The following is a 272706-nucleotide window of genomic DNA, read 5'->3' on the forward strand; positions in this document are numbered from 1 at the left end:
CTGTGTCTCTCATGAATAAATTTTTTTAAGTGAGGAGATGTATTGAATGAAGAAACAGAATGGAATACAAATTACCTACTCCAGTTAAAAATATCACATTGGAAGGAATAAATAAACCAATCCAAAATTTGTAATCATGGGGTGCCTGGGTGGCTCAGATCATGATCTCAGGGTCCTAGAATCAAGCCCCATGTCAGGAAACCTACTTCTTCTTCTGCTTCTACCTGTCCATTCCCCCCATACTCGTGTGCTCGCTCTCTGTCTCTCTCTCTCTCTCTCTGTCAAATAAATGAATACAATCTTTTAAAAAATAAAATAAGGAGGGGGTGCCTGGGTGGCAACTGCTTTCCACTCGGGTCATGAGCCGAGGGTCCTGGGATCCAGCCCCTGCTTGGTGGGGAGCTTGCTTCTCCCTCTGCCTGCCACTCCCGCTGCTTGTGCTCTCTCTCTCTCTCTCTCTGTCAAATAAATAAATCTTAAAAAATAAAATAAAGTTTGTATTCATGGGGTGCTTGGCTGCCTCAGTCCATGGAGCATGCGGCTTTTGTTCTTGAGGTTGTGGGTTAGAGCCCCACATTGGGTGCAGTGGTTATTTAAAAATAAAATCTTGAAAAAAAATAAAAATTGTATTCATGTAGTTATAACATTTAAAAATAATATTTCTGGGATCCCTGGGTGGCGCAGCGGTTTGGCGCCTGCCTTTGGCCCAGGGCGGGATTCTGGAGACCCGGGATCGAATCCCACGTCGGGCTCCCTGCATGGAGCCTGCTTCTCCCTCTGCCTGTGTCTCTGCCTCTCTCTCTCTGTGTGTGTGTGTGTGTGTGTGACTATCATGAATAAATAAATAAAATATTAAAAATATACATATATATAAAATAAATAAATAAAAATAAAAATAATGATTCTGATTAATGTTGAGCCTTCAAACAAAACACAACAAAACCTTTGGTTAACAAAATCAATAACCACTCTCAAAAACACTGTAAGGCATATCCAAGATCAGCTCTCACATTTACTATTCCGGTTTTTCAGCTCTTATTTTTGTCCCCTTAAGAGATTGTTCTTTTTCTATCAAACTTAGTTATATATGTAAAAGAATATTTTAGGGGCACCTGAGTGGCTCAGCGTTTGAGCGTCTGCCTTTGGATCAGGTCATGATCCCAGGATCCTGGGATAGAGTTCTGCATGGGGCTCTCCAGAGAGGGCCTGCTTCTCCCTCTGCCTGTGTCTCTGCCTCTCTCTGTGTGTCTCTCATGAATAAACAAATAAAATCTTAAAAAAAAAGAGAAAGAAAGAAAGAAAGAAAGAAAGAAAGAAAGAAAGAAAGAAAGAAAAGAAAAGAAAAGAAAAGAAAAGAATATTTTAGGGGTGACTGACTGGTCCAGTCTATAGAGCATGGGACTCTTGATCTCCCCCATGTTGGGAGAGAGCCTGGGCCCCATGTTGGATATGGAGATTACTTAAAAATAAAAATCTTAAAAATAAATAAATAAAAGAATATTTTATATTTTATCCAATATTTTTAGGTGAGTTTGAAAAAATCATTTCTCTTTTTTTCTAAAAAAAGATTTTATTTATTTAGTTGAAAGAAAGAGCGCACATGAGCGGGGCAGGGATGTGGTGTAGAGGGAAAGGGAGATGCAGATTCCCTGCTAAATGCAGAGCTAACTTGGGGCTCCACATGGGGCTCACACCAGGCTCTATCCCAGGGCCCTGAGATCATGACCCGAGCAGAAGTTAGACACAAACTGAGCTACCCAGGTGCTCCTCTAGGTGCTTTATAATAAATCATTCTTAATGCTAAAATCATAAGTCCATCTCATCAATATGTACTACAAAATTTCCATTTAACAAGTGAGAACATTAAAGCTCAAAGAGGTTAATCATTTTCCTAAGTTCACAGAGATAACAAGTGGTAGAACCAAATTTCAGTCAAGTTTTTTGTCTCCAAACCCATGCCGTTCCCACTGAACCACAGTTAGGCAGCCTTGTTTTCAATCTCCTGATACTACAGTGACATTCTCACATGTACAGCTAATTGAATCATTACATTCTTATCTATTATAGCCGAAGATTTGAGTTATTTGTACTTTATAAAAATGCCACAATGAAACTTTGACAAATTTCTGAATATTCTATTTTTTTTAAAATTTTATTTATTTACTCATGAGAGACACACAGAGAGAGGCAGAGACACAGGCAGAGGGAGAAGCAGGCTCCATGCAGGGAGCCCGATGTGGGACTCGATCCCGGGACTCGAGGATCACGCCCTGGGCCAAAGGCAGGCGCTCAACCGCTGAGCCACCCAGGCATCCCTGAATATTCTATTTAAAAAAAAAAAATAGACTTCTGGGCTTGGAATATACTTAAAAAGGGCGTCTTGTCCATCCTTTGCTTCCAGACAGAACTACCCTCCAACCATTACTCACAATATTTGCTAGATGATAATTTCCCGGGATTCAAGGTGCTATAGAAGACAAACTATAAATTCTTTTACTCAAACTCGGGCTTAGCGAGTCTCCTGGCAGGGTTTTTCTTCCTTAAGTCTTCTCTCCTGTATCTTCGTCATTCCTGTTCACTAGGGAGAAACTAAAGAGCTTTCCTTGTCCTCTATAAATAGCATCATTGCCCCTCCCCACTTCTGAGTAATCACAAGCCCCTCTGGAACCACTGATACTTTAAGCTTTCCCTTCTTTCTTCCTTTTTGGTCATGAATTTTTTTTTCTTGGCTGTAACTCCTGGTGAGTTATCTACCCTTAATGATGCTGACATACAGGGTCCAGATAAAGTGCTATATAAATGCTAAGTAATCACAGCCAGGCTTGGCTTTGTGATACAGGTTATCTCAGGCTGTTGTGTTATGGGATCAGCTCCCTGTTGACATTCAGGATGAAGTTTACCAGCTGTAGATTTTTTTTTCCCCCAATGAAACTGTTTTGTAAGTACTGGTGCTCTACTAGGAGCCTTCAAAACAGAGCATGCTATTATTTGCCTGTCTGTCTGTCTGTTCTTCAACATTGTGTTTTTTTTTTTTTTTTAATGATAGTCACACAGAGAGAGGGAGGCAGACACAGGCAGAGGGAGAAACAGGCTCCATGCACCGGGAGCCCGACGTGGGATTCGATCCCGGGTCTCCAGGATCACGCCCTGGGCCAAAGGCAGGCGCTAAACTGCTGCGCCACCCAGGGATCCCCTGTTCTTCAACATGTACACATACGTGGCACATTAAGGTGCGCTGGCGTACTAATAGACTTTCAGAACATGGCTGCTCCAGGACATGGGAGCAAATCCTATATGCTGGGTATTGAGGGTGAAGGCAGAGTGAGATCGGAGAGAAGAAGGATTATAGTGGAGATGGGCACTCATCCATAACACAAAGACTGGATCTGCTTAAAATGTTAAAAAGAATTATTTTGACTACCCAATGCCAAATGACCAGTGTGACTGATTTTTTTTTTCATTGACTTGGCTAAATCATCTCATTTTTTTGACATTGTGTAACTCTGTAATCAAATCAAAGAACCCATTTCCAACATTTGTGTAGAACAAGTGACTATAGACCTGTTCATGCTCAGGTTTATTGTCTGTATGACACCAACCAGCTTTGGAAAGTTGAAAATTTAAGTCAAAGTCAATTTCAGTCTTTACAATGTCAAAAAAAAAGAAAATATATTTGGAATTTTGTCATTATAGAACAGAACTGAAAAGTTGTTTGGGCATTTTGTAGTCAACTGTGGTTATCTTCTAATTTATTCTCCACCCAACATTCTAGGCACTTAAAAAAGATTGTGTGTGTGTGTGTGTGTGTGTGTGTGAATATAATATGTAATATTCTAAGACTACAGTAGAAGGAATCTTAGTTTTTTTTTAAGATTTTATTTATTCATTCATTCGAGACACAGAGAGAGAGAGAGAGGCAGAGACACAAGCAGAGGGAGAAGCAGGCTCCGTGCAGGGAGCCCGACGTGGGACTTGATCCCAAGACTCCAGGATCAGGCCCTGGGCTGAAGGTGGTGCTAAACCGCTGGGCCACCCGGGCTGCCCAGAATCTTAGATTTTATAAACATTTTTCACATTTAATAGGTGAAAAAACAGAGTCAGAGAGAAAATGACTTACCAAAGGTTATTCTGCTATTGAGAGACAGATGTGGACTAATAGTCATATCCTTTGACTCCTGCAGGATTTAGTGCAGTTGTCTCTCCAGTACCATGCTAGTGGGGGGTAGATATTGGACTAATTTCCTGTAATTCTTTCAGAAAAAGGGTATTATGTGGCTTGAAGTCATTGGTTAGCTGCTCCTGTTTCTTATAGACAAAAATAGGATGATTTAAACACTATCTTAGGGATCCCTGGGTGGCGCAGTAGTTTAGCGCCTGCCTTTGGCCCAGGGCGCGATCCTGGAGACTTGGGATCGAATTCCACGTTGGGCTCCCGGTGCATGGAGCCTGCTTCTCCCTCTGCCTGTGTCTGCCTCTCTCTCCCTCTGCCTGTGTCTCTGCCTCTCTCTCTCTCTCTCTCTCTCTCTCTGTGACTATCATAAATAAATAAAAATTAAAAATAAAAAAATAAAAAAATAAACACTATCTTAGGTCTACTGTTCTCTTAGTCTTTTTTATAGTATGCCTGCGAAATGAATAGCGGTCACTCAACAGCACTTGTGCCTTTATCCATATCTGAAATGGCATATCTTTTTGTATATGTGCATTTCTAATATGTAAATCGATGTCATTCAACATTTCTCTGTGTGTATGTGTACGTGTGTATGGGGCAGAGGGGCTAGTGCTACACTTTCCTCCATGGGATGTGTACTGCTCAGAGCTTATCCATCAGTCCACCTACTAATCTGATGTCTAATGCCTATTGTTGGTGGCTGTCCTGCATACTATTCTAAAATGTTCAATGGGATCCCGGGGGGGTGGGGGGCTCAGCGGTTGAGCATCTGCCTTCAGCCCAGGGCGTGATCCTGGAGTCCCAGGACCGAGTCCCATGTCGGGCTCCCTGCATGGAGCCTGCTTCTCCCTCTGCCTGTGTCTCTGCCTCTCTCTCTATGTGTGTGTTTCTCTCAAGAATAAATAAATAAAATCTTTTTAAAAATAAAGAGTTCAAGAAGAAACACAATCAGAACATATAAAGACATGTCCACGCAGCCTTAAACACACACACATAGGCACACGCCACGGACACATGGAGAGGCACGAGCCCCAACACAATCCCTGGCTCTTTCCTGGATTCTCTTGTGAGAGCTGGCAGGTATTATTGCCGCTTCAGACTGGTACCAATGAGGCAACCTGCTTTTTCTGTGTTTGCATCGTATAACTGACCAGAGATGACTGCATCACCCTCATTTGCTTAGATTTTGCCTCTTTTCTAAAAGATAGGTAGAGAAAAAGCATCCTCCCTTGTCAGGAATTTTGTCACAGACACCTTTCCCCAGAAATTCATGTTTGCTTCATCTTCTCCTGCTAGCTTTGTAATTCATCTGCTTCCCAGCCTTTTCTCCCATGACTCCCTGATGCACGATTTCTCCACCAACACATGCCTTATCTTCTCCAGGCTCTAAACTGCACAAGCCATTGCTCAACATGGGACATAAGTTTCTTCCCACTTCTGCCCTCAACTGCATTTCAGTCTCCTTCCCAACTCTGAGCCATCTCCTCTCCTTGGGGATCACTCTCTTTTCTGATTCTTCCTGCACCCCCCCCACCCCCAGCAGCCCCTGCTCCTCCTCCCCTGAAGGGATGTCCCTCTCCTCTCTTGTCTCTCAGTCTTCTCACCTTTCTTTCTGGGTCTGGAGTCTCTGTCCCATCTCCCTCCACAGATGGGGCAGGCTCCCCACGGGCAGGGATTGGCCTGATGTCTTGTTCTGTGGTGGCCCCCTCCCCCCTGCAGGCAGTACCTTCTTCCTGAGAAGGTGTTTATTGACAGACGGGCTGGAGTAAAAGCTCAGCCTTGATACTGCTCCTATCTCTTTTCTTAATTAATTTGATGTGTTTGGCATCAGCTCTGCTGCTAGAGGGGTATTTTCTAGAAGGCAGAGGAGTGTCGGAGGCCTTGCTCCTGTTCTTTCCCTTCCCAAATAGACTAGTATTTCAACCTGACAGCTCCCAGCCGGTCCTCTGGCTATGGAGCATTGAGTGTTTATTTTCCTGATGTTTTTATTCCAAAGTCTTTGCCAGGGTCATGTTGTTGAAGTCTGCCAAATGACAGCAGTCCCTGACCCTGCTACTGAATTTGACACATTTTACAGGTACAGCTGTTGTCAGAAAATTATAGAAGCCAAAGGCAAAAAAAAAAAAAAAAAAAAAAGAAAAGAAAAGAAAAGAAAGAAAGAAAGAAAAAGAAAAAGAAAAGAAAAGAAAAAGAAAAAAGAGAGAAAGGTAGCTTTGAGAGGTCATCTTGGACATGCCCCTGTCTCTGGCCTAGCTCCATACATTTTTGCTCAGATCTGGTATTCAGAGGGCAATAGATGTCAGACCCTTCAATTCTCATTCCATTATATAACAGGCCTCACTGTCACCTTCATTATATGGAACCACAAGCTCTCCTTTCCAATGTCAGACCTTTCCTACTTCAACTGCTCCTAGAAAGTGGATGATGGTGAGCATAACCTGCTGTACACTTGAAAAACGGAGTTAGAAGATGGGACATAATCCAGAGAAAGTGGGCCAAGCAATCACTCATGATGAATAATTCAATATTTAACACAATCTATGTTGTTTGCAAAGACCAGAGTAATTTCCAGACTGATTTAGCTGTTAACTAAATGTAGACATCCCCAAGCCTTCCTAGATCACAATGGTAAGCAGATTTCCGAGTTTAGATTAGTCTCACCCACAGACTTCAATGCTTTCTGTCTACCCACATCCCAATCTACAGCCCTTCTCCCAACTCAGGCTTACATAGTGCTGGTGCCAGCCTATAGCACACCCACTTACCACAGGCCTATGTAATGCCAGGCGACTGGTTGTAAGCAGGAGGAAATTGTCATCCAGTTAATCCAACCACTTGCCTCCATATATCTAGATGTTTGGAACTGACCAAATGAAGGAATAACCCCTTGAGGTTATCTATCAGCTGGTAGATAGCCCTAAAATTTTGTAGTCAAGCAGTGTCCATGGACAAAGCTGCATCATTAATACTTCTTTTCTCCATTTGGCATGCTGTGGCTGGATGGGTTTTCTCCTCACCTGGTGACCCCAAAGCTGGCCTGAGTGGCTTGGCAGTGGTAATAAAGAGAGATGCCAGTATCTCAAAAGTGCCAAAGAGTCTGGCAGGCATCCTAGTATCAGACAGCTGCTGTCCTTTCCATAAAAGAGGAAGCAGAAGGCAAAACAGAACTGCAGGAAGGAGATTGCCCAGTTCCTAATGTTGAAAGGGGCCAAAAAATGCAAATATATTTCTTGAGGGTGAGTCTAGTTACATGTATCATGGGAAGATGATGGGAGCTGGGGGGAGGGGGATTTGAGTGAGCCAATTCAAAGCAATATATCCTCATTACCTTTGGAGAAAATGCTTCATACCTTTGCAAGGGACCAAATGGAGCCATTTCTATAGTCTAGTGAAGCAAACAGTGATTCTGTATTTAGATATGGAAACGTATGAAACCAAATAATTCAGAAAATCCACTTAAAATCCTAGATCATCTAGATCTACACTCTCTTGTTTATATGTCAGATTAAGTAATTGCTGAAGTTCTGCTTCATTCAGTGATATAGTTTCCACTACAGTTGCCCTGTTATAATTGGTTTATCTCCACAATTCCAACTCACAAAAACATTGCTTGAGCCCATCCCCTACTCCCTCCATCTCTCCAACTGCTAGTAGGTCTGAAACAGCAGCTGAGGATAGAGGAAGAGAAACAGGTTAAGAAATAGAGAAGATTGGGCAGCCCCAGTGGCCCAGCAGTTTAGTGCCACCTTCAGCCCAGGGCCTGATCCTGGAGACTCGGGATCGAGTCCCGCATCGGCCTCCCTGCATGGAGCCTGCTTCTCCCTCTGCCTGTGTCTCTGTCTCTCTCTCTCTCTCTGTGTGTCTGTCGTGAATAAATAAAATCTTAAAAAAAAATAGAGAAGGTTGGGGCGCCTGGGTGGCTCATTTAGTTGAGAGTGTAACTTCAGTACAGCTCTCAATCTCAGGTCCTGAAATCCAGATCCATCTGGGCTCCATGCTCAGTAAATAATACTTTTTTTAAATGAAAGAAATAGGAAAGCAAGAGGCACCTGGTTGGCTCAGTCGGTACACCATGTGACTCTTGGCCTCTGGGCTATGAGTTTGAGCCCTGCACCCCTTTCCCCCACTCTACAGGCATCTGGGCTGAAGCAAACTGGAGTTAGGGAGAGGAGAAGATTTCACATTAAATCAAACTCAGAATCTTGAAGACACATTGGACTGGACATTCTAACTACAGATTTGAAATTGTGTGTGAGACTTGAAGTGGTTATAGGACTATCTGTTACCTAAGAGCGAGCAGAAAAGTCTTGGGGCCGCCTAGGGTTTTAATCCAAGGGTCAAAAAGATTACCTAGCATCCACTGACATATATAAAGGGTGATGGAAGATAAAAATCAAGTTGCATTTTGTCTGTTAAAGGGTCTGTTATTTAAGAATGGACTGGGTGGCAATAATACACTCCAAAATGCACAGTGGCTCAGACACAATAGAAGGTTATTTATCCCTTAGGTACAGTCCTAGGCAAATGCTTCTTGTCAGTGGAAAGCTCTTCTCTACATCTGATTCAGGGGTCCAGGCTCTTCCTGTGTGAGCGTCCACTATTCCCTAGAGCCTAGAGGCTGGCATTCAAACTAAAGAAGGAGACAGAGAGCTGGGAGAGGGGGATGGGGACACATCCACTTGTTAAAAGCTTTGGCCAGGAAATGGCATATACATTCCATTGACTAGAACTCAGTCACATGACCACATCAAACTGCAAAGAAAGCTGGGGAATGTAGTCCAGCGGTGAACCTAGGCGAAGAACTCTCAGATTTGGAGCAGTTGCTAGAGAGACCCACTTAGAAAATCCTCATGGAGAACCAATGGTTCAACCGCAACTGTGAGAATACTTTTTTTCTTCAAAAGGAAGATCATAAAAAAAAAAAAAAAAAAAAAAAAAAAAAAGGGAAGATCATCACTCCCCAAAGAGGCTTTTCTTAGTGTGTGTTGATGAATGGGGGAGAGTAAAGAAGGAATGGGGGGGGGGGGGGGAATTGAGAGGACTCTCTTGAAAGAACAGAAGTAACCACAGCAGGGTCATGAAGATGGAGAGGCTGGTGTACCTTGCCTACTGAGGCTTTCCACTTGCAACAGACGAGTTCCATCCCCCGCCCACTCGTGGAACTTCCGGCCTCTTGAGTAATGCAAAGATGCCCCTGAAACCCCTAGATCTCGAGGAGCCTGGAAATAGCCTTTTTAAAAGAAGAAAAAACAACAACACCCTTTTCGCTACCAAAAGAAAAGAATCTCCAGTAAAAATCGCCACTGGACACAGAGGCCAGTAAAATCCAGTGAACGCAGAGGAATCGCCTGGCCCTTCAACTCTAAACAAAATCATATTTTACGTTAATTACAAAAGTGAATTTAATTTTTCTAAGTGCCTCATTTTGGTAGGGTCAGAAGACACATCTGGCAGGGATGAGGTCATTGCAAGAGGAGTTTGAAGATTTGCAATAAAAAAAAAAAAAAAAACCCACAACCTCCTCCTTGGGAGTCTCAGTCGAGGTGGGAGCAAGTAGCTTGCAGGCCCCATCACTGAAGGCCAGGCCCCCCCAGCTCAGTGTGCTCGGGCACCTCTGCCCCGGGCCTGCAGCTCGCTGCTCCAGCGCGGGCGCCGGGCTCTGCAGCGGGTGCACCTTCTCGGGTACATGTCGGGTCTCCCGGGACTTTGACCCTGCGCCCCTCCCCGCCGGGTTGGGAGAGGAGCTGGGCCCCAGGCTGGAAAACCTCCGCGGGGAGAGGAGGGGCCCGGCTCACCCCGGGGGCGCTCAGGGCCTCCCAGGTGAAGGAGCGGGACTCGGGGAGGGATCGCTGCGTTCGCGCGGGCACCGCGGGGCGGCACGGCCCCCCCCCCCCCGCCAGCCCTCCGTGCCCTCGGCGGGAGCGGCTCTGGGGTGCGCGGCGGCCTTCGGGGTCCCGGCGTCAGCGGTCGCTCACTTCGCCGCCACCCTCCGCGCCCCCGGGCCCCCGCGGCCCGGCTCCGACTCCGCCTGCAGACCGGGCCGCCCCTCCCCAAAAGCGGCTTCGGGGAGCGATGTGGGGTCCCCCCACGCGGAGACGTGGCCGCGGGCCCAGCTCCGGGGAAGGGCGGGAGGCGGTGCGCGGAGGCGGCCCCAGCGCGGCGCCGGCACCAACCAAGTTCCGCTGGGGATGTTCGAGAAATCCAGTTTCTCCCCACCCCGGGATGCGCCCCCCGCCTGAAGTCCATCCCCTCCCAAGCGCCCAAGACGCGGACGGGCGGGCGCCCCGCGGTCTGGGCGCTGGGGCTCTGCCTGGGGCAGATTTCGTTTGGCGCAGGTTGAGCCAACTCGGTGGCCGCGCCCCAGCTGGGAGCCCCGCGCCGCTCTGCGAGCCCTGCACGCGCCCCCAGACCCCGCGGCGCCCGCTCGCCCTGAGCTCCCCGCGCCTGCTCCCCGCCGGAGGAGGCCGTCGGCTGCCCGGGAGCTCGACGGGAAGGCAACGCTCCGAGCTCCCCGAGCGGCCCTGGGAGGAAGGAAAGGAAATCAGCAACCGACGCCCCAACTACAGACGTGGAGCCAGATTATGATCCCACTGGAGGTTTCGCTGAGCCTCCCCCACCCCACCCCACCCCAGCCCATGCACACATCATGCACCTCCGAGCTGGCTCCGTCCCCGAGAGCCCCCAAAGGAGCCCTTCTGGCCTTGAGAAGGGGGACTCTCCTCCCCTCCCCCAGCTTTGATGCTTAAAACTGAAGCTGCTGAATCCTGGTTGGGGACCTGGAGGAGAGGGAGGCGGTGAGGGGGCTGCTTCCCCGAACTAGGGGTTTGCAACAAAGCAGATTTTGAACTTCTGACAAATACGTTCCTTGTTCCTACAGCGCGGATCTCCTTCTGGAGGGCCACGGTGCGGGGCGGGCCGCAAGGTTCTCCGTGGAAGTGGGCGGCCGGTATCCCAGCACTCCAAAACACCATCGCGGCGAAATCCTGGGAAAACGCAGGCACCTCTTCCTCTCCCCTACCTTTTGATTAGTTGAGTAATTCAGGAAAAGGAGAATTGTGGTTGCTTCTGGAGACTCATTCTTGCTGGAGAGGGAAAAAAGGGGGGAGGGAGGGAAAACCTAATAGAACAACGGTGGAGTGTGAGCTGTGAGCGAGATGGTGAAATAGGTCCTCTGTGCACTTTTTTTTTTTTTTTCTGGCGTAAAAGGACAGTGTCTGCCTTTCTGGGGCATCAGTTCCTGGAAGGATGTTGGTAAAACACAGTGCTAGATGGTTACCAAGATGTGTGTGTGTGTGTGTGTGTGTGTGTGTGTGTGTGTGTTGGAGAACAAGGGGTTTCTACTTATATGGATGGAAAACATATTTCTTTACGTGGGAATAATACTTGGGCTCTAGCTTTTTTCCAGGGTGATTGAAGCTGGCAGGACCAGCCCTCTCCACCTATATTCACCTCAGGTGAATATGCACTTGCAGAGCGAACCAGGGGCATTACTCGAACTGGCAAATTCAGAGTCATCTTCCCGGCTGGGGAGAGCATCTGAGGAACCCCTGCTGATAGGAGCCTGTGGACCCAGCGCTGACCCGCTAGCACCCAGACCAAGGGGGTGTCTCTGGACCTAGCCAGGAACTGGGCTCCAGTGGCTGCACCCAGAGAACCGGTACCCGGAGACCAAGGGAGCAGTTACTTTGGAGGCAGGGGCGGGGGTGGGACTGGGCTTTCTTCCTCCCTGGATAAACTGCATTTGATAAACTTTTTTTCAAGGGTGATGCTAAGTTTTGATGCCACTTTCTTACTGGCAATGTCCGAAGAGAGAAATTCTCCGCTGTGTATGATCCTGTGCCTACTCTTTAAAGCACCAAGTATTCTAAACAAAAAAATTTAATATAGGAAATTTGTAGACTCACCGTGCACCAGATTTAGAAGTACATTTGAAATATGCCCAACTGGGTTGTCATCCTGAGTTTCTACACAAAACATGACCATGCCACGTGCAGCAAATGACAACAGATATGTAGCCACACCGAAATTCATACTGAGATTTCTATCATGTGAATAATTTGCTTTTTCTCCTTTATCTTTACGCTGGTGAGGATCTACCCAGCTTTGCAGAAGTCTTTTCCCATTTCCCATGGCTTCGCTGCCTCTGTCCTTCAGCCCTTCCTACCTACTTCCCCCCATTTTAAAAATTTTGAGCCAAGAATTCTCTCACACATTTTCTTAGTGGGTGCATGAATTTTTTAAAACCACCTCCCTATCCCAAGACTGGAGAGAGGGAACAGAAAATAATTTTTTTTCCCCTTTCCCATTTGGGAGGTGCCCTTTTCTACAGGAAGAAGGGACCGGCAGTGAGAAGGGAGGGAAAGGGGCCGACCTGCGGTCTGGGCAGGGGTGGTTGTCAGCGGAAATCTGCAATCGGGAGGTGACCCTGCAGAGATGCACCGGAGCCCCCCCCCCCAAGCACGGGGACCTGGTTCCCAGACCCCCCTACGGGGCGCCCTGGGGCACAGCCCAGTCGGGGACCGCGCCTCCCCCGCGCCCAGAGCCCTGGGCCCTCCGGTCTGCTCTCCCCCACACGTGAGTGTGCCCACCTGTGCGCCCAGCCTCGGGGCCCCGAGCGCACGCGCACCTCCGCGGGGCTGCGGGACCCGGCGGGGCCGCGGGGCGTGGAGCGGGTGCGGGTGCGGGTGCGGGTGCGGCTCGTCCCGCGGTCCTCCCCTGTCGGCCAGTCGCTGTCCGGTGTGCAGGCGGCCTTCGCCCAGCTGCGGCGGGGTCGGAGCTAGGGAAGCCGGATGCGCCATCGCCGCTGCACGTAGCACCGCAGCATCCCCCGGAGCCTGCGGGCGGACACCGAGGCCCGGTCCCAGGGCTGGGAGCCTCCCCGAGAGCACGGAGCGGGCAGAGGCTGGCGCCCGGCTCCCGGCCCGGGCCGGCGGGGGCTGCCCAGGCTGCGGGGACTCGCCACCCAAGCTCCGGGAGCGACCCGAAGCTCCTAAAAATCCGTGCAGGGAAACAAAACTGCGCTGAAGAACCGGCGTCAAAGCCGAGATGCCCCCGAGCTTGGCGAGAGGACAACCTGGTTTCCCGCAGGCGCCTAATTCCGCTAAGCGACCGCTGGGGGGGGGGGGGGGGGATGGATCGGAGATGCTCCTGGATATCCTCAGACCTGGTGTCTTTATTCTCTCGAAAAAATAAAAAATAAACGTGTAACAAGCATCTCTGCCTTACGGATGCCTGAACACCATTTCTACTCAGTAGCTAACTGCATCCGAGAAAACCACCGGTGGAGGTGAATGAATAAACACGTCTGTGCTAATGTGTATCTTCGTCCCCAGAACTGTAGGTGCACCCATCCCCACTGTAGGCGCACCCATCCCCACCACAGGTGCACCCATCCCCACACATGCCTATCGGCATGGGCGTAAAGACGATGCAAGGCTTGGCAATTTAAAAGTGAAACATGACAGTGTTTCGTATTCAAGGGAAATATTTTTTAAATGTTTGCAAAGATTACTTAATTATCTGGATATGGGTATCTGAGGGCGCATATCTTGTGTTAATATTTATCTAAAGTTCCCTTAACAACCAGCAAAGCATAGATTATATGCTTATTTGTCTAGAGATGATAGGTCTATAATAGATGAGAGAGAAATAAATCTATATTACTTCTTTGGAGGGAAATTCTTGAATAAGCCAAGCACTGAAAAGAGAGTTACCAGTATTTTAAATCACAACGCGGATCCTAGCAGAATAGGACTTTCCTGAGGCTGTGGAGTAGGCGAGGAATTGCATAAGTTCCCCCCTCCCCATGCCTTAGGAGCAGAACATCTGCAAAACTTGAGGATGGTCTCTCACATCCATTGGCTTATAGTGGCTTAGTGGAAGGAGAGAAGGCCACCTCTGGAGACAGCTGGAGTTGGTGGGTTCAGAGTCTCCCTAAGCTCGGATCCTAAAAATATTTCATTTCCTTTCACCCCTACCCACTCTACCAGTCTGCTCCAACCAGCACCCCTGTCATGACCAACCCGTAAATGTCTCCAGGCTAGACAAGCACAATACACACCCCTGGCAACACATGTTCCTCAGCATGGGCACTGACTCCAGTGGTGTCTGAAAGCTGGGACTCAACAATTGTGCTCCCTAGAAATGCGGAAGCCCATCAAGTGTGAGGAGCCTGCGGTGGTCTTTGTGCCTCAAAAGATATTTCTTCTTATCTAAGTTAAATTTTTCTCTGACTATGCAAGTGAGTGTGGTAATCTTTAGGAAGAGAAAAAATAGATGTCCCCCCTCCTCCTTTGTGGTTCTTCACCTTTCATCCACTTTGCTGCATGCACAAGGCAACACCACAGCTGAGGGAAAATAGTGCTCCTAAGTACTCCCTAGGGAAGGGAAATTTGGGTGGGAGGGAGGAGGATATCAGAGGGATAGTTTCCCACCAGTCACTAAAACTGCACCAAATCTTATCTTTTAAGGAATATTGAATTAATTACCACCAGTTGGAATCTTGTTCCAAGTATCGAGACAAACAAACCCCCTCCTGCCTTTCTGCCCCACAGCTCCCAAGCCAGGTTGGCTATTTTAACAAAGAGAGGTTTTTCCCCCCTCCAACTTTAGTTGAATCTTGGGTCTTCACTTCCCTCCCCCCCCCTTTTTTTTTTTTTGAGATGGGGAAACTAAATTTTCTTTCTTTCGATAAAGCATCCTCTGAAGATCCCTTAGTTGCTTGTGCCTGATTATTCTCAAATTAGACTGTGTCTTCTTCTGTGACTTCTGAGGGTGTCCGGTCTTGTGGAGATCTAGGCTGTGTGATTTCCCTCCTTCTTCATGATGAAACGTACATATACCCTTCGCCATCTGCCCCTTAGGGCTCCACCAAATTCCAGTTCCCCGCATCATGGTGGCATTGGGGGGGGGGTGTCTCTCATCTAGTTAGAAGTGAAATGTCTAGCACTTCAGCTCTTTCACATTTAGTCATTCTTTGGGACAGGTTAAACAGTCCTCTTTGATACAGAAGAGTGATGGCTTGGGGGTCCTGAGAACGTTATTTTCCGTATCTTCTTTTAAAGTAACTAACTGGAAATCTGAAAGGGAGGGAGAGAAAGATCAGCCTCCTTTCTAGGAGCCCCAAATCTAAACTTTAAAAGATGGAGGAAATGATCGAAAGTGATAAATGCCTTTTCCAAGCATTCAGTTTGTTGGCTTTCTGACCAAAAGGGGCCTTTGTTAGATCTCTGCTACAAGAAAGCCAAACCCAGCTCCCAGCAAACACTCCTCCACCTCTTCCCCACCCCCCTCACTGCCTTGTCTAACTTGAAAATGAACTTGGACTTCCCTCTCAGACAGGCCCTAAACCCAGGAGAGATTTTATTTGTCTGTTTTTGAAGGGCTTCCTAAAAGGGGGAGGTGTTTTGAGGGGAGGGGAGGGGAACAGAGGGCTCTCACCCACAGCAGAAGAGAGGGTAGGGGTAGGGGCTCCAGGGAGGCAAAAAGGGGCCGAAGGTACTTGGTAATTTCTGAGCTCCATGTTAATTCCCTGAATTTCTTTTGTCAGTGGAGGGTGAGGAGAGGGCAAGCGACAGGCTGAGATGTTGCCAAGAGAGACAAGGGGGCAGGAGGGATGAGATTAGAAAGGGATGTCGCTGGGGGGGAAGGAGAAGATGAGGAGGCTGGGAAGGGGCCCCGGTTAGGAGCTTGGCCAGGCTGGGAGGGCGAGGCGGGGAACCAGTAGAAGAAAGAGGGCTGGGGTAGGGACCCTGGAAGCCACTGGAGGAGGCTTCCTGAGAGTTCTCTATGGCAGGGGCTGATCTCCCCGCCGCCCAACGCAGTGCACCACCAGGCAGGGGAGGAGAATACTCAGGAAAAGATTGGTGATGACAGCCCCAACCTGAACCCCTGTGTGGATCCCTGCAGAACCAGAGAGGAAAGTGTGATGTAGCTCCCCAGACCCTCAGCCTGCACCGCAAGTCCTAAGTGACAGCAGGAGGGAGTGGATTTCTCTGATGTCTAAAAGAGGGAAGTGAATGGGGTCTGGAGGAAGGCAAGTTTGGGTTTGAGAGTGAAAAGTCTGACACTAGGAGCAAAGTGATGCCTCAGCCATCCTGGTCCCATCTTCCCTCAAGCTGGGGCCCCAGGGAGGGAGAACAATAAAGGTGGAAGACGCCGGGATGGCAGCCACTGTCCAGGAGGTGAGTTCCCAGGCTGGGAGGAGACGTCTGGGTGGCCCTTTTCTGAGGCCAGGCAGTGGGGGAGGACCAAATAAAGTAGAGCTGGTTCCCGAAAGATCCAGGTGGCGGGAGGTGGCATCTGAGTCTCCACACTCCTTGGGTCATCCCCAACCTTCCAGAGCTGGGTGGGGGGTGGAGGAGAGGAGGAGACTGGGCTAGGCCAGGAAGCCCCAGGATCAGCCACTTTTCTTTCCTTTTCACCTATATCACTTTCACAACCTACCAAGAATTTGCACTGAGTATGTGGGAGGCTCTTTCACTCAGACACCCTCTCAGGGCTGTCCTCTCCTAGGCCTTCCCTGAACCCCCAAACCTTTCCTGTATGTGGCCTCTCCAACCCAAACATCCCTTTCTTTCCTGGACAGCTCAAGCCCTCTGTCCTCTGTCATCCACAAATCTCCTTTTCCATTCTGCAGCCCGTGCCCTGGACAGGAAAGGGCCCCCCAAACTATGCCCGCCCACCAAGGCCCCAAGTCTGGGCCAGAATCCAGACCCCATGGTGGTGAGGCTCTTTGTTCTCCGCCGCCTCAACCCACCCCCTCCCTTTTTTTAAACTGGAATTTCTCCCATAAAAAAAGGGGGGCAGGAGCTTAAGGGCTTCGAGCTCTTCCCCCCTCCCCAAATCCTGGAGAATCTGAAGGAAACAGAGGAAATTGTAGGGAAAACAGAGGAATTGATGCTTAATTTCCAGAAAGAAGAACCTGGGAGTGGCGAACACACCAACTTCATTCCTCTCATCCTTCTCCCTAGCCTTGGGTTTAAGGCACACCCAGCCCTCAAACACGTTCATCAGGCTTGCACCCCTCTGCGGCAGACGCTGCTAACCTATACCTCTGACTTTGTCTTTAACGCGGCGGCCCGGAGTTCCACCCCTCACCCTCAGCAAGGCAGACACCCGCCTCTTCATTTCCCTAGTACTTTCCTGGGGGATGTGTAGGTAGATAAGATGAGCGTGCAAATTAAGTGTGTGTACAGAGGGATAAACAGAGCAGCACAGATCTTTATTTGCATATAGAGGATTTGGGCACGAGGCTGCGTATCTTCAAGAACGCACTGGGTTGTGTTCACAAGGGCATGTGCCCGAACAGTGCTGCAGCCCGCACAGGGTCCCAGATCCACAGGCCAGGAGCGAACACACACACACGCAAAGTGTGTGCATACACTTTCTGTGCAAAAGCACGCTGAACATCCCCTTTGTAGGTTGGACACAGAAAATAAATATTTCGGAGCTGAACTTAGCCTGCATCTGGGTCCCGAGCAAAGCCAAGGACAGAGTGGCCCCGCCGGCAGCCCTGCCCGTGTCCCTTTTGAGCAGGGAGCCCGGAGCTGAGCCCGGTTTTCCCGACGGGGCCCAGGGGCGATTTTCCATTTTCCTTTGATATAATGAAATGCTGCGTCTTTCCTCCCACACCAGCAGCTCGGCGAGAGCCGAGGAGCACCCTCCTCTTCGTTGCCCTGCTCTCCTCTGAACTTGCTCAGCGGTCGAGCTCCAGCGGCCGCACCGCAGCAGCCCGGCGGGCTTGGGGCTTGGGGCGCGGGGGGCGAGCACCGGCCGGTGGGGTCTCAGCGCCCGGCTTTCCGGGGCGGGAGCGCCTCGGAGATGTAATTACTACGTTTGCAGTGGTGCATATTCTCCTGGAGTGTTTAATTTGGTTTTATTTGTGTCTCAGCGAGATCCACATTTTTTTTCGGGGGGGGTGGTGGTGGAGAAGCGACCCCAGGCTTTAAAGTTGATTAACCACCCAGGCTTTGCTGCCCGCACCGCCGCGCCCCCGTCCAGGAGCCAGTTTCAGGCTCGGAATGTCCTGGGGAGCCCAGAGAAAGAGCCGGGAATCCTTCAGAGTATGCGGACACGTCTCCAGATGCTTTTAATGCCCTTGGCCCTGAACCTTCCCCTCCTCCAGGCTTCCCACACCCCCAAGTCTCTTGGTGGGTGGGTGGGGGTGGGGGGCTACATCTTCGCTGGCTGGTCTTCTTGATGAAGGAGGCTTTGGTTCCCTCTCCTCTTGTAGCTAAATTTTGGCCGCATCGTGCCCCTAATAAATGGAATTGTAAAATTGCCGGGTTAATTAAATCTATATCTCATTGCAATAGGAATAGTTAATGTCCTTACATAAACCTGGAAAAGAACATACTATTAATTTTATTTATTGCTGGGCTGCCCTGCACCCAGATCCTTCCCACCGTTCTGACCCCTACTCCCAAAGGCTGGGTCCGGGTCCACGGAAGACACGTCAGGCGTCAGGCAAGAGCATTCCTGGGCTGGGGAGGGAGCCCCAGGAATGGGGTGGGCCGTTCAGGCCCTTTGTTTCTCCCGGCGGCCCCACAGAGCCCGATCCACGTATCTCCCCACGCAGACCCAGGACTTCGCGGTAGGAGAAGCCAGGGCCTCTGCACCACCTCTGCACCTGCGGCTGGAAAACCTCAGACCTCCGCGCCACCCACTCCCACCAGCCAGGCCAAGGTCACAGGACCCAGCCTGGACTGGCCAGCCCGTGTTTGCTCTCCTTGTCTTACCTTGACCTTGGACTCTGAGGCAGGGTAGCCAGTTTCCAAGCCAAAAGCTGTCTCCCAGCAAGACCCCACCTTCCCCTGGTTCATCTCTTCTCCCTCCACCATCATCGCCCCCGACATACTTTCAAGCTAGGAGGGCTTTATGTTTCAAACCTTCCTGTTGTATTTTCCTCCCACTTTCCACCCAGCCCAAAGCCTGCCTGCTTTTCAGACTCTGCGGTGAGGTCCACCCTTCCAGATGAACATCGCACTGATAAAGATTACTCATTTCTTATCCTAACTCACCGACGCCGGGGCGCTCTCCATCGTCAAATACCACCTTCCCCATACAGGGAGAAGGAGGCGGCCAGTGGGTCATGTCTCCGTACAGACCCGGCATTTGCTCCCAGGGTTGAGGGATCCAGTGGGTCTGGACTAGCCTGCGTGTCGTCTGGACAGGAGCACCCAGCATTTAAAATCTGTGGCGGTGGCAGGACAGAGGGAGACGCAGCAGCCCCTCTCCCCTCTTTTTTTCCTCTCTCTCTTTATTACCTCTTCTCCTCAGGGAGGCCCTGTGCTGAAAGGGAATTTGGCTCAATTCCATGGAGATGTGCTCTGGAAAGGGGTGACTCTATTAATGAGCTAAACTGGACGTAGGAAACCCAAGTCTGGAGATTGGTAAGGAGAAGGCCGGGGTGGGGGGTGGGAGCTTTTTCAAAAATCAGTAAGTTGGTGTTAATTTTTTTTTCTTTGAAATATGGGGCAATTTTAAAGCATGAAGACGCTCCGCAGTAAAAGGGAGTGACCCCAACAAAGCTGTGGGAGCTAAAGTTAGAGAACTGTGTCGATCCTGGCTCTGCCCCGGGGCCCTCCCAGGCCGGCTCTCCGGGCTGCGGAGGGCGGAGGCGGGCCGCGAGGCTAGGTCGGTCCTTCTGGGGTCTTACAGAGTCGCGCCTGGAAAGGTCCCTCCAAAGGGGCAGCTCCGCCGACTCTCTCCTTCCACGTTTCCTTTTGTACGCGCTTGCTCTTGCTCGCATCAAGGGCTTGTGAGCTTGCCTAGACCGAATTCCCCCCCCATCTCCCGCCCTTTCCTTTGAAAATCTCACTCCGAGGCGGCTGGTTTCTATTGCATATTGAAGCATCAGCCTATTCCTTTTGCCCTCTTTTTCCTCCTTTTATTCTTTCTCCACTTTTCACTGAAGAGCATCCCTCTGCCCTCTCCGTGCAGCGGTGTGTGTGTGTGTGATTTGGGGCTATCACATCCTCTTAGCCCTGTCTGCCCTGCGGTGGAGGTGCAGGAGCCAGCCCAAAGGCTCCCTCTCGGACAACTGGGGCTTTGGGGAAAGTGGCTAAAAAGTCGGAAATGCAGATGCAATCCTGGGCATCCAGGTCTCTCGCTGCGCGGCGGGTTCCTTCCATCCGCGAGCTCCAGGGGATTATGCCAGCGCGAGAACCCCGCGCCTTGACCGCGCGCTTCCGCCTGCTTCATTTATTAAGAGGGAAAAAAAAAATCCAGTCTCCCCGCTACCCTTAGCCCCAACCCCAATCCAGCCACAGCGAGATCTTTTTTTTTTTTTTTTTTTTTTTTTTTTGAGGTGGGGGGAGAGATCAGTCTCTCCCATAGACGATCGAAATCTAAACCTAGAGGGAGGCGCCCAGGAACAGTCCTGGTCGCTCCAGACCCCTTTGCGTCGGCCAAATTCAGCCTCCCCCCCTCCTCCCTCCCCCTCCCCGGGGCCTGCCAGGGGGGCGGCGCCCTGTCCCTTTAAATCTCCCAGCTCCCTCCTCTCTGCCCCTCCTGAGAGCCAATCAGCAGAGGCCTCATCCCTCCGGCCCCGCCCCGCCGCGAGGGGTGGGAACCCCAGGAGGCCCGGCCCCGGAGTCACGTGCGGGGGCCGCGTCACGTGGGCGCGGGAGGGGCGGGGCGGGGGACGCGCGGGAGGCGGCGGGTTTCTTAATGAGGAGTGTCCGCATGCGTGCGGGGAGCGGCGGGAGGGCGGTGCAGGCTCCGGGCGGGGGCGGGGGAGGCGGAGGAGGAGGGAGCGAGGTGTCTCCCTAGCTCGCTGCCTCTGGCAAGTGGAGTTTTTAAAAAGCTCGCGCAGATCATGTCATGACGACTTCGCTGCTCCTGCACCCGCGCTGGCCCGAGAGCCTCATGTACGTCTATGAGGACAGCGCGGCGGAGGGCGGCGGCGGCGGCGGCGGCGGCGCGGGCGGCGCGGGGGGCGGCTGCAGCGGAGCGAGCCCCGGCAAGGCCCCCGGCATGGACGGGCTGGGCAGCGGCTGCCCGGCCAGCCACTGCCGCGACCTGCTCCCGCACCCCGTGCTGGGCCGCCCGCCCGCCCCCCTGGGCGCCCCGCAGGGCGCCGTCTACACGGACATCCCGGCCCCGGAGGCGGCGCGCCAGTGCGCCCCGCCGCCGGCGCCCCCCACCTCGTCCAGCGCCACCCTGGGCTACGGCTACCCGTTCGGGGGCAGCTACTACGGCTGCCGCCTGTCGCACAACGTGAACCTGCAGCAGAAGCCCTGCGCCTACCACCCGGGCGACAAGTACGCGGAGCCGTCGGGCGCCCTGCCCGGGGACGACCTGTCCTCCAGGGCCAAGGAGTTCGCCTTCTACCCCAGCTTCGCCAGCTCCTACCAGGCGATGCCCGGCTACCTGGACGTGTCGGTGGTGCCCGGCATCAGCGGGCACCCGGAGCCGCGCCACGACGCGCTCATCCCCGTCGAGGGCTACCAGCACTGGGCGCTCTCCAACGGCTGGGACAGTCAGGTGTACTGCTCCAAGGAGCAGTCGCAGTCCGCGCACCTCTGGAAGTCGCCCTTCCCAGGTAAGCAGGGCCTCGCCTCGCCTCCCCGCCCGCCTGCCCCGGGGCTCCGCGCCGCGGCCACCCCCGCCGTCTGGGGCTCGGCTGGGCGGCCGCGGGAGCCGGCCGGGCGAGCTGCGCCGAGGAATGCGCGGGGAGGAAATCTGCTCCGACACGTTCCGCGGAGCTGCCGGCCGAGGGTGAAGCAATCGCAGGCGCCCGCGCGCCCGCGCGCCCGCCTCCGCCTCCGCCTCCCGCGCGGCCCTCGGCGCCCCGCGCCCGCCTGCAGCCAGGACGGGGGATGGGGCGGGCTGAGGGCCCACCGCGGGCGGACGCGCAGGGCTAGAGCCGCGGGCAGCGGAGGCAGCGTGGCCTGCAGAGATGGAGGGAGGGAGCTGCCCTGGCATCCCCTTCCTGGCCACCGGGACAAAACCCTCCACCCACCGAAGAATGGGGCGGCGGGGGGGATAAGAACTCTCCTGCCCGAATTTTCAAGATCGTGCATGCACCGGACAGGTTTTTTGGTTTTTTTGTCTTGTTTTTGTGATTTGAATAGGGGGGGGGGGGCCCTAAAGACGTGTAGACTGGTTTTCTGTTCTTGGTTTATTTTTAAGGATTTGCCCCCCCCCCCCCGTGAGTTTCCTGATCCTTAAAGGAGCAGAACTAAAATCTCCGGAGGGGACGTGGAGAGAAGGGAGTTTGCATCCCTCTCCTGCCGTACTAAATTTTCTTTGCTTCGCTGGTATCCTGAGCTCAAATCCTGTGGGTGTTCCCACTGCCAGCTCCTCCATCCCCACCCCCAGATGTTGGGGGGGTGGGGAAGAGAGTTTTCTATGCCTAGACCACAGAAAAGGGGGAATGAGGGTGAGAAGTGGGGGACCGAAGACCTGTTCTGGATACAGCCGGGATCCAGGCCCAGGCTAGGGACGCCTAAGTCTTTGCCTGTGGAATAGGGGGTGGGAATTCACCCATGTCCTGTTCCTTTTCCAAATGAGGCTGATTCTAAACCAGAGGGGGCCCTGCAATCCTCACCGCTCCCCAGGGGAGAAAGATCAGTCTCAGGTTTGTCAAAATCACATCAGGAGCTTCGGATACGGCACAGTGCTGAGCGGTTACAAAGCTAGAGCCTCCGTCTGCTCTGGCTTTAAGCAGAGCTCGGTGGGAGAGGGCTGACTAGCTCCATCCTAATGCCTACAGGCGTCCTGGTGGGGGGCATGGAAGCCACAGATGTCTCCTCAGACTGTCCACAGGGCCCCCCAGCTCTAAGTGTGAGCCCAGGGACATTTTCACTGGGGATTAGAGGTCTGAAGACCTGCTAAGGGTGGGCCTGAAATTCCTCTGCATCCGGGATTGGGGCAAGGGCAGATGGTGAAAAATCCCTGAATGATGTTAGAAAGTGTAGAAAATAGCATTCTTGCAAATATGAGATTACTTGGTATAACACAACCGAATATCAGGGTGGGACCCACACTAGGCACCCCTTTTCTGGCCACCAGAGGATTCCAGGATGATACCATTTTAGTATAAGGTATCTGGTATTGCTTGCTCTGAATTGGCAATAATATTTTTATATAATTTCTGTTAATTAACTACCTAATAGGAAACACATGATAATACATTTCTAGAAGACAGACAATTCACATGGAAGCATACAGCAGTGTATTAGAGACAGATGGCCCTTTCATTCTCCATCTCACCCAGACCGAAAACTCCTTAGAAGACACAGGTCCAACAGGAATTCCTGGAGGAGGGAGAGCTAGCTGGTAGGCAATGCCCCTAAGGGGCTGAAGGGCAGGGGAGCAGATGGCCACCGGGCCCACTGTGGGCAGAGGCACAGGACTAGAGCAATGGGCAATGGGTTTAGTGTGGAGAGAAAAAGAGAAGGAGCTGCCCTGGCATCTCTGTGTATATATGTGGAGCGAGGTGGGGGGTGAAAGATTGGAAAGCAGCTCAGAAATATCTTTGAGCAAAATGAACATCTTAGAGATACGGGCGGGTGGGGGGGGAAGCCTGCTAAAAATAAACACTTTTTTATCATAACCTCCTAGAGAAAAGTAACTTTGAAATAAAAAAATATAGCCCAATTGAGATTTAATACACTTGCAAATTATGGCATGGAAGTGGATATATAAAACCCACTATGTTTCAGCAGCTATATGCTCACAGGCTCCCTGTGTGGAAACCGAATCAGGCTGGTACATCTCAGTGAGTACAGATGTCCAGGCAAAAAGCAGATGAAAAAGAAATTATCTTCAGACACCCTACATCTTTCTACCCACACAGAGATCTTTTAGAAGTAGTGAGATTTCCAGATAACTCTGTCTATGCAATTGTGGTTTGTTCGGCAGCATCTGGGCATAAACACTACTGTCTCTCTTTAGCGCCTCTGGCTCTGAGAAACCTCACTATGGCAGTCTGGGCTGGTGTGGGATATGGAGGCAATTGTTCAGAAAGATCCAGATAATTAGGGCCGAGATGTGTTGTGGCTTCTTCTTTCCCCCAATTATACAGACCCTTGTTTCATTGCTCTTTTTTTTTTTTTTTCTTTCTATGGCAAGTGTAGGCACTTTTTTTTTTTTCCCCCACAGAGAGAGACAAAAATTCCAAGAGAGAATCAGCAGAAATTCCAAGAGAGGATCAGAGCATGGGGTGGGGGTGGGGGGCACAGGGAGAGCAATAGAATGAAATAGTGGGTTCTTTGGGCCATGTTGGAATCCCTACTGACTAGCCTTTGGATTTTAGTTGAAAAGAGCAGCTAGGATTTCTGGCTAGAGCAGGTCCTCTTCAGCACGCAGAGCCCTGTTGTAGGAGTGAGTGGTCAAGAGCAAGTGGGCTGTGGGAACTTGTGCCCAGGACCCCAAGAGAAGGCTACAGCTGAGCACTGATCTGATTTTTATTCAACTCTCAAAGATGTCTATTGGGTCCCCAGCTATGAAGTGGTTTGTGTATGTGCTCTGGAGGGACATTAGGGAAGGCTTGATTGTAAAATTAATAACCAAATCCCCTATTTACTTTAGGCAGTAGAGACACAGCTCGAGGTCTGAGCTTCCAGATGTTTCTACATCTGTAGATCCCAATTCCTTTCCAGACAAGACAGCAGACAATGAAAGGGGGCTTCTTTGAGAAGGCAAGACTAAAGGTGGTTTCCCAGGAGGCCAAAACAACCAATGTTTTGGTCAGATCCATTAAAAACTTGGGCAAGTCAATCCTTGGCATCCTATAGAGAAAAATAACTAGTTTAGACCAAGTATCTGATTTTTAAAGCACAATTTTAAGGATTATGTTGATTAAATCTCATTGGAAATTTAGAGTTGGAGTTTAGAGGATCCACAATTCGGTAGGAAACTGTGAGCATTTCCAGAAAGTGAGATAGAAACTCAGGGACAATTAGTTGGTTAATCCAGTAACCAAAACCCACTTTAACTCATTTCGCTCTCCAGGGAAAAAGAGGTATTTCACAGCTGGATTGTACCAGATAGCCTATTTCCATTTTAGAACTTACTGTGTCATTACATTGAATCAGAAAATCTTGGTTTAAAATCTAGCCCTGTCATTCAAGTAAGTTTACCCACTATAAGCTTCAGATTCCTCATCTTGTAAATTGGGTTTAATAAAATAAGCCTGAAAAAATGTTCTGAGGATTTAAATAATAATAATTTAAAAAAACACCCAAGTACCTCATGGTATCACTACTTACCCTCTTTGTTTTACTCTTGTCCCAGAGTCACCAATCTCCTGAATCATAGCTACATCTGTAAGAGTAAAACAAATTTGAGAACTGAGAGTTGTTAAAAAAATATCTTGTAAAGAAAAATTCTTTTTAATGTAAAGGATCTTCTCTGTTAAAGTAAAGCTGTTTTGTTTTTCAGATTAAAAAAAAAACAAAACAACAAAAAAACCTTGGCCTATTCCTACACAGGCAGAGAAAAGTGACAAGTCCAACAATTTTCCTGAGAAACTGTCATCATGAAGACAGCCAGACCAGGCCATTGGAACCCCCTCTCTTCCACATAATCTTCCCGAGCACTTTATTTCCTACTGCATTTGATTGTGACCTCTTCTCTTTCCAGCCTGTATAGACAAGTATTCCTGGGTGAGAGCAGATCCAATGGGAATGGGTGTAGGGAAGGTGTTTTATGAGGGTGGGGTGAGAACAAGCATTTCAGGAAGAGCTTTGTGTCTGCATTCCGACTGCCTCTCTACTTCCAAAGGGCAGTAAGAATGAAGGGGGACCCCAGATATCTGGTCCTCAGCATTAGCTTCTGCCTGAAGAAGTCTAACAATCACATTTTTAAAAATTGAAGGGTGAATTATTCAGATAATCTCCCTAATTCCCCGCTTCCCTTTGGAAGTGTTGCTCTGACCTCTTTACTAACAGAGGTGAGGGTGGGATGGCAGAGGGATATAAGGGACATACACTGGTTCTTAGTTCCTGTGAAATACAGAGTATGAAGAGTGACCGAGTAGCGGCTGGGATAGCAAGGTGCTTAGGGTGGCTGCGGTTCCTGTACGCCACGGAGAGAGTTTCTCGCAGCGTTGGAGGAATGGAGAGGAGAGGGGGTTGGAGCAGAATTTGCTCTGTTTTGGTGAGTGGACACTTGTGGGGGCAGGGAGAGGCACTTTATTCTTTTTGTGGAAGACTTATGTAAATAGCTGGATTTAACCCAAGAAGAGCTCTCCTAGTACCTCCTTTGGTAGGCAGACACCAGGCGTGATCTCGACTTCCAGGGACCTGAATCTCTACATCTTGCATCCAGGACTTCCCAACTTGGATGCTGTTAAGTGGCTCACGTTGCATGCGTAGAATGCTCAGCTCCCAAGCAGGCTGGCTTCACCTGGACACTTTTCTTCTCTGGCTGTTGGTACAGGTCTCAGCTTCCTAGGGCAGAGGCAGTGACCAAAGGCATCAGGCCTCACTCAGTGGTGTGCACCCCCTGGAGCTCTCTCCCTTCTTGCCATGCCCTCCCTTAAACATGAGGACAGGACACCTTTTCCTGATAATGGGGCACAGTTTATACTAATAAATGCCCAAGGGAATCCAACTGCAGGAAGGAGGAATTTTCCTGAATACTTGCAATCCTCTAGGCCCTTAGACCAGGATGAAGTTTGTAGGGACCCTTTTAAGGCTCCAGGATTCTAATAACAAATGCTGTGCAGAACTGTCTTGGAGCCTGAGGCAAAAGGACAAATCGGTACTGCGGAATTTTAAAATTTGTTGTTTTGTTTATCGTGGATTTTTTTTTGCATTCATTTTGATTTCTTTAACATTGCATTAAAATATCACTTATCTGGATGCCCAAGTTATTGGTGCCCCCGTCTTTTAAAGTTTGCACAAGAAAATAAAATAAAATAAAGTTTACACAAGAGGCAACACTCTAGTGTGGCCTTGCTAATAACAGATGTGCAAAGTCCGTGCCAGAACCTTGACCCTACACAATGGTGCAGCCTGGGGCACACAGCCCGGCCCTCTTGGGTCCAGGCACCGGACTCACTTCCTGCCACCCACCTCCTTTCTCCCCGCAGATGTGGTTCCCCTACAGCCCGAGGTGAGCAGCTACCGGCGCGGGCGCAAGAAACGCGTGCCCTACACCAAGGTGCAGCTGAAGGAGCTAGAAAAGGAGTACGCTGCCAGCAAGTTCATCACCAAAGAGAAGCGCCGGCGCATCTCTGCCACCACGAACCTCTCCGAGCGCCAGGTCACCATCTGGTTCCAGAACCGACGGGTCAAAGAGAAGAAGGTGGTCAGCAAATCGAAAGCGCCTCATCTCCACTCCACCTGACCAGCCGGCTGGCCACCTGCCCCGTCTATTTATGTCGCCGCTTTGTACCATAACCGAACCCAACGAAGGACACTTCGCCGGTGCAGACGAATATTTAATGTTAACAAGAAAGAGTAACTGCGCCATGGGAGGCAGAGAGGCTCGGAGGGCGAGCTCTGCAGCCCCCCACTCCCCACCCCATCCTCAGCCCCCCACCGCCATGCAGATGGGACCTACGAGGCCTAGAGAGCTTCTAGAGAGCTTCTAGAGAGCTTCGGCGGTGGGGCTGGGTGGGCTGTGGGAGGAAGGCTGGGAGCCTCCACTCCCCTTTGCCCTCATCCCTCGCCTCGCCAGAAAGCTGAGAGGCAGGGAGCGAAGCGCCCGATCATTCCAACCAAAGCAGGGCTGGGGAACCCCGAATGACCCCATTCTTGCCTCATCCTTTGCCCAGGCAGTTGGTGACCCTCCTGAGGGTGGGGCCCAGCGCAGACCTGGCCGAGCTCATACTATCCTTCCCCTTCCTCGTCCCGCTCCCTGTCCCGCCCGCACTCCTTAGTTAGGCAAGATTTCCCGGTTAAGATTCTCTGTGCATATTTTAAAAGTCACGTTAATATTAATGATAATTGTTAGGGATCCGGCATTGTGACTGGAGTACACACAGCGCATAGGTTTTCTTTCTTTCCTGTTTCAACAAAAGCTGGAATTGGTGGAGGAGCTGCCTATCCCCACCTCAACCAGGAAACTGAATTTCTCCGGAGGAGCTGACTCTGCCCCACGGTCTCCTCCTCGGCTCTGCTCTCTCAGTCCCGTGCAGAAATCCAAGGAGGATGGAAACTCCAACCACGCTGCTAAATATCTCCCCCCCTTCTCCTTCCTTCCCTCCATCCCTCTCCCTCCTGGAGATCAGGCCAGGCACAGAAGCAGAACGTTTTTCTAAGGAAAGGACGAACTTCTCTTCCAAGGGGATGGAGAGTGGGTCCCCCGGCAGAGCCCCTCCCCAGTTGCTCCTCCGCGGAGGCAATCGCTGAGAGAGCCTCACACTTTCACTTCTACCGATTGTCCAGAGGAAAGCAGTTTTCTTCCAGGAGGCCAAAATAACCAGCCCCCAATTAACCAGCTAATGTAGACGCTGCCTAACATTTCCCTCCTCGAAGGCCAACTTGCTGCCGAGGGGGGAGGTCCCTCTCCCTTCTCCCTTCCCACTGGTGCATTACAAAACAGTGTTCTTTTGAAATGTTCATCAGAAATAGGCTTTTTTAAAATGTTGTGTATCTGTATATAGTATTGTGATGTCTGAATGACAATGTACTGAATGCAAAAAGAAAAAAACAACCCCACAGACCTGTTTTTAAAATAAAATCTTTTTTTTTTTGCCTTGATTTTATGACTCAGATTCCTTCTGCAGACCCTTCTGTCCACTGGCTCATCGGGGCCACCTTTGATGCCCCAACTCAGCCAGAATGGGCAAGGGGAAGCGTGTAGACATCACCTCCAGCTGGGTAAATTCCAAACTCATATTTCGTTCCACTCAAGTTTTCAAAGTGAGTTATTTGGGTTGTGGATGTGATCTCGAAAGGAGAAAACTCCCTCGAAATAGACGAGTGTGTGTTGGGGATAGAAGGATGCAATCAGCGACTGGGAAGGCCTGGAAGCAGGTGAGTGAGAACAGTACACTGCCTGTTGACTTCACGTAACAGTTGGGGCTCAGATCTGGATTTAGGAGCTGAGAAGGTAGCACCAGCTAGAGCTGGGGGCTATGGTGGTCGCAGCGCCAGCGGCAGCACCAGGGAGCTAATCTTAGGCTTCTGGGGCCCTGCTGCCCCCAGAGGGTCCGCAGTCTCTCCAGCCAGTGCAGGCCTGGAGCTAGGCAAGGGTCCGCACACAGCCTGTCCTGCTGGGGGGTGGGGGGCAGCCGCAAGCTCAGCACTCCTAGGCTGCTCTCTTTTCTTTCTCACCAATTTATGCAGAGATGTCAGGCCACTAGGACCCCTTGGCCCCCAGTTCATAAGCCAATCCCACCTTTATTTTCCAGCATTCCTGGGGACCACAGTCTTCTAGGCCGTCAGGAGCCATGTAGACTCTGCCATTAATTTGTTTTCCCTGTCGCATCCATCCGAGCCTATCTCCCTATCTGGCGGAGTTAATGAGATCGTTAAGTTGTCAGGTTAAGAGACTTTTAAAAAGCAATATAGCCTAAAACAATGTTATCTCAGATTAAATCTTTACTGCAGCAATTTTTATTTATATATAATATTTTTCCTCTCCTGAGACACAGAAAGACTGGAGGCATTGGGTTGGAAATCAGAGCTCTCCGACCTCCCTTTGCCCGATGGCTGAGGTTCTTACAATTTTACTTAAATAAACATTTCTGGGGGTGAAACGCACACACACACCATGTTGTCTGAAGAGACAAAGAGCCTGAAGAATTTACCCTCTGTAGAGGCTCTGCTACTGATGTGGCTGCCAGTCCTGTTCTCCATTTCAACTCTGGGTTAACTCTCAAAGAATCACTTGCTGGGAAGTGGGGGTTTGGGGGGGGTGTAGGTGAGCCTCCCAAGAATAAGGTTCATTCTTAATTCCATCTTCTCTTCTCTCACCACCTGCCACCTTAACCTCTTCCCAAAACCAAAACCCTGAATCTCTCCTGAGATGGAAAGAATTGAAAATTATATGCGTATGTCAGACAGAGGAATTGAGCAGACAAGAAGCCTGGGGCTCCCTGGATATGGGCCCCCATCCCTGTTGACTTGAGGGTGCCCTGGCTTAGTCCCATGACAGCTGTCGATACAGTGGAAGTTGGAGACGTAGGGAAAGAGAGTCTAGAGCTCTCCCAGGGATCTCTCCACCTCTGCACACAAACTCACCAGGCTCTACTGAGTGAGCCTCCCCACACAGAGAGACCCTCCCTAAGGCCCCAGAAGGGGGCGATGGAAAAAAGGAGAAAGCTCAAGCAGGCTCATTGGGGTTGCATTGGGACACTGAAAACCCAAGCAAAGGCGGCAATCCCTGGAGCGCGCCTGGGAGCCCCAGTGTGCCAGAGGTGTTTAGGACCGGCTCTCACGCTGGATCAAATATGCCTGGATGGGTTTGGAGGATTATCGTGTCTGGATCCATTTTGGAGCTGCCTCTCCCATAAGAGTAAGCAAGCGTGACAAGGAAAACTCCTGTGTGAGCAGGTATTGTGCGAGCGTGTATTCCGCGGAGGCAAAGATGGGGAAATGCAGGACGCTTCCCCCGTGTGTTGACCTTTCCTTCCTCCAGGAGCCGGTGTTCTCTTTGGGGGACTCTGAAGACATTCCTGTGGGGGTGTACGTGGGCATGTGCACAATCGAATGCGTGCACGCGTGTTTGTGTGTGTGTGCGTGCATGTGTGCAGAGCTTTCGACCAGTGGAGAATCTCCTCAGCCTTTCCTGCGTGTGTGTGTGTGTGTGTGTGTGTGTGTGTGTGTGTGTGTGCAAGCAGGTAGCAATATTGCCATCTCGGGGTGTAGACTGTTTTCTTTTCTTCATTCCAATCTGTAAGAAGCCTTTCCTTCCAAGCCAGTCTAGCGTTGGTGTGAGAGTGAGGCTCCACTGTAGGCGAGGGTGTGAGGATATACAAGAGGTGCGGAGGGTTGAGGGCACAGAGGCTTCCCCTGGAAACAGCCTCCCTCCTCCGGGCCCAGGGCTCCTGTGATCTTTCTCATAATCCAGTGTCACTCCCCGACTCCCTCTGCCTCCCCCCACCACTCCGCAGGCCAGGACTGAGGGACCCGGCTGGCTGGAGCCTCACAGGACTCTCCACCTGGAGGTCACTCTACCAAGCTGCCAGGGAAGGCTCAGTTTTCCTGGGCTTGGGGAGAAACCCCTCCCCTCCCACATATTAGTTCCCAGACCTGGGGCCAGCACCGTGGGCCTTTCAGCCTGTAGTCCCACAGCCGAGAACCCACCTGAGGGAGCAAGGCCCGCAGTTCTCGGGGAGATCCCTCCACGACTGTCTCCAGACCATCTGCTCCTGAGGCTGATCCACAGGCGGCTGGGGCAGCAGGCCGGTGTGGGTGGGAGGCAGGGGCAGTCCCTGGGACATTCTCCATCTCTCCGAGGATTGGAGCTGGGACCCTGCGGCAGGTCCCCCCACCCCATTCGAAAGCGAGCTCCCCACCCTGGGATCCACCTGCGCCCGACCTGGACCGTGTCGGGAGCCCACCCCTCAAAAAACTGCAAGGGCTGGTTCAGGCAGATGTGTATCCAGACCTGCGCTGGTGGAGGATTGAGGGGCCCTGGGGAGCCAGGGGCTTCTGGGAGGAGGAGGGGGCCAGAGCCTTCTCGCAACCAACCAGGCTCTTCCTCTTTTAGCCTTGACCGTGACTAGGTCTTTCTGACCTTGACATCACAGGGAGCACAGGGAAGGGGGGCCGGTGGAAAAGGCCTTGATCTTCCCGTAGCCAGAGAAGGGGAGGGCTGCTCGCCCCTTGCCGCGCCGGCCCCCTTCCCGCCAGGGCCCGCCGCCTCTGTTTACACACAGAGGAGGTGTCGGCTCCAGTCTAGACAGGGGCGCTAATAACGCCCATAAAAGGCGGCCTCTCCAGAGATGTTCTGCAACTCGGCTCCCGCGCGCCTACCGCTGGCCGCGGCCTCCGCCTCCTCCGCCCCGCCCTCCTCGGAGCCTGCTGCAGGCCGCGGGCGGCCCTGGGGAGGGGGCACCCCGAAGGTTTCCAGAGCTGAGAAACCCCGCCCCGCACCCTTCGGAACCTCTTCTGCCTCCAAAGGTAAGTGGAGCCCCGCTCTCCCAGCCCAGCCCGGCCTCCAGGTTAGCAGCGCATCCTCCCATCCCCACGCGCCCCCCCAGGCACCCGTGTCCCCCGCCCCGGGACTGGGGCCTTGGATTCGGGAAGCACTGGATGGCTGGGCAGAGCAGACCCCAAATAGATCTCAGCCTCTCCCAGTGCCAGGCCTGGCCGGAGGCCGTGGTCACGGCGAGCCCCGGCTGTGGGGCAGAGGGCACGCGGGTAGTCCTCACCCCATCCCGCTTCGAGGTCGCCGAGACCAGGCTGCGGGCTCCCGGATACGGTGCAGGCGGCTGTGGGTGTGGCGTCTGATGAGGGTGGTTGCTGGCTTTTTTTTTTTTTTTTTTTTTTAACTGGGTCCCCACACCTTTCCTGACACTCAGTAATTCACTAGGCCGAGGAGATCCTCTGCTGGCGGAGGGGGGGAAATGTCAGGGCCGCGAAACTATTTAACTATTAGTGCGCCGAAAGGACAGGGAAAACGGGGGAAGGGGGCCCATTAAGGGACATTAAGGCATGCTCAGGTGAGAGGAGGAGAGATGGTCTCCCAGACGTGCCTGACGGGGTGCCCCTCGCCCCCCAACACCCCTTCCCATTTCCCCGGGTGGCGATCAGGCTGGGGTCTTTGGAGGGAGGGGCGCCGAGATGCTGCAGAGGGGTTGGAGGAGTAAGGCCGCTGCTGACCCCAGGCCACTGGGGTGAGCCTGAGAGCCTGACTGGACCCCTCTCCCCCTCCCCCGGAGCCTCTAATGCCCCCTGCCCCAGTCTGCAGATGCCTGAAAAGCAGCACCTGGAGAAGGGGTCTCCCAATCTTCCTCCCTAAGTCCTGCTCCTCCGGAGAGGTGGCTGGGAGCCAGGTGGGCTCCAGCCCCTGGAGGAGATAGTGAAGGGAAGAAAAAGGAGACGCGGCGCCCCTACCTCCACCCCTCAGACTTGCCTGAACCCACCAAAGATGCTGTACCAAGTCTGAGCTCCCTCCAAAGAAGGGAATAGAGAGTTCGGGAGGGTCGGGAGGGTCGGGAGGGGGCCAGACCTTCCTCGCCGGCCCCTTCGGTTGTCCACCCTCCCCGCGTGCCCCTCGGTCCCTACTCCCGGCCCACCGGGGACCCGGGCCCTGTCACATTTGCATACGCGGCAGAACCGCTTTCTGCAAACTAGGCAGTGACCTTGAACCGGGCCGCTGAGGCCTCTCGACCGAGCGAGTGGAGAAGGCGGCACCGCGCCCAACAGTCCTGACCTGGGGGCGGCAGGGGAGCAGCTCCAGGCAGCTCGCAGCCGTGGCGGTGGCCTGAGCCTCCCGCAGCCGCCTGGCCCCGGCCACCCGGGCGGGCACGGGGTTCTAGTTAACTCCTGTGACCCGGCCCGGCGTGGTGCGGACTTGAGGCCCCCAAAGAGGCCGCGAGGATGCAGCGGGGATGGAGGCACGGATGGAGGCGCGGGCGAGCCGGCCGGTGGGTGCGCGGGAGCACCAGGGCTGCCTGGGGTGCTCAAGGGAAGCCTCGGCCGCATCCCAGCCTTCGGTTTTAATTAACCCCTGAGTTAATGAGCAGGGCTCTGTGCGCCAGGCCAGCTGCAGCCGGCGGGGCGAGGGGGCAGGCCGCCTCTTCTAACCCCGGGGCCTGACGAATGTGCGGGAGAGGGGCCGCCCGCAGCGCTCGGCGGGTCCGGAGCCTGGGCCTGGCCCAGCACCGGGTGCGCGGGCTGCGAAGTGAGGGCGGATAAAAGTCGGCCAGGCGCGGCTGCCCAGAGGTCTGGGTGGCAGGTCCCCCGCGGTCCCCTCCCGGAGCCCCCGTTGGTTCCGGGCACGCAGCTCCCCCCGTGGCTGGGGGTAAATTTGAAGCTTGGCACCCGAGCCTCCCGCCGGCCCCGGGGACCCAGGCCGGGCGCAGCGCTCTGGGGCCGGTTTGTGGGAGCCCGTGTTAAGGAAGGCGGGGTGCCCTAGAGGGGGACAGATCCGCGGTGGTGCACTCTGATTGCCTGGGTTCCTCGCCGGGATCCTGAAAACCGCGAGGCTCACAATGGGCTTGGAGGAGCCGGACAACGGGATGCTGCTGGTTGCTGCTGGTTCTCGGCAGCTCTCCCAAGGGGCGTCAGGGTCAGCTGCGCAGCGCAGAGGGGTTTGTGCGTGTGCCCTTGCCCGCAGAGCGGAAACCGGGGGAAATGGCCTTCAAGGCGGGCCAGGTGGGACGGGGAGAAACTGCGTGCCTGGACGAAGGAAGCCCTCCCTGCGTTTCTGTCCCCAGCGCCGCATCTGCCGCCGGTGGCTGCCGCTCCGTGTGCTCGGCGGCCTGGCCGGAGGGCAGCGTGCGACGCTGGGGCTTGAGGTCTTCTGGCCAAAGGGAGAAGGGGAGAGGCTGGGACCTTCCTCCCGGAGTCCCCTTTCCGGGAGCCTGGAGTCATCTGGGAGGGCGAAGAGGATGGGAAGAAGCCTCTACCCCGCAAGGACTGGTGGTGACTGCACAGCTCAGCTCGGCATCCCTCACACCAACAATAGCGGCCGAGCTCCGAGGCCTGGAGGCCTGGAGACCTGGCTGCCGGCGCAGCGTCGTTCTGTTTGAAAACAACAATATTCAAGTCACACCCTGTTTATCTTTATGACCCAAATAACCCCCAAATAATTTTTTTAAATTAAATTTTTAGTGGTGCTCATTAATGCATCTCGAAAAGGGGGCATAAATAGGATGTTGGAGATGCTGTGACGTGGAATTTGCAGCTCAGGGACGCTCCCTTCTGCAGCCGCGGAGCCCCATCATCAATTAGGCACAAAAAAGGACAATCCAGGCGGTCTCCCGCCCGGGGCTCGCGCCGTTCTGACTGCAGGTGACTGCGCGGTGCTGGCATCTCACCGCTCAGCCTCCGTTCGGCAAGTGGGCCGGGCGGGCGGGGCGGGCTCCGGGGCTGGGAGGGCCGTGGCCAGGCAGCCCGAGCAGGGCAGCCGCGTGGGGAAGGGGACGCGGGCAGGGCCGGGCGCCGCGCTGCGAGCCTGGGGCTCCGCGGGCAGGGCGACGCTCGCTGGCGCGGACTCCTCTCCGTCCGAGGGAGCGGTTCTGGGTGGGATATGAAATCGCCTGGCGAGCTGTGGAATTCGAAGAATCTGCGGTTCTCTCTGCCGAGTCCTGCAGAGGAGAGAGAGAGAAAGGGAGATGAGAATCTCCGGCTTCGGTCTGCTTTTGTAGCTTCGGCTCATTCTCAGATACTTAACTTTCACCTACAAGGGTTTCTTTCTGCCACGTTCTCTCGGAGGCTCTCGGTTTCTCCAAATTTCTCTAGATCTTCCAGTGTTTCCCTGCATGTAGCTGTTTGCTAAATGTCTTAGCTGCTGCTAACTGTCTACTTTACCTTGTGCTACTCAAAGCCGTGAATTGTATAGGAGCCGGAAACAATCAAATAGAAATCCGAGTACTTTGTCTACCAGACATCATTAGAATACACACACTTTTGAAGGCGTTGTTTTGGTTTTCACTTTAATCCGATTATCTGTGTTCTGTGGACTTGGTTGAGATTGGATTGTGGTCTTCAGATGTCCAGTAACCTCATCAATGGCCAGCGCTGGGTTCTCAGCCTTCTCTGGAAGGAGTTGCTGAGGTTAGCACCATAAATATAATTTTAAACCCCAACAAGATAATTCTCCAGAGTCGTCCCCCTGATTCCCAGCACACCTACTGGCATTGGCGCGGCTCTCTGGTGGTCCCAGTGGCAGGCTGGGCTGGTTCTGGGGCATGGGGAGGGGTCTCTTTTGCAGTGGGAGTCAGGAGTCTGCCGGGCCAGCCAAGCTCTGCTGGGGTCCCAGAGCCTCTTGCTGCAAAGACTCTGGAAGGCTCCCTGGAAGCCCATCCGACCCACGGAAGTCACAGGGAGGAGTAGCTCAGGCCCTCAGATTTTCAAGAGCAGGTAGTCAGGTCCACATAGAGCTGGGTGCCTCCTTTTCTAGGCTTCTTCTGCCTCCTTTCTGCATCCCTCCTCTAACCGCGAGTGGAAGCGTGAGCCTGGGATGGCTCCCAGATCCGGAGGTGGGGAGGGGGAATAGCCAGCATTAGCAATTCTCCCGTGCTCCTCTCCTCCAGGAAGGACCCCCAAAGTGTCTACCAAAATTCCTGAGGAGGAAGAGCTGAGGAAGAGGAGCACAGCATCAGGCAGGGCTGGGGAAGACAGTGTCAGGGAAACCTGTCCTTACCCCTACTTTGCCTCTACTGTAAATAAACCCTGAGCCAAAGGGCTCATCCGTCTCCTTAAACAGCCAGTAAACTTTATATGACACAATATCTAATAGTAATTTATTGGGGAGATATTGTAAATTCCAACGGTTTTAGTTAATAAAGGAGCTAATTAAAGAGGGACAGGCTGTGCTTGGCCAGCTGTTGGCGAGGAGATAATACATCTGGGGAGGGGGGGGTTGCATGGTGCATGGTGCATGGTGCAGGAGTGCCTGCGAGAAAGGGTGTTTTTGGTGTGGCTTTTCTCCCTCTTGCCCGGGTCGGGCGTCGGGAGGTTGGCTTAGTCTCTGCATTCTGCATTGGGTTTTATATGATATTTAAAAAAAAAAAAAAAAAAAACACAGAATGCAGGGAGTAAATCTGCCCCCGTGTTTGGTCCCCCACCCCCACCCCCACCCCAGTGCGGAGCGGGGAGCTGGAGCTGGAGCCGGTGCGGGGTGGGGGCGCCTCGCAGTCCCCACCCATCCCCCCGGCGGCGGCGCCCACGTGAGCCGGGTGGCCAATGGGTGGCCGGTGCAGGTTTAACTATGTTTAATGTCAGATAGCAATAAAGTAGACGCTGCCGGTCGGGCCCCGCGGAAATGGGCGAGCATAATCTCCTGAACCCCGGGTTTGTGGGGCCGCTGGTGAACATCCACACGGGGGACACGTTCTACTTCCCCAACTTCCGCGCGTCCGGGGCGCAGCTGCCCGGGCTGCCGTCGCTGTCCTACCCGCGCCGCGACAACGTGTGCTCGCTGCCCTGGCCCTCGGCCGAGCCCTGCAATGGCTACGCGCAGCCCTACCTGGGCAGCCCCGTGTCGCTCAACCCGCCCTTCGGCCGCACGTGCGAGCTGGCGCGCGTGGAGGACAGCAAGGGCTACTACCGCGAGCCGTGCGCCGAGGGCGGCGGGGGCCTGAAGCGCGAGGAGCGCGGCCGCGAGCCGGGCCCGGGGGTCGGCCCGGGGGCCGCGCTGCTGCCGCTGGAGCCGTCGGGGCCGCCGGCGCTCGGGTTCAAGTACGACTACGCGGCGGGCGGCGGCGACGCGGGAGCCGCGCACGACCCGCCCTCGTGCCAGTCCCTGGAATCCGACTCCAGCTCGTCCCTGCTCAACGAGGGCCACAAGGGCGCCGGCGCGGGCGACCCGGGCGGCTTGGCGTCGCCCTTGCACCCCGGCGGCGGGCTCTCGGCCAGCGGTAAGGACCGGGGCCCGCGCTCCAGGCGCCGCAGACCCGACGGCTCGCGGGGGCGCAGTGCAGGACCGAGCTGGGCGACAGCGCGGCGAGGGCGCGTCCTTTAGGAACGCGCGGGAGGGGGGTGGGGGGCGCCTGGAAACATGTAAATGCCCCCATAAAAGAGCTGCGGACAGCTCCCTATCCCCCACCACCACCACCACCCTGGAGCTGCTGCAGGCTGCAGGGGCAGGGAGCTCCGGAGAAGGGGATTCTGACCCAGGCTTCTCCAGGCCTGGAGGTGTGTTGCGGGAGGACCCTGCTCTCTCCGGCCTTTGCACAGGCTCCGTTACCTACTTTTTTTTTTTTTTTTTGCTTTTAAGAAACGCCAGCAAGGCGCGTTAACTCTGCCCGCCTCCCTCCTGTCTGTCCCAGCTCATCAGGGAGCCTATCCCGGAGGATGTGAAAGGAAGGGGCCAGGATATCCGGGAGGAGAGGTTTGGGGAGAAGGGAGGGGATCGGGACTCCCAAGGCTCAGGAATACAGGGTTGAGGAGGCAAGGAGGGGTGAAAGGGGAGGAAGGGAGTGATGAAGGGGGGCAGGAGTGGACGGGGAGGAGGGTGTGTGTAGGAGGAGGAGGATGAGCTAGGAGAGCGAAGCCTGGAATTGGGCTGTAGGCCAAGAGAAGGGCCGGGGAAGGACCGAGGGCACTGGGCTTGTCACCTCTTGGTCCTCTGGCCAACCCTGCCGGTTCGTCTCCACCCAGGCGCGCCCTGGTACCCGATCCACAGCCGCTCCCGGAAGAAGCGCAAGCCCTATTCGAAGTTGCAGCTGGCGGAGCTGGAGGGGGAGTTTCTGGTGAACGAGTTCATCACACGGCAGCGCCGGAGGGAACTCTCAGACCGCTTGAATCTTAGTGACCAGCAGGTCAAGATCTGGTTTCAGAACCGGAGAATGAAAAAGAAAAGACTTCTGTTGAGGGAGCAAGCTCTCTCCTTCTTTTAGAGGGCAAGACACGGGCACCCGCCCCGGACTGAGCCTGTCTCTGGCAGAGAGCAAGGGGGGGCGCTGCCTGGGACACAGTCCCCGCTTAGAACGCCAGGCATCTCTGGCAGGCGCTCCCTGGACATCCTCTTGTCTGTTTTGTTTGTGGTTCCCTCCCACACACCCCCCAGCAGGCCCTGCCAGGTCCCAGCCCAGCCAGGGAAAGAGGAAGCCCACAGCTGCAGACAGGGGATAGGGTCAGCGAAGGCAGAGGTGCTGGGGAGAGGCTGCTCTGCAGTAGGACTGGGGCATCGGGCCTCTGGCTGAGGACCTGGAGGAAAGGCGATCCACGCGCCCTCCTCCCTCCCACAACTCTCCTTCCAGGGTCTTGAGTCAGCCAGCAGTGGGCAGAGGTGGGGACAGTGGAACCAAGGCTCCCCAAACTCCCAACTGTTGGGGTTAGGAGAGGAGGGAGCAAGAGTGGAGGATCGGTGGGGAGACCGGAAGGGGTTAGGGCAGCTCCGAGAGGGCAGGAGGAAGTGCGGGAACCTAGAGGAAGTCCGGTTCGGGAGAACAGAGTGATCGGCGATGCTCGAGTCCACAGGGGTCTGGTCCGCTAGGCCTGGACACCCCACAGGCGCAGACAGGCGGCTGGTGACCTGGCTGCGGACGGGGCGAGCGTCAGCCTCCCGGCCCCTCTGGGGCAGGCTGCAGGAAGAGTCTGGGCCCCTGTCCCCACGGCCCTGCGCCGCGCTCACAGGTGTGCCTCCCTCCGCTCTTCCTGCCGCCCAGGCGGCTGCGGGCCGAAGCCGGGAGCGTGAGACTGGGAGCTGGGCCGATGCCGCCTCCGGTGTCCGGTGTAGCGGCCCCCCGGGGACCCCCACCCGACCCTCCAGGAGGCCCGGGAGGCTGGGAAAGGGGCTGCGAGGCGCACCGTTGATTGGCCCGGAGAGTTTCTGGCAGCCGCGAGGCTCGGCGATCCCCCCTTCCCGCTGGCGTTCACGGTCACGGCCGGAGGCTGGCCCGGCATAATTTACGAGGCAGGAGGAGAATCTGCCCCTAAAGGGGCTACCGGCCACGGAGGCCCCTGCTCAGCCCGGCTTTCCCAGGCTGGTGACAATGAAGGAGGGGGGCGCTGCTGCCCCCCGCCCAACTCCTTTCTCTCTTTCACCCCCCCACTCCACCCGCCCCCCAACGTCGCCCTTTGTCTCAGGATCCACTGCCTCCAGGCCGGGGAGCCACAGAGTACCAGGACCAGAGCCAAAGGAGGGGCACATCCCCAGAACCGGTTGGAAGCCAGAGTGGCTTCTTCAGGCCAGGGCCTTTACCCATAGCGCCCTTCAGACCCCAGCCCCAGCCCCAGCCCAGTAGATCCAGGCTGGCTTAGGAGAGAGGGCAGTGAAGATGTGCGGCGCCCTCCTGCACCCCCTGTTTATCCCTCTGGGTGAGAGTCCCTCTACCTCCCATCTGCTGACCCACCCTTGCCAGGAGGAAGAAGGTGAGAAGCAGGGGACTGATGCGAGCTAAGCCCAGCATGGACGGTGTGAACTGGCCTGCTAGCTTGGAGTTCTTCCTGCCGGGGAAGAGTCCCCCTAACACACCCTGGAATGGCAGCCCCCAGAGCCTCCCACCCTCCCACCAGCACGCAGCTTCAGGTCCCTGTACAGGGTTGTGCAGAGGCATGGGCAAACACAGCACAGCTGAGCCCAGCTCCGCTCCCCCGGGGCCTATGCCACTCCCCTGACTGTACTTGGAAGCAGGCACCCTCTTGTACAGCCCCAAATACAGCCTTGCAGAATGGCCGTACAATCACTTGCCCTCATCCCCCACTGGGCACCTGACACCTTCCCCACTGACATAAATGTTTCACCTGTGTACAAGTTCTCAGACATCAGCACCATTCCAGCTGTCTGCACAATCCCCTGTGGGCTGGCCCTGGGTATGAGGCATCTCCCCTTTGCCTGGTCGCCCATGTACCCCTCTATGCAGCCCCTCCTGTGACCTTGTGGGCTCTGGGGTGCTGGATTCGAGCTTCACCACTCCAGCCTGACTCCCATAGCTTAGTGGAGGAAAAGAGACCAGAACACTATAAAAGGGGTGGGGGTACAAAGATATGCAATATTCTTCTTCCTGTCGCTTTAAACTGACTTCCGTGAGCTTCTCTGTCAATCCGTGTCCAGTTCTCTGTGTCTGTTGCTCGTACCTAGTGTAGTCTCTGTGGGTATCTGCCCTTCCCAGCTCTCTGTAGTGTGCCCTCCTATTCAAATGTCTGTCTTTAGCACGTTTTCCCTTTATATAGTCCTTGTACAGAGTTGCTTCATCATATTAATATTAATAATAATAATTAAAACATGACTGGATGACGATGTGATTTTTTTTTGAGAAAGAATTTTAAACTGAGTCCCCACGCATGGTCTCCTCTGCTCAGAAAGAATGGGATCCCCATTCCTAGCTGTTCCCCCACTTTACTGTCTCCAGCTCAGGTGAATAATAAAAATAATAAATGTATAATGATAAAGGAAGAACAGTGCAGGGGCAACAAAAATATACGAGCAACCAAGATCTGTTGATGAGCTGCCATCTCTAGTCCCAAGCAATTACTAGCAGAGAGAAAATTGGGGGATAGTAGATTGGGGGGGAGGAGAGGGATTGCTGAGGAGTCATGGGGCCATAAAAATACTGTAGACAGCCCAGGGGGTGTCTACCTTCAGGGCCAGAAAGAGGAAGCCTGAGCTGCAGGATCTCTGAGAAGTGAAACCAGGGCAGAGGCTGCAGCAGGTTGGAGCAGCAATGGCAAGAGTGCCCTGGGACATGGGGCAGGGGCTCGTGGAAACACACTTCAGCGCCATGGTCTAACCCCATGGCTTCACTCTGACAGCACATTTTGTGCACGCAAAATAACTAGGTACGGGACTGAAGACCCCTTGGAGCTGGTGAAATAGGCTTCACCTCTCAGCCAGCAGCTCCCTTTGGGCCTTGCCAGAGAGAGGCCTGGGTGGAAGCCACAGTCTGGGTTCCAGCAGAGCCTTTGAGACCTCTGCACCTTCCCTTCACCCCTTCCTTCTGGATGGGACATCCTCCCTCTGCCTCCACCCTTGTGCCTCTGGTCCCTGAGTTTTCCTTTCTCACAGCCTGGCTCCAATCAGGGAGTCTCCTCCACATTCCCCCTCCACCCTCCTGGGCCTGCTTAGGAATAGCAGGGGCCCCCACTGAGCCCAGCGTCCAAGCCACACCTCCTGCCTTGAAATCCTTCTCCCTCTCCCTTCCTTTCCTTACTCCTGCAAGTAGAAAAACTAACAAATTTAGATTGAATCCCGTTCTCCATTTGCTTCTAACACACAGCTTGTCTTGTGTAGCTGAGGGGTTTGGGCAGGACAGAGATCCCAAGCTCTGGGGGTCACTCATACAAAGCCCCCCCCCTCAGAAAACAGGCAAAGCTGGGGACAGGATAGCTTCTGGCAGTCAGGAGGACTGGGTGGCCATGCCCAGGTCTGAATTAAGATGTGTGTGTGTGTGGGGGGGAGTTGAATCCCAGTGAATCCAGGCCAGAGACTACCCTCTTCTTAAGACAGATCTGTACAGGAAGAATTAACAGTGAAGGCATTTCTGGCTTTAAAAGAAAAAAAAAGGAAATTTAAGGAGGTCAGGAGTAACTGGTCTTTAGTTTATTCCCTTGATTTATTCCCAGAGACACTGCAGAATCTGAGAGAGAGGCAGTACCCTTGTTGGGTGGTGTCCACATAGGTCCCAAAACTCAATAACTGGGCAGACTGTCAGAGAAGGAAAGACACTATAACCTCCTGCTAATGGTTGAAAACATATCTTTGGGTCTCTGGGCCAAAGAGAATGTCTGATTGGAGCCTCAACTCAAGTACTCAGGGCAAGGCTGAACTCTGCATCCGGGCAGGCATTGCATCTATTTTGCAACTATTCGGTTCAAGCCCTCAAACTGCAATTTACTCCACGGGCTTTAAAACAAAGAATCCCGCGTCTCTAATGGAGTCTAGAGGAGCAAGGGATGGAGAGGATTATCTGGATAATTGGGGCAGACAAGGATTCCGCTGTTTTGTATCTGCCAGCTTATACCCCCCAGATGAGCTGCGTCTCCGGCCCGGTTCTCCACCCAGTGCCACTCCACTCGGGCCGCCCAGACACTGCAGGGTATTCAGAGCCGCTGTGGAGCGGGCGGGCGGCTGGGAGGGGTGCCGGCCGCTGGGTCCCGGGGATGCTAATGCAGCCGGAAGCCCGGCGCGCGATCGATGGCTCAGACCCGGGGCGGAGCAGGGACCGCGGCCCCGTCTCCGAACAAAGCAACCCCCCGGGATCCTGGTTCCCGACAGGCCGGAGCCCCTGCCCATCCTCCCGCCCTTACCAGGAAGGCAGCAGCGGCTTTCCGGCCCCGGGCCGGCTCGGGAGGCGCACCCCGAGCCCCCAGCCCCCGAGCCCCCGAGCCCCGGCTCCGCGCGGCGGGCGCATGGAGGCGCCGCAGGCTCCGGCTGGCTGAGCGCGCGGAGGGCCGCAGGCGCCGGGTCCCGCAGCCGCGCATCCGCCCTCCCGCGCCGGCCTCGGTCCAGACGGGGCTGCCCGCGGGGAAGCGTCGCCCCAGCCCCGCACCCGCAGCCGCAGCCGCAGCCCGCGCCGCGCCCGCCGCTCCGGGAGGCCCCAGACAAAGGCGCGGCGGCCGCTGGCGGAGGCGGCGCCCCGAGCACCTCCGCGGCCTGGCCCCGCGCACAGGGCTCCGCGAGGTCGGCCCACCTCGCCCGGCCCGGCCCGGCCCCCGCCCCGGCTCCGGCTCCCGTGCGCCGCGGGGCCCCGCGGAGGGGAGACCCCGCGCGCCTCGCAGCCCCTGCCCCTGCCGCCGGCAGCTCCGGCCCAGCTCAGGACCGCGGGCCCCGCCGGGGACGGGATGACCCCTGCTGGCCACAGCCGCGGAGGCCGCCGAGCCCCGCCCCGCCCGGCCCGGCCCGGCCCCGGGCGCCCCGCGAGGGTGCGGGAGGCCTGGGAGGACCGCGGGGTCCCCTCCGCTGGGCGCGCGCGGAGCCTCGGGGCCTGTGCCGCGCGGGGAGCCCTGCACCGCCGCCGAGCAGCTGCGCTCGGACGAGGCCAGACGCCCCGGGCCTCAGCCTCTCTGAGCCCGAGCCACTCCCCGGGGCCGCGGAGCCGAGCCCTGGCTTGGGCAGCTTCCACCGCCGGAGTGGACCACGTCCGGGAGGAAAGCTCCCTGCGCACGACGGAAGATGCGCAGTCCGTGTGCGGGGCACCGGGAAGATGCTTCGGGAAATGCACACTTGGTACAGCCGGCACAGCCAGCCTCTTCCAGCAGTCTGAAGTGCACACAGATCTCTATAGCACATGTCCGTAGGGGCACCGAAAACCTCTTTCTCTACAAAACATACATACAGAAGCACTTTTATTTGTACGGGAAAGCAACCTTCTGGGAAAAGGTTACACGCCGCATGGATAACCACCACATGTAAAGGTTCATTTGCATGAACAGCGCACTTGCATATATATGTGCTGCGCGGCGACTATACAGTCCTGCATCTATTTAGCTGCATGGACGTATGCACTCCATAGGGCGTATGAAATCGTGCATGGAAAATGCATCCAAATCGTGTCCACCGAACAAGGAAAATACATCATCTTATTACATATGATGCACAAAGTGAATAAATATCATATTATTACATAGATGCACAAAGTGAATATCTACCCAGTGTATGAAAAAATTTGTTGTGTAAGTTAGTTTACGTAGTGTGCGTGTACCAAATACATTGAATACGTTCTTTGAGCTCACATGTTTTTGTATTTATAATACACATTTATTTGGCTGTCTTACAAACAGTAGCAGGAGGAAGTTCAGGCATTGGCAATGACAATCTCCGTCGGCTGAGCCTCTTTTCTTTCTGTTTTTCTATTATTTCCGTCTTTAAAAAACCCCTTCTCCGTCCACACTGATTATTTATATAAGTGGTCTCCCATCTCCAGGTCTCTGACACATCTCTTGTTGAAGTCAGGGTCTATATTTAGAATCCCAAGTCCTGTTTGCAGCAGGATAATCACAGCCTGTATGGAAGGAGCATTATATAATTAGGTTACCCCTGTGTCTCAGGACTTGTTCTTCTAGACCTAAGGTAAATATATTAGAGAGTCACTCTAGGCTGCCAGTTAAGAAAGAGGGAGAGGGTAGAGGGAAGTGCTGGCCTGGGAAGTTGTGTAACAGGCAGGCTGGGGTAAAGGCAAACTCCAGGTGCATGCCACCAGGCACTCTGGGTTCCTAAAAGCTGAAGTTTGTTTAAATTTTTAAAAATTGATCGCCTCTCGGCCTTTTGGCTAAGATCAAGTGAATTTTTTAAAAATTGATTCTTTAAAAAATCTCCAGTGGAGAAAGACGGCATGAAGTAAAGGCTGGACCTCGCCTTCTAGGACCCTCTCAAACCCCAGAGCAGCCCCACTCCCTTGGGCCAACTAGGGAGAAGATTCCGGCCCACCCAGCTCCTCAGCCCCCCTTAGCATCCTTAATGTTGGCCAGGTCTACACAGGCAGCAGGGGCGGGTTGGCCCATAACCCAAGTTCTTCTCAACAAGATCCACTCCTAGCACTTTCGGAGAGGCGATAATAGCTTAAAACATTTTCTGACACTGAGCTAACTCTGTTTCCGCCCGGGGAAATTAGTCCCACTTGGGTCTTTCCTTAGGAGCTAAAACTCCGAGAGTACCTGACACACGCCTATGGAAAAATTCTTTGAAAGACAATGCACTCACACCCCGCCGAGATATTGTTTATGGGTTCCGTGTAGACACTGCCATATTTTACTGTCCAAAGGAATCAATTAATTAGAGCCTGGCCAGTGCCCGCGCCGGCCGCTGCTTGGCTGAGCGCGAGGCTGAGATAGATGAGCGCGGCCGGCCCGGCCTTGTTAACAAGCGTCCTCATAAAGATGCAGCTGATAAGGCGGCGGGGCGCCGGCCGGCCTTGGGGCGCCCGCTGCGGGGGGCAGCGGAGTCCCCACTCCGCTCGCCTTCACCCAGTCTTCTCCCCTCTGGCGCCTTGGTGCTGGCACCCGGCTCATTCCCTCTCCGCTCCACTCCTCAGACTTTTCCCTCTTCCTCGTGGAGCCCCAAATTTTAAAAGAGATGTTTTTTAATAAAAATATGTCCACCTCTGTCTGTGAGTGCCTGTCTGGCTGTTCCGGGACCTGCTGCCGCCTCCTGTCCTTGCATTACTGCGCCTGGTTCCTTTTCACATCTGGCGCTCTCTTCCCTCTCTGGCTTCGCCCTTGCTTTTTCTACCAGGTTGGTGCTGGCTCAGGCCCCAATGAGCTTGTAAAAAAAAATAATAATACAAATAACCCCTGGTTATCTTGTGGCAGAGTTAACACCCCCAGATAAGTCAGACCCCATGAAAAAAAAAAGCCAACCCTGGATATAATTGCTGGTTTGGGTTGCAACACTTAATTCTGTTTATTCTCACCAATGTGCATACTTAACGAAGAGATATTGGTATTAAAGGGCAGGGGGGAATTAATTTTACTTTTATAGTCATCTATTAAGAGCACAAGATGATCTGGGTCTCCTTTAAAGGGACCAAAAAAGGGGGGGAGGGAGCGAGAAAGAAAGGGAGGGGGAAGGGAGAAATATGACTGAAGGCGAACAAAGATCTTTGCCTGAAGAAACAATGTAACACTAGACAGAACTATAAAGTCTGGGAATGTAGCAACGCTGGACCCTCTCAACTTCCCCCATTTGGAATCCTGTCCCCTGCACTTCCTGCTGAAATCCCAATCCTGACCACACAGCAGTATTCAAGGAAGAATTCATGCAATTATCCGGATAATTGTGGGGAAAAGAGAGAAAGCATTTCCCTTTTATTGTCTCATCCTCTCCGCTGTGCAGAGGAGGAGGAGGGGGCTACATGGGATATGGAGGAAAAGGAGGGTCTCCCAGGGTCACCCTATGACTTACAAGATGGCTACTCCTGAGCCAAGAGGGTCCTAGGCAGGAGCTTATAGGTGCTCAGAGATTAATAAGGCCTCAGGGAATCCAGTTTCATTTTTCAAAATATTTGTTTGATTTTACTTTGTATAGACCTGCCTCATCTAGTATTGTAATTATCACAAGTAAGTGAATAATAGATAATTATAGGGGTGTCGATAATATTTATTTTATAGCCACACAAGATATGATTAGAGTCAATGTCGGAGGCTCTGTTGGAGCCTGGAAGGCAGCGAGAGGCAAAGTAGAGAGGCCTGGTAGTCTTTCCTTTCCTCTGGTTATGAATCTCCAGAAATCCCCAATTGTCTAAATTGTCTCTCCAGATATCTTAAGGGAAAGCTCTACATTTTCAGGGGTTGGCAGCTCGGAGAAGGGCAAACAGCAATTTGGTACTTAAACCTCCCCCACAGTCTCAGGGGCAGTAGTCTCCGTTCCCCCATGATGAAGGGCTTCACCCTCAGTTCAAGACTGCCAGGGTCACAGAGCCTGGGCAGTTTAGGCCGGTGAGAGGAAGACAGGGTCTTACCAAAACCAAGTTCATTGTCATCCCCAAGTGGGCATTGGGTCCAGAGTGAAGCCCCCTTTGATCCCAATCCGGCCTTCTTTCCTGGACCTCTCCCCCAGGGACACCTGAATGGGGGCAGAAGCCAGGCTAGGACTTGTGGAGGCTGGTTGGGATGGGGATGGGGGGAAAAAAAACCCCTGAAAATATGCTTCCTTGTTTCTGGGATTCAGAAGACCAGAAGCCAGAAGCCTAGGGGGTGGGGGAAGGGAGGGAGGGAGGGAGAGAGAGAGAGAGAGAGAGATTGTGATAGAGGCCAGGCAAGAGAGGGTCAGGGGAAACCATGAAGCAGGAAGGCAAGAATAAAAGGAATGAGTGAAAGAAAAGGGGCAGGAGGAGAACCCACAGGGAATACAGGAAGGAAATATAATGGAAAAGGTAGAAAAGGAAGAAGAGGAAATAAAAAGACAGAAGAAAAAAGGGGGGTCATTTTAAAAGGATGTTACGAAGAGCAGGAGAGGAAGGAGGGAGACCGAGGCCGGGGTCCGCGGCTCGCTCGGCCTGGCCGCCTGCAGCAGTCTGGGTGGGCGGGGGGCGCCACGACAAAGTGAAGGTCAAGTTAGCATCGTACCTTATAAGGAAGGCGTCGGTCCTCCATTTCAGCCTTTCTTTCTGCCAGGACGTGGCCGTAGCATTTCTAGTCTCGTAAACACTGGACTCTTTGGGGCCTTTTAGAAAAAATAAAGACCCTCTTCCTTTATTGGAGGTGCGCTCGGCCGGCTGGGGGAAGCAGCGGACAGAGAAGTCAACTAATGAAGACTCCGGGAAACTTTTCTCTCCTTTTCTCTCTCTCTCTGGCTCCGCTCCCGCCAGCTGGGCTCCCTCCCTCCCTCCCTCCCTCTCTCCCTCCCTCCCTCTCTCCCTCCCTCCCTCTCTCCCTCCTCTCCCAACCCGACACCTCTTCTGCTCTCCGTATCTCCCTCCCGGTCTTCCCTGTCTCTCGCCACCGCCACCGTCTGTAACTCTGGGATCTGTCTCTCCACACCCCCTCCCCTACTGCTGACTTCTAAATTTGTTCCATTCCACCACGAAAGGAGCAGGAACGTAAGAATTGGAAAGAAAATTAGCCTTCTCAAAGAAAAGTTCATTTACAGCCTAAATGTCTATTAAGATTTCCTTCTGAAAACCAGGCGGTAAACTCGGTAAGGAGGAGAAGTGAGGCAGCGCCAGTGGGGAGGGCTGGCGAGGTGGGAGCCTTGGATTTCTTTATTTCTCAGGTCCAGAGGCGGAGAGAAGGGGGAGAAGCAGGCAAGTGAGAGAGAAGCGCTGGAAGCCGGCAGCCAGCAAAGGAGGCGGCGCGGGCGGTGCGGGAGAAGGGAGGCCCAAGGACGGGCGGCGGCCGCGACCTGGAGCCCGGGCCTGGGGTGCCCAGACACAAGCGAATCTCAAATCCGTGGGCCTGAGAAGTGGGGGGAGAGGCGAGGACCGCAGGAGGCAGGGAGGCCCCGAGGACGGCGGTGCCGCAGCCGGCCAGCTGCAGGGAGAGGGAGACCCACGGGGCAGCGGCGACCAGGGGACAGCGGCGACCCGGGGGCGGCGGGGCGGGCGCCAGAGGAAGGATCCCGGAGCGCCATCCTGGATCCTCTCCCTGCAGGGTGGCACTGGGGGCGAGGGGGACAGCGGGGGACGGAGGGAGACAATCCAGCAAGGGGGTCTGTGACGGACTCACCTCTTTTTCCTGGACCTGACAGCTTGTTTTCTCCTGCTCTGTGCCCATGGAGCCCTTCTTAGGCCTAATCGTGGTTTTTTAAGTGGGAACTCTAATGGCAGGGTCAGGGTGGGATGCTCAGAAAGCCATTCTGGGGACTTCTGGTTCAATCTGAAACTCCGCAAAACCCGAATTTTGTCACCTCCTCCCTTCTCAAGTGGAAACCGGCCTCGAGGACCAGTCCTCTCCCACTTTACCTACCTGGCTAAGGTGCCTAAGGGCTATAGGGACCTGCAGTAGGACCTGACACCCAGGTAGGAGCAGCGAGGAGCCCTGGGGCTGTCAGTGCAGCTCCCAGACCTCAGTGCCCAGAGCCTCCCGCCCTGCATTCTGATAATGAAAAACAAAGGGGGAGGACTTGATTATTTCTGATGGCATTAAAGGACCCAGGCTTAGAAAAACAGCATCTGACCCTGAGATCTAAGGTGATGGGTGTCTCCCCCACAGACATTTAATCTGGGCAAATGTCCTACTGCCTAAGCTCAAGGGGCCTTAAGGGGGTGGCCAGGGTGAGGACATTTGCTGCCAGAAAGCCCCAGGGAGGGAGCGGGAGGCCCGCTTTGGTATTATCTAGAGTTGTGTGGAGAATATTTTAAAAGGTCAGAATGAACTGGGGAGGCGCTTTCTGATGTCCCCCTCAGCTCTGGGAAGGGGAGCCCCAGGAAAGGAAGGAGTTTCTGAGCTGGGGCATTTCCCCCTACTGTGGGAAAGACAGAGATACCCAGACCTCATTCTGCAAAAATGTGTTCTGTGCCTGTGACACAGAATTGGTAGCTGCTTGGGAGATTTCCGGACTTTCAGGGAGTAGAGCAGGGTCAGACACTCTGGGGAAGGCAGAGGCTGAGGTGTGAGGTAGGGTAAGTGGAGGAATCTGGGGAGCAAGACTAGAAGGTATCACCCAAATCCAGTTCCTTAGAGAAGCCACACACACACACACACACACACACACACACACACACACAATGGGCTCCAATATTGAAAAACACCAGATGATCTGCTTGGAAGGGACATAAACAGGCCAAGCGGATGCAGGTTCATAAAACCTGCAAAATCCCAGACAGGAACACTTAAAATGCCCCAGAAACAAAGCACACCGTGACAAATTCTCACCCAACACACAAGTACATGCAGCAGAAGGTTCCCAGGCACGCAGAGAGCCTCCCCACCCGGGGCCTCCCCACTTGGCCACTCAGGTGTACCTGCCCAGCTCCAGGAGCACACACACGCTTGTGCACTTCCCCAAACCTACCCGCAGCGACCCTTGGGGGCAAGGGGCAAACACTCGGCTGCACGAACACCCCACAGAGCCAGCCCCGGGTCCCCTGAGCCTCCGTAATGCACGATCCATACCCGGAGATAAAAGTCTAGACAATAGGCGGCTGTTTATGACAACGGGGCCCTCCAAGTTTGGAGCCAGGCGATAAATCTCTGGTGAATCTTCCTGTAACTCAACTTCTGGCTGTAGTGACGAGAGAGCCGCGGAGACCGCAGAGAGAAAAGCAGCAAAATGCTCTTCTAAATCATGAGCAGAAGGCGACTTCCCCGCTGGGGCAAGAGAGTGGAGGCGGCCACACTCGCCCCACATGGCGCGTCCACACTGTGGAAGCTTTCGGATCGGGCTTCAGCACGCAGGCGAGTCAGGTTTCCCGGCCCCCCGGAAACCGGGGCGAAGTGTACAGGCAGATGGCGGGGCCTGGAGGCTGGGACAGACCCACAGACCGCTCTTGCTGCAGGCACAGGGTCTCTTTTTTGGTGGTGGTGACCAGAATCTTCCTGCTATGTGTCACCTGAATTTGTTCACCCAGTGCCCCTCTTCTCCCTAGTGCTCTCTCTCTCTCTCTCTGTGTGTGTGTGTCTCTCTCTCTCCTCTCTCTCCCCCTCCTTTTCCTTTTTGGATTGATGGGCTGTTCCCTTTTGCATTTTCGACCCAGGCGTCTGATTACAAGTAAAGAGCCACTGAAGTTCATCTCATAAAAATGCCGCGAGCTCACTTTGATCTGCGCGGACTGGGTCCGAGCCTGAGCAGGCGCTAAAGCCGGGGAATGGCGGCTCGGGCGGGCGGCCTGGGCCTGGGGCGGCGGGGACGCCGCTCGGGTGGCCCCCGGGCAATCCCGCCCAGAGAGGCAGCTCCGCGCCGCTGCCACTGGGTTTGGGCACCAAGGTCCAATGGGAGCGGCTCCAATTCAGACTGCTTTTAAGACATTTCCTTCGTTTTAGAGCATTTGGTGAGGGGCCCAGTGAAACTGGCTCGTAAAATGGGACTTTTATGGGGAGAAACGGGGTCGCGTTGCTAGCCTCCTGGGACAATCCCTGGGGGAGGAGGTGGGTGGGGCTGCGGGGGGAGAATCTGCCCTTCTCCCTCCCCTTTCAGCTCCGGGGGCTCGGGTGACCTCACTTGGGCCCTTGGGCTTGGGGTGACGGTGGCCCGGAGGAGAGGTGGGGGCCGAGCAGTGCGATCCCCCAGCTCTTCGGCTGGGGTGGGATGCGTCCCGGGTGCGCGGGAACTGCTGGCCTGAAAATCCCCGAGCGCCAGAGGGGTTGGTAAAGCCGGGGTGTTGCTCTGGGGGAGAGACGGCGCGAGAAGGTGCGAGCCGATTTCTGGAGTGCTCGTCTGGCGGCCAAGGCTCCGGCGCCGGCTGCTTACCTTGCACTGACCCCACGGCGGACTGAACTTAGAGTCCGAGCCCATCGGAGCTCTCAAGGGCCCTCTTTCTCCTCCCTCGCTTCCCCTCCCGCTGATGGTCTCTGGGGTGGGCCCCGTGCCCCACGTCCCAATCTGCTCTCTAGATCGGGGTGGACAAGCTGTAGGGCCAGTCAGTGCAGCGTGTGGGGTCTCCCGTGCGGGGATTCAGAACTCAGCAGATACTGCCCCCTTCTGAAGCCGCCTCTGGTGTGGGCGTGTGGAGGGGAGCCCCCGAGTCTGCAGAGGTCCTGGCCAGAGTGGCACAGCAGCTGCTGGCGGCCGGGCGGGCTGGAGGTGCTGACCGAGCCACCAAGAGCTAGGAAGGACAGGCCGGCCCTGCCCCAGAGGATTTCAGGTGAAAATCGGGGAGCCAGGATTGTGGAAGGGCCACAGGCACCCGAGAGATGGGGGAGGGGAAGCCACCTCCCGCCAGGGACAAGGACTTGCCAGGGCTCTTGGGAGCCGACTTGGGACCATAGTTGAGCCTCAGTTGTGGGTGGGATGCACTGATGCCCTGGGGTGCGGCCTGGGACTAGCCACTCAGCCTATGCTTTGGAGTGGTCCCGGACCTAGGGCTGCGCGGGGAAGGGGGAAGTGGCCAGCCCGCAGCGTGGGCATTTCCACCCATCACTGCCTTGCTGACCTCAGTGGCCAGAGCCTTCTTTCCTTGACCCCAGCAGCAATCTCCAGGTGCTGGGATTTTTAAAAAGTTGTTGAAAAATTAAAAGTCAGACCAAAACTAGAAAAAAAAAAAAAAACAAACAACAACAAACAAACCCTGAACTTCATGCCTTGTTTTTTGGGGGAAGAATATTAATTCTCAGAAGCCTCTGTTGAGAGACCCTAGAGTCTCCTGGACATCAACTTCTCTGACATTCTTTCTTGCCTTCTTTTTTGTTTCAAGGAAATAAAGCCGCCAGTGGCTCCTTGCAGCCGCCTGGCTCACTTTTATGGTGGCCCTGGAATAAACTTTGGTGGTCAAATTCAAGTGCTCAGGCCCACAGCTGGCTCCTCACAGGAAGCGTACCCCCTCCCCACTGTCGGCCCGGGCAGCAGAGATTTTGCCTGGGGGCTTAGGCCCCACAAAGCCCTGGAGGCCAGGATGGAGAAAGCAGCAGGGCCCTGGGGGGGAACTGGGGAAAGCCAAAGCCCGAGACTCTGTGCCCTCATCCCCACCTCTGCAAGGGATAGGGGTACCTCTCACTTCCCTCTTGCTGGTTCCTATCACTGTTTGGGGAACATTCTGCCTCCAATAAACTTACGTTTAATGAGGTCAGGACGAACCCTATAAAAGCCATAGTCCATAGTTCCCCATCATTATAATTAAAAACGCTAGCCCCAGGTCACCCTATAAAAGGAGGTAGAGGAAGGAGGAAAAGCAACAGATTTTTCTTCCTGCAGCTTCTCACTGACAGAGAAGCCCCACACTTGAACAAAGTCCCAATCTAGTTCTTCTTTGCCCCCATTTAAGATCAGGCGGGGACTAAAGGGCTCAGGAAGCTGATGGGGATGAGGATGCTGGAGGCCTATCCCTGGGTATTTCAGAGCTACCCCAGGAAGGGGAACCATGACCAGCGTGACTCCACTCCAGGCGATGCTCTAAAGGCTGCGCACATTTGGGGAGGCAGGAGGGTTGAGGAGGAATGGATTTGGGGAGTCTTATTTGGGGACATGATCTGATTTTTTGTGTCTCCTCCATCTGGTTTGGGGGCCTCCGTATCTGGGCAAGCTCGGCAAGGAAAATCAAATCCAAATAATATTTTTAAAGTAGAAATCAATTTTAACCAAGAGTTAGGGGGTCAAGGAGGGTCTGGGCCATTTCTGGCTTTCCCTGAGTCCTTGTGGGTTTCAGTCCTCCCCTCCTACCTGAACAAATCATGCCCTGGCAGCTCCTCCTTGGATCCAAGGTTGCTTCCTGCTTGTGGGGAGTGCTTCGGCCCCTTGGATCCAGTCCAGAACCTTTCAATAAAGTGATTCTCAGCTGCCTAGATGTGTCCCACAGTGCCCAGAGGGATGGGAGGCGAAGGAAGGCAGCGCCTCTGAGTCCACCTCTTGGGCCACAGCTATCTAGGAGGCTGGTGGACTGGGAGGAGGGCAGGGCAGGGCTAAGAAACGGGAAAGAGGCACCAAGGCCTTGCCTCCAGCCACCTGGGAACAGGGCTGGGGGCCTCCATGAGGGAGTGGTCCCTGGCCCTGCCCTGCCCAGCCCACCGAGGTTCCTCAGCTCCCTTCCCCTGCCCTGCTAGTCTGTCCAGCAGACCCACACCTGGCCCCACTGCCCACCTCCCAGCCCCCAAATCATTCAGAGATAGGAGCCCCAAACCCAGCACCCACCCACCTACCTACCCCCTCCCTTCATATACTTCCTGAACCCTGACTCTGGGCATCTTTTCAGCCCCCAAGCTGAGGCTTGAGCCCCCAACCCAAAGGACCCCCGGGACAGAGAGAATACACGGCTCTCATTCTGATCTTTATCTGTGGGGTTTGAGATTTAAAAATCCACAGTGGATGTAGCTTTCTGCACATTGATTGACAATAAAGGCAGGCATGAAATATTCACCCAGGGCCACTCTCTCATACTAAATATTTAACACAACATTAGAGAAGGTTTTTCCCAGACTTCGCCAGGCACCGGCTGGGCGGCTGGCGCACTGCTTACCACTCGTTTATGACTAATCTGAGTCCCTAGCCGCAGGCAGCACAGCAAGCCAGACAAAGTTGGGACACTTGGCTTGCTGCGGGGCTGCCTCACCTTTGGAAAACTTCACATACTCTTCTGAGGAGTCTCTCCAAAAGAGAAAAAGGAGTCTTGACATACAGCCCTGGCCAAGAAAAGGATGGACTTCTTCAAACTCTTGTAAACAGGCACTGGCCCTCTGCGGGTTGGCGGGGTAAGAGTCCCTGAGAGTTGGAGGGGAAGGATTCACATCTCCCGCGGAACCAGGCGGTGGGGAAGGAGGACTTCATCCCCACCTCGGTGTTGGGTTCATCTCCGGGAGGAGGCAAGACCCCCCCCACCCCCAGACGTGGGCAGGACCCACCTCCTACTCCTAATCCTGGGGTGAGGGGGGGGGAGAAGAGGAAGAGCAGCAGCTAGGGAAAAAAAATACAATTACCCCCTCCCAGCCACCGCCCCCGCCCATCCCACCGCCCACCCCACCCCAACCCTCTCTCTCTCTCCTCCTTTGCTCGCTCTGTGGAATGGAGAGGAGGGGAGTGACGAGAGAAAAACGAATACAAATCTGCAATTGATTTTCATAATGTTTCTGCGGTGTTTGCAAACCAATCGCCTGAACGTCCCCATCTTACCTAAGAGCGAACCCCTCCTACGTCCGCGAAGTGCTCCGAACTGATATATGACAATATCTACTTTGGATCACGTGCTCGGGGAGAGAGACTAAGACGGATAACGCGTCATCTCGCCTTCCCAAATTTTTCCCCCCCTCGCCAGATCGGGTCCAAAACCTCCATCTGGAGCCGGCAGGAGAGGAGAACGATGTTTAACTCGGTCAACCTGGGCAACTTCTGCTCGCCGTCGCGCAAGGAGAGGGGCGCAGACTTCGGCGAGCGAGGGAGCTGCGCCTCCAACCTCTATCTGCCCAGTTGCACTTACTACGTGCCCGAGTTCTCCACGGTCTCCTCCTTCCTGCCCCAGGCCCCCTCTCGCCAGATCTCCTACCCCTACTCCGCCCAGGTGCCCCCGGTCCGCGAGGTCTCCTACGGCCTGGAGCCCTCCGGCAAGTGGCACCCGCGGAACAGCTACTCCTCCTGCTATGCGGCGGCCGACGAGCTCATGCACCGCGAGTGCCTGCCTCCCTCCACGGTCACCGAGATCCTCATGAAAAACGAAGGCTCCTACGGCGGCCACCACCACCCCAGCGCCCCGCACGCGGCCCCCGCCGGCTTCTACTCCTCGGTCAGCAAGAACAGCGTCCTGCCCCAGGCCTTCGACCGCTTCTTCGACAACGCCTACTGCGGCGGAGACGCGCCCGCCGAGCCCCCCTGCCCCGGCAAGGGCGAGGCCAAGGGGGAGCCCGAGGCGACCCCGGCCTCGGGACTGGCGCCCCGCGCGGACGCGGGGGCCGAGGCCGAGGCGGAGGAGGAGAGCACCAACCCCAGCTCGTCCGGCTCAGCCCACTCGGCGGCGGCCAAGGAGCCGGCCAAGGGAGCCGCCCCCAGTAGGTAGCGGCGGCCGGGCGGGCGCGGGGAGGGGGGAGGCGCGGGGAGCGGGGCGCGGGGCGCGGGGCGCGGGGCGGCCTCGCGTTTTGGGTCAGTCCGGTTTTATGTGGAGTTTTATAAGCATTCAAAGGATTTTATTATAACCTACAAAGCCCTCTCTCCCAGCGACTCGACTTTTTACGATGGAGAAGGGGTGGGGAGGGAGGGAAAAGGGCGCTTTGGAAAAGCCGGTGAATGAGCCCCCCCCCCCTTCCCCGCTATCTCTCCCTCGGTCTGTGAAATTTTTTAAAAGCGCCACCATCGCGAGCGATATTAACTTTGATCGTGAACTTAGAGGAGCGTTGAAGGAAGGATGGGGAGCCGGGCTGCCGGGGGTGGGGTGGGACGGAGGGGAGGGGTGGAGGGGGAGGAAGGGGAGGGCGAGGGAGAGACAGGGAGAAACTCGGAGAGGGGGAGTGGTGGTGGGGGGAGAAGCAATGGAGCAGAACCTGAGGCCCGGGCGGCTGGGCTGCTCTGAAAAGCTGCTTTTTTTTGCAACGGGCCGAGGGTGCGTTCCGGGGCCCGCGCGGAGCCCCCCGGGGCGACGGGGAGGGGGGCGCTGGGGAGAGGCGGCTGCGGCCCGGGGCTCAGCCTCCCGGTGCCCCGCGGCCTGGCGGCGCCGGCCCAGCCCGGGAGCGTGGAAGGCGCGGCCCGCCGGGCTCCGGGGCCCCGCGCGCGCTCTGGGGAGGCCTCGGTGCCTGCGCGCTCGGCCCGCGCGCCCCTCTCCACGGCGCCCCGCAAAGCCGGGGCGGGGGCCCAGCGCCCCCGGAGGCCGCTGCAGCGCCGGGCCCAGCCCCAAGGCGCACCTGGCCGGCGCCCCCCCCCCCGCGCCCCGGGGCCCGGGGAGGGGCGGCGACCCCGCGGCCCGGCCGGCGGGGGGTCCGGGGCCTGCGCCAGCCCCGGGCCGGGCGCCTTCTGCAGGCAGGCCCGGCGGGAGGGCGGCCGCGGCGGGGCTGGGAGCGGGGCGGCCCGGGTCTCACGTGTCTCTCTCCCCTCTCCTCGCATCGCCCCCTCCCTCCCCTCCCCTCCAGACGCCCCCCGCACCCGCAAGAAGCGCTGCCCCTATTCGAAATTCCAGATCCGGGAACTGGAGCGAGAGTTTTTCTTCAACGTGTATATCAACAAAGAGAAGCGGCTGCAGCTGTCCCGGATGCTGAACCTGACGGACCGACAAGTGAAAATTTGGTTTCAGAACAGAAGGATGAAAGAAAAAAAACTGAGCAGAGACCGGCTGCAGTATTTCTCGGGAAATCCTCTGCTGTAACCGCAGACCGGGCCCTTCTGGGGGCGGGGGCCGGGAGGGGTGGGGGGGAAGAAAGGGGAGAAATTATTTTATTTTATTTTTATTTTTTATTTTCTAACTCGCCTTCTTTCCGCGGGTGGAAAACTGGACTGTGGCCAGGGCTGGCCCCCACTGCCGGCGCCCGCGCTTGTCTCTGGAACCTCCTTCACCTTCCATCCGACCCGCTGTGGGACAGGGACCGGGCCTGGAAAGAGGGTGAAGGGAAGTGTCTAACCCACGGCGAGTGGACGTGGTTGGCGCCGAGGCCAAGACTCTTTATTTAAAAAGAAAACACACCTCGCGACACTGTCTTGCTGCTCGGGTTGGGCGGGGGCGAGGGTAGTGGGCGCCTGAGCGAGCAACCCTGGGACCGAAAGCCTTCCCTTGCCCAGTGAGATCTCTGCTAAGACACCGTGTCTGCCAGGGGGGACTTCCTGGGCTCCCCACCCCTGCCCCACCTACCCCCCGCTGCTGGGGGGCAGCTAAATGTGATCCTGCCTTGCTGTGAAATTTCTGTACCTTGGACCTGGTGTTAGGTGTGCAAAGTCCGTGTCCTACCTCCGTCTGCGCCCAGGCCCCGCCTGAGCCTAGTTGTTCTCCTTGTGAACGTGTAGAACCCTCCTTTGAAATTTCTTAACTGGTGCATTGAGGTTTCCTAACCTATTTCCAAGCCGTGCCCCACTCCATGGATTTATAGCTATAGTCTATGCAGTTGTTACCTCCCTTCTTTTTTTTTTTTTTTTTTTTTAAGGAAAAAAAAATGATTAGGAGGAGGGAGGTAGGATTGGACGCCTCCCCCATGCTGGGGCCTGAATTTTTGTAAATAAATTTCACAAGCGTTTCTACCCAGAGGGGATGGGTTGGGGGTTGGGGGGGGGGAGACTCGCCTGGAATGAGAGTCAAATCACCCATCTCTCTCCATGAGCGTGAGTGCGCGTGTACGTGTGCAATCCCCACCTTGCTCCCGTCCCAGAGGGATTGCTGTGAATTTTTTTTTTTTTGGTGGCAAATAAAGATATTTCATTCTGTTCAATATTATGATTTTATTTGACCCTTTTATTAGCCCTTCTCCTCTTAAAATCCTCAGTGCTCCCAAGGCGGAGGAGGAGGATGGTGGGTAGGGCCCAGCTGGTGAGGACAGGCTGTGAAGGTGAGGTAGGCCCAAGCTGGTGGGCCTGTACCCTCTCTGCTGGCAGGGGCAGGAGCCGTAGCTTCCTGCTGCTCTCCGGCCCAGGACATTCCACGGCTACTCTTAAAGCTCCCCTTTCTCACGTGCAGCTTGCGCAGCGTCCAAACGCCCAGCAACGCTTTCCGTTTAAGTACACGTTTGTTGTGGAGTTAATTGTAACCATCATCGAATTTAAATTTATAGGAAGTTTCTTGGCTCCACCGCCCTCTCGCCAGATGTCTCCGTCTGTTGCAGTAAATGTGCAGGGTTGAGGGTAGGGCTTTCGGGTTTTTTTTCTCTATGAGAAGACTGTATTGGAATTTTTATATACACTTTTGAAGGAGGGAGGGGAGAGGAGAGACCAGCCCCTTGCCTTTCCTCACCAAGGCTGGCCCCTGAGGGTGGGAAGGTGGGGCTGGGCCCCTTCCCCTCAAGCACAAATGGCCAGGCTCCTCCAGACACAACAAGATGCTAGATTGGGGCCACCCTGATGTTTATACGCTGGGTCTCCCAGAGTAGAACTCCCCAGAGATTTGTTTTGCGAGGGGTTGGCATGAGGTGGGGCACTGGATAAGGGGGAGATCCATGGGGACATTCACTGTACCTACCTATATTTGCAGCATGGTGCTTTTTGCTTTTTTTTTTTTTTTTTTCTGTATAAAGATAACCATAGTCCTTTCAAGCGATTTCAGCGAGGGCACTCTGGCAGTCTCTGTTCCAAATTCATTCGTTATTTAGGGGCAAAGATTTGGAACCAATTCTCTCAGCCTTTCCCTCTCTTTGGAACTGTTCTTATGCAATTCAAAGAAAATGTTTTTGTCAATATGGTTCTGGGGACGGATGGACAAACACCCCATCATGGACAATCGTATCCAGGCTCCGTCGTTGTTTTTGATGACAGGGATCCGGGCAGCTTAGGCATCTGGAGCTGTAATTTATTTGTGGGTGGGCGTCTTGAGGCAATATCCGAACGCTAGGGTGTATATGCAGCCCCCGCTCCCTGAGGGGCCCCCACAGGTATGGAGGCTGCTGTACCGACGTGCCCCGGAGGTGGATCTTCCATGCACGCTCTCCGCTCTCCGCAGAGCAAACCTGGCCACATGCACATTGAGGGCTCACGTCCTCTGTGGTGTGTAGCCGCTGGCAGTGTCGCTGAGTGTCAGCAATGATGAGGCTGAGGGTGCTCTGCGTGTGCGTGTGCGTGTGCCTGTGCACGCGCAAGACCTGTCCCGGTCCGAGGCTGTTTATCCCCGAGTCCTAGCAGGGAACGTTGGCACGCTGGCCGTGTTTCCTAGAAGACGGAGACGGCTCTATAGAGCAAACCTGTCTAAAGGGCAAAACATTAATGTCCAAATGGATTCTGATTTAGGAGAAAAATATTTAAAACCTACAGCTACCACTCGCCCTGCGATACGCGGCTCAGAAGAGATCCGGGGCCCAGAAGGAGTTTCGGGAGGCCCCGGGCGCAGGGAGAGAACAACAAAGGCTTCTGTGACCCGGCCCGGAACCTGCCAGTCCTTGGCGACCCTCTAAAAAGAGCAAAAGGGGTCTCTGTCCCCCAAACAAACCCGTCTTCTGGCCCCTGGGATGTCCAGCCCCCGTCGGGCTCGGGGCTCTGGGCTCAGCCTCCCGGGTAATCCCCTCCAGCCGAGGCGCTGCCCGGGAACAAAAGATCTCCGTCTAGACGCCGCCATAAAGCACCCCCCGCGCCTCTAAACCCAGTTTCATTTCGCCCTTAACGACCCAGTCTGGCCTGTGTTAGAAAATGCTTCCGCTCTAAATAGTAAACAAACCCACCGTGGATGGTCTTGGCTCCCCCAGCACACCCCAGACCCCCACGCCATTACCCTCTTGCCCGCATTTTCCCCTCTTCTCTTCCAGCTTTTCTCAGCTCCCAGCTCCCCAGCCCCCTCCCCCCCCCCCAGTAAATAAACCCGAGGCCGAGTTCAAAGTTTCTCGAGCTAAGGAGGAATGTTGGTTGTAAAAATCCAAGTTTATAGCGCACGTGGGAGTTTACAAGGGTATTAAGTGGTGTGGGCTGAGAGAGAGCACTCCGGGCCCTCCCCCTCTCACCATGGGCTTTAGGGGTACAGGGAGAACCTTGGGGACTTGAAAGGAGAAATGGGTTGGGGCCAGCCTTGTGTCTGGGGTTTCTTTGTCCCTCCGACCCCGGCCGCCGAGGACTGGGGCTGCAGGGGCCCCTCGGAAGCCGGCTAGGCCGGCGCCGAGAGCAGGCCCGGCCCGCGGTCCCAGAGGGAGGACGGGCGCTGCGCGGCGGGCGGGCGAGCCGCAGAGTTACAGACCAGGTGTCTGACCGGGGAGCAGACCTGGGGAAGCCTAGAGCCCGGTCAGTCGGGGGGAGAAGGGCTCCGGGGGCGATTTCTCGAGTGGGCTGAAGGCAGAGGGGCATTTTCTCACCAGGGCCAAGAAGAACTTTGAACTTCAAGGAAGTCAAGGGCGCCACCCCTTCCCTCTCCCCGCCCCTCTCGGGAATCTGTTGGGCCATTCGTTTCTGGGCCACTATTCCCTCAAGGGGGCAGTCCCTGGGGTTTCCTGGTGCCCCGGAGCTGGATGACACTGTTTGCTGAACCCTCCCTGCTCAGAGCCCGCCAGAGCCCCGTGCACGCGACTACACTCTTTATTATTCATATAAACCTTTGGAAAAGGCAACGCCCGGGAAGTTTTTATAACTTTGTTTGGCATAAAAGTTTTACAAGATTCCTCCTCCCTTTTCAAAAAACCTCAAGTTTTGGTCTTGCCGTGGAATGAAGTCTCGGGATCTTTAGGAGGTTGCGGGGAGAGAGGTTCTGGGGCCCCAGTGGGGGGAGGAGGAGGTGTGTGAAGCTGCCTCTCTCCGCCCAAGGCGATACCAGGCTGGAGGCTGGAGTCAGTCTTTTCCTGAGGCCCACCTTGGACGGAGCTTTGGGGGGTTACCAGCTCACGGGGGCTACAGGCCTGCCAGACAGTCCCGACTTCTCTGCTCTTGAGGCACACCCTTACAGGCCCCCCAAAGCTGGGCAATGTCAGCAGGACCAGACCTTCCCCATCACTCCCTCTTGTTCTCCTGCAGGCATCTGTCTCTCCCTCTCTCTCTCCCTCTCTTCTCTCTCTCTCTCTCTCTCTCTCCCTCTCTCTCCACACACGGCCCCAAACACTTCCTTAACCCACTACACAAAGTAGAGACCCATACCCTTGACTCAGACCGCCAGTTTGGGAGAGTCCACACACACAGCCTTGCGTCCCTATTTCTGGCCAAGTCCACAATGGGTTTGAAGAAAGACAGAATTCAAAACGCCAAGAAATTCCTGCCCAGAGGTTCCAGAGGTTGCAAGACCGAAGGAGGAGGGCCGGGGGCTGCAGTCCGGGAGCTCAGAGAACAAAGGTGCCCGTGTGGGGCCGCGGCTTTGGGTTGCTTAGCCCACGGGTGACCCCTCGGATCCCGACGCCCACCTGGGCCTGACAGCCCGCTCCTTCATCCTGCCTGACTCCAGCCTTGGGGATGCCAGCTGGGCTCAGACTGAGGCCATTTCAACGTGCAGCTCTGGAGGTCAGGACAACCGTAGAGCGACTTCTCCAAAGCCAGGCCTGGTGGACGCGGCTCCTTGGAGGCAATGGAACCGAAGGTACCTGAGCCCTGGGGCCGGCGCTCCAGGGAGCCGTCAGAAGGAGCCGGAAGGTCCGGGCCGCTCCTCCTTCCCTCTAATGGCGACTGCTGAGGCCTGGCCGCCGCCGCCCGCGGCCCTACACTTCGCCTTGTGGGGAGCCGAGTTGTTAAGGCTGAAGGCAGGGGAAGGTCAACTCCAAGCCCGAGCAGCGAGGCTGGGGAGAGATGCCCCCCAGCCTGGTGCTTTCCCCTCCCCGAGCCCTGCAAGACAGGGAGGAACAAGAAAGCCTGGGGCTGGGGGGAGACTGAAAGTCAAGGCGGAAGGAAAGCTTTGAGGAGGAGAGAAAAGAGCAAAGAATAACTTGTGTAATAAGGAAAAAGAGAAGAAGGAAAAGAAGGAAACCAATGAATGAAGAAAGAGAAAAGATCAGGGGGTAGAAAATGAAGGAAAAAATGAATTGCAGGAGAAAAGAAGAGAAGAAAAAAGAGAAAGAGAAAGAAACAAATAAAGAGAAAGAAGGATGAAGAAAAAGAAAGGAAGGAAGGAAGAGAGAGAGAAAAAAAGGAGAGAAAAAAGGGGGAAAAGATGCAAAACGGATCTTCGAGAAGGAATTTAGCCGGTAAGGGAGGAGCGGGTTTCTCGGAGCAAGCCGGCCCAGCCACAGCCCTGACTCCCCACTGGAGACCCAATCCACTGGGGCCACTTGGGAGCAAATCCCTAAAGTGAGGGGCAAGGCTACCCACCCCCCCAAGACATCTTCCCATCTGTCTCCTTGTCTCAAAGCTTCTTTCCGAAGAAGTGTTTGCTGCTGTCTGGTTTCGATTCAGGAGGCAAAGTTAAATAACTGGCCGGTCTCCGGCAGGCAGGGCAAGAATGCAGTTGTGCTGGCTCAGGTTCTCAGGCTTCAGGATGCGGGATTGCGGGGGGAACGCTTTTTTGTTAGGTAAAGGTGAATATTTGTGGCGGGGTGCACCCAATTAAGCACAAGTTAGACAAGTGTACATAAACGGTAAATTCCACAGCATCCGTGTGCAAAAGTGTGCAGCGTCCAGATGCGAGAGGGACTCTGACGGCCCGGCTGCCAGGGTGGCTGCGCGACCCGGAGTAGACCAGAGGGCCCTCCCAGCGTCCTGGGTCTCCCAGGTCTCCCTGGTACCTGTTTGAAAATCTCTCTCTGGGGCTTCTGGGCATTAGCAGTTTGCCTGGTGCTGCCGGGCTCCCAACTCAGCCCTGGCGGAGCCCGCTGTTAGCAAAGGAGAAAAGCGAATTTCTCCCCCAAGTTTTGGGATGAGAATGATTTCCCTGGGCCCCCAAAACAAGAGGGAAAACGCCTGCAATTTTCCCCACTGGTGTGATTTTGGTTTCCATTTCACTTGAAGAGATTTGAGTACACCAACTTGATTATTATTTTATTTTATTGTTTTACCCCAAGGGGAGAGACATTCTTCCTTTGCTCACTTCACCCTTGGAAGGTCCCGGATGATGTCCTTCACTTTTTGGGGGAAACGCTCCTAATTTTCCTTGGAAAAATCGGGGTGTTTCCGCAGGCACTTTGAGGGCCAGAGCCAGGAAGACAGGCGGCGGTTCCTTTCTGTGCGATGAGCACTACATGTTTTCCTCTTCTGTTTTCACATGGGGACCCCTAGTGCCCCAGCCCTCGGCCTGCCCTCTGGAACCACGGATCTTCCTGGAACATGCAAGGAGCCGGCGAGGAGCATCCTCCTCCGCTCCCTGGCTCACGGAGCCACAGGCAGCTGGAGGCCCAGGCCCGGTCCCTGCTGCCCTTCCAGGTTCTGGATGCTGAGGAAAAGTGCACAGAGTGCCAGGGCTCTCGGGAGGGTGGGTGCGATTGGTCGAGGTGTAGGCACGGCCTGAGCTCCGCCGCTCTGGTCTGCCGCCCCTGGATTCTCACAGCCCCAAGTTGAGGCAAGAACGGGGAGCCCCGGGGTCAGGCATGGGCGCAGGTCTCTCGGCGCTCCAAGAAAGTTGGGGAAACGGGTTAGCTGGGTGAGCAGAGCCACACAGACCTCTCTTGACCCCATCGAGCGCCCCCAGGGGACAGGCCTGAGGGTCTGGGCTCTGTGGGGCAGGACCGGTGGGTGCCTGGCCGTGGCAGCCCGAGTGCCTTTGAACGCCAGGCCCGGACAATAGGACGGAAGCGGCCTTTGCTCGTGGCCTCGGGAAAGACCGAGCCCAAGGGGGCAGGGCTGGGACCACGTCCGACTGTACCTTCCAGGACCCGCTCAGACGCTTCCCTCGCCCCGTCCTCATCCTCTCGTCTTCCTTTCCCTCCCCCCCTCTGGCCCAGAATCCCAAAGTCTGCAAAACCCCAACAAGTGAGGCAAGTCTGCGTCGGCCCGCCCGCTCGGGGTCTCGTTTAACAGCTCGGGGGTTGCGTTTATCCTGCGTAATTAGAGGCAAACATTTGTCCCACCGGGGGTCCCACTTAGGCTGATGAATTTGATTCCTTTTTTCATTAATGGGCCGTGTTTATCATACTTCTAATTATTTCAACTTTAAACACTATTCGGTCTTGTGAGGAGGTGAGAGCCGAGGCGGGAGGCTCCTTCTCCCCGGGGGGGATGATTCCCGTGGAGAACGGCAGGAATTCTGAAGCGGCCCCAACCCCTCCCAGGGCTGGGGCGAGGGGTGAGTTTGGGATGGGGGTCGGGCTGGTAGGGAGAGGCAGGTCCCGAGGCGAGCGACTCTGCTCCTCTCCAGTTGGCTCCCCAGGTCCGGTCTTGGGGCTTGCTGGTTTTGAGAGGTAATCTGGAGTTTGTCTTCTTCGCCCTCGGCCACCTCCCTCGCCCCCTCCCGGGCTGGGCTCGGATCCTTCCCCTGCGAGGCTCCTGGCAGCCTTCCACCACCCCAACCAGACCCCAGCCTGGCCGGGCAGGGGCTCCGGGAGCTCTGTCCCAGCCCCCAGCTCCTGACACGGAGAGAAAAGCCAGGAGAAGCTAGGGTTGGCCAAGCGGTACCTGGGTGTGGAGGAGAGGGCCCAGCAGACCCCCAAACAGGGGGCAAGGGCAGGGGACTGCGACGCCAAACTCCACGGACAGGCACGCCAGGCGGCAAAATAAAGGAGATGTGAAAGAGGGGGGGAGGGAACCCCCCAAAGCCATATAATTCTCAATTGCTTTGGTCTTTAATTTCATCGCCCCATAAATGAGGAAATATCAGTTCCCATACTAAATTTTTATCCCCGGCTGATAAATATGACGGGGAATTTTCGTTGGGCCCTCGTAAAAGCGAACAGTTTCGATCAAACTGGTGGGGAAAGACTTATGCAGATAATACAAACAGAGTGGCCATAAAGTCTCCGCCGTTTCCCGCGGGGTGGGACAAATGGCTCCCTGGATTGACTGCCGCCCGGGCTGTCCCAGGGCTCGTCTGGGGCCTAAACAGCCTAACCTTGCCCCGGCCCACCCCTGTGCCGAGCCCGCGGCGACCCCTGCAAATGAAAACACAAAACCATTTCTGAGCTCCCCTGGCCGGCCCTGCAAGCGAGTCCCACGGTACACGTTTTCTTGCAGGATTCCCGGGTCGGGGACCCCGGGGCCTCGTCTCCTGCCCCGGGATGAGCGGGGCCGGCGGGTTTCCTGCCCAGGTCCTTTTCTAGCCGCCGCGGGCTTGGGCCTCCGCTAGGAGCCATCGGGCCTCCGCACTCCTCCACCCGCGCCAGGGCGCCCTGAGCCCAGGGCCTCTCCCCGCCAGGCTCGGCCCTTTGGAAAATGGAAACCCCAGGCTTCGTCCCGGGGAAAATGCGGGGCGACCGGAAAGGCGAGTTATTTTCCAGATTCCGTTTCCTGAGGAAGGGGTGGAGAGCTTTAGTTCGCTTTGGGAGAAAGGCGATGGAGGAGCGGAAAGAACTGTCTAAAACATACCTGCCCCCTTATTTCTCGTTTTCCTTTATTAAAAAAAAAAGAAGAAGAAGAAATGAAACCCACAAAAACAGGCCGGTTCCTCTTCTCCGCTCAAAAATGCAAACGCAACCAGCAGCCGCCGCAGCTCGTTCGCCCTGGAAGGGACACTTCTCTGGGTCGGATGTTGTCGCCTGTGCTGTCCTGGTTTCCCCGTGTGATACGTGACTCCCACAAAACCAGCGCAGGGCCTGCAGGTTCCCTCTTCCTCTCTGGGAATATTCCTGGTGTTAGTTAGTGGGGGCAAGGTCAACTGGAAAGCGGGAGCCGCCAAGGCCTGGAGCGAAACGGCCCGGCCCGGCCCCGAACCGACTCCAAGGCCAAAGGCTCTGCAGCCCCAGAGGCGGTGACCCAGGAACTGCCCAGCCTGCCGGCCCGGCCCAGGCTGCACTCCCGGCGGTCCTGGAGCCCGTGGCTCCCTCCACCCTGCGGACCCCTAGATGCCCCCGGGAGCCCCCTTTACCCTCCTCCAGCAGCCTTGAAGTGATGGTGACCCCCTCCCAGGCCCACCCCAGGCCCTGGAGATGCATCCTGCAGCTCGAGCAGCTCCCACGAAGGGAGGTTCCCCCAAACTGAGCTCCCAGGCCCAGCCGGGCAAACCGGGGCGCGCCAGAGCAGAAAGTTTAGTTCTGTTGGGGAATTCCTGAACTTTTCCTGCCTTCCTCTGCCCACTGGAGCCCTCCCCGCCGCACCCCAGGCCTGGCCGCACACCCATCCCGGGGAAGGAGCGGGGAGGCTCGGGCCGGGGAGAGGGAAAGAAGAGGCAGGGAGAAGGGAAGAAGTACCTGAATCGTGTCTTGACCTTTTAATTTGAATTTGACTGTTTTGAGCACCGACTGGCCTCGCCCGCTCCCTCTGTCCTGCCTTTCCCCCCTCTCCGCCCCAGCGTCCCCAGGCCTTGCAGGCTGGTTCCCGGGTAAACAAACCCGGCTGTCCCCAGCACCCGCCGCCCCCGCCCCCGCGCCCCCGCGCCCCCGCGCCCCGGGGGCGCTTCCTTTGTTCGCGGGAAGGGCTCGCGCGCCCCTACCGCGCGGCGGCTGCTAGGTGGCGCTGTTGCTCCACGCTGCGCGCTCCGCCCGCCGACAACTTGACCCCGCTGACGTCACGGCCGTCTGGATCATCAAGGCCATTTTCAAATCCCATTGGTCTAGCCGTCACATGGCGAGGCCCGGAGGCGCGGATAATTACGGGGCTGCGCGTTCCCCCTCCCCCGCGCTCCCCTCCCGCCCCTCCCGCCGCCCCCCCCCCCGGATGGGGGGAAAAAAAAAGATGTCAGCTCCTCCGCCGTAGTGTTGCTCCTTAAAAGCCCCTGTCTCCGAACATGACATGCCCCCGCAATGTGACTCCCGGCCCGCTCGCGGAGCCCGTGGCCGCGCCGGCAGCAGAGCGCGGCGGCCGGGGCGCAGGCATGTATATGCAGCCCGGGAGCGACTTCAACTGCGGGGTGATGCGGGGCTGCGGGCTCGCGCCGTCGCTCTCCAAGAGGGACGAGGGCGGCAGCCCCAGCCTGGCGCTCAGCACCTACCCGTCCTACCTGTCGCAGCTGGACTCCTGGGGCGACCCCAAGGCCGCCTACCGCCTGGAGCAACCTGTTGGCAGGCCGCTGTCCTCCTGCTCCTACCCACCTAGTGTCAAGGAGGAGAATGTCTGCTGCATGTACAGCGCAGAGAAGCGGCCGAAAGGTGGCCCCGAGGCAGCCCTCTACTCGCACCCCCTGCAGGAGTCCTGCCTCGGGGAGCACGAGGTGCCCGTGCCCAGCTACTACCGCGCCGGCCCCGGCTACTCCGCGCTGGACAAGCCGCCCCACTGCGCCGCGGCCAGCGACTTCGAGGCCCCCTTCGAGCCGCGCGCCAGCCTGCACCCGCGCGCCGAGCACCTGGAGGCGCCCCAGCTCGGGGGCAAAGTGAGCTTCCCCGAGACCCCCAAGTCCGACAGCCAGAGCCCTAGCCCCGGGGGGATCAAGACGGAGCAGAGCCTGGCGGGCCCCAAGGGCAGCCCCCTGGAGGGCGACAAGGAGCGCGCGCGGGCGGCGGACTCCAGCCCGGACACCTCGGACAACGAGGCCAAAGGTGAGGCTGCGCGGGCCGCGGCCCCGGCCGGGTCTCCCAGGCCCGGGCGGGGGCGGGGCGGGCCCGGGGCGGATGCGCCGGGAAGGGGAGCGGCGGCCTGGCGGGGCCGGGGGTGCCGGGGGCGCCGGGCCCGGGACGCTGCGGCCGCCCGGGCTGCGCGCGCTGGGCGCGGGGCCGCGGGGTGCCGAGCCCCGGGCGGGCCGGAGGCTTCTGCAAAAAGCTTAAAATGGCGAGGCCGGGCCAGGGCCGGGCGCGGCGGGGCGGAGCGGGGATGCCGCCTGCCGCGCTCCCAGGTGCACGTCGTTTCGCTCGCGGCGCCGCTCGCTGCCGGGGCTCCGGGGCGTGCGCGGCCTTGGCTCCTGCGCTGCGGGCTCGGCCCGGGCAGGGCGGGCAGGAGGTGGAGGCGAGGGGCTGCGGCCCGGTGCCTGCCTCCCCGGGCGCGGCTGGGGGCTGGGGGCTGCCGCCGGCGCAGGGCGTCTGGCGTGCTGCAAGTTTCTGGCCTCCCCCTGCTAAAGGTTGTCTTCCTCCCTTTCTCCTTCTCTGTTTCTAGTTAAATCAAAAAAATGTGTTTTTCCCCATTGTTTCTCCAAAGGCGGCCCCCAGATGAGTGGTCGGGCGATTTCTGTGTGCGTGGCAAGCGGTTTTCTCCCGAAAGGGAGTGGTGCGTTAGTGGATTTATCTCCTGGTGCCTTGGGTCGGAGCGGGAGAGCCTAGCCGAGAGTTCACGCTCAGGGTTCGAGGTGCATCTCTGCTGCAGGAACTGGGGGCCTCCAGGTCGGGTCTCTGACACCTGGAGAAAGAATGTGGCCGACACGGGAGCAGTGGAAGGGGCCTGAGGGGACCGGCTTTCCCCGCGAAAAGTTGGAGCGGAAAGCATCAGCCAAAGGCCCAACTGGGAGGAGAGGAGTAAACGTGTGTCCCCCTCACCCCCGTGGCACTGGCTGCGGGAGGCTGCGTGCAAGTGGGGCTCACTGGTTGTAGAGGCAGATGAGATCCTGAGAGCTGAGCACACTGGAGGCGGCCTGGATCCTCAGAGTCTTGTGGCGCTTTGTATATGGATGCGGCGCACACGCATGCCTGGCGGCGACCCGTGTCACACTCACACACACGCCTCTCGCATGCTTCGCGCACACTCACGCATGCCCGCTCACACACACGCGCGCGCACTGTTTTGGCGGGCAAGGACAGCGCCTTGCCCTCTTGGGTCTCCTCTGCAAAGGTGGCCTTGGCAAACCAGCCCACGGAGACCCCAGACAGAGGAGCCCGGGGGTGTGTTCACGAGGCTCAAGGAGAGAGTGAGGTACTCACACCCACCAAGGCTTCCCGCTGGCACATGTGCGGCAGGCAGGGGGGCTTAATTTTGTGCCCTCTCCCCAGACCCTGAGCTTTGTTGGGATACAATCTTAGGGTAGGAAAAGCTGGATCCCGGCCCCACCAAAAGCAAAGTCAAGGTTAACAAGCCCACCTCCTAGCTCCAACTGCCCCCATTCCTGTAGGCTCCCCTTTCTCCCCTCCCTCCCCACTACCACCTAAGCCCTTCCACCCCAACTAATCCCTCTCAGTCGGCCTGTGCCCTTCAAGCCTCCACATCCCCTCTTACCGCCCCCCCCCAATACGGTGTCTCAACCGGGCCAGAGGCAAGGGGGCTTTTGGCCAGACTTCCCCATTTGTAATTTCTTCCTTCCCCCCAAACCCAATAACCCCAATAAGAAAATAAATAAGACAGGGTTAGATGTGGAGAGCCCTGAAACAATCTGGCAAGAGGCTGCAGGTGCAGAGGCAGGAGCAGAAGTAAGGACCTTCAGATCCCTTGAACTACAGCCCCAAGTTTGCATTTTTTTTTTTCTGGTGCCTCTCGGTTCCCCAAGGGCCCCTGCCTCATTCCCCATCAAGATAAGATCCAGGAATTGGGCAGTTCCATTTGGCAAAGGGGGGAAGATAGAGCACAGAGCTATCAGCAGCCCCCTTCGCTGGGTGCCCTTCTTGGGTCTCTGGACTCTGGGGGGTTTTTTGCTAGAAAAGATGGCCAAGGTCTCTTCTGCTGCTTGAGGAGCAAAGCTGGTCCATTGCACCAAGACTGTGCACCAGGGAGAGAAGCTGTCACTAAGATAATGGGGGATACACACTACATCTGTGGCATCTCCTGGTGTGAATAGACACATGTGCACATCTGTGTGTGTGTGTGTGTGTGTGTGCACATTTGTGTAGGAGTGCGTACCTCTACAGGAATGTACGTGTACATACAGGCATACATAGCTATCTAGGCTAGATGGAGATTTCCAGGAGGCTGCATTTCCTCAGGGTATCTCTCTCCCTTGACCTTAGGTCCTCTGGCTAGGGCAGTTGTCTGAGGACCCTTCAGCATGCCCCAGAGCTGTTGCCCCTGACCTCTGCTGCCTGCACGAGCAACCCTGCTTCAGCTACTCACACCTGGGGGAAATGGCCAGGAGAGGAAGAGCTGGCAACGGGAGATTGAAAGGGGCAGAGTTGCTCTGTGGCACTTCAGGTGGGAACAAGGGCTGGGGGTCTGGAACAGGGACAGCTGCAATGGCCTCTGGCCAGGGGGACTAAGGCGAAGTCCCTCCGTCCCTCCGCTGCTGAGTTGAGAGGGGTCAGAGCTCTCTGGGAATTGCTCTAGGCAGCGGGGTGGACTCCGCAACCCCCCGTCTGGGGCCTGGGAAGTGCTCTTCCTTCTAGTTGGATTTTTCCAGAACTGGATTGGAACAGAGAGGAGGGAGGGCCTGGTGAGGTGGAGAGCGCCCGCCAGGGTCAGTAAGCTGAGGGAGAGTGGGAGTACTCAGAATCTGCTAGGTCAAGGTGGATTTGGGTCATTTAGTTCATAAATGCTTCGGAGGCAGGAACTTTCTGTCTTCCCCCGTGGAAGCCTAGGCCATCCAAAGAAATCCTAAGAGCCCTGAGCCCCAGAGGACCCAGCAGCCAGGCCTGTGGGGCGAGAGCAGCTCCCCGTGCTCCCCCAGCCGCCCCCTTAGCAGGCTGCCAGAGGCTGCAGCGGGCTGCGAGGCTTTGCCTCTTCCAGGGATACTTATGTAAATAATGTTATTTTTAACAGAGGAGATAAAGGCAGAAAACACCACAGGAAATTGGCTGACAGCAAAGAGCGGAAGGAAGAAGAGGTGCCCCTATACTAAACACCAGACGCTGGAATTGGAGAAAGAATTTCTGTTCAATATGTATTTGACGCGAGAGCGCCGCCTGGAGATTAGCAAGACCATTAACCTTACAGACAGACAAGTCAAAATCTGGTTTCAAAATCGCAGAATGAAACTCAAGAAAATGAACCGAGAGAATCGGATCCGGGAACTGACCTCCAATTTTAATTTCACCTGAGCGCGCGGCCTCCCCTCCCCCGCCCCCGCCCCCGCTCCTTCCTTTCCCCGCCCCTCCTCCCTTTGTGCCTGGTGGTATATTTTTTTTTCCTCCCCGAGTATAAATGCAACGCGCCTGCAAAAAAAGGCAAAGACCTCAGACTCTCCTTCCAAGGGACCTATGGTTCGTGCCGCGAAGATGCATCCACCTAAAGCATGAGAAATGGGGTGCCGGGGCGTGGGGTGTGGTGTGCCCGCATAGATGAGGGTGGGAGTGTGGCTGGTGTGTGTGTCAACCCCTCACTCACCCACGCACTCACGCACACCATCCTGTCCTCCATGCAAAGTTAAGGTCGAATCCACCCGGTCAAGGGGGAAAAAGAGGGGAAAAAAAAAAAAAAAGAAATCAACCAGAGAAGGTCTGTAATCTCTGGCAGAGCACAGTCAGGATCGCTCCTTCCTTGCTGCATTTCCTCCTTAGCATAATAGACGTTTTGGAAAGTTCGGCTAGTGTTTATGTGTTTGTCGTAGCGCCCAGCGCCTCCACCAAACCCTCTCCGTGTCTTTACCTCCCAGTCGCTCTGAGAATCTGCTTGAAGTCTCGTATTTGTACTGCTTTCTGCTTTTCTCCCATCCTCCCAGCACCCCCCACATCCCCCCCGCCACTGACACCTCAGAAATTCCATCCAGAGGAATACAAAAAAAAAAAATTTAAAAATTAAAGCTAGAACATAGTGAAGCAAAGACAGACTGCCCCCCCCCCCCCGCCAAATATCACCCTGTCCCTGTCTGGGAGTTGTGTTATTTAAAGATATTCTGTATGTTGTATCTTTTGCATGTAGCTTCCTTAATGGAGAAGAAAATCCTAATAAATTTCCAGAATCGTAATCCTCAAATGGGTGGTTTTTTGTTTTCAAGTGTTTTTTAGCAACACCCCCACCCCAAAAGAGGCTGAGTGTGTGGATGTGTGTGTTTTGTGTTTGACTCATCTCCTAGAGCCTTTCTAGAATGTCTCTTGGCGGGTTTAATGTAAGTGAGAGACCATAACGTTGATTTAAATATTATCCAGGTGACCACAATAAGTCAAGGTCATAAAACAGTAATGTCAGGACGGTCTTGGTGCGCGCGAGAGGTGGATTTTATGATCTGCAAATATAATGTGGTGCTGCAGTAAAAGATGCATTTAAAGGTGACTGGAGGAGGGAAGAGGCAGAGAGCAAACTGCAATCTTGAGGAGCAGACGGATCTGATTGCCTGGGGTGCTGGGCCAGGCGCACCCCACCGCTGCCGGGGGAACCCCAAGAGCCCCCCACCTATCCAAAGAGAGGAATAAACTTAACCGCCGGAGGGGGACGAGGAGCCCAGCCAGCCCCCCCTCGACAGCAGCAGCAGAAGCACGGGCAGAGGCAGGAGGAGGAGGCGGCGACAAGGTAAGAGAAGCGGTTTCTTGTTCTTCTCTTGGTGCTGGAGAGGGGACTGGCGGCGTCCCCAGGTGCCCGGCGTGCAGCGGGCACGACGGGGACGAAGGTGTTGCGGGCATCCGGGCTTGCCGAGAGCCCAGGCTTGCCTCGTGGCCGCTCGAAGCGGAGGGCAGTGGCCGGGAGCTCCCGCTCCTCCCCTCCCCGACCCGCGGCCGTGGGCTTCGGCGGTTAAAGGGGTAAATTGGTGGTTTTTGGCTTCTCTCTCTCCGCGGGCACTTAGGGTCGCCTCGAGGTCGACACATGGATGTAGATGTGGCTCAGTCTGGTCGTCTGCTGGGGGAAGCAGAGGGAGGGTAGGCTCGGGGAGGGCTGGAGCTGGGGGCTTAGGTTTCCTGCTCTGTGCTGGTTTGGATGCGAGCCTTGTTCAGGCTCTCGGTCCCCACGCTCCCTGGCCGTGGGGCTTTGCCAGGCAAGTGGCCTGATTGGAAGAGGCTCTGGAGCTCCGGCGCCGTGGGTCGGCCACCCATAGAGGCAGGGAAGCCGAGCAGAGCTGCGAGAGGGAGAGGCTCAGAGGGGACCCAGGAGGAGGGCACGGGAGAGCCAGCTGGGCGAGCCGGGGGACCCAGCTCAAGAGTGGAAGGGCGCTCCGGCTTCCCCCAGGGCCAGGGCCGGAGGCAGGGGAATAGCTCCGCTGCGGGGCGGGGGGCGGGGCGGGGGTTTGGCGGCTGGAGGTCCCATTTCACCAGTTTCCCTGAGCAGTGTGCTTAGACCAGAGGCTGAGGAGGCAGTCAGAGCCCCCTACCCACCCAGCCACCCAAAGTCTACTCTGGTCCTCAGGGAGGTTGTGGGGGCGGAAAGGGGGACGGGGCTGAATTTCTTCCTTCCGCAACCCCCTTCCCTTCTCCTCCCGATAGATGCAAAGCCGAATCTCCCGCCCTGCTCGCTCAGCTGATCTGTGGCTTAGGTAGTTTCATGTTGTTGGGATTGAGTTTTGAACTCGGCAACAAGAAACTGCCTGAGTTACATCAGTCGGTTTTCGTCGAGGGCCCCAACCCACCTACCCCGCTCCTTCCCTCCCCAGGGGCACTGCCCCTTGGCCGGCCTCCTCCCAGATAGGGCAAAATGGGTACAGACTGAGGAGGGCAAGCTGTGCGTGGGGCCGCAGGACTAGTCTGGGGAGCCCCGCTTTATACTGTCCACTCCTCAGCCTGTCCCAGTCCCCGTGACTGAGGGAGAGGAGTTGTTCCCGCAGCTATTGTTTCCTGGACCCAGCTGATGGAGACAGACAAAGAAAGTCTAGCCAATTCCAAGGAAATTGAGGAATTGGAGTAAGAGGTGGCCTGGTGGGCCCGCTCCGTTGGGCAGCAGGGTGGGGCAGGATCAGTAAGAGAGAGAAGAGCTGGGGAGAGAAGCGAGTCTCTGAAGGGGCCAGCTTTTCTCACCTGCCACCTCCAAAGACAAAAATCTGCCCCCAGTCGGCTGGGGCTGGAGCGGTCCCTTAGAAAAGTGGGGTGCCTGGGGGGCTCCCGAGAGTCAGGGAACTCTGAGTGCCAGCTCAGCCACCTCCCCTTCCCTTCCTACAGCTCCATCCCCACGAGAAGGGCAGATTTAGCGTGTTAGTAGGTTAGAGGAGAGCCATCAAGTCCAAGTAGACCCCCCCCCCCCACCCTACTGGGAAGCGTCAGGGCAGGAACCTGGCTCCAGCCTCTGTCTAGCTGTCTGTGGCCCGTAGGCCTGGGTCTGTGGTGTCTGTGGCTGTCAGGCAGCTGCTGGTGCTCGCGCTGTGTGGAAGTGTCTGGGTGAACGGAGGCTGCCAGCGCCCACCATTACCATATTGTTGGGAAGGCTGGTGGCTGTGCCAGGGGGAGGAGGGGAGCGTAATGGAGTAAAGGAGGATCTGAGCAATGTGAAACTTTGCAAAGCGTCTTCGCCTCCTTTCCCCACCTGGTTCCTCAGTTCTGGCCCTGGTTGCTCGAGAGAAGGCTCTCAAAAGAGGCTTCTCTCCCTGCGGAGAAAAATGGGAGGGGGGCCGGGGAGAATGGGGAGATACACCCCTGTTCTCGGGGAGACTGGGAAAGAGAAAGCCAAAAGGAGAAGGACTGGCTCTTGGTTTTCTTACTTTGGAATTATTATGAATATTGAAGAATATTAAAGCGTTATAAACTTTGAGACGGGAACAAAATTACGTCCCTGTACCAAAATAGATACACGGAGTTCTACGGCTGGGGGTGGGGGGTATAGCTAACCTTGGGGACGAGTGGGGGTCTCTGTTTCTATATCTCTGTCTCCTCCAGACTCTCTCAAATCCCCAATATATTCTTACGTGCGTTCTTCGTGTATTTTTCTCTCTCTCTCGTACAAAGAGATTTCTTTTGACCCCAAGGAGGCTAGCAGAGAAAATGGGAATAGAGACTTTGTTCTCCCTAGCTGAATTTGGTAGTCTGTCTTTCTGTCTAACCGCCCCCTCCCCAGCCTTTCGTGGGGAAAAACGATCCCTTCCCTTGAGGGGAAGTGCTCCAACCTCTCCATGGCTCCCGGGGAAATAGGGAGGTTTTCAGAGAGGGAGGCCAGCTGGTGCGAAGCAGGCAGGGGCTCCCCTGGTTTGGGAGCCCCTCGCCGTCTCTGAGTTCCCAAGCTGTCAGAAGCACAGGGCCAGTTGAAGTGAAGGGAGCCCCAGGCAGGGGCGGGGTGCTCAGGAGTGCCTGGCTCCAGAGAGTGTCCCTGATGGGCCGAAATTCACCAATGAACGACTTTTGCGCTCTGGGTCTCTCTCTGCCCCCATTTCCGTTTTAAAGTCGGTGGGCTTAGGGGAGGGTGGCCACAGAGCCACGAGTCTGGGGTGTCCGCCTCCCCAGATCCCGGGGAATGGGGTGAGTTCTCATCGGGCCAAGGTGAGGGCCAGTCTGGTGGCCAGAGTCCACCCTGGGGCCCTGGGACCGTAGATGATGGCTAAGGCGACGGTGATTATTTATTCGCTTCGCTGGAAGGGAGTCTTCAGAAGAAACAGCGTGAAGAGGAGGGAAAAAATTATCTCTCTCGTCTGCGGATATTAAGATGGATTTTTATTTCTTAAAGGACCCTCCCCGCCGAGAGCGCATAAGCGTAAACTTAATATATGCTCCGCAGCCCAACTCCAGAAATCGCAATAAAAGTTAAAACCTCCCCTACTGGTTTTTTTTAATTATGATATGGGAAAGAGGAGCAGGATTTATAGAGCTGAACTCCCGGCGTGTGAGTGTTTAAGACTTGCGGGAGCCGGAGGACGAGGCGAGAGCTCGCCAAGGAGAGCCTCGGGCTCCGAGACGGCTCGCGGGCGGCGGGGGCTCCGGCCGGCCCGGCGAGCCTCCGCGGCCTCCCCGGCGGGACCCCGGCTCCCTCCTGCCCGGCCCACGGCCTTGCCTCGGCTCGGAGACGCAGCCTTTCCCGGGAACAGGTGAAGGGCAGCGGCGGCGGGGGCCTGGGGGCTGCGGGGGGGCCCGGCTTTGTGTGTGCGGGGCCGGGCAGGGGCGCGCGGGGCGCGCGGGGGCGTCGGCCGGCGGGAGCGCGGGCGGGTGGATCGCGTGTGGACTTGGGCCGCGGCGGAGCAGGGCGCGCTCCGGGGCGAGGCGGCGGCGAGGCGGGCAGCGGGAGGTGCAGCGGGAGCAAGGGCCTCGGGGTCCGCTGGGCGTGTGCGCGGCCGGGCGCGGCGGCCCCAGCGTGGAGCGCGCGGGGCGCGGGGAGGCAGCAGGCCCCGCACCCCTCGCCCCTGCGGCGCCGCGCGGAGCCCGGCCCGAGGTCGGAGCCTGCAGAGTGGGCGCGGGTGGGGGTCTTCCTTCCTCGCTTTTCCGGCCCGGAGCTCCTCGTCTCTGTGTGTCTGTCTCTCTCGGAGATACCTGGATTTGGTCCAGAACAGGTTGCCCGCGGGAGGGCCCCGCGAGCGGCAGCGCGAGGGAGGGAGAGAGGGAGGGAGGGCGAGAAGGAGGGAGGGAGGGAGGGAAGGAGGGCGGGCAGCGGCGGCTGCGGTGGCCGCGGCCTCCCTCCCCCGGCGGGCGGGAGGCGGCCGCCCGGCATCGTGGCCGTGGGGAGCCGAGGAGCAGGTAACGGCGGCGCTTCCGAGGCGGGACCGGACCGCGCCGGAGGCACCGAGGCTCCCGGGGCGCGAAGGTAGGGAGGGGGCGCCGGCCGCGGGCGGGAGGCCCGGGGTGTTGAACCTGCATTTGCGCTGCCAGCCTGTCTGCGTCCGGGCTGCGACGCCCCACACCCTTGGCTCTGGGCGGGGGCCCCGGCGCTCGGGGCTCTCGGCGGCCTGTGCGCTCCGGGCCGCGGGGTCCCGGCCGCGCGCCCCCAGGGCGCTCCCCGGGCCGCTGGACGCGGGCGCCCCGCTCGCCTCCGCCCGCGCGGGGTCCGGGGCGCCCCGGGGCCGCGGCCAGACAGCCCCCGGGCCGGCGGGGAGGGCGGGGGGCGGGGGGCGGCCGGCCGCCCGCGCCCCGGGCCGCGCTCCGGGCGCGCATTGTGTCTCGGCTGGCCACCTCGGCTCCGTGGGCCCGGCCGCCAAAGTCACCGCAGAGGTCCCGGCGACGCGCGCGGCACACAAAGGCCAGGTGGCCGGGCGCGCGGCGCGGGGCGGCCCGGGGCCCGCGAGCACCGCGCGCGGGGCCGCCGCCTCCCGGCCACTCCCCGGGCTGGGCCGGCGGGGCGGGCCGGGGCGCCGGAAGTAGCCCCGCTGGCGGCGGGCGAGCGGGCCGTGGCGTTGGGAGGGCCACGTTCACAGGCCGCGGGGCCCGCCGCCGCCCGGGGCCCGGTACCCACCTGGGGGGCGTCCGCGGTGCCCTCGCGGCGGCCCGGGCGGCGCAGCCTCTGCGCGCAGCGCAGGCCCCGGCGGGCACGAGTCGCGGGTGGGTGCGTTTCCCCAACAAAGAGGCATCGGGAGCGAGAAGGGGGGAAAGTAGCGGGGCCCGGGGAGGGGCCGGGGCCGGGGAGGGGAGAGGGCAGCGGAGGGGCGAAGCGAGCCCGTTTCAGGGGGAGAAGGAAAATGAAAGCAAACGGAGCGCGGCCTGCTCGCGCGGCGCGGGCGGTGCTGGTGCAGCCGAGCCGGGAGCGGGCTCCCCTCCCGCCTGCGCCGCCGGGGCGCCGGGGAAGCCTGTTTTAAATTTAATCCGAACTTGACGGTGTGGATTGAACCGGAGGGAATTTAAATCACTGAGAGGGAGGCCGCAGGGCGAGGGGAGGGGACGCCTCTAACCTGTCTGTCTGTCTGTCTGTCTGTCCTTCCCGGGGTGCTGCTAGCTGGTTGTGGTGGTGGCTGGGCGGGTCTGAGGTGCTGCAGTGAGGGTGCCCCTCCCCCGTGGGGGCTCTCCTGTGCCCAGTGAATTCTTTTGGGGGGTCGGAGGCAGGCTCTGAGAACCGGAGCGAAGGCAGGGCTGCTGGCTGGAGCTGGGGTTTCCCCCCCTCGCCAACAGGGACTCCCAGTGTCCTCCAGGGCCTGGGGTTGGCCCCACCGGTGCCGAGGAAGATGGAAGGGGAGTGCTGGGGTGGGGTGGGGTGGGGGGGGCGGGGAGGGAGTCTGGGAAGCGGGCAGGAGGTTCAGCCGGAGTGGGTGAACCTGGAAAGACCAGCCCCTGCATCCTTTACGCCCCTAGGTCTGGAGGCCTGGATTTGGGGGGGGGGAGCCTGAAGTTCAGCTTCAGAGCCCTGACCTGCCACCCCTCCTCCCCCACATGCAGAGCCCAGGGGTACAGCCCACATGCAGCTGTGAGGCCCCCGGGACCTGGGCCTGGTGAACTCAGGGACTCCCAGCCTCTTCCAGCCCCCCTCCTCCTGGCTGCTGCTCTGTGCAGGGCCTAGGCAAACCGGGCCCTGGTGGGGAGGGGGCTGTGGGCGAGGCCTGCTTCCTGATCCACAGCTGTGTCTGTGCCTGAGTGGGGAGGGTCTGAGTTCGCGCTCTGGAACCAAGGCGACAATCTCCCCTCAGTTTCACGGGGACTTTGACGGCAGCAGGGAGCCGGCCCGATCGGCCGCCCGCCGCCGCTGCCTGTGCTGCGTGGGCAGGGAGGGTGGGCAGGCAGCTCGGGAGTCCCAGAGGAGGAAGTGGCCACCGGGGCCAGGAGAGGAAGGGGCTTCTGCCTGCGGCCCGGCCCGGTGTCCGAGGGGCTCTCCCGGCATGCAGAGGCCCACGGGGAAGGGTCCTCAGGGGCGCCTTTCTTCTAGGAAAACTGAGGTCGGGGCAGATGGGCCCTGTGCACTGGCGAAGACGCCAGAGGAGGAGCGGGCGTGAGACCTCCTGCCTCCTCCTCGGGTCTCCCTTGCTCCCTGACTAGAGCGTGGCTCAGCCCCCGGACGCCGCCGGGGTGGCTGCCTGGGCCGAGTCGGGGCTCTGCATCCTCCGGAGGCCCAGTGTGCCCACCCCGGCGGGTCGCCCGGGAGGGGCCGGAGAGGAGGCCTCTTCCTCCTTTGTGTCCGGACAGAAGTGGCCGCCGCGCCCGAGCGGTCCCGCGGCAAAGGCCGGCAGCCAGCGGGCTGCACAATGCCACGGCTGCTCCCGGCGCGCCCCTGCCCCGTCCGCGTCCCCGGCCTGTCGGCCTGTCGCCGCCCTTCCTCCCTCTCCTCCCCGCACGCCTTCCTCTCCCCGCTCGCCCATCTCTTCTCCTCTTGCCCCCTCTTTCCTTTAATTCTCCCCTCTCCTTTTCTTTTTATCTCGATCCTCCGTTTTCTTCTCTCTTTCCCTCCTTCCTTCCTCTCCCTGGGCCTGGCGCCGTGTCTCAGTTGTTGTGTCTCAGGCTCAGTCTCTCTCAGGCTCTGTCCCCTGGTGTCCTCTAGGTCTCTGTCTGGCCCCGGGCCCGCTGAAGGCTACACGTCTCTGCTCACTGCTGCCAGCAGCCGCCCAGGAGCCAGGCGGGGTCCCCCAGCCGCCGGGGCTGGGGGAGGTGCTGGTGGTGCTGGGGGGGCTGGAGAAAGCCTCGGCAGGGGGACGGGAGGGAAGCTCCTGCCTTTTCCTTGAACTAGTGAGGGCGAATATTTGATTGACAGCTAACCCGACTCCATCAAGGCCAAAGAGATATTCTGTTTCTTGCTGTAATTTGGATTTTCCACACCAGTCCTGTCCGGGGGAGGGGAAGACAATCAGAGCTGAGGGCGAGGAGGCTGAGGCCCCGGGTCGTCTCTCCCCAGCCGGGCACTTCTCACACACCCCCGTGCGCGTCGAAATCCCAGCCCCGCTAGACCGAAAGGGAAAGAACCAGAGAGGGGGAGGAGCAGGGACTGGGGAGGGGACCTGGAAAGCTGGGGCCAGTGCTGCGGACTGCAGATCTACCCTCCCCCCCTGCCAACTTTCCTCCCCCCCTGCACCACAACACGCATGATGCACTCTCTGGGACACCTCTCTCTAGCCCTTCTGCACACCCCGGAGGAGACAGGTCGACAGAGGTGTGGGGGAGCACCATCCTCCACCCCACCCCCAGCGTTTGGTCCCCTCCTGGGGACAGGAGTGGGAAAGCAGGGCAGGCGGCTCCTGTCTGGGAACCAGTGTCCTTCCCTGCTGCCTCAGAACCTGTGTCTCAGCTTCAGCTCCAGCCTATTTCCCAGAGCACAAGCTGGGACTCTTCTGTCCTGACCCTGAAATTGCATCCCCTGCTTCAGACTCACTCTGCCCTGCCTGGGGTGCATCGTGTCTCTGGGGGACACCACCTGCCCTTCACTCTACCCCCAGCCATCCTCCCTGCCCCCTCTCCTGCACCCACACTGACAATTTCCTGCTTGCCCAAAGCCCACCTTTACTAACCCTCCATGGGGCGGTCTGACGGGAAGCAGGGGGCTGGGCGAGGGACCCCCAAATTCAAGGAGGAGGGTAGCAACCAACTTATTTTTTGGGGGGGGGGGAATCCAAGTTGTCTGATCTTCCCTACAATCACACTGCCCCCTCCGGAATTCCTGCGTCCGACCCCAAAGAAATGGCTTTCTCCCATCCCTCCGTTGCTCTTTTCCCGTTCCAAAAACAGCCTACAATTTTATTTAATGAAAGACACATTTATGAACAATCAAATGATCCTCATAAAAATTTTATTGAAGGACGTAAAAACAAGCTACTTGCCCACGACCGAGGTCGCTCTCTCTCTCGCCTTGCCCGCGCTCACCCTGGCTCTCTGCAGACAGAGCCCTGGAGTGACTTCTTTTTTGGGGGGGGGGGGCGCGCGGGGTGTCGCAGAGATGGAGTTGGGGGGCAAAGGAGGGCGAGCAGGAAGACGGGATGGGGACGCCCCAGTGAACTTGTGCTGGTCTCTCCTCCACTGCTCCAAGCTGGCAAAGAAAGATAAATAGATACAGACAATAAATTTGAAATAAAGGCGCTTGCATATCTGTGCCAAAGCAAAGAGAGGGCTTCTGGTGCTGAAGGTGTGTGAGGTCCCGAGGTCCCACCCCTCCCGCGCGCAGACCCCCTTCCCCAGGCTGCCCTGCCCCGATTCGGGGGGCCGAGTTGGCCAGTGGCAGGAGGACGCTCCCCTCTCCCTCCTTCCCTCCCTCCACCCCAGCTCCCCCAGTCCCCTCCCACCCTCCCTCCCTCGCCGCCGCTGCTGCTCCTGGAGGAAATACATACATGCACAGTATTTAAAAACGCATTTTTAAAAGCCACGTTCCGAACTGACAATCGCTGATCTCGGCTCGGCGGAGACTGCGGGCGCGTCGGGCCGACAGAGACGGATTACGTCAAGAAATAGTTCCTCCACCTACCTCGGCCTCTCCGCCCCTGCGGGCTGCGGCGCGCGGCTCGGCCCCGGGGGTCCCGGCGCCCCGGCCTCGCGGGCCGGCCGCGCCGCCCCGCCCCGCCCCGCGGGCGAGCGCTCGGGGGCGCGGGGCGCGGGGGGCGCGGGAGGCCCTGCGCGCGTGGGCGGACGGGGGCAGGGGTGCGGGCGGGGAGGGACGCGCTGTCCTGAGCGGGGGGTGCCCGGCGCGCTGGGGCCGCGGCTCCGGACCCCCAGGAAAACGCAGGGGTCGCGGGGATCAGCAGAGCGAAGGGGGTGGGAGAAGCGAGGAGAAGCGAAGAGGGGAAGGGAAAAAAAAAAAAAAGGCAAGAAGAAAAAAAAAAAAAAAAAAGCCCCTGCGCATTGATCCGCGCCGTATTTTTGGGTAAATACGATCACGTGGGGGCCGGGGAGCCAATGAGCTGCGGGGAAAAGGCTGGAAAAATAATTACCTGCCTTGATTGTTCTGTGAGCAGATAAAAAGTACATATACAGTTCATGCAATAATCTTATGTATGTAAAACCCCGTTACGATGTCGGCGACGGGGCCCATCAGTAACTATTACGTGGACTCGCTCATCTCCCACGACAATGAGGAGCTGCTAGCGTCCAGGTTCCCGGCCACCGGGGCTCACCCCGCCGCCGCCAGACCCAGCGGCTTGGTGCCCGACTGTGGCGACTTCCCGTCCTGTAGCTTCGCGCCCAAGCCCGCGGTGTTCAGCACGTCGTGGGCGCCCGTGCCCTCGCAGTCGTCCGTGGTCTACCACCCGTACGGCCCCCAGCCCCACCTCGGCGCCGACGCGCGCTACATGCGGACTTGGCTCGAGCCGCTGTCGGGCGCCGTCTCCTTCCCCAGCTTCCCGGCCGGCGGCCGCCCCTACGCGCTCAAGCCGGACGCCTACCCCGGGCGCCGCGCCGACTGCGGCCCGGGCGACGGCCGCAGCTACCCGGACTACATGTACGGCTCGCCCGGGGAGCTGCGCGACCGCGCCCCGCAGGCGCTGCCCTCGCCCGAGGCGGACGCCCTCGCCGGCAGCAAGCACAAAGAGGAGAAGGCCGACCTGGACCCCAGTAAGTCGGGAGCAATCGCCCTTTACGACCGGCGCGGCCGGGCGGGGCGGGCGGGGGCGGGGGCGGCGGCGCGGCGAGCGCGGGAGAGCGGGGCCGAGCGCTCCATAAAAGCGAATTACCTCGGGGAGCTCGGGGGGCAGGAAGGTCTGCGCGGGGCGCGCGGGGCGCGCGGGGAGCCGGGCTGGGAGAGGGCCGAGGGGGCCCCGTGCCCCGGGCGGCTTCGAGGAGGCCCCCTGCGCGCGCGCACTCCACCCCCAGCCCAGGCTGCCTCTTTTTCTTTTCCTTTTTTTTTTTTCCCCCTTTATTATTATTTATTTATTTATTTATTTATTTATTTTTTGGCTCAGTCCCCACTTTCCTAGAAATGCACACGAGGAGATGAGGAAGGGGATGGAGGTGATGGGGATGAGGATGGAGATGGAGATGGGGACGGGGCAGGGGTGAGGGCCATTTCATGCTTTGAGATGGGATTAGGGGAGAAACGACGAGGACACTGGGGACACAGAGGAAATACCCCAGGGAGGGAGATCACCCCTGCCTCCCCGCCTGCCAGCGTGGGAGGGGGGGATGGTGGTTCTGGCCCCACTAGGGATCCATCACACAGAAGGTGCCTTGCCTGGACTTCTTCTCCTCCCCACCCCCTCAGGAGCACTAGGTGAGGGGGTCTGCGGGGATTTCACAGCCTGGGAACTTGGGAGAGATCAGGACTTGCAGAGTTGGGGAAGACAAGTGGGGTCCCAGTCTCCTTAAACTTGAGAGCCCTCTTCTGAGGGTCTGCAGGAAAGAGGGTTGAGAACCCGGCTCAGGGATGAGGACTGGAGGGGGGGAGTCACATCCTCAGATTAGGGAATTATATATATATATATATGTATGTATACACACACACACACACATACACACACACTCCCATCAAGGAGACTGCAGCCTTCTGAGTATTGCAAAGAAGGGCAGGGGTAGGTTGGGGGGGGGGCAGGTGGGAGCTGCTGGGCCAGAGAAAGGGGAAAGAAGGGGAACCAGCAGGGGAGGGGGTGCAGCCCCTGAGTGTGAGGAAGTGTCTGGGGGAGTCCCAGGAGGGGGCTGCAGGAAATCCTTTCCTGCAGCCCCATAAGGGGCCAGGGCCTAATTATACCCCTCTGAAGGCTTCCCTCCTTGCCCTCAGCTACTCCCATAAACCTGAAATTGGAGGCTTGGCTCCTGCAAAGCCTGTCCTGGGGCTGGCAGGAGGGGGGCACTGGGAGCCAAACAGGGAGGCTCAGATATGGGGGAGCCTGTCCCAAGGCCAGCAGCTCTCTAGGGAGAGGAGAAAGGCTTTCCCCATCCTAGCATCACTCTGAGAATTCGCCTCAGCAGGGTTGAACTCCGAGAGGGAGCGGAGACGGGCGCTGCAGAGGGTAGTGAGGGGCTCAGGGACTCTCAGGGTCAGGAAACAGATCTGCTGAAATTTCAGGACTTGGTCGTGTGGGCAGGGAGGATGGGAGGGGGCAGAGGAGGAGGGAAGTGGGGAGGAGAGAGACCTCGCTATAAAAATAAAAAACAAGAGAGAGAAGCGTTTATGGGCCTATGAAACGGTTGGGAATTTGGACTTTTTATGAGCATATTCTCAAATTACTACTCTTGAAGCTGACGACCAGACTGTAGGGGCTTTGATAGCTTTGATTTCCTAGAGTTTGAGGTGCTAGGAATGGAAGAGGGGGAAGATGGGGAGGGGGCAGCAGGCAAGAGGAGTCAGGGAGAAAATTGCAAAAGCAAAACGTGTCCAAATTCAGGTTCACTCATTGCATCCGGGGCGCCTGGCTCAGCCTGGGGGTAGGGGTGACGGGGGGGGGGTCCTGGGCTGGAAAGGGGGCTCCACTGACCCCTGCCTGTGTTTGGCCCTCCAGGCAACCCCGTGGCCAACTGGATCCACGCCCGATCCACGAGGAAGAAGCGCTGCCCTTACACCAAGTACCAGACGCTGGAACTGGAGAAGGAGTTTCTCTTCAATATGTATTTAACCAGGGACCGTCGGTACGAGGTGGCCCGGGTTCTCAACCTCACCGAGCGGCAGGTCAAAATCTGGTTTCAGAACCGGAGGATGAAGATGAAAAAGATGAATAAAGAGAAGACCGACAAGGAGCAATCCTAAACCCTGCCCCAGCCTGCTGCCTCGGCACAGCCAAGGGAGAAACAAAAAACCCCACAAAAATACCCCAACCCAGGCGGGAGAGAGCACGAAAAGGAAAGGAAAAGAGCAAGAGAGAGAAAAGCCAATCAGCTTAAAAAGAAAAAAAAAAAAGGAAGGGGAAAAGGAAAACTCTTGCAATTGGGGAGGGTTCAGTGTTGAGAAATTGGTGTTTTAGAGTTAGTTCTACCCAGCGAGAAGGAGGAGGAGGAGGAGGAGGAGGAGGAGGAGGAGGAGGAGGAGGAGGAGGAGGAGGAGGGGAGAGAAACCGCGTTCTCTTCTCCCAGCGCGACTGAAATAAATAACACACACAAATGTGATTTTTCCCCTCCTTTCTTCAGAGAAGCCAGTACTTGAATCGCTATATTTCTATTTTTTTTTTTCTGTATCGTATTTGATCCGGGCCGTCCCTCCCCAGGCCTGGGGTGCTCCGCGTGCAGATTTTGTACACACACACACAAAAGCAAAGACACCCACACATACACAATAACAATTGCCAGCCCAGGAGCTGAGGGCCGAGGGCCCGGACGGTGCCGAGGCCGGGTGGCGCAGGCCGGCGCCTCGGGCGGGCGTGTACATAGCAGTGTCTCCTCACCCCCACCGCCGTCCTGTAACGTGCTTCTGTTTGTTATGGTAGAGCAGCTCTGTGTTAATATATCGAAGTCACTTAAAAAACCAGAAACCCAACCGCATCCAGTTCTCGTTATTTCTCCTCCCTGTGGCTCCCAGGCTGCTGTCGTGGAGGAGGCAAGTGCTCAGATCCTTTGGGGAAAGCCGGAGCCAGGGAAGGGGCTCCCTCGGCCTCCTCGGCCTCCTCGGCCTCCTCGGAAGGGCAAGTGCCTGCCGCCGCTCTCCAGGCAGCGTGGGGTGGGCGTGAGGGCTCCAGGGGTGGGGTGGAGGCTGCTGAGGCCCGGGCGCAGCCTGTGTCTGCCCGGGCGGCTGCCTGCGAGCTTCCTGGTAGCTCGTTGGAGTCCAGGGGGTGGGGGCATGGCATGAATGGTTTTCCCTGGCTGTAATTAATTGTAATAATTTATGAGTACACGAGATCGGAGGGAAGAGATAGGTGAAGATGAAAGTTGGGTGCTGGGTGAGGGCCCGGGCTGGATTCTTGCCTGCCTGCATTGGTGCTTCGAGGGATGGCTGGGAGGGAGGGAGGGAGTGCGGTGAGCGGTGAGTGGTGAGGAAGAAGGCTGAGCAGGCCTCAGGGAGCAGAAGAGTCTCTGGGGACTGTGTTCCGAGTAAAGGAAGGGGGAGAGGGACAGAGAGAGGAAGGTAGAGGGAAGGGGAGAAGGAAGCAGGGAGAGGAGGAAGAAGAAGGAAGGAAGGGAGAGAGATGGCAAAACCAGTACAATCCTAATTAGGTTTAGTTTCAACTTCTCTGTGCATTCTCAGCTTTTCTCTTCGCTCTCCTCCTAGTTCTCTTTTCTCCTCTGCCTCTCTCTCTCTCTCTCTGTCTCTCTCTCTCTGTCTCTCTCCCAGTCTGGTGTTTAGTTTGCATGTTGGTTTGGGGGTAACAGGGTGATGCTTGCTGAGTGGCTGCAGCCTTTCTGGGGGATGACATGGCCAAGGCCTAAGGCAGCTGGTCAGGGATTAGCCCAGAGTGGGGTGTTCCCTGGCGGTGGTGGGACCCCAGGCGCAAGGGTAGGGGCCGGGGGTGTGCCACAGCCCGTTGGTCAGTTGCACTGCACCCCCCGAGCGCCTGCCCCAGCCCCGGCAGTTTTCATCCGCTAATCAGAAGCAGACACAAGCTGCTGGGTATGCCTCGGCCCGGCGCCCCCTTTCTCGGAAATCCCCCAATCTGGAAACTATTAAACTCAGACGGCTTGAAATATTGCGCTTTAATATCTCAGGCTGCCCATTCTGGCGAGGGGTGCAGGGTGTTGTTCTGAGTACTTGGGGAATACCACCGTAAAAGAAAATAACTGGGGATCCCAGTCCTTCTGGAGCTTCCTCCATCGCATGGCCTTACAGGATTGGCGAGGCACTTGGAGGGACCAGCCCCTTCCCCATCATTTGAATCTCCTACCCCCTCCTTCCATTCAGCAGGCCAATTTTGGGGGCTAGAGGAAGGCTGGAAGGCAGGAAAGTTTTGCTGGGATGATCTTTGAGGGGGACGGTCAAAAGTCGCAAACACTGGTTTTCCCAGTGGCTGAAGCACCCTCTCCTCTTGCCCACTGCAGAGACCTCCTCCCTGATTCCAGAAGCAGTTGTTTTCTTGGCCCTTTCGCAAGGTGCTTTGCCAGTAGTTTATTCTCTTTTCTCGGTCCTCACACACCCCACCCCCTTGGCCATTTTGCTCTCCTGGGACCCTGGCCTCAGTTCCACTCCAGGACCTGTTCCCCCCTGGGTCCTGACTGCCTCCTGACTGCAGGGACTCAGGCTTTTCTCCCAGCCCAGGCTCCGAGGCGGCGTTTCCGGGCTTCCACCCCGCCCCTGCTCCAAGGCCCTGTCGCCTCCCCTTGTCCATCAGCGCGGCCTGCTTCCTGCAGCCGCCAGCCCGCCCGCCCGCCCGCCCTAGCCGGCCCTGCTTGGGGCAGGAAGGAGGGCCGCAGGGCTCAGGGCTCCAAGGGCCCTGGCGAGAGCGTGGGATCCAGAACAGGCCCACCCGGCCCCAGCCCACTGTTCGGTTCCAGCTCAGCCTCCGGCCTGCAGGTCAGGATTGGATTCCATTTTTTATTTATTACAATTTGTGAACTAAAACCACAACACAGCACACATCCAGAGAAAGAAACGAAAGCTGGGGTGGGGTGGGGAGAGGGGCTAGCAAACGCCCTCCTGCCCTAATCTTCCCTCCCACCTCTCCTCTGCTCCTTTGTCAGAATCACAAAACCCTAAAGGTTGTTCCACTTGGGAAGGCAGCGGATAGGTACATTTCCGCAGCCCCGAAATGCCACTTTTATGGCGCTGTTTGTCTCCCTACGCTGGATTCTGAATGGGGCTGAACAAAACAGCAGCGCGGAGCTGGCTAGACGTCTGGGCTTAATTGTTTTATGGTTTAAATAAGGTGGACACTCTTTCCTTTGAAATCGGATTATAGGAATGTTTTGTCTATGGCCCACGGAGAACAGGACCTCACTGGCTGGGAGAGAGAGGTGGAGAGACAGAGAGAGAGAGAGAGAGAGAGTGCGTGAGCGAGAGAGAGGGAGAGAGAGAGGGATGGGCTACAAACCAGGGGGCCAACAGTCGGGAGAAGTCAGAGTCCCACCCCAAAGTCCTGCAGGCGGCGGCGGAATAGGCGGTGCGGAGCCAGCGGCAGGGTAAGAGGAGCGAGGAGTTTAGGGTGCGCGCTGGGCAGGAGGCCTGGGGAGCCTCGGGGCGTGCATCTGCTTGAGCGGAGGTGGTCCGAGCCCAGAAATGCGCCCGAGTAGGGGGCAGATCGCGGCAGCTCCTTGGCACAGCGTCTCTCGATGCGGGAAGGGAGGGTGACAAAAAAGAGAAAAGAGCGTGAAACCTTTGACAAGGCTTATCTGGAGACCTTGGGAAGCTAAAAGGACGGCGGTCCCCGGGGAGCTCCCTTCTGGGGACCCCCCCCCCCGTGGCGCGCCCGCTTGCAGACTCCTGCCTCTGACCTGCCTCCTTGGGGGCCAAGGCTGGGACCTGCTCGCCGGGCCGCGGGCCCTCGCGGGGCCGCGCTGCGTGGGGGCGAGCGGACGCGAGGTGGCGCTGTTGCTCAATGTTAGAGGCGGCGGCGGGCCCGGGCGGCCCGGCCGCGCTGACATCGGAGGCCGGCGCCCGCGAGCCGCCGAGAAGGCCCCGCGCCCGGCCCGGCCCGGCCCGCCTGCGAGCAAATCCACCCTCTCACCTGCGACGTGCAAACAAATCGCGCGTGGCGGCGGGACACGGGCCCCGGCTCGGGCTGCAGGCTCGAGGGGCTCGGGAGGGCGGGCGTCGAAACCGCCGCTGGCGAAGGCGATAAGGAAGGCGATAAGCGCCGAGCAGGCCGCGCGTGATTGACACAAAAAGGCAGGATGACCCGGACAGACGAACCGAAATCCGCGGTACCTAGGAGGGCGGGGCAGGCCCGGGGAGGCCGGGACGCCCCTGCGAGGGTGGCTGCTCGGGGTTCCTCCATCTCCAAGCTCCCGGAGCCGCATCAACCAGACACGTGGAAAAGAAAAAAAATAATCATAATCATAATCATGAAAAGGAGAATCAAATGAAAAGGAAAAAAAAAAAACAAGAAAAGGCAAGGGATACCCCTCCCAAAACAAATCAAAAAAAAAAAAAAAGGAGGGGGGGAAATCGAGTCCAGCCGGGGGATTCAGGACTGGTGGGCTCTCAGAGCAGACGGTGGTGGCGGCACACTCGGGACAGTCGCATTCCAAGACACAAAGGCCTGTAAGAATAGCTCTGTGGCAGGGTTTTCGCTGGACCATAAAATGTCGAGATATCCCCCCCACACACACCCTCTAAAAGATAAGGCGCAGGCCCCACAGCGGGTCTGGCCTGCCGAGCCTCCTCTTTCCAGGCAGGGAAGGGAAAATATTTATGACAGTCCCCAGTGACCCAGATGCTGGGAGCCCAGAGCCTATAGGGTTCAGCTTGGTACTCTGAGCAGAGGAGGATCAGAGAAGGCAGGGCTGGAAGCAAGGCTGGAGCCTGCTGTGCTGGTGGAGGAGGCCCCCCTCCCCCCCACATGCCCCCCCCCAGCTGTCCTGGACCCCAGGGAGGTCTGCAGCCCTGGCGCAGCCCTCCTCTGGCCCTCCCCTCCTGCTGCTCCAGGGCCAGAGTTCTGGACGTTGCAGAGTTTGGGCAGTCCCTAAGTCAGGTGGAGGTGGGTTCCTCCAAATTCAAGGGATCCTGGAAGTGTCTTTTGCTGAGGCACCCTTGAATCTCCTTTGTGAATTTGACTGACAGGGGCCATTTTCCCAGAGATTATTTAGATGATATAGGGACTGGGCACGGGCGGGGGCAGGGGGGTGGTGGTGTTCTACACCATACTTTCCTGCCCTGCCATTCCTTCATCCATCCCCAGAGCTGGGCTCCGGATGGGGAAGGAAAGATCTGGTTTTCTAACAGCCTCCTTCCTCATCCAACCCTGGAAGCCCAGGATGTGGAAAGAAAATAGGCAATTTTTCGTGATGCAAAAAGCTAAAGACGCAGGCGTGTCCGTCAGGTATTATTTCCCTGCGTGCCTGGGTGCACGGCGCCCTGAGGGGAGAGGGGTGCTTCCAGGCATGCATGACAGCTGGGGGAGCCTGCATGCGACGCCGTGTCAGGGTGGAAGTAGCCCATCCAGGACGTGTGTATCCTGAATGTGCCCCACTACTGCCCTGTGTGTGACGGCCTCAGCCACCGTGGAAGGGGAGGACTGGAAAAAATCATTCTCTAATTCCTCTTTCTCATTCGTATGCACACAGCACACGTAGTATTCACAGCTCTCTCACTTTCTCCTTTTTCCCTCTGTCTGTGTTAAGCCCCACGTAACCGTGCACACTTATGGCCAGAGAAGGGTGTTGATGGACTGAGGTTCTTTTATCCGTTAGAATTACCTTGAATTCACCTAGTCTCTCGGGGATGGGCGAGGAACCCCCTAGAGAAACTGTGGGTAAATATTTAAAGAGTGTCTGTTGACAGTTCCCGTCCACATCCCGGCCTGGGCAGCCTGCCTGGGGAAGCAGGGGGTGCGGCGAGCCAAGGGGCCCCTCCAGGCCCAGCTGGCATTTCCTATGGGGTTAGAGTACGCGGGGACGGTAAGAGGCCTGCTGCGGATAGGAATAGTCTCCCGAGAGGGAGCAGCCGGGATCAGCCCAGCCAGAGGCCAGGGACCCGCCAGCTGCCCTGTCCTCTGTCCCCATCAACTGCTTTGCTGTCAGCACCCCTGGCCAAGCTTGGAGGCAGGAGCCGGTGTGTGAAGGGGCGTGTGAGCGCCCCCACCTCCGCCCGCCTCCTCTGCCCACAGCAGGCGGGCACCGAGTCTTGGGGTGGGGGCAGGAGGGGCAGGAGGGGCAGGAGGCCCGGAGGGCTGCAGGGGGGGCTGCTGTGCTGCTGCGCTCGCCCCTTGGGAGTCCCAGACTTGAGGACCCCCTGGGGAGCCCATCTCGGGCACACCCGGCGGCGGGGGAGGGTCTCGTACCTGTTGAGGTAACCTGAGTTGACCCGCGGGCTCAGGTGTCTGGGTCCGAGGGAAGGAGAGGCGGGAGGGGGCTGGGGAGAGGCACCTTGGGCTGTGAGCGCGCACCTTGGAGAGGCCGCCCCCGCCCGAGCCCGGGCTGGCTCCCCCCACACCACACCCCCGCCCTCCGCCCTCCCCTCCCCTTCCTCGCGGTCCCCCAGCCCTGAACCCCTCAAGCCCCGCCGGCTCTGCCTCTCCCTCTCCCTCTCCCTCTCCCTCTCGCCCTCGCGCTCGCGCTCGCTCTCCCTCCTCTCCCTCTCCCTCTCCCTCTCTCTCCCTCTCGCCTGTCTTCATGTCGTGGATTGATGAACGCGAATCGCGTGTAAGCGCCGCCGCCGCCGGAGCCGGAGGGACTCGCCCGGGCTGCTAGAGCGAGGCGCCCAGTGCGGGAGCGCGAGCTGCACGCCGAGCCCGAGCCCGGAGCGCAGCGCGGCCCGCGGAGCCCAGCCCGGTGCGGGGCGCGGAGGGCGCGGGGCGCGGGGCGCGGGGCGCGGGGCGGGCGCGGGCCGCAGGGGAGGGGCGGCGGGTTCATGTGCCCAGCATGAGCTCCTACTTCGTCAACCCCCTGTTCTCCAAGTACAAAGGCGGCGAGTCCCTGGAGCCGGCCTACTACGACTGCCGCTTCCCGCAGGGCGTGGGCCGCAGCCCCGCGCTCGTGTACGGGCCCGGCGGCTCGGCGCCCGGCTTCCAGCACGCGTCGCACCACGTCCAGGACTTCTTCCACCACGGCGCCTCGGGCATCTCCAGCCCGGGCTACCAGCAGAACCCGTGCTCGCTGAGCTGCCACGGAGACGCCTCCAAATTCTATGGCTACGAGGCGCTCCCCAGACAGTCCCTTTATGGGGCCCAGCAAGAGGCGAGCGTGGTGCAATATCCCGACTGTAAATCCTCCGCCAACACTAACAGTAGCGAAGGACAAGGCCACTTAAATCAAAACTCGTCTCCCAGCCTCATGTTTCCATGGATGAGACCCCACGGTGAGAAGCCTTTTCTCTTTCCCCCTCGGTCGCCCGCGCTCCGGGGTCTTCCCCCCCTCCCTCGCCTCCTTTCTTGTCTGCCCTCGTCCTCTCCCCTCCTGGCTTTGGGGTCTCTCCGGCCCCACCCCCGGCCCGAGTGGGTTTCTGGAGGTGGGGAGGGTCAGCCGGGGGTGGGGCTCGGGGCTCGCCTGGGGTCCGCGGGCGGGCGCCGGGGTGAAGGTGGTGGCCGGGTGCAAAGGCTTTCCCGTCCTGATCCTGCCCTCCACCTCCCACCTCCCACCTCCCACCTCCCACCTCCCACCTCCGGGCCGGCTGTCTGTCTGCCTGTCTGCCTCTCCGTCCCGCCTCTGGCCACCTCTGAGGTCGGAGTTGGGGAGGCGGCTGGCCAGGGGCCCGAGCACCCTGAGGCTATCAGCCTCTGGAGCAAAGCAGCCTCTCCACAAGGCAGAAAGCCTCAGTCCCCACAACAGTGGCCAGGCTGTCTTGGGGACAAGGGGCACCTCTGTTTCCCTCCCCTACCTGGACCACAGGGTGACAGGACCCCCAAGGACAGGTGCCCCGGCTCTCTGGGGGTACCCACCGCCCCCTCGCAGACAGCTAGCCTCAAGGCCACCACCCCAACTTTGCTTTACTTCCCGCAGTTGGAGAGAAGACAGGGAGCCAGGGAGGAGAGAAGAGAGGGCAGGGGGGGAGAGGGGCCATGCAGATTAGAGGGCTCAGGGGTCCAGAGGACCCAAGCCGAGCTGTCCCCAGTCAAAGGTTTGTGGGCTTTGCCTGACACCTTCGGAGTGGCTCAGGCCATGAGCCCCTCCGGGGGTGGCCCCTCCTGGCCCAATTTCGAAGTAAAAGGGGAAGCGAGAAAGCGACAAGTTCCAGCGGGGATGGCCCGTGATTTATTTGCTGGTCTCCAGTTAGCAATCAGGCCAAGCAGTGATACATTCCAGGAGATCAATTATTTTTCTTCCTGGCAAGGCACTAGGCAGGCAGATCGAGGAGGGGGCAGTGAGCAGAGCCCCTCTTCTTCACCCCCAGACCTTTTTCCTTTCTTTTGGAAACAGACTCTGTCCCCAGCCCTGCTCACCAAATGCCACTCTGCACTTGTAAACAAAGCTGCAAGGGCCAGTTTCCTGAGACTGCAGGCCTGGGGTGGGTGGGAGACTCTGCAGTGCTCCCCCGGGCCCCTGCCATCCCCCGGTTTTCTGATAGACCCCAGTCCCTGCCCCCACCCCCACCCCACCTCCCAAGGTGAAGCTAAACCAAAACAAGCCCCCAAACTTTCCTGCCCTTGCCTGCTTCCTTGCTCCTGCCCTGTCTTCAGGAGGGAGGGAGGGGGAACTGGGGAGACCATGGAGGGGAGGAAAACTTTAGGGGAGAAAGAGTGTCAGGGGAAAGCCAAGCCCCCTCCCAGACATAACCAGATTGGGGTTCTATTCTGTCCAGCTCCGGGGCGGCGCAGCGGAAGGCAAACTTACAGCCGGTATCAGACCTTGGAACTAGAAAAGGAGTTTCTCTTTAATCCTTATTTGACACGAAAGCGCCGGATTGAAGTCTCTCATGCCCTGGGACTGACTGAGAGACAAGTGAAGATCTGGTTCCAGAACCGAAGGATGAAGTGGAAAAAGGAGAACAACAAGGATAAACTGCCCGGAGCCCGAGATGAAGAGAAGGTGGAGGAAGAAGGAAACGAGGAAGAGGAGAAAGAAGAGGAGGAAAAGGAAGAAAACAAGGACTAAGCAAAAAAAGAGAGATGCCCCCCCCCCTCCCTTAGCAACTCCCTTGAAGTTTCGTTTTATGGTAGCGGATAAATTGAGAAGTTTACGACTGTCATTTGCTTTTATAGAGAATAGAATGACACTCACAACTCTAACTACCTGTCAGATACTTGCAGCTCTGGTTTTATTACCTTTGGACTTCCCTCGATCTTTATTTGTTTGGGGGCTGGAGGGGGGGGAGACCGAGACACAGCGAAAAGTTCGGACTCTGTCTCAGTCCTTGCCCCAACACACACACTTGTCCCTACCCCCACCCTTCGGAGTCCTGCCTGGATTTTAAGGTCTGAGACCTGGCCTCTTCGCCCCTCTCTCACCCCTTTCTTGCCACACTCCCACCTCCCTGCTTCTCTGGTATTTATTTTAGAGGGGAGCCCTCTCAAAATGCGGAAGAAGACTTGTGGCTTTGTTTTTATGCTAGGATTAGTGTATTAGATTTCCTTCTTTGCAAAAGAAAGAAAAGTGAGGGAAGGCAGGCGAGGAAAGGGAGATGTTGAAAGAAATTTTTTCAAAATGATAGCAAGGAATATCCCTTCTCCCTCTCTGGGGCTCCCCCACTTAGAAAGACTCCCCCCCCCTTGACTTTCTCTAGAAACCTGATGGAAACCTGAAGGAGATGCAGGTCTCTCCCCTCCCCCTCTCCCCACAGGGTAGATAGGAGCCTGCAGTCGCCGCTGAAATCCTACCTAGACATCCCATGGTCACTCGGGCCCATGCCTTCCTCCCTTTCGCTGTCTGATTTCTGTTGTTGGGCCCAGCTTCCTCTGAGCTGTACTAGTATTAGCGCTCAGAAATCACCATAATCATGAATACGAATGATAATAATAATAATAATAATAATACTGATAATAAATCTTTAACATACTACCTAAAGGGAACCTGCAATAATCTTGAAAAAATAAAAAAGAAATTTTAAAAAATCCTAATATGCAAGAAAAAAAAGAGAAAAAATTAAAATTCAAAAAAAAAAAAGAGAGAAACCTCCAACGTATTTTATCACTACCTATAGGAAGAAATCCTGCTTTGAGAGTATTCGTAATGCGGTTTTGTTGTTGTTTGTTGCTGCTTATTTCACTAAGAAAAACCCAACAACTGAGACTGCCTAGCCCGCCGGTCCTGTGCGCTTTTATTGTGCTTCTAACCCCAGTAGAGTAGAACTAAATTGCACTGAATGTATAGTTAACTCTGTCTTGAATTCTCTGTTTATGCAATGTGCTCGAAAGAAAAAAAAAACGTTAAAATATATCTATAATAATAATTTTTGGTCATTCGTCTTTATGTCCAGCTATGAATGTAGATTTTGTGTCCCGGCAGCCCTGTTCCTGGTCCAAGTACTTTGTATTGTATACGTGAGTCATAATAAAAAAAAAAAAAAGGAGAAAAAAATATTTGAGGCTGGAATGACTTGCTTTTTCTCCAAAGCCCCCCTCCCACCCCCAAGCCTCTACCCCTCCTTCCCTCCTTATCCCCTTTCCCCAGCACTGTGGAGAAGGTCTCCACCACTGATCTGACTTTGAGGTGGGGAACTCACGTGGAGAGGCGCCTAGGAGTTGAGAGGGCAGGCCTGGGGAGGAAGGGAGGGAGGGAGGGAGGGCAGGTGAAAGGTGGGGGAGGTGTAGAGGGGGAGGAGGAAGGGCAGCAGGCTCCCGTGTGCTCTTGGGAGAACCTTGGCTCCAAACAAAATGGGCAAAAGGAGTGTCTAGATGCCAGGATCCCAGTGGGAAGAAAGCGTCTCCCCACTTGCTCACCTTCCTCTTCCTTGGCCTTGGGCTGGGCCCAGACAAAGAATCTGCCCCCACGTCCCTCCCACAGTCAGGCCTCTTTCTTCCAGGGGCTGAGGATGAGGCAGTGGGGTTCTTTCTGAGCTCCACAGTCCCTCACGGTCAACCCTGGGCACCCAGCACCCAGCATGCAGCACCCAGCACTAGAACAGTGACCAGGGTGGGAGGAAGGTGAGGCTCAAGGCAGCCTGGAGGACTTGGCTGGGGAAGACGGCCAAGGGTGGGGGGCGAGGGAGCTGGAGCCTGGGGGAAAGGAAAGGGGAAGGTGAGTGAGTTGGTACACCAAGCAGCCTGGGGCCATGTTCTGAAATTCAGATTCCGTCAGCACAGAGCCATCACTGTCACCCAGGCCGCCAGCATCTACTCCAGCCTCTGTTCTGGCTGTTTCAAGCCGGCTCCCGGCTTCACCTTGGCAATTGGGCAGTCTGCCCTGCCCTGGTAGTGTGGGCCATTGGCCTGGGGGCGAGGACGATGGGCCTGCTCAGTGGCGGGCCCTCCATCCCAGCCACAGCAGGGTGAAGAGAGTCTTCATTGGACTCCTCAAATAAGGGGTTGAAGCCTCAGGGACTCAGGGGGCAAAGGGGTCTCTCACTCCTCCCTGGAGGGTCCTAGCCAGAGAAATCTGTTTATGTCAGTGAGATTCTGGTCAAATAATCCCAAATTCCAGAGATACAAGTCATCTGACTCAGTCAGGAGAAGGGGGAAAGGGAAGGAGATGGGATCTTCTGGTCCATAAAACCAGATTCCCCAAAGACTGAAATATTTTTGAGGCCAGATCTCTTTTTCTCTCTCTCTATCTCTCCCTCTCCCTCTGATCAGTGATTTTCCCAGACTTAGACCCAGGCTGACTCTTTATTTTGTGTAATTTCACCTGCATCTGGGTCCCTGGCTCCCTCAAAAAGTGGTCATGAATACAGGGTTGGGTCAGGCATCCTTGATGGGGGACTCCTGCGGCCGGCTGGAGAGAGGCTGCCGATTTCCGAGCTTAGGCTGCAGGCAGCCGGGAACAGCTTTGAACAGCTCTGGGGGTGGGGTGGGGGAATCTTTGGAAACCTGGGGTCCCTGCTGCCAGCCTTTGCGCCAGCCAGGTGACCCCGTTTGCTGCAGGAGGCACGGGCTACCCGCCGGGGAGGCCCGAAGAGAGCATTTGGCTCCGACCTCAGGCCTTCCCACGGGCATCCCTGCCAGACTCCGAGGGTCGGCCGCGGCCGTTTCATTTTTTATTGTGGAATTATGATTGCTATTAATAAACATCGCTGGCCCCGCCGTAGCCAAGTTGCTTGAACCCTATGCTAAGTGGCTCCGCAGGATCTCGCCGAATTTCCCCCACAGCCAGCGCCCCATTCATCCCTGGCCCTGCTCAGCAATGCCCGTGGCCCCGAGCCCGGCGTCGGAGGGCGGGGTGCGTCTGGCGCCCGGCATCGCTAGAGATGCGAAGCCTCGGGTGGGCCAGACCCGGAGAGCTCCCGCCGCCCCTTCCAGCGGCACCCGCTCCCCCACCCCTTCTGCCCACCGCCTCTTTTTTCTCGTTTGGAGAGAAAAGGAGGTAAAACCCGTTTTATGGGGGAACTTAATTGCGAGCGGGATGCGCTCTCTTTAGAAACGCGTCCTCCCAAATGCTCCCGCCGTCCCATTACCGGAATGGGGACCATTCGGCTGCAGCAGATAGGACTTTCTCCCATTCTTTACTTTTTTATTAGCCAATCAAAGTGGCTTCCGAAAGCTATTTGTGATTTGTGAAAAATAGTATCTTTCAAAATGCTGAGTTGAAGCATCTCGCTCATTTCGCCTTGAATTTATTATTCTAATCTCAACCGTAGAGACGGGATAATGCAGCTATTAAGTTGGGGGGCAAATTCGTTTCTCTGGATTTTTTTTTTTCTAATTCTCGGCATTTTATCTCCCTCCCCACTTCATTGCAGAGGCCAAGGGAGGTGCGGGCCTGCAGGGGACCTGGGGATGGGGGAGGTAGTGAGTGCTCTGAAGGGCTTTGTGGGGGACCCTAGGATGGGAGAGCGGACTGGCCTCCCCCAGCCTCATCTTCCCCAGATGGGATGCCCCACAGGCTGCCTGCCGGCCGCAGAAAGTTACCTCGCCCCAATTAGACCGAACTCGGGACAGGTTGTGCCACAGACGATCAGTAAAATTTCCGGTGAGCAGCCCGCAGCGCTGTCCCATTCTCCCAGCGGCCCATTGTGAGAAGCTGGGCCAGAGCTCCCTTGTCGTAATTTTTAACTACCTGTTATAAAATTTATGGGTGGGTTTGTAAAAGAAACTAGGTCTCTGCATCCGGCTGAGGGAACTGCTTCCCTTACTGAGGGAGGAAGTTTGGGGAGGGGATGAGGGACCCCCTATTGGTTGGGGTGGGGCACCCAGCCCTGGAAGTCCCCTTGCCAGCTCCGTGCGGGATTCAGGGGAGAGCTTTGGGCCTTCAGATCTCGGGCTGGTGGGGAGTGTTGGCTGCGACTCGGCTGGGCTGCGACTCGTTGTTGGCAAATAGTCTCTATGGGGGGGGGGATTTATTCTGGGTTTCCCCACATTGAACTCATCGCCAAAATCAGGGGTCTGGAGAAAGGTGGGGGATATCTCTGGTGCTGGGAATTTAGCACAGAAGGCGGAATTAGGGGAAGGATAAGTTTCTTTGTGGGGGGGGGGGCTCTCCAAGGTGCGTCCCGGTTAGCCAGGCAGCAGAATTTTCCTGCAAACGGCAGGCGGGTGCGGGTCACCTGCCAAGACAGAAAAGGCTTCAAAGCACCTTGCACCCAAAGTAGGAACCAGGATCCTGGGCCTTGGTTTTATCTGTGATTCTAGACAGATTGGGAGGAACTGCCCTCTGAAGCGAGGGGCGAGGAGACCTGACGCTGGGGATGGTCCTGCGGAGGGGGCAATGGTCCTTTTCTCGGAGAAGGGGGCGTGGGGGTGATGGGCACTTTGGGGGGTGGAGGCTGCCCGCTGCCCTCACCCCTGCCGGCCTGCGCGGCTGCCCAGGGCGCGTCCCAGCCCCGCGGCTGCAGACTCGGCCCGCGGCCGGCTACGGGGCCTCCAGCGGCGCGGCCCTCCGGATCCCGCGGGGCGGAGTGGGGGGCAGAGTGGGGGCCGCCGGGGCTCCCCGCGGGGGCGGACGTGGCTCCCCTGCAAGGAAGCAGGCGGGAGGAGGGAGCGCGCCCCTCCTGCGCCCCTGCGCCCGGCGCAGAGCCCGGGCTCCCCGCATCCCACCCTGATACCCCACTTATTAGGGGAAATATTTGGGATTCGGCGCGGCGGAGGGAGGCGGGCGGCCGCGCGGGAGGCCAGAGCCCGCCCGCGTCCCCGGGCCCCCGCGCCCTTCCCGCGCGAGCCGGCGGCCGGGCCGTGGCGGCGGCGGCGGGCGCGGGGCGCGGGGCGCGGGGCGCGGGGGGCGCGGGCGGGGCGGGGGCTCCCTCTCCCGGAGAATTGGGTAAACATGGCGACCGGCGCCCATTTGCACACGCTACACAAATGCATCGCATTCCCGGTTGTTTGCAGAAAATTTACAGCTGAGTAATAAAAGTTTACGATCGACTCACAAGTTGGATTGGCCACAAGAAGTCATGTGGATTCCATCCATGAACGTGAACTTTTTATTGTGGTTTGTCCGTTCCGAGCGCTCCGCAGAGCAGTCCTCCCCGTAAGAGCCTAACCATTGCCAGGGAAACCTGCGCGGCCGCTCCCTCCATCACCGTATTATTTTATTTTTTATTAATCTGATTAATAATTATTTTCTCCCCGCATTTAATTTTTTTCCCCTCCCAGGTGGAGTTGCCGGAAGCTGGGGGCACCTGGGGAGGGGGCTGGGGGCAGGGGCAGGGCAGGGGCTGGGGGGCCTCTCTCCCTCCCCACGCCCGGGCCCCCCGGGGGCAGGAGGCTGCGGGAGCAGGAGCGGAGCCGCGAGCTGCAGAGCCTCCGCCCCTCCCCTCTCCCGGCCTCTCCCTCCTGCCCCCTTCTTGCAACTCCCCTTAATTTTATTTGGCTTTTCCATCATTGGGACTATTCTCTCTCCTTTTTTTTTTTAAATTTTTAAATTTATATAAAGTGCCTATGTATGTGTGGAGCTGAGACTGGCTCGGCAGCGGCACAGAATGAGGGAAGACGAGACAGAGAGTGGGAGAGAGAGAGAGAGGCAGAGAGAGAGGGAGAGGGAGAGTGACAGCGGCGCCCGGTAAGTGTTTCCTTATTGGTTCAAATATGTAACTAATGGTCCGTAGCTGGGTGGCGGTTTCGAGATAAGGACAGCAGCGGCTCGTCTCGGTTAGAGGAGAGGGGGGCTGGCGGGAGGGGGAAGTGCGGGTGGGGTGGGTGGGGGCCGGGCTGCCAGCGGTGTCCTGGTGTCACCGCGCGCCCTGGCTGGGGTCGGGGCTCCAGGCCGGGGTCTAGGGCGCCGACCCGCTGCGTGGTGCCCACCCCGTCCTTACCTAGGAGGGATCCGCGGCCTCCCGGCTATGGGAGCTAAGGGGACCGGGACGGAGGGGCCCGGAAGCTCAGGCTGCAGGGCCGGAGCGAGCACTGTAGGCCGCAACCATGCCCCCCAGCAGAGCCGGCCCCCCCAGCCCCAAACAAACTTCGCGCGGCCCCCGCCGGGCCCGCGGCCCCCGCCCTCGCGGAGAGCGCGGCGGCCGAGCTCACACATGCGCAGTGCGGGCCCGGAGCGGGCGGCGGCGCAGGAAGAGCGCGCGGCTCGGCGGGCGGCGGGGCCTGTTAATTGGCAATTAGGGGGGAGGCCGTTGGCTGGTGCGCGTCAGCGGAGGAGGGTGCGCCCGCCCGCCCCCGCCCCCGCCCCCGCCCCCCCGGAGCGGGCGGAAAGCTGGGAGGCGGCCTGCACCGGGCGGGGCGGGGGCGCGGGGCTCCAAAGCCATCTTGTGCTGCGAGCCGGGGCCGACGCGCCTTCTCCGCCCGCGCAGCGCCCCCCACCCAGCCGGGGCACCGGGCGGGACGGGGACGGGGCCGGGGCCGGGGACGGGCCTGGGCAGGCCCCGCTGGCTGCGGGCAGGCCCGGGCCTCGCGGGTGAGCCGGGGCAGGGAGCACCCAGGCGCGCCTGGCCCGTGGGGCGGGGACGGCAGAACGGGGCGGCCCGGAGGGTCCCGGGCGCTCGGGATCCTCCTGATAATTGGTGCTAATGGCGAGCTGCACGGTCTTAACCCGACACACATGGTTTCATAACACAGTGGCTTAATTTCTTCCAAATGTACGTGGCCCTGGATGTGCAGCCGCGTGACACGACCCCGCCCTGCTCCTGGCCCGGGTCCGAGGCCGCCCCCCGCGCGGGTGAGCTTCCGCTCGCAAAGGGCGCCGCACGCGCGACCGCTTCCACGCCCGGGCGGACACGCCCCGAGCCGGGGGCGGGGGGCGCGCAGGGGCGCGGGCCGGGCGCTGCCCCCGCCGCGGTCCCCCGGGCGGCCGCGCTCCTCCGCCGAGCGGCGTGGGGGAGGGGAGCGCTCCTCGATTTCCTGTTTCAACCCTGACCCGTCGCCCCGGGGGTCGGCGCTGGGAGAGGGAACCTGTTTTTATCAAATTCTCGAAAACGCGATCCGACTGCATTCGAATCAAAGCCCTCGGGTCCGGGGGACGGGGACTCTCCCCTCCCCTCCCCCGCAGCCCCTTCCCTCCTCCCCTGCCCCCCCAAAAGTCCCGTCTCGCATCCGACATAAAGGCCTCCGAGGTATTCTCTCGGGGGAAGAAATGGCATTTTCTCTCCCCCTTCCACTCCCCCCCACGAGGACTTGTGTGTCGGCAGAGGCGTCTGCCGAGGGGCTAATTTCGTTCCTTGTTTACGATCGAGAAAAGCGCTTGGCTTTCCCCAAATGGGCCCAGCCGCCTGCTCGGCTGCCGCGCGCTCCGCCGCTCCGCGCCCAGGCCGGCAGCCACGCGGCCCCGGGGGCCCCGCGCAGGGCAGGGGGCGGGCGGGGGCCCGAGGAGGCCCCCACCCCACGCGGAGGCCTGGACGTGGGAGCCTCTCTCCTGGCGTAGTGTGGGAACCGCCGACCGGTGAGGCCTCTATTTCTCTCTTTCGCCTGTATTTTGTCTGCCCCCCACCCCCCACCCCTGCAGATGGCCGGCCCGACTGGGTGGGGGGGCCACGAGCCTCCTTTGTTCACACCCCCCCCTCTCTCGGGAAAACAGTTGGGAAGGCCACTCAGGACAGTGGGGATTCACCTGGGATAGTAGAGGGGCCCCCTCCCTTTGGAGGGGTGGGCCTGGCTAAGGCTGGGGTATTGATCTGGGCCCACAGGCAGCTAAAGAGACCCGCTGCCAGATTTCAGGGTGCTAGGGTTCATGGGTGACGGGTTAACGGCATCATCCTGAGGTGTCCTTGCATAATATTTTTCTCAATTGATTTTCTGTCCCTTCCTGGCTAGGGTCCTGCGGTCCCCCATGTCCTTCACCCCCCAGATCCTCCTCACGAGGCAGAGGGACGCAGAGAAAGCCTGGCAGCAGTTTTCTAGTCCGGCCAGGGGAGAAATCCAGCCCCGAACGCCAGCCCCTTCCTTCCCTCCTTACTTTCGATTTTCTTTTCCTTCCTTCTCCCCCACTCTGGTGCTCACACGGGAGCACAAGAGAGGCCACCAGTGGCACCGGCCAGCCTCCTCGTAGGCCAGGTTCCCTGTAAACGTGGTCCTTAGTGCAGGAAAGCCCTGGCGTGAGTATCTAATAATAGCCAGGGCCGCCGAGAATAGAATCTGGCTGGGGGACTCTGCACGCCCAGGACTAACGCTGGCCAGAAGCACTGAATCTGTGGGTCACGTTCTGGCGACGCTCCCTGGAGCCCAGGGCCCCTGGCGTTCCCCCTCGGAGTCCACTCTTTGGGCACCTCAGGCCTGTCCCTTGAAGGCTTTGTCAGCCCTGCCACGGGCTGCAGTCCACGCGCCAGTTCCTAAGCGAAGGGAAACCGGGCAGAGCAGACCCTTTCTCTCCTGGTCTGACAGTTGTGATCCCTACAAAGAATGCACCCTTGTTTGGAGAAGGCGGCCTGGTTGGGTTGGCTGTTGTGTTCCAAAACCAGGCTTCGTAGCTTTATACACTTATTACGTCCGGGCTCAAATGTACAGACTCCGACTTGTGCGTGAATATATACAGACTCATATTTCCTCGGTGGTTAATTGTACAGCACCATGCTTGTCCTCGCTCAAACACCGTTTTATGTGCATGCAAAATTTTGTTAGTTGGGATTGGGCTCAGGGAGGCACTGGGTGCACCCAGCAGACCCTCTCTGGGCACGCTCTTCTGGAAACGTGTGTGTGCACGCGTGTGTGTGCTGGAATCGGAGTATGCGGGTTGCAGGAACCAACGGATGCCACGAAGGCTTTCTGGGACCTTCTTGCCTTCACTGTCCAAGCAGCTGGGCTGGGGCAATAGTGAATCCCTTCTGCTTTCTCTCCACCCACCCCCCAACCCAAACCCCAAACTTCCCCAGCTCAGAGGCTGTTTACCAGGGAGCCCTGTGGTGTTGCCAGTGAGTTTTGTGGGGAACTCTGTGGGTGAGGTGGGTCTCTGCGCAGTTCTGGGCGGCTGGCTAGGCCCTGGCGCTCTAACGAACGTGGCTGGGACAGTGAAGGGGATCTGAGGGGTCAGGAAGGTGGCCTCTGGGCCGAGGCCGAGACAGCCGCTTGGAGAGGCCGGTGCAGAAGGCGAGACAGAAGGGGCAGGGGTGCGGAGAAGGTCTGGCTCCCGCTCGGCACCCCAGGTTCGCCTGCGTGGCTGTGGGGGCCGCTGAGGGGCCCTCTAGGTGCCCCCAGAGGCCCGGATCTGGGGACTGGAGGCGCCTGTTTCAGTTGTCCCTCGTCGCAAGCGGCCGGGGAGGAGGCTGCGGCCGGGTGGCTGCGGGGCGGCCGGGCTCCAGCCTCCCCCCGGGCCTCTCCCGCCGCCGGTGGGGCGCAGGGCCCGGTACCGTCGGAGCAGAGCGGTGAGGGGACGCGGGCCGGGCCGCCAGGTCGCTCCAGGCCCCTTCCACCTCGGCCGGCCCGGCCTGGGGGCGGCCTCGCGGGGTGCTGGGGTGAGCTCGCCCCGGGCGGTGCCCTCGGCGGCCCGCGGCCTCGGGCTCGGTGGCGGCCGCCCCTGTTTATTGTGTCTGTGGGTTGTTTACTTGTTTTGTCTGCTGCCACCCTGCGTCGGAAACCCGCCAAACCAGCAAACACCCAGGAGAACAAAGTGCGGCGCTGCCCGGCTCCCTCCCCTTCCCGGCACCCTGCTCCGCCGGCGCCCCCGCCCTCGCTCTCCCTGCCCGGGGAGGAAGCGCCAGCTCCTGGAACAGGGCAGCTGTTTATAGGGGTGGGGAATTATGGGGACACCATAAACCTCCGGGTGTCCCGGTGCTGGAGAGCCTCCGAGCCGCCTTCCCCTCGCCCGCCCGGGCTTTTCTTCCTTCCCCCTGGCAACTGCCTGGCCGAGGGGGCCACGGTGGAAGCCGAGGCCCCCTCGCCCCAACTCCTCCACGCCTTTCTGCAGGAGTTTTCTCTGAGACACAGGTTGTTGGGTTTTAAATCAGGGTAATGGTGGCAGATTCATAAAACTAGATAAAGCATGTCGTTCCCCCCCGCACCCTCCCTTCTCCTCGGCCCCCCAAAATAGCAGTGAATTTAAGCAAATCCTACAAAATTAAATTGCCCCTTCGCTAAAGATCCTATAAATCTCCAGGCCCGCCAGGTGTAGAGTCGGAGAGGCCGCTGTTCGCCTCTAATTTTGCTCCCGGCTATCAAATCTAAAAGAGTATCATCGAAGTAAGTAATATTCTCGTTTCTGAAATTAATTCCCCCCTCCCCATCTCTCTCTCTCTCTTTTCACCAGCGCAGATTAAATGGTTCTCTCAGATCCCCAAACAATAAAGGATAAAATTATTTATAGGGAAATGAGGACGATGTTTCACTGTTGGCTTATTGTTCCAGAGCATAATAACATTTTATTTGCAAGTGGGAGAACTTAGGCCAGGGGGGGATAATGGGGGAAAGGAAAAGAAGTGCGGAGTGGCAGGGCACCCCCCCCCCACAGAACTCCTCCTGTATATAACTTCTATGACATTTACAATTTCCTCATGACAACTCACTGTGACGTCATAAATGCTGTGCTCCTGAATTTTACAATTCTCATAAACCTCCAAAGTGGGTCCAAGCAGTGCTTATGTGGAGGGCCGTAAGAAAAGCCAGGAAGTTGGGGGTCCTTTGGTCCCATTCTGGGGGCCAGAAATATTCTAAATACTATTCTCGTCCTTCATTTTTCCTCCTTGGCCAACCAGGGCCACTTGCTTCTCCTCCCTGAAATGTCACTCAGCATCTGAGTTCCCTCCCCATTCCCAGTGGGGATGCGGTACCGCGTGTCCGAAGGCTCTCTGGCATGCCCTCTCTTCCTTGGGACAGAGATGGGGTGCGTGGGGGCCAGGCCCCCCAAAGCCAGAAAAGACTTCTTCCAAAGGGAGCCCAGAGGCACTCAGGGCTGAGTGGGATGGTTCAGAGACGCTTGGGGTCTGCTTTACTTTTCAAGCTCCGGTGAGTGAAGTGAATTGAGAAGCTAAACAACTGCCATGGTGGGAGTCTGTGTCTGCTGAGGGTAGCAGCCCCAAGTGGAGTGGTGGTAAAGAAAGGTCAGGCGGAAGTCTGGAAAGAGAGAGAAGGAGGAGAGAAAATATGACGTGAGTTAGCAGAGCCTCTCCACGTACCTTCCTTCTCTGTTTAATTGCACATAAAGCAGAAGCAGCTTGGGCAGCCTCGCAACCCCTTAGCTCAAAAGAGAATTTGCCAGCCCAGGCCTCAGAGGTGTTTGGGGCAGTTAGTTCTCAGGCGCCTGATGTGCCCCATCTGGCCTCATCCCCCTTCGCCCCTCCCTGCTGACCCCCAACTCCTTTCAGCTGGCCAGCCTGGGCCTTGTCCCCGGAATATCAGCACCCCCAAATGGGATGCATTTCCGGGTTGGATGTGTCAGATTTCACCTTTCTGCAAGCGCCTCCAAGCCTGAACTTTGAGACGAGGAGAAACATTCTGTTTTGGAATGCAGTGTGTGTGGGGAGGCATCCTCCACCCTTCCCGTGAGAAGCTGGAGGTGAGCTATGCTTTGGTGTCCCCAAGCACACCCAGTTCCCCGCATTCAGGTTCTCTGGCGGACTTGGAGACTCTCCTTGCACTCCTTTAACTCCGGATTCTATGGAGATCAAAGGAACTCCTACACAAATCACTGGGCATTTGGAGTAGGATTTATTTTTTTAATTTTTTAAGTTAAAAAGGTGTCTGCTCGTAAGCCAGTCGGGCCACCCGAGCAACAGCTCTAGAACAGCAAAGCCTTAACCAAACAGTGCGACTGTAAGGTGAGCTGAACAATTATTGAAACTGGGCTTTCTCTGCAAGAGGGATTTCAGCCCCTGCCCAGTGGCGCAAAGGGTGCTGGTCGGGCAACCGCCCTTCCCCTGCTCTCAAAATCAAGAATTGGCAGGGGTGAGTCAGGCGGCTGCCGTGGCTTCCAGGCAGCCAAGCGCCCAGGCCGAGAGCCCCGAGTCCTGCGGCTCCGGCTCCGGTGTCCAGGTCCTTGAGCAGCCTCCGGAGGCGCCGAGCTGTGGTTGGTGGCGCCGGCAGGCAGGAGTAGAGTGTGTGTATCTGTGTGCAAGGCTGGGTGAGTCACAGACATCTGCGCAGAGTTGGGGGATCTAGGGAAAGAGAGAAGACTAGCAAAACACCCACTAGCCAGGACCTCTGGCAAAGACTGTCCCCCAGCAAAAATTCCAGATCTCCTCCTCCTCGCTGCAGATCCCCTTCCTCAAGAAAGTTCTATGTTTGCCAGGGCAGGGTGGAGAGGAAAGGCAGGCAAGGTGAGGCCTGCCCACGAACCCCTTCCCAGCCAGAGTCCAGGCACACCCACCCGCTCCCCTGTTCAGAGCTACGCAGGCCCCCAGCCCCTGCCCTGGAGCAGGTTAAGGCTGGGGTAGGAGCGCTTGACTCATTCAGCGAGACCTTCGAGTCCGCAGCCTCCAAAGCACCCCTTAGCCTTGGGGACTCCAGGCCAGTGACTGCCCCCCAAGCAGGCCCTTGGCGCCTGCAGCAAGTTCCACTCCTGTAATTAGCGCTCATGAGAAGCATGTGTTTGGGGCTGAGGAGATGGGGGGACTGGAGCAGCGAGCGGCAACTTTCCCCCTTTATTCCTCTTCTGTGTTTTTTGAATTCTGTTTTCGAATCCACTAATTACAGCTCCGAAAGCGAAAATCTGCTCTGCCGCCAAACCCCCTCGGAATGCCTGATTCCGGAGGCCCAAGGGGCAGAGCAACTCGGAGACCTGCGGGCCTGATGGGGGTGTTCTCTGATTGCTCTAGGCTTGTTTTATAGAAACAAAGAACAAGTCCCCCCCCTTCCCAGAACTTGTGCATATTTACAGAGCTCAACTGCAGTTTTAATAAAACATCTGTTCTTGCTTCTGCTGATGAGTTTCCATAATTGTTTTCAGACAAATTTAACAGGAAAATATAAATATATTTAGAAAAACCCAAGTCCCAGCTATCCCCCCATAGACAGCCGTTCTTTCGCCAAAAAGATAAAATTAACATAAAATGAGAAAAGGAAAATATAATCCAATGGAGGGAAGATCGGGTTCATCTGACCTGCTCTCCCCCCTTGGAGCGAATCCTTCCAGCAAATTTCAGCTGCATAATTAAAGACCAGACTGAAAGAAGGAGGCTCCTTTTCTCAGGATGGAAGGTGATGGGGGAAGAGTATGTTGGGAATTAATTTTGCCGAAAATCTTTAAGCAGTGGGGGAATTTATTTGTATTTCTGCTTCCTCTTCTCTCCCCCTTCCAGCATTTCTGCCTCTTTCCCCCAGCAGCTGGTTTCTGTTCATTATAAATCGGCGAGACCTTTCAGTCTCTGCCCTCTGTTTAGGGACGTAATAAAACACTTAACTTTCCGGGGCTGAGACTTACATTCTGCTCCTCAGGTCGCCCACCCCCGCGCCCACTACTTTTAGGCCCCAAAGGAGACTATCCCCAACTTTGGGGGCCCCTTGCCCCTCCAGACTTTGTTTAGGAGGGGCTCAAGGAAACCCAGGCATCCTTGCTGGGGAGCTGCAGCACATGCTTCCCCAGAAGCCCCTTCTTTCTCCCAGGGTCCTTCCTTCCCCCACCCCCCACGAAAGAGATTTTAAAAATACATAGAAAATCAACACTCACTGAAAGTGAAACCTCATTAAGACATCCTATCTTCCATCATTCAATTTGTTGTACATTGCAACAATTTAATATCTTGAAGGAAATATCACTGACATGATTTATCCCTCTAGCAATCTCTCTGAAATGGGGGGGGGGGGATGGAGGGAATTTACTCTCTCTTCCGGCCTGCTCTACGTGTTACTCTGCTACCCTTAGGGCAGAGAAGAGGCTGGGGACTCAGAGCGGCTACTTGTGTCCAGGGTCCAGGGGTGCGCCGACCTGTTTCTCAGCTCAGCCCCCTGGGTCTCGCCCCCCTCCCCCCTAGTTCTTTCTCGCTCTACCTCTTGCCCTCCAGGGGGCCTGGAGCCCCAGCCAGCTGTTGAAAGCCTCTGTCCAGGCATGCCATGAATTCGAAGACAGCTGGATTCTAGAGCAAAAAGCAAGTCACGCTGGTGTCTGTGTTTATGTACCTGCCATGTCACCCCCAAACGAGACAACTCCTCTCAAAATTTCTTTCTTAACTTGGAACCCTCCTCTACCCTTTCACTTTTACCTCCTTGAGCAGAAGAAAGTATGGTCCAAAGAGGGGGAGCCTTGATAAGTACAGGGGTCTTTCCCCCACCCTCTTAAATACCAACAATTTCCCCTCCTTTCTGAAGGATTGGGGCTGCACTTTTAAAAGCCAACACAAATTGTCCGGCAGGAAGGCTCTTCAGTCCCCTAACGAGGTTCATGTCTTAGCTAACATGTTGTCTCCACCAGCTCCTACACACTGTCTGCTTTTGGGTTCGAAACTTTATTTTTCCCCCCTAGCGACACTCCAGGGAAACCTTAACGTTACAGAAGATGAATAAACGAGTTTTTTCCCAGCGTAGTCCCGTTTATGGCTTTATTGCTACCCATTGATTACTCCGCTTTGTTACACAGAAGGAAAAGATCATAAAATCCGGCGACATCCGGGTTCTTGTTATAGCCACCCCCCCCCCAAAATGGTGAAGAGAAAATATGAGCTTGCCCTGCTCCCGTCGCCAGCCCCACCGCCCCCTTTGTCAACTCAGAGCATTCTCAGCCTATGTCACGATATCAAATTAAGTTTGGGTTAATCAGGAGAAAAACCCCATCTGCACACCTTCCGCTGCTTCAGTCCGCCCACTGCGGCTCCCTCAGAGCCTCGAACTCAGCTGCCTTTTCCTACCCTTCTCTTCCTTTTTCTCAGCCCCAAGGTGGAGAGAAAATGGGGGGTAGGGGCTGCTGGGAGGCCCGGCTGCACCAGGTGAGGCTGGCCCTGGAACCAGAGCTCCCCAGGAGCCCCTTGCTCGACTCTCCCCAGCCCCAGGGCTCAGGTCCAGGGGTGCCTCCCTTGGCTGGGGGCTCCTGCCTCGGGCAACTGCCCCTCAGAGCCCCACCAGCTTCCCTCTCTGCCTGGATCCTGTGTGAATCACCCCACCAGCCCTCGCTGGCTCCAAATCATAAATTCTCACCAACATAAACAGGAGTTGATGTGTCTAGAAAGACTCTCAGAGTTCTTTCTTCTTCCTTCCTTTCTTCCTTTCTCTCTCTGTCTCCCACCTTTTACTTCTTTCTCTCTCTTTCCTATTGTATTTTTATACGTGTTCCCTTTTTGGCAGAAATGCTGCAAGGGTTTCCCCCAAAAAGGGTGCTCTGAGGGGCAGAAGGGAGCTAAGTGGAAGAGGGAGCAAATACATGGCCCCTCTGCCCCCTTCAGCTCTGCCACTGTACCCTGAGGTCTCCTCCTTCCCCCTTCAGACCTGCTTGCTCCCCACATCCCCCCTGACACCTCAGACTGTCAGCCACGCTCTCCTTCCTCTGAGCACCACGTTTTGTGCAGTTTCTGTGTACTTTTGATTTTTTTTTAAATTATTGGGGGGGAAAATACTGGTCTAGTGATGAGAACTCACTCCATGGAGGGTCAAGCTAGGATTTCCTGTAGGATTTCTGGGGATTTCCCCCGAGCTGGGAAGGGGCTCTTCCCAAGGAGAAACCAGGACATAATTTCAGAAGGGGTGGGGGAGATAGAAAAGATGAAATCAGATTGGAAATAGAGGGATTTCTCCAGACCTGGCTCTGGCCACAGCACAGCAAAGTTAGCTGGGACTGGGAGATTTCCCAGCAGTGCAGCTCCTCTTCCCCGGGCCCCAAGGCCCTGCTGATGCCTGCTCACCGTCCTTCACCTCCAGATCAGTTCCCTCACATATATGTTTTTTAAAAAGAAATCCAAGTCTTACTTTCAAAGCACACACTTAGTCTCAACTAGGGAATCAACAGAAGCAGAAGCGATTTTTTTCCCCCTTCTTGACATCTGGCTTGCGATTGGCTGGAAGGGGGTCAGCTGACTTTGTCATTTTGTCTGTCCTGGATTGGAGCCGTCCCTATAACCATCTAGTTCCGAGTACAAACTGGAGACAGAAATAAATATTAAAGAAATCATAGCCCGACCAGGTAAAGGCAAAGGGATGAATTCCTACTTCACTAACCCTTCCTTATCCTGCCACCTCGCCGGGGGCCAGGACGTCCTCCCCAACGTCGCCCTCAATTCCACCGCCTATGATCCAGTGAGGCATTTCTCGACCTATGGAGCAGCCGTTGCCCAGAACCGGATCTACTCGACTCCCTTTTATTCGCCACAGGAGAATGTCGTGTTCAGTTCCAGCCGGGGGCCGTATGACTATGGATCTAATTCCTTTTACCAGGAGAAAGACATGCTCTCAAACTGCAGACAAAACACCTTAGGACATAACACACAGACCTCAATCGCTCAGGATTTTAGTTCTGAGCAGGGCAGGACTGCGCCCCAGGACCAGAAAGCCAGTATCCAGATTTACCCCTGGATGCAGCGAATGAATTCGCACAGTGGTGAGTTTTACAGCTCCGAGATATAAATTAAATAAACTGAACTGGCTTTATGACCGGCTTCCCTAGAAGAACGGGCGGAGAGAGTTTTTTATGGCCCCATAAAAACAATCACGCTCGTCTCCTCGCCGACGCCGAGACAGGGCCCCCTCTTCTGCCCCTCTGCTCGCCTCCTGCTCGCTGGCTCGCTGGTCGCTGGCTCGCTGGCAGGGGCCTGGCCCCCCGGGCCCTGGCGGATTGGAGGGCTCCCAGGCAGGCCGAGGGGGCAGGGACGGGGCAGGGGGCAGGGGGGCCGGGGCGGGGTGGGGGAGCCCCCCCAAGTCAGGCTGAGGAGCAGGGAGGGGGCAGAGAAGTGGGGAGAAGTTTGCAGGGAGCTGGGGCGCTGGGAGGTGGGGGCGCCCAGCTGTGGAGCAGTGGGGCCCTCATTCCCCACTGTTGGGGGTTTTCCCAAACCCAGTTTTCAGACCTCCAGCTCTGTGCCTGGTTCTCGCGCCCCCTCCTCCCTCCCTGCCTCCCCGCCTCCCCTTTCTCTGGGACACTCACCACCAGCTAGGGGGGCTGGATGGAGTTGGGCCCCGGCTGTGCCCCCAGTGGGGGTGGGGCAGGGCGAGAGGGCGAAGGCTGGAGCCCGCCGGCAGCGCTGGCCACGCGGGCGGGTCAGGACCTCGCCAGGCCCGGCCGCCCACGGAGCACGCCTTGCTGACGGTTCTCAGTGTGTTCTGTGCCCGGGTCTCTAGGGGTCGGCTACGGAGCGGACCGGAGGCGCGGCCGCCAGATCTACTCGCGCTACCAGACGCTGGAGCTGGAGAAGGAGTTTCACTTCAACCGCTACCTGACGCGGCGCCGGCGCATCGAGATCGCCAACGCGCTCTGCCTCACCGAGCGCCAGATCAAGATCTGGTTCCAGAACCGCCGCATGAAGTGGAAAAAGGAGTCCAACCTCACGTCCACGCTCTCGGGGGGCGGCGGAGGGGCCGCGGCCGACAGCCTGGGCGGGAAAGAGGAGAAGCGGGAAGAGACAGAAGAGGAGAAGCAGAAAGAGTGACCAGGACTGTCCCCGCCGCCCCCTCTCCCTCCTTCTCCCCTGCAACCCCGCCAACTCCCTGCTAATCACACACTCTGTATTTATCACTGGCACAATTGATGTGTTTGGGGTCCCTAAGACAAAATTAGGGACTCAGATATGGACCTGGAAGTCAACTCTGGCCCCCCTCCCTCACCGCACAAACTCTGTGACCACGCGCCTCCTCCTCCTCCTCCTCCTCCTCCTCCTCCTTGCTCCCTCGCTAGCTCGTTCTCGGCTCGTCTGCAGGCCCCTTCCCCCCGCCCAGGCCTTGGGGGCTCTCCCTGAACCTCGCTTCACACTCCACGGATGACCCTCCAAACGAGGACTCGGCCCCCCACCCCCGCCCCTGCGCGGAGAGCAGCTCCCGGGCCAAGGCCTCCGCGCTCCCGGGCCTCAGGGCCCGGCCTGGCAGCCGCGAAGGCCGGGAGGCCCAAGGAGGGCGCGTCGTGGCCCCGCAGCAACCCCCAGGGCCTCCCCGCAGCCCCTGCCCGGCCCCTCTGCCCCAGCAAGTGCCCGGCCCAGGCAAATTGTATTTAAGGAATCCTGGGGGGGTCATTATGGCATATTACAAACTGTGACCGTTTCTGTGTGAATATTTTTAGCTGTATTTGTGGTCTCTGTATTTATATTTATGTTTAGCACCGTTCCGTGTTCCAAGCCCATCCTCAAAGGGGGAAAACAAAACAAAAAAAAACAAAACAAAACAAAAAAAAAAAAAGAGGGAAAATCACAAAAAGGGAGGAAAAAAAAAAAAGTGAATGACGTTTGTTTAGCCGGTAGGAGAAAAAAAGAAATAAATTCAAAAAAAAAAAAATCCCCTCGTGTTACCCTCCTGTATAAATCCGACCTCTGGATCCGTTCTCGAATATTTAATAAAACTGATATTATTTTTAAAAGTGGATATCGGGGATTTCTGTTAATTCGCTCGTGCGCCGGCCCGGGGCGAAAGTTGGAGCAGGCTCCGCGTCCGCCGCCGCCTGCAAGCCCCCAGCCCCCTGCGCTGCCTCTCCCGGGAGGCGGCGGGGGCGCAGGGGCGCAGGGGCGCAGGGGCGCAGGGGCGCAGGCCGGGCCTCCCGGGCTCGGGGACGCGCTGGGGGGCTTCCCGGCGGAGCAGCGCACTCGCCCCGCAAAACAGGCCGCAAAGGATCTCGCTGGGGGTGGGGGAGGCCTGGGCTGCTCGCCTGGGTCTGCAGCCCGGCACAGGCCTGCCTTCCTGCCGGGGTGGCCTGGGGTCCTGGCCGGGTGAGCCCCGCGCCCCCGGGGCCAGGAGGGAAGCCCGCGCCAGGCCGACTTGCGAGCCGCGGCGGGGGCGGCGGGAGCCGAGGGCCGGGAAGAGCGCGGCTCCGAGCCCTTCGGCGCAGCCCGAGCGTCGCGGGGACATCTCGGGAGGGAAAGCCTGGAAACAGCCTGCGCTGGGGCGCCTGGCAGGCCTGGGACAAAATCCCTCCTTCCCAGGGCCCGGCCCGGGTCGGGCCCCTCGCTCCTGCGCCTCCCCGGCCTCCCTGGCCTCCCGGGCCGGCGGCGGGGGCGCAGCCCGACCCCGACCCTCGCCCGGCTCGGGCCTGGTCTGCTTCGGCCCAGCCGGAGCAACCCGAGTGGGCCTGGGGGAGCGAGGACGGGCTCTCCCGCAGGGAAACAATCCGCCAGAGTTTTCCAGACCTTCCAGATCCCCGCCAGCGCCCCCTCCAGCGCCTCCGCCGGCGGGGGGGGGGGGGGCAGGAGGGGGCTTCTCCGGGCAGGGGCGGGGATTTCCTGGGGAGAGGCAGGCAGGAAAGACTGAGACGTGGGGCTAGGGGAGGGGGTCGGACGGGGGCGGGAGGCTGCGGAGCCCCTGGCCTCGGGCTGCCAAGGTGCCCCAGGCGGGGCCAAGCCCACCTCCTGCACCCGCCCCCCCCCCCCCAGCCAGGTCCTTCCCACGCCTTCAGATAGCTCGGAAATTGCTCTCCTGTGGACCTCCTGTATCTGGGTCCCTGGAAACCTGTTCCAGAGGCCTTTTCCAAAAAGGGCACAAAACAGGCCTCTGCCTCTGCCCTGCTCATATGATATCCGTGGAGGCTTCAGGCTTGCTTCTGCATGTCCTCAATGAACATCTATTTTCTATCCCCAATATGTGGCATAGGTAGCACATGAGGGTCACACGCAGGGATGCAGAGCAGTCCTCCAAGCCCATTGTGTCTGATGCTACACACACACACACACACACACTCTCTCTCTCTCACTAGGTGCCACTCTGGGGTCCCAGGATGCTGAGGTCTACTCAGCTCCCCCTACACATCCTCACCTCCAGGCTCATCCCAGACTTCCCAGCACTCTCAGCTTCCTGACCGCCCCCCCCCATCCAGTTCTGCTCACTCAGGACCCTCCTCCCCTGGCAGGCATCTTGTCATCTTGTCCACCTCCCCAGGGACTGGGTTCCCTTCCCCACGCTGACAGTCACCTCCTCAGCAGTAGCAGGGCCTTGGGGCCTCCAAGGAGAGGGGACCTCCACCCTTGGTTGGGAGAACCTGGGATAAATCCCGTGGGATCTCCAACCTGGGCACACTCCGCCCCAACACACAGACACACACACAGACCCCTAAAATCTCCTTTTCCTCAGCCATTCTTGAAGATCGAAAGACTCTGGGTGTGGGGAGGACAGGGCTATCCGCTAGTGCTTGCACCCTAAGCAAGACCTCATCTTTCCTTAAAATTAAAAAGGCCATTTCAAGGGTTTGCAGCAGCAGCAGCAGCAGCAGCAGCAGCAGCAGCAACCAGCCTTCCTACAGGGTAGAAAATCCAGCGGTCTGGAGGCGGGCACGCAAGCCAGCTGCAATCCTCCCAAGTCGGCACCGGGTGTCGCTGTGGGCTCGTTGTCCCGGCTACCCCCCAATTCCAAGAACCATTTTTTTCTCCCCCTTCTCTCTCTCTCTCTCCCTCTCTCTCCCTCTCTCTCTCCTTCTCTCTCACTCCCTCTCCCCCCTTGGTTGGGCTTTGCCAACATATCAAGATGCGTTTCGCCGGCTTCCATCACTAACCTCCCGGAGGTCATCAAGCCAAATTTATGAGTGGCCGCTCCAGTCACGTGACTCTATTTAAGGCTCCCTTATTTGGGAAGAGCGCATAGGATAAAGAAAGAGATATCTCCACCTATAAATTGTGCACTTTGGAGAACAAAAAACCCCTCAACTTCAAAGAGTCACAAATCACCCTTAATCAAAAAGGGTGCAGAAAATTTTTTTTTGGGCCCTCCCCGCCATGAGCTCCTACGTAGCCAATTCATTCTATAAGCAGAGCCCCAATATCCCTGCCTATAACATGCAAACTTGTGGGAACTATGGATCGGCCGCAGAGGTGCAGGCATCCAGGTACTGCTACGGTGGATTGGACTTAAGCATCACTTTCCCACCGCCTGCGCCTTCCAACTCTCTCCACGGGGTAGACATGGCAGCCAGCCCCCGGGCTCACCCCGACCGCCCCGCCTGCAGCGCCGCGGCCGCTCCGGGACACGCTCTGGGCAGAGACGAAGCGGCTCCTCTGAACCCCGGGATGTACAGTCAGAAGGCGGCTCGCCCAGCGCCGGAGGAGCGAGCTAGGAGCACTGGGGAGATCAAAGAGGAGCAGGCGCAGACAGGGCAGCCCGCCGCCCGGAGCCAGCCACCGGCCCCGCCACAGATTTACCCGTGGATGACCAAACTGCACATGAGCCACGGTAAACTTTAGGACTTCATTTTGCGCGCTCGGGTCCGCCTGGGTTTTATAGGCCATGCGGGGCAAATAAAGAAAAAAAAACCTGCGGCCATAAATTTTACGATCCAGGCATCAATGGCTCGTAAAACTGTCCACTAAAAGGCTTAGAGGCTGTGTGCGCCCAAATTTACGACGACATAATTGGATCATAGGAACAAAACGTGTATAAAAGGCAATATTCAATTTTTGGGGGAGAGGGAGGGAGTTAAAAAAATAGAGGGATCTGAAGGGTGAGGAGCGCGGGGCTGCAGAGCGGGGATCCCCCCCAGGCTCCCTCCCTCCCTCCCCCGTGCAGCCGGCGCCCGGCCTGGGCCAGTCCGGAGGCTTCCAGCGACTCGGGAGGGGCGGGAGGGGGGTCCCCGGAGCTCGGTCTCGAGGGTGCTTATTGTTCGGTCCGAGCCCGGGTCTCCCTCTCCCCCCAGCCCTCAGCCCCTACGGCTGCGGAGTGAAGGCTGCGGTGCAAAGTTCCTGCCGGGCCGAGGCGCCTCTCCCGGGCGGGCCGGGCAGGGCTGGGCCGGGCTGCACCGGGCGGCACCGGGCTGCGCCGGGCCGGGCCCGCCTGCGGCCCGCCGGGCCTGTGCCGGCCGCTCCGGGCTCCCTGCGGCCGGGGTGGGGGCCTGGGCCGGGGCGGGCCGCTGGGGCGCTGCTCCCTGTTCACCCCTCCCTGGCTTGGGGGGGTTTCTATTCCAGAGACGGACGGCAAGCGGTCCCGAACCAGTTACACGCGCTACCAGACTCTGGAACTGGAGAAAGAATTCCACTTTAACCGCTACCTCACCCGCCGCAGGCGCATCGAGATCGCCAACAACTTGTGTCTCAACGAGAGACAGATCAAGATCTGGTTCCAGAACCGCAGGATGAAGTGGAAGAAAGATTCCAAAATGAAAAGCAAAGAGGCTCTCTAGAGGCGGGGGGGCCGCACACAGCGCCCCGAGCCCGCTTTCCTCCCCGCGCCTTTCCTCCTCGGGTTTCCTCTGTCTGCGTCTGGGGCACGGCCGGGCGGCTGGGCACCGGCTCGGCCTCGCAGACAAAAGCGCTTCCCCCGGCTTCCCGCACCCTCGCCCCTCGCCCAGCCCAGGGCCCGGCGGGGCGGCCCGGGCTCCCTGGGTCCTGGCGGCCCGGCCCGGGCTCAGGGCGAGCGCCGCCCGGCCGCGTGATGGGGGGCCCCGCGGCCCGACCCCTCGGCCTCCCCTGCCCTTTGTTCCCGGCTTAGGCCGGCGAGAGTGGTTGTGCTTGGCCGAGTGGGCGCCGGACTCGGGGTGCTTCGGTGTAGCGACTAAACTCCACGTTCGGTCTTTAAATGATTTGCATATGAAAGGGGGGAGATGACTGAAGGCCCGCCTAGGGCCCCCCGGTTGCCCTAGGCTCTCCAAACCTTCTCAGCCACCCCTCAGCCCCGTAACGTCTCCAGCCTGCGCCCTCTGCATGCCCTCTCAGGCCCCCCGCCTCAGCTCACCAGCTAGCTCAGCTCTGGGGGTTCCCTGCCACTGGACCCCAGCAAGCAGTCCCAGAGGCTCCTGGCTGCCCACTAGTCCCTGCCACGACTCTGTGCCCTCCTGCCCCATCGCTGTTGTCCAACTATTTATTGACTCCAGGTCTTTCCTGAAACTATATTTTGTCATATCAAATAAAGACAAAGAGAGAACAGGACCAAAGACGCAGCGGTCCTCTCTGTTGGGGGCATGTATTGGGTAAAAGCGTCTAAATGGGCTATGGGACGTAGGAGAGGCCCACAGCCTCTTGGCCTCTTTGTAAAAAAAAAGAATTTTTAGGAACTTCTAGAGGGATTGAGGGCAGGGAGGTGAATTTGACCTCCTTTCCAGATCCCTGCTTCCCAGAATGGCCTTTGGGGGGGGGAAGGGGCGGGGGGGGGCATCTAGCTTGTGTGGACTGGCTCTTCCCGTGCTGTGGCTCTCCGGGGCTTTCAGGCCTCTGCGCCCCATTCCCACCTTGGCTGGGTGGATCTGAGGCCTCTAGACTGGACCAGCCCCCATTGCATGCCAGGGCTAACCTGCAGGGACTGGGGGCTCCTTGGTCGTCAGACTCGGGCCCTTCTGGGCCTCTGAAGATCTCTCCCAGGGCTAGGTGGTCTTTGAGGGACCTTGCTGGACATAGAGGGAGGGCTGCCATTTGGTCCCAGAAAGAGTTGGTGCTGCTTGGTGAAGGGGTCTGTGGAGCTGGAGAAGGTGTGTCTCTGCCTTTTATGATACTGGGGGAGATGGGAGGAAGGAGGGCAACCCACAGTGTACCTGCCTGGCAAGAAACGTTCAGACTGTTCCCCTCACTCCTAGGGCCTAAGGCTATGCAGGACAATTAGCTGGGCAAGGAGCTGCATAGACTGGTGCCTGAGTCCTGTCTGTTTGCCATCATTTGTCTCACTCTCTGGGATTTTGTGTGGAGGGGGAGGGTGGGCTAAAGGGAAGGGGGAGGGAGGCAGATAATTCAGGTGGTGCCGAGGCTGGCTGAGGCCCACGCTCTGCTCTGCTCCAGGCTCCTGGGATGGGATGGGGGAGGAAGTACTTTATAGGAGAAACAAATGTGGGAAGGGTCCATAAAACTTTACTGCATTTCCTCTCCCGCCTCCCACAACGGGGTGATTTCCTGGAGCCAAGCCTAGGCCCCCCACACTGGGGGAGGGTGCGGTTCGGGAGCTGGGCTAGGAGGCTGCTCTTGAAGCCAAGAGGGAGAGGGAGCAGAGAGACTCTGGGGAGGGGCAAGGGGAATATTTATGATTATTAATGCTGATGCTCCTAGGATTTATTATAAGGACTGACTTCTCTGCATCCCACTGCCTAAGCTATCCATCTGTCATTTTTTTAAAACCCGAGAGTCTTTGCTCACCCCGTGCCTCGCACGCAGGAGGTCTCAACAAATGTTTATTGATCCGTGCCCATCGCGACGCCCTTCCCTCGCGCACTCAGGCCAGGCTGGGGCGCCTGCGGGGTCTGTGCCTGACTGGCACTCAGCAGTCCGCCGCCCAGCACCGACCCGGCTCCCCTCAATCCCTCGCTCTCGCTCTCCCGCAAATAAAATGTGTAATTTTCTTCAGGGAGTTATTTTAATTTTTTCTCCATGCTGAGCAAAACTATTGGGCGAGCGGTGAAGCGTGGAGAAGCACTGGCGTCTCCAGTGGGTAACAGTTAACTAAGAAAGAGGCCGTGGCGCCCGCCGTCCCGCGCTGCAGCATCCCTGGTGCCGAGGCCCCAGCTTCCTCCCCAGGGGACGCACCGGGCTTTGCCAGGGCCGGGGCGAGGTTGCTCGGAGCCGTCGCGGGCCCAGCAGCCCGCCGTGCACTAAAGGCCTCCTTCCTGCAGCGCTAAGGCCTCTGTCCCTGCAGGAGCTGGACGGTTGGCTCAAGTTGGCCAGACTTGGGCGGACGCCGCCTCGCCAGCCTGCCCCCGCCCCTCCTGTCAGCCTGCGGGCCTGCCCCAGGCCCCAGGCTCTGCTGCAGCGTCAGCTGCCACCGCCCAGCCAGAGGCCTCGGACACCCTCCCCTACGTGGGGACTGGGTGCGGCCCAGACCCTGGCTTGCTCCCTGCGCGGAGGCTCCTGCTTCGAAGCCTGGGGTGGATCTCCCACCAGCCAGCCTCCTGGAACAATCCCCAAGCGCCAGGACTTGGCACTGCTCTGGGAAAGTTAGTGGAGGGGCTTCTGGGTCCCCAGCAGAGACCAGGGAGCCTGCCTCCCCACTTTGCCCTGAAGCCCACCCCCTCTGGCAGCCAGAAAAAAAAAGGGGAAGAAGCGTGACTTACCTTCCCGGGGGAGTGGGAAGAGGGGGACACGACCCACTCTGAGCAATTAGAGGAGAGAGGAGGAAAAAAAATAGGAGGAAAAAATATCAACACGACCTCGAAGGCGACAGGTCCTTATGGAAATAAGTAAGTAAATAAATAAATAAGGATCCACCCTCTCCCCCCTCCCCACCCTGCAAGGGGGGTCTGGGGGTGGGGCAAGGAGCAGCACAAGGGCTTTTTAGTGTAACTGAGCATTAGAGAAATACGCACGGCTTCTATGTGAATTTAGGAGTTTGAAACTTTTGGAGGTTATTTATGTGAATGGCCCGAAGGCAAGCCCGTGAGTGGCTCTTGGGGGACCACGTGATGTCATTAAACCAAGTTTTATGGTGTAGGGAGAGCTGACAAACCCACAATATATTTACATCATATATAATCTTAACTGTCCAGCCACGCAGCTGCTGGTGAGGTTTAATGCTAGGACAGAGGGCCCGGCAGTTAGAGGGGATTACGGCGCTGGGGATGATGGTGAGAGGTTACATCTTCGCAAATGAATCCCAGGCGAACGCTGTAAGTTAATTTTCTCTCTCTCTGACCCTTTCTCCCGTTTACCTAATCCCCCTCCCCGTGATAGAAGGCAGTTCCCACTCATTAAGGGGAGGGGAAGGAGGCCGCCGGCATTCCCAGGCTAGGGTGGGAGAGGAGTAGGAGCCTGGGAGGGCCGGGAGCTGTCTCCTGTGGCCTGGCCGGCCCTCCCCTCCCTGCCCTTTATTCCCTCCAGCTGCAAGGCAACTGCGGTGGAGAGAGGCCTGGGTCCCTTAGAGCTTGGCCAGGTCTCCCTGGCCCCTCTCCCTCCTCAGTTGGGAAGAAAGGCTGCGGCAGACACCTGGGTGTTCGGGTCTGTAGGAGCGTGCAAACTCTGGGCGCACGCGCAAAGTGCGCCTGGGGCCCTCCCTGGGCTGGAGGGCCCGGGTCGGCCCTTGGGCCAGCGGCTCAGGGGCCAGGCAGGTGAGGCAGCTGGAGAGGGAGGCCAGGAAGGCAGGCTTTGGGACTTCGGAGCCCACAGGCTGCGACCTGCGACGGCAGAGGCATCTTAAAGGTGGCTGGCGGAGCCCAGAGAGTCCAAGCGTTTTCCCTTTCCTCCCCAGCAGGCCTGGGGGGCGTCTGTCCCAGCGTCTGTAGTCTGGGGTCGGAGTGGGGGGGGGGGGGCAGTGCGCTTTCAAGCCACCTCCCCCTAGTTGTTGGGTCTTTGCTAGGGTCTTTGCCTAGCCCTTGCCTGAGATAAAAGTAGGCCCCGGAGGCCTAGCCATCCCCGAGGTGAGGAGAGTGTACACGGTGGAGAGGGAGGCAGGCCCGGCTAGCCCCCAGCCCTGGGGGGAGAGGGGCCTGTGGGGGCCGTCTGGGGCCGAGTTCTGCGGCCGCCCCAGCTGGGCGTCCCTAAAGGTTTCTGGGAAGAAGCCGTGGAGGCGTCGGGAGCCGGAGGCACGTGTCCTCCACACCTGCCAGTGCCTACCCCTCCCCACGGTCCCCGGGTAGAAACCCGGCTCCCTGAAGGGCTGACCCCAGGGGCCCGGGGGACCCCGTGGGAGGGATGCCGGTGGGGACCGTCCAGGCCCTGGGAAGGGGGGGGACAGCGGGGGCAGGGCAGGGAGCTGGCCTGCACCTCCCAGAGGGAGTCTGGGGGACGGCGGGGACGGGACGGGGAGGGAGAGGACGCAGTGCCCAGTGCCGTGCCCCAGGCACCGAGGGAGGGGCGGGGAGCCCAGGCCGACTGGGGAGGGGAAGGGGACCCAGGACTGGCAGAGCGGCGGCCTTCCCCAGCTCTGCACCCCTGCGTGAGGACTCCCGAGGCGGGCGCTCTGGGCCTCCGGGGTCCCCTCCACACCTTTATGTCCCTGGGAAGCGGGAGGATCCCAGATGATCTCCCCAGTAGCCCAGTCAAAAAGTGACCTCGCAGGTTCTGCTCTCTCACCCTCACTCCGAGCTCCCCACCCGTCTGTGCGGGAGGGGTTCGCATTCAAGCCTGGGGAGCGGGGTTAGAGGGGGTTTTCCTTGCCCCCCCCAGCCTCCCCAGGGCTTCAGGGAGCGAGTGAACTGGTCTTCAAGGACTTCGGCCGGTGCCCCACACCCAGGCAAAGGCGGCCTTCCTGGCCTCTTGGCCAAATCGCAGCCCCAGCCCCTTCCTCTGGGGGAGCCGGGTGGGTGTCTCTTAGGGGTTCTAGGACTTCCTCATCTCCTATTCTATTTCTTAGGCTCAAAAGTTCCCTTTAAGTATCACCCCTTCTTCCTACCCCAGTGATAATAGATCATCCTTCCTCACAAATAATTTGTGTGGGCCAGTTTTTCTTCTTCCTTTTTTTTTTTTTTTAACGTTTTGTAGGACAAATCTACAAATGGAAGAGAGACAAATATAAATTGGGTCTGAGACTCTTGGTTCTCCACCCCACTCCCTGCACTCGATTTTGGGGTCTTCCTGGAGCGGGAGATGGGCGATCAATCAAGTGCCAAGGTGCCCCAGTCAACCCGGGAAGCTTTTAATTTTGTTCCTAGGTCTTTAACCCTAGAAGAGGTCAAATAACCAATCAGAAATGCTCTAAGCAGGGTCACATGGCCCACACCATCCAATCAGCCAAAAAGTACTCGGGTCTCTGTGTCGCCCTTCCCCTCAACTGCTCTTCCTCCTTCCCTCCCTCACCACCCCCTTGAGCTCCTGGGTCCGCCCTATCTCAGATACCTAGGGGAAGAGCGATGCTGAGAATATCCTGGCCCCTCCCTTTGTCCCTGAACTGCTCCTGGGGCGTCTTTGGCTTGCATCCACCAGTTCTAACAACGTGCTTCGAGGTCGGTCTCATTTGCACAGGGATTTGACATTGTGGGGGTGTCCTCTGGATCATTCCCATATTCGCGGGTCAGATCCTACCCAATTCACTGGGCTTTATAGGTGTGGACTCTAGATTAGGGTGTACAGTAGGTGTGGATATGAACTCCAGCCCTGAATTCAAATTCTGACCGTGATTATTGCCTAAACACTTACCTTGCACCAGTTTGCATTCTTTTCTGAGCCTCCTGGGGGTCAGCTGGGAGCGATTAAAAACGACCTTTTTTTGATTTATCTTTCTGGAAGTGCCCAGGAGCCGTTTATCAAAGGACCTCTGATGTGGTTGGAGAAGGGAGCAGAAGCGGAGACTTTTTTAAAGTTGTGTTTGGTACCTTTAGTTTGTTGAATAACTTTGAGCCAGTTGAAAAAGGGATTTGGAAAAAAAGAAGTGAGCACAGAAAATCAGGATCCTCCCTAGATATATTATAAACAGTTGATGAATTTAAATCCTTTTCCTTTGCATTCTTTTAATAATAATAATAATAATAATAATAAACAACTACGTGATGATCCTGTGTTCTGGCCAATAGCCATCCAAGGGCACAGCCACCAAAGATATGGATTTCTGGGTTTGTGTTTACGTGGGTCAAGTCAGAACAAGCAGTGCGTGAGAAACTATTTCTGAACCAGGGCCTCTGATGACACAGAAACTGTGCATGTAGGACAGAGTGCTTGTGTTTCCTGAACACTTGGGCTGATCCCTGAGCCAATCCACTCGTGGGTCCAGACCCAGACATTTCTCCTTCCGGTATCCTCCAGGCTCCAGGACTTTGTTCCATGGTTAATTTTATGGTTAAGCTCCCCTTCCCTCCCCTTCTCTTGATCTGCCCTCTTTGGGCTGATTTGAGGGTTAGGAGCTCTGATGGCCTGTGCCACCCAGACCTCCAAACTCTCTCTGGGGGCATCAAGGTTACAGGGGTGGAAGGAATAACCCAGTTGAAGCTGGGCTTTGTCAGCACTCCTCTGCTTGTTGGTCTTCCGGGTGGGCCTGATTTGGGGACAATGCCATAGAACAGATGGGAAGACGGAGGATGAGAAGTCAGAGGAAGGGCAGCTCTCCTCAGAGACATGGAGCCCCCCACTTCCCAAGTCAACTTCCACCACACAGCATCACTGACCTCTTTCATGAGTTAGAAGTAGAGCACGCAAGCTTATGTTTCCCTGGTGGGTGGTGTGCTGGTCTTTGAGACCAACTTTCTCCTCCAGTGTGGGTCTCTCACACTGGAGCTTCCAGGTCTCATGAAAAGTGGAAAAAGAAAATGGGAGCTTGCTTCTATCCAAACAGGCACTGGGAAGAGATTGTATTGCCTCACTTCCTCCTAATACCCCTGTGAACTTTATCTGTCTCTTTGACTCTCCCTTTCTGTGTACAATTGCTTTGGGCTCAGGTTTTGAGCTGAAACGTCCTTGTCCTAGGTTTCAACTCTGTTTTCTTTGGCTGGGGGTGCATGGATTACTCTGAGCCTCCTGCTGGTGGGACTGGAAACCCTGGAGCTCTTTGAGGTGGAGAAGACAGACAATCTGGATTTAAGACCCCCAAGCTAAGGCTTTCTGGGCTAGAGATTCAATTTAAGGAAGGAACTAGACTGCTGGAGGGCCAAGAATATCACATTCCCTTTAATTGGGTCCTTGGTAACCCAGAATAGTGTATCTGTGTATATCCCATAGTTGCTTTGATAGGGCCCCAGAAGCTCAAGGTGTCTGAACTGAGGACCTGGGGTGATAGAGATCTCTTTGCCCTTGAGCCCTACAGAACTCTGGGATTCCTCTTCCTCTGCCATTCCTAAGAGGCAAAAGGAAAATAGAGATACCTAGGAGGATTCACTCTGTGTGTGTGTGTGTGTGTGTGTGTGAGAGAGAGAGAGAGAGAGAGAGATGGGAGTGGGATGGGATGCAGTTTGGGACTTGGGAAAGTTGGGCAAGGTAATCCAGGACCTTGTTCAGCCCCTGAGGACCTTAAGATCTACAATGATCTCCAGGCCTTAAGATCTACAATGAGAAGTTGAATAGAAGACGTATGCAGGAAGGCAGCTTCTTCTCTACACTTGGCACCTATACAGAGAAAGTTCTGCCATGACCTGCAGCTGCACGCGGGCTGGGTGGAATGTGTGGGCTCTGTTACCTGGTGTTCCTTCTGTACTGCCGGTGTCCCAGCTCTCAGAGAGGTAGGGCAGGCTGGGTTCTGTCCTCGGAAGATCCTTACATCTCCCAGTCCCTGGCCCTGAGCACCCCACTGGAACGCAGGGAAGTACATACAGGTGCCCCGGTACAGTAGGGTGCCTCTACCCCAGGCAGAGTACAGTAAACCAGCTGGCTTCAACCAACTTCCCATTCGTTGTCCTGCCTCATTCTTCTCATGGTTCAGCCTGGAGACCATTTGTCCTCCCCAGCCCACCCCGCCCCCTGAAGCCCTGGATAACTGTTAAGTTTCCCCTCTTCTGCCTCCCTGGAAAACCTAGACCCTGGAGTAGCCCCCACAGATGGTGGCAGCCGGGCTCCTGATGACCTTTAGTGTCCTGTTGGCCTGTTGGGTTGTGTGTAGAGGGGAAGCAATGTGGGACCCTGAGACCAGACCCTTGTCTGATCAAATCCTTTTTTTACTTGCTATTCTAGGCTCAAACTCAAACTCAGGGCTGGTTCTTTGCTCAGTGCTGGGAAATTTTCATCTAGTAAATACTTTTTTAAAAAGTCAACTTTCTGGAAAATCCAGTGTGTGTGTGTGTGTGTGTGTGTGTGTGTGTGGTGTGAATGAAGTGAGTAAGGGTCAGGTCCCTCGTTTTAGATTGTGTCTCTCCCCTCCTCTGGGTGGAGGATAGGGGCGTGGGCTGAGGTTTTATTGAGGGTGCTTTTCCTGTTGGGAGTAGAGACAGGGTCATAAAAGCCTAGAGGAGGCTGTTTTGATCTGGTGACTTCTCAGGAAGTAGCATCTGAGGTTTTGCTTTGTAAATCACTCTCCCCCAAGCTGGCCAGCTAGATTGGATTGCACTTCCCCAAGCCCACCTGGGGGCCCTCCTTACCTCCCTTTCCCCAGTAAACCAAAGGAGAAATATAAAAGGAAGTCCAAGGCTTTCTAAATCCTATGCCTCCAATAAGAAAAAGGCTCATTGGTGATTTTTTTTTTCCCTCTCAAAGTTCCAGATTTAAAAACCATGCAACCTTTCATTTTTCTTTTTGCCTACAGAGAGCTTGGTCCCTACCCCATCCCCCCACCCCTCAATTAAAAAGGAACTAACTTGGAAGGCAATCAGCTTCTGAGCCTGGTGGTTAATACTATGATTCCTGGAGACCCCACCATGACTTCTGGGTCTGCTATTCCCCTGTGACCCCTTTCCTGAGCCCCAAACCCTGTCTTGGAAAGATGGGACTTCAGATGTATCGAGAGCTCTTGAGAAGAGGCATTGGGAGTGAGGCATATAGAAGAACCCATCTAGCACCGAATGAATGGAAAAAACTTTCCATAGTCTGTGACTGGGTTTTACTTAGTTGAGTTCCAGGTGTGTGTGTATGTGTGTGTGTGTGTGTGTGTGTGTGTGTGTAAGCCCACAGCCTTCTCACAGCTCCCAGTAACGCAGTAAGTGAGCTGTCTCCAAACAAAATCACATTTTACCTGAATGGCTCCATTTTGTAATGTTAATGAGCCCTCCCCTAAAAACACCTCAACCTCCGACGGGTCCCTCCACCCCCAGCCTTGGGCCAGGGAGCCTAAGGGAACAGGAAGTAAAGAGCTCTCTACCTCCGTGTCAGGGATGCTTTCAGGCCCAGGGATCAGGGCTCGTGTCCATCGCAGGAGAAATGCCCCCATATGCTGGAAATGAGGCCATAGATTACATGAGTTCTTGGGCCTCTTAGCACTTGCGCAGGCTCTAGTTTACCCTCATTTGTTTCCCAGAGAAGTCTGGGCTGGGACATCCCAAACGGCACTAGAGAATCTCCCTCATTCCTAGGACTCAATGCAAATACACATATCGTTATAGAGAGCCGAGCAGCCCAATAGCTACACATGCGAAAATGTATTTATGGACCCATCTATGTCTATATAACAGGATGCATGTTTTATATCACTCTCTACTCCACATTTAAATGCAGGTGTATAGATCTTTAGATTTATAGATCCACAGTGAACATACCAGTCCTCTGTCGAATTCCTGTGTGCGCATTACCTATCGTTCTGTAGTGGTTGGATGTATACGCTGGGAGGTATTGGTACAGCTCTCTCTAAACACCTAGATGAATATTTGGGGTTGTTTTCTCGAATGGAAAGAACTATGTGTGTGCTGCTCAATCTCTATTTTGAACATTTTATCTAGATTTATGCAAGGACCTCAACCCATAAAATAACTACATATCGAAGCTACATATTTGGAGATCTTTATGGTCTTTGCAGTTTTGCAGCGAACTTAAACTTCTCAGCATATGTTTAGAGATGGTTCCATAACACGTATATCTGTGTGTAGGGGCATAGATCTCCCTCTGGAAGGATTTAACCTTAATGCATCTCTGTCTATCTCTGTGATCAATAGAGACATCAGGCAAGTGGGGATGGAGAACAACTACCTTTTGGATGTTTTGCTTATTGAAGGGAGCGATTCTGTCCAAATCTAGTCCAACTGAGTCATCTGCCCCATCCAGGGACCACAGCAGCTCTCTCCAGGCTGTCTCTGTGACCCGAAGTCCCAGCCAGGCTCCCCATCCTGCAGCACGCCTCAAGACAGCCACAAAGGGGAAGGGGAGAGAAGAAGGGGAGGAAGCCTTCCATCGGGCTCCTCTTGGCTCTCAGGTGGAGAGAGGCATGAGGAGTCCTTCCCAACCCCAACTGGGCCTTTGGATTTGGGGGGAAAGGGTGTTGAAGTCCCCGGCTATTTTTGTAGGGTGCCCAGGCGGTGCCAGGGTCACTGCCCGACCCCGACGTGCCCCCTCCCGGATTGTTCCCGGGCCCGGGGCCCAATTAAGCGGCCGCCGCGCTCCCTGCAGCCGCGCTCTTATCGGCCTGGATTGATGCCTCCGCGGCTCCTGTATATCATTTCCAAGATTTTTTCTGTCCAACTCCTCGGCTCCTTTGGCTTCCGCGGCTTTGACTAATGATTGCTACAGATGCCAACGTCTCCAGAATCCTAATAGCCGGGCGGGCGGGCTCTTATTTACCCGGCAACATTGCTGCGTGGGGGGGGGGGGGTGCCGGGGTCGGAGGGCGTAGGGGGACAGGTGGCGACCAACTCAAGTTTCAGGGAACTTCTTCCCCAGGGAGAAAGCCGGTCCCAAGTCCCTCCTCTCCCCAGGGGGGGGAAATATCTGAAAATACTAATGGTAACTCCTTGCTCGCCTCGTTGGAAGGGGCAAAGGATGAGCAGGGCGTGGGGAGTAATCAGAGGAGTGTTTAGTAGTTGGCACCGACGGGCGAGGCCGCGGCCTGGGGGAGGGATGGGAGCCGGGGCGGCGGGCGCAGGGCGCAGGGCGCAGGGCGCAGGGCTCCCCGTCCTAGGCCGCGCGGTGCCCTCGCTCTCCCCACGCCGGCTCCTCCCCGGCCCCAGGTCGCAGCCCCTTCCCCTGCGCGTCCCTGGCCTCACCTCCGGGCCCTGGCCGAGCGGCCGCCCCGCGCATCCCGGGGGCGCAGGTGCCCAGCGCGCAGGCCTCCGGGCCGGGGGGAGGCAGGCGGGCCCCCAAGGCTGCGGCCGGCCCCGAGCGCCCCGCAGCCGCAGCCGGGCCCCGGCGTGACCTGGGGCGCGCCCCGGGCGGGCGGGAGAGGAGGAGGCCCAGGCCCGCGGCGGGAGCTCCGGGCCGGGCGTGCAGCGCAGGAGCGCGGGGCGAGCGGGGAGCAGCGCCCCGGGGTGCAGACCCGGCCCAGGGCCGCCCCGCAGGACGCCCGCCGGGAGGACCCGCCCGCACACACCCGCGGAGCCGAAAGGTTGAGCAGGCGGAGGCAGAGGCGTCCCGACGCGGCCGAAGCGAAAATCAATCACGTAACTAAGCCGGGGAGAGGGCGAGGCCCGAGGCTGGGCCGGGTGCGCAGGCGGCGGCCAGACCCCGCGCGGCTGCGGGCAGGCTCAGGGCGGACCGCGGAGGGGTCGCCCCAAGCCCCCCTCGCGGCCCTCCAGCCTCCCGAGCCGGGAGCGCGCGCATCGGCTGCTTCCCTAACCGCGCTGCCAGGGATGCGTCCAGGGAAGTTTCTGCGACAGCCCAGGGGGCCCGAGAGGCTGCCTCTGGGCGCGAGGGATGGAGGGAGGGGGCACCCCGGGTTTCAGGCTCTTACCTGGCGGCCTGGGCCTCGATGCCCCTCAATGCCCCAACCTGGGAGTCAGGCAAGCCTTTAGAATGACTCCCATCTGCGGGCCAAGGCTGGGAAGGGGCTCAGGAGGCAGGTGGGTTTTATTAGAGGAGAAACTTGGGGCTGAGCAAACCGGGCCCCTTTGGGTGGGGAAGTGGGGAAGGAGAAGGAACTGTTCCTGGAAGAAGGAAAGGAGGCTGGCTGGGAGCTGTTTCATGGGAGGGGGGGGATGATGCCCCGGTTGTTACAGAGGTTGATAATGGTGATGATGTCCCACGGCTGGGTCAGCCCGGGGAGACCGAGCTCTCCGCAGTCCTTTCTCCAAGAGGGTTTTCTGGAGAAGTCAAGGGGGCCCCAACTTGGTCGTGGTTGGGAAGAATAAAATAAAGACCTTCCCTCCCTTCCCCTGCCCACTCCTCTCTTACTACTTGAGGGCTCCAGAAAATCAGGGAATCTTATAAAACCTCCATCACCCGCCCCCATTATTTCCCTCTGTTCTCTGCAGTTCACTGAAATGCACCGTCTTGGGGGGCAGTGGGCTTTCCTGGGGCGCCCTTCTCATGAAGCAAGCAGCTACCGATCCAAGGCTCCAGGAATGATGTCTCTGACCCTCGATGAGACACCCAGGATTCTCTTGCCTGCTCCGTGGAATTATCCCTCCATCCTTAGCCTTTCCCAGTCTCTGCTTTCCTTAGTCCTGGGTGCCTGGTCCCATGGGTCTCTGGTGGCTCAGAGGCCAAGAACAGACTGGACCACTTTGAGATGCCCTCATCAAGCCCCCAAAGGGTTCCCTGCCTCCTATCATTTCCTTAATCCTGGGAGCACCAGGCCAGGGAGCCTTCCGGAGCTACCCTAAAGCCAGCCTGATTCCTAGAACTTTCAAAACTGCATTTCACCTCCTTTAAAAAAGTAAAATTCCTTCCCCCACCCCAAACAGGAAAGTTTAGGTTACAAATCTCCAGCAGGGCAAGCTTCCTACAGCTTCAAGTCAGAATTTTCAGCAGCAGCAACAACAATATTAATAATCAGAAGAATCAAAGCTTGCATCAAAGGCAGAAAGGGACACCCCAGCTCAAGTTTTAAAGGGGACATAATCCAGCAGCCTTGGATGAGAGTGGGGGTCAGTGAGGCCAGGATGAACCAGGAAGGGGGTGGGGAACCCAACCTCTAACTAACAGTTTCTCCAGCATAAAAATGAAACATCAAATTCGTTAGCCCAGGGCCTTCATTTTTCCCCTTCCACATTATAACTAGTTATTGAACTCGCTGGAAGATCTAAAGGCCATTTGCGAAGAGACAAATTTCAATGGAGTTTCCCCATCAATAACCCCATGGCAGTGACCTATTGGAACAAGTCAAACACCCGAGGTGAAATGCAGGTCACTCTGTCTAACCAATATTAAAATGCGTCCACTTTTTAAAAAGCCACTTTAAACGAGATTTGAGGAAAATTGAATTCCAAGGAAGGCGAGGCAAGGAGGGGGAAATCCACGAGAGGACCTTGCCTATGGTCTCCGAACAAACAAGAGAAATTCATCTTTAATATTTTAAAGGGGGGCAAATTAACATTCCATGATTGCTTTTTTTTTTTTTTTTGAGACCATAAGCGATTCCAGGAGGAAAAAAAAAAAGGTTTAGTATTTTCTGGTGACACGTCCGGGTTATTAAAATCATTTTAGACCAATTCATTACTTTTACTGACAAGAGATTTAAGAAAAAATCAATTAAGCATTTGCATATTCTTTTGCATACATTACTTCTGCCTGCTGGCGTTAGAAAGGGACAAAAACACACATATATACATACACGGCAAAAAATGAGATGAGAGTCTTGCTTTAGTTTGGGGTTTTCAAGTTGCTCGGAGAAAAAAATAAAAATGAAATGAATTACTTGGCGGCATACCATCTAAAAGTCAATTTATTTGAGGAAGAGGAAAGAGATGTGTTGCGATTTTTAATCTCTAAGACAACAATAACAAAAACCACACACACACACACACAAAATCCTGCACTTCTGAGAGTGGGAAAAAGGAGTGACCCCCATTTTCCTTCTCTTTGCCCTCCAAATCCTGAGTTGGTTCTCCCATTTATTTTTCTCCCTAGGAAAATCCAGGGAGTCTAAGAGGTGAGGTTTTAATGCAGCACAGAATGTGTGGAGCCGCCGAGGTCCCTCAGCCGGCAGCTTGTTACTGGGGAGGGGAGGAATATGGGTTATCCAACGGTCAGTATGGTAATCCGGGCACAATAAGGCCTCGCACACAATGGACACATATTTTTCTTCAGCGGTGTCAGAAGGGAAGCGCTTTGTACTGAAACATGTTTCCGAAAGAGAAACCAGATCGAGATTTAGAAAGGAGATGGGGAGGGTGGCATTCGGAGAGCGTTTGGAGGCTGGCAAAGGGTGGTCAGAAAAAATAAAAAATAAAATTGGGGCAGAGAGAGGTGGAGGGCAGAGCGGGGCTGGAGATCCTTGGGCTGGCAAGGCAGGAGCAGGAGGGCAAAGCACAAAAGGAGACAGGACCAGATACAGGGACTCCTCGCGGGAAGAGCTGCTTTAGTGCCCCCCCCAACATTAAGCCAATGCTAAGTGCAGGAGCTCTCCAGAGGGATTTTATTTCTGTGCTTGTAATAATATCCAGGTGAAATGTTTGCATGTGTGTGTGGTAGAGACTGGCTGGCTTGCTATTTGCCCCTTGTGATAGGCGACTTCCTTGCTATGAAGGTATAGGCACCCAAAGAGAGTTTTTTTTTTTTTTTTGCAAATGATGTAGATGAATGTGGGTACATGGGGGGAATCTCCCAGATTTCACTTTCTGGAGGCGCACGTTGAATGAGCTGTGCAAACCTGGAATGAGAACCCCACCTATTTATGGCCTCATAAGGAGGCATTTAGTGTGTTGATAAGTATGAGTAGCAGTATGCGCGCATGTTTGTCAGCTGTGGTAACCAAAGGCGGGCTTGACATTCAGCTGGAGGCAGCTGAGCTCTGTAGCTACTTACACATACTGGCCCAACGTGGGTTTCCTGCTCCCGCTCCTTGACCCACCTGCAGGAGCTCAGAATCCCGGGGAGCAGGGGCGTGGGATGGGCGACGCCTTGGGAAGAACTCCCTGACAAGCCCAAGAAGGCGAGGAGATGGAAGAAAAGAGGGTTGTGGCAGGGGCAGGGCAGGTACAAGGTGAGAGTGAGGGCTGGGAGCGGAGGAGCCAGGCCAAGACCTCACCTTGCCAAGGCGGGGAAGAGAATATTCTGGGCCCCGAATGGGTGGGGCAGCCCGATCCAGGTGTTGGCCTGAAAGGGAGGCTGGGGGTGGGGCTGGAAGGCTCCTCGGGCCTCAGCCACCCTGCCCCCACCCTACCTGAGCTCCCTGGAGCCTCGGCTCTCCCCGGGGGACGGCCTGGGGCTGCGCTCCTGACTCTAGGTAGGCGGCTCAGCTTAGGTTTCCCTTTGCCCTCTTGCAGCAACTTGTAATTAACCCACCCCTGCCCCCAGTAATCACAACAGATAAAACCCTCCCAGGCTCCCGACCACTAGCAGTGGAGCAGCAGCCTTCTCCTCCTCCCAGTTTCACGGTCCTCTTGCAGCAAACTGGCCAGTGCTCACAGGCAGGCGGTCCCAGGCAGGAATGGGCTGGGGCTCTCCTCTGGGAGATGGTGGCCCTCCAGGGAGTTCCAGTTCCCTCACCCGCCAGGTGGTAGGGGGCAGGGCACCGTCCTCCTGGGGCTCGGGTCTGGGGGGCGGCGCCCCACGCCGGAGCCTGGGGTGAGGGGAGACCCCGCACTGGAGACTAGCGAGCGGGCCCAGGCGGCTCTCCTCCCTGCCCTCGGGGTGAGCCCCAATTTGGACGTGGGGACCCCCTCTCCTGCATCCCTAAGGTGGTGAAAGACAGGTGGGGAATCTCCCGCCTTCAGTCTCCCTCTCATGAGGGCTTTATTATTTTTTTCCCTTTCCCCTCCTCATTCCCTTAATTGCAGATGTTCTAATTAAACCCTCAAATAGTTGTTATGCCGTTTTAAAAGGTACTTATTCAAGTGTCAACCAGGCTGGGCTGGGAGGAGGCAGCGTAGGGCGGCGAATTAAAGGTAGATTGACTAATCACGGCGGCGATCATAATAATAAAATCAGAGGGAAAAAAATCACATTACGACTTTTCGTGGAAAGGAGGGTGCAGGCAGCCAGCGGCCGCCAGCCCTGCGCCGCCGCGACACAAAGAGTGCGGGCGATTCCGCGAGACTGATTTATGACGTTTTACAGCCCTATAAAAGCTGGAGCGACGAGGCAAGCGCTCCTACCACCGCTGGCAGATTTAGTCTAATAAATAAAACATAAACAGTTAACTTTATGTGTCACTTTTATTGTTATCAAGTAAAATATAGCCAAGCCCCGGCAAGCTATGATTTTAAACTATAATTGTTATCAAGTACAACAAGGGGACCCAGCTTCCTCCCTGGGCTCTCCCCTCCGCCGCCCCCCAACTCTGAGTTATGGGATCAGCTAATTGGGATCCGTGGAGCGGCGTGGCCACCCCCGGCCGCCGCGGGGCGGGGGGGTGGGGGGCTCAGAGAAAGCAGCCCCTTTTGGCCTCCTCCCTGGCCCCACCACCCCACCATCAGGGTATTCGTGTGGGTGGGCGCCCGGGGAGGGGAGCGGGGAGGGATGGCCTGGAGACCCCCCAGGCCTGCCCAGCCTCCCCAGCTCGGTGAGCTCACCCCTCGGCTTTTGGAAAGCAGCCTGGAGCTGGCCCTCGGGAATGTGTGTTTACATGTAAACACATGTGGTACATGGCCGGAAGCAGGCTCTGCCCACACAGGCCTCCCTCCGAGTAGGTCGGGCCCTCCGTGGGGATGAAGGAAGAAGAGCGCCCAGGGCCTCGGCCGGGCACGGTCACCGGGCACCGACTCCTGGCACGGGCCGCCTTGCCCCGGGGCCTCGGGAGCCAGGCCCGAGGTAGTTGTCAGGAGGCAGCAGGCCGGACGGGCCGCCGCGGACGAGCCGCTGAGCCCGGGAGAGTGTCCTGGGGCTGGCGCAGGGGGGTCCGCGGGCACCGGGGGAGGAGGGCCCGCTGCCGAACTCCGCTCTTGCCAACCACTTCCTGTCTCTCTTCAGCGGGGGCTCAAGCCCCAGACCTCCAGAAATGACGTCAGAATCATTTGCATCCCGCTGCCTCTACCTGCCCGGTCCAGCTGGGACCCTGCCTCGGCGGCCCCCAGGCCAGAGGGTTGGGTGAGTGTGTTTGGGGAAGGGGGCTGGACTCTGGTATCCTTGGATGGGGGGCACCCCAGGCTCTCCAGCCTCCTGGGCTCAGCCTGGGCCCCTCCCCATCCAACCTCCACTCCAGTCCTCCTCATTCAACTTCCTCTTCCTGCAAAAGAGGGGCGCTGCCCGGTGACCTACACAGACTGAGACGGGATCGCCATGAATGGAGACCTCTGGAAAAGCTCAGGAGCCAGGCCCAGGGGGCCCGCCGGAGGCCCACGGGGAGCCCCTGCGAGGGCGCTGAGCCGCAGCCTCCCGACAGCCTCCCGGTGCCCAGGCTTTGCAAGGGCGCCGGGCGCTTCCCATCTCCTTTTGCAGGGGAGGGTTGTCAGTTGGCGGGGTGCGCGCTGGGGGCACCGCCGCCCCCGCCGGCTCACCCCACACCACCACCCCCACCAGCCCCAGCACCACCACCACCACCACCACACACAAAAAAAATTGGATACATTTTGAATAAAGCGATTCGGTTCCTTATCCGGGGACTGGGTTGCTCCGTGTGATTGGCCGGCGGAGTCACATGGTGAAAGTAACTTTACAGGGTCGCTAGCTAGTAGGAGGGCTTTATGGAGCAGAAAAACGACAAAGCGAGAAAAATTATTTTCCACTCCAGAAATTAATGATCATGAGCTCGTATTTGATGGACTCTAACTACATCGATCCGAAATTTCCTCCATGCGAAGAATATTCGCAAAATAGCTACATCCCTGAACACAGTCCGGAATATTACGGCCGGACCAGGGAATCGGGATTCCAGCATCACCACCAGGAGCTGTACCCACCACCGCCTCCGCGCCCTAGCTACCCCGAGCGCCAGTATAGCTGCACCAGTCTCCAGGGGCCGGGCAGTTCGCGAGGCCACGGGCCGGCCCAGGCGGGCCACCACCACCCCGAGAAATCCCAGCCGCTCTGCGAGCCGGCGCCTCTCTCGGGCGCCTCCGCCTCCCCGTCCCCAGCCCCGCCAGCCTGCAGCCAGCCAGCCCCTGACCATCCCTCCAGCGCCGCCAGCAAGCAACCCATAGTCTACCCATGGATGAAAAAAATCCACGTTAGCACGGGTAGGCAACTTTGCTTTTTGCTCTCCCCCTCCCTCCCCTCTTCCCCAGCGCTCCCCACCCTCCCCGGCCCCCTCCGGCCCCGTCCTCCTTTCTCTCCTTCCCCCTCTCTCTCCAGGAGCGACTCTGGGTTAGCACAATTGAACTGGATTTACGAGCGAGAATGGGTAATTACATCCCCCATAAATTTTATGGCTTAGCTACTCTGGGCAGTCCGAGCCATGTGCTGCGATCTGTTATGTATGTGTGAAAACTATGCTCGCTTTCTAAGGGCGCATAAATAATTCAGTGTCGTTACAATGAGGATTCCCCTCTTATTACACTACAAAGTCTCCAGCTCCCTTCAACTTCTTTATAAGCCATTTAGCTTGATGACTTTATTTCCACCACCCCCTCCTCCCGTTCCACAGAGCTGAGGATGGGGTGAGGGTGGGGGGGCGGGTGCCTGCTGCCTCTGAACCCCACTATTTGCTTTTCCCCTCCTCCTCCTCCTCCCCCCCCAGTGAACCCCAATTATAACGGAGGGGAACCCAAGCGCTCGAGGACAGCCTACACCCGGCAGCAAGTCCTGGAATTAGAGAAAGAGTTTCATTACAATCGCTACCTGACCCGAAGGAGAAGGATCGAGATCGCCCACTCGCTGTGCCTCTCTGAGAGGCAGATCAAAATCTGGTTTCAAAACCGGCGCATGAAATGGAAGAAGGACCACCGACTCCCCAACACCAAAGTCAGGTCAGCGCCCCCGGCCGGCGCTGCGCCCAGCACCCTCTCGGCAGCCACCCCGGGCACTTCTGAAGACCACTCCCAGAGCGCCACGCCGCCGGAGCAGCGGGCAGAGGACATTACCAGGTTATAAAACATAACTCACACCCTGCCCCTCCCCGCGCCCCCGTCCTCCCCTCACACACAAATTGACTCTTATTTATAGAATTTAATATATATATATTTTTTGGTTCTTTTCCTCTCTTCCTCCCACCTCATCCCTTGTCAATTCCAAACTGACGAAACAGATAAACAAGCCCTCTGCCCTCCTCTCCCTTTCCACTGTTAAGGACCCTTTTAAGCATGTGATGTTGTCTTAGCATGGTACCTGCTGGGGTTTGGTTTTTCGGTTTTTCTGTTTTGTTTGTTTTTTTTAAGGCCATTTTGGGGGGTTATTTATTTTTTAAGGAAAAAGCTGCAAAAATTATATATTGCAAGGTGCGATGGTCTGGTTTGGGTGAATTTCAGGGGAAATGAGGAAAAGAAAAAAGGAAAGAGATTTTTAAGCCAATTCTCATCCTTCTCCTCCTCCTCCTCCTCCTCCCCCCCCCCCTTTCCTTAGGCCTTTTGCATTGAAAATGCACCAGGGGAGGTTAGTGAGGGGGAAGTCATTTTAAGGAGAACAAAGCTATGAAGTTCTTTTGTATTATTGTTGGGGGGGGCTGGGAGGAGAGGGGGGACGACAGCAGACAAAGCTAAATGCATCTGAAGAGCCTCTCAGAGCTGTTCAGTTTAAGGAGCCAAAAGAAAATAAAAATGAACTTTCAGTTCAGAGAGGCGGTCTATAGGTAGAACCCCCACCCCACCATCGTGGTTATTGTGTTTTTGGACTGAATTTACTTGATTATTGTAAAACTTGCAATAAAGAATTTTAGTGTCGATGTGAAATGCCCCGTGATCAATAATAAACCAGTGGATGTGAATTAGTTTTACGTCAATGTCTGATGGTTTCTTTTTATCCCCCTCCTCCTTCTGGCCTGCTAACATCCCACCTTCTCCATAGTTGCCTAAGTTTACTCTAAGCAAACACACAAATCTGGACTCTCAGCTCCTTTTCCAGTGTCCTTAGGCGAACCAGCAAGGGGGTTGGGGCAGGGGATCCTCAAAAGAGGGGTTGTGGAAGATTGGTGCTGGTTTCTCGGGTCCCTTCCCAGAGTCTGCAGAGAGGCCAGACTCCCGTGGGGGGACTTACGGTGGGGCTGGGAGGGTCCCACTCTTCTGTACTTAGGCACAGTGTCTTCTTTCTGTTGATTTCTCTCTCCCCTCTTCTCTTTTCTCTCAGCTGAGTAGGCCTGCCTGATTTGCAGACAGGAAGGCAAGTTTAGGGAGTGGGAGAGAGGAGTTTGCACCTTTTAGGACTCTTTTGGGAGGAGGGATTAAGGAAGATGCCCCTTCCACATGCATGTGCTTCTTAAAAGGAGGAAGATTTTGAGCTGCTGATTCTGGAGCAGCAAAGTGACCTGTCAGGGTGGCTTCTCTGTTTGTTTAGACTTGGAAAGAAGGGTGAAGTGGAGGCCAGAGGCCTGGGAGGCCCCCTTGCATGGGTAGGCCTCAAAGCCTGCTGCCTGGAGATAATGAACAACTTTGATTTTTTTTTTCCCCTAACTTTTATCGGGGACCTGCCAGGTGTTGAGAAGAGACACAGGGAGAGGCAGGGACCACCCCTCTTCCTATAACCTCCCAGGTTCTGACAAGGCTTGGGTAAAGCTGGAACAAGGCTCTCTGGCTGTTAAAAAAACAAAAAACAAAAAACAAAAAACAAAAACCCCCCAAAACACCAAAAAATGTTTTTCCAATTGTTTCCTTGGGGATTAAAAACAAGGGGAGAGAAACAAACAAACAAATAAAGAACAGCAACTGGCCTGGATTACCTGAATCATTAATTTAAGCCAAAGGCTCCCAGATAATCCTGATCCTGAAGACCAGGCCCTAGGCCAGGCCTGCTCAAATTTTTGCTTGTTTGTTGGGAGGAGGTCAGGGTGGGAACTTGGTTGAGCTTCTTGGACAATTCATTCAAATTGCAGAATAGAGGGCTACCAGAAGTAGAAGAGAGAGGGAGAAGAGATGTGCGAGTTGTGGAGGAGCCGGGGATACTCCTCGCCTCTCTCCCCAAATTCTGGGGTGGAAGGTAACAATGGGACCAGTCGTGAAAATCTGTTGTTCAGTGTGTTTGGATTTATTTCCTCTCGAACCACTTGCTGGCTGGTCCTTGGAGTGGAGTGCGTGTGGGTGCGCGTGTGTGTGCATATGTGTGTGTGTGTGTGTTTTGGGGGGAATCACTTGGCCCTGGAGGTCTACTTTCTCCTCCCTCAATGGTGCCCTGGAGACAGCAAAACACTCTGCCTACAGAGTGAGGAAGCGGGATCCACAATTATCTGGAGTTATTTTATGTAATCAAGTGAATTAGAGGCCAAATCTGACTGTAGCTCCTATCATCTTGAGGCAATTGACTTTGGGGCAGGACAAGGGGGTCTAATTGTGCTTGGGAAAAGGGAAGGGAAGCCTGAGGGGTGGACTTGGGGGTCTTTTCAACCCTGTAAGGAAGTTTAAATGGGAAAAGAGGGGAAGAGAAAGAAAAGGAACTTGAGATCCATAGTCTTTTCTAACTTCGCTCCTTTGGTTTCAGAGGAATTTATCTCCATCTCTTCCCAAGGGCGGAAGAGACGAAAGCAAGCGAGGAGGAGAAAAATTCTCTTTTCTTTCCTAAGCTTCTCCCTGAACTTGCCGAAGGGACGCTCTAGCTCAGGGAAGCAGCAGGATCATCGGGACAGTTCCTTCCTCTGCCTTCTTCGGGGCTTCAGTTTCTCCCTCCTCCTCTCACACACGTACGCACAGAGTTGCTCTCTGTCCCTCCAGGTCTGACAAGGGGAAACATCAGAAATCCGCAATTCTTGACAAATGAAACAAAACTAAACCCCCTTACATTGAAGATTCTGGCCTCTGGCCTTCCCTCCAGTGGGTTCCAATCTCTCTTTGGCCTGAGCTCTCCTTTCCTTGGGCCTGACCACCCAGGATGGGATCAGGGTGCCTGAGAGGGCGGGGTGGTGAGTGGGGGGCCCCAGCTCCAGCAGCCTGGGTCCCCGCCGCTCCATGCTGCCACAGCCTCCCTGGGAAGCCGAGGGCCGAGCTTTTATGGAAGTTGGGTTGAGCAGAGGGGAAAGGCTGGTGGGGGGGCGGGGAGGACGCAGCCAGGTTCACGGGGAGGACACAGCATTTTCTCTCCCATCGCCTTTATATTCGGCAGCGCCTCTGACCTCTCCCCCACCCCCACCTCCGACCCTCCCAAGCCAGCCCTTGCTCAGCCCCTGGCCTCCACAGAGGATGCCACTGCTTTTGCAGGGCTGGGGATTTCTTGCCCAGAGTAATGGGAGAGGCCGGGCGCTGAGTGCCTGCTGGCGGTGGGACCTCTCTGCAATGGCTAAGTTAAAAGAAGACGGGGTGCACGCGGCACCGCCAGCCGTCCAAGGTCCTTCTCTCCCAGCACCAGGAGATGCCCACAGGTCACAAGTCCCCCTGCCATGTAAGTAGTTAGCACTGGATCTGCCCAGGGCGAGGCGCACAGCAGTTTCAACTCTTGCCTCTTCTTGCCATTCAGTGTGTAGCTGAACTCCGGGGCTTGGGGACGGAAGGCGGGAAGTGCACTCGGGAGCGGAGGGCTTCTGCGGGGGAGATGGAGTTTCCGTGCGGAGTCCTGCACCTGGGGAGTGAAGGCGCTGGGCTCAGGAAGGACAAGGCGTGGAGGGAAAGTGAGCCTCGGCGGGGAAGGACTGGGGAACTCGAGTTCTCTGAGGGCGCCTTGCTGCTGCTTGTGTGAAGTTTCCTACAAAGTTTTCTCTGCAATCTGTGCATCAGCTTTTTTTTTTTTTTTTGTCTTCGAGCATGGACTTAGGGGATGGCAGCTCAAAGCTGCCTTGCTGCTGTGAGATGTATGTGTATGTGTGTGTTTGGGGGAGTGGAAGATAAAGCAAGGGGTTCTCCAGAGCTTGGGACCAGGGTACCGTCTCCTAGGCACCATTTGCTTGTCCAAGGTTAGGGAAGCGGACTCTGGAGGGGGCCCTTCAGACTGACGCTGTGACCGGGAGGAGCAGGGTGCGGGCCAGCCCACCTCTGCCTTCTGCCTGGTCCTGGGGGAGCATGGGATTGCCCTCACAAAGCTGCTTCTCCTAGTTTTCCACAGCTGTTATCTGGAGCCCCACCTTCGGAGAGCTAATGCTAAGAGGCCCTTCCCAGGCTTGGGAAAAGAGACAGAGGATCCCCCAGGTCCAGCGGCCACCAGAGCAGAGGGAGTATTTATTACCTCTCTGGATATCATTATCTAAGAATACAATTTTATGAACTTCCTAATCTGTTAGCTTGATTTATCTGGATGGGCAGGAGCCCAAAATAAACATTTGGGGGATTTGGTAGGAAAAAAGTCTCTGCCTGTGACCAATCTTTCCGATAGAACTGATCACCCCTCTCCCCCCAACTTGGCCCGCTTTCCCTGCGCCCACATGCGCAGCCCCATTTGCGTGTTTCTCTGCAGCGAGGGGCTGTTCTGGGCTATGGGAGTTTTCGTTGCCTCTTGAGAATCAGAAATGGCCTGGTCCATTGCTTGAACCAGAGGCCTGAGGAGGTCCCTCAGCCACTTTAAAATCTGTGTAGCTCCAGAAGCTGGGATGCCTTTTGCATTTGGTAGCAGAGGGAAACCAAGGTTTGCTCCTCTGCCCCCCAGGCCCAGGAGCCCCTTCTCAGGCCTGGCTCTGCCTCTACTCCCCGGAATTTGTCTTCTCTCCTCTCTGGGGTCAGCTCTGTAGCTTCTTTACACCGAGGGTGCATCGGGAAGCAGAGCCCACATCCGTGCAGACAGGGCAAGGGCCTGGGCCGCCCCATCTCCCTGCTTCCCGGCCCTGCGGATGCGCTGGCTGATAAATTAGGAGGCAGGGAAGAGGAGGCTGGGCAGGGAGGATCTCCCACGGCTGAGGGCGAATAGGGTTACAGAGGCCAACAAACCTGTTTGGAATGTCCAGGCCCCATCAGCCATCGCCGCCTTCCCAAGGTGTAGGGTCCCCTAGGGTCTCCTCTTCCAGCCTCGATTGGTATGGGTCCAGCCCGAAGAAGTGCCACCTCGGCTCTCTCCTCCTTTCTGACCCAGTCCTCCCAGGTGGGAGAGGGCGTCTGCGGGAACTTCCGGGGGGAAGCCTGGGAGCGGCGCTGGAGGCCGAGCCGGGGTCTTCGGGGACCCGGCACAGGGCGGCGGCTCGGCCCGGCTCCCTCCTGGCTCCCTCCCGGCTCCCTCCCGGCTCCCTTCTGGAGCGATTGGCCCTGAGGCTGGCGACGGCGGCCCAGCCCGGGCAAAGGTGAGGGGCGCCCCGGCTCCGGGGCTCCGGGGTGCTCCAGCCGGGCCGACCGGGCGCCGCATCGCCTGTAGCTGGGTCACGACCCCGGCCCGGCCCGCGGACAATAGGGCCCTGGGGGGGCGCGGGCTGCTGACCGGCCGGCGGGTTCACAGCCGGTGAACTCCGCTCCACCCCGGCTCCCGCGCCCCTGGGAGCCCGGCTCCCTTTTCTCGGCCCTAGTCCACCTTTTCTTTTTCTTTTTTTTTTTTGCGTGGAAAATTGAGCACAGCCTCAGCTCCTCGTCGGCCCCCCAACATCCCGTTACCGCCACCAAATCAGACTTCATTTTCTTTAGGAACGAAAGCCCCGTTCTCTGCCCAGTCACGAGCCGGGGAGTGGGACCCTCCCAGGATTTTTGTGGGGCGCAGAGAGGAGAAGCACCCCAGGCCGCCCACCCAGCAGCAAGTGGTCTCCTCCACCAGGAGAATTCCGGGCCAGGACGGTCCTCCCCGCACCTCCACCCCAAATCTTAGGAAGAATTGCTTCCCTCTTGCCCGGGCCTTTGTCTCTGGGCACCAGATCAGGATCAGGGCTGTTGTAAAAGGGGGACCGTGCCCTCAAACCTGCAGGGCAGGGACGGGACTGGGCTGTCCAGGGGGCGGGGGCGTGAGTGGGGGGTGCGGAACCTGGGAGTTGTCCCCCGAGCAGTGTGTTCGGGCTCCTTGCTGTCTCCCCATCCCGGGGAGCGCCTGGCTCTTATTTGTGACTCTGTCCCTTTGGGCAGTCGCACAGTGTTCGCAACTTTGTACACGTGGAGTCTCTGCACTCGCCAGAACAGACCTTGGAAAATAAGGTTGCAGAAGAGCGGTTGGTTCTAGCTGGAGGCAATTAAAAAAAAAAAAAAGGCAGGCACTTTGGTAAGAGGAGAGAATGGGGGAGGTATGGAGTGTTCCCCACGTCCGGCCGTTTGCTCCTGCCTTCCCCCAGCTCCCCACCTCAGCCCTATCTTGCCTGGCAAAGGTGAGGTGGAGGGATGACCCGCACCCCCTACAACCCGGAAACCTTTCTTCCATTTCGACCCACGTTGCAATGTGCCTGCCTGTAGCCCTGTCTTCGCTTGGGCTTGGCCGTTTCGGGGTCTCCGACTGGCACTTCTACTGCTTTCTGTGCTCCGTTTCCTCACATCCTTGCTCCTCTGCTCTTCTCCTCCCGCAGCAATCCTCTGGGACCAGCCCCAGCCCCAGCGCTCCTCCCAGAACCCCCCTCCAACTGAGAAAGCAGAGAAGGGGAACCAAAATGGGGGGGGGCAGCAATCGGGGCGGCACAGCTGAGGTTCAAAGGTTCCTGGCTGAGCCTCCAGTCCAGGCCACCTCAGGAGGATGGGACAGGCCACTCCAGAGCCAGCAGCAAATAGAACAAGGTTTTACAGCCGGGCAGATGTCAGCTTAGCCAACTCACTCGGATTCCCCTTTATCTCCTCCACCAAAGAGGCTCCAATCCCCACTATACCTTTGTTCTCTTTCCTTTTCCCCCACCTCCCCCTCCTCTTCCTCCGTTTGATCCTGCCTTTCCCCCTCAAATTATTTCTTTAGATCTGAAAGCATCTGTTCCTGCCCGCCCCTCCCCCCACACCCTCCTTTCCTCCTTTGCCTCCTCCCTCCACTTCTGGGAGTCAAAGAAGCCCCCAAATGGAGGGCCTCTGGCTTCTAGCCTGCTCTGCTGCCCCAGGGCCCAGAGACCTGTGAGGCCAACCCTTGAGAACCCCCACTCCCGCCCCCATCACTTACATTTCATTCTCCCAGCTGGAGAGGGCCCCCGAATTGCAGAGTTTGAGTCTTGGCCCCCAGGGACCAGTCTCTTCTCCCACTGGGACAGTTACCCATTAGATTCAGGTGAAGCGAGGAACCTGAGGTCGAAGGGTTTGGTGCAGAAGTACCTAGGTAATTGCCTCAGTTCTCTGGGGGCTCTAGTGGGCTCCAGAGTTTGAACATATCTTCATATCCTGACTATAGAGGGGAGATGGCCTTGGCAGGAGAGCCTGCCCCTTCCCTTGATGGCAAAGTCATTTTCTGAGCAATTAGAATGCCCCTCGACCCCTGGGAGAATTCCATCACCCAAACAGGGGAGACCCAGACAGGGTCCACACTGTGCACATTAGAGGGCCTCCTTTCTCTCTCTTCTCCAAAATAAAGAAGAAACATATCCAGAAATAGTGGTCTCCAAAGCTTCAGGAGAGGGTGGTAAAGCCAGTCAGGGTAAACAATAGACTGTCTTTTCCTCGCTTATTCCAGTTCGGTCTGAGTCCAGATAATTCAGGCCAAGACTCTTGAACTCTGGCTGGTGGGCCTGTCTTTAGCAAGAACCCATTTTCCATCCCAGAGCACCAGCCTGGAAACATCCTAAGGTCCTTGCCCTAGTTAGTGCCCCCCCCCCATTGAAAATTGGTAGAAGAGTAAGTCCTCTGCTCCCTCCCTTTCCTCCAGCTCCATCCTGAGAGTTAGCCCTGCCTGGCATCCTGCTCCCTCTCCTGTCCTTGAAGACCAGTGGTTGGCCAAGAGCCCCAGATTCATGCTCCCCGTGGCTCGCCACTCAGTTTCCATGGCAATGAGAGGCAGCCCAACTAGTCCCTGCCCTTCCACTGCCTGGCTAGACCTATCCCAGCCAGGATGTTCTCTGGGGGAACCTGACCTAAGAGAGATACAGGAGACAGGAGTCTGTGTTTTGTTAGGGCATCTTTGCTAATTAGTCAGGATGGAAGAGGGCAGGCCGCGGAGAATCCCTCCCTCAGGCCTGTGACTTCACGCGGCCCTTTCTCTCCGCATTCTGTTCACATCTGCGTGGGTCGGTGACTCTGCTGCGGGCGCGCGCGTGTGCACTCGTGCACGCGTGTGCGTGTGAGTAGAAGTAACGCATGACAGCAAATACCGTCCCGGCTAGGGCGCCTGTGAAATAGGCTCTTCGACTTATCACTCACGTCCCTGATAACAGGCTCCCGCTGTTCCCTCTCCACCGCTGCTCTCCAAGGCTTGCCGCTCTCCTGAAGACCCTGTGGCCTGAGGACTCACCCTCCATCCTGCGACTTGGCTCCTTGGGCCCCTTGGGCCCCGGGGTGACTGCAGAAGGAGGCGGAGCCAGAGGCCTCTGGGAGATGAGATTCCTCATTTAATACTTTCACTTTTTCCAAGTTAAACCCAAACCACAAACATTTATCTAACCCTCCAGCCCGCAGTGCTCTGCCCATAGGCAGGACCTGGGAAACCACCGGCACCATCACACCAGCAGCAGCGATAGCAGAGGACTCTCCGAGGGCCGGCAGCTGCCTTAGGTGGCCGTGGCGGTGGCGGTGGCGGTGGCGGTGGCGGTGGAGGAGGACGTGGATTGATGTATGAAAAGCTCTTAGAGGAGTGCCCGGCGTACAGTAGGCTTTCAATAGGCTGTTGTTGCCGTTGCTGTTGTTGTTGTTGTTGTTCTCCTTCTTCTTCTTCCTTTCCCCTCCTCCTCCTCCTCCTCCTTCTTTCTAGCAACAATAACAGGCATTTTCTTAAGCGCTTACTATAGACCAGGCACTGTGCTAAATTTGCTACTTCATGGAGCCTCACAATAACACTGTGAGGACGTCGTTGTGTGTCCGCATTTTACACTGGAGGAAGCCGAGAGAGGCCCAGGAGGCTAGTGACAGGCCCCCCTCCCCGGGCAGAGCCAGAATTCCAGTCAGGCTTGCCTGACTCCAGAGTGGGTGCCCTGAACCCCTGTAGTTCTTTGCTCACGGAGGCACCGGCCATCAGGAGGGGCTGAGGTTAGCAGGAAGCACGCCAAGGCCACGGGGCCGTGCCAGCCTGAGCGCAAGCAGGACCTCCAGTAACCTGGGCTTTGCTCCTCACTTGGCCTTGGCAGGTTCTTGTCCTCCTCAGCAGGCTGCGACCCAGTGTTCTCAAACTTTTTGGTCTCAGGGTCCCCTTACACTCTTAACAGTTATTAAAATCTCAAAGAACTTTGCAAATATGGGTTATACCTATCAATATTTACCTTATTACAAATTAAAACTGAAACCTTCTAAAAAAATCTTTGAAAACAATAATAACGAATCCATTACATTTTAACATAACCAACTTTTCAGGAAAAATAACTCTATTTTCCAAAACAGTTTAGTGAGAAAAATGTCACCATTTCACATTTAATGTCTAGCTTAATAGAAGACGAATGGATTCTGCATTCGATTTGTGGCAATACGCTGTTTTGGTCGAACTATATGAAGTACATAGCCTCCTGCAGATAAGTAGTTGGGAGAGGAAGGACCTCTCGTGGAGCCCCTTAAAGGGTCTTCAAGAACCCCCAGGGATCCTTGGACTATATTTTAAGAACCAACTGAACTAACCAGCAGAAGCCACTCCATACATTGGATCATTGGTGGTGCCTCTAACTCCAGAACCTACCATCATTTCACTATTCCGTGTTGTACCCGGAATGTGTTATCTTAGGTAATTTATCCAATTTTTCTGTTCCATAGATAGATTAACAGATAGAAAGATAGATACATAGACATACATATATGTTATGTATGTCGTAGATACATACTCATCATTTTTTATTTATTTATTTATTTTTTAATTTTTATTTATTTATGATAGTCACAGAGAGAGAGAGAGAGAGAGGCAGAGACACAGGCAGAGGGAGAAGCAGGCTCCATGCACCAGGAGCCCGATGTGGGATTCGACCCTAGGTCTCCAGGATCGCGCCCTGGGCCAAAGGCAGGCGCCAAACCGCTGCGCCACCCAGGGATCCCCTCATCATTTTTTAGTATGAAAACATAGAATAAAATACAAATTTATAGATGAAATGACTTTGCTAAGTTTAGCCCTGTTTGAGATGAGCAGTTTAGCTATTAATATCAGTCTTGTTTTTCAGGAGGGGAAACAGAGCCAAAGTGGGTGATGTGACATGCCGAAGACGACATGCTTAGCAAATGGTGGACAGTAGACTAGAACCCCTGTCCTCTGACTCCTAGACCTGTATTTACCCACTCAGAATCCCTATCCCTCTCTAAAAAAAAAAAAAAAAAAGAATCCCTCTCTAGAGACATGGCTGTATAACATGCGTATGGGAGGTGGGTGTGTGCCATGCACAAATTCTTTATGGAAGAATGCATGATGGTTGTATTTATCTGAACATAACTATGTGTGGAGGAGGAAACTACCTTGCACCTGCGTCTAAAGTTATAGTTTTGTCAAGAGGCACAAGGCACCAGCCTGACAGTGTTTTTCCCTCCTCACCAAGCTCTCCATGTGTCTGTAGTCCTGGGCTTGATCTGTCCATTGTCAGGAACAAGCCTTCCCTCCAGATCTCCTGTTGGTACCTTCTCACCGAGGGTGTGTATATTGCCCAGATCTTCACATGCGCACACGCAACAGGTGTAACAATCTGACATCCCCTTCTTTTCTTCACCCGAGCATCATGTCTAACACGTTTTCAGAATAAGTGATCTACAAGTGTACAACCAAGGAAAGCATAGCTGTGTGAACCAAGGTGTGTATCTGTCTCCATAGATGCAAATGTAGAGCTCCTGGGTGTCCATATACTTGTCTGGGCAAGCCCCATGCAAATGTATGAGCAACTGGAGTCTCAGTTATTTCATTAATCTGATAGGTATTTATTCACAAATTCTATATTTTATGGCTGTGTGAGACTCATGTTTATGCAGGATCCGCTGAGAAGAACCTTCGGTCGGAAGTCAGGCTGCCTGAATTCCACTCAGAGCTTTCTGCTCCCAGTTGCTGTAAGCAAGTCCCTTACCCAGTGAGAGCCTCCACTTCCTCATCCATATAATGGGGGGAAACAGTCTCAGCTTCATCTCTGGGGACGTAGTGGGGAAATAGTAGGACATGCCTGAGTGAACATGATTCTTTTTTTTTCACTATCGAAAAGTCCAAACACAATAGTAGAGAAAACAACATAATCAAACATTCATGTATCCGTCACCTCACTTTCACAATGATCTTACCCATGGCCAATAGAATTTGGTCTACAAGGAACCCAACACTACCTCATATATTCTGAAACAAAATCTCAGGCGTCCTATCATTTCTCCTATGAACATTTCAACGAACACCTCTAAAAGATACTCTTTTTTATGACATAACCACAATATTATTATCATACCCACCTAAAAATTTTTTAGTAAAACTTGTTAGATTTTAAAGAGTGGAGAAAGGTCTTCACCAATGCAGAGAGGCTGACTCCCTTGTGCCTCATGCTGAGTTGATGAATATCAATAAGGGAAAATGAGTAGAATGGGGAGGAAAGGATGAACTTTTCTTTTTTATTTCCATCTTAAAATCCCAGTTCAACTCCAGACACTCCCCTCAACTCAGTAGGTCCATTAAAAATGGGCTGACAGGGACCCTGGAGGTCTAGAGCTGGTGGAGGCCGTCAGAAGGGGCCCTTGGAAGACTGTGCAGATCTCATTTTGGAAGAAAATAGTTGTTGAGCCAGAAGGAAGCTGAGCAGAGGGCCTGCCCAACCATTCTCCAGCATCAGATTTCATCCTTGGATTGCCAGGCACAGACTTCACAGCATCTGAAGTCTCACTAGAGTTACTGATCTCCAAAGGCCTGCAGACACGGAATAGCGTCCTCCTACAGAAACCCGAGAGCAGATGCGCACAGAGGCTCAGGCAAATCCACCTGCCCATACTCAGGCCGTGTACAAACACATGCAAACCCTCAGAGACAGATGCAAACGTACAAGTACATATCAGCAAACTTAGCCATGTGGGAAAACACAGAGACGCAGATGCAAACACACTCAGACCCATGTGGATATGCAGGGATCCAAACGAAGTTCTAGAACAAAACCACAAAGAGCCAAATACAAAAGCCTGGACATGTGCAAACACACATTATGCCACTTTCACTCACGACCAGTTAACACGGCCAAGGTCCATTGTAGCTGGCTCCTTCCCTCTCGTCCCATCCAATGCGTTAAACATCAGCCAAAGCTACAATCTGTGTCACATTCTTGCAGATACGCACCAGAGAAAGTCATCCCAAAGTCGTCCCACTGCCCCTGACAGCATAAGTTCTCTGTCCCCCAGTTCTCTCTCAAAAGACAAGGCTAGGAGTACTGTGGCGTTGTATGTATGACGTGAGGGTCCATATGGACACACGTTCCTCTGCCCTGAGAAGTCTGCTCAGCGAGAAGGGGGAGGACACTGGCCGTGCCCAGACTGTAAGTCAGCCGAGACCGACAGGAGAACGTTGCTTTGCCGACACTGTCCTACAGGTATGAGTGGGCTGATTTCTCGCCGAATTGGTTAACCCACGTGTGTGTCTTGGCATCTTATGGACGTGGCCCGAGAGTGCTTTCTCTGGGCCTGAGTGAGGCTGCGTCAATTGTCGGGTATGGGTTTGACTCTTTTTAATGAACTTCCCAATCCATTCAAAGAATACGGTGATGCTGCTGAGTGGATCAGATGGTGCTTGGCTAGGCCCTGCGTGGCCACAGGGTGGTGGCTGAATCAAAAACGGTGGCCAGAATCCGACAGTTTAAAAATAAAATCCATCGATTAAGCAGAGATAAACCAGTGGGGCTCTTTGGCACTATGTTCACCCAAACCAGTCAACTGACTCAAATGTCCTCGTTTCAACCAATTTTGGTGAGATGCAGCAGCAGCCACAGCATCGGACCCGGGGGACCCAAATACGCTTGCACTGAAAGCTGAATCTGCACTGGCATTTAGGGTAGGGGACGGGCTGGGTAAGCGGCTGTGCGCCTTTCGGAAGGCTAGAGCCATGGTGCAGGGCTGTGTGTGTGACTGGATGAGGACGTGTGTCTGGACCCGTGCCCGTTTACAGCCGACATCACTGGCGAGGAAGCACAACCTGTGGAGTATAACCGGGGTTTCCCTCTGCACCGAGTCACAGGCTGCGGGCTATCGAAGGGACCTTCGAGCTCATGTGGAAACCGAGGCTTGGACAGTTTTAAATGCCCAAGATCACGCAGAGGAAAAAGGGCCGCGGCACACTTAGACACCATGGGATCCGCTAGGGTCGCCGTAATCACGCGCCACAGACCAGGCGGCTTAAACAATAGAAATTTATTTTTTCGCGGTTTAGGTTTAGGAGTCCAAGATCAAGGTGTGGGCACGGTTGGTTTCTTTGAGGGTCCCTCTGTCCTCGGCTCGTAGATGGTCTGCCCACGGGGTCCTGGCTTCGGGTGGCCTCTCCTCGGTGTCCGTGTCCTCGTGTCCTCCTCCTGCCAGCAGACCCGTCCGGCTGGACTAGGGCCCAGCCGTGTGACCGCGCCTTACCTCCGCTGCTCATGGAAGGGCCCATCTCCACATGCCGGCGCGCCCGAGGTCCTGGGGACTAGGCCGTCAACACACGAATTTGGGGAGGAGGGTGATCCAGCCTGGAGCCGACCCCAGGACTCCCAGTCCGGCGCTGTTGCGCCCACAGCAGTGGACAGTTCAGTTCTGTCCCTGAACTGGTTCAATTTCGTTTTGTTTCTTAGGGATGTGGACGTTGTTTAGGGCCAACATGAGACTTAAAGATGTTTCCAGGCCAAGGCCCAGGGGGCCCTGAGTGAGCACTGCCCGAGGAATCTAGGATTAGACGGACCAGCAAATGCTGGGACAAGTAGCCAGAATCTTCAGCCTGGAAGGAACCTGTGAGGTTGACTTGCCTGGACCAGGGGATGAGAATTCACGTGGTGCATTCAGAGTTGACAGTCGTCTGAAGACTGGGGACAGGGCGGGGCGGGGGGTGTACTGGCAAGTTCCTTCTTATGTATGATCAGCATTCCTTGTGCTAATTAAGCTCACCCCCCATCCCTGACCTTCAGTCCTCCGAATTGGACAAGGAGACAGGGTTCTTGTTTTTTCCTTTGAAGCTTGGAGAAGGCTTTACAGCATATTAAGGAAACTTCTCTCTCGGGGATAGCCTCTTTCCTCATGTGAGGCTGGAGGGTGGGGAAATCAGAGGCAACAAAGTTGTGCTTACCCCTTTGCTTCCTGCCTGAGACCTTCAGCCCCTCTCCAGGCCCTGGCCAGCTCTAGGGGCTGGTGTAGAAAAGGGGGAGCACAGAGTCCCCCAACTTCACAGAAAGCACAGGTGGGCTCCGGTGGGATTATGGAGCATAGTGTGGACACGATGGAGCCTGTGCCCAGAAGTGGCCGCCACCACGCAGGCGGGCCTACATCACTCTGGTGGTCGCTGCTGCCTGTGCTCTCTGCGTGAAAAGCCAGCTTGGATCCTGGGATCCAGAGGGGGCAATTTAAAAAGTATCCAGCTGAAGTGCAAAGAGAGCCAGATGCAGCACAGCTTAGGGATCAAAATCCCTGGGTTCTGGTCTCTGTCTGAGCCTCAGTTTCCCTTCCTTCACAGTGAAGTGGTTCGATTAGGTCATCACTAAGATCCTTCCAGCTCTGAGCAAAAACTAGAGGATGCTGGGGGGCAGGGAAGGAATACTCTTTGTAGAAAATCAAATGATGGACTATGTGTCTCCGTGAACCAAACCAGGCACAGAAAACTCTCCATCTTCATTCCAGAGTTGGTGGGGGGTGGGGGAGAGGGGGTGTTAGCTGTGGTGTCTCCTCATTTGACAACTCAACCTTTTCCGCAGAGCCCCTGCCAGCACACCGCGGGGAGCTGTTTCCCTTAGGGACCCTGGCCCAGAGAGGAGGCAGGCAGAGACAAGATGGGGCAAGACAATGGGAGGGTATTTGCCTGATGCCAGCGGTCAGGTAAAAGCGGAGAAATTAGCCCCCTATCTGCTTAGTTTCAAATATCAGAATAAAGGGATCCCATTTTATAGCTTTCGTCTGAAGTTAATGGATAATGAGATGCAGGATCAGCCTTATGCAGTGATGCAGTTTAAAGCCCCTGGGAAGACTCTGTTTCCCCCTCCCCAATTACCTCGCCAGGGAAATGCCTCGAGTCCCACCATTAGAGCACATGGTGTTAAGTGCAGGCCTCTGCAGATCACATCCTTTCAAATACAAAAGCACCGCTGGGATACTTCATCAAACACGGATAGAACCAGAAAGGCAGCGCTTGGTGGGGGAAGCTCGGGGAGTGAGGGGTTCTGAAGATTAATCTCTAGATACTTCTCAGAGTCACATTGGCTGACCCTTGCAAGAAAGGTAGACTGTGCCTGGGGAAGTGGGAGCTCAAGGACTCCCCTAGAACCCCGAGGCCCAAACTATGGGAATATTTCTAGTTTCAGCAAAGGGGTGGACTCCAGGTGGTGAGGGTAGTCATTATGTGAGAGATCACAGGGGCTGCCAGGAAAACTGAATTCAGAGAGATGAAGATGCCAAGTGTACGTGCCCTCGGATTGGCCACTGTAGAAGCCACTGAAGAAGTAGGCCCCCGTCTGTATGTCCACAGGATGTAAAACTATTTCAGAAAAAAAAAAAAAGTCGGTTTCATTTCCATGATTATCTGCTGTTTATCTAACCCAGGAGGCATGACTTGGAAGTGATAGAACGTAGCAGATGGGGAAACCTGGTTCAAACCTGGCTTTGTGACCTTGGGCAGGTGACTTAACCTTTCTGAAATTACATTTCCTCATCAAATTTTGTATGAAGCACCTGGCATAGAGTCATTGTCTATAAACGGAAGCGATTATATTTATGAGTATTGAGGGGGCTTTGAGGCACTATCCATAAATCGGAACCAAGTCGTGGAATGAACGGCCACCGTGTTCAGAACAAACCAGAAGCCCACATCCTGACAATTCGTGCATAATGTTCTTTTTACCCGGATGAATCCAGTTTCTTTCCTAAACTTAATTTTATCTCCCAAGATCTGGTCATAAAAGGTGCAGAAAGTGTTCTGGATTCCTCTAAGCAGCCTGGAAACCTTAGGTTTGGGGCCCGGATAGCTTTATCCACAGACACAATGGATGGCTGCCTCCGTGATAGGGATTAAGAAAAATCATAAACTTCGCTCACACAGATCTTTATCATGCCGCCTGCCATGGGTCGGAAATTCCATCATTATGGCTATTTCCTTCCATTTGGGCAGTGGCTCCTGAAGACCTACACCAAGAAGTCCAGTGTCCCTGGAGAATGTACACGCCAACACATTGGTGTCTTCCTAATCTGGCAATGTGGTTGTTACCCAGTAGACAGATTAGAGTGGGGCTCAAGACAAGTACGTTTCGATAGGACTGGGGACATGAAAGGGCCAGAGGCAGACAGCGACAGAAAAGCTTGAGAACTAGGGAAAGAGGAAAAGATACCAAATGGGTTATGGGATCCACCAAAAATGTCGACTATGCACCTACGGTTTAGAGAGCTAAGAAGCAGGTTCAATTCTAACTCTTTATATTGACTCTTAAAAAAAAAAGGTTTTATTTATTTATTCATGAGAGACACACAGACACAGGCAGAGGGAGAAGTAGGCTCCATGAGGGGAGCCCAATGTGGGACTCGATCCCCGGACCCCAGGATCACGCCCTGAGCCAAAGGCAGACGCTTAACCTCTGAGCCCCCCAGGCGTCCCCCTATATTGTCTCTTTATATTCAGTTCATCTTTATAGTGACTCTACCTGGCTCTTGTGTTCTCCAGCCTGGACTGGCTTCTTCCCAGGAGCGACTGTGTGTGCTTGGACAGGGAGGTGGAGAGCTCGGAGTCTGCGTAGTCTGAGCTGCAACGTCCAGGATCTCCATGACCGGCCAAGTGGCCCTGTCTGTGGTCAGGACTGTCGTGGTGCCGGCTGTAGTTCTCTGTCCTGGGTTGGGGCTGAGGAGGTGAGCAACTGGGACTCCAGGGGGCTCTTCGGGTGGTCCGAGAGACCACTCAGAATCTGTCATCTGAAAACACGTGTCTGGGTTGTGTTTTCATTATGATCTCTGAGAAGGTATGAATTTTTCTTTAAAAGCGAAAAGAAATGAATGTTCTAAAAAGGATAACCATCGTCATGATGATCCTCTCTGGAAAAAAATACATGCGTGAATATATAGGCATGTGTACATCTATAGACGTATACACGCGTGCACATGTCTCCCTTCCTTCCTTCCTCCCTTCCTTCCTTCCTTCCTTCCTTCCTTCCTTCCTTCCTTCTTTCCTTCCTTCCTTCCTTCTTTCCTTCCTTCCTTCCTTCCTTCCTTCCTTCCTTCCTTCCTTCTTTCCTTCCTTCCTTCCTTCCTTCCTTCCTTCTTTCCTTCCTTCCTTCCTTCCTTCCTTCCTTCCTTCTTTCCTTCCTTCCTTCCTTCTTTCCTTCCTTCTTTCCTTCCTTCCTTCCTTCCTTCCTTCCTTCCTTCCTTCCTTCTTTCCTTCTTCCTTCCTTCTTTCCTTCTTCCTTCCTTCCTTCCTTCCTTCCTTCCTTCCTTCCTTCCTTCCTTCTTTCCTTCCTTCCTTCCTTCCTTCCTTCCTTCCTTCCTTCCTTCTTTCCTTCCTTCTTTCCTTCTTTCCTTCCTTCCTTCCTTCCTTCCTTCCTTCCTTCCTTCCTTCCTTCTTTCCTTCCTTCCTTCCTTCCTTCCTTCTTCCTTCCTTCCTTCCTTCCTTCCTTCCTTCTTTCCTTCCTTCCTTCCTTCCTTCCTTCCTTCTTTCCTTCCTTCCTTCCTTCCTTCCTTCCTTCCTTCCTTCCTTCCTTCCTTCCTTCTTTTCCTTTCTTTTCTTCAGTGCCAAAAGAGGCTATGGCCTCTAAGGCCTGGCCTGAACCACCTGGAAGCCCCTGGTGTGCATGTTACATCTGCAGGACGGGCCATACCCCTACACTTGCCTCGGATGTCCTGGCATCGCACATACCCGTCCCCTCCCTGACCCGTGTGCCTCTAAACCCTGTGCAGGCGATTTCTGCCCCCGGAGGAGCAACCAGAGAAGTAAGGGCTGGGTTCCGTCCACACCACCCTCAACATCGCTGTACTGTCAGGGAAACGGTATGAATCCTTAGCACTTGCTGGGGCTCAGCTACTCTCCTCCCCAACTGTTTCTCCCCCAGATGATGGGGAAGGTTCCTGAACAGGGCGGGAGAAGGCTGAGAGTGGGCGAGGAGAATTGGGAAAGGGGAGGCTGAGCCGAACAGGTGTCAGCACAGGGAGGGGCTGCGCACATGCTCCTCTCTGAGAGGGGGACTCTGTGGATGGGGGGAGGAGGAGAAGCTGAAGGGTGGTAATTAGCCGATTATTGTTTCCCCCGGGTGTTGTGAGAATTCCTTAGGAGACACTTGTAAAAAAGCAGAGGGAAGACAGTAAATACACATCTAATGATATGCTAAATAAATTATTATTGTTATTATTATGACTATTATTATAGCAATTGCAACTTGCTCCTTGCGTCTGAGTTTCCACCAGAGATGGGAATTGGTCCCCCCACAGCCGGGCCTGCAGGCTGCCAACCCCCAACCGCGGGCTCCCCCCAGCCCCGGAGACTGGTGGGAAGCAGGGCGGGGAGAGCAGGCCTTGGGAGCAGCCACTGTCCTGGTCTCTGCGGGGAGCAGGTCAGCTCGGCCCACGGCCCACGCGAGGCCTCTGCCTGCTGCCTACTGTAGTGAAGGACAGAGGAGGACAAGGGCAGGGGAACCGCCTGACTCCCAGGCAAAAGCACCCAGAAGGGGAGGCAGCTGGAGACAGGGCGCAGGGAGAAGGGGGTGCCTAAATCGGGGATACTGGGCCCCGAGGTATCGGAAGTCTGGCGGGGAGGGGGCAGACCACCTCCATCTACTTCTCAAAGGGGCTGTGGGCCTGGAAGCGGCTAGGAGCCCTGACACCCCAGAGGAAGGCACCCAGGACTCCCCAGGATCACCGGTAGTCCGGCCAGCATGTCTCCTTCCCGGCTTCTGGCCCAGGACAGCCAGGAGCTGACCTGTGGGCTCTGGGGTGTACTGAGGCCACCCCGCCCCGCCTGCCCGGGCTCCTGCTCAGGCAAACGTGTGAATGTGGGCCCCGGCCCCGTTCTCCCTCTGGGTGTTCCTTTCGGGAAGGCACTGCCATCCCCATGGGATTAGACACCCTGAGGAGGAAGGGGCTGGGGTCCCGGTGTGACTGAGCCCCCTCTCTGGACCTTGGACCCTCACCCAGACGCACAGCAGACTGCCCCCCAAAGGCTCTCACCCCTAAAGGCTCTCATGTTAAAAGGGAGTCAAATCTGGGAGAATCTTCCCTGCTCCAAACCCACCCTTCCTGCAAACCCAGACCCTCGCAGGGCAACTGCCTATCTTCGCCCATCCGCTGACCATGACCCACCTGTCCCCAAACTCCGGGACCCGTTCTACAGGCACCAAATCCACAGGGAATGATGACGGTTTATAAAAGAACTATGCAAAACGACCTGATTAGGAGATATTACTGAATCAGAAAATTTGTGAGCTTTTTAACGTTTAAAAAAATTTTTTTTAAAACATTCAGTCATTCTGATGCATTTGGTAGTAACCCTGGAGCCCGGCTGAGGCATAACAAGGCCCTTCCCTCCGCCAGGGTGGCTGTCTCAGGCTGATTTATTTTTGTTTTATTTATGTATTTCTTAATGGACCAAGTGGTGGTTCCTCTTGGGCCCCTCAGGCTGACAGGCAGCTCCTTCCTCGCCAGGTCCCGCTCTGGGTTGGTTTTCATGTACTCAGGGGTCTGGGGAGCCAGGAGGCTGGTGAGGGGGTGCCGAGGTACTCCGGGGAGGCAGGGCCTGGCTCTGGAGCCTCATGCCACCCCCCATTCCCCCGTCTCAGCTCGGGTGCTCTCCGCTGGGCACTAACCACTTGCCCCCCAGAGCCCACTGCCTCCAGCAGACACGGGCTCTGGGCCCGGCTCCAGTCACGGTGCCCAGGTGCCTGCTGGCTCGCAGGGTGGCCGCAGAAGGGGAGACTGCCTCTGTCCAAAGCTGTTGCACTGGTTGCCATTCTGTACTTCAACGCCTATCAGGCCACCCCTCTGTGGCTGGCGGCAGAGTCCCTGTCCTGGAGAAGCTCCGATCCCATGTGCAGGGGTGTGCGGGGGGTGGTGGCAGTTGGCATTTAACCACAGCCCAGGGGTCTTCACTCCTGTCCCAGCATCCTAGAGAACTTGGAAGCCCGGCCGGCCACTGACACTGAGTGCAGGGAAACTCCCACAAACAAACCATTGAGCAAAGAGGTCTGTGACTCCCTGGTTTAAAAGAAGGAAAGAAAGAATGAATGAACTGGGGCCAGGAGAAAAATGTCTTTTCTTCCGGGACGTTGGTGGCCAAGGAAGGCTTGTGGATCCTGGGCCCAGTGATGCCTGGAAGGAGGCCAGTGGGAGAGCCAGGTAGATGTATGTAAACCGGGGCGCGGGGCGGGGGGTGGGGGGATGAGATCCAGAGGTGCCAATCCATGTTCCCCACTTATTAAAGTCAGGTCCTCCATAAAGGCCCATGGCAGTGCTGTTAGGGAGCTGGAAGGTCGAGGCTTCTGTACCCAGAAGGAAGGGAACCCCAAGCCGGGAGCCACAGAGCAGGAGTGGCACAGTGGTGCAGATATAGGTCCCTGAGGCCCAGGGCCTCGGAGAATGGGGCTGAGGAAGGCCTCTGGAAACTCCCACCAGAATAAGCCCAACATTTGAAAATTCACCTCTGGATCCACCAGGCTCCCACCACACAGCGCTCCAGGGGCTCAGGAGGCCCAGGTGAAAGCAAGCTTTGTTTGGCCACAGCACCTGGCTTTCCTGGACCTCTAACCAGAGAGCAGCAGCAGTGAAAGCGTGCTCTGTCCCCGCCCGGTCCCTAAGCCTCTTCACCTCTGAGGCCTACCTACCCAAAACCAGGGTTCAAGAGAAGTGCCGAGAACGCAGTAGGCCCGAGGTGGCGGCTGACCTCCAGCGGACTAAAAGCCGGCGGAGGGCCTGCTCCCTCGTGGAGAGCTGGAGCGGATCTCTGGGTTGTGGCACTTACTGTTCACTGCCTCCCCTTCCTTGAGCCCCTCGCCCGCCCGTGGCCACCTGCCCTCCCCAAACCCGCACCCCATCTCCGGATGGGTGCCCCAGCTATGCCCCGGGCACCTTCCATTTGTCTCCTCTCCTTGAGGCTTCCTATGTTGTGTTTACCCTTTGGTAACTCCCTCCCTCCGGACGTGGAGATCTCTGCGAGCTGACTTCCTAGATGGCCAGATCCTGCTTTCCAGTTGGTTCCCTGGAAACATTTCCGTGAACAAATGTCTCTCAGCCCCTACATATAAATATGTCTGCACGGAGATAGACTGGCCTAAGCCCCCATACACACACATCACGAGGTAATTACACCCTTATATACATACGGATATCTCCACAGAGTTATACTCACAAGTGTCTATAACTCCACGGAGAGACAGCAGCGGGTACGTATAGGACTATAATTACTTATGTCTATTTTTATAACTATGTAGTTATAAATAGATATGCCTATATATAGTGATAATAATATAGAAATATCTCCATGGCCATATATGGCTCCAAGTGAATGCTCTAACTACCCTATATCACAATCAATAAGTATATATCTCCTGATACATAATTCCAGCGATATACATTTATCTATATAGCTGCTCGGAGATATAAATCTGTCAGGATATCAAATGTCCATAAAACTGGATGGCTATAAGAGAGTCGTATATTTTCTCGTATATAAATCTGCTTCTGTAACTGTTGTATATGCACAAATACAATGGAAATAATTATATTTTCCTCAAGCATAAATCTGTAAATACAAGCACAGCACATTTAGGTATGGTTAGAGATAGAGCGATATTTCCCAGACATCAGTCTGTCAATAGAGCCACCGGTGCCTCCAAACAGAGAGAGTTATAGTGGGGGCTATAAATAAAGTCTCCAGATGTGAAGGCATCAGGAGAACTCGGTGGAAACGCGGCTCTAAGCCGGCCTTCCTCCTCCTCCTCCTCCTCCTCCTCCTCCTCCTAGATGTCCCCGAAGTGAGCAGGCTCACCTAGGCCAGGGTGCAGAGGTGTCCCGGCCCTGACACCCCCCCAAGGAGGGCTGGAGGCCGCCTGGCTCGGGGAGAGGGCCCAGGAGCCCTCTCCAGGGGGCTGGGAGCTCGGGCAGGAGCACGGGCCTGGGGGACAGAAAGGGGGAGCGTGGCTTGAGTCCCTCGGCCCGTCCCAGGCCCCGCAGCGGGGAGCCCGGCAGCGGGGAGCCGCCGGCAGGGCGGGAGGCCCAGGCGGCCACGAGGGCTCCCAGCGCCAGGGGCGGCCTGTCCCCTCGCGCCGCTCGCTTGCCTCCGGCCGAGGAATTTTACTTTATTCGAGCTCCCCCGCCCGCCCCAGCCCGCGGGTCCCCAAGGCAAGGCCGCCGGGTCCCCTTTGAATCTGCGCCCGGCTCTGGCTCCGAGGTGACCCGGGGAAGTGTACTCCTCGTCCCTTGCAGCCCAGACGGGCACCGGCTGTTGAAAAAGAACCAAAACCTCTGAAAAGGTTTGTGACTTCAATCTTTTAAAAGTTCTCACGCCTGTTTGTTATGGTCATTTCGCCCCCCCTTTCCTTTCTCCTCTAAAAAAGTTGGCTAATTTGTGTTGTTATATTTACTCTTTGATTTCTTTTTTCTTTTCTTTCTTCTTCTTTTATTTCTTTTCCTTCCTTCCTTCCTTCCTTTTCTTTCTTTCTTTCTTTCTTTCTTTCTTTCTTTCTTTCTTTCTTTCTTTCCTTCTTTCTTTCCTTCTTTCTTTCCTTCTTTTTTCTTTTTTTGGATACAATTGTTTTTAAAGGGGGGGATTTCGTTGGACCCGAAACTTCGGCGGCTAGTGTGCGGCCAGCGCCCTCTCCCTGCACACCTGCCTCCCGCCCACCCCCGCCACAAGGAGTGCGTTAGTGGGATTATCAGAAAATTGTACCTGGAGAGAATGAGGCGAACGTGGAGGGATCCGGGATCGTGGGCTCCTCTTCCTTTCTGGAAATCCGCTGGCTCCAAGCGCACCAAGGACAATTCAGCGCCTCAACCCCTCCTTCCTTCTTCTCCTTTTTTTGCTCTTTGGGTTTTTTTGTTGTCTTGTTGTTGTTGCTGTCGTTGTCGTTTTTCTTTGCTTGTGTGTTTGAAAAGCCCCTAGAAAGGGAACCTGCCCGGGCCTACCGGAAACCCGGCCCTGCTCTCCGGCTCCCGGCGGCCGAACGTGCTTTCCTGCTTCCGTCCGACCCGCGCGGCCGCCCGGCACCTGTGTCCCCAGAGGGGCCGACCCGCTCGGCCACCGCCTCACCCCCCTCTGCCCCCTCGCCTCACCCTGTTCGCTCGCCCTCCTCTTCAAAACGGGGGCTCCAGAGACTCCCCAAAGCCACTAATCGCCCCCACATGTGGGAGCCCTGCCCTGATCGCACAAAGCCAAAGCCGGCGAAAAAGCAGCAGGAGGAGCGGCCTCCTGGCTCTCCCTCTCCTCCTCTGGCCGGAGGACCCGGGGGACAGGGGTTCCCAAACCCGGCGCCCCCAGGGCATATAGGAAGAAGCTAACTTGCCTCCTCCCTCCCTTGCCTTCCCCGCAGATGCTGTGATGGTGACTCCGTCCCCTGGCCCCTCCTCAAAATCTCTCCTCTTGCATTTTATTGTTATCCTGCTAGGGAGGGACTGTTAACTACTGTTTTATTGTTATTTATTATTTATTGTTATTATGATTGTTGGTAGAGATTTGTTCACCGGGTTCAGGGGACAGCAGCCAGGCCCGGAGGGAGGCCTGCTTGTCTCTCTCTTTCTCTCTCTCTCACACACACACACACCCTTAGCACAGTGCACACACCCAGGTAAATGCCCACAGATGCCTGCTGGATGCAGGCCCTGCACAGCCATTCACAGGATGCAGGCGGCCTTCCACCCCGGCTGGCAAACAACACGCTGCCCACGCACACCAGCGTTCAGGCAACCACCGCCCCAGCCCCAGCCCCAGCCCCAGCCCGATGCCCAGACCCACGCACAACCAGCTTGTAAGGAAAGCAAAATACATAAGAACCCACTTGCAAAGCTCCCTTCTCTCCCACAACCTGGAGGGGTGAGTCAGGCCTCTGTCTCTTTCCCCCAGTCTCCCTCTCTCTTTCTCTTTTTTTTCTCCTTGTTTACAGCTTCAGAGAGCTCAAGGCCCATAAATCTTGAGGGGCCTACAGAGCGCAGAGCACATTTGTATGCATCGTTAGGACTCGCTAATACCTAAGCCCATTAACGAGCGTGTATGCGCGTGGTTTCCGGTGTGTATTAACTTATAGTTAAATTCTGGAGGAAAGGGCATTGTGAATTAACATATACCAAATCCATCACCGGCTTTTGTCATATCATATTAGTCAGCCATGAGTTTTGGGGAGCAGGTTGCTAGATTTGGGGTGTACCCACCCTCCAAACTTTCTGGAGCGAGTCTGGGGGTGGGTTTAGGGGAAGACAGACACCCCTGTTCCAGCCCCAGTCATTCAGGACCTGCGGGATGGTGGAGGGGCTGGGGACCCGCCCGGAGGCTTTGGGCGGTGGAGGGAGGCCGCGGGCCAGGGGGAGGCCCTGAGGGCTGCAGGGCTGCAGGCCAGGACTGTGCTGGGGCCGCTTGGGCCATGGGGCCGCTTGGGCCTGGGCCGTCTGGTTTCCGCTTTCGAAGAGAGAAGAGAACAGGCAAGTGGAGTCGCTAAACTTTAATTAAACCGAAGAGGAGGCGGTGGGGGGAGGGAAAAGAAAACAAAACCTATATCGGAGGAGGAGGAGGCCGAAGGCCAAGGAAAGGAAGCCCCGGCGGGCGGGCGGAGCGGAGGCCCGGAGGTTTCTGCAGGGCTGGCACCGGCCGTCCCCCACGCGGCTGCTGCCCGCCGGACGTTAGCTCCAGCCCTCTGCTAAACAGACGCATAGAATTTAAAACAAAAGATTTTATTAGGAGAAAGGGGGAGAAAAGGAAAAGGATAAAAGGTAACAAAAAAAAAAAAAAGAAAGAAAGAAAATCCTTTCTAATTATACAGCACGTTTCAGCCAGGTCTTCCTGGTCCCAGCGACTCCGAGCCTCTTGGAACCCCAAAGATCTGTGTAATCGGGCCGTGTAGACAGAGATGAAAGACGCCAGTCCTGGAGAGAAAGGGGGGAGTGGACGGTCCCTCTCTTGGGGTCCCGGAGCAAATGCCAAAGACAAGCTAAATTATTGTGTCCGCGTGGATGCCGCCGCCTATTTAAACAGGGCGAGCGGGCTGGGGGTGCAGGGGGCAGGGGAGGGGGCGGCCCTCCCCGCGCTGTGAACTTTAGCGGGGCCGCCGCCTGTCAGCCCCAGAAAGCGTTAAAGGTGCAGAGCCCGCGCCAGCCTCGCAGCCGCCTTTGTACGCGTGATTTATGGCTTCAATCTTGGTTCACCGAGAGTTCACACGGCTTTCGCTGCTGTTGAAGGTTAAAAGATGGTCTTCGCTTGACAAGTGGGACTATTGAAAATTCCTTCTTCTTCGGGTTTTTTTTTTTTTTTTTAAGAAGCGAAGAGCGGAGACTCAGAAGAGAGCACATTTGGGGGGAGGGGACGGAGTTGCAGGTGGGGGAAGTGGTGGGTCAGGAAAGTTGGTCCCCCTACGGTTGGGATTTTTGGGGTGAGGACGTTGGGAAGGCCGTGGAGAATAGGAGGAGCGAGGGAAGGGACTCAGTGATCTCCGGAGGCCAAGGGGCGGCATTCTAAAAAACACAAGTGCTGCTGCCACAATCACTTATCGGGACAATTTGGATCCCACCTCAGTGGTCCTCCTCTTGAGACTGAAGCGGGGCCCAGGAAGGAGCTGGAGCGAAGGGCGAATATGGGGTCCCCATGGCACCAGGTGCCCACCAGGTGTGCTGCACTGACCGCCCACCTAGCCTGGGAGCAGGCTCTCAAGTGCACCCGCGTGCCCACAGGTGTGGAAGAGAGGGCCTTAGATCCCCGTTGTTCCCCCTCCCTCCATCCTGAGGTGTCACCTGACACGCAGGTTTGATGCAACTGCTGAGGCTGATGGGAAAACCATAGCATTGGGACTGGAAATTCTTTCTAAAGCCAGATCCCCTTGGCCACTGGCCACTTGCTCCTTCTTCCTTCTGGCATTTTGAAAGCAGAGGTGGTGGTCAAGGATCTCCTCGTGGCCAGGAGATAAGGCCCCTGTGTGGTCCACAGCATTGAGTATTTGGAAGCACAAGAATCCCCCTTCCCTTTCAGATGCCCCGAGAGAGAGGAGATCTCCTGAGCTGTGAGGGTCTGAGTGGCTCTTTGAGTTTCCTTTAAAATATTTTAAAATGCATTGAGGTGGGAACTTGGGATTATGGGTGCCGAGGAGGAGAGCAGCAGAGAGCTGGGTCTGGTGCTGGGTGTGCCTGAGTAGGCCTGTCTAGGTCCCACTGCCAGGACTGATGCCATTTGGAGGTCTGCTCCTGAGGTCAGAGTCGGCCCCTCAAATCCAGATCCTGGAACTAACGGCATCCACGCTAGAAGGGGCGCTCCATGTTGCTCTTCCTGCCTGGAGCTGGAAGGCCTCCTTCCGCTACAAGATGAGGGCTCCTGGGCAATCCCAAGACAAGGGGGAAGGGGGAGGGAGAAGAGCCAGAAAGACAGGCCACCCATCTCTCCAGGACACCCAGTGCCAGCTCCTAACGCAGGGCGCCCCGCAGAACAGGCAGCAGGGAACAGAGAGCCCCAGAAATCCAGAGTCCAGGTTCTGGGGCCACTGTGGCAGGGATGGCCCTCTGGAGAGTGGCCCTGTGTTTAGAAGCTTGGGGGTGGCTGTTAGGAGGAATTAGCCAAGGAAGCTAATGAACCCCTTCCACGGTCTGGTTGGGAAGCAGAAGAATGAACTTAACAGGGCCTCTAGAAGTAATGGCTGCAATGAAGTCCCCTTCGCACCCCCTCCAACTGAATTCCTCCCTGGGAAATAATTTCAGCAGGCTTGTGCTTATCTGCAAGTCTGGAATAATTATGAATTATTAATTCATAATTAAGACTTGATTGTGACCATTGCTCTCCAGTGGGCTCATTTATTTCCTTCTCCTCTGTGAAGCGCAGGGCAGCCTCTGTTAGCCCCTGCCCTCAGAATAAGCAAACTGAGGCCCGGTCCCCTGGAAGGCAGCCCTTGAATTCGGGTCCTCTGTGGGCCGGTTGGATGCCTCACTACCAGTCGGGTATGTGCGTCCCCACAGGGTATTTGCACTCAATAAACCAGCTTCTGCCAACTGCAGGTTTCAAAGTGCTTCCAGGCTTGGCCCCTAGAAGGGGGGCGTGAGGAGTGCTAGTGAGACTCCCGTGAGGGAAGCAGCTTGGCCAAGCCCTGGGGGGGAGACAGGAGTTCAGGCCTCGTGGCAGGACTCCCAGGCCCAAGAACCCAAGTGATCTGGGATCCGGAGTGGGCGCCCCACCCCGCCCTAGGAGATGCTGGTCTCCCTCAGCCCTCCGGAGACGCCCAGTGCATACCTGGCGCCTTCCCTGACCCCCTCTCCCCAAACCCCACTCCCTTGGGGAGGCAAAGGCTTCAAGACACACCAGACTCTGGGATGCTGGGGGGTGGGGACGTGGGATCAGCCGGTCTTTTCACATCTGTAAGGGCCTAGAGAGGGAGAAAACTGTATCCTGTGAGATCATTTCCATCTGAATCCCTGCCTGCAGCTCCCGTCCCCCTGCGTCCCCCTGCGCTGAGACACTCTCTTCATCCCCTCTTCCCTCCTTCCCTGCCCTCTGCCCTCTGAAAATGCCCACCGGACAGGGAGGCAGCGGCAGCTCCCACAGCTGTGTCTAGAGAGGCAGCCAGAAGTAGAAAATGAGGGGGGGCCTCAAAACCCCTGCTTCCCGAGAGTTTTCCCTCTGTTCCTCAAAGCCAGATCAACACCCCAATCCAGGGCCCCCCTCCTCCTTCCCTCAACTCTGCCTCCTGGAGATGGAGCCCTTCCCCCTCCGGGAGGAGGCTGGGACTGCTCTCAGAACTTGGCTCTGAAGACACCAGCCACCTCTCCTAGGACATTTGGGGACCCACCCCCTTGCCTCTCTCCGCGCCTGTCTGGTCCGGAGGGAGCCAGGGCCGGGGGAGCGGTGCGCTCACCTCCACCGCCTTCCCCACCGCACTGGCTCCCCCTGCCCCAGGGGCTCCAGCACCCCAGTTCTCCCCCGGGCGGAAGGCAGGTAGGAAGCCCATCCAGAGAGCCCCCTGGGGTTGGCAAGCATATTTTAATTTACTGTTTGATGGCAAATAAAGAGACCTTGGGAAAAAGGGAAGGAGCAACTGTGCCTGGCGACCTCCCCACCGCCCCTCCTCTGGACATTGGCTTTCTCCGTGAAACAGTGCGCTGTTGTTCTTGGACAACCGTTCCCCACCATCTCCGTTCGAAGGGTTTGAGTTTCACCCTCCGTTCACCCCCATTAATCACCCCAGCAGCTAAACATCACCCAGCCCCCTCTGGCCCTTTCTCTTCTTCTTGCCCTTAGTATTCATGGCGGGCATTCCTCCGGCTGCGGCCTCACAAAGACCCCTCCCCCGACACGGGCCCTCCCCCAGCTCCCCAGCCCTCCCTCCGTGGGCACCACTCACCTTGCCCCGCGTCCTGAATGCCAGCTCCCACTCCTGAACCCGTCCCCCAGCTTTCGCCCGGCCTCCGCCCGGTTCCCTCCCCACACCCTCCTCCTGGTGCCTCTTCCCATCCCCTCACCCCCTCACCCGTCCCCCTGCTCCATCCCACACCCTCCGTTCCCCTGCCCTGCCCTCCCCAAGGACGTTCCCCAGGCCCTACCCTCACTAGCTTTGAAGCTCTTCCCTTCCAGCCTTGGGAAGCGGAGAGGCAGAGAGGCCGTGCAGCCCAGTGGGGAAAGCACGGGCTTTGAATTCGGATCCCAGACCTGTCCCTTGCTAGTTTGTGCAGCCGTGGGCAGACTGCTTAACCTCTCCGAGCCACCCGTGGAGTGGACCTACCCACTGACCTTACAAGTTGTTGTGTGGATCGGATTAAATTTTATTTGCATAGATCCAAGCATTCAGCAGGGCCTTGATAAATGGTGGTTATTAATATGAGAAGCTTCCTGTAAGGGGAATAAAGGATGCTCTTCAGATTCCAATAAAAGCGCAGGGATTGCCCCTCCACCACCTGGAAGGGAGGGGCAAAGCTTACACAGCCTTGCAGGTAAGCGGCCCCTTTACCACGCAGCCTGGCCGGTCTCCTCTTTGGCTGCACGTGGGAACCCCCTGGAGAGCTTTAAAAAATACCGATGCCTGGCTCCCTGCTCCGGAGGCTCTAATTTGGTTGGTCTGGAGCAGCGCCCAGGCATCTGGAGTTGGAAAGACTCCTCAGGTGACGCTAACGTGCGGCCTGGGGTTGAAGTATGGGCCCCAGGAGGTGACACCGCCACCCTGCCCTCCCGTAGTGTGCCAGCAAAGAGCAGGGGGGGAAGGATGCTCAGCCCAGAGCTGCCTTGCAGTGCAGTGGGGGTCCCTCCTCGGCCTCGGCCCTGCGGGGGGGCCCCCCATTGGCTTCTCTGGACACCTCGGAATTTTAGAGACTCCTCCTTTTCATTTCTCAGCACTGCTAGGATTTTGAGAGGGGCCGCCCCCAGAGGAGACAGGGGAGTGCACCAACTGACCTCTCTGAGGCCCCCTCTCCCCTCAGAACAGCGGGCCCGGACCACCAGTGGCAGCGGCAGAGGCAGCCAGGAGGAAAATTTGTAGTTACATAGTAAATGGAATTTCTACCTGGTTGCTACAATAATAGGCCAAGCAATTAGGATACAAGTTTCTAGGATCTTTTCCTATATTTCCAAAAAGATAAATCACCCCCAGGAACAGAATCTGCATATTGTAATTAACTGATAAATATTTCATGCCTGGTTCAAACTTTCTCCTCTTCTATTTAATGGCCGCAAACTTGAGCGTCAGGAACCAGGGGAGGGAGGGGAGGGAGGGGAGGGAGGCCCCACCTTGGCTTTGGGGGAGGGAGACCCTGTCTCTGCTGCTCCTCTATTTACTTGCCTCCTGTTCCTTTAAGGAAACATTGCTCACCTGCAGAAATTGGGTCCCAGGTGGTAGAGACGGATGCGGGCTGGGGCCTGGCCCCGACCTTCCCCAGGGGAGGTGGTCTCTGGTGCCCCGGGCCACTGGGAGCAGCAGGCTCCGGAGTCCAAGGGCCCGCTCCTGGGCATAAGCCCGCTCTGCCATTTATTAACCGGTTGCCTTAGGCAGCGGACTTAACGCCCCTGAAACTCAGTTTCCCCGTCCGGGAAACAGGCGCGGCAGTCTTTTCCTTGTGGGAGTCCTTGCCCGGCACGTTCTCGGGCTTATGAGTGGGAACATCTATAATAAACAGTCACCCCATTGCAGGGCAGCCCTTCCCCTGCCCTCCCCCGCCCCAGGGTTTAGGGCACTTAAGCAACTGAATGCTACCTGGAATAGGATGCGATGCGTGCATATCTCATCTAATCACTGCAATGTCCCTATTTATTGTTTGTTTATGCAAACCAGGGGGCTGGGGCCTGTAGCGCTTCCGGGGTTCCCCAGCGAACTGGGGGGTGCATGGGCTGTGTGGTGTTACAGTTGGGCTCGCTGCTTCCCATCTCGCCGCAGGTGCAGCCTAAGCTACCCACACTGACGGTCTCAGTTTCTCCAGCTGTAAATTGGAACTCTTCAGGGTACCCAGCCAGGAGGTCACTGCGAGGGATGCACGGGCAGGGCCCGGCCCAGGCTTGGCACACGGTGGGCGCCCAGCAAGCATCAGCAGGCGCCCCGGCCCCCTCCTCCTCATCACCGTCACCGTCACCACGGAGCCACCGGTGGCTCTGGGCCGCGGTGGCTCCTGCCCTGTGGGGGTGTTGGAGGCCAAGTGCGGGTGAGGGTTCTCCGCAGGCCACAGAGCAACTCTCTCATTAACTGCCCCTCCCCCCCCACACTTCAGTCCCCAGGACTTGGGAAAAAGGACACTAAACAGATTATGACTCCATTTCGGGAATTAAATCAAAACTCAAGACTAACTCAATTTGGCTTCTGATGAGAGAGAAAGGTTAAAAGGGAGTGAGGAGGCGTCTGGGTGTGCTCTCAGAATTGTAATCGGCTCTGGATCCTTGCCCCCGCCCCTCGGCGGGGCCAGCACCCATGGGGGACCCCTTGGGGTGGAGGAGCCTCAGAACTCTGAGTCGCCCGGAAGCGGGCAAGGGGGTTGGCCAATTGTCCCAGAACATGTCCTCAGGAGGGATCCTCTCCTCCCAGCCCTAAGTCAGCCTAGCCCCTGAGGGAAGGGGTGGAGGGGACCCCAAGGCCGGGTGGGGTGAGGTTTCGGCAGTGGGCAGGCCTCACTGGAGCCAGGAGGAGTCGGGCTGGGGGCAGTCACCTCCCTGGAGAAATACCTGGCTGCAGGGGCCCCTCTTTAAAGACCCCGAGTCAACACTGACCCTGCCATGTCCCACGTCACCCCCCAAAACATTACGACACACGTGGGTGCGTCAACATGTACTTGGTGTGGGTTTCCGCCCAGTCGCTCAGCAGGCCCGGCCAGCCCTGGGCCTGGGAGCTGAAAGTGGGAATCGATTTCGGCTTCAGGGAGGGGGTAATTTCCCTCAGTATTTTTTTTAACTAAAAAGACTTTTTAAAAAGATTTTATTTAGTTAGTTATTTTTAAAAGGTTTTATTTATTTGTTCATGAGACACACACACACACACAGAGGCAGAGACACAGGCAGAGGGAGAAGCAGGCTCCACGCAGGGAGCCCGACGCGGGACTCGATCCCAAGACCCCGGGGTCAGGCCCTGGGCCGAAGGAAGGCAGGTGCTCAACCGCTGAGCCCCGCAGGCGTCCCTAATTTTCCTCAGTATTTTGCCTCGGCTGCTAACAGTCTCCATCCGGGCTTAGAGCCTGATTTCCCATGATACAGAAGGGGAAACTGAGGCTGCGGGCGCCGCGCCAGTAGCTGGCTCGGCATCAGAGGCGGCGCAGGACCTGAGCACGATTCCCCAACACAAACCGGGGTGCAGAGGGACAGAGGGCAGGGAAGGCCCCGCCTCGGAGCCCAGCCCCAGCGCGGTGCAGGGGGGCCGGGAGCTCGCGGCGCGTCCTCAGTGGGCGATTACTGTCAGGGACCATCCATCAGCGCGGCCCAGACTGCCCGCCGCCCGCCCGCCCCGCCAGATCGCAGGAGGGGGGCGGGGCGGGTCCTTCCTGGCGCGCCGGCAGGCCGGGCTCCCCTCCCCCCTGCACCCCTCTCCCCTCCCCCGCCCCTCCCCTCCCTCGCCCCCTCCCCTCCCCTCACCCCCGCACCCCACCCCCGCACCCCATCTCCTCTCCCCCCTCCCCGCCCCTCCCCACCCCTCCCATCCCCTCGCCCCTGCCCCCCCACCCCTTGCCCCCTTCCCCTCCCCCGCTCCCCTACCCTCTTTTTCTCCCCTCCCCCTCCCCTCGCCCCCACACCCCACCCCCGCACCCCATCTCCTCTCCCCCCGCCCCGCCCCTCCCCTCCCCTCGCCCCTTCCCCTCCCCGCCCTTCCCCCACCCCTCCCATCCCCTCGCCCCTGCCCCCACCCCTTGCCTCCGCTCCCCTCCCCCTCCCCTCCCCTCTTTTTCTCCCCTCCCCCCTCCCCTCTTCTCCCCCCTCCCCTCTTCTCCCTGCCCCGCCCTATCCCCTCCCTCACCCCCCCTTCCCATATCCCGCCTCCCCTCCTCCCCACCCATCTCCCCCATCCCTCCATCCCCTGCTCCCTCCCTGCATCCCTCCCCTCATCCCCCTGCTTCCGGCCCCCTCTCCCTGCAACACCCCCTGCTCCCCTCTTCCCCCCTCCCCCCACCCATGCTGGGTGGGGGGGGCGCTGCTCCCGGGAGGGGGCCATGCAGGGAGGGACGGTGGGCAGCAGAGGGATAAATAGTGTAAGGGGGGGCAGGACTGAGTTGGCTGGCGCTGAACAGAGGTGCAGAGAATGGGGTGCTTGGAGAGAAGGGTTTCCAGGGGGAGAAAAGAGGATGCAGGAGGAGAGAATTTGGGAAAGCAACCAAAGGGGTTGGAGGGAATCTTGGAGATAAGCTAGCGCTGCACACTTTAGTCACTTTACGGAGGGAGAAACTGAGGCGCAGGCGGAGGCGGCCTTCTCAGCCCCCCACTGCAGCTGCGGGGTGGCTTAGCGTGGCCCCCAGGCTCACTCAGGCAGCGCAGGGGCTCCGAGGGTCTGCTCTGTGCTGGCCTCAAGGATGCCAACCTGCCTGCCCTCTGGAAGCTGTGGTCTTTCCTGGGCGCAGGGGGCTCGGGGAGCCCCACTTCTTCTGGGCACTCAACTCCCCTTGCCCTCTGCCCTTCCGCTTGGACCCTCGAGGCGAGGCCGTGGCAGCTCCATAGAAGAGCCCCCTCTTCCCGCAGGACTCCCCGGGGGCTGAGACAGGTGCTGAGACAGGTGCTTGAAGGTTTGGCCACCTTGTCTTGCCTCCCGTGGCCTAGGAGCTGGACTGAAAGCCGGGCGCAGTTAGTCTTCTGGGGTGTGGGGGGGGCAACCCCGCACATCACAGGGGTGAGAGCAAGCCAGCCTGGAGGTCTGTGCAGGATGTGCTTCGCGCCACTCCTGCCGGTGCTCTGAAGCAGCTGCGCTTCCCTGAGGCTGCGTCATCCTCCGGGAGGCACCTGTGCTCCTCACCCAGATTTTCCAGAGCCTTGTGTGGGGCTTCGTGCTGGCATGTTAGCAGCTCCGGAGAACCTGGTCCCTGTCCAGGGGGTGCTCTAGACACAGATGGCCTGGCACCTCCCTGGCTTCCCCCAGGCCCTGCCAGCTTTGCAACATCCTGGAATCCCCAAAACTTTTGCGGCCCTGGATCATCTCCTTCCTCCTGCCTCTGGGGGAACTGAGTGGTTCCCTCTAATCCCCCCACAACCTCTCCCCTTAAGCCTGTTCCCTGCAAACAGGAAGCGCCTCCTTATGTCTAAACTTGGTCCCTCCTTCCCCATCATCCATCATCATCACTTTGACTTGACTTGGGATTTTGTCAGGACCAAGGCCAAAGCTGTGCATCTTTTTCTACAAACACCTTTCCCTCCCAGTCACACTCGCCCAGTCCTCAATGGCCAGGCAGGGAGTGGGGACGAGCTCCCTCCAGGAGCTCTGGAAACGTCTCTTTCCTCTATCTGAAACAAGCTCCTATATGCTCAAGGTTGTGGTAGTTGTTTTAAAGAAGGGACTGGGGACGCCTGGGTGGCAGTTGGTTAAGCATCCAACTCTCAGATTTGGCTCAGGTCCTGATATCAGGGTCATGAGGTAGAGCCCACCTCGGGCACAGAGTCTGCTTGAGATTCTCTCTCCCTCTTCTTCTGCCCCTCCTGCTTGTTCTCTCTCTCTCTAGTAAATAAATAAATCTTAAAAAAAAAAAAAAAGCAACAAAGAAGGAACTAGCTTTCATACCCAGCCCAGGTTATATTTAGAGGCAGGAAAATGTGAGTTTCCAATCCCAGGACCTCAGCTCCTGTACCGGTCCGCAGGGTGGTGTGGGGCTCAGGGAAGGGAGAGACCTGAATAGGGCAGGACAGGAGCAGATTCTTGCCGAGGGGGCCCCCAGAGGGCAAGATGCTCCTCAAGTTCCAGATCAAAGGCCCACAGACGAATTTCAGCATTATTCCTTCTTGCGAGCAGCAAAGTGATGCCCTCAGGATCTAGTCAAGTGGAAAAGCCTGGCTGTTCCCACAGCTCCTGACGCTTTATCCGGAGGAGGGTATCAGGAGCGGTGCTGGAAGCTGAGAGGTTGGGAGGAGACCAGAAATTCTTCCAAGGGCATGGGGGGGGGGACGGAGCGCCCAGCACAGCACAGCATCGGAGCAGGGAGGCCTTGGCAGTCAGCCCCTGGGTCTCTGTACTGATTCCACACGCAGTCTCGTGTGATCCTGTGTGCTGGGGGCGGCGCCTGGCGCAGAGCACATGCTTGCTGTACAAATGGATGAATGAAGAGCCGTGGGAGGAAGGTCACGATCCTCGATTATAGATGAAGAAACAGAGGCACGGAAAGGTTAAATGACTTGCTCAAGGTCACTTGTCTTGTCAGAGGCAGGGCCAGATTGCAGTGGAGAGCAGCTTTGGTGGTCGAGGGAGGTGGAGAGGAGGGAGGAAGGAAGGGAAGGCAGACAGGCGATGGGGGGGGGGAGGGGGTGGAGAGGAGAGCTCCGTAAAGACTCCCTGAAAAGGATGGCATTTAAGGCCACGCACCTTTTATTTTATTTTTTGAAGGCTTTATTTATTTTTTCATAAGACACAGAGAGAGGCAGAGACGCAGGCAGAGGGAGAAGCAGGCTCCACGCGGGGAGCCCGATGCGGGACTCGATCCCAGGACCCCAGGGTCACGGCTGGGCTGAAGGCGGTGCTCAACCACCGAGCCCCCCAGGTGCCCGACCGTGCACCTTTAAGATGCCTCTTTGAAGGGTGACGTGTAGCAGGTGCACAGCCCTGCCAGTAACACAGACAGACCAAGGGGCGAACAGAGCGCGGAGGACCAGGACAGAAAGCCGACCCTGAGAGTCTGGACACCTGCCCGCAGACCTCCACTAGCCCCTAGTGCCTAGACCAGCCACAGCCCCCTCTGAGCTCTAGGGCATGAAGATACCAGGTGAGGAGGAGGGTGCACATGGGCCCGAAGGGCCAGTTTGTTGTCCTCAGGCCAGCGATGGTGGGCATCGGGGTCCCTTTCCCTAGATCTATCCTTTTTTTTTTTTAGATTTTTATTTATTTATTCATAGAGACAGAGAGAGAGAGAGAGGCAGAGACACAGGCAGAGGGAGAAGCAGGCTCCATGCAGGGAGCCTGACGTGGGACTTGATCCCGGGTCTCCAGGATCACGCCCTGGGCTGCAGGCGGGGCTAAACCGCTGCACCACCGGGGCTGCCCTCCCTAGATCTATCCTGTGGGGTTATTGTTGTTACTGGTTTTGCCTGATTTTAATCATCTTATGTTTTTTAAATAGGAAATACATGTAACATGGTTGAAAACTCAAAAGGCACCAAAAGTTGTGCAGTGACAAGTAAGTCTCCCTCCCATCCTCGGGGCTCCCGGGCCACCTGGGTCCTGTCTCTGTTACCGCATTAACCTCTATCTTGCATCCGCCTCCAAAGATAGCTTCTGCTTCCCCCGACTTGCCCCCTGCCGTCCCCTGATGTCCCCACGGAGCTGAGCTGCGTGCCGAGATTTTGAGGGGAAGTGGTGAAGGTACTGGTGGGGCCTGGAGTACGGTACCGTCAGTGTGGCCTGCCACCCCGGGGAGCTGGCCGGGGGCACCCCAGGAGCCCCACGGGGACAGGGCGGGGACAGGCTGGAGGCTGGAGGCTGCTCGGGGCTCGGGTCTTGGGTGCTACCCACGTGCGGGGTCCCACAGCCCCGCGGGCGCTCCGCCGTGGCCTGGCTGCCAGCCTGCTCCGGCTCCCGCTCTCCGCCCCTTCCCTCTACTACCTGCGGCGCCCTTGGGAAGTCTTCCTGGAGGCCCGGCTGCCACTTCGGGTGCAGCCGGGACGTTATTCTGCCCTCGGTGGACTGGGCTCCCTCCCGTGCCCTACAGACACCGCCAGCCCCCCCGCCAACCTGAAGGCTCTGGATTCCCGGTCCAGCCCGCATTTCCAACTGCTTCACGTTTGCCTGGCACATCCCCTTCGTATTATTGTCCCCAAGTATACTTCGGCCGTGGAGATGATGAAATCCCGACCTAGAGCCGAGTCTTCTCCCAGAGTCGGGGTAAGTCCAGGCCAGCCCCTTTGGCAACTACATCTCCCCACTTGGGGTGATGCCTTGGGCCCAGGGCGTGACCCCGGGGTCCTGGGATCGAGTCCTGCGTCGGGCTCCCTGCATGGAGCCTGCTCCTCCCTCTCCCCATGTCTTTGCCTCTCTCTGTGTCTCTCATAAATAAATAGATAAAAATCTTTAAAAAAATAAAAATAAAGATTCATTGATTTATTTCAGAGAGAGAGTGTGTGTGCAAGCTGGGGGGGAGGCAGAGGGAGAGGGAAAGCAGACTGCTGTCTGGGCGCGGAGCCTGACCCAGGGGTCAGTCTCCAGACCTGGAGATCATGACCTGAGCTGAAACCAAACCAAACCAAACGTTGTCTGTCACTTAACTGACAGACACCCAGGTGCCCTGAGAAGTCTGCAACTTTAAGTATGGTGGTCAGCGAGGTCTCACTGAGAATGTAGCATCTGAACAAAGACTTAGAGGTAAAGGGGTAAATAAGCCCCGTGGATATTTTGGGGAAGAGTTTTCCAAGTGCAGGGAACAGGTGGTGCAAAGGTCCTGGGGCAGCCACGGGCCCAGCAAATTTGTGGTGTCTGGAGGCCAACGTGGCCGGAGTGGAATGGGCGAGGAGAGTGGAAGAGGATGACAGGGGCCATGTGGCGCAGGGACGTCTATGCTGTCTTAAGGACCTGGATCTTCACTCACTCTGAGTAAAGCCGGGAGGAACGACATGCCGGGACTTAAGTTTTAAATGGTCCTTGTGCCTTATGTATTGGGAATCATTTGCGTGGGGCAAGGGAAGCTGCGGGGAGACTCGCGGAGGGGTTATGCGCAGGTGCACGTGAGAGGCGAGGGGCCTGGGCCCGGTGGCAGCGGTGGCCGTGGGGACAAGGACTTGGATTCTGGATTCGGTGACGGTTTCTCTTCCTCGGCTTCCGTCCTTTGGCTCCCTTCACTTTCTCTCTTTTTTTCTAGGTTCTGTGTTTTCTCTGCTCCCGCCGCAGGACGCGGCCCAGCACCCGGGGCGGAGGCTGAGGGCAGGGCAGGCTGGCGGCAGGCCGGGCCCAGGCCCCGAGGTCTCCAGAGGGCGTGACGGCCGGGCAGTCGTTGAGGGCGCTCAGCTGGGCCGCTCCGTCCTCGTCGGAGCCGCCCTCGAGGAGATCCTAACCGGCTCTTCCAAACGTGTCAAGCCAAAGCTGCCGCGTGTTTGCGCGGAGCTTCAGACAGCTACTTAACACCGGGCCTCCGGCCTTTGATTCCTGCGCCCCTCGCCTTGGCCTCTCCCCCGTCTGGCTGGTGTTTATCGGCCAAGACGATGTTTAAATCACACTCGTTTCCTATAAACATTTCACTTGAAATGCCATCCGCTGCCCCAGAAATCCATCTATCACCAGCTCGGGGTGTACTTGAGGAGCCTCCGGGCGATGCTCCCCGTCTCTGTCCCCTGCCCCCACCCCGCCTCCCCGCCTCCCCGACCCACATTCTCAGGTTTCACGCTGTAAGAACAACTTCCCCTCCGTGTAACAGGGCACTTAGTGCCAGGATTATTTATAAGGCCGAGATGGCAACGGGCGGTGGGGAGCAGCCCGGCCCGTGGACACTTCCTCTTGCAAAGCTCAATAAACGGCCTGGAACGCTGTGTGCCACCTGATGTCTCGGCCTTTTGTGCGGGTCCTTTCAGCTGCAGGGGGACGTGGAGTTTGGGGGACGGGGGTCTGGACCGGGTCAAGGCTGTCAGCGGGGTTTACGGGGTTTATGAGCCTCTCTCGTTTCTGGCCAGGCACTTCCTCTTGGAAACGAGCTGTCCTGGGCTTATCCCCCGGCAGGGAGCCCGTGGCCTCCCAGGGAGAGCCAGGGCACCCTCCCCGCAGGGTGGTGCTGGGGATCGAGCCGGGGAAGGCATCTGGATGGAATGCAGGTACAGGCGGCTCCAGGGCTTCTGCTCGCTAGAGGTTTGAAGGGGCTGCACTCAGGCCCCACGGAGGGGAGGCCGGGGGCTGGGTGGATGCACTTGCTGAGGGCTGACAGCTCTCCGGCCATGCTCCCCCCAGCCTCAGCAATTCGCCGGTTGTCCTCATTAGAAGGCTCTGCTGGTCTGGGGCTGGAGGATGTGACCCATCTCACTTACTGGCCAGCGTCACACCAGCGTAAAGCACCATCCGGCCTTCCAGGTCCTTCCCAAAGAGGCCTGCTCCAACCCTCCCTGGACACTGGGGCACCTGCACCCCCATCCTGTGCCCACCAGGCACCTCTGAGGTGAGTTCAGGGAAAGCCCTGGGCGAGAGACTTCTAGAAGGTAGAGAGGGATGAGGGTGAGGCCTAAGGTGGGCCAGGCGGGGGAGCAGCCCTCATCTTTGGGGGCCAAGTAATGCTCCCTTTACAAGCCAAATGAAGAAAAAAAGTTCTAAGGGGAACATATGACTCCATAAAATAAAGGGACATAATTGGGAGCGATATCTAATTTATCTATTGAATGCCTCCTACGTACTCTTTTATCACTTAGATGGACAGAGTATAATTGGTGTGCTGAACGCCATCAATCTCAGGGCCTGGGCTTCCTGTGCTGGCTACACCTATTACTGTCAGATTATGACACTGTAATACCAAGATCAATGACATTTTAAATGTGCTCCAGTTATGGGCAATTGCTGACAATAAAAACAGTGACAAATTGATGAAACTTGGGCAGCGATGATCTGGTGTCAAAAATAAACCATAAATAATCTGCTTTCCAAACTGGGAGAGGTGCCTGGGACGCCGGCTTAGGGGGAATGGCCCAGGGGAAGACAGCCGATCCCACCCCCCACAGCATCTTGGCCACTCAGGAAGCCCCACTCGCTCTGGGAAACTCCCTCCAGGCTGGGCTGGGAGGGCCCAACAAGGAAACGGAGGGGTGGCCTTTGGTCAGGGCCCGGCGGCCCCTCAGAGAAAGTCCCTTTCACTGAGACCTGGGGAAGCACCTGCGGGGCCACACAAGCTCACCGAGATGCGGGAGGGGGGTCTTGCTGGACGCTGGCCGAGAGGAGGAAGCTGGGCTCACCGGCCCTCTCAGACTCGGACCTAGCCAGCGCTCAAGCCGGGACCACGAGCGTCCCTCTCCGCGCAGGGACTGGCTGCTCCCATCTGCACCCGCCCCGCCCCATCCCTTTCCAGGAGATGCTCGGTGTCTCTCCTCCGGGAAGGACTTCCCACAGCGGCAGTGTCCTGGGCGCCGGGCGCCAGTGCAGGCGGGGACGTGTTGGAGGAATGTTCATTTGGGGATCATGGAAAAGAGGAAAAAGAATGTGAAAAATAAGATCTTGGGCGCCTGGGGGGCTCCGTGGTTGAACATCTGCCTTTAGCCCAGGGCATGACCCTGGGGTCCTGGGATCGAGCCCCACATCAGGCCCCCTGCATGGAGCCTGCTTCTCCCTCTGCCTGTGTCTCTGCCTCTCTCTCTGTCTGTGTCTCATAAATAAATAAAATCATAAACAAACAAACAAACAAGAACTATGGCTCATTCTCTGGTTTTGCCTCCTGTTGGAGTTTTCTCAATGAAAGGGAGCTCCAGGCCTCCAACCAGCTCAACTATTTCGGGGCGGATTAAGGTAACCCCTTCTCCAGTTTCATCTTTTTAAGCTCTGGCCATCCTTCATGGTTTTGCTCTCACACGTTTCCCTCATTTTACTAATGATGATTTCTGAATATGGGCACCACTGCTGATGCTGCTATTACAAGGATCGCTACCAACGGGAAGCAGTTCTTGAGCGACTGCTACCTGCCAAACTCTGTTCCGGATGCTTTGCACATGTTATTTTTAATCCCCATAGTGGCCCTGTAGGTGAGTGTGATTTTATACATTCTAGAAAGGAGGAAACAGGGGCGCCTGGGTGGCTCAGTCGATCAAGCATCCAACTCTTGATCTAAGCTCAGGTCTTGATCTCAGGGTTGTGAGTTCAAGCCCCACATTGGGCTCCATGCTAGACATGGAGCCTCCAAAAAAAAAAAAAAGAAAGAAAGAACAAGAAAAATGGAAGGGAGGAAAGGAAGGCTTTGAGGTCCAGGAAACCACCTAAGTGGTACAGCGGGTGAGCGGGAGAGAGCAGGAGAGGGGTTTAAGGTGCCGGCTCTAAGGTTCATCTTCATTCCAGTCCCTCTTACAGACCTTCTCAACCTTTTTTACAGCTGAGAACCCAGAGGCCAAAGAGTTCCCTCGAGAACCTGCAGCCAGACCCAAACCGAGCTTTTCCCACACTTCCTAGTACACCCATGCTCTTTCTCGGTGTACCACTGCGATCTCCTTCCCGGGGAGGCTTCTACTCAGCCAGGGGCGCCAGCCTTGACCCCAGAGGCAGCAGGGGATCGGCCTGGAGTCAAACAGCTGCTGTTGGAATAGTCAGTCCCTTTGCCTCTTGACAGCTGTGTGACCTGAGGCAAGCCACTTTGCGTCTCTGAGTTTCCGGGGGCTGTGACAGCTTAAACGACAAGGCACAGAGCGCATTTGGCAGGGAGCCTGGCACATAGTAAGTGCTCACTAAATGGTAGTTATTAGAGATAAAACTGGGGACAGTGGCAGAGAAGTTTAAAGAACTAAAAAAAATCCAACCAGGGAACCACACACTGACAATGCTCACCTGCAGTGCAGGGGTCCCGGGGCCACACGACGGGGGCCGCACAGTATAGGTGTCACAGGATCTGTAACAAGCCCCTCTGAGTACCACAGAGGTTTTGATGGCAAACACCTTAAAACATCATTTTTAAAAATATTTTATGTATTTATTCACGAGACACAGAGAGAGAGAGGCAGAGACACAGGCAGAGGGAGAAGCAGGCTCCATGCAGGGAGCCCGACGTGGGACTCGATCCTGGGACTCCAAGATCATGACCGAGCTGAAGGCAGATGCTCAACCACTGAGCCACCCAGGCGTCCCTAAAACATCATTTTTATATTAACACACACGAGATACACTATTAATAAAATGCCAAGTCTGCATAATTTTAGAGCTAAACCAAAAAAAAAAAATTGGGCTAAACCTTAGGCCTCAAAAGAATTGGGTCCTTGGCCAGGGCCCTTTAAGATAAGTCCCCAGATCACTGGGGCCCATTCCCTCTTCTCTCTCTGACATCAAAGGGACTTTGGCAGAAAAGTTTGAGAATCTTTGTGTGAGGGACGGAGCCTGGACCAGGGCCAGATTTCTGACCCCGACACTCTTTAAAAACAAAACATACAAACCACACTGCCGCCCCCACCTCCCCGGGTTTAACCTTCAGGTTTAGCATTCACGACATGACGACATGACGCATTCGGAGTGACTTTACAGCCACTTGTTCCTGATTCCCTCCTGTTTAATGATTACCAGCGACCACTAATCATCAAGCCCGGGAAGGGTACACGGTCCAGCCGGCTACGGAGCGTGGCACAATTGCTCGGACTCTCAGGGAAAGACCCCAAGGCTTCCTGTCACTTAGCTCCTTTAGGTTTTAGGGCCGCAGAAGGAGCCCGACCATTCAGGCCTTGACCCTGCGTCTCCTCACCTGCGTCCTCCTCTGCAGGTGCCACCGTGGGCGCAGCGTGGGGCTCCCAGCCCAGGGCTCGGGCTGCCACGCTCCGAGGGCCCCGCGCTCGCTGCGCATCCAGGGGCCACCCGCGGGCCTAGGCCATGGGGCCACCACGGCCCTCCGGAGCTCACCTTCCCTAGCTCCGGTCTCTCTAAAGTTTCACTTTCTTCTTTAAAATTCTTTTTATTTTTTAGATTTATTTGAGGGGAAGTGCAGAGGGAGGGAAGTCTTAAGCAGACCCCACCCTGACCCCGGGCCGGCCCGGGGCTCCTTCTCTCGACACTGAGATCACAGCCTGAGCTGAAACCCGGAGTCAGACGCTGATCCGAGCGGGCCACCCCGGCGCCCCCGGAGCCTTGCTGTCCTCCTAGTGGCACAGCTAACCTGTGATGATTGCAGAGAAACCAGCCCAGTCAGTGAAAGGAGGGAAAAGGGCTGAGGAGTGTCCCCACCCGGGAAGAAACCTGGTTCGCTGGGCACGACCGGTGACAGGGCGGCCGAGTTCTCTCCACCTGCTGCAGCCACCCGGGGGACCCCGTGGGGGCCGGGGAGGCGCCGTTGCGCAGGCCACGCGGCCCTGATAAAAGTCAGAAGCCTTCCCAAGGCCACGGTGCAAGGGGACTGGTCACAGCCTGGGTTGAGGATCATTAGGTTGGTCCTTAGATGACTCTAGGTTTGGATCCGGAGGACAAAGGGCCTCCCTCCCCGGTGGGTCCCAGCACCCCTTCAAGCAGCAGGCTCGTGGGGAAGTGGGGTGCCCGGATCCTGGCCGGCTCTTCCAAGAGTTTTCCCCACCACCTACTCCATTTCTCCGTGATACTTAAAATTCCTTGAATAAAGAACAAATCCAAATTGCAAGTACTCCCAGGAAAAGGAGTCGGGCGACTTAGGCCCATAACAGCTCCTTTTCTGAGGGAAGGAAGTGCCTTGCTCTGCCAGACAAAACGACAGCAACACTCTGGTCCCCCCCAAAGAGTGGCACTGGGCAAGGCCCTCCTGCCCCAGAACTCAGGGGTGACGTAGGGACATGCCATCAGTCATACCCAGGACCCCAAGAACCCTGAGGCCCAGCTATGGCAGGCTCAGGGAGGGCTGCACAGAGAGACAAGGAGGGGTGAGAAGGAAGCTGCGAGGGGCGCCCGGGGGGCTCGGCGGTTGAGCGTCTGCCTTCGGCCCAGGGCAGGACCCCGGGGTCCCGGATCGAGTACTGCATCGGGCTCCTTGCATGGAGCCTGCTTCTCCCTCTGTGTCTCATGAATAAATAAAATCTTTAAAAAAAAAAAAAAAAAAAAGAATGAAACTGTGAGCTGCCTGCTGAGCTGAGTTCAGGAAGTTGAGGTTGGGGTATGGGGAGGAGGGAACAGGGGAAGGGAGGGGAGGGGAGGGAAGAGGAGGGGAGGGGAGGGGACGGGAGGGGAGGGGACGGGAGGGGAGGGGCCAGCTTGCAGGGAAGGGCAGAGTGTCAGAGGGACAGAAGGACAGCACAGACAGCAGGTGGGGAGCTGTTTACAGGTGAGTTGGCAGCAGGGGGTGGGGGGAGGCTGGGCCCGGGTAGGGGCGGCGGGGCGAGGGTGAAGGGGTGGCAGTGGCTTGGCAGAGGGCAGCCTTTTGAGGTGATGACCGGAGCCCGGGGTTTTGGAGCAGGAAGGCAGGTTGTGTTTCACATCCTTCCCTCAACAGGGAGATTGGCTTCGGCCAAGAGTAAGGCCCTAGGAAGCGGCGCTGAGTACCCTGTCGTCCATCCGTCCATCGTCGATGGATACGGAGTGGGAGCAAAGTTGGGAGTGTGGGCGTCTGACAAAGTCTTTATGATTCTAGAATCGCTTCTTACACCTCCTTCCTCCTCCGCCTCGGCTAATGGGCTGCGGGAACCCACCACACCCAGGCGGCCAGGCGGTCGGTCGTGGGTTACGCAGAAGCTGGGGCCTGCCCCCGGCCTTCCCCCTTGGCTTGGTCTTCAACTGCCCCCTTGCCCCCAGCAGGGCTGGACCTTCCTGCCTCCGGTCTCTGCGTCCCTCCAAAGCCTTCGTAGCCCCCCAGCCTGACAGTGTGGTCTGCTCCCTGGCCTCGACCCCTTCCGTGCAATGCAGCCCCCGCGTCCTCTGGCCCAGGAGCTTCTGGATTCACCCTTCCCTGCAATCCAGCTTCTCCTATCTTGGATACCAGCACCTTCAGCCCACGAGTCACACCGGACGGTGAGTCTGGGATGCCTGGACTCCTCCCCTGCCATCACCCTCTCTGAGCCAACAAGTACCGGCTCATCTTCAATAAGCCAAGGCCCGTTCGTGGTGCTGAAGAGCAGCGCGGACAAAACGAACTCCTGCCCCCACCTTCCACTCTCCCCATCCTCAGACCCCGCTGTCACCTGGAATCTCCACTTGGTAGGCAGAGCGATCTTACGAACCCGGATCTACCCTTACGGTGCTTTGCCAGAAACCTCAAATGAAGACTTTTTAAAAAATGTGGAGTGAGGGGCGCCTGGGTGGCTCAGTCGGTAACGTGTCTGTCTTCAGCTCAGCTCAGGTCATGATCCCAGGGTCCTGGGATGGAGCCCGCATGGGGAGCCTGCTCCTCCCTCTGCCCTTCCCCCTCCTCATGCTCTCTTCTCTCTGTCTCTCAAATAAATACATAAAGTGTAAATCTTAAAGATTTTAAGAACTGTGAAGTGCAAAAAATAAAGATGTGAATTATAATAGTTGAACAGCTTTAAACAAAAAACACTGAAGAGATATAATATGATATATTCATGGGCATATGTATGTGGCCAAAGCTCGACAACAGAGACTGGCCAAATGACCCCAAATCCGCATGGTGGTGCGTCTGGGAAGGAGGAGAATGGTACTGGGGAGGAGAGAAACGGAGCTCCTGTTTTATCTGTAATGACCTGTTTATTCTATTTTTAAAACTTTATTTTTGGGCAGCCTGGGTGGCTCAGTGGTTTAGTGCTGCCTTTGGCCCAGGGTGTGACCCTGGAGACCCAGGACCTAGTCCCACGTCGGGCTCCCTGCATGGAGCCTGCGGCTCCCTCTGCCTGTATCTCTGCCTCTCTGTCTCTCATGAATAAATAAATAAAATCTTAAAAAAAATTTTAAAAAAACTTTATTTTTTAAAAAAGATTTTATTTATTTATTCATGAGAGACACAGAGAGAGAGAGAGAGAGAGAGAGGCAGAGACACAGGCAGAGGGAGCAGCAGGCTCCACACAGGGAGCCCGACGTGGGACTCGATCCCGGGTCTCCAGGATCGTGCCCTGGGCCGAAGGCAGGTGCTAAACCGCTGCGCCACCCAGGGATCCCTATTTTTAAAACTTTAGAGCAAAGTTGACAAAAGGTCAATAATAGGTTAATAAAACTTTAAGTCTGGACAGCGGGGACAAGAGCGTGACACTATTCTATTTTCTGTATTACAGAAAAACCGGTCGAAATTTAAACCATAAATATGTCAGGGGTCCCGCACCGTCCCCACCCCCTGAGCCTGACAAACTGGCCCTTCACCAGCTTGTCCCAACCCCTTCTGTCCACACCGAGGACCCCTGGCTCCCCAAGGAGACCACAGGCCCTCTTGCCTGCAGCCCTTTGCCCCGGCTCTTCCCCCGAATGCGCCTGCTGCTGTGCTGCTTTGCCCCTGCCCTTCCAGACGGCTCCAGTGGGGAGGAGGGGATGGCCAGTACAGGGAGCTGGGAGGACGGGGAGGTGGAAACAGTCCGGCGGGGACAATTCTTTCTCGTCCTGGTTCGGATTCAGCTTCAGCCAGAGAGACAGATCACTGGTTTCTTTTTATTTCTTTTTCTTTTTCTTACCATTTCAGCTTTTATTAATAAAACAGAAAACTAAATTCAAGGAAACGGCTTTGTTCTTGAGTCTGATCTGACCATATTCCTGGAGACATGATTCTTTATTTTTTTTAATTTTTTTTGACATGATTCTTTAAGAGGACTTAAGTTACTTTTTTTAAGGTTATTATTATTTTTTAAATTTTATTTATTTATTCATGAGAAACATAGAGAGAGAGAGACAGACAGACAGAGACACAGGCAGAGGGAGAAGCAGGCTCCTCGCAGGGAGCCCAACGTGGGACTAGATCCTGGGTCTTCAGGATCATGCCCTGGGCTGAAGTCGGCGACCAAACCGCTGAGCCCCCCGGGCTGCCCAGGACTTAAGTTTCAATATACAGACAGGTTTCATCAAAAGTGGGACACTACAATATCTTGCAAGGTTAGGTAAATGAAATAAAAAAGAGAACAAGTTAAATATTAAAAATCACAGAAATCTCCCTCAAATATCAGGGGTTTCCTATGACAGTCCTCAATGTGCTGCTCATCAAGATCAATCCCATTGCACAACCCACAAAGAACAAAACTGAGGAAACTTACGGGTAATTTTCACAGCTTCCGGGTAATTTTCACAGCTTCGTTGTAAAGGCCCAGATGGGAGGGACGGTCACCCTCCTTAAACTGGACATAAAGGCTGCCGCGGCCGTTACTCTTCCAACTACTTCCGCGATTCCAGAGATTTCTTCATCAAGGGGCTCCATCAACTCAATAGTTCCATTTTTTTCCTTCTCTGTCTGAAAGAATAAACATTTTCCCAGTGGGATGAGTCTTCTCCAGCCTCCCCACGAAGCCGACCCGCCTGTCGATGAACTGAGCAAGCATCTGGCCTTGACGCGACGTGGGCAGCTCCATGATATCCACCATGGTTGCGGCCTTTTCTTTTTATTTGAACTCGGGTTTAATGTCTGTCTTTCTTTCTTCTTTCTTTCCTTTCTTCTTTCTAGATTTTATTTGTTTATTTATGAGAGACAGAGAGGCAGAGACCCAGGCAGAGGGAGAAGCAGGCTCCATGCAGGGAGCCCGACGTGGGACTCGATCCCAGGACCCCGGGGTCACACCCAGGGCCGAAGGCAGGTGCTAAACCTCTGAGGCACCCAGGGATCCCCCGGGTCTAGTTTCAAAACTGTTATCAGTAAGGGGGTGCAGAAGGAGTAAGACCCTGCACAGAGCCCTCCCGCCTCCAGCCTTCCAGAACAGCCCCCACCCCCATGCCCCTGCCCACAGCAGCTGTCCCATCCCCTGCGCAGTGCTCAGCACCCTGAATCCCACTGCCCGCTGCAGCCCTATCCTCTGCAGCAGACAGGGGGTCCCGGGGGGGGCCGGACACCACCTGGTCGGCATCCCTAGTGCCTGCGGCCCGCCGCCCCGCGAGTGCCCGGCACCCTTCCTGAATGAGCGGGTGGTCTCCCCCAGGGACTGCGAGCATCGTGTTGCCAGGGACTGGGCCGCGATCACTCCTGGACCCTCAGTGCCCGTACGGTGCTTGGCACATATCTGGTCCAGTTTGCAGGCCGGGACCTCTGTGTGTCCCCTCCCGTCGCCTCTCTCCCTTCTCCCCCGACTGTGTCAGGGCTGGTGGCCGAAGCTGGGGAGACCTGTCTCCCTCCGGTGACCAGACGCCTGAACCTTCTCATGGTGCAGCAGAAGGTGGTGGCTGGGCCCCTGGGTCCAGGCGCCTCTCCCGTAGCCCATCCCAAGCGCTGGAGGACTCCTTGGAGGAGGGGGTGCCTCCGGTCCCCTCCCGCCCGCTTCAGGCGCCAGCATTATCGAAGATCCCCTTGTCGACCCTGAAGTCTTCCCTCTCCTGCCCGGGTCTCGTTTCTTCTTAACCTATTTTCAGAGAAGATGTGTTTTAGCTGGATGCACCTGTTCCTCAACCCAAAATAAAACACAGGATCTGCCTTACTTCGGGACCAGTGTTTCCCCCTTCTGGAACTTTCTTCCCAAGTTCATATCGCCATTCTACTTCCAAATCAGGTCTCCTCCAGGAAGCCTTCCTTGATTAAGCTAAGTATGTTTTAATTTTCACCCCCGTCTCCCATTATGCTATTTCCCAGTAGCACTTGTAGTTCATACTTGTTCCCTCTGCTGTTCACTGTGAGCTCTGTCCTCCTCACCGGACTGTATAAACACGCAGTTTTATTTAAGTGAACTCTACCTCCAGTGTGGGGCTCAAACTTGCCACCCTGAGATCAGGAGTCACCTGCTCTACCCACGGAGCCAGCCGGGCGTCCACGCATGTGCTATTTTAAAGATTTTATTTGTTTATTCATGAGAGACACACAGAGAGAGGCAGAGACACAGGCAGAGGGGGAGCAGGCTCCAGCAGGGAGCCCGATGAGGGACTCGATCCCAGGACCCTGGGGTCACACTCTGGGCCAAAGGCAGACGCTCAACTGCTGAGCCACCCAGGGATCTCAAGCATGTGCTATTTTAAAAGCAGGATTCACAGGCTCCTGGGGGGCTCAGTCGGTTAAGCAACTGACTCTTGATTTCTGTTCAGGTCATGATCTCACCGTCATAAGATCGGCTCCCATTGGGTGCGGAGCCGCTTAAGATTCTCTGTCTCCCTCTTCCTCTGCCCACTTCCCCTCTCTCCCTCTCAAAAAAAAAAAAGAAAGAAAGAAAAGAAAAAAAGGTAAAGAAAAGAAAAAAAGTGGGACGCCTGGGGGGCTCAGCGGTTGAGTGTCTGCCTTTAGCGCACGGCGTGATCCTGGAGACGCAAGATCGAGTCCCGCGTTGGGCTCCCTGCATGGAGCCTGCTTCTCCCTCTGCCTGTGTCTCTGCCTCTCTCTCTCTCTCTCTCTGTGTCTTATGAATAAATAAAATCTTTTTTAAAAGCAAATAAAAAATAAAAGCAGGATTGATAGATGATTATCACAAATTGACAGAAAAAAATACGTAGCAAAAGGAGAGCAGAGGAGGATTTTTCTTTTGTTGCCCTAACGTAGTCGGTCATCTTGGTTCCCTAAGCTCTTTAGCACGACCAGAGGGAATCTGACTTCTGCCAAACACTTCGGGACCCAGCGGGCACCTGTGGGTATCCAGGAACGGGGACTATGTCTTTTACCGCGTTGTTTTTCTATTCCTCCACTTTCTGGGGTTTGGCCCAAAGTCCTTGGCTTAAACCCTGAGCGGTAACTGGTTGACTTAGCTCTGGATTGTGGTCCACTGAGATCCCCAGATCCTTGGAGGCCGAGGAGGTTATGCCCTGCCGCGTGGGTGCGAGGAGAAGGGCCCGCGAGCAGCGGGCGGGGGCGCGGGGCGGCCGGGCTGGGGGTGGACAGGGGCCTGCGCCCAGGGCACAGGTGGCCCCGGGGCCTCCAGGAGCGGGCAGCCGCCGTCCTTCCCGCTGCCCGACGGGCCTGCAGCTGTGGCACAAGATGTCGGCGGGCGCTGCCAGGGCACAGGGGCGGCGCCTGAGCGCCTGGAGCCTGGAGAGCCGGCGCCTGACTTGGGGGGGGCCTGCGGGCTGCAGAGTGGGCTGGAGCCAGGACCACGCCACTGGGAGGCCGGGGCCTTGGGCGGGGCGGGGGGCGCAGGACGGGGCACACAGAGGGGCGCGGGGCACAGTGGCCTTGGGCGCAGGGGGGCTCAGGGGGGGCGCACGGGGGGGCGCACGGGGGGGCGCAGGGGGGCGCACGGGGGCCTTGGGCGCAGGGGGGGCGCACGGGGAAGCAGTGGGGCGCGGGGGGGCGCACGGGGGAGGCGTGAGGGCCTTGGGCGCAGGGGGGCACAGGGGGGGCGCGGGGGCCTTGGGCGCAGGGGGGTGCAGGGGGGGCGCACGGGGGGGCGCAGGGGTCGCACGGGGGCCTTGGGCGCAGGGGGGGCGCACGGGGAAGCAGTGGGGCGCGGGGGGGCGCACGGGGGAGGCGTGGGGGCCTTGGGCGCAGGGGGGTGCAGGGGGGGCGCGGGGGCCTTGGGCGCAGGGGGGCTCAGGGGGGGCGCACGGGGGACGCAGGGGGTCGCACGGGGGCCTTGGGCGCAGGGGGGGGCGCACGGGGGGGCAGCGGGGCGCGGGGGGCGCACGGGGGGGCAGCGGGGCGCGGGGGGGCGCACGGGGGAGTAGTGGGGCGCGGAGGTCTTGGGCGCAGGGGGGAGCACGGGGGAGGCGTGGGGGCCTTGGGCGCAGGGGGGCACAGGGGGGGCGCGGGGGCCTTGGGCGCAGGGGGGTGCAGGGGGGCGCAGGGGGGCTCAGGGGGGGCGCACGGGGGGCGCAGGGGTCGCACGGGGGCCTTGGGCGCGGGGGGGCGCACGGGGGGGCAGCGGGGCGCGGGGGGGCGCACGGGGGAGTAGTGGGGCGCGGGGGTCTTGGGCGCAGGGGGGCGCAGGGGGGCGTACGGGGGGGGGGCGGGGGGCGCCCGACACGCTGGGCAGCCGCGCCCGCCCGACGCCCCTGCCCTGCGCTCCGGAGCCGCCGCCCTGCAGGCACAGGCCCGGGCGCTCGCAGCTCCCCCTCCCTCCCCGCCCACGCCCGGCCCCGCCGCCCCTGGCCCGGCTCCGACCCGCCCGCCGCCTCCCCCTCAGCGTTAATTAAAACTCGCGAGATGGAGAGGCTGGCGCGGGCCGCTCCGTTTTATTTGCAGCATCTTTCATGCTGCTGACGATCGTAAAGGGCTTTAATATTGAAATATGGGCCATTTTCCCAGCTCCAGCCCGCGCGCTCCCGCACCCCCGCACCCAGCCCCCGCGCTTGATGAAGGAGCCCCTGCAAATCCATTAAGAAGAGATAATTGAAAACTCCGGGGTAATATTTAAGGCCGCGCGCCGCGGGGCGAGGGCCCGGCTGCTCCGGGCGGAGGGGCTGTGCGCCTGGCCCGCGCCCCCCAGCCCCCAGGCCCCCGCGCCCCCCCAGCCCCGCCTCGCCCCCTCTCCTGGGCCTGCTCTCGCTGGCTCGCTGGCTCGGGGCAGGCTGCCCTCCAGACACTTCCAGTTCCATAAACAGTGACGAGTCACCTGGGGAAAGGTGGCTCAGGAGCCAAGGTGCGCGCCAAGGACACGCCATCCGCCCCCCCCAGGCTCCTCGGCCGCCTCTGGGCCTTGCACTCCCCTCCGCCACCACGACCGCCCAGCGCTTGTCCACAAGGGCGACCGCTGTCCCTCCAGCCACACCATCCAAAGTAATGGGGCCCTGCGGGCGGCGGGAGCATGTCACACCAAGTCCGATGGCGGGGTGATCATCCGGGGTGATCATCCGTGCACCTGGGGATGAGGACACAAGGGTCTACTGTACCTGTATGGTCTCAGCTTTCCACAAAAAAAGCTTAGCAGCTCAAAAAATATCTTCATTGTATGCCTTTCTCTCCCAAAGAGATGAACTACCTGTTGTCCTTAGATGACTGTCTCTTAGCATATTGTGCGGTCATTACTGTTTCAAGTCTGTCCCCCTACTAGCCTATGACATCCTGGGAACAGGGATCAGGTTTAATGTCCCTCCGCAGCCCTTGCTCCTGGCTCAGGGCCAGGAACGTAACATGTGCTCAGTAAAAGTCATTGAATTGGGTGTTGTCCGGGTCCCTGGACGTCCCCAGGGTTTCCCTGCAAGCCCGTGGGGGAGGGTGGGACAGAGCATGGAAGGGGGCAGATCCATGAGGCTGCGCTGGGGGTCGTGCCTGTCTCCCACAGTGCTCCGAGCTCGAGCTCGGCTCCAGGATGTTCCCAGAATGGAGCAAGGGGGTGGGAGGTCTGCTGAGGCCCGGGTTCGCACTGTGCTGTAAGAATCCTTACGTTCTCGACGCCTGGGGTTACCCAGCAGTTGGGTGTCGGCCTTGAGCCCAGGGCGTGATCCTGGGGTCCCAGGATCAAGTCCGGCATCGGGCTCCCTGCATGGAGCCTGCTTCTCTCTCTGCCTGGGTCTCTGCCTCTCTCTCCCTCTGTGTCTCTCATGAATAAGTAAATAAAATCTTAAAAAAAAAAAAAAAAGAATCCTTAGATCCTTTGATTCCCCCCGGGGGCAGGGGCGGGGCTGGGGGTGTCCCCTACTCTGTTTGGCTCACTCCCCAATCAAGTCAGCCTCAAAGTTCCTGCTGTGAGCCTGAGCATGCGTGCACGTGCACATATGTGTGCACACCCCCACTCGTGCCCGTAGTGTGCTCTGGGTGGGGGACGGTTCTCCGAAGACCTACCTGTGCACAAAGCAGGAGCGGCCCAGGCGTTTCCATCGGTAGCCCCCCTGGCTGCCCCTCTCGCCCCGACTTCCCCAGCGCGGCGCCCAGCACCTGGCCGGGAGTGGGCCTCAGGAGAAGGCAGCCTTGGGGCAGCGGCTCCTCTGGCTCAGCTTCCAGCACCCCCACCTGTCCATCTGTCCATCCCAGACCGGAGCCGCAGGGACCCCCTCTGTAGGGCCGGCCTGAGGCCCTTCCTCTTCCAACTCTCCATTTTTCAACCCAAGGCCTCCTTGAATCACAAAACATGAGAGCTGGAAGGGGCCAACAGACATCAGGTATGGCCCCCTCTTAATACCTACGGGGCAGCCGAGGCCCAGGAAGGGCTCGTGGGGGAGGCCCTTGGTGACAGCCGATGCGGGCGTCCCGGTTAGTGGCAGTGTCTGGCCTCCTTAAATACACACGGTTAGTATTTGAAGTGCCTTTTGCAAACATTACCTGTGGGGCCCGTCTACAGTTCCCAGCGACAGATGAGAAAATGGGGCTCAGGAAGATTTAGTGATTTGTCCAAAGACACACCGGTGACAGACCCAGGATTTGAACCCTGGCTTGGTTGGCTCCAATTCCAGTGCTCACTTCAATAGCCCCTCCCCGCCCTCAACACACACACACACACACACACACACACACACACACACACCACCAGGCTGAGCCAGCTTCCCAGACACTGACTCTTCATCCCTGGGATATCTGCAGTCCGAAGTCTTTTCTCTCTTCAACCCACGTCTTCCTACCCAGGGCAATGCGCTCTGCCCCAGGTGAAGGCACGAGGGTGTCCCCACCGGGGTCCTGGGCACAGGCTGTCATGGACTGAAGCCACGCAGAGCCTGTTCTGCACACAGCCCCGCTCCAGTCCGTGCACTGAGGCCGCAGCCATAAATCCCCAGGTCTCAGCTCATAACCATTAGCAAGCGATTGGGCTCATCAGGACGCGTTTATGAGGCTCAGGTCAGATAAATGGATTGCCGGAGGTCGGGAGCGAGGGATCTCCTGGCCCTGCCTGCTCCAGAGGGGTCCTCACCACCCAGACGCTGGCAGGCTTCGCTTGACTTGCAGCTGCAGGTGGAAGGGGGTGTCGTCACAGTGGGGTCAAGGCATATTTTCCCAGGTGTGGGAAAGGGCCAGGAGGTGTCAAGCCTCAGATAGCTCACGGTCACCAGGGCTGGACACACACACACGCACACACGCCCCACGTAAACCCGCCCACACTCTCACACCCCATCTCGGGTTCAACTAACCGTGGGGCAACCACCGCCACCTCCCGCCCCTCCCTCCTCGATGATGTCCCCACACTGCTCTGCCTCTGCGGTGTTACCTAGATGGGTGCTGCCCAGATGTCACAGTGCATACACATCCTGGGGAGGTTTTTTAAAACGCAGAGTCTGACTTAGTAGACCTGGAGTGGAACCTGGTTGCGTAGTGAGCTCCCAGGCGGAGCCCAGGCTGCAGCTCCAAGGATCGTAGACAACGTTGCCACGGACTGGAGGCGTAGGAGTTTCAGAACTTGGAAGAGCCGGGGCGTTTAGCCCGGAACTCCCTCTCCCTCCGGAGATGCCACTGTGCCCACCCAGGAGACTGAGCCACTTGTGGAGTGCTGCTCCCCCTTCCTTCTCAAGCTCCCTCTTGCCCTTCAGGTGTTACTTCCTCAGAGAAGCCTCCCACCACGCAACCTAACGGGTCCCCACTGCACCCGGCCTTTGCCCTCTTCGAGCGGGGACCACGATTTGCATTTCCACGTTTGCTTACTGTTTTTGGTCTGCCCCACCTCCTGAAGTGGGGGGAACAGGGATCATGCCTGCCCTGTTCATTCATGAATTCTCAGCACCCCGTGGCTAGCACGTAGTATGCACTCAGGAAATATTGCTGAATGAATGAATGAATGAATGAATGAATGAATGAAGCACTTCCATGCTGAGAAGCGATGGGGGAAAGAACGTCTGAGTGGGGAGCGGAGGCCAAAGGCAGCCAGGGAAAGCTTCTTGGAGGGAGGGAGATGGGAGGACGAGAACATTGCATGAAGGACTTTGGAGACACGACCCAAGGAGAGGAGGGAGGCGAGAGCATCTGGGCGACAGATTGGCCCTGCTGGTCCCAGATGACAGGACGGGGTGGGGAGGGGCCTGGAGGGAGAGGCCGCGGGGTCTCGGAGCCCACGGAGCCCACGGAGCCCACGGCAGGCATCAGGAAGGCACGTGGTCCTCTCTGCTCCTCATGGGCAAGGCCCTTTGTTGCTTTACTCTTCTAGGCCCGGCAGATCCTCCCGGGGCCCCTGCTGCGGGCCAGGCAGGTGCTGGGCGCTGCACTCCCGGGGTGCCCACGGCGGCCCTGACCCCTGCCCTCGCGGAGCGTGCCCTCTCCCTGGACGGACTGCATCAGACCCCTGGGACGCCCGGGCCAAGCCTGCAAGGGAAGGTGCCTGCTGCGGGGCCGAGGGGCCCTGACGTCACCCGGCGCCCTGGGCGGGGAGGACACTCTTCCTCCCGGGCACCCCCGCCCGCCGCTGGCACAGCCGCCCGCCCGCACTGCCGGGCACTGGCCCTTTAAGAGGTGCGCCTCGCTGCCAGGCGGAGGTCGGAGGTTCGGCCCGCGGCCCAGGCTGCCGAGCTGGGCCATAAATCACGCGCTCGCCCCTGGCAGCGGGCTCTCCTCTGAGTGGCCCAGATGGCGGGCAGGCCTGTGCTCCAGGGGCAGCCAGGCTCGCGACAGGGGGCAGGCACGCAGGCGACGGGGGCACACAGCTGGGCCCCGGGCCCCGGCGGCAGCTGCCCACCTCTGTCTGACGGCCTTGGGCCAGAAAAAATGCCACGGACCCTCTGTGCCAGCGCAGGGACCTTCTGACTCCTGAGTGGCAGGCTGGCGGTGGCCCTCGGGGTCACAGCCCTCACCCGCCCAGGCGTCCCAGGCCCGCAGAGGGCCTCCGACACCAGAGGCCACGGGGCTCCCCTTTGGGGCGACCTCTGGAGGCATCGTCCGCCCCAGCCTCAAGCCTGAAAGTTCTGCAGTGGTCGGCCCGGCCCGTCTTCCCCGTTGCTGTCGCCAAGGTGTGCCCTCTGGCCCTCGGCAGGACGGCGGCTTCCCGTTCCGTGGGGCTTTGGGGCAGCGACGCGGCCCGTCCCCTCTGCCCCCATGTTCAGCCCCAGGAAGACGGGCTGGAGCTCTCAAGGCCGCCCCGATGGAGCCCCGCCGTCCTGGGGGCTGGCATCCCTCAGCCACGCTCCAGGTGCTGTGGCACAGGGCACATATGACACCAGAGGACAGTGACAACAGCTCAGCAGCCGCAGTCCCACCGAGCGGGCTCCGCAGGCCTTGACAGCCTCTCGCGGCCTGGGCCATGTGGCGGGGTGGACACCGAGCCCGGAGACCCTTCCCCCCGAGGGATAGCGGGGCTGCCCTGCCCCCGCCCCCGCCTCCCCCGGGCACCTGGAGCAGCAGAGAACTCCCGGGTCACAGGACACTAGACAATTGCCTTTGCCTGGGGCGTTCGCCCCTCAAACTCCCCCGGGGAAAGCCAGCGCTCACGGGAGCTGAGAGATCGCCTGTCACAAGCGGACCCAGGGAGGAAGCCCAGATCTCCGGCTCCACCGCCTTTGCTTCCTGAGCAGAAACTCCCCAAGCACCTCTCAGCGGGAGGGACTCTGCTCCAGCTGCAGCAGAGCAGTGGAAGGTTAGACAACCAGCAGGACTTTCTCAGAAGAGTAGATTACGGAAGGGGCTAAGACAAGTGAAGGAACCGAGGTCTCCAGAACAGCGGGGTGGGGGCAGGGAGGGAGGGCTGGAGTTTTGCTCAGAGGACATCCAGAGAATGTCGGAGAAGGGGGCTGGCGTGGGGCTCGAGCAGGGCTGCCGGGGCGCGGGGCTCCGGGCCCTTCATTCAGGACGTCCAGCCTTCAACTGTTCGGGCTTCCGGGAACCTGCGGGACTGTAGGTTCGGGCCTTACCTCGGCTGACTCTTGGCTTACTCCTTGCTCTCCCGGGATGGCCGATGCGGCTGCCAGAGCCATTTGCAGTCTCTAATTTGTGTTTAAATTAAAGTTCCCACAAACAGGGGCTTAATATGCTGTTACCAAGAGCTCCCGGGCCCCCTGCCGCTCCAGGGAGTTGAGGCTGCCGGGGGAAGAGGCCCTTCTGCACAGGTCGAGGCTGAGCCCACCGGGCACGGGGACCTGGGGTGGGTGATCCAACCGGATGACGCAGGCCTCGTCGCCCTTCCCGAGACGGTGAGGCCTCGGGCAGGCCGCTCGTGCGACGGAGGGCTCGGGGAGCAGCAGACCTGTCAAGGGGCTCCCTGGTGTCGCTCACCCTTTTTCAGGACCTTGGAAGGAAGGCAGGGGAGGGGAGCAATAAGAAGGGGGAGGGGGGCGGGGAAGAGGCACAGGCCCCGTTTTCAGCCCCGACACAGGGTGCTCAGTGTGCGCCAGGGCTGCTCGTGGGGCCCCACTGCCCACTCACCTCACTGCCCCCACGACCCTCTGAGGTGCGGGTTGCTCTTATCATCAGCCCCATTTTTACAGGTAGGGAAACTGAGGCCCAGAGAGGCCAAGTCTCATGTCACAGCGCTAGTAACAGGCGGACCCAGGATTCCCATCTGGGGGCCGGCTCCAGATTCCGGGCACTGTGCTGCCCCCAGGCCACGATCTGTCTGTCGCCCGCCGGCCTCTCGACCACACGACCGCACGGTGGGGCTTCTCTTTGACTGCCAGGGTGACGGGGACGGGGTGAGCCCCAGTCCGCTCCCTCTGCCCTCTCTGAGCCACAGACGCGTCCCCGGTGAGGTCCGTGCGGGGGTGACGGCCGGGCTCGGAAGCCTTCAGGAGACAGCAGGCGGAGCGGCCTGCACAGGCCCTCGGCGCCGGGCCCTTTCCTTCCCGAGGCCCGACCTCGGCCTTCCCGCCGTCCCGCCCGCGCGGCCTCTGGCTTCTGCTTTCCAGGGAAGTAGAGGCAGTGATTCCTCACCCCTCAGTCAATGACCTTAGCAGAGGCTTGTCCCTCATTCATTGCTCTCCCCCTGCGGAGGGCGACGTGCGTGGAGAAGACGGGTAATCTCCAGGCCGCGCCGTCCTCCGCACGCAGGTGAGCCCAGAGCTCCAGCAGCAGACGAATGACACATTCAAAAGGGTTTCTCTCTCTGTTTGATTTTTTTTTAATATTTTATTTATTTATTCATGAGAGACACAGAGGGAGAAGCAGGCTCCCAGCAGGGAGCCTGATGTAGGACTCGATCCCAGGACCCTGGGGTTAAGCCCTGAGCTGAAGGCAGGTGGTCAACCGCTGAGCCCCCAGGGATCCCAAAAGGCTTCACTTTAAGAGAGTTTAATGACATGATAGTTCTCAAGACAGACAGGATTGGGGGGACCAGCAAGGGCTGACGAGGCACCAGAGAGCCCCCAGGGGCAGGAAACAAAAGCGGTGCCACCAGAGCCTATGCGTGTTGGGCTCACGAGAGAGGGGCCGCCCAGCAAAGCGGTGGCCACAGAGGCACCCAAACCCCCGCCAGGACTTCCAGGCAGGCAGGAAAGAGGGCAGACAGCAGGGGCTGGGAAAGAAGCTGGCTCCTCTGTCCCTCCCTGCCAGGACCCCGCGGGCCAATCCCAACCAACCGCGAGGGGCCAGGGGCCGGGGCCACATAGCTGAGACAGCACAGGGGCAGGCCAGATAACCCCCGTGTCACCCGGCACCCCCACGTGACAGTGAAGCCCCGTCTCCCCGCCTGCAGCCAAGCGGCAAGCGACAGGGAAGGAAAGTCAAGACTCCTCGTGTGACTTCACCTTCACAAGGAAGGTGGTGGCCCAGGAGGAGAGGAGGCGAAGGACAGCGGGCTGCCCGGGCCACCGTCAAGAGCCCCCGAGGCAGGCACGGGTGGCGGGGGCAACCTCCGGGCAGGGGTGCCAGTGATGTCAAGGGGCTGGGGACCGGCCCTGCAGCTCCAGCATTTAGGATCGGTCGCTGTCGCCCTGGTCCTGCCTCTGCTGTCCCCACCACCAGCCCCCGGAGGGCGGGAATTCTGTCCCGCGGTCCTGGAGCCTGGCCGGTGCCCCTGGGCCCGGGGTTAGATCCGTGGGTGCGACGGAGTGAACAAGCCGATTCTGGCCCGCGCCCCGGGCCGTCCGACAGCTCGGATCGCAGGTGTCCACGCCCGGCTCCTCGGCTGGGCCGCCGGCCGCACGGCCCACGCGTGGGTCCAAACCCCTGCTCCCATAGCACCTGCTCTCAGGCGGCGGCTCCCCGGCAGCTGTGGGTGAGGGAGCTGGGGGACAGCGCCTCCCCACCCGCGCCCCCTCCCGAGAAATCTCCGGCCGTGGCCAACGGGCTGCGGCATCCCGGCTGGAGCCTTTGGCAGGAGGCGGAGGCAAGATGACAGTGCCAAGGAGGCGCTGAAGGATCGTCACCCTGGGAGCCACGGCTCTGGCTCACTTTTTCCAACGGGCCATAAAGACTGAGGGGGCGGGGGCGGGAGGGGGCCACCAGAAAACAGGCCAGAGCTCCCGGCGTAGGGGCTGCGCCAGGGCCACCTGGGGCCGGACCGTGCTCGGGCGCGCCGGCGGCTGGCCCCCGCCCCCCCGCTCCACGTGCCGGCTGCACGACCTTGCACAGGGCTCCAGGACTGTGCCTCAGTTTCCCCACCTTCAAAAAGACGAGGATAATACCAATGCCCGCTTCATCCGGTGGAGAAGATAGCCGAGTCCCCGTCGGGAAGCCCTCCGCGGCGTACGGGGCCCACAGGGAGCCCCGCGAAAATTCCGTTACCTAAAATGAGCGGGACCCTTGGGTTCAAGCCCCACGAGCTTTCTTTCTCTGGAACAAGCCAGCCGTGGATGCCTCTCAGGCTCGTTGTGACAAGGGAACTAACGCAGGTGAAAATCATAAGGTGGGAAAGTCTGTTATTTGTCATCAAGGCCACGTAAGCGGCCTGATTGGCGGGAGGCCGGGGAGGCTGTCGGTCGTCAACTGCTGATTATCTGCCGTGTTGAGGTCCCCTTCTTGTCAACGTCATCGGCCCTTTGGCTTGTCCACGTCCTTGGTTGACAACATCCAGGCCTCCCACGGGCCCCTCCCACGTAGCAAGGGCAGGGGGGAAAGGCGGGCCCCCTCCCGCTCCCAGCCAGCAGACACAGCCTCTGCCTGCTTTCCCCGGAGCAGGGCCCGGGCCGAGCAGGGGCAGCACAGCCGAGGGTGGCCAGTTCCTCTGTGCCAGGGCCTCCGAAGGAGATGTTTGCCTGGGCCGTGGAGACCTGGAATGAAAACAAAGCCCACCCGAGTCCAGCACAAACGTCCTGCCACTTACTGCTGCCTGTGTGATTTCCGATCGTTACTCAACCTCTTGGAGTCTCGGTTTTTCTCATCCTCAAAATGAGGATCATTTCACCCTAATTATAACGGTTAAAATCAGCGATATCCATAAACCCCTGCGCACGTGGCTAGTCCCGTAGCTGGTAGCTATCTTAGCTCTCCTTTTGCGTTATCCATGCGCCACCCGCTCCAAGCGATGGGCACGTGCGACGACATCGCTCCAGGAAAGGTGGAGGCAGCACCAAGTGACTCACAACCCGGTGTTTACAGTGTCTTTGCGGAGCGCATCCTAAGTACAAACCGTGCATTGGCTCATTCAGTCCACAAATGTTGCAGAATTGGCACAACTCGACTTCGCTCACTTGTAGCTCTCTGTCGCCACCAGCACCGCCAGGTCCACGAGGGCAGGGGCCGTGTCTGGGGACTTCTCTGGGAGCTTAATGAAGACTTGCTAGACGCGTGAACGCGTGGGGCGCAAAGCGACTCTGCGACACTGAAGAGGGTCAGGCAAGGAGGTAGGGGTGGGAGGCCCGCGTTCCGGCGCCGTCGTGCCTCCGAAACCGCCCCTTGACCTGGAGCCTCCACCAACCTTCCTTCGGCTGAGAGACACCGGAGGACCGCGGGGGACCAGACCCAAGGAACCCTTCCCCGGTGACGAGGCGTCCATTCACCCACTTGGGTGTCTCTGAAAGACCCAGAGAGGGGCTGAGGCCCCAGTCTGACGAGTACAGCAAGTGTCCAAAATAACAACGATAAAAACGGAGTTGATAGGGGCGCCTGGGTGGCTCGGTCAGTGAGGCAGCCACCTCTTGGTTTCGGCTCAGGTCATGGTCTCGGGGTCCTGGGAGTGAGCCCTCTGTTGGGCTCCGTGCTCAGGGCGGAATCTGCTTGAGATTCGTTCCCGCTCCCTCTTCCTGCCCCTCTGCCCTTCTGCCATTTTGCACTCCTCTCCCTCTCTGTCTCAAATAAAGGAAATATTTTTTTGTAAAAAGAATTATGAAAAAAAAAAAAGAGAATTATGATCCCGGGATCCAGGATCGAGTCCCATGTCGGGCTCCTCGCAGGGAGCCTGCTTCTCCCTCTGCCTGTGTCTCTGCCTCTCTCTCTCTCTGTGACTCATGAATAAATAAATAAATAAAATCTTTTAAAAATTTTAAACATAAATAAAAAATTTTTAAAATTAAAAATGGGGCAGCCCTGGTGGCTCAGCAGTTTAGCGCCGCCTTCAGCCCAGGTCATGACCCCGGGGTCCTGGGATCAAGTCCCTGCACCGGCTCCCTGCAGGGAGCCTGCTTCTCCCTCTGCCTGTGTCTCTGCCTCTCTCTGTGTGTCTCTATGAATAAATAAATAAAATATTTTAAAAATAATAATAAAATTAAAAATTAAAAAAGAATTGCTAGAGAATGGAAAGAGTAGCCCCCTCTCGGTAACTAACAGAGGGAGAAGAATTCTAGCTTAGCCCCATGTAATCAGCACAAGCCATGACCTGAGCCCCTGCTTTCGTGGGTGTAGGGTGGTCCCACATGTAGGACACAGTCACTGGTGCCCACAGCCCTCTTCTGTGATCCAGGCTGTTAGAGACAGGAGAGAACCATAATATCCAGGAGGGGGAAACAACCCAAGTATCCAACAGCTGATGCATGTTGAACAAAACGTCTCCCATCTGCACAATGGAGCCTCACGCAGCCGTAACAAGGCACGAGACACGAAGTGTGCATGCACCCCGCAGCGTGGATGGCCCTTGCAAACACGATGCTGGGCGGAATCAGCCAGGCACAAAGGCCCCACATTAGGATCCCCTTCCTAGGAACGTCCGGAGCAGGGACAGCTACAGGTGCAGAAGGCAGATTAGTGGTTGCTCAGGGCTCGGGGGGTTGGGGGCAGCGATAACTGAAGGCCACGGGCCTCCTCTTGAGGTAAGGACAGTGTTCTCGGCTGTGCTGATAGTTGCACGTATCTGCGAACATACTAAAACCAGAGGTTTAAATAAATAAATAAATAAATAAATAAATAAATAAATAAATAAAACCAGCGGTTAAAACAATAATAATAATAATAATAATAATAATAATAAAATAAAACCAGCAGTTAAAAATCATAAAAATAAAAATAAAAAATAAAACCAGCGGTTACACGCTGTGAATGCAAGTCACAGGGAATGTGAATTCTCTCTCAAGGAGCTTGCTGAGCGGGAGAGCAGGAGAAGGGGAAGGGGCCTTGAGGTGGGGCAGGAGGGTCGAGGTCAGAAACACAGCCCAAGCCCTGTCAGGCTGCCCCCCGCCCCGCCCAGGCCAGAGCTATGTGGCCCCCAAACCACGACTCGGGAAGATGAATTGGCCCCCGAAGGAGTGGGGCTGGGTCTCTTCTCCCCTGACAGCTCCCTCTCTGTGTTTTTTCTGGCACAAGAAACATTCTGTCTTCTTGTATAAATAGGGGAAATTTATGATAGTTTTCCCCCTTCTCCTCCCTGGTGGGCCACTCCGAAGGGGCCCCGGAGGAGGAGGGAGATATGAATGTGGAAAGACTCGAAGGAGTCAGAGATCTTGGCTCCGGCCCCTGCTGCCCTTTCCCTCGGTGTTTGACCATCTGGGTGAGGAGGTGGCGGGAGAAGAGGTGCAGGCCCGGGGGCGGGGGCCGGTCCCCGAGGCAGACACCCAACAGGAGGGGCCCGGGGCAGTTAGGGAGGCAGGGTCAGGTGAGAGACGGGCCCTGCCTGCCTTGGGTTACTGCATTCCCTGCGGCTTGTTGAGGCCGCTCATACGGTGGGAAGAGAATTCATCTTGGAATCTCAGGAAATTACAGAAAAACTTAAGTATGTGGCGAGTTTGGGAGAGGCGAGTCACTCCGTCTCCCCCTGAGCCTCAGCCGTAGTGGAAGGGGCGAGGATTAAGCTCATCAGGGGCTTTTTTTTTAATTTAAGATTTTATTTATTTATTCATGATAGACGTAGAGAGAGAGAGAGGCAGGGACACAGGCGGAGGGAGAAGCAGGCTCCATGCGGGGAGCCCGACGGGGGACTCGATCCCGGGACCCCAGGATCACGCCCTGGGCCGAAGCAGGCGCTAAACCGCCAGGCCCCCCAGGGACCCCCTCTTCAGGGGGTTTAAACTGGCCTTAGCCGCGGGCTCCTGGCCTCAGTGTGCAGTAGCAGCCGCCTCGAGCTTCCGGGGTTGAGGGCCAGGTGGGGGCGAGGGACGCCCCGGCCTCCGCGCGGGCTGTGACGGTTCGGGCCGCGTTAGAGCGTCTCCAGGGTCCCCTTCTTTCTCCGTCTGCAGGAGGGGACCTGCCCCACGGCGGAGGGCTCAGGCCGGGCCGGCAGGTCACGCCTCGGGCCTCAGGTCCTCACGGGCAAAGTAGGATAACAGGGATGCCGGGCCCGGGGCCTGCCCGGAGCGCCGGATTAGGCAGCAGGCGTGAGCCCTGGCACCCAGCGAACGTCACCCTCCGGCCTCGTCCGTGACCCCATGTGACGGCGCGGGCGGCGGGCACGGCCGGGCTGAGAGGTCACCTCAGGACGGAGGAAGGCGACGCTGCTGCCGTAACAAAAAGGCCCCGAAACATCGTGGCGGAGAGAGCAACCACGTTTGTTTCTCAGGTAACAGTTGGGCCGGGGGAGCTCGGCTCCGCTGGGCCAGACGCTGCCTCCTCGGCGCTGCTCTCCCGGATTCCTCCTGGGCCGCGGGGTCAGAGGTCAGTCTGGGCGACGCTGGTCCAGTCACGGAAAGGAGAACTCACCCGACGTCTCAGGGCTCTGGTGACATTATTGGCTCCCAATCCCCTGTGGCCACACCTGGCCGCGGGGGCGGCTGGGAAATGGGGTGTCTAGCTGGGGGGCCCTCTGCCCTCAAGCAGCAAGGAGAGAAGGGGCTTTTACTCGAACAACTAGCAGTCTTTTTTTTTTTTTTTAATATTTTTTTATTTGAGAGCATGGGAGAGGCAGAGAGAGGGAGCATGAACAGAGGGAGGGGCAGAGGGAGAGGGAGAAGCAGACTCCCCGCTGAGCGGGGAGCCTGACGTGGGGCTCGATCCCAGGACCCCGGGATCATGACCTGAGCCGAAGGCAGACACTTAGCCCACCGAGCCCCCGGGTGCCCCCAACTAGCAGTCTTAATCCACGGCTCAGACCCTCACCTGTGCCACCCTCTTCCTCTTCCCCTCCCAAAGGAGGGGAAACAGAGGCCACAGTCCAGGAAACAAGGTGATCTCTGCGACGTCACCGGGTTCCCACGGCCATCACAGCCGTCACAGGACAGTGACTTGGAGGCCTCGCTCCAGAGAGAACACCCTTCTACCCATCTTCTTCACAAAGATGTGAGACGGGCTTTAGCCCCCGCTGCCCACCTGCCACTTCCTCGTGGTCCCGTCCCGCTCTCTAGCCCTTGTCTCCAGCCACTAAGTGTGACTACAGGTGTCGGGGTACAGTGGGAAGGGAAGGCGAGACCCAGGCAGGGAGGCCCTGCTTTGCAGCCAGCGCAGGTATAAGTTTTGGGGCCAGGCGAACCCAGCCACCAAATGTGTGACCTGAAAGGGGGAAGCTCTCTGAGCCGCAGCGGACTCTTCCAGAAGTAGGAATAAGAAGCTAATTTGTCAGGGTCGTTGTAAGGGTCACATAGGACACACCCGTCTACGACATCCGGGCCGCACAGAGGAGGCCCTCAAGAAACGGGAACTGCTTTTACTTGGGTGTCGGCAAAGCCAGCCTGGTCCGCGTCCCCTGGCCTCACCCAGCCTTTGCATGGTCCTTTCTCGCCCTCCGCGTCCCGGCCAGCGTACCACTCGCACCCTCTTCTCTACCTCCCACCCTCACGCCCTTCCCCCCCCGGAACTGTGATCTGTGCTTTCCACCTCCAGCAAGGCCTCCCTAACTGAACTGTCCCCACTTGGCCACTCCCCACCCCCATCTTCTCACTGCCCCAAGGCCTCCGCCTTTCCACAACTTTCCAAGTGTCCTGTCTCTCCCTTCAGAGAGCCCGACCCCCCACCTCGGACAGTGTGCGGCAATGGAAGGGGGTTCAGATTAGTCATGAGGCAGATGAGAGTCCAGATTCCTGCTTTGCCACTTTCCACTTTTCCACTTTTATGACTCTGGCAAGTCACCTCTCCTTGGACCCCTCCGGAGGGGCTGGGTGTGTGGGGGCTGGCTCATAGCTTGAGGGGACCTAGGGAACATCAGTGTCCTGTGCTCTCCTCCACACCCCCAGCCCACACTCCAGGGACTGACTCTCTACCAAAGGGAGGTACTGGACCAAGAAGGTAATTCCCCCACCAAGGCCCTCACGGGGCAGAGAGCGGGTAGGGGGTGGGAAGAAGTGACCCTTAAAGTCTGGGCACGGAGAGGGACCCCCAACCCAAGAGCCACAGCAGAGGCCAAGAAAGAACTCAGGCACCCCAGCCCCCTTGGTGTCAGGGGCTCACTCTTCTACTCTCACCACGTGTGCCCCAGTTGTTGGACCAAACCCAGGGATGGGGGGATGTTGATCTGACCCCGGTCTTAGAGAACCCATTGAGCTCAACCTCTACGAGGTTCCACGCCTCTGTCTCCAACCTTCTTGGATCAAAAAAGCGACATTAATAACTACTGTGTAGGGATCCCTGGGTGGCGCAGCGGTTTGGCGCCTGCCTTTGGCCTGGGGCGTGATCCTGGAGACCCGAGATCGAGTCCCACATCGGGCTCCGGTGCATGGAGCCTGCTTCTTCCTCCGCCTGTGTCTCTGCCTCTCTCTCTCTCTGTGACTATCATAAAAAAAAAAAAAAAAAGTAAAAAAAAAAAACAACTGCTGTGTACATAATGCTGCCCACGCCGTTGACATTGTTTGAGGCACTTAACACAGACTCACTAGGACCACTAACTCCATCTTGCAGATGAGGAAACTGTATCCTGGAGAGGTTAAGTCACTCGCGGAGATCATGCGTCCAGCCCGAGGCAGGGCTGAGATTCAAAACCAGGCCCCGCTCCAGAATCCAGGCTCTCAGCCTCGGGCGGAATAAGAGCTGGCGCCGCCCGCAGCTGCTGTTTGCCGAGCACTTGGAAAACATCACGTGTATTTCATTTAAGCCCAAATAACCCCCTGAAGTGGCTACTGTTCAAATGATCCCAGGTGTACAGATCAAGAAAGTTAAGGCAGGGGATCCCTGGGTGGCTCAGCGGTTTGGCGCCTGCCTTTGGCCCAGGGCGTGATCCTGGGGTTCCAGGATCGAGTCCCCCATGGGGCTCCCTGCATGGAGCCTGCTTCTCCCTCTGCCTGTGTCTCTGCCTCTCTCTATGTCTATCATGAATGAATAAATAAATCTTTTTTTTTTTTAATTTTTATTTATTTATGATAGTCACACAGAGAGAGAGAGAGGCAGAGACATAGGCAGAGGGAGAAGCAGGCTCCATGCACCGGGAGCCTGATGTGGGATTCGATCCCGGGTCTCCAGGATCGCGCCCTGGGCCAAAGGGAAGCGCCAAACCACTGCGCCACCCAGGGATCCCGAATAAATAAATCTTAAAAAAAAAAAAAAAAGAAAGTTAAGGCAGAGAAAAGTCAGGCAACTTGCCTGAAGTCACACAGCTAGACAGCTTCAGACTCCAGCTGCTTTGCCCCACGTCTCCCACCCGCACCCCAGCTCCTCCTTCTCTGGATGGGCTTTAGCACCCTCCTTCACAGCTCTGCTTTACCCCCCACAGCCCCCACCATTCCATTCACTTCTGTCCCTTTCTTTCCCCCCCTGCCCCCAATCTCACTCCCCCCTCTTCCCTACTACAACCTACAAACGTTTTGATCCATCTCCTTCAGCTCCCACAGAATCAGATGAATTTCACAAAAAAAAAAAAAGACCATGGGACATCCCCCCAATCAGGCCCCCACTGCGCCTAGCTCTTGAGCCCCCACGGGAGGCCCCACAATGGCTCGGTTGGAGAGTCAGAAATAAAATCCTCATTCGACTCCCCCGCCCCCACTTCCCATCACTCATCTGGGAATCCAGGGCGAAGAAGGGAGCTAAAGTGCAGAGCGTTCATTTAATATTAACAAATTGAAATGAATTCTTTTAATGCCAATTAACTTGGAGCGGCCCCTTATTAATAGTAATTTAGATTCATACTTGGGAGATGTGGGGACGGGGGCTGGGCCAAATGTGCCCAGAATGTCAATGTGACAACGGAGCTGGGGAAGTCAGAGGGGAGGGGCCGTGGCAGTTTTACTTCTGCTGAGTTGGGTTCTGCTTCTCTCAGAGAAGAGGACAAAGTCACAGGAGGTGGATCTCTGGGGAACAGGTTACTCTTGTAATTTGATTTTTGTGCCTGCAGTGAATCCAAAGAGGCTCAACCCTATCACACTATTTTGAGGGTTTACTTCACAGTAATGCTAAAAAAAAAAAAACAAAAAAAAAAAGGAATTTCCTCAGAGCCGAGATTTACCCCAGACTATCCTAAACCAGACTACAATGACCAGAAGTGATCAAGTCCCCAGGCCAGCTCACTCCTCCTTCTTTGTGTTCATTCAAGCCAAGGTCGAGATCAAAATGGGGTGCCCTAATCCCTGCCACCTCCACCTTAGTCCCAAGTAAAAGAGAGGACTAAACACTGTGTTTCTCCTGGGAATCTTCTTCCAGAAGGTAAGAAACCCAACAGGCGTACACTGAGCTAGCAGCTTACGTTTAGGGGAGAAAAAAAAATCTGCTTGTACTTTCTTAGAATTTAGAGAAAAGATGAGAATGAAAAATTCAACTCTGTGTACCAAAGAGTTGCACAGAATAAAGCCAAGGAGAAAGAGCTCAGCCCCAGACTAAAAAAAGTCAAACAGAAATTCTGCTTTCTCTAATATTGCAGGCTCTGGGGTCCTACCAAATGTACCCAGACCTAGAGCTCTGAATGTAGCTTTGACCCAAGCAGGACATTTCTTCTTCCTAAGTGTCCCTCCTTGGCTGGGAGGGCGAGTCAAAATTGAAGCTGGGAATTGTGGACATTGGAGGTGAGCATCCAGAGATGGAGGAGAAAGGAGTGCAAGGGGGGCTGGGGAAGGTCAAGAAAATGTATAAAATGGTGAAGTTTATAAAATAAAAACTTTAAAAATGGCTTAACATATAAAAGATCAAATTTAAAGAACAAGTCAGGTTTTAAAAGGAGGTAAAATAGAACAAAACTGAGAGATTAAAATAAAAATGAGGGTAAGGCATAAAACACTAAAAGGAAATTATTCTTTACAAGAGGAATGATTGGAATTAATCCAAAGACATTTTGTTCACACACACCCCCATAGAGTTTCCCAAACAATAAATTAATTTACCCAACAACAGAGAGAGAGAGAGAGAGAGAGAGAGAGAAATCAACACAAAACTGTTTCACACAGAGAAAAAAAAATCATGGAGATTCAATAGCATAAAAAATGAGTGAGAAAGGAAAAAAGAAAGAAAGAAACTTGCAATCTGTTAAGTGATTACTTAGAAATAGTGAAATTGGAAGATGGGATGAAAAAAAAAAGGAGGATGGGATGGAGAAAGGCGGGAAACTGGCACCTTCAGAGAAGTGAAACTTGCAAAAACAGAAGGTGTGACGTCCCCAAAGAAAAGTAAACTCCCGTAAGTAGAATGCTCCTCCCCAAAAGAAGAAAATATAAAATTGATCTCAAAAGTACCACTCGCCCTCCCCCCCACCCCAGAAAGGTATCTTAAAAACGGACCTAATCCTCCCCTAAATCAGAAAGAGATGATACAAAAAAGTAAATGAGTACAAGGACTGGTCCCTTTCCGAGTAAGAGACAAGCAGAAGCGGCCTTAGCGTGGCCGCGGGGCAGCGAGGGGCCGGGCCTGCAGGTGCGGGAGGCTCAGCGCGGAGGCCGCTTACCTGGCGCGGTCCGGGCGGGCTGGCGGGCGGAGGAGCGGGCCGGGCGGGGAGGGCGGGGAGGAGCGGGATGGAGAGGGATGGAGAGGGATGGAGAGGGATGGAGAGGGATGGAGAGGGATGGAGAGGGATGGAGAGGGATGGAGAGGGATGGAGAGGGATGGAGAGGGATGGAGGGCCGGGGAGGAGGGGGATGGAGAGGGATGGAGGGCTGGGGAGGAGCGGGGAGGAGCGGGATGGAGAGGGATGGAGAGGGATGGAGGGTCGTGGAGGAGGAGGATGGAGAGGGATGGAGAGCTAGGGAGGAGCGGGGAGGAGCGGGATGGAGAGGGATGGAGGGGGATGGAGGGCCGGGGAGGAGCGGGATGGAGGGGGATGGAGGGCCGGGGCGGGGAGGACCGAGGCGCGGGCGGCGGGCGGGCTGGAGGCCGGGGAGGCCCGGGGAGGCCCGGGGAGGCCCGCGAGGACCGGCGCGTCTCCCTCCCGCCACCGGCCCGGGCGCTACTGAAAGTTACAAATCGCTTCCATTATTAGCTCATCCCGGGCGTCCTGGTCATTGGCCCGCCCCGCACCACGTGGTCCCTCGTCCCAATCGATGGGCTTTCTGGTTGCCGTCCTCGGTCCGTCCCCGGGCTCCGGGCAGGGGAGGGGGCGCGGGGCTGGGGAGGGGCTGAGGACGGGGGTCTCGTCGCCCCCTCGGGAGGGCCTCCCGGTCTCCGCCTCGTCCCGGCCCGAGTGGCCGCCCCAGGAGGCCGAGAGGACGCAGGGGCCTGGGCACGCCCGGGAGGGCAGGGACCGCAGGAGGCAGGAGGCGTCGCCAGGGCGCGGGGCGGTCCTCGCAGCCCCCATCCCCGCAGCCCCCATCCCCGCAGCCTCTCCGCCCCGCTCCGCCGGGCGCTGCTCCAGGGCCTCCCTCCGGATCCGGCCTCGGCCCACCCGCGGAAGGTGCTTCCCTGGGGCTCGCTCCGCATCAGCGCCCGCGCCCTGGGGGCACCTTGTCACCCGCCGCGAGTTTGCGTCCCTCCTGGGACACTTGGAAGCAGGTGAACAAACTTGAGCGGATACCACCAAGAGGAGCCGCCCCAGCAGGTGAGCCGGAGGGGGCGCAGCTGGAGTCGCCTGTCCCTCCTCCCTCCATCCCTCCCTCCCTCCGTCCATCTGTCCTACTGCATCCCCTCCCCTGTGGAGACACAAGGCGCCAGCCTGTCCCCTGCGGAGACACAAGGCGCCCGCCCTCCCTCGGAGGCGTTGGGGCTGGGGCAGGCGTCTGTCGGGTAAGCGGGTCCAGAGCGGCTTTCCTCCCCGGGTCTGGGGACCGCGGTGGCAGAGGGGTCGCTTCTGCACCTGGGGAGGACGGGAGGCAGCGGGGCCTGAGCCCCGAACAGGCTGGGGTGACTCCTTCCTTCTCCAAGTGCAACTTGCGGGAACTTCAGAAAAGTTTTTTGAGGGAAGCTGGAGCAGGGAGCAGGGTCAGGGTTTGAGGGTTAAGGGGGGGAGCGCTGTGCCCCGGGTACTGAAGGAAGGATGCAGCGCCTGTGACCCCATCAGGGTGGATTATCGTCCCCGAACTGCCCACCCAGCAAACTCTTAGGGACGCTTGGAGATCCCCATAGGGGTCTGGGCAGACAGGCGAGAAGTACCAGCCGAAAATAGCCATTTCCCACTCTCCCCAGCTGGGGGAGGAGGCCGGGGCGGGGTTACGGTGGGAGCCTCAGCTGGAGACCACCTCAGCCCCTGCCCCCGGACCTCTCGCTGGTTTAGGTTAGGAGGACACAGAGAGGGAACAACTCCCAAATTTCTTCTTTCCTCCTAAACCCCTTAGGATCCAGAGATGCATCTCCCACCCCCCCCCCCCCACCGCCCCCAACCCCACCTCCAGCGCCCCCTGCACAATCTTCTTTCTTTCTCCAGCACTGGAGGGAGGGCAAGGAAAGGAGGCCCTACCCCGGGCAGGGCTGAGATTGCCCCCCATCCACACACACAAGGGAAGCCCCCCACCTACCCGCCCCCCAGGAAGAGATGTCTCTCCTAAAAGGAGTCAAGGGCAGAGGGTGGTTTCAGAGGGCGCAGCTGAACTTGGGCCTCCCTGGTAGAGAGTGGGGTCAGCAGGCAGGCGGGGCGGGAGCTCTGGAGCCCCGGGTGTAGGACCCGGAGGCCTGGCCTGGGTCTGACGGTCTCGGTGGCACCTGAGGTTCGTGAACAGCCGGGCAGGGGCAGCAGGCACAGTTGGGCCAGTTCTTGGCGAGGCCGGCAGGGGCTGTGTATCCCAGGAGGGACAACCCTCACCCCAGCGCTGGTGTCCCTGGCTGGCACTCAGTCCCAACTCCAGAGGCCGCTTGGCCGGCCCAGGCCTTTGTTTGGCGGTGCCAGGGGTTTCTCTGCTGGCACCTGCTCCTCCCAGAGCCCGAAGCCCGGAGCTGGGCCCGCTGCGCTGAGAGGCTTAAGAGGCCGCAGCCACGGCCGGCACTGCCTAGGGACACGGTCTCCGGACTGTGGGCCTTGAGAAGGACCTGTCCAGGGGCAGACATGAAGGTGATCGATACCCCAAAACTAAGCCCTTTTCTCTCCTCCCATTCTATGGCCCTACACCTCTCCAGCCCGGAGCAGGGGCATGGAAGGAACATCTCATCCCACCCTAATCCCAGAATTGCCGGGGAAGCCAACTGGGGCTTCTATTTGCCACCCTCTTGATGAACCCAGCTCTTTTTGCCCCTGCCTCCCCAACAAGCACACGACGCTCCTCCCAGGGTCTGCAGGGTTGTCTCTCTTTTACTCCGTCCTTCCTTCTCTTCCTCTCTCTTTTTTATTAGGATTGATGGAGAGACGACAGTTTGGTAAGGCTCCTCTGAGCCTATAGCAGGGAGCTGTGGACTCAGCCCTGACTTCTCAACTAGGGGGAACAGCCCCATTCCTGGACCCTTGAAATTGGCCCCCAAGTGGAGGGAAGTTGACAAAGAATGGCCTGAAGGATGGCTGGCCTGGCCCAGGACGGAGCCCCTACCTGGGGAGGGGGCAGGATTTTGCTAGATGCCTGTTGCAGAGAGAGGATTTAGAAACAAAGGAAGAGAGAAAGAGGTCGAGGAAACAGCACAAAGGACTGGAAAATTTGAGAACGACAAAGATAAAAGACTGGCGAGGGAAGGAGAGATTTCCAAAACCCTCAGTGCTAGGACGAGGGAGGGCCTCCCGGAGAGTGGGGGGGCGGGGAGAGGGGTGACCGTGAAGGCGGTTTGATAAAGGACAAGACCAAGAAGCAGAGCTCATTTGTTTGGGGAGACGGAGAAAGGACAGAAAGGAAGGAAAGAGAATACAAAGGGATGGAAGGGGAGCTAGGGAGTAAGGGAAGGGAGAGGCGAGAGGGAAGAAAGTAAAAGAGAAACCGAAGGGAGAGAGGGAAGGCGGAGAGGAGGGAGAGGAAGCGGGGAAGGTGGGGCAGAAAGAAAGCAAAAGGGGGGAAAGGAGCAATAAAGGACAGAAAGAGGAAAGAAAGGAGAGCAGGAAACCGGCTAACAGGCCAGGCTCCGACTGGAGGAGGGAGGGAGGAGGGGAAGGAGGCCCGCTGTGGCCTCGCTGGGGTCCCCAGGCTCCTGGGCGCCGCACTGGCCCACCCCAGGCTACCTGGGCCGAAGCCTCCCCACCAGCTACCCCCCACCCCGGGGACGGAGGTGGAGCTTCACCACCAGGGCTTCTCCGGGAAGCACCTGCCTGACCTGGGGAAGGACTTGTTCTGTGGCCACACCTGCCTCAGGCCTGGCCCCACGAGCCTCAAGGCCCAGCAGGTCCAGATCCGGTTCCAAAACCAGGATAGGGAGCGAGGCGGCGGCCTAGAGGCCTCAGCCTCCACGCCTGCCCCCCCAGGCGCCTCCAGCGACCTTGGGCCTCAGTGGATCGTAGGTCAGGGAGTCCTGTGTGCTGGGGGGCCCTCCGTAATTTGGGTGGGCCTGGCCCATATTTGTGCAGGTGAGAGAGGGGTGAGGAGAGGGCCTGGTTCCCCCACCCACAGGAAGGGCATCTTCATTTTCTTCGTTGGTGAGAAGAGAAGTCTCCGCGCCCCAGGCAACTTGCTTCCAGGGCCGGGGGGCTTCTCCACCTCACAGAGGGTTGGACTAATCTGTAAAAGGCTTGGTGTGAGGTTTTGGGGTGCCGGAGGAGCCAGGGAAGCCGCGCATTCTTGAAAGAGAACGAGGACATTTCCGACCCGGGCAGGTGGATCCTAGGGTATCGCCCTGACCTCGGGTAAACACGAAGAGGGCGTTTGGCGAGGGGCCTGCTGTGCGTCTGCGGCCTGTTGGGCCCTGCTCACGCTCCGGGGACACTGCCCGGCTTGATTGGGGGGTGCTTTCTTTTTTTTCTTTTTTCCAGAGGGTTGCTTAAAGCCAGTTGGGTGACTCCTTTGTTTCCCAATAATGGAAAGGGGAAAGTCACTGAGGTCAGGCCGACCTTCCAGGGCAGCACGGCCTTGGGATGGGCTGGAGGGCCCTCAGACAACCAGCTGGCTCGGGGGTCCCCGGGGAACCCTGCAGTTCCTCTAGGGTGGGGGGGGGCTTGGCTTCCAGCTTCTCCCCCTCACCCCGCCGCACCCCTCCCCTCCCGCCGCTGCTTCCCTCCCCCTGCTCCCTTCCTTCCTTCTTCCGTGCCCTCTGAGCTCTGCTTCCCGTATCACGGAGCCCACGCCGGGCTCTCGCCCTGTCTCTGTACCCCAGGGCTTGGCTCCGAGACCTTCCACCTTCCGGCAGGCTAACACGAGGTGCCTCGGGAGTGCCTCAGGGGGATGTGGGTGTGGGGATGGGAAGTCGGGGGTCAAGACAGGGAGGAAGCTTCGCTACTCAGGTGCAGGGTGAATCAGCTGGTTTCTCCATCAGCCGTCACATCCCCGGGGCGCACCCCGGAAAATCTTTCCCATCTCATCCATGTGCCCGACTGCCCGGGGCAGAGCTGCTGGTGCCCCCAAGACCATTCTCTCCCGGGCTGAGCGAGGCCTACGGGGCTCCCCTTGCCTTGGCTGCTGGGGAGCTGGGGCAGGAGGTCAGGGATGCAGGCCAGAGCCTCGCGCTAGGGGAGAAGCAAAGCCTGTCTCCCCACGCCTGACCGCGCAGGGGCCCCCTTCCTGCCCACGGACAGGCTGGCTGGCTCCGGGGCCCTTGGCTGTCTCCCCGGGAGCACCCGATGATCCAGGCCCACGGCTCTGCACATCCGCTCCGGCGAAGAAGGGAGACCTCATGCTCCAGGCCCTGGTGAAAGGGATGCAGACTGTGCTCCAAGGAGCTTCCTTGCCCCAACCGGCCCCGCAGGGAAGGGGAGAACCTGCTGCCCTCCGCGGACGCGGACCCGAGCGTCACAGCCGCCTTCCGGGCCGACACCGCAAGTCACTCGTGCCACTGGGCTCTCCTTGCTGCCTCGGCCTCTGCTCACCTCCCTGTGCTGGGATTTTCTTACTTGATTTCAAAGTAAAATGTCCCTCCCCTTCCCCCGAGCCCGTTCCTGCACGCCCAGCAGACCCTAAAGCCGCTGCTGGTAAGCGGCTGCAGCTTCCAGCCCTGCTCACAAGCAACTGTCGGTGAATTCAAATTCTCTCCTGGGCGGGAGGGCAGCTGCGCCTGCCTCGCCTCTCCCTTGCTCATTGATCCATTTTGCAGGGCACCGGTGGTCAGAGTTGAGACCAGATTGCTTCAATTGGTACAAAATTAGCATTTTGTTGTTGTTTTTTTAAATCATACCGAAGGCCCAGATTTCTTGCATCAAGGAATAGGAGGTCTTGGGGGCCTTGGCTGGCTCCATTGGTGGAGCATGGGGCTCTTGATCTCAGGGTCACGAGTTCAAGGCCATACTAGGCATAGCACTTAATTTAAAAAAAAAAAAGGAGTAAGAAGTCCACGCGGACCCCCACCTCGTCTCTGGCCGGGGGTGATACAAAGGCTCGTTGAGGTAGAGGACTGGAAGGGAAATGAGCAGTTTTCTCCGTCTCCAAGTCAGCAGTGCCAGCTGGCCATCCACTAGTATTCATTTAGTACCTACTACGTGTAAAGCATCACCTCTACCTCAGTTTGTCAAGAGCAATTCCTGCCACTGTGAGGCCTCAGCGCGTGTGCACAGATACACAAATAAATCAATGGAAAAGAAAGTCTGGATTCAGCGGATTCTCACTGCAGCCCTCCCTGCGCCTGGTCTCAGGGCCCCTGTCCTCCCCTCCAGCTACCCAGACCCCCTTGGCTGAAAAACAGGACGGCCCTGGGCCTCATTTGTTTTCCCCCCTGGAAAAATATCAGAATGGGAGCCAGAAACCTACAGCGGGATGGGCAGACCGGGAAGCCCTGAAACAAGCGGTTCGCTCGGGGGGGGGGGGGGGGGGGGGGGGGGGTCGGCAAAGGGGCCTGCAGAGGCGCCTCCCGTCCTTGAGGCGTGCGCTGTCGCCGCGCGGGGGGACACGCTTCTCTGGGGCGCCGAGCGGGCTTGGGGTTCGCCTTGGCGGAACCATGTGCCCGAAGGTGACAGCGTGTGCCCATCAGGTGAACTGCAGGGCGGGGGGTGGGGTCCGAGCGTTCCCGCACCGGGCTGCAGGTGCGTGTGCACGCCCGCGTGGGGGGCAGGCTGCACACAGATCCGAGCATCCCGCTGCATACGCGACCCTCTGTGCATGCGAGAGCCTGCGTACCCGCTGAATTATTATAAAATTACCCTGACCCTTACAGAAAATCCATACCAGCCTCGGCCTTTCTCCCCCGACCTCCCGACCCCTGGGGTGCCTGAGGAAAGCGCTGACCCGGTCACTGCCTCCCCCAGTCAATGAGTCTCTCTCCATTAGCATAAAACATGAATCTGCTGGCAGCTTGACAAATTATAACTAGCAGCCAGAGTTTTGCCAACTGGCTGGCTTGGGCGCTGTCTATTTATCATTGAAAATGGTAAATCATAAGAATCCAGATGACTTAATTATTCAAATCCACCCAGGACCTGGAGAAGCCGCAGTCCCGTCAGTCTCCGCCCTGGGCTCAGGGAAAGGGCAAGAGGACGGTGCTGGAAGCTTGGGGGCTGGGAGGCGCGGGGTCCAGGGCCACCCCTGTCCTCCGCCTGGCAAGCCAAGCGCCGCTTCCCTGCGGCCCGTCCCCTCGCTGCGGCCGATTGTTTCCGCTACTGACCCTCCGCAGGCTGTGCCCTGCCCCCCGGCTGCCTGCGGGTCCCCCAGCTCCCACGGGGCCTTCTCTGCCTCCCTTTGTGTGGCTCTGTTAGCCTGCTCTCCCTCGCGGGGCCTTCATTTTCTTTCTCGGCTCCCACGTTCTCTCCTTGGCTGCTCCCTTCCCCTCCCCGCTCCCCACGGGTGGATCCCGACCTCCCCCCACCACAGCACTTCCAGCTGGAGAAGCGCCTGGAAGCACGAGTGCCCGGGGGACCTGGGGCCTGCTGGCCCCCCCACCCCGTACACATCGCCTCCGCTCCGTGGCTTCCGGGACCATCATGCGCGGCTTGGGCGGCAGTAGGCTGTCACGGGGCGCCCAGGTGTCCCCTCGCTGCTGACAGGGGCCTCCTCAAGCCCGAGCAGAGGGGGGATCGCTCCCTGTGAGTCGTCCTGGAAAAAGAGCATCTGTTTGCAGAGCAACTTCCCATCCAGAGGCCTTCACCTGGCTGCGGGCCCTCAGGTCTCCGGGCCCTCGCGACGTGGGGTGAATGTGCACCAGCACGTCTCCTGGTGTGGACCCCGCGGACGTGCGGTGGAGCTGGGCGGTCCACCCCACACGGGGCCGCATCCCTCCTCCCCAGGGCTCCTGGGGCGCCTCCCGGCCTGGTCTTCCGGGCCCTGTTCTCTCGGTGCGGCCCGGCCCTGTCCCCAGACCCTCCTCTGCGCCCACTTCGGGTCCGCAGATGCCTGTCGGTTTGGTTCCAAGTGGCCACGTCAGCGTGTGTGTGTGCGCGCGCGCGTGTGTCTGCACACTTTCAGGAGTCCTCATGCTGGAACAACAAGTGACAATGTCCCCACCAACAGGACACCTGAGGAAACAGTCCTCTCCTCTCACTCCCCACAATTCCATTTTAAGGCCTCTGAGCGACGCGGCTCTCAATAAAACGGCCTTGCCAAGTCAGGAAACTAAAGAGGGGGCTGCTCCTTTCTGCCACCGACGGTTGGTAAGTTCCTCCTGGAGTCTAGCCTCCTTTCCAGTCCAGGCGGGAGCACGGGGATGGTTGGGAATGGCGAGGGGACACCCCCTGCTCCCAGAGAACGCCTGTGGCACACGGGGCACCCCAGCCCGAAGCCCTAGAACCCGCGTCCGTCCCCTCTTTCCTTCTCCCCGCCTCTCTGAGCCAGGTTCCTATGTGACCAGGGGCAGTGGCAGGGGAAGCGGGAGTGGAGAGGCTCAACATTCAAGAGCAGGCCGCCGCCGCCAGGGAGATCAATACGGCAGATTGATTGGACACACGTTTCTCCCACTTGTTTTTCTCCTGCTGGCTCAGCGCCCCGCCCCAGGCTCCAAGCAGGTGGGGGGAGAGCCCCCGGCCTCTCCCTGCCCTTCTAACTCATACAGGCTCCTAATCCCCTGGTAGAGGGTAAACAGCCTCCAGGCACCACCCGAGGGACCACAGAGATGCCGCCTGCCTGCGGGCTCTGCTCCCCGCGCCCCCAGCCGCCCCCCAGCCCCCCCAGCCGCCCGGTGACTAATTAGCCCGCCAGCGGAGAGCGAGCCGGGAGGAGCTGCGGAGGCCTTTGTGCCGCCTGCAAGCCCAGCTCGGAGCTCTGGATAGTGTCTCAGGAGCCAGGCCCGCGGCCCCCTCCCCACCCACTGGCTCCCACATCAGCTCAAAGGGAGAAGGAGGCTTTTTTCTCGGCACCCCTCCCTGACGCCCCAGCCCGCCCCGTCTCCCCTTGGCCGTTCACAGCTGGCAGGCAGGTGGGGGATGAGAGGGAGAGTGGAATCGGCTCCGGAAATCAAACGACCCAATAAAAAATTAATTGTCTAATTAAAACCATGAGGAAGCCCCTTGCCAGAGTTTGGCTGTGAGTCGTCAGGGCCATAAAGGGTGGGAAAATGAGTCTCAGCTCCTAATAAATTCCTGATTTGCAGCTCGGTCTATCAGCGAAGGAGCGCTGAGCGTTCTGCTTGGCTAGACCTCCTGGAGGTCATTCCCTCCTCCCGCCGCCCCAGCCCAGGTGATCGCACCCACTGCCACCTCCACGCACCCAGCTCAAGCCAGGGAACGGGGTGTCTCCCAAGGGACAGAGAAGCCCCTCCCGGAGAGGGCCAGTGTTCCTGACGCTGGCGCTCAGGCTCCCTGACCTGCTGCCCCCCTCTGCGTACCGGGGCTTTCTCCAGGAATGGACCCTTCTCCAGCTAGGGAGGTCCCCGTTTGGGTTAACTCCTGACCGCTGGAAACAGGTTCGCTGTGTAGATTCATTTTTGTGAAAAAGGCATTTTTACCGAATTCACAAGCCAGCGGGTTCCCTCCCCTAGACTTCAGTGCTGATTTTTGCAGGTGAATGACAGGCAACCAGGCTAAGAAATGTAACCTTCCCCACGCTAAAGGGCTGAGCACGCTCTGCCCCGTTGGCCGAATCTTCTGGAAGGATGAACACAGAGCTAGTCCAGAGAGGGGTGCAGATGGGGACCCAAACCCCCTCCCTGAGCAACTGTACGGAGTCTCCCCTTGGGTCGGCCCCAGGCCTCTATGCCCGCCTTTTCTGGGCAAAAGCAAACACGATGCATGTCATCGGGGCAATCATCTGTGGCAGCAGGAGGAGCAAGTGGTGAGCATACAGCCTCCAACATCGTAATACATGATTCTATTTTTATTTTTTTTTAAGATTTTATTTATTTATTCATGAAAGACACAGGTAGACAGAGAGGCAGAGACCCAGGGAGAGGAAGAAGCAGGCTCCATGCAGGGGATGTGGGACTCGATCCCGGGTCTCCAGGATCATGCCCTGGGCTGAAGGCGGCGCTAAACCACTGAGCCACCCAGGCCGCCCCACATTATTTTATTATATAGGATACAACGCAGGACATATACCTGTGATTCGCTTTTTAGACAAACACAGGAGAACAAGCCAGGGTCATGTCAGAAGGACGTATTACTCCGTACGCGCCTCTACTCACTAAACGCTTCCGGCGTCCCCTTTTACGCTGGACCCTATCACTGGTCTACAGGATACTCAAGACAACCCTTATGAACTATGAATTACTTCTGGACGGATCCCCCAACAGCAAGGGATGAAGGTTCGTCACCAATAAGGACCTCCAAGAAACGGAGTCGCACACCCTGAAGACACCTGCGGTGCCGCCGCCTCGTTGGACCGAGGGCCCCTCCCCGCAAGGTGACAGCTTGGAGCCGGGGCTACTCCGAGGCCGCTCCCTGGAGCCACATCTGGAGCGTGTTATTTATCATTCCTGATGATCCTTCCCTCGTTCATCTGGTTGTTATTTTTCATCCCCAACAGTGAACTAAGCTTTCCCTAAGAAGGAGAAAAAGGAAAGGAAACAAATTCCTGAGCCCATCTGGGTCAGGATCCCATTTCAGATTCCAGCAAGTTCCCGTGCACAAGTGTCACGGTGGTGGCCGGGGCTCCCCGCCCCCAAGAGCCCCAGGTCCGGAGACTGGAGTATAGACACTGGTGCGGACTCGCCTGGCCCCCACCGGGAGCCCCGCCCCACTGGGTGCTCACATGGGGTGTCCTTCTCCGCGTGGGGCTATCGGGCGACCTCACGGCTTTCCCCGCTCCCCTCCGTGCTCCTACTGCTCCAGGAGAGGCCTGGGTCTCCCGGCGCCCACCGCTCATGAGGACTTACCTCCCGAGGTCATTTTGTCCACATCCCGGGCTCCGGGCGAAGCCTCACTTGAATGCCCCGAGGCCTCAGGTTGGCCAGTCTGAGCTGGGAACGGGACCCCGACCCCAGAAGGCGGGACAGCGGCCACCATCACACAATTTGGGGCGGACGTGGGGGTGGCTGGGGGCACCACGCCTGCTGGATTCTATGTGAACGGCCCACGGGGGCTGTGCTCTCGGAGCTGAGCAGGGCGGCCACCCCGCAGCCCGGGGCGCCTGGTGACTCGGCCAGGGGGAAGCACCTGCCCTCTGACAACTAATATGTCAGCACCTCAGCCCCCGAGGAAGGGCTCAAAGGGGAGACCCTCCCTGCCTCTCTGAGGGCCCAGAGCTGTAGGCTCAGCAGCAGCTCACCAATCTTCTCTCCCCGACTTCAAAGGCAGCTCCAGCCCCAGGGAACACCTCGGGGGGATGGAGCAAAGCTGACCTGGCCCAAACCTGGCATCGGGCGATGGTGCCTGAGCACAGGTGAGCCGGGCCTCGAAGTCCCAGGGAGACACAGATCCCATCTGGCCTAGAGTTTGGGGAGGGACGGGAGCAGGTAGGGAGGGGTGGGTAGATCCTCAAGGGGCAGAGGAATGTGGACAGTCGTCCCAGCCCCTCCTGGGGGCTCACACATGGGCCCCCGCTGCAGGCAAAGCGGCTTTAGCGTCCCCTCCTCGTTAGCCTGTCCCTCTGGACACCCCTTCCCCCTGCCCGAGCCCTCGCTCTGTCCCTTCCAGCCTCTTCCATTCTCTCCTCTCCCGGGGTCTTTCTGAATATGCCCTCCTGACGTGTGTCCCCTCCGCAAAGCCCCCGTCACACCTTCTCCCAGGCTGCAGGCCCTCGGGCCCTGGGTCCGCTCCTCACTGGCACCGGGGCCCCCTCGTGTGTCCTGTTCCCCCCGTCGTGCCAGGACATCCCCAACTCCGCGGCTCACAGACGCTCAGCCGTCAGATCAGAGCCCCGGATGGGACGCAGCCTGGGGCGGGGTGGCCGATCCACAGCCAGCCTGCCTTGACACCACGGCCGCGGGAGGGGACAGGCCAGAGAACACCCGGAGGTGTGCGACTAAGACCATGAAGGAAAAAATGTGACACATCCATCCCAGATTTTTTTTTTAAGATTTTATTTATTTTTTTCATGAGAGACACAGAGAGAGAGGCCGAGACACAGGCAGAGGGAGAAGCAGGGACCATGCGGGGAGCCCGATGTGGGACTCGATCCCGGGACCCCGTGGTCACACCCTGAGCCGAAGGCCCAACCGCTGAGCCCCCCAGGGATCCCTCCATCCCAGAGTTTAAAAGATAAAATAAACCTGACAACGAAGGTAAACTTTATGGACAATAAATTTCAGAGGTGGGAGAAAAAGCTGCCACCTAGGATCCTCCTAGGAGTCTCCCAGAGGAGGGCAGCTGGGAGCAGGAGCCCCCAGGGACCCCGGAGATGGCCCCGTGGGCTACCCTTCGTTTCCCCATGACACTGGCCGCCGGGGAGGGGACCCTGGCAGGGGAACCTCGCTGCGTGCCGTGCCAGGCGCTGTGCCAGGCCCGGGTGGGAGGTCCGCACCGGCAAGCCGGTCGGCGTAGATGCGGCCGGAAGCTGCAAGTGCATCTTTACACAGCAGCGTGAGAAGGATCCGGGGCCAGGTACCCAGGCCCCACGGGGCACCGCCAACCCCTCTGGGGAAGGGCAGGAAGGCAGGCGGGAAGCCGTCCTGAAATGGGGGTGAGTGCGAGCTGAGCCGGTGGTGCGGCGGCAACCCCTGCCCCTCCCAACAGAAGGGAGGTCACCTTCACCCCCCTGGCTGCTTAAACCGAGGTCGCCGGGGGGTGTCCGCGTCCCAGCACACTGTCCCAGCCATCCCCTAGGCAGACCACTCTGACCCGATCCAGGATGCCCGCTCTGGGGGGCCGGGGGGGGCTCCCAAACCCATCTGCCCCGCAGTCCACCCGCCTGGGCCTGGAAGGACGCCGAGCAATAGCGAGGGACGGCCCTGCTGGCTTGAATTGCACGGTCTGCGGCCTTAGGGGAGACGGCCCTGCGCCCCCTCGCCCGCCATCTGTGACCCATGCCCACGTGCCCACGGCTGCAGCCGCTCTGTCCTCCCCACCTTGGAAGAATGCAGCCCTCCCCCCCCCAGATCTGCCTCCACAGGGGCCCGTGGGAGGGAGGCAGCCTCTGGCCCCACCTTCCTGGGCCTGGGCAGGCTGTTTTGGAAACGAGAAGCCTCCTTTGCCCTTTCCTCCCCTCTGGGGAGCACCCTCCCTCCCCCTCCACATTCCCCACAAGTTCTCAGACTGAGATCCACCCTGCGTGGAGTTATGTGGTGAAACCAGCGCTTTCCTGCCCCGCAGGCGCCGGTGCTGGGAAGGGCGCCTACTGGGACCTTTGATGTAGGCACGTCTTAACGGCCCACCTGTCCCCTGTCTCTCCCAGGCCTCCAGCCCCTCACCACGGCTTTCAATCCCAGGCAGCCCCCCGCCCGCCCGGGCAGGAGCGGGTCACACACCCCCTCTCCCGCTGGGGGTAATCAAACCCAACCACGCTCACTCAGGGACATCTGTCTCCGGTGAATAAGGAGCGATCCCAAACTCAGGGGTTCTGTGACACTTAAAAGCTTCAAGCAGGAAGATCTGCAATTTCTCTTGGAGCAGGGCCTGTGGGGAGGGTCGCTGGGAAACCCTCGTTTGATGTTGCGCTTTCATGGCTGTGGTTTGATCCAGATGTTCCCCACTTGTGGGATTTTCTCCTTGGGAGGGAGGGGCCCTTGGCTGCGAAGACATTTCCATCATGTGCACGTCTGGATGCGGGCCGGCCGGGCGGGGGTGCTCCTCTGGCTGACATCACTCGCTGCTCCCACCAGCCCTGCCCTTTCCCCCAGGATCACATCCTTTCCCTTCACGGTCAAAGAAGAGAAGACGGACAATCCCATAAGGGGCCTTCCCGGCTCCTTGCAGGTTTGCTGTGTCACGGGCTAGAAGCGGCCCCGCCCCGCGGTTCTTCGGGCTGCGTAAGATGCAGGTGAATTTGGTTCCCCAAGACGGTTCATTCCCAGATCATGAAAAGAATGGGAGAGCGAGTTCAAAAACCAGATTTCTGGCTGAGGAACAATCATCTACGAAATTGTGAGCGGGGGAGGGGTGGCGGGAGGGGCGAGCGTGGATGAGTCAGGGCTCTGGAAAGAGGAAGTGGTCATCGCTCTCTGGGGTCAAGTCCTACGAGGGTCGAAGTAAACCCTTCCAGATGCACAGACCCCTCTGCTCCCTCAGGGCTCGACAAGGTCAAGAGCATCCCTCCCCCCGAAGCTTCACTGAAACCTGGAAATCTTTCCTCGGACTGCGGAGTCCGGAGACGGTCGTCCCGCTGTCCGGCTGCGGCCACTCGCTGTCACAGGAGGTGGCCTCCCCCGGGGAATGTGCATCAGTCACACTCAGTGGCCCTCTGGGGCCCCTTGGCATCCTTCTAGATGCTTCTGTCTTCTGCCATCAGCAGAAGGGCGGCCACCTTCCTCAAAGATCGGGATGCCCCTGGAGCGGCGCCTCCTTGGAGCCCCGCCTGCATCATGGTGGAGGTCACGGCCTCTGCTGGCCGCGTGGGTGGTGAGGATGGACCGCCAAGCCCTGCGGGACGGAGGCACCAGCCTACAAGTGGCTCCGAAAGGACTCGCGTGGGCCACAAGTTTGGGTACAGGGACTACTTTAGAGGGAGGGGAGTGTGCGGGAGAGACGAGGCGTGGGGCGTCCTTGCAGGAAGAGGAGATCGGGGCAGGCAAGAGAGGGTGGGAGCCCTGCGTCCCCCAGCGGCCCAGGCGGGCTGAACCACCCGGAGAAACTGAGCGCTCTTCCCGGCTCCCCTTGCTCTGGGTAATATCAGGGAAATGCACGTTTGGGGGATCAGCTTTGCCCCTGGAGGCCGTGCGGGCCGGTTCTCAGGCCCCCCTGCCTCAGACTTTGATGCAGCCAAGCACAGACAGGTCAGGTCATGACCATGATGGGGGTGGGTGGCATTGGGTCTCCCTGGCTTGAATTTTCCCTTATTTCCCTATATCCTCTCTGTCTTAGGCAATAATTTCTCATTTCACTTGGTCTTATATGCCCCATATGTCTCCAGCTCAGAGAACTAAGAAACACTCCATCATTCTCAGGCTGGGCCTTGCCACCTGCAAGCCCCTCCCCTCCCGCACATATGTTCGCACAACTGGGGCAAGCGGTAAGCTTCCCCACGGCCCCCTCCAGGCCCTCTCCCCCACTACCCTTCTCAGCTTTCGGACTAGTGTCAGAGCCTCCGTCCTGCTGGGGGGTGGCAGGGGCACGGTCAGGCATCCTCACAGCTGCACGGCAGCTGGAACAGCCCCACCTGTTCCATGCACTCACAGTGGTCCCCGGAGGGGACGTGACAAGGGGAAGGGGTGCTGGGAAATCATGGGCCACGGGAGCTCATGCGGGGCGGGGGGGCTCTGTACGTGGCCTGGCCTGGCCTGGGGCACGGTGGGGAGGTCGGGCGCTCCACAGGCCCACCTGGGTCTCTCGCGCGGCTGACGGCGGGGGCTCCGGGGCGCTCAGGGCAGTGGAGACTCTGCTTCCCGCCTCTTCTCCTCCGCCCCTCCTGCTCCTCGTTACTGTGGCATCTACGCGGGGACACAGCTGTCGCACGCGCTGCCCTCATCCCTCCCTGTGACCTCTGCTTCCCTGAACCCCTCCAGTCATCCCCCTGCGGGCGTACGAGAGCCTGGCCCGAACCGTCTGCTCCAGAGACAGACCCGGCCCAACTCCCACTGGGGCTGTGGACGGAGAAGGAGAGATAGGACAGGGGAACTATCCCCCATCTTTTATCCCGAGGGGCTCAGACCAGCAGGTCCCTTCTTCCAGGATGACAGGGGAAGGGCCGTCCGCGGGGGGAGCGATTAGGGTGGCGGCCCGCAAGCAGCCGGCCTGGTCGTCCCACTCGCCTTGCTCTCTGCACCCACGCTAAGGCCCCGGGGCCCACGTCACAAACACTGAGGACTCCCACGCGGGTGCGGAGCCCCACAGTCTACCTTTGCCTGTGTTCAGACAGGTGTACGCGGCTCTCAGACGCCAAGTCAGACGCAAGAAGGAACTTCCCCGAGGAGGGGTCGGTGCTGCAGGCGGCACCAGCAGGCCGAGGCCTCCCTTCCCGGAAGGTGCTCAAGTGAGCCCGGCCCCAGGCCACCGAGCAGGGTGAGGTAGCCGCCCCCCACCTCCCCCACCCCCCACCCCACACCCCCGTCTTCACGGACACAGAGGGGAGCTGGCTCCACACCTCGAGACCCTTCCCAGGACGAAGCAGAGACCCGGAGCTGCCAGTGAGGGAAGAGGGGACGCACAGAGGGACAGACGGACGGTGGAGGGCCGGGGGAGCCGGAGGGGCGCGGCGCAGAGATGGTGGTGCCCCGATTGACGGGTGGCGGGGAGCCCTGCGGGCGGGCGGGGGAGCGGCTGGCCCATGGGAGGCTCTCAGGAAGCTCACGGACGTGATTTACACGGGAATGAACCAGCCCGTATGGATTACGTGTCCCCGCGGGTCCCAGGGTCTCACCCACGCGGGGGCGGGCAGGGGCACGGAGACAAGGCCAGCGGGGCCCGCATGGCGCTGGCGCAGAGAAGGCGGGCCCGGGGCCAGCTGGGGGCCCTCGGGGGACACCCACGGCCCACGCTGTGGCTCGGGCTTGGTGCCAGCCTCAGGAGAAGACCTGGTCGTGGAGCGTCCTCTCGGGGTAGTGGCCGCCCACCTCCACTGCCTCTGTCTCGCGCGCTCGCTCCTGTGCCTTTCCACCTTCGCTCTGTGCCCCGTCCCTCCCTGCCCCTCTGTTCCAGTCTCCCTGCCGCCCCGCCCCTTTCCCTACACATGTGAAGAACGGATCTGCCTGCAGGTCCGGGGCGCTCCAGCCCTCCGTTCCCTCGGAGCCCTCAGGCTCGGCGTTGTCGGGAACCAGGAGGGCAGCCTGCAAGTGACAGTCGTTCCTGCCCGTCTCTGCCCTCCGGCCGTCCCCGTGCCAGAGGAGGCGTGGATGGACCACGGGCAGGCTGCGCAGAGCGTGGCTCCCGGGCCGCTGGCTGGGGGGCACCTGCAGGCACGGGCTCCCCGCCGCTCCTCCCGCGCCCCACGCGGAGGCCCTGGAGCCGACTGTGGTTAGAAGCCGGCTGCCACGCGGACGACCCGGATCCGAGCTCGGGGTAGCCACATATGACAATCGTTTGAAATATCACGGCCGCTCTCCCCCCACCCCCACTGGTGATCTATGGGCTGCGTGCCCTGTAAAAATTATTTATCGGGGCCTCAGAGTGTCCTGATTTAGTGCCGCTGCCTCTGGGGCCGAGGGGCCTGCCTGTCCGCCGGAGCCTAAGCGTTAAACGACGCTAAAAAGTTAAACGGCCAACGCTGGGGGCTCACTCGAGGAGGCGCCATAAAGCTGTCGGAGCCGCTTAAATCAGGAGTGAGGATTCCCCGGGACATCTTCCCGCCATATGCCGCACGCCAAGCAGGTCCCCTGGCCCCGGGCGCACCCGGACCGCAGCCCGCAGGGGCAGGGGCAGGGGCAGGGCCAGGCGGGCGGGGGTCAAGGGCGCCTCGCCCAGGGGCTCCCCTCCGCCCCCCCGGGCTCCCCTCCTTCACCCCAGTGCTCCAGGGCTTCCACCCAGAGCGGCGCGGCCCGTGCGGAGCAGGACTCCCCTGGCACCTGCTCCCGTTTCTGTGCGGGGAACCCATCGCAGCCCGGGGCCCTCCGCGGGGGTTCGCGGCGGGTGCTCTCCAAGCCAGGCCGCTGGGACCCTTAGGCCCCTTCGCACACGGCCCCCCACGTCCACGGCGGGGCTCCCTGAGGAACGGGCGGCCCGGGTCGCCGCCTCCTGCCGCCTGGTGCCGGACGCTCACATCCCGCGGCCGCCCTCCAGGCCGAAGCCCAGTCCCTGCCGCCACCGCCCGGCCGCCCGGCAGGAGGGACGCGGGTCTCCGCAGGCTGTCCATCACGCCTTCTTTCAGCAGCAGTAAAACTTGCCTCTTAAAACCTCCGCTTGGGTCCCTAATATTTGCCTGGCTATATATCTCCGGTGATATATGGACAGAAATTGCTCGTAAACGGCTATAAAACCTCTTAGTTGAGCTGAGGAGGAGGTGCAGGAGTGTGGGCACGGCCCGGGCTGCAGGAGGATCAGAGGCCGAGCCACTCCGCCCGCACCCGAGCTCGGCCCAGGCCCCGGGTGCGGGACCCTCCAGGGGGTGCAGGGAGGAAGGAGGCCCAGGGCAAGGTCTTCCAGCTCCTGGGGCAGTGCGATGGGGCCCCCTCACCCGGCTGCCCCGGACGTACCCGGGGCTTGAGGTAAGTCACTCAGGGCCTGGGCGCGGCTCCCACTGCAGTGAGGACGGTGACGCCCCCTCCTCCGTGTCACCAAGAGCAAGCGGGAACCGCCCATTCGTCAGGGCTTCCTAAGCAGGAGGGGCTGCCTCGGTGGGACGCTACCCCAGCTGGGCCTGGTGTGCTCTGCAGCCCTACGCTGCGTGCTGGGCTCCTTACCCCGACGGCACCCTGCCACGTACGTCCTGCTGTCACCACGTCCCGGCGCAAAAGCTGAGGTTCACAGGGGTGCACACAGGTCGCCGGGGCCAGGACTGGCTCCACACCTGAACGTGAACTCCTGGCCACGGGGGGCTGGGGTGATGGGTAAGATGCCGGGGGGGTGGGGGGCTTCCATCCAAGAGCTGGGGGACACCAGGACGGGGCTTGTGTCCGCCCTTCCGGGAGTGCGGGCCCCTCCTGCAGACATTCCTGTTGCAGTCCCGGCCGGGCCCAAGAGCCAGGGGGGTCCGTCAGCACATCCCCAGTCACCACACCCCATCGTCCCGAGAAGCAGCTCCCAGAGTGGAAGGGGAGGCCTGCGGCTTTGTGGGAGGCCAGGGCCCTCCACCCAGGAGACCAGGAGATGCTGGTCCCAGTGGCCCAGGGCCCTGATGGCCTTCGTGGGGCAGGTCAGCAGGTGTAGCCCCGACAGCCAGAGCCCTGAGCCCGGGCTAAGCTTCTGGCCACCCCCTCAGCCACCCTCTCACCCGACCCTGTGACCTCTGCGGGGACTCCACGCTCTCTCCCTCCCACAGCATCTCCCTGAGAGCCCCTGACTGTCCCCTCCCGGGCAGTGTCCCCCCAGCACCTGGCCACCTCTTTCGTCCACCCGCAGCCCTGCTTTCCTCCTCTCCCAGTCCCTTCCACCCAGCTGGCACCTTGTGGTTGCTTGTGCACCTTGTCCCTCCCTCGGGGTGTCCCCCCAGCTCCGGGGGCCCCCTCCTCCCACCTTTCCCCTAGTGTCCTTCTCTGGTCTTTCCCCACCTGCCCTCCAGGCCCTTCAGCCCCTGCCCTGCCCTGTGTCCCCCTCCAGTGACAAGCCAGGACAGCAGTAGGAAGTGCACCCATCTGCCCCACGACTCCCCTTCCCTGGTGGCTCCCACCCCCAACCCCACTTTTCTTTAAGTTTCCAAATCAACCTTCCTCCAATAATAATGATAAAGCAGGAAGCCGGGCCGGAGGACAGTGCAAATTTTTCTTCTTGACACGGAGTTTCCGATTAAAGGCAAAAGGACATAAATCCTCCTGCGTAATTGCTGTGCCGCAGCTCAGAGCCACTTGGAAGGGAGGCTCCCACCCCCAGTGCCCCTGCCCCCCGGGAGCCCCACCCCATCCCCAGCAGGGCCGGGTCCCCAGAGCCTGGGGTGGGGTTGGGAAGGGGGCAGGGGCGGCGTGGCTGAGCCTGAGCCTGCTCCCCTCGTCCCCCTTGCAGGGGCCCCAGTGCGCAGCTGGGCAGCGGCCCACGGCCACCCTGGTGGCCTCTCGGCCCCTCACCTTGAGAGGATGCTTCAGATTTTGGCAAAGCTTCTCCGTATCCACGGTCTCAGCCGATTCTTATAATGACTTTGGAAAGGATGAAGCAAGTAACAGATGGAGGGAAGGGGCCGGAGCGGCCGGCCAGGGCAACGGCCTCAGCTCGCAGGTGCAGGCGGGGAAACAGGCCGCGGGCGCCGGGCTGGGGCAGAGCTGGGTCCAAGGCCCCCTGGCCCCGCAGAGCCGCTCGTCGCACCCGGGGGGGCTGCGGCCCCAAGCCACCACATCGGGTGCCCTCCCCAGCGGTGCTCTCACCCAGCGGACACGCTCCTGCAAAACTCAAGAACGCTCCACGTTCTTACCCCCAAGATCAGACAAAGAAGACAGCGGAAGCGCGTGTGCCCTGCCCCAGGCCTGGCTCCTGGAGTCACACACCTGCCAGCTGCACACGGAGGCTCCCGCATCCCCGCCCTCAGCCTGGCCCGCACCCCTGCCGCTCGGCCACTCCTGTGAGGGCCCCACTCTGCCGTCCCCCCTTTGCCAACCCTGCCGCCCGCTCTCCCCTCCGTGAGGCACCCCCGACGGAAGCCCTAGGCCCTGCTTTCCTCTGTTTCCCCGGCTCTGACCGGCCCCTCCAGCTGTGGCCCTGCTGTCTCACGCACCAGGGGAGCGGGCCTGGGAGCCCCCCCTCCGAGCTCCCACAGCCGCACCCCACAGCCCTCGCCCCTTGGGCCCAACCGCAGCTGCCTGGCGGGTGTGCGACCACAGGCGGTACCCGGCTCCCACGGCCCTGGAGCCCAGCATTCCCGTCCCCTACAAGCCCTAGGATTCCCTCACCAGCCATAAACAACCATGGCTTCCGGGCTTCCCTGGCGCCCAGGCCCCTCCCCAGCATCTCACGCGACCGAGGCCCTCGGCTCCAACCAAGTGGAGGTCACATCCTCATCGCGGAGTAAAGCTGGACCCCAGCGGTTCAGGCCGGGCCTCCCACCATCTAACCTCCAGCTCCTCGGACGTGGTGACGAGGTGGCACACAGCTGGGTCCCTCTAGCAGACCCTGGCTGATACCCCTGAGCTCCCCCAACCTACATCCAGCGCTGCGCACCCGCCTCGCCCTCGGCCGCAGCAGAACTGAGGGCGCAGCAAGGTCCAGAGAGGTCCTCGGAGCCTTCCAGAAACATGTCCTGTCTGTGTCAGGGAAGAAAGAGGGAAGGGGAGGGGGCCGGAGGGGGGGTAGTGAAGGCTCAGATGCTCCTGCGGGGAGCCCCGTTGAGGGCGATGATCTGACATTCATTGCAAGGCAGCAAGGCCTGCTCCACCCCATTTTGGTGTTCCCGAACCCACTCCCTAAACCCCATTTGTGGACAGCAAGGGGCTGGGAGTGGGAAGGGTCCTCGCTCCTCGGGAGGGACTGCAGGCCAGAGACTACGCACGCCCGTGGCTTTCTGCAGGAGGAAGGGCCAGAGAGAGGGGCCCGTGCAGCTCGGTGGTCCCTGGGCGTGTGCCCTCAAGAACAAGGGGCTCAGGGCCCAACACCACCCCGAGAGCCCTGCCCAGGGGTCGCTTAGGCAGGGGAGAGTCTGGAGGGAAAAGAACCTTCTCTTTGGAGACCTGTGTTTTCCAGGATGACAGACCCTCATCCCAGACCCAGACAAATAAATGGAGATTTATTCTAGCAGTTTAGTCATGGAAAACTTCCCCAAAGAGAGCAGTCTGGGGCGAGCACTGGACAGACAGGTGGGAAGGGAAGAGCCCCAAGCGGCAGGGCTGTTTCAGGGGAGCAAGAACACAGGTGAGCTCTGGCCCCAGAGACCGAGGCTCACTCACTCTCGTGTCCGTTATTCACTCGGCAAACATTTGCGAGGGGAGCCCAGTACCAGGCCCGGCCCAGGGAGACCCGGGGATGAGGCTCTGGGGAGAGGCGGGAATAGCAACAGGAGAGGCTCTCGGGAGCTCGGTTCCTCCCCCAGAATATCAGCGTCAGCGTGCACAGTTCTCCAGGTCCACGGAGCCAAGCTCCTACCTCCAGGCCTCTCTGACCCGAAGGAAACCCGTTAGCCGAGCGTAATTCTTGCTTCCTTCTTCCCCAGAGTCCCACAGCCGGCCCAGCCCTCGCCCTGCGGCTCCTGCCTGTCAGGTGTGCCCAGCTCTCCCCTGTGGGCAGGCTTCGGAGCATCTCCAGGCCACGGCTGCAGCAGGAGGGCTTGGGGCTGGCCGTGCGGGGCGCGATGCCGGCTGCGGGGAGGAGCGTGCTGCGGCTCCAGCGGGGGCCACGGAAGGGATGTGTGAGCACAGGAGTCGGGGCCTGAGATCCTCAGCCCGACTCTGCATCGTGCGGGGAGAGGCATCATTCATCTGCCCAGGGGTGGAGACGGGGCAGGGGGGAGGGAATGAAAAACACCCACAGCCCATTAACCTACTTTTGCAACTTCATTAAAACAGAGTCTCCGACATGTCGCCATAAATTGTCTTCTGAGGAGGAAGCCAGATCCAACATCCAGTTCGAGCAGCGAAGCCTCTGGAAGAGGCTGGAACAACCAGGGTAGAAGGGACGTGGTGTACCGGGGAGGGGGCGTCACGCCCGGCTTTGCAAGCTGAGCCAGGATGGCTGCCCACCCACCATCTCCCGAGGGGCAGGGGCAGGGGCAGGGGCAGGGACGGCCTTTCCCGAAACGCTGCCCGGAGCAAGGCCCCTCTGACTTCCCGGAGTCCCTCACAATGAACCTGAAACTCCTCTCGGTCTTCCAAAGCCTCTTTCAAGAAGCCCCATGGTGGCCCAAAGGCCCCTTATCCAGGGTGTGGGCTGTGCATCGAGCTCCCAGCCCCGAGGACAGGGGACCCCAGCGGCCCCCGGACAGCCCGAGGCCTCATCCCCCAGCTGAGCAGGAGCCCGGGGCAGCGGAGCAGCGGCCCAGGGGTCACGGGCTGGGCTCCACTCCCCAGCTGACTGCTCCGCATCCAGTCCTCACGCGAGTACTGACCGGGTGCCGGGGCCTGGAGGGGGCCTGCCAGGCTTCCGAGTCTGCCGTTGCCCCCAAAGGACCTCAGCCAACTCGTTTAACCTCCCTTACCTGAGTGTTCTCATGGGAATACATTTTTTTTTAAGATTTTATTTATTCATGAGAGACACAGAGAGAGAGAGAGAGAAGCAGGGTCCAGCAGGGAGCCCGATGCGGGACTCGATCCCAGGACCCGGGACCGGCCCTGAGCCGAAGGCAGCCGCTCAACTGCCGAGCCCCCCAGGCGCCCCGAGTGATTGAATCTTTAATGGGATGACGCGTGGGAGCGCGGAGCACTGACAACCTGCACATCCAGGGGTCAAGAACCACCGGCCGCTGTCATCATCACGCACTTCTTTGTCCAGGTGAGGAAACCAAGGCCCAGGCCAGATTTCCTCTGACCTAATTCAAGGGTCTTCTCCAACACTTCCCTTCGGGGCCTCAGTTGCTTCGTTTGTACAGTGAAGGATCAGAGAAGACCAGGACGGTTTCCGGCAGCGGCGGCGGCGCCGTACAACTTCTCTTCCCAGCACCTTCACTCAACCCCACGCAGGAAGGTGGACTAGTGTGGGGAGAGCGCGGGGCCAGGGGCGAGCTGGAGCCTGCCGCGACCCCAAGGCCCACCAGGGAGCCGGACGTCCAGACCCCAGGCCCAGCCCGGGCCGGGATGATCTCAGGCCTTCCTCCACGGGCCCTCTAGGCGGCTGGTGCCCCGGAAAGAGCAAGAGCTCTCCCAAGCGCCCCGGAGCCGGGGCCGAGGGGCCCGGAGAAGGACTGAGGACAGGAGGGGTGGAGGGGCAGGGCTGCAGGCGGCCACGCAGAAGGCTCCGCGGAGGACCAAACCACCCCGAGAGCCTCCACCCTCCGCACGCCCACCAAAGCTGCAGCCCAAGAACGCACGGCCATAAAACAGACATTTGCTTTAATTTTGACTTGAAGGGGCAATTTAGCGCAGGCTGTTTGCAAGCTGTCAGGGTTCTTTACGAGGCTCTATCATGTTTCCCAAAATGCTCCCCCCAAGCGGATTCCCAGGGTCAGAGTTCACATATGACTATTTAGAAGGAAGAGAGGTTGGAGAGAGCATGGGAGGTTGTGGAGAGCGGAGAGTGAATCTGTGTATACATGTGCGTGTGCGTGTGCGTGTGCCTGTGTGTGTGTATATATATATATATTTTTTTTTAAATCAGATCAAGAGTGGCTGGGAAACTAACACCAGAGAGCGCCAGCCCGGGAGAGCCCCAGGTCGGGCAAGTGCTGCGTGGCTCTGCCCAGGCACCCCCCCCGCCCCCGGGCCTCCCACCGCAGACGCCTGTCCCAGGCAGGAAAACGGACGTAGGGACTCAGCCGCAGCCTCAAGGGCCTTCACACACTTACTCGCAGTGACCCAGATACTAGGACACTGGCATTCACGACCAAACCAATCTCTCTGTGTCCTGGCTGGCACTTTTTTTTTTTTTTAATTTTTTAGTAATCTCTGCAGCCAGCATAGGGCTCGGACTCATAACCCCCAAATCAAGAGTCAGCCGGGCTCCCCTGATTGGCATTTTGTTATTGGCTCTCTACCCCGCCTTCCAGCAGCTCCAGCCCCCACCCCAGTCCCCAAACTGCTGACCCCTCTTCTCTCCTCAGTTGCCCCTCTGATGTCCCTGCTGGTTTTCTAAGGCCCTTCTTTCCTAGGAGAAAGTGCTAGATCTTATTGGATCCTCCCAGCTGTCCAAGGGCGGGGGGGGGGGGGGGGCACCGACCCACGTCCTCCCAAAGCGACGCTTGGTTCCGCTCCATCAGTTTTCCCACAGTCCATCCCCCGCTTCCCTCAAGAGCCCGGGGCTGAGAGGCAGGAGTAGGAATAAACCCCCCACACCATAAACAGCAGTTGCTCCCAAGTCTGGAGGCCCCCAAGGTCCTTGGAGATCTCGGAGCGCAGAGGGCCTGGGAAGCCAGACCCGGGGTCCCCTCAACATGCCCGGGTACCCTTCAGCTCCCTACAAAAGAGGCCTCTCTTGCCTTTAAGGTCCTTGGCAGGCTGGGGCATAGGGGCTCAGGGGTGCACACTGGGGCCTTCCTCCAACCCTCCCCTAGGATGTCATGGGAAGCAAAGAGGAGACAGAGACTGAAATATAGGACAGGGGGTCTCCCTTCACTGAAGACCCCTCCCCCTTCCTCATACTTCTGAGGAACTTTTCTGGCCTCTGTGGACAACTCCAGCCTCAGTATTCCCAGGGAAGGGCGATGAGGCAAGGGGGACATGGCCTAGGCTGGGAGAGATCCCAGAGGTCAGATGGGGGCCGGATGTCCCGGAGGCAGGGGAATTGGGACTATGGGAATCTGGGGCGGCGGGAAATCTCGTGATTCCTGCAGAGCAGCATGTGCGCAGGAGACTCGGCCAGAGGAGCTCCCTAGAAGCTCACGGAGGTGTTTCGCAGCCCAGACCTTGCCAGCGGCCGCGGGTCAGGGACACCACCAAGGCCTGATGCCAAGCCACTCAGGCCGACTGGAGGAGAGGTGGGTGCAGGTTCTCCAGGGCAATAATCAAGGAGAAAAGAAACAGGGCAGAGCCCAGACTAGAAGGGAAGGAGACGCAGACACAGGTCCCCAGATAACTGCACCCCTACCCATACCGGGCATGGATTAAGCTCCCACCGGCTGCAGGTTCTCCAATGGCCCAAAGCAGCCTGCGACGTTAACTCTGCTCTCCGTATAGATAAACCAAGGGTGCAGGAGGTAAAGGAAGTGGCCTAAATCCACGCTGTCTGTCTGGACCTGACGCCAAGCTGCTTTCTCCCAGGGAGCAAGGACCCTCCAGACACCCGAGTGTAACTGCCACCATTGAGCTTGTTACCCACCCACCCCCACCCCTCTGTGCTGGAAGGGGCCTCCCGTGCCCCTGTCTAGGGGGGGTTGAGCCCCATACTCTAAGATTCGGTGTGTTTGTGGTGGTGAGGATGAGGACAGGCGTCCCAGCGTTAATTCTATTTTCCATGTAGATAAACTAAGGCTGCAGGAGGTAAAGGAATCGTGAGCGGCGCAGCTAAGCTGCTTGCTTGAGGGTGAACAGCCAAGAAGAGCAAGAGCAGGGACGTGATCCAATTCTGATGGATGCTGTTCCCCAGAGCCAGGTCCGCAGCCACTTACGTACCCCGATGCCAAGCACCATGTTGGCAGAGGGGAACTAAGGATGAATAAATACAGGCTCTGCTCCGAGAGGCTCACACGTGGGGACAGAGCAGCCTCTCATCCCAACCTAGAGGCAGATTTCTTCAGATGTCGAAAACCAAGCTAAGGAAGAAGTTGGTAAAAAGCTGAGGCAGTGAAAAAGGTCTCCCCGAGGAGGTGAGCCTCACCCACTAGAGCCGTGGATGGAAGACGGCACGGCCCTGGGGATCCACACGGGAAGAGAAATGTAAGTGTATATGATTTTTTTTTAGGAAAACACTCCTGGTGGAGGATTATGGGAGACCAGGCTGGCAGGTCAGGTTAGCACCAGATCAGAGAAGGCCTCGGATGCTAGGCTAGGGATCGGGGCCTCACCCCGAGGGCACCAAGGAGTCATGAAAAGTTTTCATCTGGGGTCAGAGGGGAACCCACGCAAAGAGGTTTATTTGGAGATTTACCTTAGAGACAGTTTCTGGGGAAGACCGCCTGAAAGAAAGCCTGAGACAGGGGCGCCTGGGGGGCTCAGGTGGTTGGGCGTCTGCCTTCAGCTCAGGTCATGATCTGGGTCGAGCCCCATGTCGGGCTCCTGCTCAGCATGGGGTCTGTTTCTCCCTCCGCCCCTCCACCCCAATCACGCTATGTGTGTGTGTCTCTCTCAATTTTAAATAGACAAGTGAATCTTAGAAAGAAGAAAGAAAGAAGAAAGAAAAGAGAAAGAAAGAAAGAAAAGAAAGAAAGAAAGAAAGAAAGAAAGAAAGAAAGAAAGAAAGAAAGAAAGAAAGAAAGAAAGAAAGAAAGAAGAGCCTCCGACACCAAGAGCCTCACCGTGAGTTCGGGGTGTGGTCTGCAGGGGCGTGCCCATGTTGCACGGGGTGAGGGTGCACACGTGCACAGACATGCCCCCACAGACGCCTAAGTGCGATGCTAAGATCAGGAAAGTCTGGTTCCACAAAACCACCCTGGGCTGCTCGGGGGGAGATGATGGATCACCAGCTCCCCGCCCCTCTGTCTCCCTCTTCTAACTGCCCTGAATGGGCCGGAGCGTTGCACCCCCGCGTGCACATGAAGAAAGCTCTCCTTGAAGCAGGAGCAGAGTGAGCCTCTCCTCGCCTGGCATGTCCCCCCAGATCTCGTGCCAGTGGTGAAGGGCACCCACGGCTGACCATCCAGCAGCCCATGGGCCCAGAAGGGCAGTGAGAGTCAGGCGGGGGACAGGTGTGAGGGCACCGCTGATGAGGACAGTCCAACCGCCTGAGGCCCACGGAAACTCAGAGAAGGCAGAGGGACAGTAGAGATGGGGGACCATTGGGAAGAGGGGTCCCCGGGGGGCATTGGGAGCCCACATGCCCCTTGCCTTCCCGCTCACTACAGGCCCTGACTGACATAAGGGAGACACCTGCCTTACAGGGAAAATGTTAATCTTGTCCTCCTTTGGCACCTGGGAGCCAAGGAGCTCAGGCCACCTCCCTTCCCTCAACCAAGAGGACCTCAAAGATGGGGGGACTGTGATTAATGAATCCCGCTGGGGCTGTCATTTCTGTGACCCACAGAAGAGTGACGAGCAATCATCACCGCCAGGCCGTCACGTCCGCTGCCCCCGGAGGAGGGGCCCGCAGCCACCAGCAATCAGCCCACCTTCCCTGGCTTCCCTTCTCTTACTCATTTTTAAAATTTTATTCTTTTTTTTTTTTAAGGCATTGCTCTCTTGTTTTTAAAGGTTTATTTACTTACTGATTTGAGAGGGAAAGAGAGAGACGGTGAGCGAGGGGAGGGCCGAGGGAGACGGAGACCCAGGGTCTCGAGCAGACTCTGCACGGAGCGTGGAGCCCCACGCGGGGCCATCTCACCACCCAGAGATGATCCGAGCTGAAACCAAGAGTCAGATGCCTAACTGGCCGAGCCCCCCAGGTGCCCCTGTTTATTTATTTGTAAGTAATCTCTACACCCGACGTGGGGCTCAAACTCGTGACTCCACGATCAGAGGTCGCACGCTCTACTGACTGGGCCAGCCAGGTGCCCCGTTGGCTTCCCTTCTCAAAACCTACGGAGAATCCTAATTTGGGGACTCCTGGGATCTCAGAGGCAGAACAAATCTTGTAGAGGCCCCACCCATTTGTGACCGTCTGTTGGCCCATCTCCAGGCACCCCCCGCCCTGGCGAGTTGCGGAAGACACACAGCTGCCCCTACGTCTTGGTGCCCACTGGAGAAGGCTGGAGGAGCTCCGCCATTCGTAGGATCCCCAGGTCTTCCCCATCCGTCCCCAAGCAAGCCCAGACATCTCGCCCCCCCCCCACCCCGTGCTGGTTGATCTGAGCCCACCTCTTTGAGCTTCCACTTCAGGGTCACCCACCCCCACCCCCGCTGCAAGAACCTCTCCACGTTCTCCTCAAGCCACACCACTGTCACGCGGCCTACTTCTGCACTGACCCCCCGAGAGCCTCCCGCAGGCCGGAAAAGGCTGGTCTCAGTTGCCTGCCTTCTGAGAAGGCTTCCAAGCCTCTACTTCTGCCTTCCGGTCTCTTGCTCGACTGCATCTTATCCCAGACAGTCGGGAAGTTCTCCTCCACATTTAACCCGAATCTCGCCCTCGGTGTGAAGGGCTTGGAGAAGGGTCATTTATTCAAAGTCCCATCGCAGCCTCCCAGGTCACCGAGAGTGTGCTTTCCTTCCCCCCATCAGCCTTCCGGAAGCGGCACCCCCTGCTCCAGCCCAAACCCCAGGCTAGGGCCCAGCACCCCATCACCCCAGAGCCGTTCAGGCCAGGCTCTAGCTCGGGACGCCAGCCTTGGCCCCAGTGGATTGAGAGGGGAGCCGTGGAGGCGCCCAGCCCCCAACCCCAGCTGGAGAAGGAGGTAATTAGGAGCTGTGCGGTCCCTGTCCCCCAACAGGTACGGCCTGGCAGCGCATCCATCATCCGGGCAGCTGCCAGGGAGGGGAGGGTCACGTGGCTGGGCAGGACCAACGGCGGGGGGCGCGGGCGCTTCGGCTGCTGGGCCAGCGGAGGGCTGGAGGGGATAGCCCGAGAGTGACCTTGCGGGGACTTGGGCCCCCAGGAGACGCCCCTGCTAGCTAACGCAGTCTGTGTACGGGAGGATGGCCTCGTGTGGGCTTGGTAGGTCTCGGGGAGGCAGTGGCGTGGCCTGGTGGCCTGGATAAGCGCGGGCGGCCCCCTGAGAATCACCCTGGAAGGTTAGGGTTGGAAGGGGTGAGGGAGGGAGGAGGGACGGGGGAGGGGGCCGCGTTTGGGCGGAACAAGTGTTGGTGCAGGTGCATCTTCCCTAATTGCCTGCCTCGGTGCCAGGCTGTGGATGTGAAGGAGCGCGTGCTGGCAGCCTGGCGCAGGGCGCGTGGGGGGCAGCCCGGGACGTGCTCTGCATGCTTGGGCCCTCCTGGGCCGTCCCCACAGGCTGCAGCACACTTGGCGGAGCCGGCACGCGGACCTCGACCTTCCTGCAGTGCGGGAGGCTTCACGCGTGCACCCACGCAGCTGGGACCGAGCACACCCACAGTGGGCGCTCGCCTTGGCGGCTTCTGCTGGGGGGAACCCCACGACTGGCCTGCGCCTGGGACCCCGCCGCTCCTCTCCCAGCTGAGTGGCAGGAGCCCCCCTCCCCGGCACCCCTAGAACCCCAGGTCAGGGTGGCAGCTGGCAGGAGAGAAGAAAGGGAAAAGAGAGGAGGGGCAGCTTCTCCAACACCTGTGAAGGGCCTTCGTTATATATGCAAATGTCCTCATTAGAGATGCGGAGCGCCTCCCCAGCTAACGGCTGCGAGCAGAAGGAGCGCAGGCGCGGGGCAGGAGCAGGAGCAGGAGCGGTGCCAGCGCCCGCGCCCTCGTCCCCAGAGCCGCTCCTTGTCCTGGAGGCGCCGCGGTGAGCCGCAGGCACCCGGCTTCGCCCCCAGCCTCACCGCGCCCCCCACCTCTGCAGCCACCAGGCCCCAAGGCCCCGGACCTCTGGGTCTCGGAGCAGGTGGCCCTGGTGCCCCACAGGACACCGCCGGCCCAGCCTGCCACGGACACGTGCACACAGCCTGCTCCCGAGGCCTCCGTGGGAAACGCGGCCTCAGCCACGGAGCAAGGGGCCTGAGCCCGGCCAGACAGCAGCCGCTCCTCGGCCTCGCAGCCTCACTGCCGCCAACATGGTACCAGGCGCACACCCCGCCCCCCGAAATCACCCTCCTCACCCCCGGGGCGCCCCTGGCCTGTGCCTGGCGACCCGCCCTCAGACACACACCCGCACCCGGACCGTCCTGCCGGCCGCTGCTGTCCTTGAGCACGCACGTCATCCCATTTTGGGGACACGCTCCGCAGAGACCTCGCCTGCCCTACCCCCCACCTCTCCTTTCTTCACTTCTCCCTCCCCTTCCCGCCCTCCTCCCTGGGCACCCGTTTGCCAGGGTTATTTATAGAAGCAAGCGATAAATTCAGTGTGTTTCTCGGCGCGCAAAGCTATAAATAATGGCACAGATCATTAAACCCCGAGAGCAGGCCCAGCCGCCCCACAAACAAGATGAAGTACAAACCACCACGTGAGAGGGAGAGAGGGAGGCGCCAGGCGGAGCCCCGGACCCGGGCCGGTGGGCTCCCGCCTGCACCCTGCAGCCCCATCCCAGGGGGCCCGGCCGGGCGGGCGCTCCGGGAGTGGGGACAGCCAGCCGGGCCTGCTCTGCGGGCTGGTGGGCAGGGCTCACCCCGCCACCTGCCCCCTTCACCCTCTCTCCCCCCTCCGCTTCCCTCCCACCCCCTCGCTGGGTTTTCATCCTTCCTGTCTTCTGCACACAGGCTGTGCCCCTTTCCCCCGTCCCCCCATCTCCCCTACATTCTGCCCACACCCCTCCCTCTCCACCCAGCGTCCTGCGCAGCCTTCCTCCCCTCACCCCAAGTCCCCGGGCTCCAGGAGGGGCCCTGATCCCACCAAGGAGCCCTCAGAGGCAGAAAGTCCCCCGTCAGCAGAACGCGGGAGCTGGCTGCTGATTCAGTGTCTGTAATCTCCCAGGCGGAGGCAGCGGGGCGGGGGGCGGGCGGGGGACAGCGAAGATGGATGAGCAGCAGGAGAACAAAATGGCACGGACACCGGGGCAGGCTCCAGGCTCAGGGAGGTCCGGGGAGTGGGACCAGAGCCCCGAGCCGCTGGCCGGTCAGCCAAGTGGGAGAAGTGCTTTCTGGGTACAGAGAGGGCACCCCGGGAAAGACAAGGCGAGTGGGAAGGAGCAGGGGCACCGGGCAGGGGCCGCAGGGAGAAGACGTTGGGGGACCCAGAGAAAGAGGGGTCACAAGGAAGCCAGGGGAGAAAGGGGCTCTGACAGAGGGACGGCCCCCCAGCCCCCCCAGCCCCCCCAGCCGCCTGCAGCGTGGACGCCGAGCTTCCACAGGGTGCTCCCCAGTCCGCCCCAGGGAGCACCGGCTGGGGGGCCCGCCCACGGCCACCACACCCGCCCTCCTTCACTTGTGGGAAGCACCTCTACCCTTCGGGGTTCACGCAGCCTAACTCAAGCCCGTCTGGCGGAGGCCTCCGTAGCCGCCACTCAGGTCACCTACAGCCTGGGGTCGTCCCGCTTCCCACTGGGGAGGTCTTGCCACCGCCTGTTCCTCGGAGCCGCGCTCCCACTGGGGCAGAGCCTCCGTCCCATATGCACCAAACAGGGTCCCAGGGCGCCGAGCCTCGCCCAACCCTTTGCGGCCTAGTCGCCCGAGACGGCAGCCAGCTCTCCTGCTCCCACGGTGCCAGGCCAACAGGCGTCAGGTGGGGCAGCGGCGATCGCAGTCCGGTCCTCGACAGGTGGGGAGCCCCAGGGGCCTTGTGGCCGCCCGCCGTGCGTGCCCCCTGCACCGCCCCCTGCACCGCGGCCGCGGCCATCTGCTCCCACTCGCTCCCTGTCGGCCGCGGTGATGCAGAGCTCGGTTACTTGCCGGGGATTTATAGTAGGAGCCAGGACAGCAGCTAAATCCCCGGCCACCGAGGTAAATCAGCTGCCGCGATGGGCCGGAACGAGGTTGCTGTCAGGCCCGGAGGCGGCCCAGCAGGGCTGGAGAGGAAAACACTTGTCCCTGCTCCCTGGGGGCAGCAGCCAATAAATCCCCTCCGGCACCCATTAGGGCCGCGCCGCTGCTGGCAGGGGGCAGTGCCCACGGAGACAGGCTGCGGCCCGGGCACGGGGGATCCTCGCAGAGCGGCTGGGCCAGCAACAGTGGGGGGACCGACGGCTGCCTCCCCAGGGCCCGGTGGGGCAGGGTCCTGGCTTAGGGGGTGGGGTCTCGAGAGCCAAAGGCCTGGGCTCAAGTCCGGCCTCGCCACTCACGACTGTGTGACTGTGGGCACGTTACTCACTTCCCCGTGCCTCAGTTTCCTCCAGTGCGAAATGCGGATGAGAGGACAGGCTACCTTGCAGTTATTATGGTGATGACCTGAGGTGACATGGGCTGTCCCCAGCACTGCCACCTGGAATAAGCACCTGAGGTTACGTTAGATCTGGCCTCGTGCACAGAAAGGGGAAGGGGCCGAGGAAGCCCGAGCTTCCAAGGTGCTGCTCAAAGAACGTCCCTGCTCAGCCGGGAGCAGGCTTCTCCCTCCGACGCCTGCTGCTCCCCCTGCTTGTGCTCGCTCGCTCACGCTCTCTCCCTCCCTCTCTCCCCTTCTCTGTGTCAAATAAATAAATAAAATCTTTTAAAAAAAGAAAAGAGGAAAAGAAAAAAGAGGAAAAGAAAAGAAAAGAAAAGAAAAGAAAGAAAGAAAAGAAAAGAAAAGAAAAGAAAAGAAAAGAAAAGAAAAGAAAAGAAAAGAAAAGAAAAACAAGCTCTCGTGGGGGCCTGGTGGCTCAGTCGGTTAGGCGTCTAGATGTCGGCTCAGGTCGCGACCTCAGGATCCCAGGATCGAGGCCCACACTGGGCTCCACGCTCAGCAGGGAGTCTGCTTGAGAGTCTCTTCAACCCCCTCGGCCCCTCCCCCTCTCTTTTTTCTCCAAAACACATAAATAGACTTTATTTTTTTTTAAGATTTTATTTATTTATTCATGAAAGATACAGAGAGAGGCAGAGACACGGGCAGAGGGAGAAACAGGCTCCCTGTGGGGAGCTGGATGTGGGACTCAATCCCAGGACCCCAGGATCACATCCTGGGCCGAAGGCAGTGCTAAACCCCTGAGCCACCTGGGCTGCCCTAAAATACATAAATAGCCTTTAAAGAACGAGGGGTCTCAAGCTCAAGGGGAGAGAGAGTGAGAACGGTCTCCCAGGGCCTGCGTTGACTCCCGTGGTCAAGACACAGGCTCCCCGGTCAGGTTTGCATCCAAGTCCTGGTGCGCATCACCGGTGAGCCCCTCAGCACGTTCTTTAACTTGTCTACGCCCGACTGACCTCATCTGTAAAATGGGGACCGTAAGAGCACGTCACAGGGCTACTGAGAGGATGACCCAGTACGGGAATTGCCTTGTCCATAGTAAGTGCTCCTGACAGTTTAGTCCTGTGATCACTATGTCAGCAAGTGATTGAGGACCATGCAGTGAGCCCTAAATCCAAGCAGTGAAGCTGACATGGAGAGAACGGGTGGGGGGGGCACGGGGTGAAGGCTGGGGGGGCAGAGGGGTCAATAAGGAGAAAGGGAGCCCCAATATGGAAGAGGAAGATAGGAGCAGGCAGGCGAGCAGGGAGACTTGGAGGCAGAGGGAGAGGAAGGGGACGGCAGGGGGATGAGGTTATGGGAGGGGAAGGGAGGGGCAGGGTGGGGCGGGGTGGGGTGGGGTGGGGTGCATCCAGGAGAGGAACGGATGGCGGCCGGGGGCTGCAGGGCCTGCAGGGCCACATCTGGAGGGACAATGGATGGAACCTCAGAGCAGGTGTCCAGAAGGGGCGGCAGGGACCGTGGGGCAAACTGGGGGTCTGGGGAATGAGGAGAAGGGGCCAGGGCAGGAGGGAGGAGACAGGAGGCCAGGACACAGGCGGGGAGACAAAGGAGGAAGAGCCCGCGTGGAAACGCAGCGAGCCAGAGCTGGGGCGGCTCCTCACAGAAACGTGGCTCCAGGCGGCTCCGCTGCCCCCCATTTTCCCGCCCTCACTTTCAGCTTGGCTTCCCCCGCCCCCCCTCCCGTGCACCCCTCCTGCCGGCCCCAGGGCACATGAGGCAGCAGGGCAGGTGGGGGCTTGGGCTCCGCTCACCAGGGGATGCGGAGGGGAGGGAGGAAAGGGAACCCGGGGGCTCAGGCCTCCTTCTGGGGCTCCCCCTTGTCAGCGGTGGAAGGAACCGCACGAGTGGAATCGTCCTGAGAGCAGCGAAGCCTTAGTGTCCACAAGGCCGGGGGCTCGCGACAAGCCTTGGGATGCAGGCGGCACCACCCCACTTAGCATCATCACCCGCACCAAGCGGAACATGCACTTCACCTGTTGACCCTCTGGCCGCAGCCCCGTGAGCCCCACTTTACAGACCTCGAGCTGAGGCCGACCCCACGTCCCTCCGCCTTGGCCCCACCTCCGATCTCTCCTGCCCCTGCCGGACCCTCCTAATCCTCGCCTCTCCTCCGTTCCCCCTCCGGTCCCCTCTTCCCATCGTCCTGGCTCACCAAACCTCAAACTGGGTTTCTGCGCACCCTCTACCACCCCCCACCGCCCAGGGACCAGCAGGAGCCAGCGCGACTGCGTCTGATGGGCAGCCCTTCATCTGGGGACCCACCAAAGCCCCGGAAAAGGGAATCACACGGCGGCTGACGTCAACTGTGACCATGTCTTCCGAGATGCTGTTTCCCCCCACTTTTCTCCCCAGCGCGGGGATGACTACCGTCGCAGACCCGACGTGACGGGACAGCAACACACCAGGAGAGCGTGAGGAAGGAGAAACCGGGAGGGTGAGAGGGCGGTCCTGGAAAGGACCCCCGGGGGCGGACAGCTGCGCAGGGCAACCGAAGTCAGCCCGCAGCGGCCTGACGCCGAGGATGCGCGAAGCCAGGTCGAGGCCCACAACCTCCTCGCCTGCCCCGGAAGTCCCCTCCCACGCCCATCGGCCACGCACTGGGTGTCCGTGATGACACCCAAGACGCAGACCTTGCTCTTCACCCTACAAGGCCCCAGGAGAGCTGCGGGATTGAGCGAGGGCTCCAGGCCAGACACCCGCCCGGGGAGAGGCAGGGCCCACACGAGCTTGTCCCAGAGCCCAGAGAAGGCTGCGGGGTGTCCGAGCCGTCCCCGCCCCGCTCCCACTCCCGCGTGGCCTCCTTGGCACGCAGGCCCCGCCCGCCCATCGACCCGCTCCTGGCTGCCCCTGCTCCTTAGCACAGCGTGGCCGCAGCGTGGCGAATCCATAGTGAATCAGATGCAAGTAACACCCCCTGCTCCCCCTCGGAACCAAGCCCGCCCTCCCTGCTGGCAGTTTCCAGCCTGAGGGAGGAGCGAGCCCAAGGAAGCGAGTGACGGAGGACAGGGACACCCAGGGAGGAAAGACACGGTCCCCGTTAGGGAGGCCTCCAGATTTGCAGGGGTGCGGCCCCCGCCCAGTCACAGAAATGCTGCCCCTTCCCCGGCAGCCAGCAGGGGGGCCCACGCCGTCTAGGCCTGTGCGTGAAACACAAGCACGCGAGGCTGGGAAGTCGGTTCTCAGAAGGTGGACGCCTGGACAGTGCTGGGGGTTGCTGAGCAGGAAAGCCGCCAAGCACACGGCACTGGCGACATGGCCCACCCAGGGGCAGCCCCTCCAGGCCCTGAGACACTCCGGGGGCGGCTCCGGGGGCGACACACAGGCCACGGAGCACCCCCAGTCCTGGGCCGGTGGGTGGGCCCCGGCGTTCACCAGCGTGCACCCGCCTGGCCGCCACCTGCTCAGCTCCCGGCGGAAACGGGGGGACTCCGTGGGTGAGCACCTGCCCCCGGCCCAGGGCGTGACCCCGGGGTCCCGGGATCGAGTCCCGCGTCCGGCTCCCCGCATGGAGCCTGCTTCTCCCTCTGCCTGTGTCTCTGCTTCTCTCTGTGTGTCTCTCATGAATAAGTAAATAAAATCTTTTTTAAAAAAAAAAGAAGCAGCAGCTGACCTTATCTCCCTCCTTCTCCCTTTCCTGAAGCACAGTCTGTCCTCATCAGGGCCTCCTGCTTAAGAGAACCCAGAGGTAAGGCAGGAGTTCAGAAACCTCCCACGTAACAAAACTAGCTTGTCCCCACACTGGAGGAGGGAAGGCGACCCCCAGCTCCTCCCACACCCAGGTGCCAGCTCCCCGCCTTCCAATCCTGCCTGAGCCTCCAACAGGTGCAGACAGCCGGCCAGGAGGACACGCAGAGGTGGGTCCCTGCCCGTGGGCCTTTCCTGGAAGCACATCTTGCCATGCACACATCTCACGAACTCCCTCCCCTGCTCCCTAATGCGTGCAGAAGAAACCCTGATTCCTCAAATTAGGGGCACGGGGGGGGGGGGGGGGCTCAGTCCATTAAGCATCTGCCTTCAGCTCAGGACAGGAGCCCAGGGTCCGGCCCTGCCCTGCGGGGAGCCTGCTTCTCCCTCTGCCTCTGCCTGCCGCTCCCCCTGCTTAGGCTCTCTCTCTCTGACAAATAAATAAAATCTTTAAAATAATAATAATAAAGGCCCCCTCAGTGCAGACCCAAAGAGCCCCTGCAACTTCTCCTCCCTCCCTCCCCCTCTTCCTGCTGCTGGTCGCCCCCTGGTTCAAGGAACACGCCCTGAACCATCCTGCTTCCAGCCCATTTTGCCCGAGTGCCCTCCCCGCCAGCTCCTGGGGCTCCGAGATGCTCCTCAGAGCCCTCCCCATCTCCCTCCGAGGCCACGCTCCGATCAGCTCCTCTCACCCCCCTCTAGCTGGGCCTCCGTTCACCCTGTGCCTGGCGCTCACAGATCTTCTGGGTGATGTTTGTGGGTTCAAACAAACACTCCAAACCGTTCTCTCCCAGCCTTCTTTCCTGTGACTCATGGGGTTCTTGCAAGTGGGGAGACAGGGACAAGAGGTGGCAGCCGTCCCCAGAGCCCGATACCCCCAAGTCGGGGCCGGGGCCCCCGGGAGACAGGCTGTGGCTGGAGATGCCAGCTGCGCTCCTGGAGGCTGTCGGGATGCCGGCTTCTGAGAGGCTTCGGGGGCCACTGAACCGGGGGGTGGGGGGCGGCCCTCCTTTCTTCCTTTAGCTCCTCTTTCACTATCTCTCCGTCTTTCTCAATCTTCATCATTCTCTTTTCCAATTGCAGGTGGGGTGTTCCTTCTGTCTGAGAGACACCTCCTCTAAGAGCCTCGTTACTCAAAATGTGATCTGAGAACCAGCAGCATCAGCATCCCTGGAAACGTGCTGGAAATGCCAACTTTCAGGCCCCAGCCCAGATCTGGTCAATCCAATTCTCCAGCCCACCAGGATCCCCAGATGGTTCTCACACACATTAGAGTCTGAAAGCACTAGTTTAAGACACCAGGAAGGCCAGGCCAGGGGCCCAACAGGGAAGCTGAACACTTAAGACATGGATTCAGTCATTCCTTTATCCTTTTTTATTTTATTTATTTATTCATGAGAGACACAGAGAGAGACAGAGACAGAGAGGGGCAGAGACACAGGCAGAGGGAGAAGCAGGCTCCATGCCGGGAGCCCGACATGGGACTCGATCCCGGGACTCCAGGACCATACCCTGGGCCAAAGGCAGGCCCTAAACCGCTGAGCCACCCAGGGATCTCCATCCCTTTATCCTTTTAATCAGTATTTAACCAGCACCCACTGGGTGCAAAGCGCTGCACTAGGCACTGGGGATAAAGTGGGGCGTGAGCAGACCTGGGTGCCCAGGCTGGAGAAGACGGCAGCCGTGTTTCCCCCACCCGGGTGTTCCTGGCCAGCGCCCTGGAGGGGAGGGAGGCCCGGGCTAGGTATAGGGGTGCATTCCGCAGGCGAATCTCTCAAGAGCCTGAGGTGGGCAAGAGAGCCTTCTCACTGCCAAGCCGAAGAAAGAGTCAGTTGGTGAGACAGATGGGAAGAAGCTCTGAGAAGGAGGGAGAAGGCCGTATATGGAAGAGAAGATGGAAATGAGGCAAAGCAGGTCTACAGCGAACGCCCTGAGTGCCCCGGCCACCGCAGAGACACTCGCGACCTTACCCCTTGACCTCTCGGTGCGTGCCCCTCCACAGCAGCACAACAGGTAGATGGGCTCCCACGACAGCGGTCCTCGGGGCTCCGTGCACGGACAGCCCCAGCCCCTCCTGCACCCTCCAGTCCAGGAGCCGAGGGGGGAGTAGAGGTCACACCGGGCAGCGGGACCCGTTGGAAGGACATGAGACTAGGAAGCAGCCCAAGGACTTGGGAGATGGGGTGAGGACTTCAGGGGAGAGACGGCTGCATGGAGGATGTGCAGGGGACGAGGAGGCGGCTGTGTGCGAGCCGTGGCGGTCAGCAGCGGGGACAAGGAGCATCCGGCTAGGACCGCTCAGGGGAGACCGGGAGATGCGGTCAGATGTGGGGTACACATGGCGATGAGGCTGCTGGAACTGGCTCATGGACTGAGTGTGACAGGTGATGGCCCCTTAGGGGTGGGGCCCGAGCTACCACAGTGATCCGGGGATACTTCTGGAAGGTGTAGGAGGGGAGGGGAGGGGAGGGGAGGGGAGGGGAGGGATGGGAGGGGAGGGGAGGGGATGGGAGGGGAGGGGAGGGGAGCGGAGGGGAGGGATGGGAGGGGAGGGGAGGGGAGGGGAGGGGAGGGGAGGGGAAGGGAGGTGGGAAGGGAAGGGAAGGGAAGGGAAGGGAAGGGAAGGGAAGGGAAGGGAAGGGAAGGGAAGGGAAGGGAAGGGAAGGGAAGGGAAGGGAAGGGGAGACCTGGGCACCAAGTGGGGAAGAAGAGAGTCCATGGGGAGTCTAAGGAATCGAAGTGAAGAGACGGGAGAAGAACGGGAAAGTTATGCCGGGTCCTCATTCAAGCCTCTGGGGGTTGCCTCCTGTTTCTCCTGGGGTCCTCCGGGTCCTCTGCAGCTGTTCTGCACGGAGCGGGGGTAATCAGCCCCGGTAAGCGGTTGGTGCTCCTTGGGAAGTGGTCCAAAAGAGGGGGCGCCTGGGGGGCTCAGCGGGTGAGCATCTGCCTTGGGCCCGGGGCATGACCCCGGGGTCCTGGGATCGAGTCCGCCTCGGGCTCCTGCAGGGAGCCTGCTTCTCCCTCTGCCTGTGTCTCTGCCTCTCTCTGTGTCTCTCATGAATAAATAGATAAAATCCATAAAATAAAAAAAAGAGAGAGAGAGAGAGAGAGAGAGAGAAGTGGTCCAAAAGGCAGCACGGGGGCGGGGACTAGAGAGGGCACTCAGCTACATCTCGGGGGCCCCAGCCACCTTCTGACACCGGGACCTTTGATGAGACACTGTCTCTCAGGGCCTCAGTTTCCCTACTGGCAAAGCAGTAAGGGCGAACTCACCCCAACTGTCCTTCCCTGGCTCTGAGACCAGAATGCCGAGCTGTGGGGGCTCTGGCCAGCCCTGAGCAGGGTGGCGGGGGTGTTCAGGCAGGTTGGTGTTGCAGTTTGGAGGGGAATGAAGTGGAGACCCAGGGAGTGAGCTGGGAATAGCTAGATACAGGCCAGCGAGGCGTTGCCCACCCCACCCCATCCCCAAATCTTTCTTGCTGCAATGTCTCTGCATTTGGGGGCTATTTTCTTTTCTTTCTTTCTTTCTTTTTTTTTTTTTTTTTCCAAATCCACAACTCCTAAATACTGAAATGCCTGGACTTGATCATTGGATGTCCTCTATCTCCGATCTGTGCTCACCCCTCAGGGCATCTCATCCAGTGTCCCAGATGACTCCCAAATTTGTATCTGCAGCCTAACCTTACTGTGGAACTGCAGCCCTGTGCACCCATCTGCCTACCAGACACCTCCACCCGGGCTGCCTACGGGCATCTCTGACCTCGCATGCCCACCCTGGCCCCTCCTGAAACCGCTCCCCCTGATCTTGTCTGCACGTCAGTTCGTGGTGGGGACTCCACGCTTTGGGCCATGCAGGCCAAATCCCTGGGGCTCACCCTGACCCCGTTCTCTCTCTCACACCCCCCATCTGGCCCATCAGCAAATTGTCGGGCTCTCTCTGCCAAGTGTAACCAGAATGTGAGTAGTTGTCACCTCCACTGCCACGTCGGTGGCTCCTGCCACCCTCATCTCTGACCTGGTGCAGCAGTAGGTTCCTTTTTTTTTTTTTTAAGATTTTATTTATTCATAGAGACACACAGAGAGAGAGAGAGAGAGAGAGGCAGAGACACAGGAAGAGGGAGAAGCAGGCTCCATGCAGGGAACTTGATGTGGGACTCAACCCCTGGTCTCCAGGATCACACCTCGGGCTGCAGGCGGTGCTAAACCGCAGTGCCACTGGGCCTGCCCTAGCAGTAGGTTCCTAACAGGCCTCCCTGCTCCTGCTCTTGGTTGTTCAACCCAGTCTCAGAGCAGTAAGAATTTTCTGTAGAGGAGCACCTGGGGGGCTCAGTGGGTGGGCGTCTGCCTTCAGCCCAGGGCATGACCCCGGGGTCCCGGGATCGAGTCGAGTCCCACATCAGGCTCCCTGCATGGAGCCTGCTTCTCCCTCTGCCTATGTCTCTGCCTCTGTGTGTCTCTCATGAATAAATAAATATTTTTTTTTAAAAAAGAATTTTCTGTAGAAATACACGGTAGATCACATCACACCCCTGCTCAAAACCCTGCAGCGACTCCCATCTTCCTCAGTGTGAAAGCTAAGTCGCAGGCCTCGCTGTGACCCACTAGTCCCCGCCGTCTGGCCCCCTTACCATCACCTAGTCTCCCTCAGCTCCCTGCTCCCGTGCACCAGCCCCATCACTGTTCCTCGACAGGCCAGACGCGCTCTCCTCAGGGCCTTCGCCCTTGCAGCTCCTCCTGTCAGGAACCCTCCTCTCCCAGAAATCCACGGGGGAACGTAGCATCTGGTAAATGGCAGGCTCCATATGCTGAGGCCTGAGCGGGACGAGAGGGAGTGGAGAGGAAGAGGAGACAAGACAAGACGGCTCTTATGGCCGCTCTGTGTGCCTCCCTAGAGGGGACCTGCGGCTCGGGTCCTCAGGAGGACCCCACGGCCCAAGGGATCCTCGGAGGAGCCGCAAGCCGTGATGACCTCCTCTTCCTCCAGGACTCTGGGGCCTCCTGAGGCCACATGTGGCAGTCTTGGTGGCCTCTCCCAGGGTGGGACGGTCGCTCCTGCTCAGTCACTCACCACTACCTCTTTCCACCATCCTGCAGTCAGCCGGCCCCACAAGGCCCCTGCAGCTCCCCTTCCCTCCTCTGCTCCTCCTGGTGCTCCCTGTCCTCCACCCCATTAGGAGGCTGGAGGCTGAGGCCATAGTGGGGGTGGGGGTGGGGGCCAGGGTGGGGGGCCAGCCGCAGGCCTGAGTCCTGGGGTCTTCGGGCTGCAGAGGCTGGAGGTGAAGGAACAGAGCCCAGAGGCTGGTGACCCCCACACCGGCCAACAGGGGTCAGGGTCAGAGGCAGAACTGGGGAAGCAAAAGGGGACTTGAGGAGCAACAGAGCCTCTGCCCGGAGAGCCCAGCTGGCCTGCTGGAGGCTGAGTGTGGGTGGGAGTCAGAGGTGCCCCAGGAGGGTGACCCACAGCCACCATAGAAAGGGAGGCACACAGTGCGCAGGGGAGTGGCTGGAGCAGGAGGCAGTGGGGACAGGAGGGGGGGAATGGAGCAGGGATGGAGTGGGGACGGTGTGGGGACCAAGCGGGGACTCAGCGAGGATGGAGTGGGGCAGGATAGAGCTGGGATGGCATGGGGACCAAGTGGAGATGGAGCGGGGAGGGCGTGGGGGACTGAGCGGGGACTGAGTGGGGACTGAGCGGGGATGGAGAGGGGGATGGTGCAGGGACTGAGCAGGGGATGGCATGGGGATGGAGCAGGGATGGAGAGGGGGATGGAGAGGGGGATGGAGAGGGGGAAGGCAGGGGGACAGAGTGGGGATGGAGAGGGGGACGGTGCAGGGATGGAGAGGGGGATGGCGCAGGGACTGAGCAGGGGATGGCATGGGGATGGAGCAGGGATGGAGCAGGGATGGAGGGGGGGGATGGAGCAGGGATGGAGAGGGGGGATGGAGAGGGGGATGGAGCAGGGATGGAGCAGGGATGGAGAGGGGGATGGAGGGGGGGATGGAGAGGGGCATGGAGCAGGGATGGAGAGGGGGGAGGGCGCGGGGATGGAGCCGGATGGAGCCGGGCGGGCGCGGGGAGGGCGCGGGACGGCGGAGGCGGCGCGGGGGGCGGGCGGCGGCGGCTCGTAAAAGGCGCCGAGCGGGGAAATTGCGGCGGAATCGCTGAGCTCCACAAAACGCCGCCCGCCGCCGCCGCCCGCTCCCATCTCCAGCCTCGTCGCCGCGCGGGCTGGTTATGCATTTAAATGTTATTTAATTGGATTGCGGAGGAGCTGGGGGCCAGAGCGGCCCGCGCCCCCGCCCCGCACGCTCCGCGCGCCCGGGCTGCTCCCTCCTCCGCAAATCTGTTTTCCGAGCCACAGATTGCGCCCCCCCCCCCCCCCCCCGGGCTCCCCGGCGCCCGGGCTCCTCCCCCCGCCAGACGGAGCCAGAGGACACTCAGAAAGACACAAGTCCCCCGAAGACGCACGGGAGCGCCCGCACAGAGGCGACAGCGGCGGGAGGGGTCACACCGGGTGCACAAGTGCCCCCCAGGGTCAAAAACTGCGGAGACGAAAAAGATCCCGTGGATCTCAAAAGTCCCCAAGTGTAGGGGTACACCCGAGACCCCCACCCGTCACCCTACCGGGTCTGGGGGCGGCTGTCACCGAGGGACACTACCGCAGGCGCAGGCGGGGACAAGATGTGCCAACTCGGGGACCCCCCAGGGCGACACGCAGACCTTCCTCAAAGCTAGGTGGGGCGCCCAGCACGTTCCCTCGCACCCGCAGCCTCCTCACTGTCTCTCCAGGGCTGGAAGGCAAACCCTTCCTCTGCCGCCGCCTCCTTCTCTCAGGCCACAGCGGAAAGCATCACCGGCAACTGCATCAGCCTCCAAATTTCTTAAAACTGAACCAAGAAACAAACGTGAGCCACAGTTACAACAGGTAGCCTTGAAGGCAGACACCAGGAAGGCCTTCCCAAAAACACAGAACGTTTGAGATCGCAGGTGGGGAGGCTGGGCACGAGTGTGTGGCTGGGCTTCTCTCCTATCAAACACGGGGGACCCATTTTTGCAGCCTGGACTGGGAGTTAGCACCATCCAGGTAGATGGAAGGACAGGATGACCTGCCGAGCGTGTCCTCCACACACTCCCAACCAGCAGACAGGAAATTGCTGGCCTCCAATGATCAGGGTCAAGCTGCTTCAATTAATGAAAATGGAAATGGCAACCGGGCTTGGCACAGGCCACTGTGAAGGACTGTTCTGGGCTCTCAGCCACCCCCTCTGCAAGCCAGGCCCAGAGACCGACATCGGGCGGAGATCCTTGAATGGGATCTAGGGGGAGAAGAATGGGTGAGAAGAAATGCAGGAACAGTCTATTGCAGGTATTTTGTTATGTTTTGTTTTAGACAGAATAAGGGTCAAAACAGGGAGGGAGAAAAAAGGGAGCAAAAGTGTCCCCCAAATACATTACAGCTCAGCCTTGACTGGTAAGCTCGGGCTGCGGCCAGGCTGGCATTGAGGCCTCCCAAGGAGAAAGCAGTTCAGCCTCCCCTAAAGCTGTGGATCCCTGCATCACCCGGTGGCCATAGCTGGGAAGTCTACACCCGGCTAACCTCAGTGTCTCACACTTTCGTTGAAACTGTTTCCTTCTTTGGGACATTAGGAAATATTAGAAAACAAAACAGCTGTGGCCCACACCCTCCTCCACAAGAACATGTGAAGGGCTGAGGCTCAGTCTGGGCTGGGGCCACATCACTATTCCCTTCGTTCCACTCGTGTTCTCGGCCAGCTATGCCCAGGCTGGGGTTCCCGTCTTTTTTGCTCTAGCCGCTGGACACCCCCTGACACAACCTCCTGCATTTTTCCATCCCAGAGGTTCACGGAACAAGAGATGGAAACAGAGTCTCCCAGAGGGCCACGCCCGGCCCTCAGCGAGCCAGTTCCATGCCCCCCATCCTGTTTCCCAGCCCCTTGCATTTGGGGAGGAGAAATCCTAGAGATCTGCCATGGGGGTCCCTTTTTACAAACAGCCACTCAGTGGAGGTGGCAGGCCAGCGAGTGGTGAGGGAACCCTGCGGCCAGCACCCTCCCTTACGGGCACACATGCCTCCCGCCCGCTCCGAGGGCTAGTCACTTCCCCGGTCAGTGTGCCCAGGGCGCTGGGCTTAGACGTGGTTCACAACCCGCGTTCCTTTTGATTATAGTATCATGGGATGCGTGTATCGCCCAGCACTGGACGGTGTATGGTAAGGGCAAAGCATCATCTACTTCACCTGTCACCCCCTGCAGTGCCTGGCTTGGGGACTGGCACACAATGGACACTAATAAATGTTGAACTGAGAGAGGAATGTGAAAGGCCACACAATGGTCAAACTCAAGACTCAATCTTGTTTTACAGCATCTTCTTTTTTAAAAGATTTTATTTATTTATTCATGAGACACAAAGAGAGAGAGAGAGAGAGAGGCAGAGACCCAGGCAGAGGGAGAAGCAGGCTCCATGCAGGGAGCCCGATGTGAGACTCGATCCGGGGCCTCCAGGATCACACCCTGGGCTGAAGGCGGCGCTCAGCCACCGAGCCACCCGGGCATCCCTTCTTTTGCAACATTCTATTCCAGTAAGGAAAAACAAAACAGTAGGAAGAGTCTTTTTCTTCTCAGCACACTCCATCCTTCAGTCTCAGAATCACCCCGACCCCACGCACAGCTTAGCCTCTATCACTGTGTATACGTGTGTGTACGTTTGTGTGTGTGCAGCTGGTGGACTTCTAAGCCTCCTTTGCTCCTCTGAACCAGAATTTCCATCACCATCACTGGACCAAAGCAACAAACTCTGCGGACACTTGTGTTACTTGGATGGGCACTTGGGGTAGGTCTCCCAAGCCAGACTCATGCACTCCTTGACACCTGCAGGCGTTGGGTGACATACTGGGGAAAGGAATCTAAGGGCCCCCCTCCTTGCCTTCAAGGCACCCAGTGCAATCCTGCCTTATAACCTTGGCTGCACATCTGTAGCACAGAGAGAAAAATAGGTACCAGGCGGCCCTGCAGACCTCCCAAATCAAAGGCTCTTCAAGTGGAGCTCAGACACGTGCCTTTTTTAAAACCTCCACGAGTGAATCCTGATTCACAGGCAGGGTCGTCAGCTACTGATCTGCTGATCAGCGCTATCCAATAGGCCTTTCTGCGATGATGCGATGTTCCCTATCTGTGGTGTATGTGTGGCTATCAAGCACTTGATGGCTAGAGGCTGAGGAATTGAATTTCTAATTTTACTTCAAAATTAACTTAAAATTTTTAAAAGATTTTATTTATTTACTCATAACAGAGAGAGAGAGAGGCAGAGACTCAGGCAGAGGGAGAAGCAGGCTCCACGCGGGGAGCCCAACGCGGGATTCGATCCCGGGACTCCAGGATCACGCCCTGGGCTGAAGGTGGCGCTAAACCGCTGGACTACCAGGGCTGCCCAAAAATTAACTTAAATTTTTAAAAGATTTTATTTGAGAGAGAGAGAGAGAGAGAGCGCACACACACACACACACACACACACACACGGGGGTGAGGGGCAGAGGGAGAAGAAGACTCTCCGCCCCGAGTGGGGAGCCCAGACAGATGTGGGGCTCCTTCCCAGGACCCCGGGATCACGACCAGAGCAGAAGTCAGAAGCTTAACTGAATGAGCCACCCAGGCGCCCCATGGACTTAAGCAGCCCCCCGTGGCTAGTGGCTCCTATTTCAGACAGCAAAATTCCAGGTGATCCCAAGTGACTTCACTGTGGCTTTAAAATACTTCTCACAGTATTGTTCTGTAGCAGTTCAAGTCTCCATCTCCCTCAGCCCAGTAGAAAACTGTGAGCTTCCCCTCCCTGAAGACTCTCATTTGCCCTGAAAACCTGCTCTAGAACGGACGGGGCCGAGCGGTGGCCCGCAGGTGGCCAGCACTCTGCCCCCAGACTGGAGGAAGGGCCCTCATGAGGACCCTGTTTTGTTAGAGGCCCACATTGGTGGGGACAGGAAAACCGTGGCATGAGATGCCCGTTATGAGCCAAATTGTGTCTCCCAATCCCCCAAATTCATATGTCAAAACCCTACCCCCCAACGTGGCCTTTAAAGAGGTAATTGAGGTTAAATGAGGTCATAGGGGTGGAACCCTAATCCAAAATGACTGGTGTCCTTGTAAGAGGAGCGACAGAGAAAGGCCATGGGAGGACACCGTGGGAGGGCAGCTGTCCCCAAGCCAAGGAGAGAGGCCTCAGGAGAAACTGCACCTACTGACATCTGCATCGGGGACTCCCAACCTCAAGAACCCGAGATGATAAATGTGTGGCTTGGGGCAGCCCAGGTGGCCCAGCGGTTTGGCGCCGCCTTCCGCCCAGGACGTGATCCCGGAGTCCTTGGATCGAGTCCACGTTGTCGGGCTCCCTGAGTGGAGCCTGCTTCTCCCTCTGCCTGTGTCTCTGCCTCTCTGTGTGTGTGTGTCTCTCATGAATAAATAAATAAAATCTATAAATAAATAAATAAAAATAAATGTGTTGGTTAAGCTCCCCAGTCTGTGGTATTTTGCTACGGCAGACTAACACGGCGCCCTTAGGAAAAGGCAGGCGCAGCACCCTCAGCAGCCTCTTGCTGGCAAGACGTGCCCCAAGAATTAAGGACAACAGCTCTACTAGAAGCAGTGGCTCTGCTGGCATCTAAGTCCTCAAACCACCGTCCCGGTCACTACCGTTCCAGTGCCCCTAGGCCCGGCCCTACCCCATCCCGCCACTCTCACCCCCAGTCCTAGGGTTTCACCTAGACCATACTGTCCCACCAGGTCACCTGCCCTGTAATCGCCTCCCGTTCCCTCCTTGACCCCGTTGCACCCATCTACAGGGCCTGACCCTTCATGCCCATCTGTTGATCTGTGTTTCATTTATTTATTTTTAAGATCAATTGATTTTTTTTTAAGTCAACTAGTTTACATAAAAACAAAGTTCTCAAAAAAAAAAAAAAAAAGAGGGACGCCCAGGTGACTTGGCAGTTGAGCTTCTGCCCTGAGCCCGGGGTGTGATCCTCAGGTCCCGAGATCGAGTCCCACGTCGGGCTGCCTGCATGGAGCCTGCTTCTCTCTCTGCTTGTGTCTCTGCCTCTGTGTCTCTCATGAATAAATAAATAATCTTAAAAAAAAAGGTCTCTGCCCTACCCCTCCACTATTTATTTTTATTTAAATTCACTAATATCTAATGTAATGTTGGTTTCAGAAGTAGAGGTCAGTGACTCATCAGGCTCATATAACACCCAGTGCTCATTCCATCACGTGCCCTCCTTAGCGCCCCCCACCACCTCCCCCGCAGCGACCCTGTTGGTCTCCTGTGAGTTTTTCATGGTTTGTCTCTCTGATTTCATCTTGTTTTACTTTTTCCTCTCTTCCCTTATGATCCTGTTTTGTTTCTTAAATTCCACGAGTGAGATCGTAAGATAATTGTCTTTGATTTATTTCGACACTTAACATGACACTTTAGTTCCATCCATGTCATTGCAAATGGCAAGATTCCATTTTTTATGGCTGAGTACTACTCCATCGTACATGTATGTACAGACCACATCTCTAGCCACTCACGTGTTGATGGACATGTGGGCTCTTTCCACAGCTTGGCTACTGGGGACATTGCTGCTACACATTGGGGTGCAGGAGCCCCTTCGGATCACATCTGTATCTTTGGGATGAATGCCCAGCAGGGCAATTGCTGGGTCGTAGGCAGCTCTAGGGTCAACTGAGGAACCCCTGCACTGTTTTCCACAGTGGCTGCACCGGCCTGCATTCCACCAACAGTGGAGGAGGTTCCCCTTTCTCTGCATCCTCGCCAACACCTGTCATTTCGACTTGTTCATCGCTGGGTGTTGTTTTTTTTTTTTTTTAAAGTATTTTATTTATTTATTCATGAGAGACACAGAGAGAGAGGCAGAGACACAGGCAGAGGGAGAAGCAGGCTCCATGCAGGGAGCCCGACGTGGGACTCGATCCCGGGTCTCCAGGATCACGCCCTGAGCCAAAGGCAGGCGCTCAACCACTGAGCCACCCAGGCGTCCCATCGCTGGGTGTTTTAAACGCGTGTGTTCTGTGCATCTCACTTTCCCCACTGGACTTCAGATTCTCGAGGATGAGTCTAGCATTTAAGATCCTTCGCAAGATGGCTCCAGCGTACCTCCTGGCTTTTTCTCCCAACTGGGCAGTCAGTGCTAATCTACTTGCCACCCCTTGACCATAACGATGCTCTCCAAAGCTCCTGGTGTCTACGGCCACCTGCAGTGCCACCTCCTCCGGGGAGCTTTCTCTACCTCAGCTAAACGCAGGGGGGAGCGACGGCTTTTATCTCTGTGCACTTACTTCGGTGTGTAACCTAGTGCCCTGGGCACCGGCGGTGACTGCTCAGCACCACAGCCCTGCAGCAGGAGGAAAGAGGTCTAAGGCATGTGGGGGTGCAAAGTTGCCAAGCAGGTTTAAGGGCACAGTCCCCAACAGGACTGCTCCCACTTCAGATGCCAGCTACAAGTTCAGGGGTCCCCAGGCCACCTGTGCTTCCAACTGGCTATGAATTCAGGGGTTCCCATGACCGCTTCAGGTTCAGCAATTCACTAGAATGACCCCCAGAACTCCGCGCTTAGAACCACAGCCTCATCACACAGGATGCAAACCAGGACCAGCGAGACATACGAGGGGCAGGGGCTCCAAACCCAGCTTCTAGTATCGTCCCGGAAGGACACAGCACCCTGCTGTTGCAGCCATTGTGTCCGTGTTCGACAGGCTCACTGAAGCGAGTCTTTTTTTTTTTATTAAGATTTTATTTATTCATAAGAGACACAGAGAGAGGCAGAGACACGGGCAGAGGGAGAAGCAGGCTCCATGCAGGGAGCCCCACGTGGGACTCGATCCGGGACTCCAGGATCACGCCCCAGGCCGAAGGTGGTGCTAAACCGCTGAGCCCCCGGGCTGCCCCAACAGATGCACGCTGGCTGGCTGCGTGTCCAATTTTCATTAGGGTTTCTCATTGCGTATTATCAACTGAAACCACTGACCACATGGGGGAATTCAATCTCCTGCCTCCCCCACCCCACCCACTTCAGGCTGATACCACCTGGCTCAGAGCCCCAACCCACTCATCAAATGGTTGGCCTCTTCTGGCGTCGTCCTAGTCCTCATCCAGAGCCAATGTCAGCACACTCAGGTGTGTGGTCTGGCCCCCACCCCTGCCGTGAATGACAAAGACACTCCTATCACTTGGGAAATTCCAAGAGTTTAGAGACTCCCTCCCAAGAACCAAGGACAAAAGCCAGTCAAGTCCTTTATTATACAAATGGGGGACACTTACACTAAGAAAAGTCTTTTTATATTTTTCTACACCCAACATGGGGCTCCAGCTCAAAACCCCAAGATCTACAGTCTCGTGCTCCTCTGAGCCAGCCAGGCGCCCCTATACTAAAAGTCTTATGAATTCTGAAAGCTGAAGATGACTTGTCTCGGGAGCTGGAGTCCAACCATGTGTTCCTCATTACGAGGGTCCCAAGACCCACTCCATTACCAGTTTGCTTCACCTTCCCAGCCCCGTTTTAGGGCACGCCAACCAGTCATCCGGCAGACCTAAGAAATGAGTTAGGTGGAGACCGCATGCTCCATCCACCCATCACCTGCTCCCCACAGGGCCCCAGTAGCAGACAGACCCACGGAGCCCCTTAGGCTCTGGTAAAACAATCAGAGGCCTGTTTACGTCATCTCCCCAGATACCCAGGGGAACTCTTTGCACAGCACACAGTGTAGAGGTAAGAGAAGGGAAAAACTAAACTACCACTTCCATCCCAGACATGCAGGAGGGGGGAAAAGGACAACACAAAAGGGTTTAGGAACTGGGTTTTTTCTTTTAAAGATTTTATTTATTTATGCGAGAGAGAGAGAGAGAGAGAGAGAGAGAGCAGAGACAGGGGCAAAGGAAGGAGAAGCAGGCTCCCCATTGAGTGGGGAGCCCAAGATCACGACCTGAGCTAAAGGCAGCCGCTGAACCAAGCCACCCAGCTGCCCAGGTTGAGGAGTTTTTAATGCTTGGGCTGAAAAACCAGAGGCTGGGTTTTTCAGTTATTGGTCCACCCCTGGCAGGGGGAGGATCTGCCCCTCACCCAGCAAGGGCTTGGGGGGGGGGGGCGCCCTCTGTAGTGCAGTGTAGTGATGCCCCCACCAAGGGGCAAGAAAGCAAGAGGTGTAAGCAGCACCCACCCACCAGGCACAGCGCCAAGGCACTTCCAAGTGTTTTCTCACTTAATCCCCACCAACGCCACGGAGCGGGGATGTCTTACAGATGAGGATCCTGAGAGCTTGGAGAGGTTCCTCAGTTTGTCCAAAGTTATAAAGTCTCAAAGCCGAGATGAAAATCCAGGTCTTCTGGTCCGTGTCCGCCCGCCACGCTGAATTCTTCCTCTGATCCAGCCTCAGTCTCCCGTAAGAAGTTCGCTCTTCGCATCCGTGTCTTTCGCTTTGTTCCGGCCCCTCGGAGGAAAAGGCTCAGCTTGAAGGAGGCTGTTCTGTGAGGACGGGTGGGGGTCCTGGCAGGATCTCCATCACAGCAGAGACAGCTCCACAGGTCACTGTTCAGGCCACCGTCACCGACCAGAGGCACCCGAGGAACCGGTGAGGGGAGCAGATGCCAAGTCCCGTGCCGCTCTTACCACAGGACCAGAGGCAACAATGCTCAAAGGAAGGGGGAGCAAGCAGTAGTGTCAAACCTGCGGCGGCAGGTCCCAGCAAGCGGGGAGCCCAGGGGCCTGGCTGCTCCGGCCCGGGGCCTGCGGTCCTCTGCCGGCTCCCGGGTGACGTGGGGCCGCAGGGGCCCTCACCTCGTGAGCAGCGGCAGCAGCCCCAGCTCGCTCAGTCTGTCCTTGGCTGCTGCCTCCCAGCCCCTGTTGGCCTGCGGGCTCCGGGGGGAGGGGTGCAGGAGCCACTCCACCCTGACCTCGGGCAGCAGGCCGGCCAGCGCCCTCCGCGCCCGCTGCTCCGCCAGCCGCCCCACGCCCACCACCAGCCGCACCTCCAGCAGCTGCACCTGCCGGAAGAGCGCCGCGTCACAGACCCTAAGAAGCTGCTCTCGCTGCTTGGCCGGCAGCTCGGCCGGGGTGAGGTTGCGCCCGTTGGGGTCCAAGAAGAGCAGAGGACATAGATTGTGGACAAAACAGTGACGGAAGAAGACCTCGGGCTGTCCACAGAGGTTCTGGAAAAAGCCCCAGAACCGGGCACCGCTCACCTCTGACTGAGGGCACTCCAGTCCCAGCACTGGGCGCTTCGGGTGCTCTTGGGCCGGGGTCGACACAGTCCCCCCAATGCCCAACCAGTCCCGGACTACGTTCACTTCCCCGAAGGGCACCTGCCGGGAAGGAGAGACAGGAGGGTTTCAGTCTGGAGACGTGTCGCCTGCGTTCTGGACCCGCTGAGCCCTCTATACCCTCTGTGAAGATCCAGCCTGGACACCCCACCCCCAACCCCTTCACCCAAAGACCTGAGACAAAGATTCTGGCCCTCTGGTTTGATCCTGCCCATCTTTCTCCAATTTTTCATTGTGGACTGTGGTGCAGAGGATCTATTTGCTGCTTCTACCCCCATTTGCCTTTGGGACCAAGTACAGAGGGTACATGGGAATATCCAGCCCTACACAGGCTGTGATGCGTAGTACTGGGGACAGACAGCCGGGGTTAGGGGAGCCACAAGGACAGGACTGACCACTGCTCTCTGGGTGCCCTCTCAGCCCCGAGCCTCAGGCCGTCACTTCCATCGATCATCATTGATCACCTTTCATCCCCCAGTTGGGGTCAATAAAAGCGATTGAGCCTCTTGCCCTGAAGCCTCTCCCCCTCCCCCATGGCCCAGCATCCCCACTGAGGGCATTCACTCATCCTGCCATCTGAAAGGGAAGCAGGCAGGCCTCAGAGCCCGCTGTTTTGAACCCCTCCTCAGCTAAGAAACAGAAGCGGGTGGGCTGAAGGCCTCGCCTGTCAACCAGCCCCCTGAGGACCCAGTACTCCTGGTCCCTCTCCCGACCCCAACCACACTCTAGGCAGAGCAGATCCGGCAAGGCAAGGTAAGGATGGGGCTGGTGGAAGGAAAAGCTCGCAGAGGCAATTAGAGAACAGCTCACAGGGGAAACGGAACTACCGTTAATGTGCTCGGTTAGCTATGGGCGGCAAGGCCAGGAGAGTGTCTGCGACCGCAGGAGCCAGCATGTGTATGGGGGGGGGGACCAGGGGGCCGGTACCCAAACACGTCCACAGGCATGCACATGCTCCTCCCCGCAGCACACAGCCCACACCCACCCGGGAGCCTCCCACTCCACCCACCAGGGGAAGCCAAGCCCTTTACCCCAGTCTGAGCCATGCCAAAGGGCCCGGGGTTCATGCCCAGGAAGAGCACTTCCTTGGGGCCCCGGCAGTAGCGGGTCACGTAGCTGTGGTGTGGCTCCCACGCATACTCCAAAGGATTGTAGATGATGCCCACAGGCTCTGAGAATTGCAGTTGGCTCAGTTCATTATTGAGCCGCAGCTCCTCCGCCAGGAAGCCCTCTGCCAAGCTTCGAAGGCAAGGCTGGGGCTCCATCAGGGCACCTGCAGGTTCATGGAAGGGCCCCACTGGATAAGCCTAGGGCACAGCCACGTGACTGTCACCTGGAAAAGAGATGGACAGAGGCTCCATCAGCCCTCAGCTGTAGAGTGAGAGGGATCCAGGCTGGCCAGGGCTACCCTCTCCTGGGCTCAGAGGAGACCATCAGTCACCCTCCACCCTCTAGGTTGGGCTGCGCTCATCTCAGTTCTCGCTAGTGAAGGGCACTTCCACTTCGTGCTTCCTCAAGTGTCCCTCCTCCTTTTATGTCACCTGGTGAGAACGGCCGACCAGCCCCCACTACAAACCTCCTTTCCATCAGGCGTTAAGTCACTAGTTCCAAGGCCATGGCAAGCACATGGGAGGTTTTCAATACACATTTACTGGTGGCAAACTCTCAGCACTCTAATGTCATCCTTAATGAAACAAGCTCGGCCAGGACGGGCTGTGTCCTGGAAACCAATGTGCTGAAGAATGAGATGCAGGTGCACAGCCAGAGCCCAGAGACTAATTACAGAAGGCTAATTACAATTGCTTCCAGGTGGTGAGCAACTGCTCTGTGCCAGCTACACCTCATTGATCCTCGTAACAACCCCATGAGGCAAGGATTATTGCTCCCATGTTACAGGTGAGAAGACTGAGGCTTAGAAAGATCAAGCAACTTGCCCAGGGTCACGCAGTTAGCAAGTAATGAAGCTGGGATTTGAACCCAAACTACCCAACTCAAGGCTAGGCTCTGAACCACTCTCCTCATCCTGCCCGAGGCGGTTCAGTCAGCCGCCCTGCTCTTCCAACAACCCCTCGGGCCCAGCCCAGCTTCTTGCCCACATGCAAGAGTTCTCAGCAGCCAGCAGGATGATTACCAGACTTAGGACAGCCCCTTACAAGCTATGTAACCGTGGCCAGAGCCTCAGGTTTTCTCATCTAAATACTAGGAATATATCCACTCAAGGGCAGCCCAGGCTGGGGGCTGGCTCAGCAGTTTAGCGCCGCCTTCAGCCCAGGGCCTGATCCTGGAGACTCGGGATCGAGTCCCGCATCGGACTCCCCGTGTGGAGCCTGCTTCTCCCTCTGCCTGTGTCTCTGCCTCTGTCTCTCGTGAATAAATAAAATCTTTAAATAATAATATCCACTCAATAATAGTAACGTGAGGAATGGAATGAGATGTTACATGCAAGTGGGGGTTGGGGGGAGTAGAGAAGCAGGAGAGAGAAGAGGGGGGAGGAGGCAGAGGGAGCACTCCAGCACGCTGTATCGTCTACGCAGACCATGCCTTCCAGTCCTCCTCCTCACAACTCCCGGCCAAACCCAGTGTTCCAGCCTGAGCATTCCACTCACGCTTTCAAAATGCCTTTCCTACTCCAAGTCCCCAAACCTGGCACCTGCCATTTCTTCAAACCCAACCAAACACATTCCTGGAGTCAACCGGGACTGTGACTCCCCCGCCTCTCCGTACACCCAAGCCATGCCCACCCTTGGAGACGCAGCTCCAATGATCCCACGGGGAACGCCTTCCCCCTTAGGACACGGTGGCATGTGCCACGGCGTCCCAGCCCCACCGCACGCGTGAGTGGGTCTGCTGTGAGACCTCAGGTGATCCTCATGGTTGATGCAGGCTGAACACCACCACGCGTCACCTTCCTCGATTCACACCTTGCCTCCCTGCCTCGACTTGACAGATCAGAAGCCTGTTCAACTTCCCTTTGTATCTTCAAGGTCGTACCTTTTATTAGGGAGCCAACAAACACCTGCTCACTCTGTCCATCCTACCTTTTCCAGTCCTGTTTAAAACCACCTTCTAGGGATGCCTGGGTGGCGCAGCGGTTTAGCGCCTGCCTTTGGCCCAGGGCGCAAACGTGGAGACCAGGGATCGAATCCCACGTCGGGCTCCCGGTGCATGGAGCCTGCTTCTCCCTCTGCCTGTGTCTCTGCCTCTGTCTCTCTCTGTGATGACTATCATAAATAAATAAAAATTAAAAAAATAAAATAAATAAAACCACCACCTTCTACCGAGGCGCCTGAGTGGCTCAGCGGTTGAGCGTCTGCCTTCAGCCCAGGGCGTGACCCCGGGGTCCTGGGATCGAGTCCTGCATCAGGCTCCCTGCGTGGAGCCTCCTTCTCCCTCTGCTTGTGTCTCTGCCTCTCTCTGTGTGTCTCTCATAAATAAACAAATAAATAAAATCTTTAAATAAATAAAATCATTAAAAAAATAAAACAAACAGTACCTTCTGCCAAGGAGTCCTTCCTGACGCACTCCTCTGCGCCTCTAGAGCCCGAGCTCACTCAAGGCTCAGCTGCCCACTTGGCACTCTGGTCGTCTGAGGGTTTCCCGGGCTCTGGGTGGATCTCCATCGTGTCTGGGCCTCCCCTAGGGCGGGGATCTTCTCCCAGGCGGGACCCTCGTGTGCACGGAAGAGCTTGAGCCATCAACCCATTCTCGGATCCCAACCTAGGGGAAGTGGGAGAGAAAAAAAACGTCAGGGCCGGTCTTAGGAAAGCCTTCTCGGGGCTGATGTGCAAAGTCTGCTGCTCTGTCCAGATGGCAAACCAGAGCCGCCGGGGCTCCCGCAAGGGCTGAGAAGGGGCCTCGAGGACTCCCAGGGGCCAAGAAGGGGCCTGGAGGACTCCCAGGTCTTGGCCGCTGTGCCTCACCCGGCGAGTGCCAAGATCGGTGCCCGGGCTGCCCCAGCTCTGGGATTGCTGTCGTCCTAGGCTGAGCCCGCCTTTGACCTTTAGCGACCTGTGCTGCAGACAGCAAGGCTGTTGTGGGGCTCGGGTTCCAGGGCCCCCCTGAGAGCGAGAGACGCAGTCCGGGCGGCCCCTGAATCCATTTTTTTTTAATTTTTATTTATTTATGATAGTCACACACACAGAGAGGCAGAGACACAGGCAGAGGGAGAAGCAGGCTCCATGCAGGGAGCCCGACGTGGGATTCGATCCCGGGTCTCCAGGGTCGCGCCCTGGGCCAAAGGCAGGCGCCAAACCGCTGTGCCACCCAGGGATCCCCCTGAATCCACTTCTAATCCTGCTTTCATCTCTGCCTTCCTCTCCCGCCAAACCTTTACCTCTGCTCTCTATAGAACGAAAATCACAAGTTCCGTCCACCTACAACCAACTGTTACCTGGTCTGGTTTTTTGTTTTTTTCAACGGGTCTGTTCCATGGTCGGCACCGCAGGCGCCTCCGGACCGGCGAGAAGCCCAGGACGAACGGCACAGGCCAGGCGCACGGGGCCCCGGCGGGAACCGGAGGAGCCTGAAGCCCCGGCGCGGCGCGCGAGGCCCGGAGCCTTGAACGCCGACACGAGGTCCGTGCGGGGGGCGTCGCCAGCGCGCAGGGCCGGAGCGCGACGCGGGGCACCGGGGCGGGGCTGCCCACGCCGTGGCTCGCCCGCCGGGAAGGCCCCTCCGCGGCGCCCCCTCCGCCGCCGCCAGGCCCGCGAGGCAGCAAGCGGCGCCGAAGCGCGACGCCGCCCCCGGGACCCCAGGCCCTCCGGCTGCCACTTCCTCACCAGGTTCCGCTCTCCATCCGGCTTCCGGTCCCCTTCCCCGCCCCCGGGCGCGGAGGACACTGGGAGTCGTAGTCGGCTTTGTTTGGCGAAGGCGATTGGCGCGGCCGCGGCCACTTCCGCCGGAAACACTCCCATCCCCGGAAGGCGTGCTGCACGAGGCCTGAGTGACTCTGGGGATTGTAGTTCATCCGCTACGTCGCGGCCGGAAGCCGGGCAGCCTAAGAGAGCGCAGGCCCAGGAAGGCCCGGAGGCCCTGGCTTCCAGCCCTGGAAGGCAAGGCCCTTCCAAAAGTGCATCAAGACTGTAGCCAACGGGACCGCGAATCCAGAGACTTTAACCGAGAAAAAAAAAAGAGAGAGAGAGAGACTTTAACCGGGGATCCCCGGGTGGCTCAGCGGTTTGGCGCCTGCCTTTGGCCCAGGGCGTGACCCCGAGTCCTGGGATCGAGTCCTGCGCCGGGCTCGCTGCACGGAGCCTGCTTCTCTCTCTGCCTGGGTCTCTGCTTCTCTCTCTGTCTCTATCATGAATAAATAAATAAAATCTTAAAAAAAAAAAAAAGAGAGAGAGAGAGACTTTAACCAGCCCCGCCTCGAAGCGCACCTGAGGGCTTTACCAATGGTTAGAGACCCGTTTGTGGTCCTGCTGCCCCACGGACAGGAGACCTCTCCTTGGCAGCCCCCCAAGCATGTGTCTAGAACATCCCCAGGGGCACTTCTGGGATCCCCCAACAACTCTTTAGTGATGCTTGAAGACTGTTGCGTCTCCCGCCACTGCCCCAGCTTATGTCTCCATCCCTGCCTCTCCCACTTGACTGCTCCCCCCCCCACCGCGGTTCAGCCTACCTCGCCCTACCTAGCCCATAGCCTCCCATCCCTCCCCATCCTTCCCCTCCAATCCTCTGTCCGCAACACCTCCCTCCAACATTCCTAGTCCCATGGCTGCACCCTCCTACCTCCCCAGGTCAGAACAAAGTCCAGAGCCGTCCCACTGCTGATTTTGTTCTTGTCCCGCATCTCGGTCTATTTCTGTGTCCTACCTCTCAGGTTTTCATTACACCGCAGACCCCATAAGGCTAATTGCCTTTGGATTCCTCCCACCCCCTGCACACCTCAGCACAGCCATGCCTGAGATCAGGAATCAGGGGCTCCCTACAGGTGGTAACGGGTGAACAGGTGAACAGGAAAAGGTGAGAGAGCAAGGATGCTACCCCCTTCCCCAGCTTCCCCTGCTCCCCACACACAGACAAAAGCAGCATGAGCTTCAGGGAACTGTAAGCAGCGACCCCCTGACACCAAAGGTGAGAAACCACCCCCACCTTTGTCAGACTTGGGAAACAGAGTTAATCATCCACCTCACAAAGTCGGCTATTTCCTGAGCTTGTGTTTGTGCCAGATTCTTTCCCTTTCTGGGTCTTTGCCTCTCTCTATGTGAATGTATCTCTATTCCTACTCTCTCATTTTGGGGGGCTTTGTTTTTTTAAAAAGATTTTATTTACTTATTCATTCATGGGAGACACAGAGAGAGGCAGAGACGCAGGCAGAGGGAGAAGCAGGCTCCAAGCAGGGAGCCCAATGCAGGGACTCGATCCCAGGACCCTGGGGTCACGCCCTGGGCTGAAGGTGGCGCTAAACCACTGAGCCACCCCGGCTGCCCTGATTTGTTTTGTTTTTTTTTTCTTTTAGTTTATTTTTTATTGGTGTTCAATTTGCCAACATATAGTATAACACCCAGTGCTCATCCCATCAAGTGCCCACCTCAGTGCCCCCATCACCTAGTCACCCCCAACCCCCACCCACCTCCCTCCCTCCTCCCTCTCTTCCACCCCTAGTTCGTTCCCCAGAGTTAGGAGTCTCTCATGTTCTGTCTCCCTTTCTGATATTTCCCACTCGTTTTTTAAGTAGGCTTTACTATCAGTGTGAAGCCCAACACGGGGCTTGAACTCACGACCCTGAGATCGAGACCTGCGCTGAAATGAAGGGTCCGAGGCTTAGCTGACTGGCCCACCCAGGGGCCCCTCCGCACTCTCCCGTATAGCTCGCTCTCTGTGTCTGCGCCTCCGTCTCGCTCTGTGCACACCTATCCCCGTGCCTCTGCTTCTTCCTCTGGAATGTCTGGAGTAAGAGTGTCCCAGGCTTCGAGAACTGACTGTCCCCTCAGGCTCCTCTGTCTTCATAGATCTATGCATTTGTATGCTGCCCAACAAAAATTGGGGGGGGGGACCACACGGTGTTTTCATCCTATTGCTTAAAAACCCAAGGAGCCTCCCCATGCCTGGGACCGCCCTCTTGCCCGCCCTACCCCGCTGCCGCTTGCTTGGCAGCCACCTCCAGTTATTCATCGTGGCAGCCCCTCCACATCCCAAGACTGCTTCTGGTAAGACAGTGAGGAGTGGGCAGCCCGGGGGGCGCAGCGGTTTAGCGCCGCCTTCGGCCCAGGGCGTGACCCTGGGGTCCCGGGATCGAGTCCCACGTCGGGGTCCCCGCATGGAGCCTGCCTCTCCCTCTGCCTGTGTCTCTGCCTCTCTCTCTCATGAATAAATAAAATCTTTTTTATAAAAAAAGAAACGGAGACCCAGAGTTTCAAGAGGCAGAGGCCGTGAGATGGAAGCCGGGCGAGGGTGGCCCTCCCAACCTGCTGGGGCAGGTGTCCTGCCCCCCCAGGTGTCCCCAAAGGCTGGCTGGCTGTGCTTTACGGATAGAACCTGTGGCGCCGGGGCAGGGGCAGACCCGTGCCCTGCGCGGAGCCCCTGAGCGGCCGGGCCTGGGGCAGGGCCCTGTGCTGCCCGCAGGCCCAGGGCCCAGGCACGAGGGGGTTAAGCCGCGAGCCGGAGCCCCTCGGTTTCCGGGGCCGCGAGGCTGTGTTGGGCCACGAGCGCCATCTATGGGCCTCGGAGCTCGGCTCTGACCCGCCGGGCTGCCGCGTTGGGCCCGGTGCACCTGCAGGCCCCAGAGCAGAAAGCAGGCGCTGGGCATTGGAGGGGCTGAGGCCCTGTGCCCCCCCAGGCTCCAGCGCTGACCGCCTGCGCCCTGGGGGACCCCAAAGGCTTCCTGGCGTGTGCCTTTCAGTGTAGCCATACCCCCCCCCCCTCGGCTCCACCACCCTGGGCACTTCCCTCTCCGCCCTGCAAGCATCCAAAGAGCACGGGAGAGGCCGGGCTGTAGCAGAGGCCTCGGGAGTGGGCTCTCGGCCTCGGCCTGCCAGGACTTGAATCCCAGCCTTGCCGCTTGTTAGCAGTGACCTTGGGCAAGTCACTCAGCTCCTCTGTGCCTCAGTTAGCTCGGCTGTAAAATGGGATAATCGCTGTAATCCATCCCTGCTTTGGTGATAACCGAATGACCTAGTTACATAGGAGCTCGGTCCGGGGCGGCTCAGAAGCGTGCCCCACAGAGGTCAGGGATTGCTGTGGGGACCAAGAGTCAGGGTCTCGCCAGCCTGAGAACACAGGGTCCAGACCGCAGAGCCGTAGGACACACAAGCACTGAGGACAAGACTGGGCAACACACCCCTGGAGGTTTCCACAGAGACAGGGACCCATACGGGCGGGTCCCGGGGCCAGACGTTTAGGATCGCAAGGGAAGTACTCTTCAGGTCCCCAGACCAGCAGGAGGTTGGATGAGAGGTCAGAGAAAGAAAGAACTTGAGGTAGGGACGCCTGGGGGCTCAGGGGTGAGCGTCTGCCTTTGGCTCAGGGTGTGATCCTGGGGTCCCGAGATCGAGTCCCACGTCGGGCTCCCCCGCAGGGAGCCTGCTTCTCCCTCCGCCTGGGTCTTGGCCTCTCTCTGTGTCTCTCAGGAATAAATATATAAAATCTTATAAGAAAGAACAAACTTGAGGTAAAGATGTAGGAAGGAGAAGCACTAAGACAAAGGTACTAACCGGCCCTTAAAAGGACCCTGATTTCGGGAACTGAGAGAGGTCCCTGATGGGTGGGTGAGCCAGGGCCACTGCATCCCGAAGCCTGTCCTCCTTGGAACAGAATCTCAAGGTGCCATCAGGCTTCCCAGTCCTCCAGACGTATCTGGAAGCCCCATCCCGGCCCTGTGGGGACGTAAGCCCCAGTGCAGTTCCCCGGCCTGGCAGGGAGGTGACCCACAGAGGGAGAAAGCTCCCCGCAGGCCCCACACATCCCCCTCCGGGGTCCCTCCCAGAGGAGGCGAACCCAGGAAGCCTGGCTGTGGGCGACGGGTTGGGCCACACAGGGTTGTCTCCTGTGTCCCCGCCTTCCTCTACCTTCCTGGCAAATGGGTACAGAGGCTACTTCAAGGGCTGAGATGAGGGGCAGAGTGACACCGCCTCAGGCAAGACGGAGATGCGGGGCCGGGGTCCCTGGTCGGCCTCACCACCCCACGCCCCATCTCAGCCCCGAGGCAGCACGGACCAGCTTATGGGCTGACGGCCACCGGACTGAAGGCGGGGGACGGCTTCCATGTGAGTCCAGCTCAGGTGTTCTGGGTGTCCCGGGCCCGGACGCCTGGGTCCCCCGGAGAGGAGCAGGACAGGCCGCGTGGGCTGATCTGCATCTTACTGGGGAAGCAATTATCGGAGGAGCTGTCAGGCCGGCGCGCTCTCTCCTCGCTAATCGGATTTCAGCAGAGCCCGGGGCTGGGGGTGCCGAGTAATTTGGCTTGATGCACTGGTGGGAGATGTCGGGGCCGGGAGGCCGGGCAATCCGTCTGAGTGGTGTTCGAGTTGTCCAGAGCAATTATCCCGAGGAGACCACACAGCCGTCGCCGGCAGCCAGCGAGGGGCCCGGCGATCCCGAGGCCCGCAGCAAGGCCTGCGGCGAAGCCGGGCGAGCCTCTCCCACGGCTCGAGCCAAATCAAACAACTGAGAAGACGAGTCAAGATGAGGCTGGGACGAGGCCATGTGGCCAAGCGAGAAGGGGGCCCAAGACACAGCCTGCGGCCCCGCGGCCCCCGGGGGACCAGGGGACCAGCCGCCGGGCAGGGACCTGAGGCCCCGGAGCCCTGCTTCCCCTGCCCTTGGCTCTCTGGCTGTCACTTGCCTCCTCCTGGCCTCGCGGCCCTTCTGAGCCCGGCCCCCCCTTCCGCCCCCCCCTTCCGCCCACGCTGCCTGCTCCCTGTCTCCCCAGGTTGGCGCCCGGTGGCTCGCCTGCCCCTCGGCCTCTGTGTTCCACCCGCAGAGCCCGAGGATGGTGACAGTAAGGAGCCTCCCGCCCCCACAGCACCTGCACCCTCAGCTCTGCCTCGGGCTCCGTCCCCTGCACCTCACCCTAGTGCTGAGGGTCGGACTGCACGGCCCAGGCACCAGGTACTGATGGGGACACTGCTGCCCGCGGAGCTCCCCGGGGGAGGGGCACACCGGGCTCTGCGTCCTGAGCCACCAGCGCAGCCCTGCAGGCTCTGATGTGCAAGGGATGCATGTGGACCGGCTCGATGATCGAACGAGTGACCGGCCCTACCCCGTACTCCGGGTGACACGGACACGCCTGGCCTGGCCGCCGCGCCCTCTCCTAGCCTCAGCCTGCCACCGCGGCCTGACCTTCCCCACACCTCTCCGCTCGCTCCGCGGCTCATCCTCTGCTGCCGCTGCGCAGGGGCCCACGCGCCTGTGGCCTGCACCTCCCTGGTGACCTGGTCCCCAAGCGCTAAGGGTTTCACCCGCTGCTACAACGCTTGCGGCCCCCCCTAGAGCGTCTCGGGCGGTCAGCACTGTCTCCTGTCTCCTGGGCATCGGCCCACTGCCTTGCACCTACTAGGTGCTCAATAAACATCTGCTGAAGACCTGAATCTCCGCTCGCTTGTTGATCTTCGGGGATGCTCCTGCGGCGGGTTCAAAGGGGCACTGGGCGTCCAGGAAACTCGAGTGGGGCTTGGCAGTTACCAGCGGGCCCCTCAGGACCTGGGCTGATCATTCCGCCCCTCACCTGGGAGAGGGGAGGACAAGCGCACCTGGAAGGACGGGCTGCGCAGCACCGTCCTCTTACCCGCTCCAAGTCTGTCCCCAAGGCTGTGGACATCCCTGTCCATCGCCCCGCCTCGCTCCCCAGCCTCTGCCTCTCCGATCCCCACCCAGCCTGTGGCTCCCTCACTGTCACCAGGCCTGTCATCCCCGGGGGTGGCCCCAGCCTCCCACCCAGAGCCGGAGGAACCCTCCTCACCTTGGCTTCCTCACCCGTAACAAGTGAGGCCCGGAGTCGTCCCTCTGAGGACATCAGTAATAAGGGAACAGGCCCCAGTCTCAGTCCCAGCAGCAGGACCCTGAGCTCTGGACCCGGGGAAATCCGGTGCTCATCTGCATGCGATTTGCATCATATTTGCATGTGACCAATTTCATGTTCAAAGGCGCGATCCGGCCCCAGGGTTCCCCCCACCCCTGGCCCAGGCCCGACCCGGCACCCCCAGCCCCTGCACCCCCGCCCCTCCCCCCTCCCCCCGCCGGCCACAAGCCTCCCCCTCCTTGCCCTCCTCCCTGCGGGGTCCCCCGGCCCCAGCCCCCTGCGACCCGCGGGGACCCCCTCGCCCCACCCCCAGGACACATTCCGGGGGGCCGCGGGCTCGGGCTCGGGAGGGGCATCCCCGCCCCCTCCGCGCCGGGCGCAGCAGACAGCGAGCGCTGCTCGGCAAATCCCAGCCCATTCAGCCCCGTGATTGATGGCGCTGCCCTCCCCATGAACCTGCCTTTAATACTGAGGAAGTTATGAAACCGCCATACATCAGCAGCCCCGGCCGCGCCCGCCCCCGCCCGCCCCCCGCCCCCGCCCCCGCCCTCTTCAAAACCTCATTTGGGCTCCAGCCGCCGGCCACCGCCCGGCCTCCGCGGGGGAGGGGCGCCTGCCCCCGCAGCCCCCAGCCCCTGGTCCGCCGCCCTCCCCTCCGCCCCGCCCTCCTCCCCCTGCCCGCCCCGCCCTCCCCTTCTCTCCCCTCTCCTCCTCCCCCTCTCCACCTCCCCCTCTCCCCCTCCCCTTCCCCCTCTCCCCCTCCCCTTCCCCCTCCCCCTCCTCCCCCATCCCCTCCCCCTCCTCCCCATCCCCTCCCCTCCTCCCCCATCCCCTCCCCTCCTGCCCCATCCCCTCCCCTCCTCTCCTCTCCCCTCCCCTCCCCCTCCTCCCCCATCCCCTCCCCTCCTGCCCCATCCCCTCCCCTCCTCTCCCCTCCCCTCCCTCCCCTCCCCCTCCTCCCCTCCGCGGCTGCATCTCCGGACCCATTTAGAATTGCTGACATTTTATCTGCATTACATACATCACTCCGTCCCCAGCAGCCATCTCTCATGGATGGGGGGGTCCTGCGCTCCGAACCGGTGGGAAGTAGGGCGGAGGTGGGGCGAGGAGCACTTCCCCCGCACCCCTGTCCCTGGGGGTCCCCGGGGGCTCCCCGCAGCCGCCTGGAGGTCATGCCGGTGGGGACCCAGGGCAGGGGCCGGCAGGCCGGGTGGGCCAGGCTCCCAGGCAAGGCCCTGCTCCCTTACAGCATCGCAAGACATTTTCTGAGACCACACGGCCCTGAAAGGTCAGGTTGCCCGCCCCCCCTGCTTCCATGGGGCTCCCCCACAGCACACCCTGGAGGTGCTGCTACATCTGTCAGCCTGCGCTCTGATGTTCCCTTCTGGGAAGTCCCTCTGAATATCTAACCGCGGTGCCTCGTGCTGCAGCCATTATTTTCTTCCCGCTTCGTCCTTACAGGTTGAAAAGCAGTATTGCCTCTCAGATGAATTAAACCCTTTGTTCCAGTGCCCTGAGCCACCTAAATACGGCTGCCCGCCCACACCCTCATTCTTATAAATGGGATAGGACGCAGAAGATGGGGCCACCCCAGAAAGGAGGGAACCGACACCCAAATCCCAGAGGGGGCAAAGGAAGAACCTGTCCGAGACCAGGAGGCCAGGACCCAGGGTCCCACAAGCCCCAGCGAGCCGTTTTGTCTCACTGGAGAGATGGACAGGGCGGCCGCGATGACAGACGGAGCGGTCGGGACCAACAGACAGACGGCAGAGGGGGCGGGAAGGAGAAGCCGGAGAGAGACGGGCAAACAAAGAGACAAACAAACAAAGAGCTAGACAGACAAAGGGACCGTCGGCCAGGGACAGGCAGACAGGCCAGGGAAGCTGACCGCACGGTGTCCCGGGCTGGACACACGAGGACGGCTCCGGCTGTCTGTCCGTCAGTCAGGGTCTCTGCTGGATGGCGTCTCTCAGGATCTCTGGGGCGCTGTGCTCACGGGCTCCGGGACCCCCAGTCCCCCACTGTCTGTGGTCCCAGCAGCCCCTTCGGCCTCGGGCCATCCTCCTGACCTGCCCCCCACGCCGCCCGCTCGGGGAAGCAGACAACTGCCCGAGGTGTGGGGGCTCCCGGGGGACTGGGCCAGTCCTGCAGGGATGGGCGGGGGGCAGGGCTCCGCTCCAGGGGGGCTCCTGGGCCTGCGGGAGGGACCCAGAGAGCCGGGAAGGCCAGGCCTAGCCGCGGCAGGAGGGCCCTCGCAGGAGGGGGAAGGCAGGGAGGTGACAGGACCCTCGGGTGCCCCCACCCTCCCCTAGCTCACCCCCCACAAACAGACCTCAGGCAGGGGTGTAGCGGGGAGTGGCTGGCTTGCATGCTGTTTGCATCTCATCTGCATGTCCCTGGTCCCCAGTCATCCCACACACCTTGTCCTCCAGTTCCAGGCTCCCTCTAGCTCAGTCTGGCCCCAGAGGGCTGGGGGCAGAGGGGGCTGGGAGTGCGGTGAGTCTTCCTCAGGCACCTCCTGCCAGCACAAGACACTTCCCTGCCTTCCCGGGGCACCTCCTCTCCTCCCAGCGTCCCACCCCCACGCACCAGCCATGCAGTGTCCTCCGGACTCTCACTGTCCCCCTCTGACCTTGTCCCCGCGGTTCCCCAGCCCTCGCCACCCTTCTCTGGTTCAACGTCAGCCATTCTTTAAGGGCAGGGCTCCAGGCCTTCCTCCCCCACGAAGACTTCCTTGGGCACCCAGTCCACAGTGGTCACCAAACTCCGGCTCTCAATCCTGGAAGGCACCTTAAGAATCCACACTCTTGGGATCCCTGGGGGGCTCCGCAGTTGAGCGGCTGCCTTCGGCCCAGGTCTCGACCCCGGGGTCCCGGGATCGAGTCCCACATTGGGCTCCCTGCATGGAGCCTGCTTCTCCCTCTGCCTGTGTCTCTGGCTCTGTGTGTGTGTGTGTCTCAGGAACAAATAAATTTAGAAAAAAAAATCCACACTGTTTTGTCTTGTGTACCTTCGGGTAAGTGATGCATCACTCTCCCCATTTTACGGATGAGGCAGCCGAGGCCCAGGGTCAGTTAGATAAGCTTCCCAGGGCAAGAGAGGCAGCAAGTAGGGAGAAAAATGGGAGCGCAGGCCACTCCTCTCAATGTCCCCTGTCCTACCCTGTCCTTGTCATTCATTTGGTCCTGAGCAAGACCCTGTCCTGCCCCCCCAGGTCTTGCTGTCCGGCAGGCCAACCATTACATATCGTTGCTTAACTTCTCCTGGATTGGGGTTTCCGTCTCCCACAGGCTCCCCAGGATCCAACCCCACAAAATCACTGGCAGTTCCCTGCATTCTGTGCCCTTTCTTAGCAACAAGCCTGTGCCCAGGGGGGTCCTCCAGCAAGAGCACCTTTCTTCCCACCACCTCTTGAACTGGGAAGGTTTCAGCCCATCCCTCAAAACCCAGCTCAACTGTGGCCTCCTCCGTGAAGCCTTCCCTGCCGTTCCTGTGAGCGCCCCCAACACACACCACACTTAAGCCTTGAGGGCAGGACTTGTCACGCTGCTCCTCGCAGCCCAGCCGCCCTGTTGGGCGCTTTCCCCAGAGCCCACGTTGTTGAATCGGACCCAGTTTCATCACCACCTTTTTTTTCCTTTTTAAAATTTAATTTATTTATTCACGAGAGACACACACACATACAGAGAGAGAGAGAGAGGCAGAGAGAGAAGCAGGCTCCATGCAGGGAGCCCGACGTGGGACTCGATCCCAGGACCCGGGGTCACGCCCTGGACTCAAGGCGGTGCTAAACCGCTGAGCCACCTGCGCTGCCCGCAGCTTGGTTTTCTAAACAATCCCCTCCACCTAGCAATACTGAACGGAGGAAGGACGAGAAGAAGGCAGAGGAACAGAGGAACAGAACTGAAGGGGAGCAGAGGAGGAAGGAAGGAAGGGAGAGCAAAACCAGGAACGAGAGAGGTGGGGCAGGCAGCGGGGAGGAGGAGGGATCCTCCAGCAGAGACCCTGGCCTTGGGCCTTCCCAACACCCCTGCACCCCTGGCCCTGCTTTCCCGTCTGGGAAATGGGCGCACGGCTCCTTCTCCAAGGACGAGTGAGGCTGGGGAGGGCGGCAGAGGACGGAAGCCCCCGCTGGGCACGCTGTGCCACCCGAGGCCCCGCAACACGCTGCCTCGGGACACCTACCTGGGAGGCAGGGACCATCCTCCCCCACAGACGCAGGGGCCACGCCCCTCCTGGAGATGGGGCTCAGTCCAAGACCCCGGCCCCGGGCCCTCTCCGTTGAGGACAGACAAGAGGCAGACGACATCTGGGCCCTGCGCCCACTGAGCCCTGCCTCGCGGGCTGGCGATGCTCAGCCTGACCCTGAGGACTTCCCAGGGGCTCCGGAGCCGCTGGAGCGACGCGCCCGCCGCTGTTGGGTCGCCCTTCCCTCTGCCCCGTCCGCAGCCCGGGAGGGGGGCTCAGGGCTCCTTTTGAAAGGTCACACGGGCCTCTTCCTCATCCCCAGAACCCACAGGCCCGGAACATCCTCAGGCCCCTGAGGCTCGGCGCCGCGGCCGCAGGTGAATGTAGCGCCCTCCCCTCCCCCCCCCAGGATGGGAGCCCTAGGGTGCTGGATCACAGGCGACCCCACAGAGCCGAGCTCCACCCCGGAAACAGGCAAGTGCCCTGTGTGCAGCCGCTGTCAGAAGCTCAAGCCCCTCCTCTGTCGGGAAGTCCCTCCTGACGTCTAGCTCACATCTGTCCCGCTGCCATCAGTCCAGGCCTGAGCTGTGAGGCCGAGCAGCATGTGAGCTCTACGGGTTAGAGGATGGGGAGCGGGACAAATACTTTAGGCCTGGGGGTCAGGAGAAGGGGTCCTGGAGCCCCAGCCCTCCCCTGGTAGCAAGAGGAATGGAGGGGAGACTCCCCGACACAGAAGAGAGGTCGTCTGGGCAGGAGTGTGACAGGCAGCGGCTGTGTCCCCGCCGGCGTCGGTCCAGGGCGCTGGAGCCCTGGTGGCAGCAGCAGGGGCACCTCCGAAGCTCAGCTCAGGCGGGCGGCTGGGAACCCGCAGCTCCCCCGGTAGAAGGAAGCGCCTGGGCCCGGAGCCCCCTTGTGGCCGTGGGCAGGCTGAGCAGGGGGGGCGCGGGGCACCCAGGGCACAGGCCCAGCCTGCAGCCCGAGCTCAGGCGCCCGGCGGGCACGGCCCTGTCACCCTCAGCCCCGCGGACGGGTCCCTGCGACCCGGATGGCTGGGGGCCGGGCACGAGGCCCAGAGCAGGAACAGGGCTGAGCCGCGGGAAGAGGGCGCCCCAGCATCGGGCGCCCAGGGCCCAGCCCTGCCCCGGCGGCCCGATGACCTCAGGGAACCGTGCAGTCACCCCAGACCCTACAGGGACTTGGAGTGTGTGGAGCAGCACCCAGAGAGGCGGAAAGGGTCAACACGGTGGACCAAGGCCAGGCCCCCAGCCCACGGCCTCCCTCCTGGCTCCTCCCTTTGGCCCTTTGGAAGTTCTTCCCAGCAGCTAACCTCAGTCCGTCCTGCTGGGACTGAGAGGACTCCTCCCTGGGGATTATTCTGGCTTTTTTGCCTCTGTTATAAACCGAACAAATCGATCTGAAACCCGACTGGGGATGGAAGAGAGGGAGGAGCCAGGTAAGACAGGTGATGACCAGAAAGGGGCCGTGTCCACCCTCTTTCCTCGCACCTGTGCGCATGGAGCGGGGTGCGTTGGGCTGCCCTGGGGGGCCGGGGCGCCTCACTGGGGACACTTCTCAGAGGAAGGCGGACGCTGTGGAGGTACGTCGGAGCTCCAGGACCTGGAGATGAGCGCCAGAGAGAGGAAGGCAAACCGGGGAGACACGGGAACGGACGTGTGTTGTCCCCAAAGAGCAGAGCAAGCGCACGGAGGGTGGGGCGAGGGGCCGGGCCTGCCGCGGGTTCCTGAGCAGCTCGGGGTTGTTCCAGGGGCCGCTCCGGGGCAACGGGGCCTGCGTGGGGGCTCAGGGAGTGCAGCCCCACGGCCGCCCCCCCCAGTGCAGGGGCGAGTGAGCAGAGCGGGGCAGCAGGAGCCCAGGCGGCCCCAGCCCTCTGGCTAGCGGCTGCGCTCGGAGCCCCGGGCTGGGGAACGGGTCCGGGCTGACCCCGGGGCTCCTGGATCAGGGGGGCCTGGGAACCCGGGCTCTGGCCAGCACCCCCACTGGCCCCCTAATGACTCGGAGTCCACGCCTGACAACTGCTGGCTTAGTCTCAAGCTATCATTTTTCGGGGGAGAGAAATGAGGCCCGGAGAAGCAGAGCCCCCGCCCAGGTCGCCAGCTGCACGCTGGACCCACGCGACTCCGAACCCCATCGCCCGACTCAGGAAATAGCTCTGGCTGCTCCCCCCAGGCGTTGGGGCCTGGCCCCCCCTCGGCGCAGGCACCGCCGCCTCCTCCTCGTGCCCGGGGCCCTGAGCCGCCCGTGTTCGCTGTCCATGCCCGCGGCGCCCGAGGCGGGAAGGGTTCGCGGCATCTGTAGGATGAAGGACCCCGTCCGCCCGTCCCTCCTGGCCCCTGACCGCGGGCAGCAGGTTCGGGTGAGTCCCTGGGGAGAGGCCGGAGCGGCCCGCTTGCTGCCTCCAGTGTGAGGCCCGCAGGAGGGGGGCCCGGACGCCCTGGCCTCGCTCAGCGCCCAGGAGCGGAGGACCCAGCTCTGCGCTGGGGCCCCGTGGGCAGGCAGCTGGGCCACTCGTCCTCCAGGTGCACGCGGGGTCAGCAAACCCCTCCGAGAGCAGGCAGTGGCCGTGCCACGGAGACACTGACAGGTGTGGGTGCCTCGCTGCACCCCCGCCAAGGGCCGGAGACACATGGAGCTGAATGTCGCCACCGAATGCAGGGTGACGCTCTGGGGCCCCCACCCAGCCTGGCTTCTGCGGAAGGCCCCTCCCCAGCCTGGAGGGGACTCACCTTCCTGCTCTGGACCCTCCCAGACACGCGGGTCCCCCGCCGGCAGCCTCGGGGTCCCTTCAGGTCTGCAGGAGGGAAGACGAGACTGAGCCCGGGAAACGGAGGCTGCAGCTCCGTGCAGGTCGGTCAGTGACCTTCCAAAGCCACGCCTGTACCCGGTGCTGGCCGGCGGCCACGGGCATAGAGCAAGTGGACAGACAGCGCGGACGGAAAGAAGCAGCGAGGCGGGAGCGAAGGCGAGAACCGAGGCTCGCGGGGTGAGAGGAGGGCAGCCTGCTTCCAGGGGCCTCAGCTTCCCCTT

General features: G+C 58.0%; 13 protein-coding genes and 4 long non-coding RNA genes across 30 annotated transcripts; 13 read left to right on the forward strand and 4 right to left on the reverse strand.

Annotated features, from left to right (window-relative positions):
* Positions 1–20962: 20962 nt before the first annotated feature.
* On the forward strand, positions 20963–27640 carry HOXC13 (homeobox C13). Its single transcript, XM_041736763.1, has 2 exons — positions 20963–21716; positions 27216–27640. The coding sequence occupies exons 1-2, from the start codon at positions 20996–20998 to the stop codon at positions 27470–27472; spliced, it is 978 nt and encodes a 325-aa protein (XP_041592697.1). The 5' UTR covers positions 20963–20995; the 3' UTR covers positions 27473–27640.
* A 9372-nt stretch (positions 27641–37012) lies between these two features.
* Positions 37013–38588, forward strand: HOXC12 (homeobox C12). Its single transcript, XM_041735348.1, has 2 exons — positions 37013–37607; positions 38350–38588. The coding sequence occupies exons 1-2, from the start codon at positions 37013–37015 to the stop codon at positions 38586–38588; spliced, it is 834 nt and encodes a 277-aa protein (XP_041591282.1).
* A 5779-nt stretch (positions 38589–44367) lies between these two features.
* Positions 44368–47892, reverse strand: LOC121480383. Its single transcript, XR_005984946.1, has 2 exons — positions 47695–47892; positions 44368–44633 (listed from the first exon to the last, which is right to left on the reverse strand). It is a non-coding gene; the product is annotated as an uncharacterized LOC121480383 (long non-coding RNA).
* A 7118-nt stretch (positions 47893–55010) lies between these two features.
* HOXC11 (homeobox C11) lies at positions 55011–57993 on the forward strand. 2 transcript variants are annotated; one of them, XM_041736523.1, is made up of 2 exons: positions 55011–55692; positions 56764–57993. In XM_041736523.1, exons 1-2 carry the CDS (start codon positions 55011–55013, stop codon positions 56994–56996), a joined length of 915 nt encoding a protein of 304 aa, XP_041592457.1. In that variant the 3' UTR covers positions 56997–57993. The 2 variants fall into 2 exon arrangements, 1 of the variants encoding a protein (XP_041592457.1); XR_005984901.1 differs by lacking the exon at positions 55011–55692 and adding an exon at positions 56135–56240 and having other exon boundaries at positions 56764–56896.
* A 7686-nt stretch (positions 57994–65679) lies between these two features.
* On the reverse strand, positions 65680–66808 carry LOC121480298. Of its 2 annotated transcripts, none has more exons than XR_005984926.1 (2): positions 66493–66808; positions 65680–65919 (listed from the first exon to the last, which is right to left on the reverse strand). It is a non-coding gene; the product is annotated as an uncharacterized LOC121480298 (long non-coding RNA). The 2 variants fall into 2 exon arrangements; XR_005984927.1 differs by having other exon boundaries at positions 65680–65931; positions 66493–66615.
* An 89-nt stretch (positions 66809–66897) lies between these two features.
* Positions 66898–71787, forward strand: HOXC10 (homeobox C10). Its single transcript, XM_041736745.1, has 2 exons — positions 66898–67776; positions 70847–71787. The coding sequence occupies exons 1-2, from the start codon at positions 67029–67031 to the stop codon at positions 71122–71124; spliced, it is 1026 nt and encodes a 341-aa protein (XP_041592679.1). The 5' UTR covers positions 66898–67028; the 3' UTR covers positions 71125–71787.
* Positions 71788–76552: 4765 nt separating this feature from the next.
* Positions 76553–135770, forward strand: HOXC4 (homeobox C4). 5 transcript variants are annotated; one of them, XM_041736758.1, is made up of 4 exons: positions 76553–76666; positions 132884–133000; positions 133149–134088; positions 134589–135770. In XM_041736758.1, the coding sequence occupies exons 3-4, from the start codon at positions 133650–133652 to the stop codon at positions 134939–134941; spliced, it is 792 nt and encodes a 263-aa protein (XP_041592692.1). In that variant the 5' UTR covers positions 76553–76666; positions 132884–133000; positions 133149–133649; the 3' UTR covers positions 134942–135770. The 5 variants fall into 5 exon arrangements, with proteins under 5 accessions (XP_041592692.1, XP_041592689.1, XP_041592690.1 ...); XM_041736755.1 differs by lacking the exon at positions 76553–76666 and adding an exon at positions 99163–99288; XM_041736756.1 differs by lacking the exon at positions 76553–76666 and adding an exon at positions 99163–99288 and having other exon boundaries at positions 133644–134088.
* Positions 80675–81249, reverse strand: LOC121480297. Its single transcript, XR_005984925.1, has 2 exons — positions 81093–81249; positions 80675–80794 (listed from the first exon to the last, which is right to left on the reverse strand). It is a non-coding gene; the product is annotated as an uncharacterized LOC121480297 (long non-coding RNA).
* On the forward strand, positions 81530–85156 carry HOXC9 (homeobox C9). Its single transcript, XM_041736759.1, has 2 exons — positions 81530–82308; positions 84189–85156. The coding sequence occupies exons 1-2, from the start codon at positions 81771–81773 to the stop codon at positions 84431–84433; spliced, it is 783 nt and encodes a 260-aa protein (XP_041592693.1). The 5' UTR covers positions 81530–81770; the 3' UTR covers positions 84434–85156.
* HOXC6 (homeobox C6) lies at positions 85306–112074 on the forward strand. 7 transcript variants are annotated; one of them, XM_041736749.1, is made up of 4 exons: positions 99174–99288; positions 103759–103841; positions 109770–110115; positions 110850–112074. In XM_041736749.1, exons 3-4 carry the CDS (start codon positions 109962–109964, stop codon positions 111155–111157), a joined length of 462 nt encoding a protein of 153 aa, XP_041592683.1. In that variant the 5' UTR covers positions 99174–99288; positions 103759–103841; positions 109770–109961; the 3' UTR covers positions 111158–112074. The 7 variants fall into 7 exon arrangements, with proteins under 7 accessions (XP_041592680.1, XP_041592682.1, XP_041592683.1 ...); XM_041736748.1 differs by lacking the exon at positions 103759–103841 and having other exon boundaries at positions 99163–99288; XM_041736750.1 differs by lacking the exons at positions 99174–99288; positions 103759–103841 and adding an exon at positions 100974–101112.
* Positions 88817–94715, forward strand: HOXC8 (homeobox C8). Its single transcript, XM_041736760.1, has 2 exons — positions 88817–91561; positions 93002–94715. Exons 1-2 carry the CDS (start codon positions 91126–91128, stop codon positions 93292–93294), a joined length of 729 nt encoding a protein of 242 aa, XP_041592694.1. The 5' UTR covers positions 88817–91125; the 3' UTR covers positions 93295–94715.
* Positions 112914–116548, forward strand: HOXC5 (homeobox C5). The gene is made up of 2 exons (XM_041736762.1): positions 112914–114866; positions 115595–116548. The coding sequence occupies exons 1-2, from the start codon at positions 114413–114415 to the stop codon at positions 115807–115809; spliced, it is 669 nt and encodes a 222-aa protein (XP_041592696.1). The 5' UTR covers positions 112914–114412; the 3' UTR covers positions 115810–116548.
* A 35175-nt stretch (positions 135771–170945) lies between the features above and the next one.
* On the forward strand, positions 170946–173338 carry LOC121479821. The gene is made up of 3 exons (XM_041735618.1): positions 170946–170988; positions 171160–171692; positions 172663–173338. The coding sequence occupies exons 1-3, from the start codon at positions 170946–170948 to the stop codon at positions 172720–172722; spliced, it is 636 nt and encodes a 211-aa protein (XP_041591552.1). The 3' UTR covers positions 172723–173338.
* Positions 173339–203745: 30407 nt separating this feature from the next.
* Positions 203746–209453, forward strand: LOC121479667. The gene is made up of 2 exons (XR_005984794.1): positions 203746–204421; positions 208454–209453. It is a non-coding gene; the product is annotated as an uncharacterized LOC121479667 (long non-coding RNA).
* A 5969-nt stretch (positions 209454–215422) lies between these two features.
* On the forward strand, positions 215423–221128 carry LOC121479734. The gene is made up of 3 exons (XM_041735518.1): positions 215423–217145; positions 217394–217987; positions 218235–221128. Exons 2-3 carry the CDS (start codon positions 217538–217540, stop codon positions 218799–218801), a joined length of 1017 nt encoding a protein of 338 aa, XP_041591452.1. The 5' UTR covers positions 215423–217145; positions 217394–217537; the 3' UTR covers positions 218802–221128.
* A 961-nt stretch (positions 221129–222089) lies between these two features.
* On the forward strand, positions 222090–235750 carry LOC121479822 (translation initiation factor IF-2-like). The gene is made up of 8 exons (XM_041735619.1): positions 222090–222107; positions 222911–223518; positions 223617–223722; positions 225042–225236; positions 231087–231116; positions 231245–231347; positions 231784–231956; positions 232843–235750. The coding sequence occupies exons 1-8, from the start codon at positions 222090–222092 to the stop codon at positions 233524–233526; spliced, it is 1917 nt and encodes a 638-aa protein (XP_041591553.1). The 3' UTR covers positions 233527–235750.
* Positions 235751–252012: 16262 nt separating this feature from the next.
* Positions 252013–259328, reverse strand: SMUG1 (single-strand-selective monofunctional uracil-DNA glycosylase 1). Of its 2 annotated transcripts, XM_041736646.1 has the most exons (5): positions 258904–259328; positions 258007–258230; positions 257552–257734; positions 255545–255846; positions 252013–254555 (listed from the first exon to the last, which is right to left on the reverse strand). In XM_041736646.1, exons 4-5 carry the CDS (start codon positions 255776–255778, stop codon positions 254028–254030), a joined length of 762 nt encoding a protein of 253 aa, XP_041592580.1. In that variant the 5' UTR covers positions 255779–255846; positions 257552–257734; positions 258007–258230; positions 258904–259328; the 3' UTR covers positions 252013–254027. The 2 variants fall into 2 exon arrangements, with proteins under 2 accessions (XP_041592580.1, XP_041592579.1); XM_041736645.1 differs by lacking the exon at positions 257552–257734 and having other exon boundaries at positions 258904–259327.
* Positions 259329–272706: the final 13378 nt, after the last annotated feature.

Source organism: Vulpes lagopus, chromosome 21 (genome assembly GCF_018345385.1).
Source record: "Vulpes lagopus strain Blue_001 chromosome 21, ASM1834538v1, whole genome shotgun sequence".
NCBI classification, from domain to species: domain Eukaryota; kingdom Metazoa; phylum Chordata; class Mammalia; order Carnivora; family Canidae; genus Vulpes; species Vulpes lagopus.

What these genes read in the sequence shown, in the direction of transcription:
- HOXC4 (XM_041736758.1), top strand. Translation starts at nt 133,650, where the DNA reads ATGATCATGAGCTCGTATTTGATGGACTCTAACTACATCGATCCGAAA. An exon ending in AAAAATCCACGTTAGCACGG is followed by an intron (nt 134,089 to 134,588) that starts GTAGGCAACTTT and finishes CTCCCCCCCCAG; the next exon opens with TGAACCCCAATTATAACGGA.
- HOXC12 (XM_041735348.1), top strand. Translation starts at nt 37,013, where the DNA reads ATGGGCGAGCATAATCTCCTGAACCCCGGGTTTGTGGGGCCGCTGGTG. An exon ending in CGGCGGGCTCTCGGCCAGCG is followed by an intron (nt 37,608 to 38,349) that starts GTAAGGACCGGG and finishes GTCTCCACCCAG; the next exon opens with GCGCGCCCTGGTACCCGATC.
- HOXC13 (XM_041736763.1), top strand. Translation starts at nt 20,996, where the DNA reads ATGACGACTTCGCTGCTCCTGCACCCGCGCTGGCCCGAGAGCCTCATG. An exon ending in CTGGAAGTCGCCCTTCCCAG is followed by an intron (nt 21,717 to 27,215) that starts GTAAGCAGGGCC and finishes TTCTCCCCGCAG; the next exon opens with ATGTGGTTCCCCTACAGCCC.
- HOXC8 (XM_041736760.1), top strand. Translation starts at nt 91,126, where the DNA reads ATGAGCTCCTACTTCGTCAACCCCCTGTTCTCCAAGTACAAAGGCGGC. An exon ending in TCCATGGATGAGACCCCACG is followed by an intron (nt 91,562 to 93,001) that starts GTGAGAAGCCTT and finishes TATTCTGTCCAG; the next exon opens with CTCCGGGGCGGCGCAGCGGA.
- HOXC6 (XM_041736746.1), top strand. Translation starts at nt 86,567, where the DNA reads ATGATCTTTGAGGGGGACGGTCAAAAGTCGCAAACACTGGTTTTCCCA. An exon ending in GCTCAGCCTCCGGCCTGCAG is followed by an intron (nt 87,122 to 109,769) that starts GTCAGGATTGGA and finishes GCCGGGGGCCAG; the next exon opens with GACGTCCTCCCCAACGTCGC.
- HOXC9 (XM_041736759.1), top strand. Translation starts at nt 81,771, where the DNA reads ATGTCGGCGACGGGGCCCATCAGTAACTATTACGTGGACTCGCTCATC. An exon ending in GAAGGCCGACCTGGACCCCA is followed by an intron (nt 82,309 to 84,188) that starts GTAAGTCGGGAG and finishes TTGGCCCTCCAG; the next exon opens with GCAACCCCGTGGCCAACTGG.
- LOC121479821 (XM_041735618.1), top strand. Translation starts at nt 170,946, where the DNA reads ATGGTTGAAAACTCAAAAGGCACCAAAAGTTGTGCAGTGACAA. An exon ending in CAAAAGTTGTGCAGTGACAA is followed by an intron (nt 170,989 to 171,159) that starts GTAAGTCTCCCT and finishes CGAGATTTTGAG; the next exon opens with GGGAAGTGGTGAAGGTACTG. An exon ending in AGTCTTCTCCCAGAGTCGGG is followed by an intron (nt 171,693 to 172,662) that starts GTAAGTCCAGGC and finishes CTTTTTTTCTAG; the next exon opens with GTTCTGTGTTTTCTCTGCTC.
- LOC121479822 (XM_041735619.1), top strand. An exon ending in TGCCGCCCGCTCTCCCCTCC is followed by an intron (nt 223,519 to 223,616) that starts GTGAGGCACCCC and finishes CTCACGCACCAG; the next exon opens with GGGAGCGGGCCTGGGAGCCC. An exon ending in GCCATTCGTAGGATCCCCAG is followed by an intron (nt 231,348 to 231,783) that starts GTCTTCCCCATC and finishes TCCCCCCATCAG; the next exon opens with CCTTCCGGAAGCGGCACCCC.
- HOXC10 (XM_041736745.1), top strand. Translation starts at nt 67,029, where the DNA reads ATGACATGCCCCCGCAATGTGACTCCCGGCCCGCTCGCGGAGCCCGTG. An exon ending in CTCGGACAACGAGGCCAAAG is followed by an intron (nt 67,777 to 70,846) that starts GTGAGGCTGCGC and finishes TATTTTTAACAG; the next exon opens with AGGAGATAAAGGCAGAAAAC.
- HOXC11 (XM_041736523.1), top strand. Translation starts at nt 55,011, where the DNA reads ATGTTTAACTCGGTCAACCTGGGCAACTTCTGCTCGCCGTCGCGCAAG. An exon ending in GGCCAAGGGAGCCGCCCCCA is followed by an intron (nt 55,693 to 56,763) that starts GTAGGTAGCGGC and finishes CCTCCCCTCCAG; the next exon opens with ACGCCCCCCGCACCCGCAAG.
- HOXC5 (XM_041736762.1), top strand. Translation starts at nt 114,413, where the DNA reads ATGAGCTCCTACGTAGCCAATTCATTCTATAAGCAGAGCCCCAATATC. An exon ending in CAAACTGCACATGAGCCACG is followed by an intron (nt 114,867 to 115,594) that starts GTAAACTTTAGG and finishes TTTCTATTCCAG; the next exon opens with AGACGGACGGCAAGCGGTCC.
- SMUG1 (XM_041736646.1), bottom strand. Translation starts at nt 255,778, where the DNA reads ATGGAGCCCCAGCCTTGCCTTCGAAGCTTGGCAGAGGGCTTCCTGGCG. An exon ending in TTGGCATGGCTCAGACTGGG is followed by an intron (nt 254,556 to 255,544) that starts GTAAAGGGCTTG and finishes CCTTCCCGGCAG; the next exon opens with GTGCCCTTCGGGGAAGTGAA.
- LOC121479734 (XM_041735518.1), top strand. Translation starts at nt 217,538, where the DNA reads ATGTGCATCAGTCACACTCAGTGGCCCTCTGGGGCCCCTTGGCATCCT. An exon ending in CCCGGCTCCCCTTGCTCTGG is followed by an intron (nt 217,988 to 218,234) that starts GTAATATCAGGG and finishes ATATGTCTCCAG; the next exon opens with CTCAGAGAACTAAGAAACAC.